Source organism: Euleptes europaea, chromosome 5 (assembly GCF_029931775.1).
Source record: "Euleptes europaea isolate rEulEur1 chromosome 5, rEulEur1.hap1, whole genome shotgun sequence".
In the NCBI taxonomy this organism is placed as follows: Eukaryota; Metazoa; Chordata; class Lepidosauria; order Squamata; family Sphaerodactylidae; genus Euleptes; species Euleptes europaea.
This window is the reverse complement of record NC_079316.1, coordinates 22,812,906-23,101,263: the sequence shown is the minus strand read 5'-3', so window position 1 is coordinate 23,101,263 and position 288,358 is coordinate 22,812,906. Positions and strand designations below refer to the sequence as shown.

The 288,358-nt window shown below is 43.4% G+C and overlaps 1 protein-coding gene across 1 annotated transcript; it reads right to left on the bottom strand.

The window, feature by feature from the left end:
• Positions 1–99,991: 99,991 nt before the first annotated feature.
• SI (sucrase-isomaltase) lies at positions 99,992–239,092 on the bottom strand. Its single transcript, XM_056850378.1, has 70 exons — positions 238,969–239,092; positions 237,949–238,025; positions 231,375–231,495; positions 229,837–229,946; positions 226,201–226,352; positions 222,968–223,139; positions 218,382–218,481; positions 217,425–217,537; positions 215,078–215,203; positions 210,260–210,391; positions 209,842–209,961; positions 206,697–206,810; positions 204,310–204,394; positions 202,994–203,111; positions 201,198–201,369; positions 199,834–199,950; positions 199,590–199,744; positions 197,834–197,918; positions 197,348–197,404; positions 195,903–196,027; positions 193,985–194,073; positions 188,611–188,660; positions 186,803–186,964; positions 185,568–185,717; positions 183,144–183,338; positions 181,484–181,638; positions 177,795–177,963; positions 175,452–175,548; positions 174,779–174,891; positions 174,553–174,678; positions 172,190–172,318; positions 171,946–172,056; positions 171,400–171,465; positions 167,302–167,436; positions 165,593–165,677; positions 164,352–164,490; positions 160,534–160,667; positions 158,718–158,752; positions 158,515–158,631; positions 154,411–154,559; positions 152,462–152,546; positions 152,311–152,367; positions 148,181–148,305; positions 147,871–147,959; positions 146,207–146,256; positions 139,304–139,477; positions 138,221–138,382; positions 136,337–136,540; positions 134,742–134,890; positions 131,090–131,258; positions 129,607–129,703; positions 129,384–129,496; positions 128,960–129,085; positions 128,161–128,289; positions 127,198–127,308; positions 126,152–126,214; positions 125,776–125,892; positions 123,048–123,132; positions 120,370–120,508; positions 115,851–115,984; positions 114,613–114,647; positions 114,392–114,508; positions 112,938–113,086; positions 109,301–109,385; positions 109,145–109,201; positions 107,110–107,234; positions 105,057–105,145; positions 104,442–104,491; positions 102,978–103,148; positions 99,992–100,069 (listed from the first exon to the last, which is right to left on the bottom strand). The coding sequence occupies exons 1-70, from the start codon at positions 239,090–239,092 to the stop codon at positions 99,992–99,994; spliced, it is 8,115 nt and encodes a 2,704-aa protein (XP_056706356.1).
• Between the last annotated feature and the right edge of the window lie 49,266 nt (positions 239,093–288,358).

The window sequence follows — 288,358 nt, the reverse complement described above, 5'->3', positions numbered from 1 at the left end:
CCAAGTTTGGTAAAGATTGGGTCAAAGGGTCCAATTTTATTGGCCTCCATATGGAGGATACAAGGCCCTCCTAGAGCCCCAGAAATATTCCCCAAAAACTAAAATGGAGGGGTGGGATTTAAACACCAGTGAAGGCTTCTTTTTTTTCCCTTTTAGTGGCTGTAGCTGGCTTTATCAGAATTGCTGGCCACAGGTTAAAATCACATATATATTTTTTGTTTCAGCTTTGTGGATGCACACCTCTACAGTCAACACAGGCTGCCTTTGAAAACCAAATTACCAGTTTGGATGGCTAAACAGAACCCTGAAGCTTGAATAGAAAAACCAACTCATGAAGACTTAGGTTCAAGTTTATGATTTTGCACACAACTAATTCTTAAGACGAGGATTGTGCTCCAGCTAAATGCCAACAAGAATGGCAATTCATCAAGACCCAGAAGAATGTAATCATATGCTTGATATAATCATATTTTTTCTGAGAGCCTTCAGATGAGGCACCCAGTGGCTATCGCTACAGAATTGTATCATAAAGGGAAGATAGAGATGAAAATACCAAGCTACTTTATCTTCCATTGTTTCTTGATGACAAAATGTAAGCATCATTAATCTTATACCATGAGCAAAAGTCAAGTGTTGTTTTTCAGGAAAGATCTAATTATATTTTTTAGGTCAGTTTCTGGTTTGACATTAAAAAATCTTATTAGCCTCTTTTGGAAAAGGCTGTAATGAATAGAAAACTTAGTTTGGCCATTTTCCCACGCTCATAAAAACCTGAACTGTGCATTAAAGGAGACATTACTAAGATCGAACACATGCCCTCAAGGGTCATTTGGCAAAATCCTGTCCACTCTTCAAACGGTAACAAGGTGAGGCAAGATGGACCAACTTGAAAAAACTGAATCCAGTTCCTGGATGCTACTCACTATAAGGGCAATGGGTGAGATAGGAAAGTTTCGAAAAAGATCAGTGACTAATGACTTCCAGCTGGCCTTAGGTTTAGCTTGAGTCTGATTTTGTCATTACTCTGTCCAACTGATTTTGTTCAACTGGATGAGACCTAGTGAAGAAGGTATGCATCAGAAAGCTGAGCTAGAACTGGCCTACTAGAACAATATATCTGTCATGGTGAGTCTGCATGCTATCTTCCTAGATCCTCCCAGAACTCCCCTCCCATTAAGAGTCAAAGCTCTCCGATCACCCACTACTTGGACCCTTCTTCCTCAGAGGCAGCCCCAGCTGTGTCATTAGGGTGACCAACTTTGGCTTGGAATATTCCTGGAGATTTGGGGGGGGGGCAGCACCTGGTGAGGGAGGGTTGGGAGGGAGATCAGCAGGGATGTGATATCATGGAGTCTCCTGAAGGTATCATTTCCTCCAGGGGAATTTATCTCTGTAGTCTGGCAATCAGCTGTAGTTCTGGGAGAACCCCAGCCCTGACCTGGAGGTTGATAAACTTACACATCATGTTCTTGCTGAAGATATGAAGATAACTCCTATTATAGCCTTTTTATGTAAGGCTGTTCTGTTCAGAGAGGCTTTGGGCAGGATTTTGTCATGAACACAGTTTATGGCATTAGTCAAACCACTATGTCCTGACTGCTGGAAGACCAGAGGGCCAGAGTTATAGTTAGATAGTGGTCCAAGGGTCAATTTCTCATGGGTCAGTATAAGAAGTCAAGTCCAAATGCCAATTCAGAGTCCATTCCAAGGTCAAGTCCATGAGAATCTCAGTATCAAGGCCACAAGAGTCTCAGGAGTGATCAAAGTCCAAAGAGAGTACAAAGTGGTGGTGATATATTGTTCTCACTCTGGCCTGGATACAAGCACCTGATTAGATAGATCTAGGATGAACCAGCTGTTGTTTGTTCCTCTGTCTCAGCATCCCCTGCCTGGTGGAGCTCATTAGCCTCATCAGTGTCAGCAGGGAGTGTTCTTCACTGAGCTTTCAGTCTAGCACTCCTCCTATGATCATGTACTATTGCTCTTTGGCATCTCTGCTCCAGCAGCTTGCGGGGGGGGGGGGGGCTCTCTGGTGACACTGCCTGCAGCTGGCCCTCTGACACAGATACGTCCCCTGCGCTGGGTGGTTGTAGGCATGGGGAAGTCTCATCTGTCTGTGGCTGCTCAGCCTGCTGGTGTTCCTCATGTCTACGCCCTGCTGCTTCAAGGTCCTCCTCATCTGAGGAAATCTCAGCAGGCTGCCCCATGACACACTAGCTCTTAGTTAGCTTCACCCCCCCCCCCCGCCCCCAATAGGTTGGACCCAATCAATTTTTGTACAGGTGGAAGAGGAGCCACCAAAAAGGCTATGCTGTGTGCACAGATCAGTGTGGGATGGGGGCTATAGTAGGGATAAAAACTGGCTGGATCTAATCCGCTGGCAAACCTCATAGAGGTCTTGTAACAGATTACCATTGTAATGTATGTGAACGGTTTTGGAATGCTAAACCATATAATAATTACAAGGGCCAGACTCCACATAATGCACAGCTGTTTTGCCAGAGATATTTTTTTTAACCAGACGGCAGAGGTTCTTTGGGTCTCGGAAGCAATGAACAGAATAGGGCTTATTAGGGAAAAGGATGTACTAACAATACACCAACAGATAAGTTCTAACAAAAGAAAAACAGTGCTTAGAGCAGCAAATAAGTATGAACTCAGGAAAAAGCAAAACTTAACAAGAAAACCAAATGCTAACTAACAAAGCTTCCCTTCTCTGGCCAAGTTTACCTTCTCTCCACCTGCTTGGCTCCTCTCACCTGGCTTCTCTCAGATTTATATGCAACAGGAGGTCTTGCACCAGTGTTCCTAATCAGCCATTACACCACAGGCCCTCCCAGTGTTAGCGGATTAGCTTCGGAAATGGTCGCTGCTCCTTCTGCCTATTAAAGACATATACCTCCAAATGCAAACATGGGGAAACATAGTTACTACCAACAGATCGTGGGGAAATTTAATTAGGAACAAGGAATTGTGCCATGCCACCTAACTCCTTGAAACAAGCTTCTGCCTTTCTACTGCAACAGTATGTGTTTGTTTGTTTAATATAAAATGTCACAAAAGTTCCAGCGTGCAAAGGATAGCCCATACCGTGGGAGAGGCTGAACTTTGCTCCTCTCCTTTTTTCTGCTGAAATTTCATTTTCATATTGGGGTTTGGAGTCAATGAGTGCCTGAGCAGGTCCATCATCAACTGAACCTAAGGCCACATGCTACTATAGGTGATCTGGGCAACAGTTTCCACAGTCACAGAAACCAAGCTGCTATGGGTGTGTAACTTTGCTGTAAATTCACAGCTGACCTATGGCGGCCCCATAGTGTTTTCAAGGCTAGAGACATTCAGAGGTGATTTGCCATTGTCTGCTTCCGCGTGGGCTGAGATAGTTCTGAGAGATGGCCCAAGGTCATCCAGCGGGCGTCAAGAGTGGGGAATTGCACCTGGTTTTCCAGATTAGTCCATTGCTCTTAACCACTACACCATGCTGGCTTATGGAAAATCAGTTTTAGAATGCTGCAGCTTGTGCTCTTGCATGGGTTACATGGAGGCACTTTTGACTATGACCATTATCCCTTGGGTTCAAGCCAACCAGCTTTTTAGCTGTTGAAAAAGGAAAGGGAGATTCCCTTTGATCACCATAGAAAGGCTATACTGGGAATCATGGGACAAAAGCCATGTCGGATGTGGGCTGCATTCAGGAGAGAAATTGGCCAACAACGTTTTAAAAATCTGACTGGACCCATCGCCATTTTTTTTTTTTTTTTTACAGATTTCACATTCTACTCAGTGCAGTCTTTACTGAAAGGCTGTTAGTTATTATTTGTAAAGACTGCATGCATACCACCATTCTTTTCCAGGTTGGATTTCTTCTCCTTATGTTTTTTTTTTTTTTGAGAGTATACTATTTTTAATGAACAAATCCTCAGCAAATAATTAAATTTAAAATGCTGAAAATCTCCTGTGTTGTGTCTAATTAATTTCTTAGAGATATATAAATCTGCTTTGAGCACTTAGGAAAAGACTATATAAATATGTATAATTTATTATGATGATTATCATTTTAAATTGATATTTATTTAGTTAAGCCACTTACCAGCTGCTTCTTCAACAATTGAGAAGTGATGTCCAACTGAATAAGGAATTGAATATATTAAAATACATTAAAACAAATAAATGGTAAATATAGTCTTAATTTAATAAATCAGAGCTGTACATAAAAAATCTAATGAAAATCATAATCTACCATCATGTTATCAACACGGGATCAAATGTCCCTCCTTTTTGATGGGGGGCAGGAAGTAAAGTGATTTGAGCCTTTGATGTGTATGCCAATTCATCCGATCAATACATAAAACATATTTTTCATTCTCTTACTCAAGATGACTTTTGCAGCTTGATATCTTCCTATATTACTAAAGTCAGTTCTCCATCTGCAGACATCCCAGTGACGTAAACAGAAGGGAAGAGAGTGAATGGTAGGAGAGAGTAGCCTATACTTGAAAAACTAAAAAAAGGACTACCCATTCTTTCCCCTCATCAAAAAAATAGTTTACACCAGAAAGTTATACGTGCATTCATACGGCATCGATCAAGTCTCCAAATGCCTGGATTGAGTCTACTGGGAGCCAGGCACTAAGAACATAAGAAAATCCATACTGGATCAGACCAAGGCCCATCAAGTCCAGCAGTCTGTTCACACAGTAGCCAACCAGGTGCCTCTAGGAAGCCCACAAACAAGATGACTGCAGCAGCATTCTGCGTATGTTTCATATAATAATATAATATAATAGGCATGCTCCTCTGATACTGTAGTTGAATAGGTATGCATCATGACTAGTATCCTTTTTGACTAGTAGCCATGGATAGCCCTCTCCTCCATGAACACGTCAATCCCTCTTATAGCTTTCTAAGTTGGCGGCCATCAACATTTCCAGGGGCAGGGATTTCCACTAACAGCCCGATCCTAATGGGAGGGAAAGGGATAAGAGCCAGTGTGAGCCTAGTGCTTGTGCCACTTGCTCCGGCTAAACTGGCACTAACGACGGCACTGGGTCATTTCATGCCGGCTTTGGGGAGCCTCACAGCAGTACGAGCCATGGGTGCAGTGCAGTCTTGCCAGCAGCATTTTCCCGGCACAAGGGCTCGCACCAGTGTCAAAGGGGACATTCTTGGGGTGTTCCCTGGTGCTTTTTCAGCCTGCAAAATGGCAAGTGTAGCCCTCAATGGAAAGTTTCACAGGGTTTTCTTGAGAAAGGCATTTTCGGCTTGCTGCACTTGGCAGCAAGACACTCAGGAGGTGGCGTAGCTGCACCATCCCTGGGCACTTCTCAACTCCCCCCCCCCTTAGGATTGCGCAGTTACAGAACCATCTGTAAGTGCCCAGCCTGTTTCAAGAGCTGGGCTGTTCCAAATGGGTTCTAGAGATTCTCTAGATGTGCTCTAGATGTGCTCTCACACATGCTGTATAATGTACTTTCAGCCCACTTTCAATGCACTTTAACGATTATTTGCAAGTGATTTTGCCATTCCACACAGTAAAAATCCAGCTGCAAAGTGCAGTGAAAGTAGATTGGAAGTGCATTATTTGGCATGTGTGAAAGCGCCACCATGTCTAAGTTCCAGAACTCAGACTGGTCTTCAGAAATTGCAGGGCTTGATTTTATTGGAAAACACCACAAAAGACAAATTTTAAGATAAGGGGACTGCTCCTTAATTTGAAACCTGAAATAGATTTCTTAAATTGTGTCAATATTGTAACTACGATGCCCATCATGTACTACTATTATGCTCTGACTTCTGCGAGGATGTATTGGGAACAGCCAACATTGCCTGGCAAATCAGAATGGTTCTTAAAGATGTAGGAAAATCATTATCAACAGTCAAACTAACAGTTGTTAAAAATTCTAAGAATATTTTTAGATGACAAAAAAGGGCAACAAGTGGCTTTTTATTTTTTTTAAAAACCCTTAAGCCAATAGAAATGAATGGATAAGAAGGGAAAACCTGTAACTGTGTAGATTCTCTACCTTTGTTGGTTTTTCATTTGTGAACTAGATTTGTTGTTTGGTCTGTATGATGTTTCTGATTATGTATTGCTGCATTTTAATAATTTAAAAACAAAACAAAACAGAAATCCCTTGGAATTGAGCTGATCCCATGACCAGCTGGAGAGAATGGCGACTCTTTCCAAGTGTGAAACTGAACTGCATCATATTTTTCAATCACCTCTAGCTGTTGACTGGTAAATCATGTAGGGAGGCTTGAACATTCACTATTTTATTTCTTTTTATACCCGTCGATACTTGATATTCTGATCAACCATTCTGGTTCTCTGCTTTCCCTGTTGGATTAGAAGATGCATTGTATTGTGTAGTATGCATATGGTACAGATGTTTTGTGATTCATATGTGTACAGCATGCAACGTTTATGCCTGCAAGGTTGGATCAGGGCTACCTCAAGCTAGTGAACTACTCTAAGCACCCTCCTCCCATGCTACCTATCCTCAAGAACCAAGTCAGGCTTCAGAAGAGGGTGCCCTTACCTCCAGTGTGCCAGCGTGGCGTAGTGGATAAGAGCAGTGGACTCTAATCTGGAGAACTGGGTTTGATTCCCCACTCCTATATATGAAGCCAGCTGGGTGACCATGGGCTAGTCACAGTTCTCTCCAAACTCTCTCAGCCCCACCTTCCTCACAAGGTGCCGGTTGTGGGAAGAGGAAGGGATTGTAAGTCAGTTTGATTCACCTTAAAAGGTAGAGAAAGTCAGCATATAAAAACCAACTCTTCTTCTTCTCCTTCTCCCCCTCCCCCCCCTCCTCCTCCTGTTGGATCTCCTCTGTAAGCAGGCTGAAAGTGAGTTGTGTGTAGGCTGCAATGGATTCTGCCAGGGTAGCAACAAAATTAGAGGAGGCAGACAATGCTCCTTCAGACCAGTCCCAGCTGGGCAGCACGGGAGGCACATTTTTCTTCAGCCTAGGATTGCCAACCTCCAAGTGGAGGCTGGAGTTCTGTGACAGTCTGGACGTCGCGTTCAAATCTTCCCACCATTTCCCAGGTTCCCCCCAACTATATGGTTCGGCTTAATGTCTCCAGTTTTGTAATCGTGAATTATAATTCATAACTTCTATTCCTGTTGCCCTTCCCCGATGCCATTTTGTCAGTTCTATAGTTTTCTCCTGATAAGCTGCCCAGCTCTCAAGTATTCCTTTAACCTTTGTTGTAATCTTTTATTTCCTGGAAAGAACCCATTTTGTGCTATGGGCCAAAAACAATGTAACTGTCCTGGCTTTAGAGCCAGTAATTGGAGTCTGGATGGCCCAGGCTAGCCTGATCTCGTCAGATCTCAGAAGCTAAGCAGGGTCAGCCCTGGTTAGTATTTGGATGGGAGACCACCAAGGAATACCAGGGTTGCTGTGCAGAGGAAGGCACTGGCAAACCACCTCTGTTAGTCTCTTGCCATGAAAACCCCAAAAGGGGTCGCCATATGTCAGCTTTACACACACACACAATTGGAGTCTGAATCTGGATACCAACTGAACTGCAAAAGAGACTCCCAGCACACACTGGATCCTTCCTTCTTCCATCTGATTTCTTCACAGAATAGGACAGTTACTCTTTGTTTTCTCTCTTGATCTATCTTTGTTTTCTCTCTTGATCTATCCCCCCCACTGCCCCTATTTTCCAAACCACACTTGCACCAGACATAGAGATGGTACTTTGTTCCTTTCTGCTCTGGACACCTCTGTTCCATCTGTTTTCACTTTTCCTCTCTCCTATTCCCTGTTTAATCCCATGAACACCTTTAGCTCAATGGGTAACTCCTGCTTCAAATTGGAGTAGCTCTGCTGAATGTTTGGTTATTGTTGCTCTGTTTGATTAGGATAAGGAATATGTGTATGCTTTGATTTAGTACCGCAAGTATTTGCTTCGGAAAGGTCCCCCTACCCCACGACTGTACCAAATCCTTCAATAAACTCGATGTTCATTTTAAATCAGGTTTCTGACATCCTTTTCCTACTGAAAACTTGCTACTCACAGACACCTTTTTAGGTAAACGATTTCCAGATTTTGGTGCCTTACACCAATGTGCAAGCTAATTCCCCATGTTAATCTGAATGTACATTCACGTGTTTGTGGGGGTATGTAAACATATCAAGGTCAGTACTGGCTACTCAGACTGGCAGCAGCTCTCGAGGATATCAGGCAGAGGTCTTTCACATCACCTACTGCCTGTCCTTTTAACTGGAGCCGGGGATTGAACCTGGGACCTTCTGCATGCAAAGCAGGCACTCTTCCGCTGAGCCACAGCCCTTGATGTGTATCAAAATAGCAGCATGATATATATATTAGGGGGTTAGATGCAACAACATTTTCCTGGAAAAAATGATGCAAGGAAACAGAAAAAGGCATGAAAATAAATAATCACAGGTTCAGTTTGCACAAGGGAGAGGTAAAATGCAGATTTTAATTTGGAAACAGCAGGGATGAAAAAATTGAACTCATCCCTGAAACAGCCTTATAAGCCATCATTGACAGCAGGACCACAGAGTATGAAATGTTTCCACTAATAATTTGTGGTCGGGAACATATGGGTAGATCCATGGGGGTTGGAGAAAAACCTACCAGTACTGTGTGTTATTTTTAAACTAATATTTCTTGCAGATGTTTCTTAGTCTCATATTGTTTGCAAAGGATGAAAAAAAATGTTTGAAGAGTTTTAGTTTGTGAATGGTGCAGGGAAACATTGCGGTACATGATTTAAGCCATGATAATTCTACATCTTGTGAGATCCTGCAAAGACTTTGCTGTCAAAACAACTTTGCTCCAAAGAGGATTCCCATAAAGCTAGACAAATACGTGTGTTTTCACAGTTGAGTCACGAAGTTTCTATTTTTAAAAGCCTATCTCCAGGTGCTACATTTGGAAAAGACCGCTGCATAAGCAATTTCCTTGCATACTCTATGGAATACCGAGCAACAATTTATGCCCCAAAATAAAATGGTCACCTATTTTTAAGTCTATCAGAGCAGAAACAAAGATATATGCTTTGAAAAGGCGAGCACGTTGGAGAGTTTTGCTGGGGTCTCCAGGGTTTTAATTAGAGATTTTGATAGCTTTTGTATAACACCTCTAAGGCCTCTTTTACTTCAAAATAAATTCCAGCTTTTGTTCTTCCTTGATCAGTTGTAAAGCCAAAAATAAACGTGGGTATAGAGACCATCTTTCCAAGTTAATTAATACCCTCTTCAAATCAATTACTATTGCCATATCAAGAAGAAAACAGGATGTTTCTCCCCCCCCCCTTTTTTTTTGTTTCATCCCCTTTCATGCTTTTGGAAGTTTAATGGACAATCTTAGCATTTTCTTCATTATATTCAGTGGCTCATGAAGTGATGCAATATTGTCATGATACAAACATAAAAATCTGCCCTGGGTCCTGAGATGTTCAAGAGAAAGGTGGGTGCATAAATATTCTAAATAAAATAACATATTCCAGATAAACACACACCACAAATACCAAGAGCCCTGAAGGGTTATGGGATATATCTCAGGGTTTTATTAAAATGTGTAAGCCACTGACGTGAATGGCCCAGGCTAGCCAGATCTTGTCAGATCTCAGAAGCTAAGCAGGGGCAGCCCTGGTTAGTACTTGGATGGGAGACCACCAAGGAAGTCCAGGGTTGCCACGTGGAGGCAGGAAATAACAAAGCACCTGTCCGTCTCTTGCCTTGAAAACCCTACAGAGCTGTCATAAGTCAACTGCAACTTGATAGCACTTTCTACCACCATAGGATACTTTTCAAAAAATTCCAAAGTGGCATAAAGGTATAGGTCCCCTGTGCAAGCACCTGACCCATGGGATGACGTCACATCCCAACATTTATTAGGCAGACTTTGTTTATGGGTGGTTTGCCAGTGCCTTCCCCAGCCATCTTCCCTTTACCCCCAGCAAGCTGGGTACTCATTTTACCGACCTCAGAAGGATGGAAGGCTGAGCCGGCTACCTGAAACTGACTCCCATCGGGATTGAACTCAGGTCATGAGCAGAGCTTGTACTGCAGTACGGCAACTTACCACTCTGTGCAATGGGGCTCTTGTAAAGTGGCATACAAGTAATAAAAAACCCATCCTAAATAAACCACAACTTTAAAATACTAACATCTGTAGCACAGGTTATGGTAGAAGACCAGAGTCCTATCTCAGCAAGGAGGGGAAGTGCAGGCTGTAGCTAGCAAGCCCTATTTGAACTGACTTCTAAGTAAATATGAATTAGGGATGTAAATTTTATTTAATAAAAATGTATTCTTTAAACATTAATAAACTCAAAATCTATCTAGCCCATACACATATTTTTACATATTATCAGGTCTGAAGATGATGGCAGGAAGCTATCAAAAGTTAGGGATCATGAAAACTAGAACCCTTCATATTTCGACCCAGGGACATTCATCTGGTGACAAAGAGCTAATGCTGCAGGTTCTGCCATCACAAATATGTAGCCTCTTTTTAGTGCTGTTGTTCAGTTGGCTTTTCTGCAAAGTATAAAGCACGCCTTAGAAAAGCCTTGGCATTTAAGTTATTAAAGGATAAATGAAGACACAGCTAAGGCCCAAAATGATTGTAACAGCCTGTTGAGTCTCATCAGTCAAGCACTAGCTCATGCCAGGAGTGAAAAATGAAAATGCTGGAAGGAAACATATAAATACGCAAATATTGTCATATATGTGACTGCAGTGACATTCCCTCACCTCTCATACACCTGACCTCAACCCATTGACCGAAATTGCTTATTTGAAAATATTCCCAGGGCCCTGTTCCTCTATCCTCCTACCCTTTGGTTTATCTTATTGCATACTTATTTTCTCCCTCACCCTCCCTCCCCTCTTTCCAAGCCTAGGGGGAAAAATACTTAGGTTTCAAGGTACTAACCCTTTAGATGGAGCCAGAATCTGTTCACCAAGTTCACTTTTGATCTGCTGCAAACCACCTATGTTTGTGCAATGGCTTAGATCTTCTAAGAAAAAGGGAAGTTGGTATAGGCTGAAATGTCAGTTGATGGGAATGATCATATGGAAGAAAGAATTCCTTCATCTGATCTCATACAGGGTAGATGTCTTTGAACTAAGTACCGTATATACCCATGTATAAGCCGACCCGCGTATAAGCCGAGGTGCCTAATTTCTGCCCAAAAATGGGGAAAAATTAGGCACCCGCGTATAAGCCGAGGGTCGGCTTATAACCCCTCCCCCCCCCGCAGGCTTACCTGACAGGGCTCCCGGCGAAGGCGGTGGTGGCGGCGGCGGGCCCCCCGCAGGAGGCTTCCAGGGCGGGGGGAGCCAGGCGCGCTCGGCAGCCGGCTTCCCCTGGCCCTTCCAGGGCGGGGGGAGCCAGGCGTGTCCGGCGGCGGCAGCCGCGCAGCCTTGCAGCGGCTGCAGGAGGCCCTCACAGGGCGCTCCTGGCCAGGAGAAGCTGCATGGGCCAGGCAACGGTGGCGGCGGCGATGGCGGCGGAGGTAAGTTGACCCCTCCCTCCTCCCTCCTCTCCTCCCTCCTCCCTCCTCTCCCCTCCCCTCCCCTACCTTATTGACCCGCGTATAAGCCGAGGCCGGCTTTTTCAGCCCTTTTTTTGGGCTGAAAAACTCGGCTTATACGCGAGTATATACGGTAACTGAGTAATTTTATGTATTGTATCAAGATTGAGTGTGTTAAGTGCCGTCAAGTCGCTTCCGATTCATGGCGATCCTATGAATGAAAGTCCTCCAAAATGTCCTATCTTTGACAGCCTTGTTCAGATCTTGCAAATTGAAGGCTGTGGCTTCCTTTATTGAGTCAATCCATCTCTTGTTGGGTCTTCCTCTTTTCCTGCTGCCCTCAGCTTTTCCTAGCATGACTGTCTTTTCCAGTATCAAGATACTTCTGGTGTATTTCATGGGTGCATGCAATGGTACATGTCCATTGACAAACAATAGCAATCATATATACAATCAAGTCAAAGTTTTGGGAGATGTTTTTTTGTATGCACACATTCCCATCAGTAATGTTGAAAAGGGGTAAAAACATAAATGCTTTGAAGGAACTTTTGTATAGTGTACAAAAAAGAAGTGGAGATAAAGAATTGAAACAATAGTAGCAGAAAGAGCAGCCCAATAGGTGCTCCAACACAGGTCCTCATTTCTTGCTCCTAAATTATAATTTCATACAATAATTTGGGTACCTTCATGTACTTTATAGAATTGTTTGTTAGTTTGTTTCATTGATCTCTGTAGTTGTGCAACTTTTAATATGTCTAGTCTCTGTTTGTTGATATCCCTTAGCTATTTCTTTTAATTACTCTTCTTGTTTCCCCCTCTGTACCACTGATGTATTTCTGCTGAAATCGGACGAATCGCTGGAGAATATACAAGCAGCACAGGAAGAGAATTATGGAACATAATGGAACTGGCTATTAAGTGTTCCTTTTCAAATAAGAAAGTTTGCTTTGGAAAATTGCACTTACTAATCATTGCTCAGGGAGGCACATGGTTTTATTAAAATGAAAACACATTACTTGAGGGCAATACACAAACAGAAAACAGGATACAAGACTGTTCTCAGTAACTGTCCTGCCGTATGATTATACTCATAGACAGGTGATACTTTTCTGGAATAGCAACATCAGTTTCATGGGTCATTCAGCACTTGATTGGTAGCTGAATGTGTGACAAGCATTGAAAAGCATTATGTCTAAGATGACATTGGTAGACAGAAAAGTTCTGTTCTATCTATACTATTAAACCGGTGATAGCTCATTCATTCAAATCATTGCTTGATGTTGCATCATGGAAATGTGTGAACCAGTTCTGTTTTAAAAGATGGAATCCAAGCAGTCTTCTTCCAATACAGCCTGAATCATCCAACTGAACCGTCATCCTGACAACGTCATGAGACTTTCATTTCTGTGAATGAAAGAAGAAAGATTTATAGATCTCTTTGTTTTGGAGAAAGTCTTGGTGGTACAGGTGTTGGTCTGTACATAATATATCAATAGCCCCATGATATGTATCTTTGTTTTAACAACTCCCTGAAAATTCAAGAGTACACAGCAGCTTTTAGTAGGTTCTGATGATACACCTGCTAGTTGACATAAGGGATAAACCTGCCCATGCAAAAGTTCTGCCTCTGAAAGCAGTTATTACACTGGAACTGTGAAGTCATTCCTATTCTGGTTCCGTGGTCATGCGTGAGTTGTGACTTCCATAGTACATTTCTGGCAATGGTTGAACCACTTCTGTGAACTGAGCCTGCCATAGCATTTAACCGACTCCTTGCTACAATGATTTACATTTGGTTTTAAATGAAGTGTTTGAGTTCTGTAGGTCCCTAATTTATAATAGAGACTCAAGGGCTTCATGTGAAGTTCAGTACTACACAGTTCTTAAAAAAAAATCTTAGGTCCTTCTTCCTTTCTTGCATAGGAAGCTATAACATTGTTATTGATTTATCAAGCTTCATACTAAGATTTGCCTAGAAGAGGGTAAAAAAAAACAAAAAACCATGGATTGAATCATAGGCCAGCTTCTTGCAAAAGATCCCATTGATTCCTACCAATTCAGCTATCCAACTGGTTCTCACCTTCTTGTCACACTTAATCCTGCACAATTATGGTGATGGACAGGAGTTGTGGCTAAGTTGTAGGGCACATGCTTTGCATGTAGAAGCTTCCAGCTTCAATATCCAGCATCTCCAGGTTTTTTAAAAAAGATGTTGGATAGGAGGTGCTGGAAAAGGCCTTGCCCTTCCAAAGACCCTGGAAAGCTGTTGTCAGAGCGGACAATAAGGAATTAGATGAACCAATGGTCTGACTTGGTATAAGGCAGATTCATAAGTTCATTTGATGTAAAATATGGTGCAATTATAAATAATTCATCCTGCAAAATAAATGGGGTCACTATTTCCAGTGTCTTTTCCTTTGTCCCTCTTCTTTGGTGGCAGGTTTTTGGAGTGGAGGTGGGGGGGAGGGTTGCGCGCTCCGGGAAATGCTGCATTGCAAGAGGCTGTTTTCCACTCAAATGGCCCCTTTTGATGAATTTTACACCCAGAAGGGCCGCATCGCAACAGGCCTTTACCAAGCTGGTCTTTGACCGTAATAAACAAATGATGATGAACAGGCCTTTACCACTCAAACTGGGAGTTTGAGTGGAAACCGGCCCTTTGCAATGCAACACTTTTGGATGTGAACCTGCCTGCACAGATTGCCCGCCGACCCTCAGCTGGACAGCGGGAGGCCATGTGGATTCCTTTGATGAGGAATTGTCAGGCCTAGTCCTGACACTATCAACTCAAAATGGTGGCCACATGTATTGGGAGGATCAGAGTTAGTGCATGTTATGTGTTCTTGCTTTGCCAAAATGAATGTTTGAAAAGGGTCTCCATCCATTAAGTGGTGATTCCAGAGATTGAACCTGGGACCTTCTGCATGTCAAGCAGATGCTCTGTGACTGAGATGTGGCCCCTCTCCTCTATTTACTTAATTGTGGGGATTAAATCCTGATGTACGCGAGCCTTTTTTGACACAAAATCTTTGGTCTTAGATAGAAACCATAAAAATAATCTGTCATACCTGTGACTTCCATCATAAACTAAGTAATTGCCTGGGCAGAGTATGCTATGATAAGTTTTGGGGTGATATTTGTTAAATGCACGTTGTAAAATCATGTGACTGTCATCATTATTATTCAATATGGTATGAATCAACTCTCATATTTTGCAAGTAATTTACAATGGGAGTTGAACAGGTGTTCAAAAATGCTAAAATTTGATTTGGGGGAAATTCTGCATGCTGTTCCAACTTTTGCTTGCTTTTCATTGGCCAAGCTGCAAAACAGATGGTTTACTCTCCCATTATAACAAAATTGCACCTGACTATCACACAAAGAAGCAATTAATCTAAAGTGAAATTAAAGAATTTGGGGAACCCAACAGGTTTCACTTTGCTCAGAAAATAGATTGCCAGACAGGTATTTTCCATTTCAATTAATACAAAACACAACCCATACAAGTCACTGGGGTTGGATGGTCTATGTGGAAGGTATGGCAGGCAGTGGCCCGGTGGAGCCTGGAGATCTCCTGGAATTACAACTGATCTCCAGACTACAAAGATCAGTTCCCTGGGAGAAAATGGAAAGAAGCCTCCCCTTACCCCCTGTATGGACCTCTGGGCTCTCTGTGATTAATCAGTGTACCTTTAGCCATATAAAAACCTGTCGGATTACAATTTGTCAAAGTTTTCCCCACCTTGAACTGTCAATTCAATTTATACTGTAATCCTAAACAGATTGGCTTCAGTGGACTCAGAAGAGTGTAATTCTGTCAGATTGCACTGCTAGGCTGTTAGTTTACTGCCCACCAAAGCCCTACTGTATTGTTTTGAATGAGGCTACCTCTAAATGAACTCTCTCTTGCCTTGGGTTGCCAACCTTCAGGTGGTGGCAGTAGATCTCCTGCTATTGCAACTGCTCTCCAAGTGACAGAGATCAGTTCCCCTGGAGAAAATGGTCACTTTGGAAGGTGGACTCTATTGCATTTACCCCGTTGAAGTCCGTCCCCTCACAATCCCCACCCTCCTCATGCTCCATCCCCAAAATCTCCAGGTATTTCCCAACCCAGAGCTGGCAACCCTACTCTTGCCTAGATAGCTCTTCTTTACCTTCGCTTGATATTTCAAGTTACACTAATCACTGATTGGGTTGCCTCACCGATTTACAAACATTTCACATGCACAGTTGGATAACTACAGTGATTTCTGCCTTCTCATTATACTTCTTTGGTCACTTGCCTTCCTTCTTGCGTAGTGTCTGGATTCTTGGATGGAACAGCTAGCTCTTTGGCAGACTTTCTAGTACTGGAATGTTTAGTATAGTGTTGAGTGCATGAGTTTGTGATCAGATATTTGAACTGCCATTTCTGTTTTCACTCAATCCAGATTTCAGCATTGCTTGTAAGTAGAAGTGCCTTGCCAATTTGTCAAAGTGGGCCACTGCCTAGATTGTGTGTGTGTGTAAAGTGCTGTCAAGTCGCAGCCAATTTATGGTGATCCGTTTTGGGGTTTTTATGGCAACAGACTAACAGAGGTGGTTTGACTAGATTAGAGGGCATCTTTTAACCTGGATTTAGAGCCTAATCTGGCAGTTTCTTTGGGTGAGAGAGGTTTGTCTGTTGTATGGAGAGGGGAGGTTTAACTCCTTTGACTAAAATGCTGAGTCTGTCTAGGGATCCCTGGATAGGGTTCTCAGCTGCCTGCTAATAGCAGGCAATCACCCACTGATTCCTGCTGCTGCCCGCTGACACTCAGCTGGTCGGAGGGTGGAAGCAGGCCAGTGGAAGGTGGGGGAGTGATCTGCGTCCCATGCATGATGATGTCACTTCTGGATTAATATGGAAGTGCCAGTATCACACTGGAGGGATGTTCTAGCACTCCCCCAAAAAAGCCTCTATGGAAACCATAGAGTTTGGGGCATGTACTAGAGCATCTCCCGGGTGCGATGTCAGTGCTTCTACATCAAACTTGAAGTGACATCATTGCATAGGGGATGTAGATTCCTGCCCCTGAACCCACCTCCCTGAAGAAGAGTTGGATTTTATATGCCAACTTTCTCTACCACTTACAGGAGAATCAAACTGGCTTACAATCTCTTTCCCTTCCTCTCTCCACAACAGACCTGTGAGGTAGGTGGGGCTGAGTAAGAGAACTGTGACTAGCCCAAGAACACCCAACAGGCTTCATGTGTAGGAGTGGGGAAACCAACCCGGTTCAACAGATTACAGTCCACTGCTCCAAACCACTGCTTTTAACCACTACACCATGCTGGCTCTACTGGTTTCCAGGTGGGACCTCGCAGCCCTATCCCTGGAGGAAGTTATTCTAGCAATTTAGGTTTTGGCCTCTTAAACGTGCTAATAAGTACTAATTCAACAGCAAAGCTCTTATCTACAACATGACCTTTCTATAGCTTCCAGAGTTTTTCTTCTGGATATTGCTTGCAAATCGTGAAGTGAATATCTTGCTTGGAAGATCTAAGGTACTAGATACATGCTAAGAACTATTAGTATCAGTCAAAGCCAGTTCTATTTAACTTTCAGAAACTGGAAGATTTCAAATGTATTTCAGGTCTTTTCAGGCCTTACGTGTATAAGCTTTTTTGAAGAAGAAAAAAGCTGAGAACAGCCAGATCTGCAGAAACATTTTACTGCAAATGAACCAGTGCCTATTAATGTCCAGGAGAGCTAAAGCTTAAATACTTTCCAGCATAATAAAACATTTTTGTGGTTGAGTGGAGAAGATCCTTTATTTTAGAAAGGTTGTGAGTGATTATTTAAGAACATGAGAAGTTCCCTGCTAGATCAATCAAAGGCCCATTTAATCCAGCATCCTCTTTTCAATAGTAGCAAGAAAGCTGCCTCTTCTGTGTCAAAAAGGAGTGCTAGAGGTCAACCCACCCCCCATTTCTAGTAATTTGCAGTCGGAAGTATAATACCTCTGACCATGGAGATTTCAGTCAGCTCAAGCGATAATAGCTCTTTGGAGTGACACTCTAGGATTCACCAGAACTCTGTGGTTAAACCATGGAGTTTGTGTGAATCCTAGAGAGTTTTGTGATGCAAGATGTCATTTCTGGTTTCAACTGGAAGTGACATTGCATGTTGGCACAAGGTTGAATTTCCCCTCCCCATTTTTCCCCCTGTAACCCTAAGAAGAACACCCTTATCTACTAAATTTTAAAAATAGCATTACTGAAGGACTAATGACAGCTCTTATTTCAGTGAACAAGACAGTGGAGTGGTCGGAAAGATCATCTGTAAGAAATTATAAAAGGTTGGAATATTAGGTCAGTCCTGTCTGCATATGTGTGTGTGTGTAAAGGGCTAAGTCACAGCTGACTTATGGCGACCCCTTATCGGGTTTTCATGGCAAGAGACTAACAGAGGTGGTTTGCCAATGCCTTCCTCTGCACAGCAACCCTGGTATTCCTTGGTAGCCTCCCATCCAAATATTAAACAGGGCTGACCCTGCGTACCTTCCAAAGTCTGACAAGATCAGACTAGCCTGAGCCAATTTTATCTGTTTAGCAGGGACTAAAATGTATGGTTTTTTTTTCCATTATTACACCTACTGAAACAAACTGTAAATTTGTTTCTAAACTGGGGTAAACTGTAGCAGTGCAAGAGGCTTATATCATTACAAAGTGGAAGCATAAGCCTATTTCTTAGCATCAAACTTTGGCTCAGTTTCCAGGGACAAATCTGATACAAATGCTTTTGGGTAGGGGTTAGAACTAGAACTGAGCTGAGGACCTCAAGTTTTTAATGTTCATTTTCATGAACAAAAGCTGTTCAGTTTTTCAGCAGTTTTTTTGGCATTCCTTGTGAAATGGCACTTATTCATTTACAAAGAGGAGTGAAGAAAGATGGGGCACTGTGGAAAAGAAGATGCTGGACTCTGGGCCAGATTGGCCAGGGATCCTGATGGGGTTTTTCTCCACATCTTCTGGGCATGGAGTAGTGGAGGGTCACTGGAGGTGTGGAGGGGAGGTAGTTGTGAATGCCCTGCATTGTGCAGGGGGTTGTACTAGATGACTCTGGTGGACCCTTCCAACTCTGTGATTCTATAGCTATGTGGTCTGATCCCTTAAGTTTCATCTTGTGTCCATTTCCAACTCTTTCAGCTGCCTTCATTTGCACTCAGTTATATTAGCATACATGGAATCATAGAGTTGGAAGGGACCACCAGGGTCATCTAGTCCAACCCCAGCACAATGCAGGACTTTCACAACTACCTCCCCCCGACACCCGTACTCCATTCCCAGAAGATGGCCAAGATTCCTTCCCGCTCATGATCTGCCTGAGGTCATAGGATCAGCATTGCCATCTAGCCTCTGCTTAAAAACCTTCAGGGAAGGAGAATTTACCACCTCCTGAGGAAGCCTGTTCCACTGAGGAACTGCTCTGTTAAAAAATTCTTCCTAATGTCTAGACAGAAACTCTTTTGAGTCTTCTCCATACCCAGCTCCTTCAACCTTTCCTTAGAGGACTTGGTCTCCAGACCCCTCACCATCTTGGTTGCCCTCTTCTGGACCCGTTTCAGCTTGTCTACATCCTTCTTAAATTGTGGTGCCCAAAACTGAACACGATACTCTAGGTGAGGTCTAACCAGAGCAGAATAAAGCGATACCATCACTTTGTGTGATCTGGACACGATACGTCTGTTGATACAGCCCAAGATCTCATTTGCCTTTTTAGCTACCGCAGATTGTTATATCATTCTGTCTACTCCATATTCCCTGATTGGATGGCAACATCTGTGCATAGGGTTGCCAAGTCCCTCTTTGCCACCAGTGGGAGGTTTTGGGGTGGAGCCTTAGGAGGGCAGGGTTTGTGGAGGGGAGGGACTTCAATGCCATAGAGTCCAGTTGCCAAAGCAGCCATTTTCTCCAGGTGAACTGATCCCTATCAGTTGTATTAGCAGGAGATCTCCAGCTAGTACCTGGAGATTGGCAACCCTATCTGTGCAACTAACAATGAAAGACACAATGGCCAGTGAAAAATAGTGCCAAATAGGGCTGGAAAAAAAGTGCAAGCAACTTTTCAAGGAAGATATTCATCCCCAGCCCATTAGTGATTTAACCATGCTTTCACAGCTGAGGACCCAGACTAAGAACTCCAATAATGTATCAGAATCCATGGCTGAAGTAGGTGATTGCCACAAAAAAACTGGCTGATTAGCTGAGCAGCTGGAATGATCAGATTCAAAGGTAGAATGGTAGACTAGCCATTATGTTCATGGAGTATAAAGGACTTTCAGAAAGTTCTCACTTGATTAAGAGAAGGGGAAAACAAGAAGAAACATGAACTATTCCAAAAACTCCTCTAGGTTTCCCTTCAGTTCAGCGAGCACATATTGTTCTTCTCTAACCCCGGTCCCCCAATGCAAGGATCATGCCTAGACAGCTCATACGACTCACACATTCAAAAATGTCTAGACTCTTCTTGATTATTTAAACAAATTAGCAAGCCCTAAAGAAAACAAATTAGAAAGATAGTCCTACAGACACATTTGCAGATCCTGACAGTAGTCATGGAACTGTGAGTCTGATTCATCATTGAATGGGCTGGAACTTTTTGTGATGGGCAAATCCATCACGATTTGTCACTGGAGCAAAGCTCTGTTGAGTCAGGGCCTACATCTTCCCCATTTGAAGAAACAATTGTCTTCTTTGATGTGGTGGACTGAGAGGATTTAATTTGTAAAATTAACTTTCACTTGAGTTTGGAGGGTATAAAATAGCACCTAAGAATCCACTAACTGAAGGATTTATATCACTGGGGAAGGAGAGGAGGGAGGGAATCAAGGGCCATTTACTCAGGGCAGTTTTCCTCGTGGGTACCCCACCGATTGCTCCAGTGCTTCGTTTTGGTTATGCATGACTTTCCCGACCATCAGAGGTTGCCTTGCTGCCTCTGCACATTTTGCCAATGTTTTCCAGATGCTATTTTAGTGGGCAAAATGTGCAGAAACATGCATGGAGAGCTAGGTGACCTCTGAAGGTCGAGAAAGGCACGCATAATCAAAACGAAGCACCTGTGGGGGTGACCGCGGGGAAACAGCCCTGCATAAATGGACAAGGAGAGTTTCCTCTCACCATGGTTGGGTAGTCAGTTGACTTACCAGTTACTAGCTTATCAGTTATTAGCACCACTGCCTGTCTCTGTAGTAGCAGGTAAATTGTAGAGTGGAGGAGAAGAGGGAGTGGTGGTGTCATCATTTATTATCATAACTTTACTATCACATATGTAATGTAAGTGCTGCCAAGTTGTAACTGACTTAAGGTGACCCCAGCAAGAAGCTTTCAAGACAAGTCAGAAGCAGAGGTTGTTTGCCATTGCCTACCTCTTCAGAGTCTTTCTTAACAGTCTCCTATCCAAGTACCGACCCTGCTTAGCTTCCGAGATCTGATGAGTCCTGGCTATACCATGCCACCTTCCCTAACTATTACATACTAAACTATACAATGCATTTATTTTGTCAATATTCCATGTATTACAAATGCTGTGTTATATCTTGATAGCATTTGGGAGGTGGCCAGGAGGAGGGTCTCAAGATGAGGTTTTGCCCTGTGACCTGAGTTACCTCTCTGAGGTAAACATGTTGCTTAATCTATTTTTTTCCCTGTTGAATGGGTAGCCAGTCTGTGGCATTCAGGTGAAAAGTGCTATCAATGGTAGATGTTTATGGCACACCTGGACAAGATCATGAAGACACAAAGGTAGAAAGTTAGCCCTTCAGTCCTTCTCTCTGTTGATGTGCTTCAGAGGACCATGGAGAAGGCAAGGCATTTAATGTCTGGTGTTGTTGTACATAATAGTGTATCCTTCTTGAACTGATACTAATTTGTATTTGGATATGTCCTGACTCCTGAGGCAAATGTAGAGGCCTATCTTTCTCTTTCACCTTCACTGCAGAGTCTCTGGCCATCGATTGTAAATGAGGGGAGCTGGCCGAGCAAGACATCTCACTGCCTCTATTTTTCTTTCTGCAAAACTTCACAGTGCCTTGTAGGAGCTTGGTATGAACATATAATTTCAGTTTGTAATTGGTTCAGAGTCCCACATGGTTTAAATTAATTCTGAAAAGTATCAGTCACATCAATGATGCTGCCACTGCTCCAAGGTCTAGATGTTTCCAAGAATGGCTGGTCTTCTTTTAGACTTGGCATAGACCACAGTTGCAATGTATTTGGAAACAATTTTAACCACACATCTGCATTCAGACTTTTGTCTTAATGCAATTCTTTCAGTGAGCATGAGGTATATGTCTCTCCCAAAACAGACCAGAGGTGTTTCTTCTCTGCCCCATGAGGAACGACATTGGTGAGAATGAGGTAGATGTCTCTCCCAAAACAGACCAGAGGCTTCTTCTGTGCCCCATGAGGAACAACATTCTATAGAGATAGGACTGGGTCAAAGGTCATATGTGACCCAGCCAATCATGGAGGTTGGGAGAGGCTTTTTATAGCCTTGGTTGGTGCCAGTTACAGTAGGCAATACTGATCTTGATAGACCTGATTTGGGAAAAATCATGAACATGTGTGTGTGTGTACATCTTTAAGAAATGCTAAGCTGTGAGAAAATTCTATTTGATTTTGCTGAAGTTCTTCAAGGTACCTTGTGAGCTATTGCCTCTTGCATCTTAAAAAACGCATTGCTAATTAGTCTGTAATATTGTCTCATTATTGATTAACAAACCCAACTGAGCCTGGCTGTCTTGGCATTATTATGAATACACTGCGTGAGCACCAAAATGCAGTTCAGTTTTGTAGCCCAGCTTCAGAGAGACAGCTCATTTAGAAAATGGTGAGCCCAAATGGGCTATTTGAGAGATGAAATGTTCTGCAATGGACAATAGGGACATACCTCCTTCAAAGTTCTCTTTACTAATGGTAATGTTGAAAAACTGTCAAGACACTTGAGTGTCAGCGGAGGGTGTGTGGGTTGGAGTGTATTGATCATCTAAATTGTGTTCTTCTTTAGAAAGAAATATTTATCTAATGCTTCCGTGAAAATTTAAGATTGGAGTGCCAGACCTGCTCATGGGGAAAAAAAATATGATCATTAAAACCTATATGACAATGGGTTAGACGATGTATTGCTTCCCTTTCAAATGTGTACTAAAGCTGAACCTGGGAATTGTAAACCATGAGTATTTCTTCAGGGTCTGGTAAATTAGAAGAAATCTAACCAAAGTGCTATAGAAAAAATGAACACACTGTCGGGGATAAACCGGTTGAGAGTCTCAAAGGAATACTGTGCCTCTTTTCAATTATAATTCCTTCAGGGAGGCCACAATATAATGGTTATAAAAGGAGAACAATATAATTTCACTACAGTTTTAGAAAGCAGAAAACTCAGAAGCTCTTGAGAAAACTAAACACAGCAGTCATAGTGTGATAAATAATGTTCTTGAAATGGGATGGCTTTCAGAATTTCTTTTAAAAAAGTTTTAAATGTCAGCTTAATTGCCTTTAGTGTATAATAGCAGTAGAAAGGGACAGACACAACTGTAGGATTCAGTGGTCTTCCACAGGAAAAAAGAAAGCCTTACTATTACCTGGTCACTATAGGGGGCCAAACAAGAATTTGCTTGGGTTTCCATTAGACGAGTTTGAAGAAAATACTTTTTTTTTTACCATCGGTTCCATCCTGTTTAGTAGGGTTTGGTGGAGGTTGAAAGTGCTGTCATCACAGCTGACTTATGGCCACCCTGTAGGGCTTTCAAGGCAAGAGACAAACAGAGATGGTTTGCCATTGCCTCCTTCTGCATAGCAACCCTGGACACTTCCTTGGTGGTGTCCCATCCAATCCTGCTTAGCTTTTGAGATCTGATGAGATTCATTGGACTGGACCATCCAGGTGAGGGGAGGGTTTGGTAAGGGTTGTGCAATTAAGCCTGCTCCAAAAGGGCTTGTAAGGTTTGCAAGACGGGCTGCTATTACATAGGCAGGGCTCGTTGGTGACAACCCTGAGGTAGCTAACACCAAAGGGAGATTTCCCAGCCTCACCCCTCAGAAGCTTCTGTGGCCCTTGGGGGAGGTGTTGAGGAGGGATTTACCTCGGTGTTGAGCAGTATCAGCTAATCCCTTAGTTGTTTCAGCAGCACATTAGAGGAGAGGATGAGGCTTAACTCTTCTCCACTCAGCATTTTTGTGTGGAGTTCTTATTAAAGAAGCCTGGTGGCAGTATTGATTGAGTTTGGTACCAAATACCTGTAGCTATTATACCTGGTAGTAACCCTCATATATGTACATGGAGACATTTTAATGATACAGATCAGCAATAAATAAAAGCTAGTATAGCCTATAATCTAGAACCCCTGTCTTGATTCCAAGGTGTGGAACAATCAACTGTGTTTTGTCATTCTTTTCCAAGTATAGATAGCTAAACATCAGAAGTGAAGTGGAGTCAGGCCTCCTCATATCTCCGTGCCCAACATTTAGGCAATTCTTCTTTGGTTCAGAATATATGAGCTGTCCCACACACTGCTCATGCTCCTTCTGGCCAAGTATGTTAAGATGCCTGATGTTCAAGGTGGACCTTTCCTCTGCATGAAGCATTTCTACTGCTTCACTCCCTTACTAAGTGGTCTTCTTTCTGAGGGTTGCCCATATTGCCACTGCCACCCTCTTCCCTTCTGTATGCAAACCATGTGCCTTATGACATAGTGCTTAAGAGCTTAAAGGTGCAAATCTGCAGCACAGTGTTCTTCAAGAAGGAAGATCTCCACTGCAACCTCCATCTGCACCTGTTTTACAATGGCATACATGTCCTCATCAGCATTCCTAGACCACTAGTGGATTATATCTGGCTCATGACTACGGAATGGAATGTTATATATCATAATTCAAACTGCTTCATATTTTAAGGTGGGGGGAATTAGACATGGACACACCTCTAACATATATGTTTAAATTTAGGATGAGGCCATATTGATGTCATTTTCTACCCCATTTTTAAAATTGTCATGCTATGTAATTATGCACATTCCTTTTCTGTAGTAATTATTTGTGAGGTGTTTTTACCCTGTGTCCAGACTGAGATGAGTCCAAGTCTCATAATAAAACAGTTTTTGAGGGAGTCGTGTAATCCTGGGGCTGATATTTTTAAGGAAGAGAGAAAGAAACAGCCAGGGGAAGCAGATAAATGGATTATGAGAAACTGGTGACATTTGAAATATTTTTATTTGGAGTTACGCGGACCTTGTCGAAGGATCATTGCAGGAGTATTGGATTCTATAAGAGTTATGGCTTGAGCTGAACTTAAAGGAGTGATGACTTTTATGAGCAACTTCTCAGTATTAAAAGGCACTCCTCATCCCAAGGTTTGTTTTATGAAGTAACATACAGGAAGCCCTGTTGTCAACCCCAAATATACCCCCACAAAAGATACCTGCCATTTATACCTCATTAAACCCCATGAGAGATAAAATGGGCTTTCGGAGTCCCTTCACCTTCTCAGAGAGCAAATTACACAAAGTGGGAGCCACAATGGAAAAGGTGCAGGCTCCAGATGAAGCCAGGCTATTTGAAGCAGGGAACAGCAAGCAGATGGTAACCTGAGGATTGCAACTGGAGCTTAGCTATATATGATTAAATACTAGGTTGCCAACCTCCAGGTGGTGTCTGGCATTCTGGATCTCCAGACGATAGAGATCAGTTCCACTGGAGGGGGAAAAAGATGCTTTGGAGGATAGACTTTATGGTGTTATACCCTCCAGTATCCAAGCTGCCCTTCCTGGGTGCCACCCCCAAATCTCCAAGAATTTCCCAACTGGGAGTGGGCAACCATAGAAAAGGCAGTCCCTAAGAGATGCAGGTCCTAGGCCATAAAATGGCTTTAAGGGAAAGAACCACCATTTTGAATTGGGCTCAAAAACCAAATGACAGCCAATATAGCTGTTTTAAGATGAGTAGTGAAGTATGCTCCCATCAGCTGTTCCCTTACAATAAGCAGGCTGTCCCTTTCTGAACTAGCTGCAGTTTATGGGTTGTCCCAAAAGGGCAGCCCAATGTAAAGACATTTATGGTAATCTGACCACAAGGTTACAAAAGCATGTAGTGTGGCCAGATTGGTTGAGAAGAAAAAGAAGAAAATCATGAGAGGGAGGACATCTTGGCCATCTTCTGGGAATGGAGTATGGGTCACTGGGGGTGTGGGGGGAGGTAGTTGTGAATCTCCTGCATTGTGCAGGGGGGTTTGACTACATGACCCTGGTGGTCCCTTCCAACTCTATGATTCTATACTTCTATTCTAAGAAGAAGAAGAAGAGTTGGTTTTTATATGCTGACTTTCACTACCATTTAAGGAAGAATCAAACCACCAGCTTACCATCACCTTCTCTTGCCTTCACCACAACGGATACCCTGTGAGGTATGGTCTTATGCATAGGAGTGGAGAAACCAGCCCGGTTCACCAGGTTACTGGCCGCCACTCATGTGGAGGAGTGGGGAATCAAACCCAGTTCTCCAGCTCAGAGTCCACCACTCCAAACCACCGCTCTTAACCACTACACCATGCTGTCTCCTAGGAAAGGAGAGAGTTTGCAAACCAAATGTAGTTGATACAACACTGTTGGCCAAGACATACAGTAGGGTTCCCCCCAAGGCTGTCTATGAGCAACTCCAATCAACCTGCTCTTCAAATGCTAACTCCACTCCATCCACTGCCGGGGGGATCCAATAACGTTGTTCGCTGGATGAGCCCTGGTTAGCTGGAATCACTCTACAATGTAGGAAGAAGCATTAAAAAGGGTGAGAGATGGTGCCAAAGCAACAACTAATGGGATGGCAGGAAAACAGCTGTAAAGAAATATGAAAAGAGTTGGGAGTGTTCGTGAAAACCTATTGCGGCCCATGAAAGGCCGACTTGAGCCTCCCAAACATGTAAACATTCAGTGCAGCACTACTTACTCCTTATTAAAGATTTTGCATTTTGAACTGTGTTATTAACAATATAGCTCCATCCCCTGCTGGGTTTGGTCTAGATCTATGTGCAGTGTTTCCTATAAAACACCAGGCATTCCAATGGAGCTAAAGTACAAAACTAGTCAAGAAAAAATGGTAATAATCTTGTTTCCATATTACTCATGATGTTAAAAATAGCTACATAGTCTCAGGCCAATATCCAACCGCAATGTATTTTGCATAGAAGACGTGTTCAGTGGAGGTGGGCTGATTGACTTTGGAGCTGAGCAGAGTTACGAAAAAAGGCCCTTTGCGCTATCCAAAATGATGATGCATATGACTGAATGGCCTGATTTTGAATAGGGTTGAGTCCCGTCCCCCCACCAGCCTCCAGCAGGGGATGGGGGTAAGATTGCCAGATCCAGGTTGGGAACCTCTTGGAGATTTGGGTACGGAGCCTGGGGAAGATAGGGACCTCAGTGGGCTACAATGCCATCGAGTCCACCCTCCAAAGCATCCATTTTCTTCAGGGGAACTGATCTCTGTAGTCTGGCGATGAGCTGTAATTCCAGGGGATCCCCAGGTCCCACCTGGAAGCCGGCATCCTTACTTCTTGAGCACATTTAAAGTATGTCACATTTGAGTGTATCCCAAAACAGAAACCTGATTGGTCCATCTCGCACCCAGATCAACATTCCACAGCCAATCAAGTGTACAGAAAAGCCACTTTTCTTGGTTACCTAGCAGAACATTTAGGAAGGATGGGAGATGATGCTCTTTCCATGCTTCAGACCACATGTTTGTGTAGTGCTTAGAGTGACAGACTAGGATCTAGGACAGTCAGGTGTGAATCCCCTCTCTGCTGAGGAAGCTTGGTGGGCGACCTTGGGCTAGTCACACACCCTCAGCCTAACCTATGGACTTCAATGCCATAGCGTCCAATGGCCAAAGCGACCATTTTCTCCAGGTGAACTGATCTCTGTTGGCTGGAGATGAGTTGTGATAGCAGGAGATCTCCAGTCAGTACCTGGAGGTTGGCAACCCTAGCAGGCATAGTTCCATAGAACTCTATGGAGAGTTCCATGGGGTTTATTTGGGAAGAGGTATTTTGGGCTTGCTGCGCTTGGCAGGAAGCCACTCAGGAGGTAGCGCGGCTGCACTGTGCCTGGTCCCAGGATAAGTACCCCCCCCCATTAGGATTGTGCTCTAAATGGCAGAAGGATTGCTTTATACAGCATTTTCTCAAGATACTTCTGGATGTCAGTGAGAGGAAGAGGAAGGGAAGATGTAAACAAGCAGTAAGAAATGAAAACTGCAACCACTGAACATGCTCCAGTTCTGGATTCCATTTTAGAAATGTTCCTTGATAAACTGCAATTCTGTAATAAACTGTAATGAACTGTAAGAGGAACAACAGATGGCAGAGAGAACCCACAAATACAAAAAATTGAATCAAATGGAGAAAATGTATACATCTCTGTTAATCTGCATCTGTATCTCTAGCCAGCTCTCTAGTTATACTTACTGAGTGACTACTAGGCTTGCCAACCTCCAGGTACTAGCTGGAGATTTCTTGCTATTACAACTGATCTCCAGCCAACAGATCAATTCACCTGGAGGAAATAGCTACTTTGCAAATTGGACTCTATGGCATTGATGTCCCTCCCCTCCCCAAACCCTGGCCTCCTCAGGCTCTGCCCCTAAAGCCTCCCACCAGTGGCGAAGTGGGACCTGGCAACACTAGTGACTACTGTGGACGTTAACCACAATATAAGCCGTTACGTCGCAGAGTGCCTTGCGCACAACACAGTACATTGTTCAGGGAAGGTTCCGGATTCAGTGTTACAGGTTCTCAAAAATTGCTCTGGGAAGAGCCTAAACCTGATGCTTTGGAGAACTGCTAACAACCAGGTATTAGGGCTGCTAGCTCCAGGTTGGGAAATTCTCAGAGATTTTGTGGGTGGAGCCTGGAGAGGGAGGTTGGGGAGGGGGGACCTCAGCAGGATATACTGCATTACAGTCCATCCTCCAAAGCGGCCATTTCCCCCAGGGGAAATGATCCCTATAGTCTGGAGATCAGCTGTAATTCTGGGAGATCTCCAGGCCCCATCTGAGTTTAGCAACCTAAATCAGACAGACAGACTTTCCAGGGAACCTGCAGTTTACAGGACTGCAATTTGAAGGCCATCAAAGGTTGCATTTAATCCAGGCTGTAATTTCATATTATCTTTTTTTTCCCAGTGCCATCCAACTTCCTCTCATAATTTATTATATCTCTAGAATTTCACAGGAAAAAAATTAACAAACAATGTATTATGTAAATGGTCATGTACAGATACTAGGGAAGTTACTGGATTTTGTGACAATACTGATTCAGTTCTTTTTGTGATTTTCTTTTGTCCTCGAGACAAAAGTCATCCTTTCCCCTAAGCATGTGGATGAAATTTGATAGCCATGCTGCTGCTAAAATTGGTGCCCGTTTTTGCATCGGTGACATAGAAATGGAGTATAAATGACATAACGGCAGTGTATAAATACCACAAGAACAGCATAAAGTGGTGTAACATGGTATGTAATGCAAAGCAACAAAAATGGCATAAAATAAACAAAAAATGGAAAAGTGTCACTAAAGAAAAAGCGGGACTAAGTGGGACTCCATTGGTTTTCTTACCAAGCTAAGCCAAGCTGTTTAGGGCCTAATCATCCCCAAAGTAAGATCGCTTTTGATTCTCTATGGCAACTAACTAAGGAGATGAAGGCAGCTTTTCTTGTCACCAGGGAAGAAGAGAACAAAATCAAACAAAACTTCATTCCACTTATAGCAGCATCAGGTGACCACTGCCACATATGCTGAATGTTGGCATGGTCACCATGGCAGCTCACTTACTCTGCTCCAAAAGCAGGGGGTAGCGGAGCCAGGACCTGACCTGCACAGCTCCAGGATTGCCTGATCTCATCAGAAGCTAAGCGGGGTCAGCCCTGGTTAGGATTTGGATGGGCGACCTGCAAGAAATACCAAGGTTGTGAAGCGGAGGCAGGCAATGGCATACCACCTCTGAACATCTCTTGCTTTGAAAACACTGTGGGGTCTCCATAAGTCGACTTTGACTTAAGGTAATGGGGGAAAATTACTCATGGTATCAGATACATCTGCCTTTTAGATGATTTCCAAATCCTTCTGGAAAGAAACCATAACAAACGATCACTGGCAGTCTTTAAGCAGAGGCTGGACAAACACTTGTCAGGGATGCTCCAGGCTGTTCCTGTATGAAGAAGAAAAACAAGAAGAGATGGTTTTTATATACTGACTTTCTCTACCACTTAAGGAAGAATCAAACCTGCTTGCAATCACCTTCCTTTCCCCTCTTCACAACAGACACCCTGTGAGGTAGGTGGGTCTGAGAGAGCTGTGACTAGCCCAAGGTCACCCAGCTGACTTTGTGTGTAGGAGTGGGGAAACAAATCCAGTTTGCCAGATTAGTCTCCGCTGCTCATGTGGAGGAGTGGGGAATCAAACCCGGTTCTCCAGATCAGAGTCCACCGCTGCAAACCACCGCTCTTGACCACTACACCATGTTGGCAGGGGGTTGGACTAGATGGCCTGTATGGTCCCTTCCAACTCTATGATTCAATTATTCTATGAACTACGCAAAAGCCAAAACATAAAGCCCAGCTCCCAATTTTCTCTCTCACCTCAATTCAAAGTGCACTCTAGATAATAATGTCAAGGCAGGAAATGACCCTATTTTTTGCTGAGCTCAACCTCCAGCCCTCTGGCGCACAGGCAACAGAACTGTGCAATAAACAACAATGGATTCTAACAAAGAGCTTCCAGTGGCCTGAGGCATACAAGACCCAGTGTATAGCCGCCTAAGGCATATCTATGGCTTGGGCCAAATATTATGACTTCAGCAGCTCGGCAGTCCTCCTTTGTACAAAAACACTAACAAAAAGGTCATGCTGAGAAGCGAAGAATCCAGAAAGTTTTGCCAAGAGTTTTCAAAAGCCCCCCCCCTTTCAACAGAGAAAGGGCTGCCAACTTTCCAAGTGTAAAGCTCGTACCCTGTCAGAAATTTTGTTAGTCTTTAAGGTGCTACTGGACTCTTGCTCTTTTCTACTGACTTTGAAAAAGGTTAGACTATGGAGGAGGAGGAGGAGGAGGAGGAGGAGGAGGAGGAGAAGAAGGAGAAGGAGGAGGAGAAGAAGAAGAAGAGTTGGTTTTTATATGCCGACTTTCTCTACCACTTGGCTCAAACCGGCTTACAATCCCCTTCCATTCCCCTCCCCACAACAGACACCCTGTGAGGTAGGTGGGGCTGAGAGAGCGTGACTAGCCCAACGTCACCCAGCTGGCTTCGTGTGTAGGAGTGGGGCAGCAAATCCAGTTCACCAGCTTAGCCTCCGCCGCTCATGTGGAGGAGCGGGGAATCGAACCCGGTTCTCCAGATCAGAATCTAAACCACCGCTCTTAACTACTACACCATGCTGGCTAAGAGGTTTCTCCACCACTAAGAGGTTTCTCCAGTTTTGTTGAAACTCATTTTTGCTTCAGAATTCCTCAGAATGGTTTCACCGGGGCATGGCCGCCACATTTCCCTCAATTTGCTCTCTGTGATGGGTTACACTTCTCAGTGCCTCTTTATATAGGAAAATGTCTAAAAATGTATTCCAGAATCAGGGAATGCTCCTTTTGGTCTTGTTGTAGTTTTTTAATATAGATATTTCCCCTTCCACATTACTGAAGGATGGATTCCTATTAATAAAATGCTGTAAAAAAAGACCCACCCCCAACTTTGATGCAATTATACATGCAACTGTATCAGGATTATTGTGTGCATTTTTAACCCGAGCAATAAATGCATCAGTGGTCAGTATACATAGGCACTTTAGTGAGGGGCAAATATGGAAAAGAACTAAAGAAATGGATAGCTGTAACAAATGACGTGGGAGCAGGGCTCTGGACAAAATTTAGAAGCAAAACCTGAAACAATTGAGAATTCCTAGTATTATGTTAGCATGTTGTAAACAAGCAGAAGTAATTCAGAACTCCAAAATCCAGGGGGAAAGCATATGCATACAATTTTGGAAGATTCTCTCTAATTTTGCAAAGGTGGGCAATGCTGATTATTGCCTCAAAATGTTTTTAAATTTTATTTTCATGTCAAAAGGTTATTAGAATTGTGTATTTGCAAAGCCATCTTGAACTCCTTGAAGGCTGAGTAGAATGCAAGTGTAAAACAATAATAACACTATGAATAACAATTATTATCATATTGAAAGGCAGTGTGGTGTAAGGTTACTGTAAGAATTAGGGGGAACTGGATTCAAATCTCTGCTCAGTCATGAAGCATGGCCCAACATGACACTCGGACCTCATTGGGGAAAGGACAGAATGAACATGTGGGAAATCAAAATTGTTTACAGAAACCGTGTCAATATAATCAAAATAATAAAAAACTATATTAATAAAGTATTTTATAATGGTAGGGGAAGGAAATAGTCCTCTGGCCATTTAACATTAAGGGGGAACAAAGATGGACGTTTGGTGACGAGGAGTTCCTTAGTGAGGATCTTCTCAGAGAATCTTAATGGCCACTGGCTACCCATCACATGTCCAGCTTCTGAGGCCGCTAGACATAGGGTTTTTTTAAATTAAAAACTAGCAACGCATGGCATACTTAAAAAATAAATTGTAAAAGTTCTCAAATGCCTCCAAATTAATGGTTGTATAAATCTGAGACCCTGTTCATGTCAAATACCATCTCCTCACCCCGACTCACTTCTAAAGCTGAAAAAATATACTCAAGGGCCTCCAATGCAGACTGTAAGTATCAACAGTTTGACTTTTGACAAGGCTAGCAAAATTACTGAAAATCACAACTCTACTACAGGCAGACATAAAATCATTCAAAATTGTTTCTTCTGAACCAATGGTGATATTTTTTTCACCTGTTGTTTTGAATGATTATTGCTCTGTTTTGAGGCACATACCCTAAAGGCCGTTTTCTTCCAGAAGTATTTTATATTTGCCCTTTACCCATATATTGGTACTGTTTACTCAGCCTTACATAAAGAGAGAACACACTGCTTACTGGAGTATGTCAGCGATGTAGGAACTTGATTTGGGAAACAAATGAACAAAAACAAAACAAAATGGGAATATTTCTCCCCAACGGAGAAGTTATTTGAGTCCTAGTTCATTGTCCTGCATGATCTGGCATCATTTTAAAAGCTGCTTAGGTTTTTGGAAATGGTTCTTGCAAGATGTAGTCTGCTGTGGAATCTCCCGTAAAATGACTGAAGGCAGAAATAGCTCAGCAGCATTTAGGAATTATTTTCTTCATTAAATTTCTCTACTAAATTGCCCTGTAATTTCAGTTTCAAAACTCTAAAGGAAAAAAAAAAAAGCTCAGGGTTGCTATCAGCTCTGAAATTATGCAATCTTTAGTTTAAATTCATTAAATAGTTATGTGGAAAGGGGAACAAGCCATCTGTAATAAGCCAAAATTGCTGACACAGTCCTCATAATAGGTTCTTTCCCAGAGGTTTTTACTGCCATTATATAAGAAACCGTTGACTTATGAAGTTCAAAGAAACTTTCAAAATAGATCTATATTTTGTTTTATTGTTTTGAATGATGAAGCAGAAGACTAGAAAAATGTTGCTTTTAAAACCAAAGTCCTGAGATATATCTGATAAGCACAATCACGGGAATTAATTTAAGCATCTGTTCTTTCTATTAAAGAAGCTACAGTAAGTTCATTCTTTGGGCGAAAACGCATGGTTGCTTTATCCTCCTTTAATCCCTGTTTTAGCCAGGATCAAACGCACATTAAGTGAAACACATGTGTTCGATCCTGGCTGAATCCTGGCTGAAACAGGGATTAAAGGAGGATAAAGCGACCATGCGTTTTCGCCCTTTGTTAGTTTTGTAGTCTTGATGTCTCAGTCCCTGGAACATAAATGGGACAACCAACCAGGGCTGCTGAGAGCCACTATAGTCTCCAGAAAAAGGTGCCTTATTGGGGCTCACCACACTACCCAGAAACGACCCAAAGATCATGCGAAAGCAAATCATAGTACTGGCCCAGGATGAGGATATTTTGTCCCTAGGTGTCCCACTCAGAGGCCCTACAGCCAGCCACTGAGCCAAGAAGCCCACTGTATGGATCACAAATGTATATGGTGAATAGAAACTCACGCTGCTGGCCAAGGTACCAAATTACTAACCTTTCAAAAGAACCTGGATCCTATTATTTAATTCTGAGAGCGATTCTCTCTGGAAGTCCTTACTGCCTAAAGCTCTTAATAAGTTGGGCAATAGTGAGAGAACCCCCCCTCCCACAGGGAACATTGGGTTTCCCACAGACAAAACAAAATTCTTCCTAGCCTTTGGGTGGAGTTGAACCTCACTCGCCTGCCTGGCGGTGAGTCGCACAAGTAGTGAGAGAGGGCAACCAGAGAGATTCCAAAGTGGGAATGTTTAAACTTCTGCTCTTTGTGTGTGTTGTGTGTGTGTTAAGTGTCGTCAAGTCGCTTCCGACTCATGGCGACCCTATGAATGAAAGTCCTCCAAAATGTCCTATTTTTGACAGCCTTGCTCAGATCTTGCAAATTGAAGGCTGTGGCTTCCTTTATTGAGTCAATCCATCTCTTGTTGGGTCTTCCTCTTTTCCTGCTGCCCTCAACTTTTCCTATAATGACGGTCTTTTCCAGTGACTCTTGTCGTCTCATGACGTGACCAAAATACGACAGCCTCAGTTTAGTCATTTTAGCTCCTAGGATCAGTTCAGGCTTGATTTGATCTATAACCCACTGATTTGTTTTTTTGGCAGTCCACGGAATCCGTAACCCTCTCCTCCAACACCACATTTCAAAGGAATCTATTTTCTTCCTATCAGCTTTCTTCACTGTCCAGCTTTCACACCCATACATAGTAATAGGGAATATGATGGCATGAATTAATCTAGTCTTGGTGGCCAGAGTCACATCCTTACACTTCAAAATCTTTTCTAGCTCCTTCATGGCTGCCCTTCCCAGTCTCAATCTCCTCCTAATTTCTTGGCTGCAGTCTCCCTTTTGGTTGATGGTGGAGCCAAGGAATTGAAAGTCTTGAACAATTTCAATTTCCTCATTGTCAACCTTAAAGTTGTGTAATTCTCCTGTAGTCATTACTTTTGTTCTGCTCTTTACCAGTTGAAAAAGATAAGATGACCCAATCAAGGATCTACCATGTCTCTTCTAGTTTGGTCTGAGTCTTTCCTTACAGCTGAACCTCTTGTTTTCTTTGTTAAAAATAAACTTATTTGGGTCTTTCATTTTTACAAAGCTATCTTTGCAAATATTTTACCCTTTAGTTCGCATTATTGATTGGCTCAAAGCATTTCTAACCTCAAATCTTAGTCAATCAAAACCTTTAGCATCGTAATCATACATCAATTTCTATTGGTCTTGGGCCAATGTTATAATTATGTTGCTTGAATTAATGTATTGCAAAATGGATTCTCCCTGCAGTCTATAGAGTAGACTGCAGTTAACACTATGACCACTGTATTTGCAAATCAGTTAATTCTGGCAGAAAACGATAGATTCATTTTAAACGTGTTGATCTTTCAAGAAAATACTGAACAGCTGGTCATTAATGCCTGTTTAAACAATCACAACCCATACACAGCAAAAGCATTTCTAGAAAAATTATTAATTTTGAAACATAAAAGACAGACTGTAAGTCTACATAATAGTTACTATACATCAATTAACATGTCAGCAACGTCAGTTGCATAACAACCCTCTCAATGAAGTCATAAATCTAAGGTGAAATATCTGAAGGATTTCAAGGAAGTCTAAAAAAAAAGGAGGGGAGTTTTTATTAGATTGTTGCTGTTTCCAAGGGTAAGTGATTCTGCTCATTTCTCAGTTGTCATCAGGTTTCATCTGAAGTGAAGTTCCAAGTGGTATTGGAAGTTACAAGGAATGTTGAGGGAGATTAAATCTTTTGATAGGATTATTAAAAATCCATATTTTTATGCACCTTCCCAATAATCAATGGAATGGATCCGACTAGGGTCGTGAAAAAAAATTCAATAAATTTTGGGTTTGTGTTTATTGGGCCTGATTTGTTTGGGTAAACCCAGAACAAGCCAAATACCCATACCGGTAAGGGGTATTGCAGCTTATTTGTGGGTTTACCCAAAAAAAAAATTCGGGTACATTGTAGTCTATGGAGATTTTTTTCAAAGCTCCTGAGGGAGCATTTTTGGAGGTAGATTCACCAAATTTGCAGTGTGGCTGCAAGGGACTCTTCTTAGATGGACACTGAAGTCCAATTTTATGGGACCACAAAGGGGTCACCCCCATCTTCCAAGCATTTGTGAGCCAAGCTGTCCATCTGTTTTCAGGTTCAGAAGTTCAGCGTTGCTGATGACAGGCGAAAAGAGCCGATTGGCAGGCTGGCACCTCAAAGTCTGGGGGCTGCCTTCGTATCTGTGGTGCATAGCATGATGTCCATGCAAATTGGCTTCCAAACTGAGGGAAAAGGCTTAAATGCAAGAAAAATAAGGCACGGAAAATATTTCTTTTGGTGGCAAATGGCATCCTGTGAACAGTCCTTTTTTATAGTCCTTTATTATTCCCCACTCCTACACATGAGTGGTGGACTCTAATCCACCAGTTGGGTGACCTTGGGCTAGTCACAGCTCTCTTAGAGCTCTCTCAGCCCCACCTACCTCACAGGGTGTGTGTTGTGGGGAGGGGAAGGGAAGTTGATTGTAAGCCTGTATGATTCTTAAGTGGTAGAGAAAGTCGGCATATAAAAACCAACTCTTCTTCTTCTCCTCCTTCTCCTCCTTCTCCTCCTTCTCCTCCTCCTTCTCCTTCTCCTTCTCCTTCTCCTTCTCCTTCTCCTTCTCCTCCTCCTCCTCCTCCTCCTCCTCCTCTGTAAACCACAGGATTTCTGGGCAAGTGCTAGAGGGTTGTCCTGGTGCAATGTTAGCACTTCCAGGTTGCACCAGAAGTGATGTCATTGTGTGGTGACAAAAATTGCCACACACACACACACCAGCAGTAAATGTAAATACCCACCCGCCATCTCTTGCCAGTTGCCGGTTGATTTGATATTGACTGACCCTTTAAACAGCTCTCCCAAGGGGCAAAGGATTATTATAAAATCAAACTCTTTTTCTTCTTCTAACAGAGGACCCTGTTATCCTGATTTTCTCATCATTGAACTCTGGGACCAACACAAGGGTAAATTGAAGGTTGGAAACAATAACAGTTGCTCAGGTCCCCAAAGCTGGGTTAAAAAGAGTGTACTATATACAAGTGGGCCTGTTCCCAGCTTTTCCTTTGCTTGGTTTTTATCTTCAAGCACCTGAACATCTAGCTGCACTTTATTCTTCCCACTTGAATAATTTCTCCTATGCAATAAGAGTGATCCCCTCTTTTTCTTCAGTCTCTGTGGTCTGTTGTATAATCTGTAGAAATATTCTCCACAGGGCCTGCTGAGCACCTGTCAGCACTCTACCGCTCCCATCTCCTTCTGTTGATTTCACTGCCAAGAGTTTTTCTTCCAAACTCATGCAACGTCTTAGCATTTATTTTGCAATTGCAGACCAGAATTTGTTTTAGCCCAGCTGTTGTGGTTTCACTCAATTATGCAGTGGCTGGAGTATATGAAAACTAATATTTCATTGGTAGCTGAAGGAACGCACCTGGACTTATTTCATTGCATTTAGCAGTGTTAAAAAGCAAATGTTTTCTAGGTCTGCATTCACTCACTGTTGGATATTGCCCTATTGGAATAATAATTCAGCTCCTAGATATCTGTCTTATATTGAATCAGTGTGTCTACCATTGTCTACTATGAACCATCTGAGGCTTGGGCACCTACCTTCTGGCAATGACTCTCACCTGCCTAATATGGCTTGGCTCTGTTAGGGGGGCTGGAAGGGGCCAGCAGTGGGGTTCTGGGGCTTCATCCTACAGCAGTGATTCTGGGGCTTCATACTACATTTTTGCCCAGGGGCTCATCATTATTAAGACTAGCCTTGCTTGTGAGAAAAGTCAGGCTGGTAGTTATTTGTCCATGATAAGCTTTATGGCCAAACTCATTAATTTTGATTACCTTCAATTCTGACTATGTTTGAAGTTACCACTTCAAATGGTAAATGGGAATTCAGATGACTCAATGTTCAACATTATCTCCCTCCCAACTACCAATCCCTTCAAATAGAAACATTACCATATAAAGGAAAAATGTACACTAAAACTCTTTCCCCACGCTTCTAATCTTTCTACTAGGGCTGTTGAATTAAAAAAAATTCGGTATAGTTCGGATTCGGCTGAATTCGGCCCGTTTAGATTCGGGATATGCCGAAGTCTGAACTCCCCCGCTTCGGGTCCGTGCAATTCGGCGGAAATTCAAAGTTCGGGAAAAAAATTCGGCCGAATAAAGCCATTAAAAACACAACCGTGCCTTTCCGCGGCTCTGGGGGGGGCATTTTTGGGGGTAGAGGTCCCAAACTTTCAGAGGAGCTTCAAAGGACCCTTCTTGCCAGACCCCCCAAGTTTTGTAAAGATTGGGTCGGGGGGGGGCTGAGATATGGGCCCCGAAAGGGTCCCCCCCACCCTTAATGTGCATCTCTGGGCAGAGCTTGCCGCCCACACACAAAGCTCCCAGCCCCGACAAACAGCTGATGAGAGCAAGGGCAGGCAGGTGCTAAGAACTTTGCAAAGCAATACAACTGCAAAGCAACACCTTTGCAAACATGCAAAGGGCGGGGCAGGTGTGAAGAATTTTGCAAAACAATACAACTGCAAAGCAACACAAGCACACAATGCAACAGTGCAAAGCAACACTATACAACTGCAAAGCAACACAAGCACGCAATGCAACAGTGCAAAGCAACACAAGCACCTTTGCAACAGTGCAAAGCAACACCTGACACCTGGGAGTTTGCAAACCATGGAAAGGGACAGAGGCAGCTAGCTATGCATAATGAGCAGGAGGGGGTGGAATTTCTCCTTTTGCATTGGACTTGGGACCAGGCAGATGCATTCTTTAAGTCACCATTTGAAAACCAGTTTTGAACAAGCATCAAAATAACCTAACTGATCTTATGAATGAGGGAAAACCTGAAGACATAAAAATGAAGCCCCCCCTCAAACCAGGGAGAGAGAGACTGGAGGGGGAACACACACCCCAGGCAGAACTGGCAAAAGCCCCCTTTGGCTTCCCCCCTCACCCACAGAAACTGCTCCCTCCCCACACACACACAGACTCTGCTTTCCCCACACACACACACAGAGAGAGAAAAGAAAAATTACAGATTAAAGCCCCCAAAGGGCTGTCTGATTACAGATTAAAGCCCCCTACTGTGGCTGTCTTCTGTTCCATCAGGAGCGGCTGGGAGGCTGGGTAATCCAATATGATTCCATTTGTATCCAATATGAGATCCATATGTATGCATCTCTCGAGGGTGATCCATTCATCCCAATAGGGAAAAGGGGAAAGCCCATATCTCGGGGGGCCCTGACCCAATGTGTACAAAGCTTGGGTGGTCTCTTATGAAGCCTTGTCTGAAGCTCCGCTGAAAGTTTGGGATCGGCACAACCAAAAATGCGCCCCCTGCAGCCATGGAAAGAGAAAAGGGGGGGGGAGCCGATATTTCTGCCCTCACTGAACCCATCTTTACAAAACATGGGTGGTCTCTTAAGAAGGACTGTCTGAAGCTATTATAAAAGTTTGGGGGCTGCACCCCCAAAAAAGCGCCCCCTGCAGCCACGGAAATGGAAAAGGGGGAGAAGAAAAAGGGGTGGAGCCCATATCTCGGGACCCCCTGACCCAATGTTTACAAAACTTGGGGGGTCTCTTAAGAAGCCCTGTCTGATGCTCCACTGAAAGTTTGGGGTCGGCACACCCAAAAATGCGCCCCCTGCAGCCATGGAAAGAAAAAGGGGGGAGCCCATATCTCAGGACCCCCTGACCCAATGTTTACAAAACTTGGGTGGTCTCTTAAGAAGGCTTGTCTGAATATCCCCTGAAGGTTTGGGGTTTGTACCCCAAAAAATGCGCCCCCTGCAGCCATGGAAAGGAGTGAATGTGCACAAGCAGCCCCGCACACACACACGAAGATTTCCCTCTCTTTCTCTCTCTCACCGGCCGGGCCGCACATCAGCTGATTCCTCCAGTACTCAATCCTGACTGATTGGCTAGAAGAAGACCCAGCTTGGCCACCGATTGGCCGGGGGAGGAGAATGCTGCTTACTGAAGGTTATGCTGCTTACTGACGGCCGAATTTGCCAGATTTATTCGTGAACTCCCGAACTCGCTGAATTCGGCCCCCCCAGTTGCCCGCCATTTATTTGTTCGGTTCGTCCCGAACTAAAAACCACCGAATCAAGGGAAATTCGGCTGATTTTCAGTTCGGGACAAACCGAATCATCAGCCCTACTTTCTACATGTACATATTTTTATTTATTTATTTGTGTGTCTGTGTGTGTTTGTGTGTGTGTGGAATGGCATCGGCATTCAGCCACATGAGGCTCCATCACATGCCTGGAATGGTAACAAATTTACCTTAGACAGGGGCAAACCAGATGGAACATGAGAGATCCATGTAGTATCTTCAGTGTGTGTGTATGTGCGTTTTAAACAGATTAGAAAATGTGGACGGCTGGTTTGAAAATTGGGGGGAGGGTTTATAGGGGTTTGGGTATGTAACTAGGGTTGCTGGCCAACAGCCGGCAACCACCGGGAGTCCAGGAGGGGGTACATAGAGGGCAACCTCTGGTGATGGCATTACATAACTTCAGGGGGAAACCCAACAGTGATGTCACATCACTCTAGGAATCACCAGCAACTCTATGGTTTTACCAAAGTGTTTTTTGGCAATTCCTAGAGTGACATGATATCACTTCCATGTTTTCCACAGATGTGAAGTAACACCATTTCCAAATGTAATTTTAATGGGGTTTTTTTTCATCCTGTGGTCTGCCAGAGGGCCAGTAGGCAATGGGAGCTGGAGGCAAGAGGCACATGGTATAGACCTTTCCTCCCATGCCTCCTCCAAGATTTAAAACACCCACTATAGCAGCAATTAGCTCTGTGTAGTGAAAATGATAGGTACATATGTCTCCTTTTCTCTCCCCCCCCCCATGTAGGGTTGCCAGCTCGGGGTTGTGAAATACCTGGAGATTTTGGGGGTGGAGCCTAAGGAGGGCAGGGTGTGGAGACAGGAGGGACTTCAATGCCATAGAGTCCAATTGCCAAAGCAGCCATTTTCTCTAGGGGAAGTGATCTCTGTCGCCTGGAGATCAGTTGTAATAGCGGGAGATCTCCAGCCACCATCTAACTCCATGCCAAGCTAATTCCAGCTTTGGAAGGTCATTTTTAATTGCGGGAGAGAAATAGGAAAGAAGGGTTAAAAAAGACACACACCCTCTCTCTTACCCACTGTAGAAAATCTTAATCACATATCTTTTCAACCTCATCCGATTAGGCCCCAACAATTAGGCCTAACTTTCACTGTCTTTGACTTTGAGTTTATGACTGGGGGAGGGAAATATACTTCCCTTAACTGTTGTTATGCAGATATTGTAAGATGTCTCTTAATGTAGAAAGGTACCAGTCTCCATATAAAGAAGCCGTTGCCTAGAGAATGAAGAAGCTATTTCTATGTCTTTGACTTCACAAACATAATTAGAGCGTGAGGCTGATAAACATGTTGCAAAGAATTTCTTAATGTTTGTTTACCATAATTATAATACGAGTTACTTGAACTCTCAGTACACCTGTTGAAACTGTTTCATTTATTCAGGGGGAATAAATTAATGTGGTCCATTACTCTTTAATAATATACTCCGTAAATATAGCTATTTGCTATTGATGGCAAGAAAATTATTTCCTTTGACCTAATTGGCGTTCAAACATTTTAAAATATGTAGTATATCCTTGGGGGTTGGGTTATTTTTCTGCCGCTCTCCACAATGAAGTACTTGCATGGGTCAAGATTTCAAACCTTTCTCCATTTAACGGCTTTTTGCAGAGTAAAAATGTGATAATTACTAAGTAACAGCTTGCATTCACGCCTGGGTCGCCTCCACAGACGTCAACATGGAAGTCCTTGCTGGAGAATGCATGTTGTATTCATATGGGAGATCCATGCCTCGAATGGAAATCAGGTCCCATCCCCTGAGTGGCTGCCTCATACTTGATGCATCTCTTTCCTCCAAAGTAAGCCTCACTCAGTACAATTAAATTTCCAACCTGATCCCAACCTTGTTGATCTGAAAGTGAATCCCACTGATTTCACTTGGCCTTGCTTCTATGCAACACAGTGAGGGTACAAACCAAGAATTATTTCAGTCAGCTTCAAATTTGACCTGAATTTGAGTTGGAATTTGAACTCTGGTGAACCAACTATTATCTTGTTTTAAAAGTCTGCATGTTAATGTAATCCTGCAAGGAGATCTCATTTAGGCAAAGAAGAATAGATGCCTTCCACACTTAGTAACTTTAACATGGTTTTATTTTAATAAATGCACAGTCAAGACCATGCACCTGGTTAACGTATTTAAAAATTTCACGACCATAGCTTTGCAAATACATTTTACCAGCATTTCAACTGAAGCCATTATGTAATATGTGGGGCTAGGGCAGTGATGCTTAACTGAGGCCATCTAACCACCAGGGGGCAATCTACAAACTCCCTAGCCCACTGGTTCTTGTAGGTTATCCGGGCTGTGTGACCGTGGTCTTGGTATTTTCTTTCCTGACGTTTTGCCAGCAGCTGTGGCAGGCATCTTCAGAGGAGTAACACTGAAGGACAGTGTCTCTAGCCCACATCATCTTAGCATGTTCACAAAATAAAACTGCACAAAATAAATGTATTACTCCCTGGATAAAATAGCTAATGACACTTTCTGAGAAACGGATACTGCATAGATCAGTGAATTACATTCTGGAAATAGCATTAACAAGTTGGGGACCTACAAGGACTCCTTTCCTTTTCTTTCCTTTCTACCTTAGAAGCTCCTTGATTCATAAATCTTGAGCAGCAGCATTCTAAATCTATTGTTAGAAGTCCCTCCCCTCCCCAAACCCCACCCTCCTCAGGCTCTGCCCCAAAAATGTCTGGCTGGTTGCAAAGGGGGACCTGGCAACCTTACTTCTACGAGGCCATCTAATTTTCCCTCTCTCATTATATCCCTCTTCGCCACTGGCGGGAGGTTTTTGGGGCGGAGCCTGAGGAAGGCAGGGTTTGGGGAGGGGAGGGACTTCAATGCCATAGAGTCCAGTGGCCAACTCGACCATTTTCTCCAGGTGAACTGATCTCTATTGGCTGGAGATCAATTGTAATAGCAGGAGATCTCCAGCTAGTACCTAGGAGTTGGCAACCCTAGCCCAGGCCCAGTTGCGGAGTGTGGAACTAGGACTGCCAGGTTCCCCCTCTCCTCTGGCAGGAGGCTATGGGGGGAGGTTGGGATTGTGTGTGTGCATGCGTGTGCACGCAGACACATGTGCGTATTACTTCCAGTTTACAACTTTCTTATACCTCTTAGTAAGAGTGGTAAAGAGGTAAATTGGTAAAGTTTAAAATGTTATCCAAACTGATCCAGTGACTCCCATGGAACTAGGAGCAAATGAATAAGCTAGCCCAAGACTTCTAGTGAATAGTCTCAGTAAAGCACTAAATACACTTCCTTTGTTCACTTATTATTTGACAAAAAAAGATTTTTTGAATGGAGTTATAAAAATGGCTTATATTACTCTATCATTGCATGTTCTTTTTCCTATTTTACTACCTTTTGAAACAGAAATGTATTTAATAATTCCAGGAAAATCTGTATATGTTCCTGAAGAAGATATTAACATCTCTTCAGACCTCCTCCCACCCAGAAATGAATTAGATCAAGATCTATAATAATATAGATGCATATTAAGAACCCATGTGATAGTGTATTGGGGTTTATTGGGAGGTAATGTGTTTATTGGGATAGGGCAGAGGCTCAGTGGTAAAGCATTTGCTTGGTGTACAGAAGGTCCCGAGTTCAACCCCAGGCATGTCCACTTAAAAGGATCAGGTAGTAGCCAAGGTTGCCAGCCTCCAGGTGGAGTCTAGACATCTCCCAGAATTACAACTGTCCTCCAGATGGCATAGTTCTCCTGGAGAAAATGGCTGCTTTGGAGGGTGTACTCTAGGGCATTATACCATGATGAGGTTCCTCCCCAACTCCACCCCAAAATCTCCAGGATTTTCTCAATCTGGAGCTGGCAAGCCTAATAGGTAATGTGAAAGACCCCTACCATAGATCTTGGCGATCTGCTACCAACCAAAGTAGACAATGCTGACCTTGATGGAGCAATCATCTGATTTAGTATCAATATAAGGCAGCTTTGTGTGTTCTGTATGGTAAAAAAGAAAAAAACAGCTCGTAGACAAAGGACTCCTCCACAGTCCACTTTCTCAATAAATGTGTTATTATTCCCTGTTTTTTTATGTGGAAGCTAGACAAGTCATCACTCGGCACTGTTTTTCTGTTGTGTGTCACTTTTCCCCAGCTTTTTGTGATTTGGGTACTTAGAACAGAAAGGCAAAAGGATGCCATTCTCCACCTTCTCCTTTGTAAACCTAAGTATTTAACTTAAGTCTTAGGGCCTGTTAAGAGAAATTATTGAACTGGAGATATTATGACTTGAAGCAAGTACCAGCTGCATACACAGCTTGTACTCTACCACTGAAGTAGTGCCCTTCCCCTGAAGCTATTTCCACCTGGTTCCTATCTGACACAAAGTTTTCCCATATTAGGCTACTGTGATAAAACACAGGAAAAAATGTATAGCCGTATAATGAAAACTGCAGGGATTTCAAAATAGAAAGAAACAGAGTCGCCCTTTGGAATATACTGGCAGAAGGGACTGTTTTGCATTGTTGTATAGTAAGTCTGTTGTGTCTCAAACATCCTTAATGAGACAAATGCCCAAGATTTCATTTGTGAACAGTTTGTACCCATTATTGTCCAGTTTCTGTTCTTAAAAATACTCTGAGACGGACACCACCCACTTAATCGGTAGCAATTTCCTTTTTATGATGATCACAACTTTTCCTGTTGCCCAGAAAATGGCACTCTTCGGGATAGAATGGACCACAGTCTGAAGTTTTTGCTGTTGGCCTGCTTCCTTATGCTGAACATGTACATTAGTCCAATTGACCATTTTCATTAAGTTTCCTAATGAGATTTAAAATGTTTATAGACCCTTGGCCCCTGTTAGCACTCTTCCTGTACTAAAACCCTGTAGAGTAGACTTTATTTGGTTAGGGAGTTCTGAAGAGGAAAATCTCATTTGCATAAGCCATCTTTTCCAGGAGGGGAAAAAAAGAAACCCTTTGCCAATTTTGTTTGTCCCAAGCATTTCCCCACGTTAGCACCATAGGACTTAAAAATGAGAATTATACGTCTCGCCTTTGTCTCAGTCAATTGTCTGATTATGAAGAAATGCTAGTGCAATAACAAATATTTGAAAAATTCATTTAAAACATTACTCATTTATAGGGTTGCATTAATTTCTGATTAATGCGGCGGAGTGGATAGATGACTCAAAGTCTATTGTACTCATTTGGAGGCTCATTAAATGACTCCATCTCTCATCGAATCCACCCACAAGCCAAGGAGACAAGATCATTACCATGCAGATAAAAGGATGAGCCTCACTATACCAATACAACAACAGTTTTAATTAGGGTAGCATTTTTTTTTAATATTCCCAGGAGGTTTGAAAATGCACTCCAAGTTATTTGAGCATCACTGGGTGAAATACAAAATAAGGTCTTCTCTGAACAACAGCAGTTGTAGAATCAAACAAACTGCTCTTTATCATATGTGTTATTTTGGTTCAGACATCCAACATTCTTAACGTTCTCTCTCTCTCTCTACACACACACACGCACACCCCCCCACCCCCGTGGGTGATTAGATCCTATTTAAAGAATCATAGAGTTGGAAGGGGCCATACAGGCCATCTAGTCCAACCCCATGCGTAATGCAGGAAAACCTAGAGCATCCCTGACAAGTGCTTGTCCAGCCTCTGCTTAAAGACTGCCAGTGAGGGGGACCTCACCAACTCATTAAGTAGCTGATTCCACTGTCAAACAACTCTTACTGTACAATATATGTATATCCTAATTACACCTAGAATTTAAACCCATCATTGTGAGTCCTATCCTTGAGTCCTACACTTGATGCAGTCCTCTAACCATTATGAAACACTTATCAAATGTTCAGAAATTTGGGGTTTTCTCTAAATTTGGAGGTTCCAAATTACACAGTCCTGCTCATGGACAGAAACCAAATGCATTAGGAATCTACCATTCATCCACTCTAATTTCTAGATCTTGCAGAGATCTCAGTAAATAGAGAGATTGCTATAGCTTTAATCTTCTGAGGTTCATTCCAACATTTTCCTCCACAACCTTGCTAATGCTGCAATCCTAAATAGAGTAACACCATTCTAAGCCCATTGACTTCAATGGACTTAGAAAAGTTTTACTGTGTTCAGGGTTGCATTGGAGTGAGCACAAGACCTTGTGTGCACTGGTAAAGCACAATGCAAAAAAAGAGAGATTAATTGATGCGTTCATGTCCTCATGTGCCCGTCTGCTGATGTCATCAACGGACCCTTTAATTGTGTGCTTGAACATGTCGTGCTTCATCAACACCCAGTAGGTGGAGTAAAAAAGCAACATCAAGAACTAATGAAAGAAAATGAAAAAGACAGAAATTCTTGATGCTAAACTGAAATATAAACCAAGATGAAAAGCCCACAGAACAAAAACGGAATGGCACCAAAGAAATCTGTTCCTTCCTACTAGCCTTGTGTTTTGACTTGCCATAAGTGTTTCACAGACTTCACTTAGTTTTTGCAATTGAGATACTTTTACTGTGAAGAAAGTAAAAATCGTAGACTCTTTGGCCAGTCAGAATCTTTGGTAGAATTCCTTCCTGGACCTGCTCACCAGTGGCAACACTGAGGACATAGGAAAAGCAATTAGAGAGACCAGAATTAGACTATTGAAATATATGGAAGGGAGAGAAGAATTGCTAGCAAAGAGGGCTAAATATCTGGCCCAGCTCCACCCATCCTTCCTTTAATGTCTGGCATGGACTGGAAAGAAGAAGTCACCTCTCCAGCCTGCCCCCAGCCTGCCCTGATGCATTATAGCCAATAAAAAGAAGAAGAGTCATGGGCAACTGAGTCAGACCAATGAATGACCCAAGAGATGACACAAGGAGCAACCAACCCAGGTCCTAATGTTTCCCCCATGTGGAGCATAGTAAGTGCTCCTGTTTATGGCAGGGAGCTGGATTTATCTTCTTTCACCAGAATTAACATCAGCTGCTCTCAATTCTACACTTCCAGGTTCCTACAGGGCATACCTGGAATAGGCAAGAACTACAGCACTGTTCATGTTATGCTGCAAAAACTTCCAGAGCAATCCTAAGGGGGGTAGTTGGGGATGGCCCGGGGATGGTGCAGCCGCGCGACATCCTGAGCGGCTTGCTGCCTCAGCTCAGCAAGCTGAAAATGTAATTTTAGGAAAACCCCATGATACTCCTCCATTAGGGTTGCCAACCTTCAGGTACCAGCTGGAGATCTCCTGCTATTACAACTGATCTCCAGCCGATAGAGATCAGTTTACCTGGAGAAAATGGCCACTTTGGCAAGCGGTCTCTATGGCATTGAAGTCCCTCTCCTCCCCAAACCCCACCCTCCTCAGGCTCCCCCCAAAAATCATCCTGCTGGTGGCGAAGAGGGACCTGGCAACCCTATCCTCCATTGAGTTTTATGGGGTACGCCTTCCTTCTGCAGGCGCAAGTTCATGCTGGCAAAAGGAGGCATTCCCAGGTCGAATGGGCTCAGGAAGCTGTCTAAAGTCAGCCCCGGCCCCAGAAATGCCCCCTTTGGCACCAGAGCAAGCCCTTGCGCTAGGGAAATGCTACTGGCGAGGCTGTGCCAGCGCCCATAGCTCGCGCAGCTCCCCGGAGTCAGTGTAAGTGGCCCTGCGTAGGCGTTAGTGCCAGTTTACCTGGTTCAAGTGGCATGAATGCTGGCGCAGGGGTCATGCCGGCTCCTATCCCCTTTTGCCCCCACTTCAGGATTGCTCTGCTCATTTTGTTACTGCCTTCCTATGTAGCAGTTTGGTCTGCAGGACCTTGGACTCCCCAAACTGGTTAAAGGGCTTCCTGTTAAGGCAGAGTAAGGTGCAAAAAAAAAATTCCCTTTGCATGCATAATTTTTTAGAAGCCCTTAAAGTGGCTTTTTGGATCACAGCCGGTGTTTTTTTTATTGACTATATATATATTACTTTGAGTTTTCCCATTGAGCAAGAGCTAAACAAATTGGGTTACATCCAACACTTCCATTCTGCTAATAGCAGGGCCGTCCTCCAGTGCAAGGAGAGTTCCACCAGTGGACAGGATGGGTTAAGCCTGCACCAGACGTATCTTGCCCTGGTGGAAAGTCCCTTGAATCAGAGCAAGTTCCCACCATTAGTGGAAACAGAAACAAGTCATGCTTTTTTCTGACAAATTCATTATACATACATTTTGCATGGGTTGAGTGTGTGCCCAGTTAAACTCCGTGTCAGATTTAAGAATAAGGCTTGGCTCGTATGGTGGAGCAGACAGAAGAACCTTTATTGTCCGTGAGAGTGTATTTACTTGTACTCTGTTTTCTCCCCAGTGGGGACTCAAAGCAGTTTACAACATTGCTGTCCTCTCTTCCATTTCGTCTTCTCAACCACCATTTTGCGAGGCAGGCTGCGGTGAGAAAGCATGAATGCCTGAAAGACATCTGGTGAGCTTCCGTGACAGAGGGGGGATTCAAACCCAGATCTCCCACATACTAATCTGACACTAGTCTCTAGGGGAGGGGCAGTGGCTCAGTGGCAGAGCATCTGCTTGGCATACAGAAGGTCCCAGGTTCAATCGCCGGCATCTGCAATTAAAGGGACTAGGCAAGTAGGTGATGAGAAGGACCTCTACCTGAGACCCTGAAGAGCCACTGCTGGTCTAAGTAGACAATACTGCCTTTGATGGACCAAGGGTCTGATTCAGTATAAGGCAACTTCATGTGTGTGTTCTAACCACTGCACCATGCTGGTCCATTTGCAGTGGAGGCCATGGGTCCCACCTTCTATAAAACAAAGAACTGAACTTTCCTTTATAGTTTGTATCCTCTGGGGAAGCATGAGCAAACCAACACCACTTCCAGCTCTGTGGTTTGGCTGGGTATAATTAAGTCATCACATCAGTTCCATTAATATAAAAAAGTCATGCTCCTTCTGACAAATCCATCCTTTTATATCCAAGAATCAAGTCAAGTTCCCGTGCAATGGTAGTTGAGACTTTTGGCCTGCTATGCTGAAACTACATACATTAAAACAAAAATAAAAACTGATTCTTTGGCCAATGAGTCCCCCCCCCCTTCCAGTGATAATAGGTTCTGCTATCCAAGCCTGTGAAAAGCTATCAAGGAGTACATAATAGCTTCTTTGTTCACCTACACAAGTCCCTTTATTACTAATACTTCAGAAGCCCAGTAATGTTATATAAAGCCTAATTATTTTCTGTCCTCTTCTTGTGCCTACCTGTTTTATTCCATCGTGTAATTTAAAAACCCAAATCAATGTGAAATATAGAACAGGGGGATATGGGGGGGGCTCAAATTGTTCTTTTAGTTAAAAATGCTTTAACTGTGTTCCTCTCCTGACTTCTTTGGGGTTATGGTAGCTTTACAAAAAGCAGAATGTGAGCCTTAAAGATGTGAACTCTTGGCTGTTAACATTGCTGTTTGGATCTAAGGCAGAAATTGGTGAAATGGTCGACACAACCACACATATCATAATATCTGTCAGCAAGCATGGACAGGATTCAAAATGTGTCTGAACATGACCCCAGGAGAAATAGTAGTTAAAGATTTCTCCCGAGGATGTGAACCACTTAGGAAATGTTCAGTTCAGCCTCCACATCTGTGCTGGAGAGATGAAAACACAGACTGGACCACAAGTATTAGAGGAACCATCGAGTAAGGCAAGGGATGGGGCAGACATTCTTCTCCATGTTTCAAATAGCATCCTGCCCAAGCTGGCAAGAGCAACTGTAGACTCCTGAATGAAGAGTGCTTCTGCCCTACCCATAGGGTTGCCGACCTCCAGGTGGTGGCTGGAGATCTCCCGCTATTACAGGTGACAGAGATCAGCTGACCTGGAGAAAATGGCCACTTTGGAAGGTGGACTCTATGGCATTCTGCCCCATTGGAGTCCCTCCCCTCCCCAAATCGCTCCCTCTTCAGGTTCCAATCCCAATATCTGCAGATATTTCCCAACTTGGAGCTGGCCACCCTACCTTCCCACCATTCACAAATCACAAAATAAGAAGGGGGGGGGGAGAGAGAGAGAGAGAGAGGTGGAAAATCCACAGTGGTATTTACTTCTCTTTCATCACCTACAAAAACAGGGATGGAGGAAAGGACACAGAAAAACAAGGGCTTACTTGTCCTTAAACAGGAAAAGCCACTCAAGGAATTCAGATTCTCGGACAGAAAGTGTTCTCTTGTAGTGGGAAAGCACCTTGCTATGAGCTCAAGCTAAACAAACTGTTAAAGTAAGTAATTATGGGTTCCTAGAGATAATTCTAACAGGTGCTGAAGTCCCAGATTGGCCCTTACTGTGGTCTATGTGCCTGTGATCTCTCAGGAGGTGAATTATCTGGTTTCCCATGCCCAGAGGTTAAGCCAGAACTGGGTAATTTTGTATCCAAGACCTTAAGGTTAAGGAGAGCCAGCATGGTGTAGTCTGGGGTTAAGAGCAGTGGACTCTAATCTGGAGAACCGGGTTTGATTCCCCGCTCCTCCACATGAGCTGTGGACACTAATCTGGTGAACTGGGTTGGTTTCCCCACTCTTACACGTGAAGCCCACTGGGTGACCTTGGGGCAGTCACAGCTCTCTTAGAGCTCTCTCGGCCCCCACTTCCTCACAGGGTGTCTTTTGTGGGGAGGGGGAAAGGGAGGTGATTGTAAGCCAATTCGATTCTTCCTTAAGTGGTAAAGAAAGTTGGCGTATAAAAACCAATTCTTCTCCAAGTGGGGTCAGGAGTTCTGGAATCACAACTAATTTCCAGACTACAGGAAACGGCCCTGGAGGAAACAGGAGCTTTGGAGAGCAGACTGTATGGCATTACAACCCCAATGAGCTCCCCGCCCCGCTCAAATGCCATTCTCTCCAGACACCACCCTGAAATCTCCAGGAATTTTCCAAGCTGGAGCTGGCAGCCTTACTAGTCTCCCTCTTTCAGGGCCAACTTAAAAGTGACAATGAACTCCTGGCTGCCACGAAGATGCTGGTGCCATTTTAAGGTGATTTTTAAATGCCGCAATGGCCCAATCCTGGTCAGGCCCTGGCAGCATTTTAAAATCACCTTATGGGGACCACAAATTCACCGTCACATTTAGTTTGGCTCTCAGTGGCACTGTGTGTGGTTTCTGTTATAAGGATTTACATACAGCTACAACAGTATGGCACAGAGTGGTAAGCTGCAGTACTGCAGTCCAAGCTCTGCTCATGACTTGAGTTCGATCCCGATGGGAGTCAGTTTCAGGTAGCCGGCTCAAGGTTGACTCAGCCTCCCATCCTTCCGAGGTCAGTAAAATGAGTACCCAGCTTGCTGGGGGTAAAGGGAAGATGACTGGGGAAGGCACTGGCAAACCACCCTGTAAACAAAAGTCTTCCTAGGAAATGTCAGGATGTGACGTCACCCCATGGGTCAGGAATGACCCGGTGCTTGCACAGGGGACCTTTACCTTTTTTTACAACAGTAAACTCAAATCATGCATACATCTTTTTGAAGGGCTTCACAGAGCAACAGATGAAGCTGTAAAGCTTCCTGGACTGAACAGCTTCAGCGCTCAGCTGGGGGAATTCAATGACTGAATGTTCTTAAACAGAAAACCCAACCCTGCACACAGAAACCTAGATGTCAGGGAGATAAGTTTGATTCTTGTTTTCTTTGGGATGTGGCAGTTTTGTAAGTAAGTGCAGATTTCCCCCCTAGGAATACAGTCATCTACCCACCCATTAGGGTTGCCAAGTGCCAGGTGGTGGTGGGCAAACCCCCGCCAATACACCTGGCTGCCCGCCGACCAGCTGAGGATCAGTGGACAGCATACACACGTGCCTGCCCGCCATGCTACTTCCAGTTTACACCCAGAAGCGCCGCATCACAAGGGGCCATTTACCACTGTGATGCATTTACACCTGGAAGTGCCGCATCGCAACAGGCCTTTTATCACTTAAACTCACAGTTTTGAGGCCCCGTGTGATGTGTAAACCAAGTGTAGCCTAACGGGTTGCCAATCTCCTGGACTGGTCATGGCAACCCCGGCAGATGTGTGCCACAGCCTCTCCATAGCAAGCAGGAAGCCTGTGCAGCCATGGAAAGGACTCCTCTTCATCCCACGAAACCGGCAGTCAATGAGCAGCAGCCAAAGTAGTCCCTCCAGTAAACCAGAGGGCATCCATGTTCCTGTGTATCCTGCTCCAGTGAAAGCCATATTGCAAGGAATACGTCCAGGCATGTAGCCTGCACCAACACCCCCCCCACTCTTGCAACATCGGACTAGTTCAGCAAAGCCATTCAGCAGACATTGAGATAACAATGACTCGCTCTTCAGCAACGATCTCCAGACATTAGCAGCGATCGCACCTTTTGTTTCAAGCCATTAAGCCAATCAGCGAGACTCCTGACTTCTCCTGAGGTTGCACAAGCCATTGGAATCAGAATAGATTTCCAAATTCTCCTCACCCCACCCAGGTAGCAGACTATTAAGGTCTTTTGTCACCCTTTTGTCACCTGGGAACCTAGCAGGGTTAATCCAATCATCCTGCCCCCAGAGAAACAGTATAACTGGGGTAGCCCACACCCATAACCTTACCTTAGGGCTTCCCATTTCATACTGCCTGCCACTCTGCCGGAGTGAGCAGCCATGCTAGAGTACGCAGGGGGCTACCCCTGCCCTCTATTTATTCCCCATCCCCCCCATATATTCATCTTGATCCTATGGAACTCTGGACTACAGGAAGATATCGTATATCCTGTGAAAATATTCCTGCCACTGGCAACCGTCTCTCTCTCTCTTACCTTTGAATTCTTAGACTCTGTATGTTTGTGTGTTGCAGCACTGAATGCTTGAATACATAAATACTATTAATTTGGTATCCATTTGCCTCTGTCTTCATTCCAAGGTCACAGAATATGGGCTCTGGTATAGTTGGCTGCGATCTCGCTATATAAATACATAGTTACCAATTGCTCAAGCTAATTTCCCCATTCAAAGAGCAATTCGGGTAACACAGAAGTGACGTGATCGTGTCGGTGCAGACGTGCAAGCGATCTTTGCTTCACCTCTGCCCCAAAAACCTCCCGCCAGAGGAGAGGGGGTACCTGGCAACCCTACCACCCTACCATGGGGAGGGGCTGTGGCTCAGTTTGTAAAGCATTCACTTGGCATGCAGAAGATCCCAGGCTCAATCCCCGGAATCTCCAGTTAAAGGGACCAGGCAAACAGATGATGTGAAAGACCTCCGCCTGAGACCCTGGAGAGCCGCTACCGGTCTCAGTAGACAATACTGCCTTTGATGGACCAAGGGTCTGATTCAATATAAGGCAGCTTCATGTGTTCATGTGTGCACCCATATATCTCTCCTCCCCACAGTACATACAGGGCCAAACTGTGTGTTACATCTTTTTACCAGTTGGGTCCTGGTTTCCCAAACTCAACTCACTTTACCTGCAGTCAGATAGCAGCTGTGAGTAAAGACATTTTTTAAGTCCCCAGGTGCCGCATTGGGCTTATAATGACAGAATGGGGGAGAGAGGCTTCTGTCTACCAGCTCACACTGTTGCCCTGAGCCAAAACAGCCAGGGGAGAGTGAGTTGCCCATCTTTGGAGCCGGAATCTGAACCCAACTAATCAAAAAAACATAATGTGTAGCGTGGCCTGCAGCCTGAAGGCTTATGATCCACCCACAGTTTGATAATCTTGTTGATGTTTGTGTGAGTTACATCTTGCAATGCCCTCCTGAGCATTTTTATTTAATATAATTCCCCATATAAAATTGAAAAAAAGGATATTTTTAAGTATGAATTATCCCAGATACAATCATAATAGAACACTAATGGAAATGATAACAGTCTCGAAGCATAAACTGCACAACTTCAGAGAAGCTAAGGATTAATTTTCTCAGGCAGCGTTCAGCCGAGGCTGGTTTCCTCAAAGTGACAATCTAAGCTCAAAGTATTTATAGAAAATTTCACTGCTGGAAATCACCGAGGTCAGCTTTACCAAATGTCCAATTGGTATATTTCTTTTTCCAACAAAAAATATCCACAAAGATTAGGAGGAAGCAAATCTCAAATCAGTTAAAAAGAAAACTGTGTTTGTATAAAACCATTCATTAAAATAAAAGGTTTTGGGAAATAGCTTCAAAGATGAGTTGGACGAGGTACATTTCAGTTAGCAGAAAATTGAGTGTGCTTTGTTGAACGGTTTCGGATGTGTCACTAGAATAGTTATTCAGGGTTTAGCGCCTTTCCTAGGATCTCAAAGTTAGGTGGATGCAGCTAACCTCTAATGTACACATTGGTAAATACTTGTGTATGAACACTAATATATTGTTCAGTGGATTCTAGATCAAATCAAGCCTCTACTGTCCCTAGAAGCTAAAATGGCTAAACTGAGGCTATCAGACTTTGGTCACATTATGAGAAGACAAGAGTCACTGGAAAACCATGCTAGGAAAAGTGGAAGGCAGCTAGGAAAAGTGCTAGGAACCATGCTAGGAAAAGTGGAAGGCGGCAAGAAAAGAGGAAGACCCAACATGAGATGGATAGACCCTATAAAGGAAGCCACATCCTTCAGTTTGCAAAACCTGAGCAAGACTGTCAAGGATAGGACGTATTGGAGGATATTGATTCATTGAGTCAGAAGTGATTTGATGGCACTTAACACACACACATCCTATAGTTTTTAAATTGGAAGAAGCAAAATGATTGCAGAATACAGGGACAGAACATAGAGTGTGGTGTAGGGGTTAGAGCAATGTTTCCTTATCGGGACCATAAAACTCCCCAGAGAGCATTCCCCATATCCCTCTTCGCAACTGGTGGAAATTTTTTGCCTGAGGAGGGCAGGGTTTGGGGAGGGGGTGGGACTTCAATACCATAGAGTCCAATTGCCAAAGCGACCATTTTCTCCAGGTGAACTGATCTCTATGGACTGGAGACTAGTTGTAATAGCAGGAGATCTCCAGCTAGTACCTGGAGGCTGGCAACCCTAGCCACCCTAAGTGCTGAGATCGCCAACCAATGGCTGGTCGATCACTGTAATTGGCACTAAGGGAATTAAAAGGAGACAGTCCTTTTAAATATGTGTGTTCTAGGTTTTGAAGGGTTTTAAATATTATAACCAGCAGCTTGAACTGAACTCGGAAACAGTCTGGCAGCCAATGAAGCTGTTTCAAAATGGATGGCATTTGTTCCTGGTGGCTAGTCACTGACAGCAGTCAGGACCAGTTGTCGTTTCCAGGTTGTCTTCAGGGGCAACCTCATTTGGAAACCCTACGTGCTTGGAAGAAAGGTGCTTGGACGCTGCTCCCACCTTTTGTCATCACTTTTTTTAAAACTTGCAAATTGGAGGGCATTTGATGATAATGTTGTATACTTGCTGGGTGGTCGAGGATTAAAGCATAAGAACCTCTGAATTAGGGTGATAGACCAGACTCTGGAAGTCCAAGGTTCAAATCTCCATTGTGCTGGGAAGCTTGCTGGGTAAGCAGGGCCAGTTACTCTCTTTCAGCCTAACCCGCCCCACAGAATTATTACGAGAATAAGACAGAGGAAGGGAGCACCCTGGTTTCCTTTCAGGAATGGTGGGATCAAAATGTATGACAGACGATATAGGAAGTGGAGTTACAGTCTTCTGCACTATTTACTGAGGCAGGTAGGATTCCGGGGTTGTCCTTGCCATGAGAATTCCTGATACCCTGAGATTATAGCCATTCATCTGGGTGAAAGCATTAGAGCAAAATAAGGTGGGTGGACTGCCTGGTCACTTCATCCCTCAAACCATCCTGGGGCCGGGAGTTTTGTACCTGCAGTTCCTCCGCTCTTACAGTGCATTCCTGAAGGGGGGAGCGAATGCTCTTAGGAGCCAGTGTATCCCCTATGCTGGTGTCTGTGCCACTTGCGCCTTGCAAACTGGCACGGACGCTAGCATTGGGGCACTTACACCAACCTCCCTGGACCATGGCGGCAGCACAGGGCTCATGTACCACCAGGACCTTCTGCCAGTGTAACTCCCCGAGCCAGTGTCCCAGGAGGTGTTCTCGGCACACTCTGGAGGGCAGAGCTGCCATTAGGCAGTTTCCAAACCCCTTTTGCTCCAGATGGCCTCCCAGGATGGCAGCGGTCCTGCACCACCTTTCCCCCCTACAAGGAGATAAAAGCCTTTTTTGCTGGCTTTATTTTGGAAAAAAAAGGCTCCCCCCCCTCCGTGGCGGCTGGGAAGCCTCTGAGGGGGCTTTTCAGCTGTGCCGTCCTGGTCACCATGGTTGCCCCCCACTTCAGGAATGCACTGTTAGTGGCCTTGGAGATTTCTGCCAATTCTCCCTTCTTTGCTGTACTTCTCCACACTGCATCCTACTTTGTTCTGATTACACCTGAGCCATGGACAGCAGAGAGGCTTCAGGGGAAGTTCCATGAACTCCTTCCATTCACAGTTCTTAGGATCCACCACCATGGTATTCTTCATGTCATGAAAAGGCCTTGACTTTTGTAGATCAAGTTGCTGGAACACATATCAGCTCTAGAACAATCTGCCAATTTTTCTCTGGTGAGCTGGCAACTCCTACAAAGGAGGCCGAAAGGTTTATTTGGGCAGTGTGCACAATTTTTATAGCGAAATGTTTCAACGATCTAATGGGAAAAAAAAGGTAATATCCCTTACTTACCCGTTCCTCTTTAAACTTTCCAATAATCCACTTGACAATAGTGCAGGTGGAACCACTGATAATAAAAGCAGTCTGTTAATCATTCCACTTACCCCCTAAGACTGCTCTAATATGAAATAATTATTTTTGGGGCTTTCTTGTGCATACACTTTGTGCCAGCTACCGCCTAAATGGAGTCTATTATTGCTTTTCCAAAAATAATAAATGATCTTCAACAATGAAGCAGTGCATAAATATTTAAATGCGGCAGAGGACCACTATTATCATGCTGTGTGGGTTGCAAGCCACATTGGCTCAGCTAAAGACACACGCAGCGGAGGTAAAAAGGGTCCCTAAAGTAGATCTGGTTATAGAGAAGATACATTTTACAGTGGCACATTTGCATCGAAATAGCTGCTTCCCCATTGGCCTGAGTGTTGGAAGGTAATAAGGAACAAAGCAGACCACAGATATTAACACACTCGCGCATATACACACACTGATTGTGTACCGTTCTTGACAGGTGGTTTATGCCACAAGTCCCCAACTATTTTCCTTGAAATAGTGATATAGGGTTCAACAGCCATACTGCAGATTCAACAGCTAATCATCTAAATTGCTGCTTCATTATTTTTCCCAGCACGGTTAGAATTGGTTGAGAAATCTCTGTCTTGGTGCAATGCTGCAGCTATTTCTTTCCGATGACAAAACATAAGGACACGAAAGCTAAATTGATGTTTGCTTCTAATTGCTTGATCTTATAGATTAGTTTTAACTCATGATGATGTTCATCATCATATATTAACTGTGGGGGGGAAACACTCGCAAATTATGAGATACTGCACAAACAATACACATTTCTTGCTCTGGGTTTATGATCTAAAATTGACCAACAGCATAACATTCAATTCACACATTATGGGGTACACAGGTTGGGTTAGGGTTAGACCCCACCCCAGTAACAATCAGATGTCAGTTGTGGGATTTCTTTAGTTCTCACATGTGTGGTGCCTGATTCAGATCAGCCCTGCAGTGCATATGCTTCCGATCTAAGCTACATGTTACTTTTTGTGGCGAATTGGGTGATCCCAACACAAGCCACTGCAGGGAAAGACATTTTTAAAGTCCACAGGAGCCCAACTCTGCTTGGAACTGTGGCATGAAGCAAGGAGAGGCTCCTGCCTTCCCATCCACCACTGTGTTTTCTGGAGCCTAAACAGCCCCAGCAGGGAGTAATATGCAAACCTTTGGAAATGTATGTGGAGTATTATGAGAATGTGCAGCTCCAAAGTTATGCAAATAACTTACTGCTGGGGCCATTTTGACTTGGAAAAATGTGATTGGGGAGAAGGCAGTCTCTCCTTCACTCAAGCCACAATTCCAACCAGAACTGGGTTCCTATGGATTTTGAAAACCTTTCCCTGCAGCTGCTGTGTGACTTTTGGTAAAGCATGCTGGGTCTTAAGAACCCCTACCAACTTGCAAAAAATGTACCGTGTAGTTAGCTCTCAGTCTTTCCCCCTGTGCTGTTTACCTGACCTGAAGTGGACCTGAGGAATACTATTGGCCTGTGGGGCCTGGGATACCTGTGGGTTTTCCCCACAAGCTATATCAGACTCTCAGGGCCATTCAGGTCATGAAAATGGCTTGGGGGGAAGGGTGGTCCCAATCCAAGCTGGGCACTGTGTGTGCAGGAATTGAAAAGAAATTGCAATTCACATCTGAATGTCACACAGGGTGGGGCCACCAGACTCAACAGAAAGAGAATGAAGAAAGAGGGAGGAAGGAAGGGAGGGAACAGGGAAGGAACCAAGAAGAAGCCTGGAACAATGGATCTGTTCCATAAACAGCAGTTCCATTTATTTAAACCCCATTCCTCACAAATAAAGCAGACTTTATATAAAAATATAAACATACATATCCCGACTTGTTTTTTATTTACATATTTGTTCAGAGCGCATTTCGGTAGTCATAGGGGCTGATGAAAACAACAGACTGTTTCTGTACTGCTAGCGGAACTAGAATTGGGTACCAGGTCAGTCTGGTAACTTCTTGCATATGGATCTTAAAAATATGGAGAGATGGTCATCTGTAGGCTCTAGCCATATGATGCTGCAAGGGTTAACCTATGTCAGCAGCCACAAGAGGCTGACTTGGATGATGTAGCTAGCCTTGAGGCCCTCCTGGTGCCTACTTTACTGTTTTTTAGGTGCCAAGCCAAAACATGCCTTTTTACCCAGGTTTTTAATTAGGGTTTTTAATCTTTCCATCTTTTGCACCAATTATGGTTTCCCTCCCACACACACTGATAACTGTCCAGAAATCTATATTGCTATATTCAGAACATGTATCTGCTTTTACAGCTGTTCTGTTTCCATTCCACATGAAAATCATAGATATTCACTGCAATCCTAGAACAGAATAACCCTATTCTCATATGACTAGCACGTACAGGCATACAACTGTTTGTAAGTGAGAGCCAATTCATGCTCAATTTATAATGAACCATCTTGAACCAAGAGGAAAGGTGGAATATGAAAGAAAGAAAGAAAGAAAGAAAGAAAGAAAGAAAGAAAGAAAGAAAGAAAGAAAGAAAGAAAGAAAGAAAGAAAGAAAGAAAGAAAGAAACTGGGGACCAATACCTGGATAATTGTGGGGTTTCAATCACGTGTTTCATCTGTACATGAATTGACTCTACTATGAGAATTATTCAATACACATATAAAGAATGTATGTGGATTGTGCATGTGTTCTTTCCAACTTGTGAACGGGGATAGTGTGAGATCTGACATTTCGGAACAGGGATTTAAATCTCCATGAATGTTACTACTGCCTCCACTCATATTGTTCACCCTGTCCGTCAAGATAATCTTCTGACACCCTGCTCTCTGTGCCCCACCAGCAGAGGTGAGGTGGGAGTGACCAGAGAGGGCTTTTTGGGGATGGAGCCTCACCTTTGGAATGGCCTCCCTTGTTAGGCTTGTCTGGTAACTACCTTACTTTCCTTTAGGCACCAGGCTAAAACATCCCTTTCCTTACCTAGACATCCAATGAAAAGGTTTAATTATTTTGGCTTTTTTATGTTGTGTTTTTAGCACGAACAGTGCTTTATCTGTATTCTTTTAGGCAGCTTTATGTTTGTGTTATAGTGTTTTTAATGTCCTGGCTTGATTGTAATGGGTGTGTTTTGTTTTACTGCTTTCACTGTAAACTGCCTCAGACAAGACTCAAAAGAAGTACCACACTCAATTTCTAAACAAACAGTAGTTTGGACACGTGAATCTCCTCCACTCTAACCTACATCACTGAGGGACTGTGAAGACCAATTGATACAACCCCATTCACTCCACCCTAAGTTCCTCGAATGAAGGATGAAGTACAAACACCCATGCTTGAAAGCCTTCTGTGAGCATATGGTTGGCCAGTGTGAAAAACTGGATGTTGGGTTAGATGGACCATTGATCTGATCCAACAGGGCTTTTTGTAGAAACTACAGCAGGAATTCAACAACAACAAATAGCTACTATGCAGGGATGAAAGTCAACCACCAAATGTTGGGAGGTTCCAAGTATCCCCCTATAATAGAGGCGGCTCTTTCTGAATGGGTACTCTAAGCAGATGCAAAAGTCATCCCTCCTGGGCTCTCCTGAAACCTTCTTCTGCTCCAATGAAATGGAGGTAAGGCAAGTCTGGCTCTTCACTTTAAAGGAGAAAGAAGTGGGCACCAGGTACCCTAAGCACCACATTGGGGATCACTGCATTGAAGTAAACAAGTAAAGGGTATCAGAGTTAAGGAAGTTCTCTGAGTGGGTTTGGTGAGTTTGTGTCCAGTCATGGGATTTACAGAGAACTTTACAAATATTGTTCGTCAAATAATGAAGGGAAACAATCGATGGGAATTGAGGGTGCTGGGAATATTGGACCGGTCTCCAAGGATGTTTATGTTTTGGAAAGTGTAAGAGTGAAGCCTTGTAAAATGTAACCATCATCATAAAAACTGTTTTGTAGTTTTATCTATACCTGGCACCATTAAACTGTCGGCACAGCTACAGCTGACACCTTGTGAGATATCGCCTTTGTTTCCCTCTTTGTTCTACTTCAGTGTTTTTGAGCAATTTGTAGTTTAACTGGATGCAACCCTGGCTTCTTGTTCCTTTGTTGGGATAATTTCACTCAATTGCCCATTGTTTTTAGAGGTTCATGTTTTTACATTTTTCTTCAAAATTTTACAAGATTACATTTTGACAAGTCTGCCTTGGAAATTACTTCCCTCACTAATCCATTTCCTCTGGAACCAGTAATCTGTGATGCGTCTTGTCACCTGTAGCCATTGCCAGGACCAGCTCCTATTTAAATGAACGAGAAAAGTCATCATAAGAGATTTATTTCAGCTGCCCCATTTTTTTTCTTATTTATTCCTAACATTGAGCCCATTTACCACAAGCTTCCTCGCATTTCAGCAAACAGCAAGTCTTCCTAGAGAACAAATTGTGCTATTTACTTCTGTCCTCCAAAGAAACTAATGGTTTTGTGGGTGAAATGTCCAGAGCAATGAGAGGAACTTCGTAACAGAAGAAATATATCTTTGGTAAACTATTCCTGGTGTAAAGCATGACATTTCAAGGAGCTTGGTGTAAGATTTCTGGTCTTTCTACCTTCAGGAGATTCAAAACTAACTGGTATCAGGCTGTCTTGATAGAGGTAGAAACCATTTAGACAACCAAATTACCTTGGGGTAAGCCTCCTTAAGCAGGGGTAGCTCGGTTGTTTGTATCACCCTGCCATGAAATCAGGAGGATTTTACTATATGTCATGCTGATTTTTGATAAAATATTTGGTAAACTGGAGATCTGTATTTAGCCATAGTCAGCTAGTAACAAATACAAGATAGTGACTGGGAAATTAGCTACTGAATGACAGATGGCTACAGAACCACCATCTGCTCCCAGAGAAGTACCTTCAACAGTTGACTCAAGATTAGCACGTTGTAGTTACTTTTTTATACCTCATCATAATCAGGTATATAAGTACTCTTAAGGAATAATAATGGTGTGTAGCCCCAGGGAGAAGGGGATCAATCATCTTGTCCTTCCTGAGAGTAGAACCAAATTGATATACAAAATAAACAAGCTACAGTTTAGGGCCTCAAATTATGAGGGGCCTCTAAATACAAAATGACCCCACCAAATTATGAAATAACAATTTTTTACGAAAATAATGCTTTGGGGGCACTGTTAGTCCAGCACTTTGGGGTCTGAATTGACCCTGTTAAAGCCTCCATCTCTGAACACAATGGTTCAGCTGACTTGAGGATGTCTTGCTGTGTCTTGAAACCACCAAAGACCTAGTCCCACCTTGCCTTCCCTTTCTTCAGTTTCTTAGGAATCTGAGGGTTGAGAAGCCCACTAGCCTGCAAAGGTCTTCTCTCCTTGGTGATGCCAGGTTGCCCTCCACAATGGGCAACCTCCCACCCCTGCACTCCCAGATCCACCATCATTCAATGGAGTAGCAGGAGCAAAGATCAGGGTTAAACCAGCAATGCCATGATGTCACTTCCAGTTGCATACCTGGAAGTAACATCAAAGCATCATGTGACACTCTAGGATTGATATTTGGGAACTTGCTAGTGTGTTGCTGACTCGGTGCTGTCACTTCTGGGTACACAACCAGAAGACATGTGATTAGGGTTGCCAAGTCCCTCTTCACCACCGGCAGGAGGTATTTGGGGTGGGACCTGAGGAAGGTGGGGTTTGGGGAGGGGAGGGACTTCAATGCCACAGAGTCCAATTGACAAAGTGGCCATTTTATCCAGGTGAACTGACCTCTATCAGCTGGAGATCAGTTGTAATAGCAAGAGATCTCCAGCTAGTACCTGGAGATTGGAAACTCTATATTTCATGGGATCCTCAGATCTTACTCTAACATGAGATAATCCCAAACCAAATTGGATTAACCGACACCCTACTTTCTTATTCTCACAAAACCAGGGAATGACATTATTCAGATCATGAATGAGACTCAAACACGATGCATCATAATTAGAATGTATCAAGTCAGATCATTTGCCCATCTAGTATTATCTCTATTGCCTAGCAATAATACCTGTCACATGAGATTATTTTAACTGGAGATGCCAGGTGATGAACCAGAGACTTTCTGCATGCAGAGCATTCTGTGCTACCACTGCCCAGCAATGGCCTTCACCATAATGGTGCCTCGGGTTATCATTCGGCCTACGGAAACAAGTGATCAGTTTAGCACAATGAGTAGCAGCTTTCAAAGGTGAACCCTTAAACTGATTTTTAATCTATCTATTAATTTGGAAATATTCCTGCCTCAGTGGCAAGGAGGAATGGTGCAAAGATCAAGGATTTTAAAGTTTAAAAAGTAAAAGTGCTAGGTGCATGGGGCGGGGGGAGAGATCTTCAACTATATGGACTCACCATGCCATTTCATACCTGATATCTATTCTCCTCTTATTCAGCAGTAAAGGGGGAAAAACCACACCGTGATTCTGAGGAAAGCTTTAAGGCCAAATACCATGTTGGAGTACGTATTTCATGGCTATTATAAATCTCAGGAAATATAGGCTGTTATCGGAAACGATGACATCTCACCATGGCTGCATTCTTCATCAATGATTAAGAAAGATTAAATGGATTTGACAGTTTTGCCCAAGGAGACAGAAAGGATTTTTGAACCTACTCTGCAAAAAAAACCAACTGATGTTTGAAAGTACAGTCTCTGCTACCTAGTACAGATGTAACTTCTGTGATCAAAGTTAGAAGATCAGCACCATTCCTAGGGTTACCAGGTCCCTCTTTGCCACCGGCAGGAGATTTTTGGGGCAGAGCCTGAGGAGGGCAGGGTTTGGGGAGGAGCGGGACTTCAATACCATAGAGTCCAGTGGCCAAAGTAGCCATTTTCTCCAGGTAAACTGATCACTGTTGGCTGGAGACCAGTTGCAATAGCAGGAGATCTCCAGCTAATATCTGGAGGTTGGCAACCCTAACCATTCATTCCTCCTCCTCTATTGCACACTCTCCACAACACTTTTCATAAACATGTGAAACTGCTCTATATTGACACAGACTATTGGGTTATCAAAGCCACTATTGTCTACTCTGGCTGGCTGACCAAGGCCAGGCTGAGAATTTTCATGCCAGTGATTAAAATGGGGAATTTGCTGCCAGAGGATGTAGTGATGGCCACAGGCATAGACAGCTTTGAAAGGGGATCAGACCAATTCATGGAGGATAAGTCTATCAGTGTCTTTTAACCATGGTGACCAGAGGGATCCTCCACTTTCAGAGGCTATAAACCTCTGAATCCCAGTGCCAGGAGGCAACATCTGGGAAAGGCCTCAGCCTCTATGCCCTGTTGTTGGACCTCCAAAGGAACTGGTTGGCCAACATGTGAGACCGGTTGCTGCACTAGATAGACCACTGGTCTGATCCAACAGGGCTCTTCTCATATTCTTAGGCCTAAAGAACAACACCACTATTTCCCTTGGAAGGAATGGACCCCAAAGAAACACCCAGATATTTCTAATGATTAGGATATTCAGCTGACAGACACAATTACATACGCAAGTGCTGTAAGCTGCAACTGACTTACGTTGCAACTGACTTAGTTGCAACTGAAAGCCCCAACAAGGGGCTTTCAAGGCAAATGAGAAGCAGAGGTGGTTTGCCATAGCCTTCCTCTGCAGAGTCTTCCACGGTGGTTTCCCATTCGAGCATCAACCCAGCTTAGCTTCTGAGATCTGACGAGAGCGGGCTACACCCTGCCGTCTTCCCTCTGTGCCGACATAATTGCATTACCCTATTGTAGTTACTATAAAAACCAAATAAAATCAAAGCGAACAAGATATTTGAAAGGCTAGGTGGGAACAATACTATCACAACGGAGAAGTGTGAATGATTTTGAATGCAATCTGCATCACTGAAACAATACAATCACAATTATGTGGTCTGAGATGGAATGGCAACATAAGAAGAGATCCTGTGGGTACAGAATACTGCTACACAGGGAAATCAGATAATTAGAAAATATAATTATATCTCGACAGGATTTCCTAAGGGGGGAGGAACAAACACATAATTTCCATTTTAGCAACTTTTTGTTGCTAACTGCATTCACTCTTAAGGTGGATAGATTTTTTTTAAGATACTGTGAAAAGGATGTAGTTTCTGCCCCATTACGAAGCTGAGTCAGGATTTGGATAATTTTCAGAATGATATCCCCCACAGCTGTTGTGTGACTGAGGTGAAAGTGAGTCAGGTCCAGCTTTCCCAGACCTTTGGCTTTGAGAGCCAGTGTGGTGTAGTGGTTAAGAGTGGTGGACTCTAAGCTGGAGAACCATGTCTGATTCCCTACTCCTCCACATGAAGCCTGCTGAGTGACCTTGGGCCAGTCACAGTTCTCTCAGAGCTCTCTCAGCTCCGCCTACCTCACAAGGTGTCTGTTGTGGGGAGGGGAAGGTGATTGTAAGCCACTTTGAGACTCCTTAAAGGTAGAGAAAAAGTGGGGTATAAAAACCAATGTTTCTGATTCTTCTTTAAAAATATGTCATTTGGCAACAGAAGATGATCACTTTCCATTCCTCACTGGTACAGATTGTGACAATTTATTCTGCAACATACCTGACCTCTTTACACCTTGGACAATTTTTAACAGCATTTTAAATGACAAAGGAAAGTTTCTAGTCCTCCTCATTTTGGAGGAGCAATTGAAAATGTGAAGCAGCTTCTGCTACAGCTGTACAGTCAGAACTTATTGGGGAGATGCAAACGCACCTGCATAGACTCAAGTGGCATAATGAAAACTGGTTGTGTGGCTTAGCAATCATGGGACAAGTGACTCATGTTTATGACCTGCTGTGTGGGGAAAAAACTGCACAACTCAATATGCACAGGATTTGTGCTGACAGTGGCCAGTTTATCGCACACCACAAGGGGGGAAAAAACCCCTGAACAAATGAAAAATTAACAACTGAGCATGACAATTGGATGTGTGAACAGAACATCAAATAAGCATCTCACAGAGAAAGGAAGGCATGGCATTTACAAGCTCTCAGCATAATGTTGCACACTCATTTCCAGCTTATCCGCAATACAATTCCTTCTGAAAACATATACCTTAAACAACACACACACACACACACACATACACACACACACACACCAGAAAGCCCTATTGCCTTACACAGTTAAAGACTTTGAGACTTTGTGGTCAGTTTGATTTATAATCCTTTTCAAGCTGTTACCCTCTGCTCTGTCTGGGTCACTAAAACGGTTGTTGATAACACACAGCTAAGCGCAGAGAACAGCACTTTTACGGGATGTGTTCTCCTTTTGAGATTGTGTGACCTATTTGCTACGAAACGTCTTGCTTGCTATTGCTGGTTAAGAAGGACGTGATGTGAAAAAAAAAGGATAGATTGCCCAGCTGTTCAGGCAATCGTAGGATGCTCACAGAATAGGTATGTACACCTTTTTTAAAAAAGAAATCTACATAGTGTGATAATTTCAGGTGGGTAGCCATGTGGGTGTGCAGTAGAAGAGCAAGAGTCAAGTAACAAGTCCAGTAGCACCTTAAAGTCCAACAAAATTTCCAGGGTGTAAGCTTTCTAGTCAAAACTCCCTTGGTACCCGTATAATGGGGGGAATCATGTACACCAACCAGAGTTCTTTGGAGAAAAGGTAGGATAAAAATGTAGATTGGAGTCTTTTATGCATGGGAGCTTTACCTGGGGTTCGAGGCTCTCTTGACTCACATTTTTCTGTTCCAGTTCCTAAAAATGCTATGCATGTTGATGCTTGCCCTGGAGAATGTCCTGGGGTTTCTGGAGTACTGCAGAATCACCAGCAGAAATCCAGAAATGTCTGAGTCCCTGCCCCTTGAAAACGTTACTTTGTAATTGGCTGTAGTGCTAACTGTGAGAAAAACGTCACCCCCCCACCCGCTCCCCTCTTCCACGCTTTTGCTTATGCATGGAAATGGGGACAATTTGATCCAGGCTGATCTCAGGGGAGTTTGAAGAATCACATTACAACAAGATCAGGAAGACCCAAACATTGTGCAGGCTGGGCGCAAGGTCATCTCTAAGGGATGGAAAACTCATGCATAACCCCAACAACAACAACAACAACAAAAACGAGTTGAACCAGCAGATAAATTAAGTCAAAGAGCCCATACATAAAAGACCAGAGAGGAGGTCCATCTAATCCTGCATGCTACTATAAACAGTGCCCAATCAGATGCCTGTAGGAAGCTCTTGGACAGGCTGTCAAGACAACTGGATTCCCATGAAGTTATGTCCCTCGCATCAAGTATCCAGAGCTATACTGCTTTTGAACATAAAGGTTCCATTTAGCCATCACAGTTACTAGTCATTGATTAGTTGATTAGGCATGAATTTGTCTAATCCATTTTCAGATCCTTCTAAACTTCTGCCTATAACCTCACGTTGTGAAAGTGAATCCCATAAATAGGGTTGCCATGTCTCTTTTTGCCACCAGTGGGAGGTTTTTGGGGCAGAGCCTGAACAGGGCAGGGTTTGAGGAGGTTAGGGACTTTAATGTCATACAGACCAATTGCCAAAACAGCCATTTTCTCCAGGTGAACTGATCTCTATCAGCTGGAGATCAGTTGTAATAGCAGGAGATCTCCAGCTAGTACCTGGTTTCAACCCTACCCATAAACGAATCAGACATTCTCTCTGTAGTCGGGCTGCGCCTCTGAAATTAGAGCTTTGGTGGAACTCTCCCGAACTTTGTCTGGTGTTTTGGGATGCCTTAAAAAGCAATGTTAAGTTGCATGACCAATCCAGTGGCTTGGAAAAGGTATACCAGAGGCCTACATTTGAACAATGCCTGACACAAATAGAGAGTTAACGCTGAATGTGGCAGAGAGAGGGAAAGAGAACAGAGGAGCCATATAATAAATGGAAAACCGAGACTCACAGGATTCCTCTGCCACAAACAGAACAAATTCCACCCCAGGGTCTTAATATTTAGTATAGGTTTCAGGCAGAAGCAAAATGAGCTATGGTTGATAGCAAGGAACGCATCCTGAACTGCCTGGAAGTATTTCATCCCGAAGGAAATCAAAACCCTGAGCAAGTGTAAGGCTATATTTCCTGTGTTCCCAGAGTTGTTCTGAATCTGTTTTAAGCCCTGTATCTGTAGCTGGATCCCTGCAACAGTCAAACTCTGTTGCCATCCAGACCTGAGCCAGTTTCCAATGCCATATCCCTTTGCCTGCCACAATGCATGTTATCAGCATACATGGTGAGAGATTGTGAAATGAGAGTCAGTCTGCCACAGTAGTTTTTCTGCTTTGAGGGAGCCAAAGTGACATCATTTTTCCTTGTTACTTTTCTGTTGATGAAGCCCAGTTAAAGAGAGTTTGGGGGAACTTTGTAAAATGCACCAACCAGGTCACTTGGATCTTGTTGTAGTTGCAGATTGCCTGTCTAGTCTTGTGATATTCATCATGCAGCTTCTTTGTCCTACATGGCCTCGAACCTGTCTAATCTCTCCTCACCTTCACTGTCAGGGATGTGGAGTGTAAAATGTTTTCTTCCCTGTCTTCTATGGCTGTTCACAGACTGATGATCCAATATATCACAGGTGAATATTGCTCAGTTGTCTAGGCAATGGGAGGACATTTGCCTCCTTCTTGAGCAGACCACAATCTAAGGTGGAAGCACAATTCAGGAAGAAAGACCACATTGGCCAGTTGGCTGCAAGTCTGCAGCGTAGTGTGAGAAGAGACAGAGCAACTGGGGGAGGGCTTTGCTAGAAGAAGAAGAAGAAGAAGAAGAAGAAGAAGAAGAAGAAGAAGAAGAAGAAGAAGAAGAAGAAGAAGAAGAAGAAGAAGAAGAAGAAGAAGAAGAAGAAGAAAAGATCATGAGAGGGAGGACATCTTGGACATCTTCTGGGCATGGAGTATGGTTCACTGGGGGTGTGGTGGGAGGTAGCTGTGAATCTCCTGCATTGTGCAGGGGGTTCGACTAGATGACCCTGGTGGTCCCTTCCAACTCTATGATTCTATGATTCTATTCTAAGAAGAAGAAGAGTGGATTTTTATATGACAACTTTCTCTACCACTTAAGGAAGAATCAAACTGGATTACAATTGCCTTCCCTTCCCCTCCCCACTACAGACACCCTGTGTGATAGGTGGGGCTGAGACAGCTCTAAGAGAGCTCTGACTAGCCCAAGGTCACCCAGCTGTCTTCATGTGTAGGCATGGGGAAACCAACCTGGTTCACCGGAAGGACTGTCTCTCCTGTAATGAGCCTGAGAAGCAACCGGGTCAGCTCTTCAGACTCTCCTGACTGTTCCTGCACACAGTCAGGTGAGACCTTCTTTTGGTTAGTCATGGGCCTTCATAAATCTGTGAGAAAGGTGCCTACGTTCCTTGCTTACAAGAATGTCTAGAAGATAGCTCTGTTCAGAATGGCCTTCAAGGGTAGCTGGGATAGGTGTATATGCTGGTTTTATCTCTGGATTTTATTCAGGTCTCCTGTTCTTATTTATCGTTGTTACTGTTGGTGTGGTTGGGTTTTTAAAAAATAAAAATAAATACATATAAAACAAAAAAAGTCCAGTGGCACTGTAAAGTAGGGATGCCAGCCTCCAGGTGGGACCTAGGGATCTCCTGGAATTAAAGCTCATCTCCAGACTACAGAGATCAGTTCCCCTGGAGAAAATGGATGCTTCAAGGGGTGGACTGTATGGTACTGTACCCCACCAATGTCTTTGTCCTCCTCGGGTTCCATCCCCAAATCTCCAAGAGTTTCCCAACCTGGATCTGGCAACCCTACCCCCCACAATCCCCCACTGGCAGCCAGGGAGGACCTGGCAACCCCACTGTATAGTCAGACAACATTTATTTCAATATTAACTTTCATGAGTCACAGTTCACTTCTTCAGATATATGGTGATCAAACTGGAGGATCATTCTTGTGGGGAAGATTACTACGGCTGGGAGGAGGTGTTAAGGCAGAGAGGTTATTGAGAATTCCATTATGAATTTTTCAAGTGTAAATTCTTTGTAGGAGTAACAGGTGGTAGGAAGGTTAGGTGTGCATTGCATCAAACACTTTCAAAATATGAATTTTCTTTATGCCTGAAGGAGAATTAGCAGTTTTAAATAATGGATGATAAGAGAAGTCAGAACAGATAAGCAAGGTGTGATAAGTTTAAGTAAAAATTAACTGACACTGATACAAGAGAATTGCTTGATATACCTACCATCTGTAGTGATTTGCTGTTTTAATTCTTTGCAAGTGGCTTTGGGTTAAAATCCTCACTCTGCCATGGCAGCTCATTGGCTGACCTTGAGCCAGTTATTTTCACTCACCCTAATTCACTGAGCTGCTATTATGAGGTTAAGATGGAGGATGGGAGGATGCTATTGTAAGTCGCTTTGGGTCCTAGGATTGCCCGTTGGTGGCTGGCACCAGGCAGGAGATGGGGGGCGAGGACTTGAGGGGAGCACTGTCAAGTTGATGGCATGGCATCATTTCTGGGGTGAACCTGGAAGTGACATCATGTCACTGTAGCATTCAGTGGAAATTCTATGCCTTTACTATAGAGTGTCAGCTGAATCCTAGAGTGGCGCAATGTCACACTCCTCCTAAGATTCAGCAAAAGGCAAAATCCAGCTTTGCAGGCTGTAAACAAGGTTGTGAGGTAAACGGGGTAGACTTTGGCTCTATCCTACATTTTGCTGTTACACCTTTGAATACAGACACAAAATAAGTCCTTCTTTTAAGGAAATGTGCAGTTGGTAAGATATTTTGACATCAAATGGAACACAGGCACACAACATACAATATTGGATCTGATATAGAAAATGTACACACATAGGATTCTACATTGATATTCTGTTTGCAGATGTCATCATAAATGCACCATTTTTAAGTTTGAGAGAAAAGAAAAACTGGGAATTAGCCAAGTATGATCCTTCAGACTCAAAGTACAATGGCATTGTCTCATTTCAGGGCCCTTTACCCTCCCTATCGAAGTAGATTTCTTGTTCACCGTCGAATCTTCTTCTTTTTGCTTGCTGTAATATCTTTTGTTTGCGAGGGAAAAAAATGTGTGGATTGTGGCAGTGCTGGAGTTCATTTCCTTGTAAAAGCAACACCTCATCAAAAAAGCAGACATATTGCCATGGAGCAGACATCCCATAAATCAGCACACAGATACCTCATTCACTTTAAAACCTCTTTAAAGTTACTTTGTATTGTTAATTAGAGCACTGGAAGCTTTCAATATTTTCAAAATACCTCTGCTGCAGGGTTGCGTTGGCATAGTCTGCCAGCATACACCAGCTTCTATTATCTTTGTGTGCAATTTTAAGAAAAGAAAAGAAAAGAAAAGAAAAAGGATCTGGAATCCGGTGGCTTTTAAATGTATGCTGCTCTTCTTTATAAAGCCCAAGGTAAGCCTAATGGCGGTCACTCATCCAGGCACTACTGAATCGCACAACTTCTTACCTTTGCCAGTGCTGCAGTGTGTGGTGTTCGCTGGTTATTGACTGGGAATTCTGATTTCTGCCACTCAGTCAATAAACAAATTATCCTCCTCTCTAGCAGGCAGAGGATCTATACGTCCTTAACAGTAAGCAGCGGCTGGATAGACATCTGTTGGCAATGCTGTTGATTCTCCTGGACCTCTCAGCAGCTTTCACATGAACATATGAAGCTGCCTTATACTGAATCAGACCCTTGGTCCATCAAAGTCAGTATTGTCTACTCAGACTGGCAGTGGCTCTCCAGGGTCTCAGGCAGAGTTCTTTCATATCACCTACTTGCCTAGTCCCTTTAACTGGAGATGCCGGGGATTGAACCTGGGACCTTCTGCATGCCAAGCAGATGTTCTACCACTGAGCCACGGCCCCTCCCCAATACCATCTATCTTTTGATACCATCTATCATGGTACCCTTCTGGACTGGGATTGGGAGTCCTTGTTCTGCAGTGGTTATGGTCCTACCTGGAGGGTAGGTTTTAGAAGGTGATGCTGGGGAAGTGTTGTTCAGTGCCTTGACCTTTGTCCTATGGGGTCTCCAAGATTCCATCCTGTCCCTATGCTCTTTAACATCTACATGCAGTGTTTGGGGGGATTTGAGTGCAATACAGCGATGCGGCACTTCTGGGAGTAGGGTAGCCAACCTCCAGGTACTATTGGTTTACTTACATAGCTTATTGTTTCAGCATAAGGTTTGGTTTGTTATTTTCATTAACCTCCAGGTACTAGCTGGAGACCTCCTGCTATTACAACTGATCTCCAGCTGATGGAGATCAGTTCACCTGGAGAAAATGGCCACTTTGGAAATTGGACTCTATGGCATTGAAGTTCCTCCATCCCCAAACCCCTCCCTCCTCAGGCTCTGCCCCAAAAATCTCCATGTATTTCCCAACCCGGAGCTGGCAACCCTATCCAGGAGTATACCCGGAAGTGGCGTAAGCGCATCATGTGCAGCCATGCACGCATGCAATCACCTAAGCCTTTCCCCTCAAATCCTACTGCCGGTGGAGAGGGGGGACCTGGCAACCCTAACCAACGTTGATTCTGTTTCATATGAGTCTCTTCAGTACAGAGTTTGCTCATTGCTGCTTATCTCCCCCTCCCCCCCTGCAATGCTCACTCTCCACAAAAGGCATTTTCTGCTTTCCACATCTGAACCACCCACTGACACGGCCATTATTTTCAAAGGCTTCCAACGTGAGCCTGCGTTGGCCTCCCATGGTGTGGATTCCCAGGGAGGCCTGCCACACTTTTGAAAAGAGATGGCCTCCAGTTAGACTCTGCAACCTCGTTCTGCGGGAAACAGCCCATGCTTTGTCCCGTCTTGATGGGGCTTCACGCTGTTCAGTAACTGCCGGCTAATTTTCACGAGCTTTTCTCACATCTTTTAATGTGAATTATCTTCTTAAACTTGAAGTCGAAGGCAGTAATTGCACAATCAGTAGCCTGGTGAGGGAATGTTGTCATTGTTGTTTTTTAAAAAGCTCTCTGAGATGGAATAGATGCTTCCAAAAGGGCAGCTAGTGCTGAAGTGTTCAATCAATCAATCAATCAATCAATCAATCAATCAATCAATCTTTATTAAAAAACAGTCATAGACCAGCACAGTTCTTCACAGTTTACCATGGCAACCCTTAGTTTTACACTCTACCCACAGGTTTATACAAATAGTAAAACGTTATTTGCACAATTTACAAACTGTATATACTACCCATTACAATTATTGGCATACCAATGTTCTCAGCAGCATCTGATGTATTCAACAGGCTGCTGCACAAAACTTTGTTGTTCCTACTGTGACCTGTGGATTTTCATCTATAAACAACATTTTAGTATACTGCGGACCTGAATGGTTGGGATGCCAACTAAGCCTGGGGGAGACAAACTTAGTACGAACCTCTTGGTATAGTGGACAGCGCAGTAGAACGTGCTCCGTTGTTTCAATTTCCTTAAAGCACAGGGAAGTACCCTGTCCTCCAAGGAAACCTTTCTATATCTCCCATCCAAAACCACCGAGGGAAGAGCTTGGCATCTAGCAAGGGTGAATGCTTTCCTGTATCTGAAGATCTCTAATTGGCAGAGGTAGGCGGCAGGAGAGGCTACATATCTGGACTGTTCTGCTGATAGAAAAGTCGGTGCCTTTTCTAGCTTTTTGGTGCTCCGTATCCAGTGAGCTGAAGTGTTGGCCTTGCATATTTTCTTTAGGGATGAAATACACTATGCCACCAATGAGGTGCTCGATTGTATATCATTCTGATTGCATGGAGTACCTTCAGCAGAAATGAGCAGGCTGAGTTATTTTCATCAGTCAGTTTCTTTTTCTCAATGGAGCAGTGCCTCTCTCTCTCTCTCTCTCTCTTTTTTTTGGTCTTTTTTTCTGTGGCTTCACTGAGTATTTTCATGTATTCCATGCAGCAAAGCATCATCAAACATTTGCACTTTTTTATGCTGTTTGGTGCCTTTAAACTGTTGATTCAGTTCGGCCCGAACTGAAAATCAGCCGAATTTCCCCTGATTCGGTGGTTTTTAGTTCGGGAGGAACCGAACTTAAAACTGGCGGGCAACCGGGGGGGCCGAATTCAGCGAGTTCGGGAGTTCACGAATAAATCCGGCAAATTCGGGGCTGTCAGTAAACAGCATAACCGTCAGTAAGCAGCATTCTCCTCCCCCGGCCAATCAGTGGCCAAGCTGGGTCTTCTTCTGGCCAATCAGTCAGGATTGAGTACTGGAGGAATCAGCTGATGTGCAGCCCGGCCAGGGAGAGAGAGAGAGAGAGGGAAATCCTCATGTGTGTGTGGGGGTGCTTGTGCACATTCGCTCCTTTCTGTGGCTGCAGGGGGCGTGTTTTTTGAGGTACAGACACAAAACTTTCAGCAGAGATTTAGACAAGTCTTCTTAAGAGACCACCCAAGTTTTGTAAACATTGGGTCAGGGGGTCCCGAGATATGGGCTCCCCCCTTTTTTCTTTTCATGGCTGCAGGGGGCGCATTTTTGGGGGTACAAACCCCAAACTTTCACTGGAGCTTCAGATGAAGCTTCTTAAGATACCCCCAAGTTTTGTAAACATTGGGTCAGGGGGTCTCGAGATATGGGCTCCCCCCTTTTCCCGCCCCCCCTTTTCCCATTTACGTGGCTGTAGGGGGCGCTTTTTTGGGTATACAGCCCCCAAACTTTCAGCTTAGCTTCAGACAATCATTCTTAAGATACCACCCAAATTTTGTAAAGATGGGTTCAGTGGGGGCAGAAATATCGGCTCCCCCTTTTCTCTTTCCGTGGCTGCAGGGGGCGCATTTTTGGGGGTGCAGATCCCAAACTTTGAGCGGAGCTTCAGACAAGCCTTTTTAAGAGACCACCCAAGTTTTGTAAACATTGGGTCAGGGGGTCCCGAGATATGGGCTTTCCCCTTTCCCCTTTTCCCTATTGGGATGAATGGATCACTGGTATGCATCTCCAGAGCAAAATGCCCGTGCCTAAATGGAATCATCTTGGATTACCCAGTCCTCCTCCCACCCCTCCTGATGGAACAGAAGACAGCCACAGTAAGACCCCTTTGGGGGCTTTAATCTATAATTTTTCTCCTGTGTGTCTGTATGTGGGGGGGAAGTATAGTCTGTGTGTGTGTGGGGAGGGAGCAGTTTCTGTGGGTGGGGGGGGGAAGCCAAAGGGGGCTTTTGCCGGTTCTGCCTGGGGTGTATGTTCCCCCTCGAGTCTCTCTCTGCCTGGTTTGAGGGGGGGTTTCAGTTGTGTGTCTGTTTTCCCTCATTCATAAGAGCGGTTAGGTCTATTTGGATGCTTGCTCAAAACTGGTTTTCAAATGGTGACTTAAAGAATGCATTTGCCTGGTCCCCGGTCCGATGCAAAAGGGGAAATTCCACCCCTCCTGCTCATTATGCATAGCTAGCTGCCTCTGTTGCTTTCCATGGTTTGCAAACTCCCAGGTGTCAGGTGTTGCTTTGCACAGTTGCAAAGGTGTTGCTTACAAGGTTGTGTTGCTGTGCAGTCGTGTTGTTTTGCATTACTGTTGCAATGCTTTGCAAACTTAGCTGTTTGTCGGGGCTGGGAGCTTTGTGTGTGGGCGGCAAGCTCTGCTCAGACATGCTCATTAAGGGTGGGGGGACCCCTTTCGGGGCCCATATCTCAGCCCCCCCTGACCCAATCTTTACGAAACTTGGGGGATCTTTCAAGAAACGTCCTTTGAAGCTCTGCTGAAAGTTTGGGACCTCTAACCCCAAAAATGCCCCCCCAGAGCCGCGGAAAGGCGCGATTGTGTTTTTAATGGCTTTATTCGGCCAAATTTTTTTCCCGAACTTTGAATTCCCGCCGAATTGAACGGACCCAAAGTGGGGGAGTTCGGACTTTGGCATATCCCGAATCTAAACGGGCCGAATTCGGCCGAATCCGAACTATACCGAATTTTTTAAAATTCAACAGCCCTAGTGCCTTTTAATTTTTATTTTGTTACATAGGGCCAGTGTGGTGTAGTGGTTAAGAGTGTTGGACTAGGATCTGGAAGACCAAAGTCTGAATCCCCATTTGGGCCATGGAAGCTTGCTGGGTGACCTCTCAGCCTAACCTACTTCACAAGGTTGTTGTGAGGTTAAAATGGGGGAGAGATAGGGTTGCCAGGTCCCTCTTCGCCACCGGTGGGAGGTTTATGGGGTGGGGCCTGAGGAGGGCGTGGTTTGGGGAGGGGAGAAACTTTAATGCCATAGTGTTCAATTGCAAAAGCTGTCATTTTCTCCAGGTGAACTGATTTCTATCAGCTGGAGATCAGTTGTAATAGCAGGAGATGTCCAGCTTCTACCTAGAGGTTATTACAAGCTGCTATTACAAGCTGAAGGGGGGCAATCCTCATGTGGGGGCCACATTAACATCACTTCTGGGTTTACCCTGGAAGTGACCGACACACTCTGGCATGTTTCTCCAAAAATTCTATGGAAACCAAAGATTTTTTTGAGAAATGTGCTAGAGCATCCCTGTCGCTTCCAAGGTAAACCCGGAAATGATGTTATGGCAGCATGCACACTGCACATGCACACATCACCACCCCAGCTCCACCTGTGCTGAGGGAGGACCTGGCAAGCCTAGTCAAGTAGGATCACAAAAGGCCACCCTGCAAAATCCTCTACGTGGCACAAACACTTCAGAATGTTTGAAACAAAGGAAGTAAGAACTCCCATGGCAATAGATCATTTAAAGAGTCAACATGAGATCAATGCACTACCAAGCAATGAAGAATATCGGAAAGCAATTGGAATACTGCTGTATATTGCTCAATGACCAGGCTGGACATTGCAGCAGCTATAGGAATCCTATGTAGAAAAGCTAAGTAACCATCCCATCACAACTAGACAGGGGCGAAGAGGGTCACATAGTACTTAAAGGACACTGTTGACGTGAACATAAAATTACCATCCAGCTCAGACACTAAACTCTCCAGTTATGTCGAAGCAGACTAAGCAAGTGACACAATAGATCATAAGTCTACTGCTGGGTATCTTTTTCTCTGTGGTGGGGGAGGGGCAAGCAGCTGGGCCAGTAGGAAACAAACTACATTCACACTCTCATCTTCAGAGCCAGAATATGTGGCCACAGCACATGCATGCCAAGAAACAATTTGGATACATCAACTGTTTGCTGACATGGAACTAAATGTGAACGAGCCGACTAGGGTTGCCAACCTCCAGAGACTAGCTGGAGATCTTCTGCTATTACAACTGATCTCCAGCTGATAGAGATTAGTTCTCCTGGAGAAAATGGCCGCTTTGGCAATTGGACTCAATGGCATTGAAGTCCCTCCCCTCCCCAAACCCTGCCCTCCTCAGGCTCTGCCCCCAAAATCTCCAGGTATTTCCCATCCAGAAGCTGGCAACCCTAGAGCCGACACCTCTTATGAAGGACAATCAGGGGTGCATAAAGTTAGCTCAAACAGAGAGAATAAAAATCTACGCACCAAACATATTGATGTGAAATATCATCTGTTGAGAGAATCGTGTGAAAAGGGGAGTCATTGGACTTCAGTATGGTCCATCAGAGGAGATGGTTGTGGGTGTGCTACCTGCAGAACTAAACCACCATTTCATAAAGGCCATGGGACGCATAGAGTGATCCATATGCTAACAAAACGGGGTGTTAGGATAGCAATAGCTATGGATCATACACTGCAGAAATGGAGAGGTAATTAGAGGGTTAATTTACTTGCTAAGTTATTCAACAGTTAGAGGGGGTGAAGTGACAACATATGTAATGTGTAGCTAGTCAGCAGTTTGGACATAGATTAGACTGATCTAAAGTGACAGCTAGTGTCATGTGACTAAGCCAGCCAGAACCGGTTTAGGTGTCGTGAGCAGCCTGAGAAGGGAATTTCCAGAATGACTCACCATGACACAGCAATTGTATATGATTGGTCAATTGTATGGATGTAAATGTATATAAGTCCATGATATATGTACAGAAGTGTGGTGGAGATAAAATAGATGTTTGGCGGAGCAGTTTATTGGAGAGAACTGTATCCTGACTGTGTAAATATTGTAAATAAATTGTATAAAGCTGTCCTGGTGTGGACTGAATTGCTGCCAGGTATACTCCTGCATTCCAGCTCATGAAGTTGCCCAGTAACTATTGGGGCCTAGAAGCTTCTTCTAGATTCTGTTTTGTTTATGCCTTCCTTGTGGTGCTTGCTGGATCTGCTGCAGGCCAGCAGAGAGGTTGGCACTGTACCTGTTTGGTCACCTGTTCTGTGTGTCTGAAAGTTAAGTCATGGTTTTACTTCTTGAAAGAATCTTCAGCCCGGTCTCAAGATCATTTGAAAAACTGCAACGTCTCTCACTTCCCTCCTTCCAAATGCCTGCCCCGCTGTTCCAGAATTTTCCCTTATTATCTGTGCTCCACTGCTGCTCTGCAAACCTTATCCCCCTTCCAAGCAAATTGACCTCAAGGTCCTCCTGCTGATGTCTGACCGCCCAGATGCCTTACCCTCCTAGAGTCACCAAATGCCCTGGCCTTGTCAGTCTGCCTCTTCCTCATGTTCGTGTTCTTCAAGCTTAGTGGCCTGTTCTTCAAGCTAAGTGGCTTAGTGGCCTTAGTGTCTTGCTGTCTGTGTCCCCGTAATGTTAATAATGGGTGTCTTTCATTGCTTCAGAAACTTTATTGTGTCACTCTGAATTTTGGCATTGTGGGTATCCGGGGAGGACTACAGTCCCTCTGAGTTTTGTACAATTTGGATCAGAAAACATGACGGTACAGACCCCACAAGGTAGGGTTGCCAGGTCCCTCTTCGCCACCGGCAGGAGGTTTTTGGGGTGGAGCCTGAGGAGGGCGGGGTTTGGGGAGGGGAGGGACGTCAATGCCATAGAGCCCAATTGCCAAAGCGGCCATTTTCTCCAGGTGAACCGATCTCTATTGGCTGGAGATCAGTTGTAATAGCAGGAGATCTCCTGCCACCACCTGGAGGTTGGTAACCCTATGACAAGGGGAAGGGCTCGTCCATTGAAATCAGTGGGAAATAATAAAGAAACAGAATTATGAAAATGAAATAACAATAATGAAAGGGGGAAAAGGCATATGAAGCAACCCAATAATGAATTAGTCCTTTTTTGGAATTAAATGAAACAAAATGTAAGAAATGAAACAAACTCCCATGCACAAGTCTATTGTAGACCTTATGTTGGTGGAAGTGACTTATTCCCACACAAGGGCAACTTGGAATGAAGCCATTATTATTGTTGGTGATGTTGTTATACAGTGCTGGTAGCAGAGATCCCCTATTTCAAAACAACAATGTCCACTGCAATGTTTTGCTTGGTAAGTACCTCACTATTAATTTGCGTAAGCATGCATGACAGACAGAAGAAAAGGTCCCCCCACTTCTTTTTAAAGATATGTCATATGGTTCAGTGGCATTCCAAATGCAAATGGAAATCCAAATGAAGGTGCTCACCAGTCCATAAATGAGACAGATGTTTCTAGGTTTCACTCCTCTATTATTTCTGTTTCAGAACAGTGTAAAGAATATAAACCACTGCTTAGGAATTGGTGTTGTCATAAAAAGCAAAAAGAAAAAGTTTTGAATAGTTTACAGTTCACTGCTTATTTCCATCTTCTCAAGAATAAAAACAAACAAGCTGACATGCACAAGCTCCAGTCTTCTTGTGAGCTTTAGGTATGGAGTAGTTCTACAGAAGGAAATGAAGCTGGTGTGAATTTGGTGTGCATGTCAATTAAAACATGTGGGTCCCTGGCCCTAAGAACTGGCAGCCTGGTGGAACACCCTCTCGAGTAACATCAGAGCCCTGTGGGACCTTAAAGAGTTCCACAGGGATTGCAAAACAGCGTTGTTCCACCAGGCCTACAACTGAGGACAGCCACAATGTCATCTATGCTGGTCTTCCTACCTTTCCACCCCACCCCCATATTATCTTGGTTTATGTATGACTTACAGGGTTATCTGGCTGCTGTAGTTTAGTGACAACCATCTTCGGCGTCATCTGTTGGTTTATTGATTAGCTAAGACTGTTTTAATGATTGCCTTAGAGTTTTAATGAGGTGACAATGTGGTAGGGCTACCAGGTCCCCCCTCGGTGGGGGAGGGGAAGGGGTGGATCTCACCAGGCTTAAAATGAGGCCTAGACCTTGAGTTTCCTGCATGATGACATCACTTTTGGATGTGACATCATCACGTCGACAACGATGAGGGAGACGCTCTGGTATTTGGGCAAAAACTCTATAGTAGAAGCTGTTTTTTACCGTAGAGTGTTGCCCAAATACCAGAGTGCCTCCCCTGCTGTTGCCTGTGTGATGATGTCACTTCCGGGAGTGATGTCCTCACACCAGCGATGTCGAGGCCTAGGCCTCATTTTAAGCCTGGTAAGACTCCCGCTGGCCAGCTGGACAGCTCTGGGGAAGGGGCCCAAAGTGGGAGATCCCCAGTTCCCGGCAGGGATCTGGCAACCATACAATGTGGTGGCATATTGCAGAAAGGGTAGAATGGACTGTGCCCCCTCAAACTGCAAGTGAGGGATTGCACTTTTCAAAATTCCCCAACATTTATTAACCTCTATAAGTGGAAAGCCAGCACAGCATGCACAATAGGCAGTGTGGCCAGGTTCCTCTTCGCCACCGGCAGAAGGTTTTTGGGGAAGAGCCTGAGGAGGGCGGGCTTTGTGGAGGGAAGGGATTTCAATGCCATAGAGTCCAATTGCCAAAGCGGCCATTTTCTCCAGGGGAACTGATCTTGATCGGCTGGAGGTCGGTTGTAATAGCAGGAGATCTCCAGCTAGTACCTGGAGGTTGGCAACCCTAACGATAGGATAGAGCCTCACCCCTCCCATGTGCTATTCTTTTTATTTGCAGAAGCCACTTAGATCAGGGAGCAATGACCACCCCAGCCCACCACCGCAGTCTCAAGTGGCGCATCCCATTCTGCAGTCTCAGAAGGCTACCAAGGCTCCGAGAGCCTTGGAGATCATTTAATTGAAAACAAAGAATACATAGCTTGTACGGATTTGCTCAGTTAAAACCGCTCAGTTTTCCCACTTCTGTTTTATTTCAAAGTAGTTTCTTAAAGAAAACAACAACAACAACAAATAATGCAGGAAAATCACATTTAACTTTTCAGTGAGAAAGACAGAAATGGGTACATGCATGCGTGTGTGTGTATATATATATATATATATATATATATATATATATATATATATATATATATATTTCTGTGTGTTTTGAAGATCACAGATCCCTTCAGAACTTGTTCCCGCTCAAACAGGTGCCATTCTGAAGCCTAAGATCAAAAAAGAAGAAGAAGCTTATTTATAACCAGTACAGAGGCTACATTTCTTGACAAGATGCTATCTGCAGCGTAACATAACCTCTTTGTGTTGTTTTCCCAAGTTGTCATTAGCCGAGGAGAGTGTCATATTTTTTTTCCCTCCGCATCTTTATTTCCATGACCAGATCTTTTGTCTTGCATCTCTTGTCAAAATGTCAGCCGCGGAGGGCGCAAAACTTTTCCCTCATGTCGGGAAATATTCTGAAAATACGTTGTTAACTTCAGTGTCTTTTGTTGCTTTAAAGTGGGAGCTTTGAAGCAACGTTGTCGTGCTCTAGAGTTGACTCTGGGGTAGATGATATCCTTTCTTGTTATCACTGAACTCTCCTTTTTTTTTTTTAAGGCAGGGAAAGAAATAATATGGCTCGAGCATAATAAAACATCTGTGTCATTCCGGTCCCGTTCAGCTTTCCGATGAGCTTATTAGTCTTTTTGATAGCTCAACTCAGACCAAATCAGGCCTCAAAGAATATGTGTACATCTCTGCCGGCCTTGGAGAACTTAAATTGGACTGGAGAGTCAAAAACACTCGCACTTCTGTGCTCTCGGGGAAAGCTCCAGTTTTGGGTTTTGCGCTGCCAATTTTGAAACTGCAAAAGGTTGATCCGCTATCAAAACAGACCGATACAAATCAGAGTGAAACAAAATCAGCAAGGGGTTGAGACTGCCGGCCTGGGGGCTAAGCAGCATGTTTTCAAAATAGATTTTTGTCCCCATCATCGTGCAACACATTATCTTTTATTCCTCCAGAGGGGTTCCTGCAAATTGCACCAGAGCCATCTCCTCTACAGTAGGTCACAACGCTTTAATTTTGTAAGCCGTTCTCAATTCTGAACAGCAGCAAGTATTGTATAGTGAATATGGATTCAACCCCCATCCCACCCCCACAAACCACCAATGAGTGACTGTCACTGATCGAAGTCAGCCATCTGACTGGCACCACGTACACCATATCAATCCAGTGAAAGGACCGATGAAACCATTCTTCTGTTCTGAACGGACCCAACTATAGAAGTCTTGCAGTATCAAATTGGGTACACAGGATCTGATCCAAAAAGAGGCCAGCCTTGTTGGAAAGCAGTAGCTGTCTCCACCAGAGTTAAGCGCATATTTCGGGGTAAGGTTGCCTGCTCCATGTTGGGAAATACCTGGAGATTTTTGAGGGTGGAGCCTGAGGAGGGTGGGGTTTGGGGAGGGACTTCAATGCCATAGAGTCCCATTGCCAAAGTGGCCATTTTCTCCAGGTGAACTGATTTATATCGGCTGGAGATCAATTGCTATATCAGGAGATCTCCAGCTAGTACCTGAAGGTTGGCAATCCTATTTCTGGGTAGGGTTGCCAACCTCCAGGTAGCTTCTGGAGATCTCCTGCTATTACAACTGATATCCAGCTGATATGGATCAGTTCACCTAGAGAAAATGGCCACTTTTGCAATTGGACTCTTTGGCATTGAACTCCCTCCCCTCCCCAAACCCCGCCCTCCTCAGACCCCACCCCAAAAACCTCCCCCATTGATATGGTTGCCAGGTCCCTCTTCACCACCAGCTGGAGGTTTTTGGAGCAGAGCCTGAGGAGGGCGGGGTTTGGGGAGGGGAGGGACTTCAATCCCATAGAGTCCAATCGGCAAAGTGGCCATTTTCTCCAAGTGAATTGATCTCTATCGGTTGGAGATCAGTTGTAATAGCAGGAGATCTCCAGCTAGTACCTGGAAGTTGACAGCCCTACCCATTGAAGTCCTTCCTCTCCCCAAACCCCACCCTCCTCAGGCCCCACCCCAAAATCTCCAGGTATTTCCCAACCCAGAGCTGGTAACCCAGAGCCAGTGTGGTGTAGTGGCTAAGAATGGCAGACTCTAATCTGGAGAACCGTGTTTGATTCCCCACTACTCCGCATAAGCAGTAGACTCTAATCTGGTGAACTGGGTTGTTTTCCCCACTCCTACCCATAAAGCCTGCTGGGTGACCTTTGGCTAGTCACAGTTCTCTCAGAACTCTCTCAGCCCCACCTACCTCACAAGTTGCCTGTTGTGGGGAGAGGAAGGGATTGTGATTGTAAGGGAAAAGCAGGGTATAAAAACCAACTCTTCCTCTTCTTCTGCATGCTCTCCCTTTCTGTGTATTCAGTCAGTGCACAGAGGGGTTGTTTGCATATCTTGTGAAGATAAAAATGGGAACGGGGACCTAGGACATTTTCCCAAATTCCTTGGAGGAAGAGCAGAATAAAAATGTAATTAATCCATTTTCAAACTTGTTGAAAGTCACCCTGTAAGCACTGCACATAAATACATTAGTAGTGTGTGTGTGTGTGTGTGTGTGTGTGTGTGTGTGTGTGTGTGTGTGTGTATATTCCAAATCAAATATAGTACTGGAGTACAATGATAGTGATGTATTGGTTTATCCACTTCAAAACTTCCCATGATTCGTAAGTGACATATTTCTACCAGGGAAGAAAAAATGGACAAAAAACAGGTCTAATGTGCTTAATCTGTGGTCAAAGGATACATGAGAGAACATACAAATCCTTGTTATTTTCGTTTACTTCTTGTCCTGCAAAGAATTACTGCCTCTCAGAAGTATTCCAACAAAATAAGAGTGAAAGAAGGTTGAAGAGAAATTGCATCATACTGAAAAGGGAAAGTATATCCAGTCTCTCTGGAGATTACTCCAGATAATTTTGATGAATGGTCCTCTCATCAAATTGCTTTCAAACGGTTTAGAAGTGATTTCTTTCTGAAATGTGATTGTGCCGCTAGAGGTAAAATGAGCGCATTTTTGTCTGGCTTCATGGCTGTTCAATTTGAGAATGCTGCCAAGGCACAGAAATGCCAACAGTAAAAGTTACACTTGGCTAGCATGCCTTTTTGCCAGGGGGAAATATTTGTATATATTAAACACACACAAACAAACAACAGTGACTTCCATTATAGACAGTAAGTCTGTATTGTAAGTGGCCAGATGCAATGGAAAACCCGGTTTGTCCATATACCTTTAATAATTGTGTAGAAGGAGGAGTTGGAAATGGTGCAGAAAATGGCAACCAAAATGATCATCACCTTCCCTGGAAAGACTACGGTAATGGGGGTGGGTAGAGCAAAGGCAAGATGGGGCCTGAGAGAAGTTTATAAAATTATGCATGGCATACAGCTAGGGTTGCCAGGTCCCTCTTTGCAACTGGCGGGAGGTTTTTGGGGCGGAGCCTGAGGAGGGCGGGGTTTGTGGAGGGGAGGGACTTCAATGCCATAGAGTCCAATTGTCAAAGCGGCCATTTTCTCCAGGTGAACTGATCTCTATCGGCTGGAGATCAGTTGTAATAGCAGGAGATCTCCAGCTAGTACCTGGAGGTTGGCAACCCTCCCGTCAGCATTCCAAAGATGACTGCATGCATTCCACAATTCCAAAGGTGGCATTCCAAACTTCTGAAGTTGCCTGCATGCTCAAAAAGTTTAGGGACCCTGGATATAGAGAAAGTTGACAAGGAGAGGAAGTGAAGAAGTGGATAAGGAGAACTATGTATTACCCTCCCATAATAATAGAACTCAGGTATGCCAAGTTTCAGGTGGATAGCCGTGTTGATCTGTAGAACAGCTACATTCAAGACCACTAGCAACTAAGAGACCGACAAGATTTTTTTGGGTAGAACAAGATTTTGGGGGTATAAACTTTTGAAAGTTGCCTTCATCAGATGCCCAGTGACATTGATGGACAGTAGATTCACGACACACAAAAGAATGTACTCACACAGTTTGCCACCCAGCTGGCCACCAGCAGGAGTTGGGGACGGACGGACAGGAACCCAGGTACTAGCTGGAAATCTCCCGCTATTACGACTGATCTCCAGTAAATAGAGATCAGTTCCCCTGGAGAAAACGGCAGCTTTGGCAATTGAACTCTATGGCATTGAAGTCCCTCCCCTCCCCAAACCCCGCCCTTCTCAGGCTCCACCCCCCAAAATCTCCAGGTATTTCCCAACCTGGAGCTGGCAACCCTAGTGTGTATAGGAGAAGCTGACAGGAAAGATGGATGGTCTGAGAACCCCCACCAACAAGCAAACCTTCAAAGGCTCTGGGATTGCCTTGGTACAGGTTGAAAGACAGCTCTCCCTGCTTGAGAGTTTCCGCAGTCCCCTTGTGAAAGTCACTGTGTTCTGTCAGAACCATCTGCAAAACTGTATTAAGAGTTCATCCATGCAGGCAACGTCCACCGTGTTACAATTACCGGCCGAGTTGTCTGTGGCCAGCTAAAGCTGCAGCCCAGCACTTGCCAGGTTTCGGTGTCATGTGATTCAAACACAAGCCGCCATATGGGACGATGCTGCCGATTTGCTTATCAACATGGTCATCCTGTCGTGTTTGAAAGCAAAAAGGGGGGGGGAGAAAAGCATCAAAAATCCTCTTTTCCTTTGGAATTTTTTTAATTTATTTTTTAATTTTTCCCCAGCGAGCAAGGCTCAGGGTGGATAACAATAATTAAAACATAAATTTATCCAGTGTATAAATCAAGTACATCCTTAAGACCATAATCATTAAAACCATTAAAACCCTAATCAGATGGTCATAACTATACCTAGGTGCCACAGCAATAAATGTCAGCAGATCAGCCCCCCAGATTTTAAGAGAGGGGGCGGGATGGGGAGGCCAGTAAAGATGGATCTTCTTGCAGCTGCCCTCAGTTATAGGCCTGGCGGAATAGCTCCATTTTACAGGCCCTGCAGAACTCCTTAAAATCCCACGGGGCCCTGATGTTACCATGGGGGCAAAATGTCAACCATGTAGGGTAGTCCTTTCGGGGTATGTGTGTTTGGCTCACAGTGGCTTGAGAGTGAGGCTTCCAAACCAGTCGTGCTGAAATTAATGGCCTTTGTTAGGGCTGATGCTAAGCGAAAGATCAAACCTGGGATGTATTTTTCCTTCCCAATTCTCAACTCCAGAAAATAAGAGCAGAAAGTGGTGGAGTGGCTGGCTTTACACTGGAAAGGCACTTAGCCTGTGTACATGGCCCTATGTACCTACCATGTACCCTACAGGAGGCAGGGGATGTGAATGGGGGAAGGGGTGGCAGTGGGCCCTGTCAGCAGCTTCGGGCCCTGGCGGCTGCCACACTTCCGGGTGTGCTGATGCTGGCCCTGATCACTGAGCTAGTTTTATCGATTCTCATTTTATCGTGGGGCTGGTAAATTCAAGAATGATGACAAGCCCACTTGTTTTGGATTTTTAAGATGTCTTCCGGTGTACTCAAGGCTGATCAAACCATCATCAAATTGACTAGGGCACAAATTATGATTGTGGCCTGTCTCTTTAACTTGCGCTTTCTTTTATGCCCAGCAATCTGTTTTTGCCCATGCTTTAATCTCTCTTAGTGCTGCAGTCATCTTTATCTGAGATATTACTAACAGTCTTGGAGAGATCTCTTGATTAATCTCTTTCAATACAGTCATCCGGCTAACCTTCTCGCTTGGCCATATTTTTGTAAGCTACATTGTCTTTTGGAAGAAGGGGAAAAAATCTTCTCAGCTCTGAAATCTGCCAGTGCAATTGTTTGGACATTAATAATAAGCTCTTTGAGAAATGCCTTTAATGATATCATAATATCCCCATAATAGCCCATTGCTCTTTGATATTTATATCTCTAGCAAAAATCTTACAGAGGTATCTCCCTTGCAGCCTTTTCCATCTGAATTAATCGCTCTCTGTTGAGAATCCTTGTGGAGTCTGAATTTTTTTTCTACTTCTCAGGACCTGCATAATTTTGGAGAAACATACCATATCTAGTGATATACTTGCTGGAATGCTGGGGGTGGAGGGAACCACAGGCAAAGCAATATGTTACCTTATGGCCACTCAGCAACAATAATCTCACTCTCTTCCTGAACATAAACATAGGGCTGTCGATTCGGTTCGGCCCGAACTGAAAAACAGCCGAATTTCCCCTGATTCGGCGGTTTTTAGTTCGGGACGAACCAAACTCAAAACTGGCGGGAAACCGGGGGAGCCAAATTCAGCAAGTTCAGGAGTTCACGAATAAATTCGGCAAATTCGGGGCGTCAGTAAGCAGCATAACCGTCAGTAAGCAGCATTCTCCTCCCCCAGCCAATCGGTGGCCAAGCTGGGTGGTCTTCTGGCCAATCAGTCAGGATTGAGTACTGGAGGAATCAGCTGCTGCGCGGCCGGGCCGGGGAGAGAGAGAGAGTGAGAGAAATCCTCTTGGGGGGGTGCTTGTGCACATTCGCTCCTTTCCGTGGCTGCAGGGGGCACATTTTTTTGGGTAGAGACCCCAAACTTTCAGAGGAGCTTCAGACAAGCCTTCTTAAGAGACCCCCCAAGTTTTGTAAACATTGGGTCAGGGCCCCCCGAGATATGGGCTCCAACCCATTTCCCTCCCCCCTTTTCCATTTCCGTGGCTGCAGGGGATGCTTTTTTGGGGGTGCAGCCCCCAAACTTTCAGCATAGCTTCAGACGAGCCTTCTTAAGAGACCCCCCAAGTTTTGCAAAGATGGGTTCAGTGGGGGCAGAAGTATGGGCTCCCCCTTTTCTCTTTCCGTGGCTGCAGGGGGTGCATTTTTTGGGGTGCAGCCCCCAAACATTCAGCATATCTTCAGACAAGGCTTCTTAAGAGACCCTCCAAGTTTTGTAAACATTGGGTCAGGGGGTCCCGAGATATGGGCTTTCCCCTTTTCCTTATTGGGATGAATGGATCACCCGATCTTGTATGCATCTCCAGAGTGGCAAATCCAAGGCAAACCTCCCGTGCTTAAATAGAATCATATTGGATTACCCAGTCCTCCCAGCCCCTTTGGATGGAACAGAAGACAGCCACAGTAAGACCCCTTTGGGGGCTTTAATCTATAATTTTTCTCCTGTGTGTGTGTGTGGAGGGAGCAGTTTCTGTGGGTGGGGGGGAAGCCAAAGGGGGCTTTTGCCATTCTGCCTGGGGTGTGTGTGTGTCAGCCCTTGGCCCACAGAACCAGAAATCACCACAAAGTCATATAGAGTCCAAACAGATGGCTTTTACTGATCAAATAGGCATACAGTGCAAACGAATAAAATGACAGCTATGAAAGGCTCACGAACTGGGAGATATTATAAGATAGGAAAGGCGGGAGATTACACGCATGAATACAGTTTCCCAGGAGCTGAATTCCCAGGCCGAGGTATGCGACCTTGGGGGGCAGACAATACAGCACAGAGACAGAGGCAATAACGAAACCGAGATAGCAGCCTGACATTCTGCTCCCTTCAAGGCCCCCTCCCAGTTCGCAAGGGGGCTGGTCTGTCCGGGTAAGCAATGTGAAAGGCGTCGACGAGGTCGGGGGCGGAGACATCCCGTGCGCGCACCCATTCGTCATAGGCAGGGGGGAAATGTTTCCAACGAACTAGACATTGCAGATTGCCATGGTGAATACGGGAGTCGAGGATCTTGGAGACTTCGCAGTGTTCTTCCCCCCCCACCATGATGGGTTGCGTAGGCGGTGGGTCCGGATGCCACCGTGGAGAAGCAACATGGGGTTTGAGGAGGCTTATGTGGAAAACAGGATGCACACGCCTCAAGGATTTGGGGAGAGCCAGTTCCACTGTGACAGGGTTTATGACCCGAGTAATGGGGAAAGGGCCAATGAATTTGGCGCTGAGCTTATGGGACGGTTGGGTGGAATGGAGGTTTTTGGTGGAAAGGTAAACCAAAGCACCCACTTGAAGGTCACCCCCGGGGGAGCGATGTTTGTCAGCTTGCGCTTTGTATTTACGTTTGGCCCGGTCGAGGTTGCTAACGAGCCAGGGCCAAGTGGTACGGAGGGCGTGTGCCCAGGAGGCAATGTCGGGGTTCCCCTCCCCCTCTACATCATCTGTAGGAGCGATGGGACTGAAATCTTGTCCATATACAGCAAAAAACGGGCTAAAACCTGTGGATTGATGCATGGCATTATTGTAGGCATATTCTGCTAAAGGTAACAGTTCCACCCAGTTATCCTGGTGGTAGTTAACATAACAACGCAAATAACATTCAAGTACAGCATTGACACGTTCAGTTTGACCATCAGTTTGAGGATGGTATGCACTAGACAATCCCTGTTCCACCCCCACCAACTTGAGGAAAGCTTTCCAAAACTTAGAAACGAAACCACTTCCGCGGTCACAAATTATTTTACGCGGAAACGAATGTAAACGAAAGATATGCGTCACGAAGAGGCGGGCCAGTTTTTGAGCAGAGGGGATCCCTGCGCATGGAATTAAATGTATTTGCTTAGAAAACAAATCAGTAACAACCCACAACACAGTTTTACCCCCACTGAGAGGGAGATCAGTCATGAAGTCCATAGCAATCACTTCCCAAGGTCTGCTGGGCGTTTCAAGAGGTTGTAGCAGTCCCGGGGGTTTGCCCTGCGATCGTTTCGCAGCGGCACAAACGGGACAGCTGCGGATGAAGGAGTCAATGTCGGAACGCATTCCCCCCCACCAGAACTGTCTGCGCAATAAGTGAAGGGTCTTCAGAAACCCAAAGTGCCCAGCTGTTTTGGCTCCATGAGCTAAATGTAAAACGTCCTTCCGGAGAGCTTTGGGTACATACAATTTTGAGTCTTTGTACCAGGACCCCCCTTGTTCCAAAACACCAGGAGGTAGGGTATGAGCGGAACGTTCTAAAAGGCACTGGTCCCGAAGGACAGTTAAAAAGGATTCGGAGATGGGGATTTTGGAGGGAGCCCCCCCGTCGGTCTGAGAAACAGTTATAGGAATAGTGCTTACGTGCGGCGGCGCGCAGACTGCAGGCGGCTGAGCGGTCGGAGGAGTAGGAGGGGCGGGAACTCTGGTCTGTTGCGGTGGCGGCTGGGCAGCCGGTTGGGCTGGCGGAGCTTGCGAGTTAGGGAAGGTGTGCTGATGCTGGGATCGGGTTTGCACAGCCAGCATAGGTAGGGCCCCACGTTGCATAGGGGTGAACAGAGAGTTGGTGGGTCTTTCGAGTTTTACCGGATATTGTGGTAAACGGGAGAGGGCATCCGCGAGAACGTTCTGCTTCCCAGGGACGTGCTTCAGGGTGAAACGGAACTGAGCAAAAAACTCCGCCCACCGTTGTTGTTTCGCCGATAGCTTATGGGACCCCGTGAGGGCAGCTAGATTTTTGTGATCGGTCCAAACTTCAAAGGGTACTTTAGACCCTTCCAAGAATTGCCGCCATAAAGTTAGTGCATGATGAACCGCAGAGGCCTCTTTCTCCCAGATGGGCCAGTTTAGTTGGGCGTGCGCAAATTTTTTTGAAAAGTAAGCGCAAGGGTGAAGAAGACCGTCCGGTCCTTGCTGGAGGAGAGCCCCTCCCATGGCTACATCGGAAGCATCGACTTGCACAATGAACATTTGATTTGGGTCTGGGTGCCGTAGCACCGGCTCCGAAGTGAAGAGGCGTTTGAGGGCCAGAAAGGCGGCTTGGCATTGCTCAGTCCATAGGATTTTTGCGGAGGGCAAGGCAGCCGAGCTTACTTTTCCCTTAGTTTTCAGCAGGTCTGTAATGGGTAGAGCCACTTGGGCGAAGTTAGGGATGAATCCCCGATAGAAGTTTGCAAATCCCAGAAATTGCTGTACTTGCTTACGGTTGGTGGGGAGAGTCCAATCGAGGACGGCTTGGACTTTGGCGGGATCCATGCGAAGACCTTGATGGGAGATGATGTATCCCAAAAACGTGAGTTTGCTTTGGTGAAATTCACACTTAGCTAGTTTAGCGAACAATTGATGGTTACGCAGGCGTTGAAGAACTTCTCTGACCAGAGTCACATGCTCGTCCATAGTTTTCGAATAAATGAGAATGTCATCTAAGTAGACCACCACCCCACGATATAGAAGGTCATGTAGGATTTCATTGATGAGTTGCATGAAGACCCCCGGGGCCCCCTTTAATCCGAATGGCATTACAAGGAATTCATACATTCCGAAACAGCTAGAGAAGGCAGTGAGGTGTTCATCTCCTTCGCGGATACGGACTCGGTAGTAGGCTTCCACCAAGTCTAATTTAGAGAACACACGGCCTTCCTGTAATTGTCCCAAAATATCCGATATTAATGGGATAGGATAGGCGTTGGTCTGGGTAACCGCATTGAGCTTTCTGAAGTCAATGCACAGGCGAAGGTCGCCCTCTTTTTTCCGGACGAAAAACGCGGGGGCCGAGTTTGGGGCATTCGAAGGGCGAATGAACCCTCTGGCGAGGTTTTTGTCCAAAAAGTCCCGGAGGACAGTGCGCTCGGAAGCGCTCATAGGGTAAATCTTACTTTTGGTTAATGTGCAGTCCTTTACTACTTCAATCGCACAGTCTGAGGCTCGGTGGGGGGGTAAGGCATCACATTCCCTAAGGTCGAAGACATCTTCGAAGTCCCGGTATACAGCGGGTAGAGCCGGTGGTACTGGGGCAGTAGAGGTTAATGCTGGAACGGGCGGAAATGGCAGAGCAAAGTTTTGCCGATGCTGGTCGCAGGTGGGACTAGCGAAAGAGATAGTGTTTGTTTCCCAATCAATACTGGGACTATGTCCTTTAATCCAGTTAATTCCCAAGACCACTTCAAATCGGATAGGAGCTATAGTGAAGTCTATTTGTTCCCAGTGGGAACCAATTCCCATTGCCACCCCTATGGTGCGGTGATCAACTGGACCCCCCTGGAATTGGCTCCCGTCCATTTGAGCAAATTGGACGGGGGTGGGTAAAGCCTCTGAGTCGGCTTTGAGTGCAGCAAACGTGGCTTCGCTTATGAGAGTGCGACAGCAACCGGAGTCAATTAGTGCTTCGACGGGGATTTGTGGACCTCCGTTAAGTTGTTGTAAAACTGCATCCACGTAGACGGTGGAGTCCACTTCTTTGATTTTGGTAGGAGCATTCGGTTTGATAGGAAGATCCTGAGAGGTCTGTGGAGATGCTCCATTCACCACAGACCGGAGCCGTTTTTTGACAAGTCGAGGGGAGATTCCAGGTTTAAGGCTGGAGACATCCAAGGATTTTCCTCATCCGAAGAGGGAAAGCTGTCCCCCAATGGGGCACTTGTAATCCGAGACCCGGCGGGGTCGTTGGAAGCAGGCAGGGAGGCTGGGTCCCCGGCATGGAGTGCAGAGGGTGTGGGCCTTCCCGGAGCTGCGCTGCGGGTGGCCGCGGTGCCTCTGCGTGGTGGACGACCTCGGGCGCGGGTTGTCGTGCTGGGACGAAATAATTCCTGGCGGCGTGGGCAAACGGCTGCAAAGTGGCCCATTTCTCCGCATGTAAGACAGGCACCCCTCTGAAATCGGGCTTCACGTTCCTGGAGCGGACGTGGGGGATTTCGTGGGACGAGCAGTGGTGCCTTGGGTTGAGGCTTTTGGGTGCCCTTCTCCTTGTGTTTTTGACGGACGAGAGAAATAAAGCGGCGGCGGCTTTCCACTTCCTCGGCTAATAGGATCCAGCCTTCGAGGGTATCGGGATCGCCCCGCATGTAAGACCAGTTCAGAATGTCAGGATGCAAGGCTTCCCTGAAATGATGGATTAGGGTGGTCTCGGGCCAACCTACAATTTTACTTGCCAGTCGCTGAAATTCATCGGCAAATTCCCGAACTGTAGCAGAGCCTTGTTTTAATTGTAAGAGTTCCGTTTTGGCTCTTTCCCCCAGGAAGGGGTCCTCAAACCTCCTTCTCAGGGCAGTCATGAAGTTGTTGAGGGAACGAATCGCACGAGAGCGGGTGTCAAACTGGAGGACCATCCAGTCAGCCGCTTTGCCTGTCAGGAGGGAAGCTACGTACCGCACCCGGCTATCTTCCGTGGGGAAAAGTTGACCTTGTTCTCGCATATAACTGTCCACTTGATGCAAGAAACAAGGCAAAGTCTCAAGAGATCCGTCATACGTAGTCCTCAATTTGAGTTGCTTCCAAGGGCCGGGCGCGGGTTGACCCGGTTGCACGGGTGGTCCGGGCGGAGGAGCAACAGGAGCTCCAGGAGGCAAGGGTGGAGCAGGCACATTAGCAGGTGGTTGCACGGGTGGTCCGGGCGGAGGAGCAACAGGGGCTCCAGGAGGTAAGGGTGGAGCAGGCACATTAGCGGGTGGTTGCACGGGTGGTCCGGGCGGAGGAGCAACAGGGGCTCCAGGAGGTAAGGGTGGAGCAGGCACATTAGCGGGTGGTTGTACGGGTACCCCCGGACCCGGTATCGGAACGGGCTGTCTCTGAGCTATCAGGGTTTGTTGTAATTGCTTGTTCTCTTGAAGCATAAGTTCCATTACTTCCTGGAGTTGATCAACACGGTCGGAGAGCTCCCGATTCCGGGCTCGTAAAAGATGAACCTCCTCACTTGGGCCACCAGTAAGATGAGGCTTACTGGTTCGGAAGCTCGTGGCCCATTGAGAGCTATCCCCATATAAATCCTCGTCTTCAGACTCATCTGAGTCTCGACGTCGGTCCGCCAAACGGCGTGCGCGTTGGGTCGCACGCGACGGGACAAACGCCGGGGAAAAAGTCAGACCTGATAGTCCCAGTACATAGTCCTTGGGGCGCGTGTCCACGTTCGCCTGATTCCTAATCCTTGCTGCAGCCGCCCTGGCTGCTTCCGCCGCCTCTCTCTCTCTTGCGACCCTAGCTGCTTCGGCGGCTTGCTGATCCGCAAGAACTTTGGCGTTCTCAAGTCTTAGGGCAGCCTCTGCCGTAATGCGCGGCAAAAGTTCTGTCTCGAGGAGCAAGAGTATGGGGTCAGGTTCCCCGCCCAGCAGAGGTTGTACTCGAACCGCCAGTGCGGATGCCTCGGCTCCAAACGTCGGGGTCAAAACTTGAGCCAAGGTGGCTACCGGGGTGTCCTTTGTACATTCCACAAGGAGAAGAGCGGTGCTAATAGCGACTCGCTTGGCCTCAGCTTGGCAGCTGGCCGCATCCGGGATCAGGGAAAAACCCTCCGGCGGGGCTCCCGCCATGGTAGAAAGAGTTTGTCGAGAAATAAGATTATCCAAAAGTCCAGTTAATATTTGTAAATCCTCAGTCGCCAATCGGGCATCGTCCAGTAATTGATCCAAGTCCTGAAGATCTAAACGAGCATCAGTATCCTCCGATGTTAACATCCAGAGACGTCCTGTAAGAGATTGCCACTGCGCCTGTACCAGTCCCCTCAAGCGGCAAACCTCTCGGGTCGTCCGGAAAAGTTCAGCGATTAAGTCTTGTAACAGAGTAGGGTCCTCTGAGAAGGGCTCCAGGGTAGTAGATCACCTGGAGAGCTGCACAGCTCCCATCCAAGTGGCAGGCGAACCCCCCTGGGCTCCAGCCTGGCTAGGAGAACGGTGAAGATGAGAGATAGCTGTCATAATGTCAGCCCTTGGCCCACAGAACCAGAAATCACCACAAAGTCATATAGAGTCCAAACAGATGGCTTTTACTGATCAAATAGGCATACAGTGCAAACGAATAAAATGACAGCTATGAAAGGCTCACGAACTGGGAGATATTATAAGGTAGGAAAGGCGGGAGATTACACGCATGAATACAGTTTCCCAGGAGCTGAATTCCCAGGCCGAGGTATGCGACCTTGGGGGGCAGACAATACAGCACAGAGACAGAGGCAATAACGAAACCGAGATAGCAGCCTGACAGTGTGCCCCGTCGAGTCTCTCTCTCCCTGGTTTCAGGGGGGGCTTCAGTTGTGTGTCCTCAGGTTTTCCCTCATTCATACGATGGTTAGGTCTATTTTGATGCTTGCTCAAAACTGGTTTTCAAATGGTGACTTAAAGAATGCCATTGCCTGGTCCCGAGTCCCATGCAAAAGGGGAAATTCCACCCCCTCCTGCTCATTATGCATAGCTAGCTGCCTCTGTCCCTTTCCATGATTTGCAAACTCCCAGGTGTCAGGTGTTGCTTTGAATGTTTGCAAAGATATTGCTTTGCAGTTGTGTTGCTTTGCAGTGTTGCTTTGCAGTTGTGTTGCTTTGCAAACTTCTTAGCACCTGCCCCGCCCTTTGCATGTTTGCAAAGTTGTTGCTTTGCAGTTGTGTTGCTTTGCAGTGTTGCTTTGCAGTTGTGTTGCTTTGCAAACTTCTTAGCACCTGCCCCGCCCTTTGCATGTTTGCAAAGATATTGCTTTGCAGTTGTGTTGCTTTGCAGTGTTGCTTTGCAGTTGTGTTGCTTTGCAAACTTCTTAGCACCTGCCCCGCCCTTTGCATGTTTGCAAAGTTGTTGCTTTGCAGTTGTGTTGCTTTGCAGTGTTGCTTTGCAGTTGTGTTGCTTTGCAAACTTCTTAGCACCTGCCCCGCCCTTTGCATGTTTGCAAAGGTGTTGCTTTGCAGTTGTGTTGCTTTGCAGTGTTGCTTTGCAGTTGTGTTGCTTTGCAGTGTTGCTTTGCAGTTGTGTTGCTTTGCAAACTTCTTTCCACCTGCCCCGCCCTTGCTCTCATCAGCTGTTTGTCGGGGCTGGGAGCTTTGTGCTGGGCAGCAAGCTCTGCTCAGAGATGCACATTAAGGTTGGGGGGACCCCTTTCGGGGCCTATATCTCAGCCCCCCCTGACCCAATCTTTACAAAACTTGTGGGGTCTTGCAAGAAGGGTCCTTTGAAGCTCTGCTGAAAGTTTGGGACCTCTACCCCCAAAAATGCTCCCCCTGGAGCTGCGGAAAGGCGTGGTTGTGTTTTTAATGGCTTTAGTCGGCTGAATTTTTTCCCTGAACTTTGAACTCGCACCGAATTGCACGGACCTGAAGCAGGGGAGTTTGGACTTCGGCATATCCCAAATCCAGATGGGCCGAATTCGGCCGAATCCGAACTATACCTAATTTTTTTTTCAACAGCCCTACATAAGCACCTTTAGCATCGGGGTCACCCAAAGTGTTTTTGGAACCTACGATAGGTATGGTGATGATGATGAAGAAGAAGAGTTGGTTTTTATATGCTGACTTTCTCTACCACTTAAGGCAGAATCAAACCGGTTTACAATTGGCTTCCTTTCCACTCCCCACAACAGACACCCTGTGAGGTAGGCGGGGCTGGGAATGTGTGACTACCTAAGATCACCCAGCTAGCTTCACGTGTAGGAGAGGGGAAACACATGCAGTTCACCAAATTAGCCTCCGCTATTCATGTGGAAGAATGAGGAATCAAACCTGGTTCTCCAGATCAGAGTCCACTGCTCCAAACCACCGCTCTTAACCACTATACCACGCTAGCTCTGATGTTGGAGACTCTGCTGTTACCCCACTACAAGGGGGTCCTATAGGTTGCCAGCTCCTGGTTGGGAAATTCCTGGTGGACGAGGGGGTCTTGGGAGGGAATTGAGCTCAGCAGAGGTATAATGCCATGTCTGCCTTTGGAAACTGCTGTTTTCTCCAGGGGATCTGATCTCTGCTGTCTGGTGATCAGTTGTAATTCTGGGAGATCTTCAGGCCCCACCTAGAGGTTGGCAACCATAGTCTATACAGGGATTACATGCATAAATTCTCACATACTCCCTCCACCCCCCCTCCGCTCATGTCAAAGATGGCTAGACAGAGAGAGTTTACCTCAAAGAAGGGTTACTAGAGAAAAATGACATTAACTGGTTGCTAGTGGGAGACTTTCTCTACCAGGAAAAGAGGAAGACCCAACAAGAGATGGATTGACTCAAGAAAGGAAGCCACAGCTTTCAGTTTGCAAGATCTGAGCAAGGCTGTTAAGGATAGGACACTTTGGAGGACATTGATTCATAGGGTCGCCATGAGTCGGAAACGACTTGACGGCACTTAACACACACACACAGTGGGAGACTGCCACCAAGAAATCAGATGGAGATTGAGACTGGGAAGGGCAGTCATGAAGGAGCTAGAAAAAATTCTAAAGTGTAAGGACACGTCTATGGTGACCAAGATCAAGATAATTCATACCATATTATTCCCCATTGCTATGTACAAGTGTGAAAAGAAAGCTGGCAGGAAGAAAGTTGATTCATTTGAAATGTGGTGTTGGAAGAGTTTTACAGATACCATGGACTGTCAAATAAGACAAATACGTGAGTTCTAGAAACTAAAATAACTAAACTGAGGCTATCAGACTTTGGTCACATTATGAGAAGACAAGACTCACTTGAAAAGACAAAGAAAAATTGAAAGCAGCAGGAAAAGAGGAAGACCCAACATTAGATGGATTGACTCAATAAGGGAAGACACAGCCCTCAGTTTGCAATACCTGAGCAAGGCTGCTAACAACAAGACATTTTGAAGGTCATTAATTCAAAGGGTTGCCATAGATCAGAAGCAACTTGACAACACTTACACACACACAGTAAAGTTCTTATTCAACTTATCTTACAAGATTACATACAAAAGCATTTCCTGTATCTTCTTCCTTTACAATAAATTATGTAAACTTGATTACCTGGCTATAGGCGAGTCTTAAGGCTACAATCTACAGAAAAATATTACCTTACCCTGACTTGTTCAGACTCCCTTGTGAGAATGCAGGCTTAACAAAGGAGCAAGCTCCTCCTTTCCTACCTCCACAGTTATTTATTTAAAATGTTTATGTGCTGGCCTTGATCCATCTCAGGACCCAAAGCTGGTAACAACGAAGTAATACAATTTTATAAAATAAACAGCAAATTAAACAGTTATAAAAAAAAACATTAAACCCAGTCTAAAATCATCTTATGCCATCCACCCAACTCACTGGAAAGTCAGAAGGGTAGGAGCCCTCCTGACTTCTTCCAGGAGGCTGGTTCCAGAGTCAAGAGGTGGCCATTGAAAAGGCTCGAGCCTGGACTGTTGCCAAATGTGTTTGTATATTGTATTTGCATACAATGTATTTATATGTAGACAGCTCGCTTAATGTTGACCAAAGGAGCCAAAATACCGGTAAGTTATTTATCTTCTTCCAGAAGTACACACAATCAGTGCTTTAAATGCCCCAAATTAGCACACCTTGATAGCTAATTCTGAACCAGAGTGTGGATCAAAAAATCTGCACGATGAAACCATGTCTGGATGGGGGGGGGACATTCTTTTCTCTACAAACATGGGGGAAATCTGGTGAAGGAGATTTAAAAAGTTAAACAAAAAATGAGATCTCAAATGGGAGCCATTTTGGAATCTTAGTAAACAATGTCACAGCAGTCAGGCAGGTGGAGAAGAGAGAGGTGGTGACAGTAGAGAGAGGAGGAGATGGTGGTAGTGGAAGGGCTGGAGAGGGCAAAAGAGTCAGCAAGAAAAGGAAAAAAAGAGGGGATGAAAGAGGGGAAGGAGAGGGAGCATGTGAGTGTGGGTGGGGTGGGGATTTCCCTACCCTTGTGAGGTATTTGTTGGTCCCTTGCTTGTTTTTGTTAATATTTAATGTACAACTACATGTAATATTTACTTCATCATTGTTGGGGATTATGTTACAACTACATGTTGAGATTCAGCATCATCTTACAGTCTAATTACACTATTTTAAAATATTTAAACAAAATAGAATTCTGATGAGCAATGAGGGAGTGCCGTGGCAGCAGAGACGCACAGAAAATGAGGTAAGGGCTTACGTTGTGGGGGAGTATGGTGAATTTCCCCAATTGCTCCCCCCTTGATAGTTTGGCTGAGTATGCTTTGTAAATCCTGATGTTGCAGCAACGTGCTTTGGGTGTCAAAGCCCCACTCAACTGAAAAGTACTTCCCTGTTCATTTCAGTGGAGAGAGTTCACCTGAATACACATTCATTTGTGGATGGGATACTTCATACAAAATGCATGGAAATCTCTTCATCTCCCACCCCCGTGGCCCAAGGACAATGTGGACCTTTGGAACAGGGATTGGCTTTTATAAAGTAAACCTACAAATACTTTCTTCTTTTTAATGGTTCTTATGCAGGGTTGCCAGGTCCCTCTTTGCCACTGATGGGAGGTTTTTAGGGTGGAGCCTGAGGAGGGCAGGGTTTGGAGAGGGGAGGGACTTCAATGCCATAGAATCCAATTGCTAAAGCAGCCATTTTCTCAAACCCATTGCCAAATGCAGCCAGGATCTAGAGGGCACGTACTTGTTGATATTACCTTGTTGATATTACCTGAAGCCTTTGTGTATAATAGGAGGGTTTCTGCTTCCTATACTTGAATGGACTTCAGTCCTATATTTTGTTTGTTTAGAATTGTTTAATACACTTTTTGTGACTGTTTGCTTAGATAGAATAGATTAGTTTTAGGAATAATATGTGTATATGTTAATGATTTAGGAATAAATAATAAATTTGTTGCATACTTAATATTGAGCCTTCGTGCTGCCTTTTGATATATATACATATATTACCCGGAAGTTCTCAACCCTGTTCGTATGATCCATTCCATTGAATAGCAATTGGATGGATTTGTTGCACTAGTTCAGAAAAAAACCAAAACCAGTCTATGCACAGAAGCAGAGACCTTTTGTCAGGATCCCTTGCTGAATTAGAAACAAGCAACAACAATAACCATAGCAACACCAGGCTCAGCGTTGCACATGGTTTGGCCAAAGTGATCTCCGTGCACATTCTCATTGTAAATCGGGATTTGTATTTCCATGTGTTATATCATCCTGATCAAGTTGCACAATCCCATGTGCTGTCCCAAGCATGAAACAGACACACACTAATACACATAAGTAATTGTTTATTGTGCATGGATTTTTATTGTCACATCTGCATAAATTACAAAAATGAAAGCTCTGTTGTATTCTATGACACATTTTTGTACACAGAAATGTATAGACATCACCATAAAGGACAATTATTTAGTCCATCATACAAGGCACTTCATTCTTATACAGACATTTTAGTTCCTCTGGAATAAAAAAAAAAGGCCCCCCAAAAAAGCTGATTCTTGTCATAATGATTACCCTGTTAGAATTAATCATAAAAAAATCTGCTATTTTACAAAATTATTCTACTTCCCTGAGTTCAGGTAAACTATACATCCCAGTATATTTATGTCTTGAATTAATGGCTAAACAAGTATTTCAGAATTGTCAGATAAAGCAACGTAAGTAGGGCTTATTTTTTAAAAAAAGAAATGAAAAATGAACTTTGTGACAATATTACCTGTGGTTGTCATTTCAGTACCTTCATTAGTCTATTAGTAACACGTCTGAACAAAATGCAATTGATAAATGAATATACTCATTGCTGATGGAGAGGTTGTCCTTAAACCTTGTGTTCCACAGGCAGTTAAGTGCTTATTGTCCATTTGAGTTGCTGTACTTTATGAAGGAGGAAATCTTTGCTAGTGAAATCAGCTTTCAGAATCTGAAATAAAAAGGAATTGAAGAAGGGACAGAAAAAAGGGAGAAGGTTATTAATTCCCATTTGAGGAACATTTTAGAAGTATAAATACATGATCTATGAAGGTCTCTCTCATGGATTGATTATGTTGGAATGCCATTACCAAAGAGTACTACCTGTATAGGAGTAGACCCTGTTGAAAAATAGACGAGTGAAGAATGTATTCGGCAGGGGGAGGCCACCATTTCTACAGCTGAATGTGTTAAAAGGAGAGATGCCATATTCCACATAATTCCAGAAACCACATGCCTTGTCTGGAATTTTTGCTCCTATTCTTCAGATATTTTACCGAAACAAAGAGACTCCAAATTCACCTAAAAATTTTGCCTCGGGAAAATGTTGGTGACCATCCTAGCTCAGTGATATCTATATGAGAGCCAGTTTAAATAAGCCTAGATTGAGGATGTGGAATGGTATAGTATAGCCTGATCTTGTTAGATCTCAGAAGCTGAGCAGGGTTGGTATTTTGAGAGTTAACCACCAAGGAAGATTTGCAGAGGAAGCCAATGGCAAGCCACCTCTACTTAATCACTTGCCTTGAAAACTCTAGGGAAGGGGTGTCAAACTTAATTGTTATGAGGGCTGGATATGACATAAATGCCACTTAAAGAAGAGTTGGTTTTTATATGCCGACTTTCTCTACCTTTTAAGGAGAATCAAACCAGCTTAGAATCTTCCTCTCCCCACAACAGATGGCTTGTGAGATAGGTGGGGCTGAGAGAGTTCAGAGAACTGTGGTTAGCCCAAGGTCATCCAGCTGGCTTGATGTGGAGGAGTGGGGAATCAAACCAGGTTCTCCAGATTAGAGTCCGCCGCTCTTAAACTCTACACCACTTGGTCGGACTAGGCCATGCCTCACCAGCCTGGATCGAGAGCAGAGGGGGTGGTTGTATCTGCTGGCCAACGGACTGGATATGAGCTCTCAAGGGGCTGGATCCAGCCCCCGGGCCTTATGTTTGACACCCCTGCCTGAGGGGAATCACCAAAAGTAGGCTGCGACTTGATGCCACTTCACAGAAAAATAAATAGCTAAATTGACAGGGAAACCCATAGTTGGTCTTGAAAGCTGTGTGGTTTTTGTCTCCCTGAAGGCGATTTGCATGAAAACTAACGGATTTGTTAGCATATAATTACAGTATGATGACTTGACAGAAGAGCAAGGCATTGCAGAAGGAAAGATGGGGCAAAGTAAATGAACCCACCCTATTTGATGTGGGAAGGATTTTATTGTGATTTAGGAAGGCAAAGTTATTGTAAGGGTGACGGTAGAATTGGGACGAGGATATCAAGGAAACGGGTAGTCATTGTAATGTTTAAAGGTAGGATGATCAAAGGTTAAACACAAGAAAAGAAATGGTTCTATTCAAGTTGAAAATAGGACATTGTAACCCAAATAAATGTTTAGCTTTAATTAAAACTCTTGGAAAGAAACTTAAATGTGCCAGGAAAAGTTTCCAAAGTTAGATTTTTTTTTTTGCTTTCTTCCTGCAAATGTGAGATGTGGAAAGAAAGAGTCACTATCATATGGGATCTCTCAATTTCATTGGAAAATGTGTCTTGTTATAAAAGGAAGAGGGCAAGGGGAGATAAAATACCTTTCAAATTAAGGCATGGAGATGTGGCATGAAAATATATTCACTTTCTGAAGTTCCGTTCTACGGAGGGAGACAACAGAAGCCTGAAGAGCATTTACTCTACACTGACAGCAACCAAAGGTCAGTAGAAGACACAAAGAGGCTGGCAATGAACATGAGAAAAAAGGAGAAGCTGGGAGAGATTAACTCAACGCTGTTTATTAGAGAAAGAAATCAAAAGCTTTTCCTGCTACATAGTAGCAAGAGATCAACAACTGTGTTTTTAGCAAAGGTCTACTGCACTGAGGAGCAATTAGTTCATACAAGTTGCTGCAAAACATAAAAGCAAAAGCAAACCCTTCAAAATTAACACAGGGCAAAATACCTATGCAATATTTCCATTAATTTCTCTGCAGGAGAAATCATCTTTATTATGGTTATTGACCAGCATTACAAACAATAATAAAAATCAATCCAATCGCACAAAACTTAGCTTATGGGAATAAATTTAAAATGTGGCCTTTTAAATCCCATTTAAGACCATTTAAAATCTGCCACAACTATAGTTTTCCGGATCTTATCAAGACACAAAATTAGGCAACTTGGCATGATGTCTGAGAGTTTGTATCTATTAGCTAATAGTCAACATAAGAAAAGCCATGCTGGATCAGACCAAGGCCCATCAAGTCCGGTAGTCTGTTCACACAGTGGCCAAACAGGTGCTTCTAGGAAGCCTACAAACAAGACAACTGCAGCAGCATTATCCTGTCTGTGTTCCACAGCACCTAATATAATAGGCATGCTCCTCTGATCCTGGAGCATTGTTCCATTGTTCCATCAGTCAGTACTGTCTACTCAGACTGGTGGCAATTCTCCAGGGTCTCAGGCAGAGGCCTTTCACATCACCTGCTCCCTGATCCTTTTTAACTGGACTTGCTGGGGATTGAACTTGGGACCTTCGGCATGCCCTGCGGATCCTCTACCATTCAGCCGCAGCCCCTCTCCAGGCATAATAATGTTTTGCATACATTATCAACCTTACACAGCCCTTCATCATGCAAACAGCCACATATCCCCTAACCACAGGCTGGTTGCTTCGCAATAAACACAACAATGCAGTTTGAGTTTAATATTAGTATCATTATTCTGCACTGTAAGACTTGCATATTATGTATTCTGGAGACTGGGCAGGATACCAGATAAAAGAAAAAATGCTACTGTATTCCTTGAATGCTAGAAATGTAAACAATACAAAAACAATGTTTTTTTAAAATCAATAATTACTCTATATTACCTACCTGGCTTTCTGGATCATACGCAGGGATGACGAAGTCTGGGTGCCCATCATAAGTAATAGTAACATTTGTGGCTGTTGTGGCTGCCAGTCCCCAGATATGAAGATACCCAAACTGCAGAGGGACTGAGTCACTTAAATAATTGTTGTGATCCACGTAGACATTCAGTGCATTCTGGGGGGAGGGGGAGAGACAAAAAGAAAACAGGATTAAATAGATGCTGAGATTGGCTAGTTTACTCCCAACAGCAATTGACCCTTCACCAGGTCATCAATAGTTGTAAGGGGTATGTACACTAGGGATGATTTCAGATGTTCCGTTCCCTCTTTTTTTGTCCCCAAAGCTCACGTTTTGCTTTGACTTTTTCCCTTGTGCCAATCAACCCTGTGATTTTTTTTATTTTTGAGCCGTTTTGTTGTTTGTGCTGAATCTTTTCACATTCAATGGACACATTTTCCAATCTTATTTGTGCATCAAGGAATCAGCACTCTACACTCTGCATGAATGATACTTATAAATGGCACTGATGGTGCATGTGTCTACGGTACAAGCAAATCTGCAAAATTAACAGCAAAAAGTGTAGAACCAAACCGGGTCGCAAAAATTTAATAAATATATAATATCAACAGATGTATATAAAATAAAATGAAGTAAATGTAACGTAAAAAGAGCCCCGTGGCACAGAGTGGTAAGCTGCAGTACTGCAGTCCAAGCTCTGCTCACAACTTGAGTTCGATCCTGACGGAAATTGGATTCAGGTAGCTGGCTCAAGGTTGATTCAGCCTTCCATCCTTCTGAGATGGGTAAAATTAGTACCCAGCTTGCTGGGGGTAAAGTGTAGATGACTGGGGAAGGCAATGGCAAACCACCCCATAAGCAAAGTCTGCCTAGTAAATGTCGGGATGGACATGGGTCAGTATTGACCCAGTGCTTGCACAGGGGACTACCTTTACCTTCAATACAACATAAAGCATGCCCGAGTCGACATGGAGCCTTTCAAAACAGTGGTTAAAGAGCCCTTTGCAAGAGGCAGAGGGGTTGGTACCTCCATGATCCCTTTCATTCAAGCATTGAGATTCTACCAGGCTATGAGCATTTATAGGAATATCTGTATATCACACACACATAGAAGCCTGTGCAAAAGTAAATTCTGGATTGCATGGAGAGGACCACTCAAACATATATAGGTATTTGTGTAGCTTTATGTAGAACGCACATCGGTTCAGGGTGGGGAAGAGGTAGAGCTTGCTGTTGTGAGCCTGTTTCCCTCCCCAACATGCCTCCAGTGTCTGTGTCTCAAAAATCTGAAAGGGGCTTTTATATGTGTCGATTTTGCAAAGAAGAGTATGCCCATCAGCTGCAAAACATTTGCCAAAGAGTTATCCATAGTGATAAAGTAATGGTTATCTTCTGTTATATTTATTTAAAGGGGGGGGGGTGGAGAAAATGACAATGGTAAATACATACCAGAGTGACTTGAAAGGTTGCATAGTAGTACTTGCCCCCTTCATAGGTATCTGGAAAAACAAAGAGAGACAGAGACAGTGTAATTTTATTATAGAACAGTAAACTGAAATTTAGGTCAAATTTCGGTGGCAACATGTCATGGAATGGGAGAAGAAGGGAAGGCCAAGGAGGAGAAAATTCAACTTCCTTTTCCATCCTGCATCCATAATACCTAAATTGCTTGGATATCTAAATTGGATTGCTTGATGACTTTAGGCCAGACTCTCTCTTGACCTACAGCACCATCGTAAGCAGTTATACCCTTTGATACCCATTGACTTCAATTGATTTAGAAGGAAGTAACTCTGCTTAGGATGGTAACTCTCACCTTGTGAGGATAACACCATTAAAAAGTCTTTGGAGGGAGGACCTCATATAGCTATGATAAGTCAAGACTAGGATCAAAGTTTAAATCATATTTATATGGGAAATGTATGGAATGAGGATTCTTGTGTACTGTCTATGCTATATTTCTGAGAATATGCCAATAAAGGTCATTTGATTGATTTGATTGATAAGTGATGATACAGAGGAGGGGAAAGATTTTGCTCTCATTTTGTCTAGCGAGACACTTACCAATACCAACTCCATCATCCCAGAAAAGCTGACCTTGAGCATTCCCCCGGTCATCCAAAGCAATAGTGAGTCCCAGAGGATTCAGCCGACTGGAAGAAAAAGTAAAACTTTAGAAAGAACTTCACTGTTGTTTTCCATTACCAAAAAAGGGAAAAGAACATCAACATGTCAAAGACTTTCCCTGCAAGGCACATGAAATATGATTTTAATCTTGGGGCTGAACCCGACTGGCGTAAATATTTGTTCAACATAGATGGTTGCAAGGATGATTCACACATGGACCGTAAGGACCACGGCCAGGTCTTTAAGACCTACAATCCTACTGCATGGATTTATGGGACAGAAATGGGGATGTTGATTCAAGATGCCAGGTGCTTTATCCACTTCAAAAGTTTTATTCTTGAATACAAAGTAGAAAACAAGAACAATGCTGATGGTATGTTACTACTGCCGCTAAATAAAATAAACATATCGTGGAGGCTGTAATGAAAGGGTCTTTCTCAAAGAAACTCCTTTAACCCTTTAAAACAGCACATTCTTATGTGGAGCTTGCTACATTGTGTCAACCCAATGTTACGGTTGGATCTGGAAATTTGGGAGACATGATAGAAGTCTATAAAATTATGCATGGTATGGAGAGAGTGGATAGGGAGAAGCTTTTCTCCCTCTCTCATAATACTAGAACGCAGGGTCACATCTGCTGAAGCTGGAGGGTGAGAGATTCAAACTGATAAAAGGAGGTATTTTTTCACACAAGTGAAATTGTGGAACTCCCTGCCCCAGGATGTGGTGATGGCTGCCAACTTGGGAGGCTTTAAGAGGGAAGTGGACATGTTCATGGAGGAGAGGACTATTTATGGCTACTAGTCAAAATGGATACTAGTCATGATGCATACCAATTCTCTCCAGGATCAGAGGAACGTGCCTATTATATTAGGTGCTGTGGAACACAGGCAGGACAATGCTGCTGCAGTCATCTTGTTTGTGGGCTTCCTAGAGGCACCTGGTTGGCCACTGTGTGAACAGACTGCTGGACTTGATGGGCTTGGTCTGATCAAGCATGGCTTTTCTTATGTTCTTATCCCATGGGTCTATTCAGTTAATGCTGGAGCTCTCCAGCAACAGAAAGGGAACCAAGTTGTAGGGACATTTTTGTGCACTTTGACCACCCACATTGGCACTATTTTGGGGAAAGGCCTACTCTTAGTGCCATAAGGCTAACATTCCCTATCTTCTTGGGCAGCACTGGCAAGCAATGCAGCGTGGCGTTTTAAGACAGATGCCTCTATTCTGTTATGATGCTCAGTGTGCCCACAGGCAGGCTTCCATATGCCTGACAGCGGATCAAAGCAAATCAGGTCGTTCAGGGTAGTGTTCATTCTATCCCACCTCATTGTTTAATACTTAAGAACCAATGAGTTGATAGCCTGAGAGGTGATGAGTGCTAATTGACTGAATGGGTTCTGGCCAGGAAGTATAAATCCAGACACAGCCTGGTTAAGGGGAGACAACTGAAGAAACTGTGTGATTTCAAAAAAAAAAAACCTCCATATTTCACAGGGTGGCCTTCAAAAACTCAGTCCTCAGTTTTTTACACTGAAAATATTCACCTCTGGAATCTATGAAAGTATCCTGCTCCATGAGAGACATAAATGCTGTTTTTCAAGATGATTCCATACATAATCCATGGTCTTATGATTCTTTGGAGGGGGAAGAGACTCTGGTGTGATTGTGGAACTCCCCTAGCTCTTGAGTAAGATACTTCCCATTTGCTATGGCACAGAGAATGGTCTGTAAGCATTTGACACAGTTTCATTTCTCAAACATATTGGCCAGAAACTTGAAGGGAGATTATTTGGGACCTCCTCATAAGCTCATTTGATCACATTGGAGAAACTGACATTTACAAATGTCACAACTAAATAAAACTATAACGGGAGGATAGGTCCACAAAAGGATGTGCTGATTCTCCTTGGTATGTACAGTTCATGTGCATCATAATGCACAACAGGCTTTAGATGAGGTGAGTTACTCTATGAGAAGTTTTACCTACCTGGTTGTGGTGGTAGTATTAGGCTCCTGCCAAGGGATGATGTGACCACCCCGAATATGGAGATTTATATGTTCCAAAGGTGCTGGCAATAACTTGAACTGTTTTCGCACTCCAATGTACTCCCCCTAGAAAAATATTACCAAAACTTTTATAAGGTAGCCTTGCTTTGCAGGTGTACATGCCAACTCTTCTCATACTTCTGCAAGAGCAGAAGAAAGACCAGAATTCAGCCTCTTACCCTAATCTTACAGACTGAGAAGCCCTGCTCTTGACTTAATTTGGAAACCATAAGGTATGTGTACCATAGCCACGTGTCAATAAATTATACAAGCGAAGTCTTGAGTTTGCAAGACTCCAGAATCTGGATAGATGGCTGTTTATAGCATTGTCAGTGAAAACAATTATATGTACTGCTCATTCGTGCAAAATACAGATCTAGCCCAGCAAATTGAAGCAATTTAAAACCCTATTGATTTCAATAGGAGAGTTAAATACATACTTAACTGCCTTCCTTTGAAAGCAATGGGACTTGCAGGGCAACTCTATACAGAAATACTCCAGTACTAGCCAATTTAAATCACTAGATTTAGGCTGGAGTAACTCAGCACAGGACTGCACTGTTGGACATATTCTACCTTCTAAGCCTCTTGTCAAACCCTGGCTGCCAATTCTCCTTTTCAAAGTGTGACAAGAAAGCTTAATTTCCAGCAGAAAAAGATGGGCTTCTTCTCCATCTCCCCTCATTAATTGCATTGCAATATGGCCATGGATCTGGAATTTATTAATATACTCAACTCATTTACACCCTGCCTTTCTGCCCAATGGGAATCTAGAATGGCTTACATCCTTCTCCTCTCCTCCGTTTGATCCTCACAACAACCCTGGGAGGTAGGTTAGGCTGAGAAAGTGTGACTGGCACAAGGTCACCCATGGTACAAGTGGGCATTCAGACCTGAGTCTTCAAGGTACTAGTCTGACTGTCTTAACTGTCCCACACTTTGATGCTGGAAATCTAGCTCTCTATGCCCCATTTACCCTCTGAAAGTACCACAGGTAGATGTCTTCCCATGTGTGTATGAGGCCTGTGAACTCATCCTCAGAAGTCAGCCTATGTCTGTAAAAGTTAGATTGATGTTTGTTTATACACACGGCCCCGGGCTTACCTGGAGGGGAGGATGGGGACCCGGGCAGGGGAGAAAGTGGCTGTTGCTAGGCAGGGTGGCTGGCTGGAGCGGCAAAAGATCAGCTGCAAGGCAAGAAGCCCAAGGATGGTGCCCAGCCAATCACAATCCAGATCCAGGCTCAGTTCGGGCTATAAAAGGAGCCTGACAGGCGGGGAGGAGCAGACTGTCTTCAACTTTGTCCCACCCACCCTTCCCTATATTAAAGTTTGATTGTTAAAGTTGTCACAACTTGGCGGTGTAGGCATTGGACTGGATTCGTTTGAGGGGCGAGTGGCCTGCGTGCCCCTCTATGCCAATTTGGGGATCCCAATAAGGGGTTTTGGGGGAAGCTCAGGTGCCCAGCTCGGGGGCAACAGGCGGGAGCCTCTACCTGAGTGGCGGGGGAACCACCAAGTGGCGGAAGCCCAGGTGTTTTCCCAGCTCAGCCATCCTTTCCAGCCCTCCCAGCGGGATCGTTGGGATGAATTCATTATCAGCTCGCAAGGTGGCGGCTGATACCTTTTCCAGTTCCCATGCCATGCCAAGGCACAAACAGCTGTTAGCCAAATAAAGTTGTGGCCATTCATCCAAAGAATATCGTGTCCGAGTTTTATTGTTAATTTAAATGGGGGGTTGGCAGGGGGAAAAGCAGCTGAAACCTAACTTAGCCCTGCGTCAGCAACACACACACACTTTTGAGTAAGATATGCACAGTGTAATCGTATACAGAGTTGCTTCAGTCTAAACCCACTGATTCCAATGGGGTGTCTCTGCAACTAGTATCTACACTCTGAAACTTGTATCTAACCTGCAAACAGCAATTTTGATTGGAACGTCTCTTCTGATTTATAGGTACCCTTTAAGTGGCTTACCGTATGATAATCATACCATCTTGCATTGGGAATGTAAGCGTTCACTGACACAGCACCCTAAAATGTACAGAAATGAAGAACAATATGAAAATATTCTGGTTCTGTTGATTCATTAATGTATTACCCCTTAAATGCTGTAATTATAAAAATGCTTACTTCATCCAACACAGGGCTTATCAACAGCGCTGGGCCCCACATAAACTGTTTGTAGATATCCCACGTTTCCTTTTCATATACAAACCTTGGAGAAACATTGGAAAAAAAGGATTATTCCATCATTCAAACTCAGTTTCAATACATGATAAACCAAGTCCTATTCTGAGGTTTCACTGCCCATTTGTTGTTTTTCACAAGATCAGAAATACCGACAATGATTCCATGAGACACCTGGTAGAATATTTATGGGCCCCAGCACCCCAGTGCACAAAATTCTGGAAGTCACATATTATTTAACACATTCACCTTTATAAATCCTGAGAGATGAAAAGAAAATATATTATCTGATTTGCCAAAATGCATCTCAGAGAGATTAACAGCGTAATCCTAAAGAGTAGGGCTGTTGATTCGGTAAAAACTTAAGAAAAATACAGAATAAATACATTCTCCCTCTATGGAAGCACAGGGTGAACTTTCCCACCATTTAAAGCCCGGCTTCTCTGTTGAGATACATTGCAAAGATCACACTAAAGCATCTGAACACAGCCAGTTTGCCAATGCATTTCAATGGAGGAGGATGGGGGTGACCCCTTCCAAACCCCATAACTCCGGGCCCCCTGGCCCAATCTTTACCAAACATGGGGGGTTCTTGCAAGGAGAGTCCCTTCTAGCTACCCAGAAAATTTGGGACCTCTATTGCAAGAATACCCCAGGAGCCTCAAAAAGCTGTGGAATGGATTTAAATGGCCAAATTTTTTGGGAATCCTGAATTTAAAGCCGAATTCCTACCTTTACCGGTATAGGAAATTCGGCATTAGTGTTTTCCTGGGGGGGAAAAGCCAATAAAGCCGAATTTTCCCGATTTTTTCCCAACAGCCCTATTAAAGAGGGAGATAGTTGTGGGGTGTCCGGGGATGGTGCCACTGTCCCACCCCCGGGAATGCCCCCTTTGGCGCTGCCGTGAGCCCTTGTGCCGGGGAAACACTGCCACAATGGCTGTGTTGGCGCCCATGTGTGGTGCTCCCGCATGGTGCGCTAGCATTAGTGGCCCTGCGCCAGTGTTAGTGGCCATTTAGCTGGCACGTGTGGCACTAACGCCACCGCAGGGGTCATGCCAGTTCCAAACCCCTTTCGCCCCCCCTTCAGGATTGCTCTGTAAGATTCCAGTCCTCAATGGGGCCTGCTGGTGCCATTTTACAACAGGTGCAAAGTATTGAGTTCAAATCCCCTTGTGCATGAATATCTGAACCTGGACCAGTTACCCTTTCTCTGTGTAGCTTACCTCAGGGGACATATACACATGAAGCTGCCTTATGCCCTCAAACCACTGGTTTTTCAAGGTTATTGTCTACTCTGAGACATGGTCTTTCTCCTGGGTCTCAGTTAGTGATCCAGCTACTTCCTGATCTTTTTTTTTCCCTTCCTTTTTTTAAAGCTTGAGATGTCAGGGATTGAACCTGGTACGTTCGACATTCAAAGCAGAGGCTCTGCTAATGAGCCACAACCATAGTGGCCCGAAATGAGAAACAAACTGTATCACATTTTGAACTTGGAGGTCAGCTGAAAAGAATAACAGCCAGCCTCCAATTCTCATCGGAATTTTGATTAAGGCCTTGATTCTGTTTACTGCCCTTCCGCTCAAAGTTTCAAAGGAAGATAATGAACCCTTATCCATGAGACAGTTCGCCTCATGACTGAACCCATGTCTAACCCCGAAACATTCTTCCCTTTGGCATAGCCTTCTCTTCTGTCATTTTTCTAGGTGCAAAAGCTCAAGCATTTGGATGTGTGAAGCTGCTCTGCACAGCTCTGTAAACAGCCTAGTTCTGGGAAAATGCAGTGGACCTTTGCTCAGAGTTAAGGGGGGGGAGGAATCAGCTCAGTTTCTTCCTTTGTAAAAACAGTCATTTGCTTCCATCCGCAAGGTGAATGCTAAATCACGGCTCCCTTTTCTCAAAGACATGAAGCACCCCTGCTGGGGTGCCAGATGTTCTTATCAAGCTGTTTGTTGCCTTTTATTAATTGTCTGAGTGAAGTTCTTTTTGTGTTCTCCATAGCTGTGTTGGTGCAAATTGGACCAAGATCTCTACAAGATGTTGGTGGGGGGGAAGCCCTTAGAGAAAGGGGTTTCTAATCAGAAGGCCAGACCTTTGTAGCCCAGAGGTGGAGTTCTCCAAAAGAAATTAGGCCCCACAGATGATATGAGGCCACCATTATCAATCCACCTTAACCCCGATTAGTAACATGTGCCACTAGCACAAAATAAGAACTATAATTATATGTAATTTGGTTTCTCTATTGTCTAATTCTGTAGGTGTATAGATTTTATTTACTTACTTCATTTATATCTCACCTTTTCCCCCAATGGGGATTCAACATGGCTTACATCATTCTCCTATTCGCCTCACTTTATCCTCACAACAGCCCCTCACTTTATCCTCACAACAGTCTTCCAGAACCTATTCTGATACTCTGACACATACACATGTGTGTGCATGTGCTCGCGCACACACACATGCACACGCACAGGGTGGAGTCCAGCTAGCTTTTTATTCAGTAATGCCCAATTTCCTTACTTACTACTGCCCCCATCCCATATGACTCTTCTGTGCAGGCCCTTTGTTCTCCATATAGCATTTCTAGTGGCCCCCTCCTTCCTTTTCCACCAGCTGAAACCCCAGTCCTATCCAACCCCAAAGCTGCCTGCATCCAATCTTTCTATTAAAATGTTTAAAAAATAAGTAAACGGAAGTACAATTTTCTAAACATTTCTATTATTTTATTTTCATCTTAACACCAAAGGTTAAATATTGAGACACAAACACAAGTCAAAGGGGACAGGAGATTCCAAAAGCACCAGTAAGTAGGAAAGCTGGGCCCGGCCTTTAAAGTAACTTGGTAGGGGCCGAACTTGTGTAAAATGTGACACTGAAATCCACCCCTGTCACAGCCTCTATGGTGTGTTCCAGAGTCCTTCCTAAGCATTTTGGAAGCTGTTTACAAGAGTGGAAGAGTTAGCCAGCTCTGTAGCGCAAGGCTGCTTCCTAGAGCCCCAAAGGGCAGAAAGGCGGCAGATATGTTATAAATAAATAAATAAATAAATAAATAATAAAGATGCCTCCCTTGTGCCCCTTTTCCCACATTCTAAATTAGTCCAGATACTCTTCAAATATTTTGAAAGGGAAGTAGGATCTTATGATCACCTGATGAGTGGGGTTGTGCCATTTGTTCTTAAAGTGCTAGCAGCCTGGTGTAGTGGTTAAGAGCAGCGGACTCTAATATGGAGAACCAGGTTTGATTCCCCGCTCCTCCAAATGAAGCCTGCTGGGGGACCTTGGGCTAGTCACAGTTCTCTTAGAGCTCTCTCAGCCCCACCTACCTCACAAGTTGTCTGCTGTGGGGAGGGGAAGGGAAGGCGATTGTGGTATGCTTTTGGTCTGACCCTACATATTTCGAGGGAAGAGGTTGGTGATGATGGGCAGGAGAAGAGGTATTATACAAGTGCCTATTGCCTCACCAGATTTTGGATGGCATGAGAGGCCTCTTGCTACTCTGCATCCTATCAGTGGGAAACCATGGTATTGGTTCTCTTATCTGGTAATGTGTGCCTCAGAGAATATCCCTCTTTAATACTTACTCATGCAGCAAAGGACGGGAAACAGTGCTGCCTGTCGCATGGGCAAGATGCATTAATGTGTAGAGGTAGGGTAGCAGTCTGTATCGTATGCTGAGCACGTCCCTAGACATATTGACAAATTTTTCATCGAAGGATACAGGATCTTGTCTCTGCAAAAGAAAGGAGAGTTGATTTTTATTAGAGAACAACTTGCTCCTCTGTCAAAAGAAAATGGGTGTGGCCGCCCATCAGAAGAAAACATTGCATCATGGAACTTTTCTGAAAAAAATGAATCTGAAGAAGTGAGCTATGGCTCATGAAACATCATACCCTGCCAGAAATTTTGTTAGTCTTTAAGATACTACTGGACTCTTGCTCTTTTCTACTACAATGACTATGGTTATAGATCTCATATAAAGCTGGCTGTAGTCTAAAAAGAAAGCCTAAAAAATCTGGGATGCTGATCTACCTGAAGTCTCTGGAAACCCTTCAGTCAATACAGTCAGTCTTCAGAGAAGAAGTTAAAGCAAATGGACTAGTAAGCAGGACATTCCTTGGCAATAAATTTATATTGGCATTATTTCTATCCTGAACAAGAAAGGATCAGCTACGTTTGTGCAAACTGTGTGTGTGACATGCACAAAGAAGAGCTGCATTAACAGACAGACACTCGATCATGATCTGAAAGTTCAGGACGCAAACGAGGGCAGGCATATTGACTAGTCGCTCTTGCAGGGGGCTGACTAAAAGGAAAACTGAAGTCTGAAAAATAGGGGAGCTGCACCAAAGATGGCCCACACCACAGTTAAGAAGAGTTGGAACTGGGCAGGTGTCCCATTATTGGGCAATCCATTCATCACCCATTCATGGTCCCGCAGTGGACATGAGAAAGGTGGCTATGTAAATATTTTAGCTAAACAGATCAGCCAGTACAATACAGACATTGCTCAATCTAACACCAATGGTAAAGGCAAATGCTTTGTAGAAATTTGCCTGCAGAATAAATACCTCCAGTTGACACAGGCAAATAAGCTACAGGATACATGTACAGGAAAGGTAAAATTAGCAGGTCAGATGAAAGGAATACAGTAAAGGAAGATCTGGTGATAGCACCAAAGTAGCAAATTATGGACATCTGCATTTTATTGGAGGATACGTGAAATAACCTCCCTTCTTTCTCTAAGTGTCACTGGACGGTCACACTCTGGCTAAAATAGTACATCTTTTGCCAGTGTCTCTAACTGTGATGGCTTCTGTATATTAATGGTGACATGGAACCCATATGTGCTTGCAGTACTCTGTGGGGTTGTATGGGGTTATTAACTGTCTGCTTTTTCATGAAATGCAAATTGGAATCAGAAAAAGAAATAAGAGTCTATTAAAGGCATCCCAAGACTTTTTACGAGGTCTGTTATATACTATGGAGAAGTACAGTACTATTTTATGCAATGGATTGCTCCAAATTGTTGACGCACCATAGTTTCCAACACATTATGATTTCTAGAGAAGGTGTAAAATGCTCCGAGCTGCATCCATCGAGTACAGAGTTCATAGGTTGTGTCATTGAAGAAGCCACAGATGTCAGCACCACACTAAAAGAGCATGAAACCAGGAAAGAAGTTAGAATATCACACATCATATTAGATTGCTAGAAAGGGTTTTAAAAACATTGACTTAATCCAAAAACCCAACTTACATAGGAGATTCCAAAAAGACTGTACTCCATGATACCTAGCAAAATGATAAAGTAGCCTTTTTAGAATAATTCATTTTAAAATTTATACATCTACACTTAAGTATACATGCATCAATTTATATATGTAACAAAAATCTATACTTTTCACACTTTTGTGTCAAACAAGATTTGACACTTTTAGGAGTCATGATACGATGGGGTGAAGGATTAAAATCTTATTAACATTTTCACTAATGTTGCATGTGACAGGCACATACTATATTGCTACATTTTTAAGTATATTTTCTATGTATTCAAAACATCAGTGAACATTCCAAAGTAATCAATCAATCAATCTCTCTGTCTGTCTGTCTGTCTGTCTGTGTATTAAATAAGCCGTCTTTGGGTTCTCTGTAAAATGTTAGTGGGTTAGATCCTGCAGATGATTTTCATGGATGGAAGGGGGAGCAATGGCAGACATCCAACTCTTGCTTTTTATGAGGATCCCCTGTCCCACAGAAGGAGCAATTTAGAAAGCATTTCAAGAGGGAGAGGGAGGCAAAGGAGGCTAAAGAAATGACCTGCCATGGGAAAGGTTCTGCAGGATCCATGCCTGCATTTCCCCAATGACATAATACAATAATATTTGATTTTAAATGTGGAGACGAGTATTGACAAATACATCCCAAGTAATTTGAATCTGGAGTCTTTGCCAGGTGTCCTCCAGATGTTTGGTAAAATAGTCCAGCATAGAAACTGGGTCTGGAACACACTGTGTGCCTGCCCCAGTGCCTGCTGCAAGCCTTCCCTGCTTATCTCTTCCACCTAACACTGAGGCAGGTAACGGGGGGTGGGGGGAGGCTGCTGCCAAAGGGTCTCTGTAACACCCTGGATGCTGTGGAAGCATGTGCCAAAAAGGCCGGAAAACAACATTTCACATGATGAACAGAATTTTGGGAGGCTTCTACATATGATCATGTCACCATGCATGGCCTAATAGTAGCTTGTCTGTCACCCTATCCATACACCAGGGCATTAAGGAAAATGAGGATGCTAGGAAGGCCTTGCGTGGTAGGGGAGCTCAAAAACGTCCTATTAAGATAGAGTACATTTGGCCTTGGGGAGGGTGGGAAGGATGCCAGGAATCCAGTGCTGGGATCTCCTCTAGTTGAGATTTTGCCCTATCAGTAAAAGAACAGTGCTATCAATCTGACATTTTGCGACAAAATAATATGAACGATAGTGGAGATTCTTCCTACCAATAATGGATTTGTCCAGCTGATCCCATCGTGCGAAGTTATCACCAAGCCAATGTCCAGCCCATTTTCCACTGGATGGATATGTTGAACGGGTAATAATGATTCCACGTTCTTTGGTGGCATTGCGCATACCACTGATAACAGATACCAAAACCAAGCACATTAGAGGCGTCTTTTTAAAAAAATGTAACTTACATAAAAAATACCTTTGCATGTCAGATTATAATACTTGAAGAGTCTGCTGAAATTAGAGGATAAGGGTGATGTGACGCATGGCATTGTTGCATTGTTAAACTGGCACCCAATGAAGTGGAGCAAAGTAAGGAAGACTACATTGTGATGTCAATATATCCCTGTGTTTTGATTCCTAGTTTGCTCATTATCAAAGAAAGGAGGACCCTCTAGCAATCATACATTGCCATACTGGTCTGAGCAGAATGTAAAATGTTGAAAATAGCAATTTTATGGTGGTAAAGTCCTCTTCAATACCTTGAAAATGACACACAATAAAGGCAAATTGAGGCAGTAAAACTAAGAACTGCAGAGATTCTGATATGGATGTAGACTGCTTTTCAGTCAAAAAAAATCACATTTAAATAAGGAGTAAATAAACAAATTTTGGATTTCAGGCTTAGTACGTAGGACTGACCTGGGTGGCCCAAGCTATCCTGATCTCATCAGTTCTCAGAAGCTAAGCTGGGTTAGCCCTAGTTAGTACTTATATAAATAAAGGAAGCCACAGCCTTCAATTTGCTGGATCTGAGCAAGGCTGTCAAAGATAGGACATTTTGGAGGACTTTCATTCATAGGATCGCCATGAGTCGGAAGCGACTTGACGGCACTTAACACACACACACAGTACTTATATGGGAGATCACCAAGGAAGTCCGGGTTTGCTACTCAGAAGAAGACAATGGCAAACCACCCCGAACATCTCTTATCTTGAAACCCTTGTATGGTTGCTATAAATCAGCTGTGAGATGATGGCAAAAAAAAGTAGGACTATGGCTTCAGAAGATGCTAGGATAGAGAGATGTATAGACAAGTGTGATGAACTACGCTTGCATTGACCTGTTTGGTGTGACTAGCCTCCATTTTTAAAAGGGATGCCGACAACAGGTGCAAGGTTAGGAATTTGCTACAGAAACAGCGCCCTGCTTGGCTCAAGTCGCCCACAACAGGCAATTCAGTACTGTTTCGATTTAGTAATTGCCTTGTCAATCACAAATCACATTTTTAACACAGAGGTCATGTTTTCAAAAAGTCATGCAATGGGAACCAAACATGAGGACAGAATTCCAGTATTTTATGAACTATATAGCTTATGCTTTGTGGAGATACAGAACATTAAATTTAAGAATGATAATATGAGTGCAATATAGGTTGGCATTTATTGGTCATTCTTAACATTTTTATGATGCTGATAAGAAACAGCAGAAAACATTGCGATTTACTAGGAAATTACCATGTTTTAAAAACATCTCTTATTCATTAAAAGTTGACTGCTGATGTCTATTGCCTAGGAAGTTAGTGACTAAATTTATAGGGCAAGATTATTTTTCCCCTGGAGTGAAAATATAACAGTCCTATTCCAAGAAGGGGGAAACTGATTACTAAAGATGGAAGGAAAGATTTGGCATTTGCTAATGGATATCTGGCATAAAATTTAGAATAATAGAATCCTAGAGTTGGAAGGGGACGTACAGGCCATCTAGTCTAACCCCTGCTCAATGCAAAATCAACCTAAAGCATCCCTGATAACTGTTCGTCCAGCCGCTGCTTGAAGACTGCCAGTGAGGGGGAGCTTACCACCTCCCAAGGCAGCCAGTTCCACTGCTGAACTATTCTTTCTGTAAAAAAATTTTTTAAAAAAATCCTGATATCCAGCCAATACCTTTCTGCCCATAATTTAAACATATTATTGGAAAACCTATCTTCTGCTGCCAACAAGAACAGCTCCCTGCCCTCCTCTAAGTGACAGCCTTTCAAATACTTAAAGAGAACAATCAAGCCCCCTCCCACCTCCTCTTTTCCAGACTGAACTTTCTCAAGTTCCTCAGTCTTTCCTTTGGCACCTGGCATAAATTGGAGTGAGCATGTTTCAGATACAGCAGCACTTTGAGACAGGTCATGGCTCAGTGACCAAGCAAATGCTTTGAACCAGCCCTGTCTCAAACGAAGGCTTTCTTAATTAAAATGGTTGATCTGCATCATAAATTTCAGGCTGGATCCTGACAAAAAAAATTCCACAAATGGAAGGGGAAATGTAATTCCTGCCAATTTTCCCTCCCTGCTGCTGTCCCCAATTCTCCTCTGTCCCCCTGGAGCAGCACTGCAGGAGATCAATGGGCCACAGGAGGAAGAATCTCGAAAAGGTCCATTCTGCTGACAGATGTGCCTTCTTTCAGCAGAAAATTTAGTTTGCATCCAACCCTTCCTCTGTAAAGGGTGGGCGGCAACTAGGCAGTCAGTTAGGTAACTATTTGGGGCAATCCCACCATGGCTGCAAGCTTGGCCAGCATCTTCATTAGCTTTGTTCATCCCAGTCTGCTCATTAACAGTGCTGAGAGTTGTCAAGCCTCACCTCCTTCCCCGAATGTGCCACACAGACCACTGATGGTTTGGTTGATGCTGCTCAGAGATCAAGGGTATCCCCTTCCACAACCTACCCCACTGCTCCAGCAAATAATGGCCTGTTTTAGGAAGGATCCTTCTGTTGGAGTAAGCAACTCAGCATGCCTGGACATGGGGGGGGGGGCACTACATCATTCTAAATGTATATGTGTTATCTCCTTGAATGGGAGGTCCCTTTCTTGATCGTTACCTTGGAGCTGCCCTCTGACCCTTCCTCTCTCTTTGTGTCCATTGTTCTTTCCACTCTCCACATGGCTACATGGAGTCACACATATCTATAGGTCTCTCCTGAAGAAACAATGCCTCATACTTCCCTACACATGATGCCAGATCAGATGGCTACTTGTGACAGGGAAAAGTACTCTTTAGATAAGGTTTCTTTTTCTTCCTTTCGACGGCAACCTGAATATGAACAAAATCTACTTGGATGAATGTAAGTCTTTCTTTTTTGCAATATGCTTCTAGAGAGATTTACTGTATTTTCTGGCGTATAAGACTACTTTTTAACCCAGGAAAATCTTCTCAAAAGTCGGGGGTCGTCTTATGCGCCGGATGCTGAATTCCGAGCCGGACTGGAGAATCTGCCTGGGGAGCCGCCTCCGCTCTGTCCATGTCCACCGGAGGAGGGAGGGGAGGCGAGCCCGGCGAGGGTGCTCACTGCCTGGCTCGGAGTCGGAGCCAGGCGCGCCGGGGTGCACGGAGGGAAGTGCTCAGCTGCGCTCCAGCAGCAGCGCAAGGCAGGCAGGCGGCTGGCTGGCTGGCCGGGGCTGGGGTGGCCACTCTCTTCTCCCGGCACAGGGTGTTTTGGCTGCCGCCTAGCACACCCAACATGCCCCCTTTCCTCGCCGGCCTCCGCTTCAGCTTCTGTCTTTATGGGCTTCCCTCCCCTCCAAACCCTCCTTTAGCCCCGTCCTTCGTGGGCCGTCGGCTCAGTCCTCCCTTCGCCTTTAGCCTCGCCCTTCTTGAGGGCCCTTACTCTCGCCCCCGTCCCCCTCTTCTTCCCCGCTCCCTTCTCCCCTCGCCCACACCCCCCGAGAGCCACGTCCCGCCGCTTCGGGCTCCCATCCTCCCGCCAGAGCCCGGGGCTGAGCCTTGGCTACAGCCGGCGTCTCTGGCTGTGGGGCTCCCGCTGCCTGGGGAGGCTCCTTCCCCGCCTTGCCTCCAGGATTTGCTCCGGCCGGGCCGGGTCGGCACACACTCTTCCATGCCGGGAGGTCGGCCCCGGCCTCCTCCTGTTTCTCCCGCCAGCCCCGCCTCCTGGCACGCTGCCAGCTCGTCTGGCCGCCCCCGCCCCCTCTTTCTCCCGCCCTGGTAAGTGGTGTTGTTTCCCCGGGGGATGAGCCGCCCCAGGAGGACCGGGGGTGGCCGCGGGGTTGGGGTGCAGTCCCGAGGGCCGGCCCCAGGCCGCGGACTCGGGTTGGGCCGCTCCAGGAGGTCTGGGGGCGGCCGTGGGGTTGGGGCGCAGTTACGAGGGCCGGCCCTAGGCCGCGGACTCGGGACAATCCCAAACTATATTTTAACTGTAAAAATGGGGGGTCGTCTTATACGCCCAGTTGTCTTGTACGCCGGAAAATACGGTATTTACTGCACTCAATCACACTTCTATGACTGGGCAAACACTGCTATTATTAACCCAAATATCTCAATACCTTCATCTTCAGATGCCTCAGGGGGCTTGCCAATTATCCCTGCCTACATATTAGCAACCCACCCCAATCTTGTCATCCCTAGTTATGATCCAGCCAGTCAAAGGCCAGGCCTAACAACTTATCTCTGGTATCAGCACAGAGCAGGTTAAAAAAGATCCCCCTATGTGCCGAATCAAGGACACCCCAAAAATCCAATTCAAGAAATACAAGACGACCAAGTCATGTAAACGACTTACTAGTAGGTAGATTCTGCTTGTGACCATCCATACAGGTTATGCACATTATAGTGGCTCACGGGTGTGCCATCAGGAAGCTGCTGTTCGGCTCCCATGCATGTTGTCACCATATCCAGTCCTCTCCCTCGTAATGCCAGATCTAAGAAGACGATAATGTAAAACCATGTTATTAGTTAAACATAGGCTTGCCAACCTCCAGGTAGTAGCTGGAAATATGCTATTACAACTGATCTCCAGCCGATAGAGATCAGTTAATGGCTGCTTTGGCAATTGGTCTCTATGGCATTGAAGTCCCTCCCCTCCCCAAACACCACCCTCCTCAGGCTCCACCCCAGAAACCTCCCACTGGTGGCAAAGAGGGACCTGGCAACCCAAGTTAGACATCCATTGCAGAAATCGGGAGGCAGTGGGGGGGGGGAATGGTAGCTTAAATTCTCTTCAGGGCTGCTCAATTTACACAGCTTGTATCATTTTCAAACGGTACGAAGCAGACTGGGTTCCTTCAACTAGGGTCCAGTGTATGGTTGAAAAACAATATAGGGCACACTTTAGAGCAGGGGTCCTGCTGATACCTTTCCTGGCGTCCAAATGTTTTGAGAATATGGGTGGGGCCTTTGCCCATTGGCATGGCTTCTGATGAGCTGTGCAGATTTTTAAAACATTTGCCCCCCAGCATAAGGACATTCAGTGTGTGACTGAAGGCAAGTGGCGTAGATGCAAGACCATACTTTTCAACAATGTGCTCATTTTAAAAGGCATGCTGTGAAGCACAGCTGCTGCCTGAAACGTTGGAAGAGTTAATGTTAGGGTTATGCATAAGCTCACTCCCTGACGTTTTGTTGATCTGTGGCAGCTATTTTGTGGTTGAGCCCCCCAACCTGTGTCAGAATTCCAAAGATGCCCACAGGCTGAAAAAGGTTTTGGGACCCCTGCTGCAGAGGAAAGCTCCCTTAAGCGAATAATTTTCTTCAGTTTATTATTTAATTTGAGAATAATGAGAGTTTGTGTGCCACTTTTATCCCGTATGACCTGCAGTGGGGTATATGGTTTACATTGTTGAACTGTGATCAGCATATTAGTTTGGGTTCAAACTTACACTATCTGGAAGCCCCCTTGACCAGTCAGTATGTTTTATCATACCCCAATTGACAGGATTCTTGTTAGGATAAAATGGAGGGAAAACCACTACTCCAAGCTCACTGGAGGAAGGGTGGGATAAAAACAAATAGATCCCGAAGGCATTTTTAAAAAAGGATTAAAATGTACATGTTTCCCCATAAAGCAGAAAAATGTTTTGTTTTGTTTTGTTTTAAAAAACGTAGGTGGGATTTTCCTTAAAGCATTTAAAGAAAACATTTTGTGTGTGAAAGTAGAAGAATTTTTTAAGTTTTGATTTTTATCACAATTTGTTTTAGTTGGACAAATGAGCTTGCGTCAGTGGAGCATTGTAAGGTAAGTAAAGATTTTTTAAAACTAATTCAACAGTTCAGGGAGGAAAAACGTGAGAGCTGAGAGTACATATTCTTAAATCCATTATAACTGTGAATCACAAACCTACACAAAATCTAGAGTTCTCTATAAAAAGCAACTAATCTGTGTTTCAAGAAAAGGGAAGCTTATCATTAGGTGTGTGCATTTGGGTAATCCTGAGCCAACATTATACCCCAAAATTAGCTGGCTTGGATCAGACTGGGGATACCCAGAATGACCCAAAATGCTCCCAGAATTCTAGGAGTAATAAAAAAAATATTTCCTGGAATTTCAGGTGCGTTTGTGGGGGGTACAGGAGAGCAGAAGGAAAGGGAGGAAGACAGCCCTGGGAACAACTGTGATTGGCATCTTTGTTCTCAAGTTCCAGGCTTCCACAGATGGCCCTTAAATTTTAAAATGGGCTGGATTTTTTTTTTTGAATTTTTGAAAAAATTAGAAAACCCAGATTTTAAAAAAAATAATGGGACCAGAGCAGCCCGAATAATGCTGAATTTTCTGCTCCCTTTATTGATGCCCTTTTCCATACCTTTTTTTTAACTTCAGTAAACCCAATATTATAAAGGAAGCCACAGCCCTCAATTTGCAAGATCTGAGCAAGGCTGTTAAGAACAGGACACTTTGGAGGACATTGATTCATAGGGTCGCCATGAGTCAGAAGCGACTTGACGGCACTTAACACACACACACACACACACACACACACAACCCAATATGCACAGTCCTAGTGTGTATGCCTGCAAGGGTCTGGGTGGTTACAGTGCAATCCTATGCAGAGTTACTCCAAAGCAGCCCTGGGGGGTGTTATTTTTCACATCTGGTTGTCATACATATATTGAATGCTTGCAATTGCAGTATCCTACCACAGGGGGGGAAATGCCCCTACCCGGAGCCATTTTGACTGGGGGAAATGGCATTGGAGGGGAGAAGGATCCACTCTTCCTCCTGCATTGTGGACCCAATTAAAACCAGGCCCCTGTGGCACTTCTAAATGGAGTTGCTACTGGGAACTTGCAGCTCCAGTATGGCTGCAAAGTCTTTGTGCCGAACTTGTGTAAAATGCAATGGGTAGTTTGGCCCTCAATGGGCTTAGACTAGATTGACTGTGCATAAGCTTGCACTGTTATAAAAGAAACTTTAGATAGATCCTGCTCTATGTGTTGTTGTTTTTTAAAAATACACTTTCTTACCTGGCATATAAGGAGGATGGTTTAATGTCCTATTTCTGCAGCCACCAATAGCTCCATCGATGAAATTGGATGGTTCGTTCATGTCCTATGGTAATTTTTTTGAAGAACACAAAAGAGAAGCATTGAACACATCATAACTGTTCTGGATTGTGGATTTCAGGAAATGCTTTTGTACGGAAGTACATTTAATAAAAGATATTCCAGTTTCTTTCTTTTTTCTGGGATATAAATGCACTTCTTATTTATATTTAAATTTATATACCTTTTTTATGCTATAAAAGGCTTCTAAATAGCTTGCACTTAATAACTGAAACACTGTAACCATGTCATAAAACATCACAGACGTATTACAATTAAAACATTGCTTGATCACTGAACATTAATAAAAAACAGCACACCAAGACTTGAAAGCACCCCGAGTATCCAGAAAGACTAATAGTAAAAGACAGGGTCCATCCTGATAGAGCTCCTTTGAGAAAAAGTTCTACAATGCAGGTAAAAGGCAAAGGTGCAAGCACTGAGTCATTACTGACCTATGGGGTGAGGTAATATCATGGCATTTACTAGGCAGACTGTGTTTACAGGGTGGTTTGCTATTGCCTTCCCCCATCGTCTACACTTTACCCTCAGAAAGCCAGGTACTCATTTTACTGCCATCGGAAGGATGGAAGGAAGGTACTTCAACTGAAAACAGCATGGACAACCTTACTACACGTAGTGGTGGGACTTGAAGCAGAATCATTATGTATATAGAAAAACCCTATCTGCAGGTTTATGATTTAAACACACGCACACCATCCAGGAAAGAAGATGTGAAAAGTCATATAAGGAAAGGGTAGGGGGATGGAGAAGTGGAGTAAAAGCCTGAGAGAAGATGTATATTTGAAAACCTTGTTGAAATTGTTACGAGGAGACAGAGGTAAGGTTCAGGATGACGGAGGCATGAGAAAGAAGTCAGCTGCAGCTTAGTAAGAGGAAAATATGAAGAGAACAGAAGTGACAAAAGATAGCAAATGTAGAGAAAACAATTAAGGTGGAGCAGAGTCATAAAAGGAGGGAAGGCAGCATGGTATAGGCCGATCTCATCAGATCTCGGAAGCTAAGCTGTGGTCAGGTGTGGTTTGTATTTGGATGGGAAACCACCAAGGAATACTAGGGTCGCTATGCAAAGAAAGGCACTGGCAAACCACCTCTGATAGTCTCTTGCCTTGAAAACCCCATAAGGGGTCACCATAAGTCAGCTGCGGCTTGACGGCACACACACAGTCATGAAAATATTTGAAAACAACAAATTGCAGCATTTTTGTTGTAAATGTTATTCTGAGGGAGAGGGGTAAGAAATGGCAGAAGGCGCTGCCCTGAGGTATCCTGGACACAGGCGATTTAGGGCTTTGACAATCCTAAAAACAGATTCTGGTAGTAAACCCCATTGAACAGTCTTGTGTAGGATTCTGGGTAGATTTCCTTATGACTGCGCTGCAAAGTAGGGAAATCTTTCAATTTCTCATTGTTGCTGTTGTTAACATGAAAATCTTGTTATGGTCTTACTTTTTTCTTTGTGCAAACTGACTTTGTATTTTCAAACCATTCTCTGTTTTCTTGCACCAAATTTATTTCATTGATTACAGGACAATGATTAGCACATTACTTTTGCAGGACAATACTCAGCTCAAACCCAACCTCTTTCTGACTATATGTTACTCTTCCTACACACTTGACACTGAGAGACACTGTCCTTCAGTGTTACTACTCTGAAGATGTCTGCCACAGTTGCTGGCGAAACGTCAGGAAAGAAAATTCCAAGACCACGGTTACACAGCCCGGATAACCTACAAGAACCAATATTTCATTGATTGTTTGCATTTTTCAGCATTTTGATAAATCAGCATTATACACATGATAAATGATGCATACCATGTGTATACATTGCATGTAAAACCCATATGACCTGCATATACAGTAGAAAAAACCTCCCTCCGCCCCCCAAAAAATACAGCTAAGAGCACTGAACTGAAAACATCAAAAAGATGAAGAAATAGAAAATAAAAAAGGAATATTCTCTCTTCCCTCCTTTAAAGATCAAAACCAAGACCTTGAACTTATCCTAAATTGAGAGGAAAGAAAACAAAATGTGAGGAACAGATTGAAGACATTCCAAATGGTAAATCCCTTGAAGATTTCATAAAAAGCCAGCAAGAGAGTAGTCTCCCAGATAGGGTTGCCAACCTCATGGATAGATCTTGAGATCTCCCAGGATTTCAACTGATCTCCAGACTACAGAGATCAGTTCCCCAGGATAAAATGGCTGCTTTGAAGCACAGATATGATGACACTGTAGATTTGATGGCATTATATCTTGTTGAGGTCTCCCCAAACCCTGCCCTCCCTAGGTTCCACTCCCAAATCTTCAGGAATTTCTCAATCCAGAATTGGAAGCTCTACTCCTAGATTCTGGCCTGTCACATACCAGGGTCTGAGAGACTTGGTATCAAATCCTTACTCTTCCATTAAGCTTACTGGGCAACTTTGGGTTAGTAACTCTCTGCCAGCTTAACTCAAGGGATGCTGTGAGAATTGTGAGGATAAAACTGAGGCAGGGAGAATGATGTAAACTGCCCTGAGCTTCGTTCAGGAGCATAAAACGTACTGAATAATTAATTAGAATAAGAGTTATCAAGCAGTTTATTAAACAGAGAAATACAAAAAAGATGCAATGGCTGGTACTTACAGTCCAAAGGCCATCAAATTTAAGAGTGTTGTTATAATATTTCTCTATTTCTCTTTGCCACCATCGTGCTGTAGAATTGCGGAAGTAATCTGGGAAAGCCACATAAGCCCGGTAATGCTGATAAATGACACACAAAGAAAAAAATAAATAAAGGGAAGTAAAATGAGATAGCTGTACATTGTAATTCTCTACTTGGACAAACTATAGAACCAAACACTTGCCTGGAAAGGTAATATTAAAGCAATCTCTCCATCATTGCCAGACCCATGATATTTAAAATGTAGGGTTTTGTTTAAGTTAAAAACATTCAGACCAGAACCAAACTTTGTTTGGTAAGAAATGAAGAATGATCAGTGAAAGAGGGACGCAAACATACCTCAACTTGGTATTCAAAATCTGCATGTTTATCAATCGTTATATTTGGGTAATCTGGCCACACCTAGTAGAAAAGTTAGACACAGATGATATGTTACTGTAGGGTTTTTGAAGGGAGACAGAATTTTAAAATCTGAAGTGTTCATGTGTTCTGTATTATTTATGCATTCATTTGGGCCTACCTCTGCCAATTTGACAGCAGAAACACACAGAACGGGACCATCAAATGAATAAAAATTTAAATCTCCTGGCCATCATCTATAGAGTTGCCAGTCTCCAGGTGGTAGCTAGAGATTTCCCGCTATTACAACTGATCTCCAGGCGACAGAGATCAGTTCACCTGGAGAAAATGGCTGCTTTGGAAGGTGGAAATGGTTTCATTATACCCTACTGAAGTCCCTCCCCTCCCTAAACCCTGCCTTTCTCAGGCTCCATCCTTAAAATCTCCAGGTATTTCCCAACCCGGAACTGGCAACCCTAATCATCTAGGCGACACTATAGGCATTCCAAAGTGTTTGCATATGGCATAGTCAGACTTTCAACTCCTTATAGGGTGGGAACAGGACAATTAAAACACCTCTGCTTGTACACTGCCAGTATGTTGTAGTGGTCAGAGTGTTGAAGAAGGATCTGGGAGACACAGGTTCAAATCCCCATTCTCTCATGAAGCTTGTTGGGTGATCTCAGCCCAGCTGACCTCTTTTAGCTTCATCTAACTCATAGGGTTGTCATGAGAATCAAACTGGGAAAGATCAAACTGCCAACCTGAGCTCTTTGGAGGAATAGTGCCATATAAAGAAATGAATAAATGTTGAATCTGTTACCATTAGAGAGCAAAAGCTGTTATGGTGGCTGGAGAACCAGGCATCTGATTTGGCCAACACTTGTTTAAACAGATGGTCAAACTAGTACATCTTCAATGTTTTTTTGTGAATACAGTGCAATGGATCTCCTGGTGGATCTCCTACTCAGATCTTCCTACTCGAATCACATGGAGTGGGGTGTGGTAAATAAGATGAACACAGTTTTACATCTGCTTGTTCATACCTTTGCCCATGGTATTTCCTTACTGTCAGGCCATGTCATGAAGACCTCCTCAGCCAGACCTTCTGTGAATGTTGTATATGAAGCACTTTCATTGCCTGATATGGCCGGATCCTGAAAACAAAATGACACCGTTCGTTCGTTCATTCATTCATTCCATTTCCCCCTCTTGCCTATAGTTTGGAAGAAAAGAGCAAAAATCCCAAAGGAAGCTAACAAAACTACAAAATATTAAACTATACAATTCTTCAAAACTAATAAATGTAAACAAATTAAACAATCAGCGAAATAATATTTTTATAAAACAACAATTCATATTACATGGAACCATCAAATTAGCTAATTATTCCAGTTAGATTCTGCCTTCACTCCTAAGTGCAGAATATGGAGGCTCTGACTTTTTCTTTTTAATACTTCCAGGAATCTAGCCTGGCAGATGTCTTGTGGGAGTCAGAGTTCCAGATGGAATGTACTGTAGTGGGGGGGGGGAGTTCTTGGAGACAAGTAGCCTACCCTTCAACGGAGGGAAAAGCAGAACAGGGCCTGACCACATAATCTCAACTCACAAACATGTGGAATTATTTTCTTCATACAATGCTTAATGATAAACTTCCAGAATTGTTTTCCATAAAATAATTGTGATGGTCTTTGGTTCAGATAGTTTTACAATGGTGTAAATCCATATAAGTCAGCTATTAGCCATGATAACTAAATGGAACCCCCAGGTTCAAAGACAGTGTACCTCTGAATAGCAGCTGCCTGCGGGGGTGGGGGTGTTAGGTCAAACACTAGAGGAAGGCTGTTACCCTCATGTCTTGTGTGTGGACCTTCTGCCTGGCCAATGTTAGAAACAGGATTCTGCACTATGTCAAATCCAGCAGGACTCTTTTGTTAATTTCTGAAAGATGATATATACTATCCACCAATGCATGAGGGAAGCAACACAAGAATGATGAAAGGACGAACCAGGATGATGATGAACCTTCCGCCATCGCTATGTATTTCATCAACTAAAGCAGGAAGACCTTGAAAGTCAGGGCTGAGTGTAAAGTCGAGTTGCCGTTCCATGTAGTCAATGTCTGTATATTGTACATCCTGTGTTAAAACAACAGCAATGAAGATAGGCAACGTTAGCTTTTCTTGAAGGTGTAATGGATCGGTAATTTTCACTGCTAAACAAAAAATTGCTGACACAATTTTGCAGACTTAGGCAGCCATCTGTATGTTTGCTGTAAATTCGATCACGTTTGCAACTCCCCCACAGCACAAGCAGGAACAATGAAAATCTGAATTCCCATCAGATTATTAATTACAGATATAATATGCAACAATGAATCTTATAAGGTTAAAAATTAGGCAATTAAGTTTATGGTGCATGTCACATTGACTGAAAAATACTATGCTGTACTGTACTTCAATTTGTTTCTTCATTATTAGTGTCTGCTGTTATCAAAATGACACTTATGAACAAAGGGCTGACGATTTGTCATTCTCTTCAGAATCTTCAGAGTCAATACCATAATAATACACTATATAGATAGATAGATAGATAGATAGATAGATAGATAGATAGATAGATAGATATAGATATAGATAGATATACATTTCCTAATAGCCTAGTTATCCAAATTCTCCCCAATTTCTACCCCTACATGTAGTTCTGTACTAGTACTGGTTGTTTATGTTATGCAGAAGCCTTAAAGACAAGATACATGATATATTCTGGATTTCAAATAGCAACCCACCACAATTGCAAAATACCTACATAGGGTATCTGTGATGCCTTCATAGCATGATAGACCTCAGCGACTTCAGAATCATTTTGGTATCCATAGCGGCACAGCTGGAATCCCAGAGCCCAATAGGGTGGCATGACTGGTCGTCCAATCAGCTACAAATAATACAATAAAATGTTTGTGACATTCAATCAGGAAACAATGTAGGGAAGAAATATAAACAATAATATGGCCCCATTCCAGTTGAAGTTGCATGGGCTAGTCACGTCTAACAACGAGTGACCCCAGAGAGGTGTCCTTGACTTCCATCTGCATCAAGAGATGCATTTAGTCAGTTTATTTGTGTCAGCATGAACATCAAAGATGTCTACCCTGGATGAATATGTTGAAGCCTCATTTACAGATACTGCTTGCTGGGCAAGGGCGCATAACTTAATATTACATTGGTCTTACTTTTGTATATTGCTGAACCACTTGTTCTGGAGTTGGCCCCAAAACCATGTAAAAGTCCAGAATTCCCCCAATCGTACGATAAGTTAAAGCAGGTGTTGGCTGGAAGGTGACATCTGAAAAATGCAGAAAATAAAAGAAGTAACAGATTATTGAAAGTACTGAATGAATCAGCCAACAATAAATAAATTGTGGGGTTTTTTTATTATTAAAAGGTGATTTTTACCCATGGCGTTACTGTTTAGCAAAAGAACACCGTGAGCATTTCCTTCATTTTCAAGACCCATGTAGAAGGGGTGGAAACCATATGAGTTCAATTTGTACTGTAAAAAGAAAAAGAAACAAAAATATCATCTTCCTGCATCTATATGAATTTTTCTTCAGAAACTCTTGGTCTACTTCTAGTAATAATTACTAGCCAATTAACCAAGTAATATCTTTGCTATTGATCATTACATTAATTATTAATTGCACTTATTTATTGTACCCCCACGTATCCTCAATGGGTTACAAAGACATCAGACATCCAATCAAAATGACTCATATACATATGGGTTGGATCCCACAGAAGATTTCTCTAAATGGAACAGAGGGGGATTTTTGCCTACCCTCTCCTCTGGACATAGATCTACGTCTTCCCTCTCACATTCTGAGCTGCAGCAGGAAACAGCAGCTGGGGGATCCCTTGGCCAGCTAGGAGGCAAGCAACCCTAGCTCCAGTGCATCTATCATCCCACAAACTATATAAAACCGAGTTATTCAGCAGGACTTATGTATGAAGGTAATAAAGCTATAGCATAACAGAATGGTTCAGGAAGGCACTTTATAAATTGAAAGGGACTCTGGACTTTGTTTTAAGACATATTATCTGATTTTTGCACACATTAAACAGTTGTCGCTGTACTACTGTTTTCTACTAATGTATTACTTTTTTTTTTTTTTGGCATTCTATCTGTACTCGATATCATGTCTAATATGCTATCCTTATTCAGATTTCTGTAATCCTAGTCCATTGCTTGTTAGATGACTTTTCAGACTGACTGTATTGGCTTGCGCTGTTTCTTGAATCTCAGTGAGAAAGGCAAACTATGAAGACAGTATAATTAACAGCAGAGCATGGGAGGGAGCTGGCTGATAACCATTCAGCCCGACACTATTTCATCAGGGCAAGTGAGCGTTGTTGAGCTGCTTTAAACTCTGGGAGGGAAAAGACGGGTTGCAGCATCTTGTCTAGTCAAGCCCTGAGTTCTGAATAGGTATGGGGGGGGGGGAAGGTTGCCATCAAGTGACTTATGGTGACCCCCATAAGGTTTTCAAGGCAAGATATGTTTTGAGGTGGTTTGCCATTGCTTGCCTTCACGTTATGACCCTAGACTTCTCTGGTGGTCTCTCATCCAAATAATATCCAGGGCCAACCCTGCTTAGCTTCCGGGATCTAATGAGATTGGGTTAGCCTGGGCTACCTGGGTCAGGGCAGCTTCTTAATACCAGACATAACTTTTACGCAGCAAATTTATTCAGCAAAACATTCTATATCTCAGCATTCAATGATTTCTTTCTTTCTTAAAAAAATGCATGTGATACATTAATAAAATCTTAATGAATATTATCTGTTTTGGAAAGAAACTTAATCCAAACTCAATCTCTCCCCCATAAGTGAGATGAATTATTAAAGAAACAGACATGTAAACATCAATAACTTTGCTTACTCCAGGAGGCTGATCATGAGTGAACATTCCCCAGGTTTGCCAGTTCATATCCCTCCGGTATTGAGTGTGTTCTACTTCTCCAAATCCATACACATACTGTGACGGCAGGCGTGTAGAAATCTGAATGAACATGTCAGTGAAGGTGAAGCCAGGCACCTGAGAATCCCAGCTGCAAGAAAAGCATGGTTACTCCATATTGTATGGTATAGGTCAAGAGAAAACTGAAAGGAGGCTGTTTCTTACAAGCAGAACAGAATACAATATTAGCCAGATATAACCAATGATGTCAGAATCAAAAAGTGCAATCTGCTACCATGATTTCCATGTTAAGATTAATTAGCTGGTGTTTTACTGGATACCATTGATCTCAGGAGATGGTAAAATTAGGGCTGTTGATTCGGTTCGGGCCGAACCGAACTCAAAAAAGGCGGGAAACGGAGGAGCCAAATTTGCCGACTTCGGGGGTTCGGCGAATAAATTCAGCAGATTCACCCCCCCGCGCCTTCACGGGGCTTCTATGAAGGGGAGGGGCCCCTTTAAACAGGTCTGTGCCTCCCAGCTGGGAGGCGCAGATCTGTTTAAAGGGCCCCTCACGCAGAGAGCGCAGAGGGGCTTGACAACCCCCCGCCAGCCTTGCCGGGAGTCCCAGCAGGGCTGGGGGGGTGTCTAGAAACCCTCTGTGCTCTCTGCGCAGAGAGCGCAGAGGGCCTTGACAACCCCCCGCCAGCCTTGCCGGGAGTCCCGGCAGGGCTGGGGGGGGAAGTCTGGAAACCCTCTGCGCTCTCTGCGCAGAAAGCGCAGAGGGCCTTGACAACCCCCTGCCAGCCTTGCCGGGAGTCCCGGCAGGGCTGGGGGGGTCTGGAAACCCTCTGTGCTCTCTGCGCAGACAGCGAAGAGGGCCTTGACAACCCCCCGCCAGCCTTGCTGGGAGTCCTGGGAAGGCTGGGGGGGTGTCTTTAAACCCTCTGCGCTGCCTGCGCAGACAGCGCACAGGGGCTTGTTGGGGGACCCTTTAAACAGATCTGCGCCTCCCAGCGGAGGACCGCGGGGGGGCGAATTTTCCCCCGAACTCCGGATCCCCCCTGAATTTCGGGGATCCGAAGTGGGGGAGTTCGGACTTCGGCACGGCCCGAATAAAAACGGGCCGAATTTTGCCGAAGCCGAACTATACCGAATTTTTTTTTCAACAGCCCTAGGTAAAATGTAATATTGCATGTGTGTGTGCCGTCAAGTCACAGCTGACTTATTGTGACCGTGTAGGGTTTTCAAGACAAGAGATGTGCAGAGGTGGTTTTCCATTGCCTGCCTCTGGGTGGGCTGAGAGAGTTCTGAGAGATCTGTGACTGACCCAAGGTCACCCAGCAGGCGTCATGTGGAGGAGTGGGGAATCAAACCCTGTTCTCCAGATCTCTGCTGTTCTTAACCGCTACACCACACTGGCTCACCGCTCATGTAGCTACTTTAAAAATAAGGGATGGGGGAGCTCCAACCAATGACTAAATTATATAGAATTTTTCAGAATGTAATATATAAGGATAGAATTATTTATTAAGGTCATACTTCCTATTTTTCAGTCCTAGTATCTGCACTGTTGTGAGCAACATCTAATCCTTCTGTGTGTGTGTGTTTGCCAATCCAATCTCAATGTTTTGTTTTATAACAAACAAGTTATAAAACCTTTCAAAACAGTAAAATTCAACCTTCATACCTTTCTGTCCACCACAGAAAGCCAGCTGAAATATTTAGAAGCTTTCTACCCCTTCCAAAATATTACAAAAATTGGTCTTAAAGGAGTCATCAGAGAAACTATTCTATAGCTGAAGAGAAAACATTTCCACACATACTCCGGCAGTTCTAGTCTGGTGTGCAGATGAGAAGATATATTCTAATATTTGAGACCTACCAGCTGCTTGTATGACCTTTGTATGCCCTTATCCTTCTTTGATACTAAAATCTTCGGAGGGGGCTGGCTGACAGGGTTCAAGAAGTACTGAATGCTTCCTTAAGAGAGGGGGCTGTCATCCCTGCCTTGAAACAGGTAGTAGCATGTCCACTTCTAAAGAAGCCCACCATTGACCCAGAAGATCTCAATAACCATAGACTAGTTCCATTCTTGAGCAAGGTGACTGAACGGGTGGTAGCTGGACAACTCTAAGCCTTCCTGGATGAGTCAAATTGTTTAGATCCCATCCAATCTGGTTTCAGGCCTGCTTATGGGACTGAGACAGTCTTGGTTACCCTGGTGAATGACTTGGACAGAGGGAGTGTGAATCTTCTGATTCTCCTGGAGCTCTCAGCAGCTGTTGATACTATTGATCGTGGACTGCTTATCTGCATTATGATTGGGAGGCACTGTTCTACCCTGGTTCAGTTCTACCTGGAGGGTAGGATTCAGAACACGGTGCTGGGGGACTGCCCTTGGCCTATGAGGTTTCATAAGGTTCCAACTTGTCCCCTATGCTCTTTAACACCTACATGAAACAATTGAGTGAGGTCATCCAAACATTTGGGCTAGGATGTGACTAATATGCGGATGACACTCAGCTCTATCTCGCACTTCCAGCTGATCACAGGGAGGCTGTAGTGGAGTGGATGCAGGCTAATAAAGTGAAGCTTAATCCTGACAAGATGGAAGTGCTACTTGTGGGCAGAAGGTCTAATCTGGGATTTAAAGTGTCTCCCATTCTGGATGGGCTTGCATTCCCCTTGAATGACCAGGTCCATGGTCTGGGGTCTCTCTTGGACCCAGGCCTACTGCTGGATAAGTAGGTGGTAGCTATGGGAGGGAATGCCTTTTAGCAATTGCAACTGGTTAGCCAGCTGTGGCCTTTCCTGGATAGAACAGATCTCACCACTGTGGTGAATGCCCTGGTTACATCTAGATTAGATTACTGCAATGCATTTTGTTATGTATGTTTTAAATTGTTAGCTGCCTTGGTGGCACTCATAAGGGCAGAAAGGCAAGAGATAGATGTTGTAAATAAATAAATAAATAAGTAAATAAATAATTTTTTGAAATATCATGATAGAACTTAATATCTAAGAACTGTAGATGTCAGTCATGACAATTCCCAGGAATGAAACATTCACTAGAGATCACAGAATTGCTTTAAAACAAATGACGTAGATATCAAGATGGCTAATTTAAGTAAAAGAAGTGTTCCAATATTCCACTTCAACAATCTCCAAGACTTATGGCATGATAATAGTTAAGCACAAGATATACCAAGTGCTACACAAGTACAATATAAAAAAGCTTGACTTAAACCATCCTTGCATGGTTGCATGGTTCTATTTCTATTTTGAAATAGAAGAAAAACTAATAGAAGAAACCAATACAATCCAAATCAAATAAATATAATTTAATAAATATATAAATAATATCCCAAAATAATCATAACATAGGAAACTCTTATTGTCAGTCATATTATTGGTTTGTAAATTGCAGTTCGTTTTTTCTTCTATACATTTTCTTCAACTTTTTTTTTTATTGGCTCCGTTGCAAGTTTATCCCCCCTTCTCCATGCCTGACAGCATTTCATTACTGGCAGGAATGCTAGAATGGATATCATGGTTCCATTTGTCGCCCCTCCGCCCCCCGGATAATACATGTTTAAATTAATTTACTAATAAAAACAACGCTATAACTTACATAACAGTTCCTGTATTTTTCCGTATGATCTGTATGCCAAATGGTTCATTCACAATGTTTACATCATACAGCCGCTTTGTAATTGTTGGTGAGCTTGGGGTGGATAGCGGTACTGGAACTTCATATCTTTTGCTGTTGGGATCTTTGATCTATGAACAAGATGGAATTTTAAAATGTGCAGAAAGGGTAGATTACATCAACATTACCCTTTGGGTTGTTACAATGACCCTCCTGCATATAAGGATCAAAACAGAAGACCAACTACTGTGATCCCAGTGTGGAAACCCGTCTGCATAACAATACTTCACTTGGTGGATATAGTTTTTTAAAACTTTTACTATGTACATCATATAACCTTCACATGGTGTCCACACATCAGTGTTGTGTTCCCCTGTTATAGCAATGTTCCGCAACTGTTTTGTCATTCAATAAGGGTGTCTTAAATTTTAGCCCACTGAGTATAAAAGCAAAATGGCATTAGGGTTTTTAGTGACCTCCATTTGTATGCTGTAACATTCACCTTAATGAACAGATGGAGAATTAAGGAAATAATATGTTTTTATAAAAATGCTGGGGAAAGGGAAAAGTTATATTTCTTAAAACAGGACCACCCTTACTAGATAGACACACACACACACACACACACACACACAAAATTCCAGCAGAAACTAGGAGGCATAGAAAAAAGAACTGCAGCATTTACTAAGAGTACAAAACCCCATGATGATCAGGTATTTGTTATCAACCATACACTGGATAGCACCCAAATATGCCTCTGCCCTTTGTTACTCTTTCCTTCTCAGGACAACTTGTGCTTGACAGGAAATTCCTGTCTCTCTCCCCAAAGGGCTGCCCAGTATGACGGAATCATCTAGCAGTTCCGAAGAGTTCATGGAGCAGTTGGTCAACTTTATCTGCACTCCCAAGGGAATATTGCTCACAACAGAGATAGACTTGTCTTGATCTACTATGGGACCTCAGCAGTGCCTGGCTATGTGACTTTGGCCATCTGCAAGCTGATAATTTACACTATTGTGATATTTATCAACTTTGCTATGGAATTTCATCTCCAGTATCTTTTATCTACCGGGGATGGTCAATTGTTTGGGTTGTGGGCTGGAACTGTCTTTGGCTAGGATGCTTTTACCATTGTTCCACAGCTAAAGAAGCTCATTCCTCCTCAACTCTAAAAACATAATGTTCCTTTTCCCAAATATACACTCCAGCATAGTCTTGTAACTGGAACTGTATGGATTTAGATCTTTCAGTCTCCAAACTAACTGTGCACCAAATAACCCTTACACATTAACATCAGAGTTGTTGACAATGCACCCTAGATACCCTATATTTACCTGCAACTGCACATTACAAGGGAAGAGGGATAATGGTGGTTAGCTGTTTATTTCATCCAGAAAAAATTCCCTGCCATTACAGATCACTGAGATATACAGATCGCTGGGCAAAAATACGTCAATTTCTAAACTATGTTTTGGAGAGCATTGGGCTATCTTTGAATGCACACAATGTACACAGACACACCCCCCTTCTCTTATCCAAAATACTGCTTGGTAAGTTTTGTAGAAAACGACAATTACCTTGAACTGCAACATGTTGTCAGAATGGAACGTCACCTCTAAGCTCAGAGTGTCAACAGCTGGTGAAGTAGGATATGGGATAGGGATGCTGGTGTTTCTGTGGAGGTCAGCTGAGAAACCACTAGAATGTTCCACAATGTTGCTGACTGAATAACCATAGTTCATGGGATAATAGCAGAGTGGAACACCAGGAACTGAGGAAATCTGAAATATAATGCAAACTCTAGGTAGTCAATGTTCTATGAGACACTCCTATGTTGGTTTGCTTTTATTTATTTTTGGTAATCTTTGCCCATGATCCATCTAACCATGGATTGCAACAGGGCTCAACAGAGCCCTCTTCAAAGTTAGGGCAATAAGTACAAATACATATATGGGGTACAGTGTCCATTGCAGCATTGGGAAAGAGCTGTGAGCTCCTGCTGTATCCTCCTTCAGCCTTCCTTATTGGTCATAGAATCATAGAGTTGGAAGGGATCATACATGTCATTTAGTCCAACCTCCTGCTCAATGCAGGATCAGCCTAAAGCATCCCTGACAATTGTTTGTCCAGCCACTGCTTGAAGACTGAGAGGGAGGGGGAGCTCACCACCTCCCTAGGCAGCCGATTCCACTGCTGAATGATGCTTACTATTAAAAAAACCTCTTCTTAATGTCCAGCTGGTACCTTTCTGCCCATAATTTATACCCATTATTGCAAGTCCTATCTTCTGCTGCCAACAAGAACAGCTCCCTGCTCTCCTCTAAGTGACAGCCCTTCAGATACTTAGAGACAGCAATCATGTTCCTTCTCAAGCTCCTTTTTTCCAGACTAAACATTCCCAAGACCCTCAGCCTTTCCTCATAGGGCTTGGTCCCCAGGTCCCTGATCATCCTCATCACTCTCTTCTGCACCTGCTCAATTCTGTTCACATCCTTTTTTTAAATTGAGGCCTCCAGAACTGCACACAGTACTCCAGGTGCAGCCTGACCAATGTGGTGTACCCTGGGACTATGACATCTTGCGATTTTGATGTTATACCCCTGTTGATACCCCCCACAACTGCATTCGCCTTTTCTGTCACTGGTCCAGTAATAGGGGGAAGTGGATGCAAATATGAGCATAATTCTCCTACTGCCTTTACATACAATGCCCATGCCTCTCCCAGTCCTCCTAACAGCCTGGTGCACTACTTGCATACTTATACATAAATTGTGGAGAGAGAAACAGGGCTCTAATGGCAATGCATCTATAGACAGGTGCTGGACTTGTGCTAGGATGGACCATGAGCTCAGATTTTACTTGTTGTTCTAATGTCATTTAAAGGGTTACATTTTGAACTGTATAAACTGCCTAGAGCTTTCTATGGAGGCAGACTACAAACTGTAGACACAATTAATCCTCGGTATCTCTAGTTATAAGAGCAAAAAATGCAAATGTTGGGAAGATAGTTCTCTGTTTGAGATAGCAAAGAGATCACCTTGAGAGCTCCTTTTGCTCTCAATGTACAACTTGACAGCACTTATGTACATATGCAATGCCATATGTACATAATGCCATATGTAATATATCCCTCCAAAGTTCTCCAGAGGAATTGATCTCTGTATTCTGGAGTTTCTGGGAGATCTCCAGGCCCCACCTGGAGGCTAGCAACCCTAAAATTATCACCAGAACCCCTTTCAGTGTTCTTGGAAAGAGAGGCAGGAGCCATAGCATCCTTGCTTTCTGTGCATGCACAGTAACAGCATGGGCTATACGAAAGTAGCAACTGCCACTCTATGGGGGGCTGGGTCCTAGCAGATGGGACCCTGTAAACCCCCAAGGGCTCCAACCCATGGATTAAAGTCCACTGCTCTATAGGAGATGTCTCTTTGTCCTATTTCAAGCACATCACTTCTACATACCTCCCAGATACAGCCACGTTGTTCGCAACTGGCTTGAGATGGTTCTGGATACGGATGGCAGTTGAATCTTTCGTTTTCTGAAAGGCTGTCTTCAGGAGGCTGCCCCCACGTTAATGAATACGCAAGCCCCAGGCCAAGCTGAAGGTCTTTAATGTGCAAGACCTTCAGAAATAAATAAAAAGAAGCAGCAACAAATGAAGGATTCCATTTTGCAATATTTGTGTAATCTGATTTAGGACTAAATAGGATGGCATCTTTATCCATAGCTACCTATAAAACGGTATAGTATAACAAAAGAGGGGGGGGGGAAGAAAGGTGGACCTTTCTGCATTCTTCTGCCAGAAGCAAGTATTGAAGGAACTCCCTCAGGAACAAAAGCTAATTGAGACTAGAGGGTTCCTTGTCTATTCCATATTAGGCAAATTATATAGGTCAAATGACCAAAATTTGGGAGACGGGAGATCATCAGAATGAGGGGCGGAGAAGGGAAAGCCTGACTCTATCTTGGGGAAGGTAAGTTATCCAATATGTAGTGGTAAAGCCCTAGTTTAACAGCAAAATTAGGGAGAACCGTCATACAACTACAAGATCAGGCCTGGAGGTTAATTCTGATTTTTGACATATCACCATAACCAACCAAGAACATGCAAGGAAGTGTAACTTTCCAAGTTAGGCTGGCTGAGACAATTGTCTCCCTGCCTGAATGTTCTTGCTTTTAATCTCATAAGGGCTAGCACTTGATGGTCTCTTTTTCTAACAAGTGCTCACAAAGAGAACATGATTTTCTTCACATCTGATCATCCCCAGGCACAAATTAAAATAGAAATTAGAGAAGAGTGAAACATTTTGGGGAGTGGGGATGGACTGAAGAAAGACAAAGACAATTTATCAGAGTACGTATTTCTGATTTTTTTAAATCTGTCTTGAGTCCAAGTGAGAAAGGGAGACTATATAACATAAATTATATATATATATATATATATATATATATATATATATATATATATATATATATATAGTACCCAATCCAGAGACTAAATAAAAAGGAAAAAAGATAATTCAGTTTCAAAATTATTCTCTTACCTTAGTTGTAAAGTTATAGGTTGATGTATGATTAGATTGGATCACTTGACCATATTGATACACTATAACCCTGGGAGCAAAAGAAGATTCTATGCCGAGGATTTTAATTTCAGCAAATTTTAAGTTGTTGGAGTCAAAATATCCTGAGTGGGCCACGTTGATGTCTAATGCACGCTGAAAAACAGATTTTTCTTATGTTTCATTTATGACTTCACAATTGCTCACCTTCACCAGTCTCTTCCGCCATCTTCTTTTTACCATGTAAGCTAGTCCGGAGACTGTATATATTATTTTATCTATTAAAATGTCTATATCCTTCTTTTCAGTCTGAAGAGTCTTCAAAGTATCTTATAATAAGAAAACTACTTGGGCTTAGGCTGGAGTAACTCTCTTTAGTATCAAATCACAGTACAAAACACTAAGCGGAAATAAAGTGTGTACTGCAAACCCATTTAGCAACAAATGCAACTTGCTTAAGCATTGTGTTATTAACAGGATTCTGAAAAACTAAGAAGGAAGATCCAATATGAACTTAAAGGAGTAGGGATATAACTACTACAAAAACACCCTGGGGTCAATGCAGGATTGCCTGCCTGTAGGGTTGCCAGCTCTGGGATGGGAATTACCTGGAGATTTTGGGGGTGGAACCTGGCAGGGTTTGGGAAGCTAGTCAAGTGCTATCAAGTCACCCAGAGGTTGCTTCCAGGCCTAGGGTTGTCAACCTCTAGATGGGACCTGGAGATTTCCTAGAATTACAACTGAACTCCAGACGACAGAGATCTGTCCCCCTGGAGAAAATGGCTGCTTTGGAAGGGGGACTCTATGGCATTAAATTCATCCGAGGCCTCTCCTCTCTTCAAATCCTGCCCTCCACAGACTTCAGCACAAAATCTCCAAGAATTTCCCAACCTAGACCTGCCAACCCTAGACTCATGCCTGGCCCCAGGTGCCCGCCTTCAAAGGCCAAAATAGATGTGGAAAGGGCTCTGTTCCTCCCCCTTGCTTTTACTGACAGAACCAAGCTTTGGAATGCTGTCATTGCCTAGTGACAGCCACTAAGGGAATGTGTTGCTTAAAGCTATAGACATCCCTTTTATTATTTTCAGTATTTTTAAAATCCCCAATATATTTTTTTGGAAGATTTCGCATTTTTTCTGCAAACCTGGTGCCATTTTCAGGTTTGTACACAGTTTTGCCTTGCCCGTTCACAGCTACAGGCACTGGATTTAAGTGTCCAACAATTTGGCTGACTTCATTATTAGAATATAAGATTGACTCATGCAGAGATACATAACTTTTTTAAACAGTTCTAATGCAAGGGAATCCCACAATCTTGGAACTATCAACAAGTCTCTGTTTCATGTAACTACTTGCCAAATTTCAAAATGTGGGGAACATGAAGAAGGACCACTCAAAATATTCCAAATGGCTGGGCAGGCTCAATTTTTAGGTGCCCTGGTCACAGACCATTTTGAGTTTTTAAGGTAAAACATCGGCACTTATCCAAGGAACCCTGAAGTTAAGCAGCAACTACACAGTTTTCAAGTTATTACAGTCAGAAACACTGAGAGAAGGTTTCTAAAGAGTGGGGAGGGGCTGTGGCTCAGTGGTAGAGCATCTGTTTGACATACAGAAGGTCTCAGGTTCAATCCCCTGGCATCTCCAGTTAAAGGGACTAGGCAAGTAGGTGATGTCAAAGACCTCTACCTGGGACCCTGGAGAGCTGCTGCAAATCTGAGTAGACAGTACTGACTTTGATGGACCAAGGGTTTGATTCATTATAAGGCAGCTTCATTTGTATTCATGTGACACTTTAAAGTGGACATGGTGCTGTGGGGGTCTATATCTCCTTTTACAGCACATTCCTGAGCCTTGAGGGCAAAAGCCCTCAAGCCCTTAGGAGGCCAGAAAGTCGCTATGCTGGCATTCGCCCCCACGCCAGCTATTTACACCGGCATTAGTGGCCCCAGCGCTGGCGTGGAGGTCCGGACGCCGGTTGCTGCCATGGCAGCACCGTCCCGGAATGCCGGCTGGGGCTTCTGTCGGCGTCCCACGAGCGTAAATGCCCACGCTGGCATTCTGGGGGGCATTCTGGCATCCCAGGAGGCATTCCTGGGGCATTCCAGGGGGCAGATCTACCATTAGGCAGCCTCCTGTCCCTGTTCGCCTCAGGCACGCCGGCAGCAAGAAGAGCGAGGCTGCACCTGTTTTTTTAGCAGGTGCAGCTTCACTTTTCTCTATGGGGTGAAAAGCTATTAAAAGGCTTTTTTGAAAGTTTTCGGCACTGGGGAAACGGGTTAGGAGGCACCGCTGTGGCGCCTCCTCCCAGCCATCCCCAAACGCTGAAATCTCAGGAATGCACTGTTATCCTCCATCATCAGTGCATCCAGGCTTGGGTCCTGTGACATCACTCTCCTCAAGATTCTCTCCAGCCACTACGGAGGGTTTTCTCCATTGTGGCGCTTGTGTCCTCTGACCCTAGCACTTCCAGGTGCACAAGATCAATGTTTCTGAACACATGAACATCAGAAGCTGCCTTATACTGAATCATACCATCAGGATATCAAGGTCATTATCGTCTACTCAGACTGCCAACAGTTCTCCTGGGTCTCAGGCAGAAGTCTTTCACACCACCGATTACCTGATCTTTTTAACGGGAGATGCCGGGGATCGAACCTGGGACCTGCTGCATGGCAAGCAGCTGCTCTACTACTGAGCCACAACCATTTCCCCTTAGACACGCAGAAGTACTAGCGGGAGAGGACATGAGTGCCACAACTGAGAAAAACCTCCACATCAGCCAAAGAGAAGCATGACCAGAACAACAGCATAGGATTCAAGCTCTAGTGTGCCTCTGACTGCTTCTAAGTAGCAGCTTTGGCTTCACTGGCTGAAGCACCTATTTCATAGAATTCCACACATATATTTGTTGGTTTGGTGATTTGATGTGGGGTCCTTAGCTTTTATGATTATGGGATCACATTGCCCTATTTTTTTTAATTGAACTTGCATTGAACAACTAATTATTTAAGAGTCTTTCAAAGGAAAAGTTCCTCTTGGCTTCGTTAATCATTGCAACCCCTACACCCCCCCCCCCAATGGTTTATTCATCACATAGGGAAAATAACTATCTTTCCAAAGTGCTAAACCCACTATGCTTAGAATCATAGAATCATAGGATTGGATGGGACCACCAGGGTCATCTAGTCCAACCCCCTGCACAATGCAGAAATTTCACAACTACCTTCTGAATGGTCTGTTCAGAAAACAGAGAATAATAATTATTATTATTTATTTCGATTTGTATCTCGCCCTCTATCCCGACCGAGGCCAGGTTCCAATATACATTACAATCCAGTTGTTTTGCAAGTGAAAATATACAATTTTAATGGTTTTGGGGGAATCATTAGTGTTTGCTTCATCTGTAACAATCATATATATATATATAACCAGGGAATGCCTCATATCCCCTTATAAAATACTATATCCTCAGTGGGAAATATTCCATCTGACATCAGTAACAAAGGCTTCTATTCCTAGCTGGTCTATATTTAAATGCACTACATATGTTTGGAATTACAATGCTCCATTTTATCAAATCAGGAGACTGGGATTTTAATTGAAAAGGCTTCTCCTTACTGGTTATCTGTCAAGAAGAGAGCAGGAAACAAGCATTTACACTGAGCTGTACGCAGCAACACTTGCAATAATTATAGCAAATGATAGCAACATAAATTTCTTCTTCACAATTAACATCTAACGACTTGACGGGGAGACCAAATTAACTAAGAAGCAGTAGTGCCAGGAAACCTATTACAAAGGGTCACTATTTTAGCACTCTTTAAAAAAATGGATAGAATTGTAAACTTTATTATTTTTACCCTGTGAACAGAACTGTTTTTCACTCAATACCATGCATAATAGCAGTGTAATCTTATTCCATAGCTAGAACAAATGTGAAAAAAATGACACCTTGACAATGTCAATACCTATTACATGTATTTCGACTCACTGGCTTGATAGATAGATAGATAGATAGATAGATAGATAGATAGATAGATAGATAGATAGATAGATAGATAGATAGATAGATAGATAGATAGACAGATATGTTACTATCTGTATATAAACATATATGTGTGTGTGTGTTACTATAGAGGGCATTTAACATAGGGAAAGGAAATCCCTAATTTGAACTGGATTAATTTGACTCTGTTTTTTATTCTATTATTTTTACTCCCAATAATCAGAAAAAGACTAGCAGGCTTTCTGAGGGAATTAAAATCCCTTCATCCAAGTAACTAGACCCTAATTCAGGGGTCCCCAACATTTTTAAGCCTTTGGGCACATTTGGAATTCTAATACAAGGTGTTGGCACAACCACAAATAGCTGCTACAAGAGGTGGGGCCAACCATAAAATATCAAGCTGTGAGCGCATGCATAAATCTAATAGTAACTCTTCAACAATTTAGGCATAAACTCTGTTTAACACAATGCTTTTTAAAATGAATATATTGTTTAAAATATTTTCTTGCATACACACAGCTTCACTACATGACTTAAGGTAAGATTGTTGTCCTAGGACTACCAGCTCCCTGTTAGAAAATACCCGGAAATTTTGGGGGTGGAGCCTGAGGAGGGCAGGGTTTGGGGAGAGGAGGGACTTCAATGGGGTATAATGCCATAGTCAGCCTTCCACGGCAGCCATTTTCTCCAGGTGAACTGATCTCTACACCCTGGAGATCAGTTGTAATAGCAGGCGATCTCCAGCCACCACCTGGAAGTTGGCAACCCTACCTGTGGTGAAAGCAGCTGTTGAAGCCACTTTTAAAAAATCTGCACAGTGAATCAAATATCCAATTGCCAATCAGAGGCCCTGCTGGGCAAAAGCCTCACCTGGCCCACTACTGATTAAAAACACTTGGTGGCTACCAGGAAAGGGTTACCCTGTTGGGGATGCCTGCCCAATTTGGTGGTAGGGGTCTAACATAGCTGACAGGCCTGACGTATTCCTGAACTCTTTTTCTCCTCTTAATAGAACTGGCTGCTCAGATAAGCAAAGAAGAGTCTGTCCAAGACTTCATGGGAGCACAGAATAGAACGTTTTCAAGGCAAGGGAGGGGAATCTTGGAAACATCTCTGCCGGGGCTGTGTGAGATTTGGCCCGTGAACGCACCAGCCACTTACCCTGCAAGTTACACGCGTCCAGTGGCCAAGTATCCAAAACGCCTTTAAATTCCTGTCCCCACCGCGCCTCCTTTCTCCGCTGCAGTTGATAATCCCCAGACCGGCACGCTCCCACGCATGCCCAGTCGGCTGCTCCAAGCAAGGACGGCGATTGGTCCAGCGTGAGTAAGGGAGGTGGGGGGAGTGCAGGGGTTGGCTGGCAGCAGGAAGTGGGCTGGCAGCAGGAAGCGGATCGGACACAGTTTGCATGTTCCCACTGTAAAGCACCGGGTGTGGAGGACGTTTTATTTTTTTATTCGCCGTATAAGCGGATGCGCTTAATGCGGTGAAATTGCGCTCTGGAGATGTCCTCGGAATCCTTCGGGTGAGTTGCAGTGGGAACATGCAAGGAAAGACCGCGGAAGCCGGCGCCGCAAATGGTAAGTGCGGACATGGCCCTGGACAGAGTCGTTGTTTTCCTCCCTGCTAACATGTCATTCATTTGTCATCCACACAGTATTCATACTACTGTGCATACCAATTGCAGTATTATGTCAATTACTGCAATCCAGGTCAGCTTTTGTTTTCCTGCTGTACTCCATCAGTGGAAGCAAGTTGATCAAGTATCACTTGATCATTACAATTTCTACTGACCGTGTACATTACCTCTATGTTTACAGAACTATGAACTCAACCCGTCATAGATAATCCAGCTGATTAGACTGCAGCAGCTTCTCTGATATACCTCATGCCTCCTCTCTTCCTCTTCTTGTCTGTTCCAGCAAAGAAGCAGAGCTAATGTTGTTTACTGGACTACATGGGCTAACACAATCTGTGAGTGACCCACCAAGCCAAACTTCTCTCTCCATCCAGGAATACCACATCCACATGAAGGTATTTTATGCTAAAATATGCTAGATAAGGTTTATGTAGCAGTATTCTGTGTTTGGACTATTCTCTAAGATCCCAGAAATGTTCTTCCAGTTCAGCTACTTAGGACAAAGTTAACTGGGAAAGTCAGGGACTGAACTGAGGACCTTCTGAATATAAACTTGCACAGGCTTGACTGCTGTAGCACACTTCATTTGGGTTTGCCCTCAATAATTACTTGGAAATTGGTTCAGAAAAACAGCCTACCGTCTGTCATCAGTGACTAGACATAGGTAGCATTACTCCCATTTTCTAATTTCTGGGATAAAGACAGGCTAAGGCTTACAAATAAACAAACAAATAAATAAGGTGCTCTACAACTGAGCCATAGGTCCTAAGGAAGCTTAGTGGAAACCTCATGAACTTTTTGCTGTTTGCCTTGGACTGGAAAGAAAGAAAGAAAGAAAGAAAGAAAGAAAGAAAGAAAGAAAGAAAGAAAGAAAGAAAGAAAGAAAGAAAGAAAGAAAGAAAGAAAGAAAGAAAGAGAGAAAGAGAGAAAGAGAGAAAGAGAGAAAGAGAGAAAGAGAGAGAGGGGGGAGGTTTTTTTTGTTTTGTTTTTTACCATAGAGTGGCTTTAAATGCAAAATGGGGGAAACCAAGTATTCAAAGCCAAGTTCCTTGGATAGTGGGTGGGATACAATACGTATTGTGAGACAATATTGTTGATGCAAGTTTTGACAATACCTACCAATTGCCTCTCTCAATCACTATTGTATTCAAGCACTGCAAAAATCATTGATGTTTCTAGCAAGGCTGGACATGATCTGGCTCCTAAAACTAGCATACAGCTTTAGAAGTATACATACCTGACTTGCATTAAATGTATGTAAGAGGTAAACACCATTCTCATAAGCATCTGTAATAAAAATGGTAGAATAAAATTATTTTTCTGCCTGTCCATTATATATGTAATAACGAAAGAGGTTTTCTTAATATATGATAGACTTAATACAGGATAAGCTACAGAAGAGGGCAACCAAGATGATTAGGAGTTGGAGCACCTAGCCCATGAAGAAAGGCTAAATAGTTTAGAAAAGAGACATCTAAGGGGGGACATGATGGAGGCTTATAAAATTATGCACAGAGTGCAGAGAACTGACAAAGAAAAAAAAACTCTCCCTTTGACAAAATACTAGAACTTGAAGATATCCAATGAAGCTGATGGGCAGTAGATTCAGGATGGACAAAAAGAAATAGTTCTTTACACTATGAGTGATTAAGATGTTGAATTTCCTGCCAGAGGATGTAGTGATGGTTACAGGCTCAGACAGCTTTAAAAAGGGATTAGACACATTCATAGAGAATAGTTTTGAGTGGCTACTACCCGTGGTGACTAAAGGGAATCTGGTGACTAAAAGGAACCTCCATGTTCACAGGCAGTAACCCTCTGGATACCAGTGCCAGAAGGCAACATCAGGAGAAGGCCTTGGCCTCTATGCCCTGTTGCTGGACCTCCAGAAGGACTGGTTGGCCACTGTATGAGGCAGGATGCTGGACTAGATCTCATCCAGCAGGGCTCTTGTTGCGTTCTTATGTTAAGAGGAGAAATATGCAAGCCATCACTGGTATATGGGTGGGGGGAGGGGAAACAACAACTGACCCTTGCTGACTCTGTTAAAAACGTTGGGGTCATACTGGATCTAGCTACCAGAGAAGCAAGTTAATGCAGCTTCAAAAAAGGCTGTTTTCCAACTCAACCTAGCCCATGCAGGAGTGAGCATTCCCTTAGTGATATTTTTCAATGCTGTGACCCAGCTTTATCACAAAAAGGCTTTCATCGATTGAAATAAGTAGAATAGTTTCAGTTCTGCCTGAGAAGATGTGGGATTGTATCCCATCCTGATTCGACTACTATTAATGCAAGTGCCATTAAGTCACAACCAGCATACGGCAACCCCAGTAACGACCTTTCAAAGCAAGTGAGAAGTGGTTTGCCGTTGCCTTTCTCTGCAGAGTTTTCCTTGGTGGTCTCCCATCCAAGCTACCAACCCTGATTAACTTCTGAGATCTGACAAGATAGGGCTATACCGTACCATACCATACCACATCCTGAATACTGTTTACATACTGTCTTTCCAAGGCTCATGGGAACTTGTATATTTATTTATTTGCTATAAAAAATGTCCTTTTCTATGCCAGAGTTGCTCCAGTTTTGGTATGATTATCCTAGCTTAGGAAGAAGTCATATTATGGTCTCTTCTCATGTTGTCTGGGTCTTAGCACTTAATATAGCATATTAAAGAATTCACATGCACTGCCTTGTATCCTTCCACTCCAAGTAGCACAGTGAAGAGCCTTCCTCCAATTTAAGCAGCTGTTCTGCTACAGGAAGAAGCATTTAAATTGGAGGAAGGCTACTTAGGTTGCAGAAGGCTTCAAACTATGCTGAGTGGAATGGTACGATACATGCCAATATCTTAGCGACTCATACACTATCACTGTAAGGTCGGTCAACACACTGCATACATACCAATTTTTGTTCCATCATCCCAGTAAAGTAGCCCTTGAGCAGCTCCGTTATCATCCAAAGCAACAGTAAGACCCATTGGATTTTTTCGGCTGAAAAGATATTGTAATTTTTTTTTTAGTAATGTAGCTTTCATAGTCCTTACAAATTAAGCTAAACATTATTTCTGCCTGACTCTAATATCTGGAACATCTGATACATTTCACCATGTTGTTGTGGGCATTTCTCAGCACAGCACCTATTGTTTGGTTTAATCTATTTCCACAGGAAGAAAACTGCAAAAAACTGCAAAAAACAACACATTTGACCATACCTGGCTTTGGTGTTTGCAGCTGGCAGTTGCCATGGGATAATGTATCCTCCTCTGATGTGAAGATTGATATGATCCAGAGGTGCTTGTAAGCGTTTTGTCAGATTCCTCTGCTCTATGTCTGTATCCTGCAAAAACCAAGTATGTTTGGTGTGTTATCTCTAAAAACATAAACACGTGTATTCTACATGGTTCAGTACAAACACATATGATTATTAAGTGATACCTTTCTGCAAGCCAATGAATACCATTGAGCTATAAATAACTGCATTATCCTCTCAGAGGTTTAACTTTGACATTTATTGACCACAGTCAAATTACTCTTGGTCCATACAAAGTCAGTCATAATTAAACCATCTGAAATTAATGAGTCTTAAGTTAGTGGTGACCTATTTAAGTGCTACTAACTTCTCCTGGATCCTTTCCAAAATTAGTTTTCCAACGCTATGGCAATTATACATTGATTAAGGTTAGCGGTGAACAGATTTTTCCCACTAAGCTCCCTGATTGTTCTGGAATAGCACTGTCTAATTTTTTTTTCACTCCTTAATTCCAGTTCAGCTAGGAAATGTTCTCTAATTAATTCTACAAGTCAGTTATTGTGACGTTTTCCACAGCTTTTATTTTTGTCAGCTCATTTGCTCCCCCCCCCCATGCTACTGATGTGCTCATGTGCATTGATTAAACAAGGCAAAAAAAGCAATATGGTCATATGTATGTTTTCATCAAGATTCTTTTTGTGTGGTGTTTTAGCAATGAACTGGAACATATGTGCTGGCAAATACAACACCCCCCCCACCTCCCAAAAGCTTGCTGAAATAGGAATGTCTTCACTTGTTTCCAGAAGCTAAGGAAGAAATAAGGCTGCTGAATTTCTCTTTGAAAAGAGGATGCCATTGCATAGCAAACCTTCCTATTCATCCTATCAAATCAGCTACAAACAGAGAAGAATCACATCTAAAGGTGATAAGAAAGTACTTCTTTAACTTGGGACCAGGTTATGTAGGATCTAGAAGAAGAAGAGTTGGTTTTTATACGCTGGCCTTCTCTACCACTTAAGGGAGACTCAAGCCGGCTTACAATCACCTTCCTTTCCTCTCCCCACAACAGACACCCTGTGAGGTAGGTGGGGCTGAGACAGCTCTTAATAGAACTGTAACTTGCCCAAGGTCACCCAGCTGGCTTTTTGTGTAGGAGTGGGGAAACAACTCCAGTTCACCGGATTAGCCTCCGCCACTCATGTGGAGGAGTGGGGAATCAAACCCAGTTCTCCAGATCACAGTCCACTGTTCCAACTGGTTCCTTCCAGGCTTAATTTAAGGTGTTGTGTTTGACATATGCAATGCAATCCTAAGCATAGTTACACTCTTCTAAGCCCATAGATAAACCCATTCTAAGACCATTGCCCTAAACCATCCCGACTTCTCCATCCTTCACCAATTAACTTTCTTAACAGTGCAGACTGCGGGCTCTCATTAGAGGTATGGAAGATTTGAATTGGTCAGGAGGAAAACCTCTTTACTCTTTTCAGATTTTCGGTGTCTGAGTTTCAGTAGGGATGGAGGGAAAGCATTTTTAAACATTTTTAAAAGGTTTTATCATGTTCTATCTAATTTTCAGTAGGTTTTTATGTTTCTGGTTTTAAAGTGTTGTAATTATCTCACTTAGTCTTAATGGTTGGTCCATTTAAAACTTGAATAGCAGGAGATTTACTTGACATTCTGCTACAATCTAAGATTAGCACATTATCCTTCCATTATAATTGCCCAGATGTAAATAAAAGGGGGGACAAGGATCAGACAAATATGACTGCATTCATTAACATTAGTTTAAAAAAAAAAATCCCACGCTTCACTTCTCTTCAGCTATTCCTTTCCATTACAATGTCTCACCATAAAACATTTTGTTTGTGCCAAACCATCTTTTATTCTATCCCAGAATCTTTTAAATGGTTGATGTCAAACTCTGCTTTTATATTTTTCAAATGAACCACACCAGGGAGACCTGGGTTCAAATCCCTGCTTGCTTTGAAACTTACTTAGAACTCTATTTATTTAATTGATAATTATTATTTTAGGCATTTCTGTGCAGCCGTTCCACCCAATTCAGGGTCCCCAAGGTGGCAAACATTAAAATGTATCAAACGTTAACAAGCATTTAAAATACAAATACATATAAAATGCCCTTTCACCCTCTACATTGGACAAACAGTCCAGTCCCTTGGACAAAGATTAAATGGACATAAATCTGACATCAGAAACCACAACATTAAAAAACCAGTGGGGGGGGGGACACATTTTAACCTTCCAGGACATTCAGTTTCTGATTTAAGAGTAGTGGTTTTCTGACAAAGGGATTTCAAAGGAAGATTAGAAATAGAGATTGCTGAATTACAACTAAGAATGAAGCTCAAAACAATGTATTCGCCTGGACTGAACAGAGACCTGGGATTCATATATTATTACCAATGCTGATTTCTCCATGCTACTACCCCTCTGCATATCACACCTAATCCAATCACGCCTGCTAATGTCATTTACCCGCTAGTGACATTTGCATGTGATTGCCAGCTGGTTTCTGAATTCACTCTTCCCTACTTAAGAATAGATGGACTCACATTCTAGCTGTATCTGAAGAAGTGAGCTGTGACTCACAAAATCTCATACCCTGCCAGTAATTCTGTTAGTCTTTAAGGTGCTACTGGACTCTTGTTTTTTTCTGCTGCTACAGACAGACTAACGCAGCTACACATTGTGATATAAAATATCTAAAACAATTAAATAAAAATATCTAAACAAACACATATAAACACACAAACAGGGAGGAGGGCTAATAAAAGTTAGTGAGGGGATGCCAAACCAAACCAAACCAAAGAAAAACTTTACCACTCCAAAAGACAATGATAGAGGGAGACAGATGAATCCCCCTGTAGAGGGTGTTTCAAAATTTTGATGTCACAGTTGAGAAGGCCCTTTCTTGGCCACCCATCTAGCCTCAGATGATGGGGGGCTCCTCAAGCAGGACCTCTGAAGGTGGCTGGAGTATTTGGGTTTACTGTGCTTTTACATCATTTTTATGCAACGGATGCAAAAGAAGCATGTATGTATGTGTGTGTGTATGTATGTATGTATGTCATTAAGTTTCTATCCTGCCCTCCCCAGCCAAAGGTCAGGCTCAGAGCAGCTCACACAACAGTATAATATATAATAAAACAGAATAAAAACATTTAAAAACAACAGCACTACAAAATCAATAAATAAAGGACAATATGCATCGACATGTATCCAATGGTGCCCCAAATTGTCACATATGGCTACAGCCAGGAGGGCAGGTAAATGAGTCCCCATAAAGATAGCAGAAAGGGTGAGCAGTGGAGGTTAGGGAGGCCAGCATCTATAGAAAAAGAATGGTAGTTGGCCTCAACCATAAGCTTGGTGGAATTGCTCTGTCTTGCAGGCCCTGCAGAACTTTTTAAAGTCCCACGGGGCCCTGGTCTCACTGGAGAGGCTATTCCACCAGGCAGGGGGCAGGGCAGAAAAGGCCCTGGCCGAGGCCAGCCGGATATTCTTTGGACTGGGGACCACCAGTAAGTTGGTATTTGACTAAACAAATCCAGTTCACCAAATTAGCCTCCCGTGGAGGAGTGGGGAATCAAACCTGGTTCTCCAGATCAGAGTCCACTGCTCCAAACTACTTCTCTTAACCACTACGCCATGCTGCAAAACAGGTATAGATCTGCCAGTTTTGGTATGAAATCCCTAACACTGCCACCTACCACAGGGCAAACCATACACTGAGTTACAACTGTTTTCTTCCATCTGACGGGTAATTAGGAAGCATCTAAATAAGGTCACTAAAGCTGATGCTCTCTCTTTGCCCCACAATGCTCTACTAGCTCTGGGAATGGTAGCCAACAGCACAATGAAACCCTTTGTGCTGCCCCCTGTTGGAAGTAATTTTATATCTTTTTGTAGGATCTGCTGTGTCCATTAAGACCTTACCTCCCCTATAGATTTATATTTACTCATATGTTGCCATTACATCCTTTTTCTCAGACTCGGCAGATCATTTCACCAGATAATACCACAGAACACACACACACACGTACACTCGCAAACAGAGATTTCACTTACTGTGTAATAATCATACCAGCGGACATCAGGAAAATATGCGTCCAGCTCTCTCTGACCCTGCAATTTGAAGACATGCATATATGTTATAGAAAAAAGAGTGATTCTAGGTTTAAAAAAATGTCCAGACAGATTAATGTATTTATATTCTTACCTCTTCTAGCACAGGACTAACGAGCAAAGCAGGCCCCCAGAGAAACTGTTTATATATATCCCATGTTTTCTGATCATTTGTAAACCTGGGAACAAAATACTGCATTACTACTGTGTGATAATATTACACCGAGAACATCCTCTGAGAATATTATGCCTCATTTAACAACAAATAAAATGGTCATATGCTACAAATGGCAATACTTTTTAAAAAAAAAATCCAGTTTCATCGGTTGAAAGGTTTATTGTACCAGATCCAATTATAAACATGTCCAGTCCTTTACAGATGGCACAGACACCTTATTGTAAAATACAATAAAATGAATTTTATCATGAATTGATGTTGGTATACATTAAAGGTAAAGGTCCCCTGTGCAAGTATCGGGTCATTCCTGACCCATGGGGTGACGTCACATCCCAATGTTTACTAGGCAGACTTTGGGCGAAAATGCATGGTCGCTTTAGCCTCCTTTATTCCCTGTTTCAGCCACGACTGAAGCATGCGTTTCGCCAAACATGTGTTTCATCCTGGCTGAAACAGGGAATAAAGGAGGCTAAAGCGCCCATGCATTTTCGCCCTTTGTTTACGGGGTAGTTTGCCAGTGCCTTCCCCAGTCATCTTCCCTTTACCCCCAGCAAGCTGGATACTCGTTTTACCAACCTCGGAAGGATGGAAGGCTGAGCAAACCTTGAGCCGGCTACCTAAAACTGACTCCCATCGGGATTGAACTCAGGTCGTAAGCAGAACTTGGACTGCAGTACTGCAGTTTACCACTCTGCGCCACAGGGTAAATATGCCTGGTTAAGGGTTATTTTGCAACATAAAGTAATTTGATTCAGTTGCACCATGGCTGACACATTCAGAACCCATTCTTCTCCCAAAGTATTCAAAAGAAATTATGTGAGTCTCTTTTGGGGGGCGGGGGTGAGCACACACATTATGGTCATATTATTGCAGGCAGCAGCAGCAGAAGAGTTGGTTTTTATATCTCACTTTTCTCTACCTTTAAGGAGTCTCAAACCAGCTTACAATCACCTTCCCTTCCTCTCCCCACAACAGACACCTTGTGAGGTAGGTGGGGCTGAGAGAGCTCTGAGAGCACCCAGCAGGCTTCATGTGTAGGAGTGAGGAAACCAACTAGGTTCACCAGATTCCACCGCTCACATGGAGGAGTGGGGAATCAAACCCGGTTCTCCAGATTAGAGTCCACCGCTCTTAACCACTACACCACACTGGCTCTTGATAATCATTTGATAATGCAGTTATGAAAGAGTCAGCATCAATCAACATAGTGAGTCATCACAGCACCACCGATCTTATCACTAGAACTGAGCCAACTGGGCAGGGGGCAGCACTGATGGTGAAGCACTGTGTGCATGGTTGCACTAGTGATAAAGAGCACACATACACACACCCTTTGAATTACTTTAGGGAGAAAGGAGGCGAAAACATTTGCACATTCAAGCTAACAATCTTGGATGATCTGTTCAACTACCAATAGTTTAGCAGGTCTGCATGCTGGCAGCTCTTGTGTGTATATTGTGATTAGGACCTTGGTGTTGATTAAGTGCATGGTAAAGGACACATTTGCATGTATATAATGTTTTTGTCTTGTACTAAAATGAAAGGGAGGGAAGGCAGCATGGTATAGCCTGATCTCACCAGATCCCAGAAGCTAAGCAGGGTCAGTACTTGGAAGGGAGACCACCAAGGAAGACTGCTGAGGAAGGCAATGGCAAACCCCCTCTGCTTCTCACTTGCCTTGAAAGCCCCTTGCTGTGGTCACTATAAGTCAGCTGCCCCTTGATGGCACTTTAAACAAACACACCCACTCACTCAAATGAAACAACACAAACCTTTGAGCAAGGATAAGCAGGGCTGTTTGAGATAACAGAAGTTTGCATTGTGAACTTCCATTTGAAATGAATGACAGGCTATTTAAGACTTACTCGTTCAGTAAAGGGCGGGAAACCGTGCTACCATGAGCATGGGCTTCATACATCAAGGTGTAGAGATAGGGGAGCAAAGTATATCTGATATTGAGCACCTTCCTGGACATGTCTTCGAATGTTCGATTAAAAGATACAGGATCTTGTATCTAAAAAAACAAACAAACAGAAAAGATAAATTGAAATTAACTCCTTACGCATTCATATAGATAAACTGGGGGGAGTCATTTCTGTATGGAAATGCAGATAGTCTTTCTCTAGTTAGCTAAATTCTTTTAGTTCTAAGAACATAAGAAAGGCCATGCTGGATCAGACTAAAGTCCATCAAGTCCAGCAGTCTGTTCACACAGTCGCCAACCAGGTGCCTCTAGGAAGCCCCCAAACAAGACAACTGTGGCAGCACCATCCTGCCTGTGTTCCACAGGACCTAATATAATAGGCATGCTCCTGTGATCCTGGAGAGAATAGGTATGCATCATGACTAGTATCCATTTTTTCTAGTAGCCATGAATAGCTGTCTCCTCCATGAACATGTCCACTCCCCTCTTAAAGCCTTTCAAAACAAAAACAAGTGAAAGGGATTTTTACAATTATCTGTCTTTTCACTTTTTGTCAAAGAACATAAGGACATAAGAAAAGCCCTGCTGGATCAGACCAAGGCCCATCAAGTCCAGGAGTCTGTTCACTCGTGGCCAACCAGGTGTTTCTAGGAAGCCCACAAACAAGACAACTGCAGCAGAGTCCTGCCTGTGTTCCACAGCACCTAATATAATAGGCATGCTCCTCTGATACTGGATAGAATAGGTATGTTAATTTATGTTACCCTGATATGACAGTGCTTATGAAGATGGGGCTGGTTCACTAAGTGCTTGGATGAGGGATGGAACTTGCTCACCGTGACATCATCTGAAGTTGAATATATGAACTGATTTATATTGGAAAGCAGCACACATTTATTTGTTTGTTTGTTTGATACATGAAGGGGTAATCTGTCCTTTTCGACCTGTGGTGGCTCATTCACATACGCAAGTCAATACCTGCTGCTGCAGTGATGAATGACCATCAAGCATGAATAAGCTCACAGACTTTACTGCAATATTCTTTCATATGATGTCTTTCAGTTCCCTCATAACATCTACTCGTTTGCCTGCAAATTATTTGCTCACCTCCATAGGCAATGTCTGGAATGTATGAACTTTCAAAGTGCCTGCGAAAGAGCTTGGTCAAAAGGGGTCATCTTCAGGAAGTAAAGGAAAAATAGGAAATAAGGAGTGCCATTAGGCACCTCCTGTAGGGTTGCCAGGTCCCTCTTCCTCACTGGCAGGAGGTCTTTGGGGCAGAGCCTAAGAAGGGCAGGGTTTGGGTGGGACTTCAATGCCATAGAGTCCAATTGCCAAAACAGCCATTTTCTCCAGGTCTATCTATCAGCTGGAGATCAATTGTAATAGCAGGAGATCTCCAGCTAGTACCTGGAGGTTGGCAACCCTAACCTCCTGGAGCTGTTTTTTACAGCGACAAAAATGCTTGGGAGTTCCACAGACAGAAATCCTATCATCTGGTCGGGTTTGACCGACAGAAAGGAGGAAGGGAGGGGAGTGGGAGAAATCTTTTTTTTTGTGGGGGGGGCATACTGTAGTATCTGTGCCACACACTGTTGCTTTCACCTTCTTTTCCTGCAGGGCAGCACTCGGGAGTTTTAAAAGGAGAAAAGGCACACTAATGAGTGATGTTAGGCAGCCCTTTCAAACTTTATTAAAGGGCCTGAACAATACTGTGGCAAATTGGGTAAGACTGGAAGCAACGTGATAACCCTGAATCTGCATTTTTAAAGGCTTTAAAAGGCCTATTGAAAGGTGTGCGGCTGCTAGATAAAACACCCAGTGCGTGTGTGTGTGTGTTTTAAAAGGAAACCATAATCCTTTAGAAATGTGCCATATAAATACATCTCATTTTGCTGCTCTCTAAGCTTCAGTTAGAATATAGTACTATTTTTCTATTTATTTCCCCACTTACACAATTAACCCATTTTCTACAATACATTCCTAGGCTCGCTCTCTTTTATTCCATGGGGATCTGCTTTTCCTTTAAATATTCAAGAATTTTCCTTTAAATATTCAGCAACTGATAAATGCTGATCCCAAGTAATTTTGCATACTTATTGAGGAATTGCATCATCAGCCTATTTTGTAATTGCGAATAAGTAAGGGTTAACATGCCAAATATAATTCCTTTTAACTACAAATGAATGTTAGTGCTCAAGCCTAGGTATTGGTTCCGGTACTCTGTAACAAAAAAACTTCAGGATACTCTGACAGTGTTAAAGCATAACATAAAGGAGAGTAAAGCCTCCTCTTCACAGTTTAGACAATGACATCAGTAAGCTTGGAATTTCTACCACGAACAAGAAAAGAGAGAGAAAAAGAGAGAGAAGAGATTTCTTCTGAAAGAAGCTTACAATTTGATGTGGATACAGGAGAAAACAGGAGCAAAGGAAAGGTAGGAGTGATGTGACTAATTGGATGTGAGTACATGCCATTACATGAATTTGGATGTCATTGCAGAGAGACGAGGCAGGGTTTAAAAACGTTAAACAAGGGCTGAATAGAAAAGATTGAAGGAAAAGGAAGAGTTTGGTCCATAGGATGACCAAATGTTCCCCTATTGTTACTCATTTTATATTTCTTGTAACCTTTCTTTTTATATCACATTTTTATTTTTGGGAACCATTTTGCATCTCTGCATTTTACTCACTTTTTTGTAGATTTCTTTGTACTATATCTGTAGGTATGCCTTTTGCAAACAATTTACGTGGTATTTACATGTATCATTGAGACATACAATATATATATATAAACCAGCATAGTAGAGTAGTTGTAGGACTAGGGACAGGGAGAACCAGGTTTGAACCCATCTTCTGCCATGAAAGGAACAAATTGGTTTAGCCCTAGGGTTGCCAACTCTAAGTTGGGAAATTTGTCTTGCAAGCGCTGTTCCAAAGTTAGCCCCATACAGTCTACAAGGAATGAGCTTATAGATGCTTTCTGGGTGACCTTGGGCTGCTCACTCTTTCTCAGCTTAACCTACCTCAAAGGTTATCTGCACTAAAATGGAGGAGGGAAAAACAAAGTTGTAAATTGCTTTGGGTTCCCATTGAGGAGAAAATGGATTAACAATTCCAAATAATGACTGGTTGCACCATGCAAGCATTCTGTGAGGGAGTGCCGGGTATCGGAGGCAGTAAGAGAGAATGCCTGGAGCTGTTTAAGACTAATGCTGCAATCCTAAGAAAACATTTTAGGGCATAACCCCAACTGAATAAACTGGGACTTATTTCAAGTAGACATGCTTAATATTGCTCCCCCAAACATCTTAAAGTATGGTAGAATTGGAAGAGCAACATTTCATGAGGGTTGCCAGGTCCCTCTTCACCAACGGTGGGAGGTTTTTGGGGCAGAGCCTGAGGAGGGTGGGGTTTGGGGAGGGACTTCAATGCCATAGAGTCCAATTGCCAAAGAGGCCATTTTCTCCAGGTGAACTGATCTCTATTGGCTGGAGATCAGTTGTAGTAGCAGGAGATCTCCAGCTAGTACCTGGAGGTTGGCAAGCCTACATTTCATGCATCTGAAGAGATATATCAGAAAGATGAGGCAAGAACAATAAGAACTTTTAAGATATAGACAAGAATTTGGACCATTTGTTTCCCTTCCAATTGTGCACTCTGATCTCCATTGTGAAAGTGGTCCTCCGTTACACAGCACATACCTCCAGTGCTAGGTGCTTTCCACTCATGTAAGTCCAGTGTCTTGCAACGACACAAAGTGCCCAGTGCCAGAAAAATGTGCTCTACAACACAGAACCACTTCAGCAAAGAGAACAATGCTGTGCAACTGGGAGGTAAGTATAAGATCAGAGCCAAGGAGTTTGGGATGGATACAAAAGAAACAGAAAGCCAATGTACTAATTTAAGGAGGTAAGAAGGCTGAAATGTGTCAACGGAAGGCCCAACAAAAGATTCCAAGGGTCAAAGAAAGTGATGACCAGACCATAAGAAAGAAGTAGTTTTTAAGTAAAAAGAGGCAATTAGATAATCTGCGGCCAACGTACCATGCTTCCTAAACCATTGTGATTCCTGGAATAAGGATAAAAGGCTCCCAGCTGCATCCAGCGGATACACATTTCATAGTTGGTATGTTCATTGAATCCACAAATATCTGCTCCAACCTGGACATGTTACAAATTACAATGTTTTATTGTCATGTTTTTGAAATATCAAATACTTTTATAAATGTTGGATAACTGAGACTTACGTAGGAAAATCCAAAGAGGCTGAACTCCAGTAGACCTGTAAGAAAACATGCAAAATTTTCATGAAATTTTCTCCCCTTATAACTCCTTGTAGAGTATTTGTTTTGTGCCTTCCTACATCCCCTTCAGAGGAGGAGGTGGAGAAGGAGGAGAAGGAGAAGGAGGAGAAGAAGAAGAATTGGTTGCTATATGCAGACTTTTTCTTATCACTTAAGGAAGAATCAGACCAGCATTCAATCACCTTCACTTCCCCTCCCCACAACAGACACCCTGTGAGGTAGGTGGGGCTGAGAGAGCTCTAAGAGAACTGTGACTAGCCCAAGGTCACCCAGCAGGCTTCATGTGTAGGAGTGGGGAAACCAACCAGATTCACCAGATTAACATCGGCCGCTCATGTGGAGGAGTGGGGGGAATCAAACCTGGTTCTCCAGATTAGAGTTCACTTATCCAAACCACTGCTCTTAACCACTACACCATGCTGGCTCTCAAAATAAGCAGGGGAACAGTTAGGGGTTGGGCATATATGTTGCAGACAGAAAATTAATAATATGAAAAATGACCTCATGTCACTTCACGCACTATTTACATACTCTGATCAATGCAAAGAAGTCAAATACAAAGATTGTGCAGTGCAACTGTGGAGGGGCTGTGGCTCAGTGGTAGAGCCTCTGCTCGGCATGCAGAAAGTCCCTGGTTCAATCCCCAGCATCTCCAGTTAAAGGGACTAGGCAAGCAGGTGACGTGAAAGACCTCTGCCCGAGACCCTGGAGAGCTGCTGCCAGTCTGAGTAGACAATACTAACTTTGATGGACCAAAGGTCTGATTCAGTATAAGGCAGCTTCATGTGTTCATGTGTTCAACATAATAATGTTCAGAAGAAATTATTGTAAGTATGTTTTCCCTCCCAAGATCATTCGCTTGAGTAAACCAGTGCTTACATTAACATGTTTATTAGATTATCAGAAGAGAACTCAAATTTTTAGGAATGCAGATGTATGAAAGCAAAAATATATGGTAACTGATTATGTCATGGAAAATGACCATGAAATGTCCACTATCAGAAAGCATCAGGCATCTTTGTGATCGAGTTTCTTTTTTAACTACTGGATCAAAATATTGGATCAAGTTTTTTAAAAAAATATAATTTTATTGAAATAAAATGTAAATTAGGAAAGCAGATAGTTTAGAGCTTTAGATGCCAAACATTTTCAGCCCATTCCTAAGAGGGGTGTGTGTGTTATGATGGCCACCGAAAATAAATTTAACTTCTGTAAAAAATAAAAAAAAAGGAAAATGCTCCCATAGATTTCAACGGGGCTACACCAAAAAAGATGCCGTAGCAACGCTGCTGCTTGAAGGGGCATTCCCGGGGTGAAAGGGGTTATGAAGCTGCCTAAAGTCAACTCTGCCCCCAGAAACGCCCCCCACTGGAATGCTGCCAGGAGGCAGCACCTGCACCCAAACCGTGGCATGGTGTCCCTGGTTCCGGCGTGGATGTCACCCGTGATGCCATAAGTACCCCCTATCATAGCAATGAAAGTAACTTTATAATTTACTATATCTGCCCCAGTCTTAAGTACACTTGATTAGTGTGCTAGTACACGTTTCTTCTCATATCTAATTGCTTGTATTGTTCATTATGTAGCTAGGTAACTTTTATATGAATATCAGCTTTTATTTATGTGGGCAATTGCAAAATGAGTTAACTAATCTCTTGAAAAAGAGCTTATTCCTTAAAGAAATACAAGCTACAAGAAATCATTACTTTATTTTTTACAAAAAATATTCCAACCACGTATAATTTCAGCTTTGACTTACCAATTACAGAAGTGGCAAGATTGGACCACCTTGAGAAGTTATCCCCTAGCCAATGCCCTGCCCATTTGCCACTAGATGGATATGTTGAACGAGAGATAACAATTCCACGTTCTCCAGTGACACTATGTAGAGCGCTAAAATCAAAAATAAACTAGGTGTAAACAAAGCTGGGAAAAAACATTTTAAATATCTAGGAACATAAAAGACTACTTATGGCATAGTTTCTCTGCTGTAACACAAGGTTTTAGGGTTGAAATCGGAGATTAGTTTGATGAGAATATGAATTTGCTAGTAATGTTCAAATGTATTTTGAATGTCATTACACCAAGAATACTTTTTCTGACTCAGAATGCAGAGCAAATATTTGGAATGGACAGACTGTTTTGTATTTATTCAGCCCAGACCTTGACAAATTTTCTTTGGCTATAGGAATCAGACTCATTTTTCAGCCTTCAGGTTTTATATTTTAATGACCAAATTTTCTAATTTTTGCTATCAAAACATCTGATTCAAAACTGTTCACTGTTTCTTGTAATTTTATTAAAGCAATGACAAAAGTCGGGGTATGCACAAAAAAAGCAGTATTTTCGGATTGAGGTATATTATACCTGCAATTTTTAGGGATTCCTGAATCCCTATATTAGTATGGTTTTTTTTTTGAGCTTTTTTTTTTAATCCTGAAAAAAATTGACTCCATTATACTCTATGGAGAATATTTCTGGGGTTTTGAAGGGGCTCTTTATAAAGGTAGAGGTACCAAATTGGCAGCATAGCTGCTGGTTAATCTCCTTAGAAGCACCCCTGAGTTTTGTAAAGATTGGGTTAGGAGGTCCAATTGTATTGCTTCTCCATATATCCTCCATATGAGGGCCAATAACATTGGACCCCCTGATCCAATCTTTACCAAACTTGAGGGTTCTTTTAAGGAGAGTCTCCAGCAGCTATGCTGCAAATTTGGTGCTTCTACTTTAAAAAAACATCCCCCAAGAGCCCTGGAAAGATTCCCCATAGGTTTCAATGGGGTGATTTAAATTTTTAATGCCTCCATTGAAGCCTATGGAAAATCTTCCCAGGCTTCAGGAGGGGGCAGGTAGAGGCAGCAAATGTACAGTATAGCTGCTGGTGACTTTCCTTAGAAGAACCCCCAGTTTGGTAAAGATTGGGTCAGGGGATCCAATATTATTGGCCCTCATATGGAGGACACATGGAGGGTCAAGAAAATTGGACCCCCGACCCAAGCTTTACCAAACTTAGGGGTTCTAAGGGAAATCACTAGCAGCTATGCTGATTTTTTTCCCATGGTAATATCTAAATGATCAAGGGCTTTAAGGTAATTGAACCACAAAAAAAGAAAAGAAAAGAAGAAATGCTGTTCTTTGCTTGCTCACTAAATAGGAGAGGAATCAAACTAGCAATATTATAATTAGATAAGACAATATCTAAAATAAGAGATAATTCAGTGAGGAATCCACATAATAAAGTTGCCTTGAGACTGAAAGAAGAAAATTGTTAAGGAGAAGTCTTGCCCATTTCCTTTCATAATATCCCTCCTATTGCCCTTTTCAGTATTTACATCTTTGAAGGGAATTGCTAAGGCTATTAATTTAAGAATGAGTACACAAGACACTTAACTTAAAAGAATGATTCTAATATCCTACATGGAATCCATGCCAAACTATGCAAACTTTTAAATTAAAGTAGTCCATTGCAGACCAAGCTAGGAGCAAAGGGTTGTTTTCCTCTTTGATTTCTTGGGCTAGTGTCCTTCCAAAACCACCTTTGAATCAGTGCATTTCCAATAAGCAACTAACAATAAATAAATTAAAATATGCCAGTTGTAATATCAAGATCTCATCCATTCATAGGTGACACAGAACAGTTTTCAGTATTTGGGTAGGCTATTATAGGATCATAGGATCATAGAGTTGGAAGGGGCCATACAGGCCATCTAGTACAACCCCTTCTATTGTCCCTCTATGGTATCATAGAGTTTCCAGTGATTCCTAGAGGTTTTACCTGGAAGTGATATCACACTGTCACTGACAGGGCCCACCTTATGGCAAGACTGGTTCTCTGACCCCAAGGTGTTAGCAGCACTGTGGGGTTCACTTAGCTACCGGTATATCTAGTCAAGCACAACCTTCATCTCTCCACCACATGATTTTTGTTGGCTAGCACACCAGCATCTTTGCAGGTATACACTGCAATTTTCTCGGCACTTGGGCCAAATGCTAATTACAAAGAAAATGAAGAAGAGAACCATTTATTTCCTGACTCGAGAGCTGCCAAAATATTTAGCTTGTTTGTTTACCATTCCCATAAACAGAATCAAATATCACAATACTAATCTCAGTCAGTGGGAAGGAGCTAGTTGAGTGGTAAAGCAGGTTAAATCCTAGGCATGTCCATTTGAAAGATGAAAAAGTCCTCAGAAATCCCATTCTAAGATCCTCAGCTGCTTGGAAATATATGAACTCACAATATAGGTTCTAGGATGGGTCTACAACCTTGGGTTTAATATGCAACAATCACAGCATTTTTGTACAATGAAACAGTCTGAAGGTGTTTGAACTTGTCTCAGCTACTAACCATTCACCAAATGGCTGTACTAACAATTTGGTTGTACAAATTTCATTCATGCTATGTAATCAAACACAGAGGAATAGCATGATATGAACAGACCTGAACATGGAACATCCAAATTCAGTTCCCAGATCAGCTGGGAAGCTAATTAGATGGCCCTGGATAAGCCATTCCATCTCAGAATAACCAATCTCACAGAACAGCTGTAACATGGAAACACTGGGTTGGATTCATACAGCTTTCTAATTCAGTCTCACCAAATTCTCATCCTTAGTATAGCCCCACTTGTCTATGCAAGTACCATGAAGCCAAGCTCAGCCTTTTTTGGGGTTCTTTTTTGGAGATTAGATCATGATGGGTAGCTGTGTCAGTCTGTCTGTAGCAGTAGAAAAGAGCAAGAGTCCAGCAGCACCTTAAAGACTAACAGAAAAAGTTTGGCAGGGTATGAGCTTTCGTGAGTTACAGCTCTGAAGAATCTGAAGAAGTGAGCTGTGACTTACAAAAGCTCATAGCCTGCCCCCCCCCAAAAAATTGTTAGTCTTTAAGGTGCTGTTGGACTCTTTCTCTCACTTTTTTTTTGTGGGGGGGTCAAAGGGGCCCCCTTCTTCCTTTTCCACTAGCAGAAGAGCTAGTTGGATCCGACCCATTGTGCTGGGCTCAGTGGAAGAAAGTGGGATGGAAACATCACCATTAGAAAATCAATCTATTGTCTTTCATTGGTGTATCTGCCAGCAGCTGGAGAGGGCTGGGAAGATCTCAATAATGCAAGGTTGGCATAATGCCATAATTTATGTCTTAAAGTCCGGGCATGAACCATAGGATCATAGAGTTGGAAGTGGCCATGAAGGTCATCTAGTCCAACCCCCCTGCTCAATGCAGGATCAGGCTAGAGCATCCCTGATAAGTGTTGAAAGATGCTGACCTGTGCATTTATTTGCTATTTCTGCAAGACCTAGGTTATGGCTGACAGTTATCCAAGTTATCCTATAATTATTGATGAACTTAGCAACAACCGTATTTTGTTTGTTTCCAAAGCAGTACAGTAGCAAAGTAATTTCAATGTGCTGAGCATCTAGTGTAACTGAAGGCAGAGGAACAGAACAAAATATGAATTGATGAGCGTAAATACCTGTTTTATTAGTTAATTTTAGAAAACAAACGTCTGAATTATTAAGAAGATGAACAAAGCATCAAAGACATGGAAACCATAACAGCAAATAATCAACAAGACTTACTCATACGTTGGCTTTGTTTCTGACCAACCATAGAGATTGTGGACGTCATAGTGTCGAACTGGTTTTCCATTGGGCAGGATCTGTTCACTTCCCATGCACAAGGTTTTGGCATTCAACCCGATGCCTTTGTCCACCAACTCTAATAAAGACAAAATGTGATCTTCTGTTTTTGGATGGAACCCAATAAAATATCCAAGGCAAGATGCCTATCCTGAATAACTTGTCAAATTATGATCTCTCTCTCTCTCTCTCTCTCCTCCTCCCCCACATCCACACCCACGCTGAAAAGTTCCCTGCAGGTGCATTGGAAGGAGGAGATAGCAATGTGCTTCATGATGAAAAGGACATATCCTAAATATCCTTTAGGATATTTGCATGTAATATTAATGCATAAAAAAGCATCTTTTTTAGAGGTCAGATGCTTTCTCTCCCTCCAGTGCTTTGGGCATTTTAAGACAGCAACACTACTGGCACTGTTATTGTCTCTGCAGCTTCGTCATGAGACCAGCATTCATAAATTTTGTTTAAAAATCAGAAAAGAGGGTACAAAGTAGGTGAGCTCTGGTTCCTTCTTTCAGGATTGTCATGTAAGTGGTACTGCCTTCTGTAGTGTAGACAAGACAGTCGAAAAGGGGTCTTGGAGGAAAAAAGATGCCTTAGAGTTTTCTTGAATTCAGTGAAACAGAAATTTCCAGGAAGTATTATCTTCTTTGCTTCACAGGCAAAGGTAACAACTAATATGGATTCCAGGCTAGGAAGCTCTAACTTATCTGATTAAAACTGGAAAAAAATTAAGATACATTTATGGAGGGGAGATCCATCAATGGCTCCTAGCCATGGTGACTAAAGGGAACCTCCATATTAAAGAAACAGTAAGCCTCTGAAGTCGGTTTCAGGTAGCCGGCTCAAGGTCGACTCAGCCTTCCATCCTTCTGAGGTCGGTAAAATGAGTACCCAGCTTGCTGGGGGCAAAGGGAAGATGACTGGGGAAGGTACTGGCAAACCACCCCACAAACAAAGTCTGCCTAAAAAACGTCGGGATGTGACGTCTCCCCATGGGTCAGGAATGACCTGGTGCTTGCACAGGGGACCTTTACCTTACCTTAAGCCTCTGAACACCAGTGATAGGCAGCAACATCAAGGGAAAGCCTTGACCTGTGTGCTGGTTTGTTTCCAGGGCAGTTGGTTGGCGACTGTGTGAGAGAAGATGCTTGAATGGTCTGATCCAGCAAGGCACTCACCTGGCATATATGGGGGGTTATTTAGGTCAGATGTACGACAGCCATCAACTGCTCCATTGACAAAGTTGGCTGGTTCATTCATGTCCTTAAATTACAAAGAAAAAGAAAATTTAAAAACAATTTAATATTTAGTTATATTTATGCAGGCCTATTTCATCAATGAATTATATCTATGCAAACCTAATACTTTAATACAATAGACTCTTTTATTGACCATTTTGTTTGAAAACTTCCTGCAGACCTTGTAAGATATTCTCTGTCTCTATTCCAGGTAGGGGTGTGAAAATAAATAAATAAATAAATAAATAAATATTTGGTCAAATTTGGATTCGGGTCGAATGGACCTGAATTTTTTTTGGTAAACCCGGATATTCCCAAACCTCATTATTGGGAATATCTGGATTCCTGAAAAAAAAAATCGGGTCTATTAGACCCGAATTTGAATTTTACCACCCTCATTCCCCCTCCCCCTTACCTTTATTCCCAGTCTGCAGTTGCAGTGATGGTAGACGCAGAGCTGTCTCTGAGCCCTATGTGGAACCTGGAGTTAGTGAGGGGGGGAGTTCTGCACCAGCAGGCTAGCAGGTAATTAAGGGAAAGGGGAGGGGGAGTCTTTTCTTTTTAATGGCAGTGGGGCTGAAGCAGACTGAATCATGCCAAAAATATTTGGCCTGATTTGGGGATCCACTTTTTGACTCCCTTTTAATTGCTGCCATTTGTTCAGGATGAAACCCCTCCCCCTGACAAACATCGAGAAGGCCAAAAGTTACAAGTGGAGACCCACACGAAACTTGTGGAGATGGGTGGTCAAAGCACCCCCAACCTCCCTCTGTCCCTGCCAGTGGCACGCCAGGCTTCCTTCCCACCCTCTCTCCCTCTCTCAACAACTCAGTGAGCATCTCTCTCTCTCTCTCTCTGAACAGTGTGTCGAGCCTTACATACTCATTTTCACACTCTGTCTCAATGGCGCACCAAGCCCTGCACGCATGCATGCTCTCTCTCTCTGCCCCCCCCTCAATTTTTCTGCAGACCTAGGCTGTCCTCCAGGTCTAAAGAAACATTTGTTTGGGGTGTGCGTGTCCCCTATCTGCAGATTTAAGTATCTGCAGGCAGGGGGCACATGTGGGAATTAGATATATAGATGGGAACACAATTAGATCAATGCGACCTTATGCGTCCCTCTCTGTAAATTTGTAGTTTAAAAAATGTGTGACATGACATCAAGTTAGTGTTGCCCCACTAACTTGAGATGTTTTACCTTGTGTGCTATTTATTGCTATTATGACCTATTTTGATTTTTATCATTAGCTTTTAGGATGGATTGGGTTTGATTTCTGCATTTAGAACTGTTGACTTTTGATGATAGTTTTCTGTTGTTGATGTTTGTTTTGAAGATTCTATTAAGTGTTTAATGTGATGTTTTATTAGCTTATTGGTTTAATTTGCAGTTGTAAGCTGCCTTGAGCCACAAGGTAGAGGTGGAGTATAAATATGTTTATAAATAAATAGTGAACTCCTGTATCAACATGAATCCAATGAAAGTTAAAATATTTTAGATAGTTATATTTACAACCTCTATAAAATAAGAGGGGTATAACAGAATATAAAGCTAAAAAGGAAGGTGTTTGGGATGCAGTTTATAGTTGCTGTTTCTTATATCAATGCTTAGTAAAATACCTTAGATATTATTAGAACAGAGGGAGACTTACAATCCATAGGCCATCAAATTTAATGCTTGTATTTGGCTGACGAGGGTTGGTATGGAACTCCTGGATTTCTGTTTTCCACCACTGAATTGTCTCATTGCGGAAGAAATCTGGGAAAGCAGCATAAGCGGCATATAACTGTAGAAACAAATAATATGAAAGTACATATGAATCCCATTAAACTGTTATATTCACAACAAATCCAATTTCCGAAAGCATGAAGATAAAACACATCTCACCCTCGAAAACCCGTAATATCAAGTGGGTCAGAGAAGCAGCGGATCCCACTTGGGGGATCTGGATTTGCAGACCCGCTGGGGGGATGAGTGGAGGGAACAGGGGGCCAGCCTCCCTCACTGGCGGCCACAGCCGATCCGGACGGCTGCACTGTTCCAGCCGGCGGGGCGGCGGCCCAGGGTATCCCGGCCGGCCCCCACGGAGGGAAGGGGCGGGCCCGGGTCCAACGTGCGGCGGACGGGAGGGACAACGGCGGCTGCCAAGCTCCCGTCCATCCCCGCGGCCGCCCCCGCCCCCTTTACTGCGTTGGCAGGCCCTGTCAGCGGTCACCTGACCCTCCCCGGCCAACGGGGTCCGGGCCGGCTGGCATGCCAGGGAGGGGGGATAAAGGCGGTCCCGCCCCTGGCCGCGGCCATTCTGTCCCCTCCACGCCGCTTGTCCCGCCCACCCTCCCCTTGTTCATAGGGTTTGGTTGGGTTATTTGTCACAACTAAAGGTTGGTGGTTTGGGCATGGGGCCGGATCCAGTTTGGGGGAAAGACGGCCTGCGTGCCCCGCTTCCCATTCGGGGGACCCTAATAAGGGGTTTTGGGGGGAGGCCAGGAATGGTTAAGCCTGTCTCGGGGGCTGCGGTTTGGCCTCCTCCCAAGTGGCAGTGGACCACACAGTTGGCTGCCACCCACGTGGGTCCTGGCATACTGCCATCTCAGGCTGCGCCCAGCAGGTGGGTTGGGCGCAGGGTGTGATCAGCTGACAGTCGGGTCAGCTGATCCCTGGATCCCGCCCCTCATGCTTCCCAATGCCTAACGCTGTAATCAATAAAGTTGTGGTCTGTTTACTCCAGCTATCGCGTACTGTCATCCTTGGTAAGATCACGCCTTCGGTCATTAGGGTATGGGTAGCTCCTGGGGTGGCTGTGACCCCCCTTCCCCCCCCACGTTCTGTCCCCCCCCCATAGGGCTGGGGCCGCAAAGCTCTATGGTGGAGATGAGCTTTCTTCAGCCTTGGAGTTCAGCTTCCTTTAGAAAAAAATCTGCTTGTTCTACATACATGTTTTAAATTTGTGGCACAAGTCTGCAAACTCAGGGGTAATGTTTAGGGGGTTACTAATCTGTGCTAAGTGATCCTGAACACACACTTATTATGGATTTTGTTCAATTTTTATATTAAGACAAACAAGTTATTTATCCAAAGGGGGAACACATCCCACCAAAAAAGCTATGTTTTTTTTTTCCAGAGCCAAACATCCAAACCTTGTCACCTTTCCGATGACATCATCAAAAGCATGGTGGGGGACAAATATCTCACCCCTGTCAAGTACCTGAATCCCTGAGCTTTGCCTCAGCCTCCTTCTCTTTCCCAACTAAAATATTTTACCTGTTTGTGGCAGCTCCAGGGAAGAAAGCCTGAAAACAGGCTTCACTATGAAAACCCTATGTAGGGTTGCCAGCTCTGGGTTAAGAAATACCTGGAGATTTTTTGGGCGGAGCTTGAGGAAGACAGGGTTTGGGGAGGGGAGGGACTTCAATTCCATAGAGTCCAATTGCCAAAGTGGCCATTTTCTCCAGGAGAACTGATCTCTATCAGCTGGAGATCAGTTGTAAGCAGGAGATCTCCAGCAAGTACCTGGAGGTTGGCAACCCTAGCCCTCGGAGAAAGGACTCCAGGGACATGTTGCCTTACACTGCTCAGCTAAGACTGGGGTCATCCTCCAGCACAAGGAGATCACTTCCTCTGAAAGAAGAGCCTCTTCCTCCTAAGGAAGGTTCTGAATTTAGCTGAGTGGATTGGTAGGACAAGTTTAAGATGTGATGTTTTTCATACTGAATCCTTGGCTAAATCAGAAACTGGGGAACACAGAATTAGTTGTAACACTGTAGAAGTTTTGTTGTCCAGCACTCATGGGGACCGGGGGTTGCTGATAAATCAAATGTGTCAAATATTCAAGCTTATTGAGCTTATTGCTCTGCCCTGGCCCACACACAGAGGAATCCATAGTGAGCAAACCTCACCCCATTGGGAACAGCATGGCAACAGTCCCCATGTGTGGTTAGACTTTCCCTCCCAAGCCTTGGCAGGCACACAAGTAAGCCAGTTGCTCAGGCAGAGGGGGAAGAAGGCACCTGACAGTGCCAGCTGTCAAAAGTTTAGCAATGGCTGGATGGGGTCAAGTGAACCAAAGATCGAGAAATATGGTGACTGAAGGGGAAGAGTTTGATTTCTGGGCAATGCAGGTTAACTGAGTTCTAGATTAAGAGTGTGCATTTGGATATGCTGAACCCTCCCCCAAAAAGCCGAAAATGCCTTTTCAGTGTTTTTTGGACAAAAATAAGGCAGCCTTTAACAGGAGCTGGAAAAAGCTGAACCCAAAAGGATGGGGGAAAGGCTTTTTATGGGCCCCCAAATGGAGGAAAAATGGGGGCCCATAAAATTGGACACCCTTACCGAAACCTAACCAAACTCCTGAGTTCTTGTAATGTAATACAATGTAATATCATGTTTTATACATCATAAAAAGTCGCTCTGAGCCTGGCTTTGGCCAGGATAGAGCAGAATATAAATCCAAAAATAAATAAACAAAATCATAAGGAGAGTCACCAGCAGCCAGGCTGCAAATTTGGTGCCCCTATCTTAAAAAAAAAGAGCCCCCTCCCCCACAGCCCCACAAAGATTTTCCATAGGCAACAATAAACCTATATGTCAGACTGGAGAATCTCATAGAGAAAAAGTTACCACCATAGGCAGTAAACAGAGGGGGGATTTAAGGCTCCCCCGAAGCCTATGGGGAATATTTGCAGGACTTTGAAGGGCTCTTTTTTTTTTTTTTTTTTTTTTAAGGTAGAGGCACCAAATTTGCAGTATGGCTGCTGGTGACTCTGCTTGCATGAACCACTGAGTTTGGTTAAATTTGGGCCAGGAGGCCCAATTCGATGGGATCCCATTTTTCCTCATTTGGAAACAATGGACGATGGATGGGGACACCCTCTTTTGGGGGCCCATAAAATTGAACCCTCTACACCAATCTTTACCAAACTTCAGGGTTCTTCTAAGGAGAGTCATCAGCAGCTATGGTGCAAATTTGGAGTGGTTCCTTTAAAAAAAAAACCTGCCCCCCAGAGCCCAGCAAATATTCCCCATAGAGTATAATGGATCCCCCCCCCCAAAAAAAATGTCTATATCCAAAAAAATACATAAACTTTCTCAAGTCTTCAGTCTTTCTGTGCAAAATTCTGTAGGGAAATGCATGAGTCTATAATGTGCCATCCGTTGTATACGAAATGGAATTATACCGGATTTCCATTGTACCACGTCATGTTTCCATTGCCATGTGATTCAATATCTATGAACTCAATTTACAACGTATTTGATATGAACTGAGCCTTTGCGCCGGTATATTCTTATATTTTGTGTTTATTTTGGGATCAATTTTGACCCATTGTCACATATTTGTTGCTCCAGAAGTGTATTTGTATCTTATTTGTTCTCAATACATTCTTCTAATAGCAAGAATTGCATTGTTATTTTCCTATTTTGGAAATATTTGTCTTGTGCCATATTTTGAATTTCAACCTCCAGGTGGTGGCTGGAGATTTCCCACTGTTACAACTGATCTCCAGGCAACAGACAACAGTTCACCTGGAGAAAATGGCCGTTTTGGAAGGTGGACTCTGTGACATTATACCCCATTGAAGTCCCTTTCCTCCCCAGATTGTGCCCTCCCCAGGCCCCACCCCAAAAATCTCCAGGTATTTCCCAACCTCGTTCTGGCAACCCTATTGTATGTACATTATTTCTTTTTCTCCTATGGTTTTCACATTGTCAAAACTTGTATAGGTCTTCTTCACTGAGAGAGTGTTACACTTACTTTCACTTGTTCATCCCAGGATAGTGATGTATTCACAGTAGTGACATTAGGATAATATGGCCACACCTAAAAGAGGAAATGAGGTTGAAAATAATAATTTCCTTAATCAGATTAAGGAAATCAGATTAATGAAATTTCTACCACACCTGAAGCATCACCTTTTATAGACGCCAGGCCAAGCCACATCACTAAAAGGACAATACTGAGTATGCAACATACCAAAAGCAAAGAACCTTTAAGGTTGGAATCCTGTATTTTTATCTACAGCACATATAGATAAAACAATCTATGAGAAAATCTTCACACATGGACTAGACCTTTCTCATTTCCTCCCTCCCACAGAAGTCCACCACTCCCACAAAATGATATCTTTGGGATTGAGGGTACACCCTCCCCCCCCCCAAGAAACAGCTCTGCGTCTCCTCTGGGATCCTGAAGTGGGAGGGGAGAAACAGTAAAAAAAACAGCTCCCCACCCCGGGCCAGCAGAAATGTCCTCATGCTGCTGGAAATAGACCATGGTATGATGTTGTAAATAAAGTATTACCTTTCCCCATACAATATCACCATTGTTAGGCCATCTAATGAAGACATTATTCTGAAGACCTCTTTCGTATGCCGGGTAAGGTTTTGTTTCGTTTCCTGAGATAGCGGGATCCTGAAATAGAGAAGCATTTTTAGACTGTCAGTTATGTTAGCTAGCTATCTACACATGTGCGCACACACGGAGGCAAAGAGACAAATGGACATTAAAAGCAAAGATTGCAGGAAGAAGAAAAATATGTACTAACCAAAATGATGACAAATCTCATTCCATCTTTTTTCATTCTGTCTATCAGCGTTGGAAGGCCCGCAAAGTTGGGACTGAGAGTGAAGTCTAACTGCCGTTCCATGTAATCGATGTCTGCATATTGTATATCCTATGGAAAGGAATCATGCTTGAGTGGGTATGGGTCTATATATTACACAAATGTCAACCTATCATTCTTTATTGGTAGTTTCTATTAAATAATTTAACAGTCAAAGCAAAGGATACAGAATGTCACTCAGATTTTCTTTTACGGTTTTGTTTTGTTGGGTTTTTTTTATTGTAACATCTAACCTTCAGGTCATATCAGTGTTTTTTTTAAACTCCTATCAGTTTCAGATGCAATTTGTCTAGTAGCATGATGACCCAGTTATGGAAAATAAAACTAACAGATTGTACTCTTGGGCTCCCGGAACTCTTTTCACACTTCATTGGATCCTGCCATACCTAAATATAGATATCAATCTTTTGAAATTCTGTACAGTAGCATGCAGTAACTTTTTTAATTATAGAAAGGGTAAGGCCTTGATTTATTTATAGGGCTAACAGTACAATCCTAAGCAGAGCAACACCTTTCTAAGACTATTGAAGTCAATGGGCTTAGAAGGGTTAACTCTGATTAGGAATGCAATGTAAGTTAAGAACATAAGAACATAAGAAAGGCCCTGCTGGATCAGAGCAAGGCCCATCAAGTCCAGCAGTCTGTTCACATAGTGGCCAACCAGGTGCCTCTAGGAAGCCACTAACAAGACGAGTGCAGCAGCACCATCCTGCCTGTGTTCCACCGCACCCAAAATAATAGGCATGCTCCTCTGATACTAGAGAGAATAGGTAAGCAGCATGACTAGTATCCATTCTAACTAATAGCCATGAATACCCCTCTCCTCCATGAATATGTCCACTCCCCTCTTAAAGACCTCCAAGCTGGCAGCCATCACCACATCCTGGGGCAAGGAGTTCCACAATTTAACTATGCGTTGTGTGAAAAAATACTTCCTTTTATCTGTTTTGAATCTCTCACCCTCCAGCTTTAGCAGATGACCCCATGTTCTGGTATTATGGGAGACTCTCCACTCTCTCCAAACCATGCATAATTTTACAGACCTCTATCATGTCTCCCCTCATCTGCCTTCTTTCCAAGCTAAACTGCCCTAAGCGTCTTAACCGCTCCCCATAGGACTGTTGCTCTAGTCCCCTAATCATTTTGGTTGCTCTTTTCTGCACATTCTCAAGCTCTGTAACCTTCTCAAGTTTTCAAAGACACAAGAATTATCTAATATCCTGTTCCCAGTGTGGTCAGAAAGATGCCTGTAGAACAGGGGTCTCAGTCACAATTCTCTCAAGCCTCTCAGCCCCACCTACCTCACAAGGTGCCTGCTGTGGGGAAAGGAAGGGAATTTGATTGTAAACCACTTTGAGACTCTTTAAGATAAAGAAAAGTGGGGTACAAAAACCTTCTCTTCTTCTCATAAATGGCTAGGATCCTGCAGTTCCTGTTGTAACCAATTTGGGTATGAGAGCCTATCTTTAAAAGTGTGTATATGGCTAACCACCGTTCCCATGGCTATTTAATTCAGCAGATGATCCAAATTTACAAGGGCGGGGGGAATTAAATGGCTTAGGTGACTTTTAGTGAGATGAGTCTTTCTGGGGTTGGCAGGACTTCTCTGTCCATCGATGGGATTGGGGGTGGGTATCATTGCTAGATCCAGGTTGGAAAACTCATAGAGATTTGGGGATGGAGCCTGAGGAGGACAGGGACCTAAGTGGGTACAAAACCAATGAGCCCACCCTCCAAAGCATCTATTTTCTCCAGGGGGACTGATCTCTGTAGTCTGGAGATGAGCTTTAATTCCTGGGGATCTCCAGGTCCCACCTGGAGACTGTCATCACTATGTCTTTCTGATCCACTTTAAGATTGGACAAGTCTACCACTGTAGTGATCCAGATTTTGTATCTTTTTGTCACCAAGGAACAACAGCAAAAAAATAAAAAGTTCTACTGTTCAGCTAAATCTGTATTTTAATCCTTCTTACTTCAAAACTTAATACTAAATTTAACTCAGATTTAATCTAAATTTAACTCAGACAATCGCTACAGCACAACACTGAAGCTCTATAGTGTTACCAAAATAATATCATCAGAACTCAACTTTTGAGATGCTATGTCATTGTCTTTAATATACAGGTAGCATTTACCTTTTCCTCATTTGAACTCCCACCTGTTTCTTAACACTTTGTGACTGGGATCATGGTACCACACCACTAAATCTTCATTTTGTTGCTTTTATATTGCATATTCTATTGACTACATGTTTTAAAAAGGTCATATCTGCATGCAACTTACATAGGGGATATTAGCTTCCTTCATTTTGTTATACAGGTTGGAGATTTCTGCATCGCTTTTGTATCCATAACGGCACAGCTGGAATCCCAATCCCCAATATGGAGGCATGACTGGACGTCCTATGAGCTAGCAATAGTAAAAAAAAAAAGTATTTTTATTATATTATTCATACAGAACAAGAGGCAAAATGACAACGGTTTTGGTAAAGGTTTTATTTCTGTCTTACTGCAGTGTATTCTTGAACGACTTGTTCTGGAGTTGGGCCCAAAACCATATAGAAGTCCAAAATTCCTCCAACAGTACGGTAAGTCAAAGCAGGAGTTGGCTGGAGTTTTACCTCTACAAATTTCAAAAAAGGGGGGAATCAGGAATGCATTATTACACACATTAACAATGGCCAGTAATCCCCACCCCATCCTATCTGTCCAGCATTCTTTTTCCTGGAGAAAATCTATTTTATATTCTGAAGGATATGGCAAAAGCCCTTCCCATTGGAAAAAATGAGAAGTTTCCCCAGAGATTTCAGCAAATGAGTAATTTCTCATTTCTTAATGACTGGAATCTCTGCCAGTTTGTGCAACTGCTGCAGATTGCATTTGGCTTTGTCTAGGAATTCTTCCTGAACAAAGGCTCATGGGATAGCAGTGTCATGGGCATATACAAGCAGAAGAAGTGACCCTTCAACTTAGAAAACACAATTACACAGAGGCTTCTGGGATGACCACAAATTTGTCAACAGAAGAGAACACACCAGATAAGAGTTGTTACTTTCTTCTCCCAATCTGACAGCTGATTGAGCTGGGAAAGTTACATGGTAGTTCATGGGTATGGTTCCGTAGTAGCATAGACCATTGTCATTCAGAAATGAAAATCATTCAGAAAAATAACAGATGGCTTACCCATTCCATTGCTATTCAACAAGAGAACTCCATGAGCATTTGCATCTTTTTCCAGGGCCATGTAAAAGGGGTGAACGCCGTAAGTATTTTTTTGGTACTGAAGGAACGAAGGAAAAACACAATACATAGGACACTCTCTTTACTTTGTACATGTATACTAAAGAAGAATGCATGACTGTTTAACTATGGCTGCCCTTCTCTACTCCACTGGTCTCTGCTAACCTTTCTTTTGCTCATCAACAGGGGAGCAGAAGACTCAACCCCCCTGCATTCGCTGGTGCTCCCTTCACTCCCACGTCTTCCCGCATCCCAATTTGTACTCTCCATCTGTCCCCACAACCTCTCACTTAGTAGTTTCTCTCCCCCTCTCCCATCATCAGCTTTCTCCTTTCCTGCCCTTCTGTCCCCAAACCTTCTGTCCCTAGGTTTCACTTGAAGTTGATCCAACAGCCTAAAATGTAACCCAAAGTTTTTATCTCCCCTTCAATGCCATTTGAGCATGTGCAGGTGGTTGTATTACTGTTTGGGTAATCCCAGATTATTACAGAGAACAAGGATTAAATTTATGATAGTGAATGTAAAGAGATAAAACAGTCCTAAGAACAACAAGAAAAGAGCAAACTTATCAAAATAAGTCAAGGTGTAAGCCTTCCAGAGAGTGATGTATAAAAAACTGAAAGCCAGTCATTAGACAAAGTATTTCAAAGTAGTAAGTGTTCAGTATTTAGAGGCACAAAACCCAAACACAAGCAACACAGATCTCACAAAATACCAGTTTAACCACACTTGGCTTGAGAAGGCACATATAGATCTAGAAGGAACCTATAGTATAGTCAGAGGAGAATGTGGAGTGTCTGGCAAGTGTTTATTAATGTAACAGTCCTGGGAATATCTTTGTTTCATTAGATTACTAAAAAAATGTAAAGAAGGAAAACATCCAACAGGGCAGTCTTGCAGAGAGTTAACCCTTTTAAATCCATGAGCTTCAATGGAATTCTGCTTGGTGTAACTCTGGCTAGGATTGCACTGGTAATCTTTAATTTTATGGCAAAACTTGTGTTCTTCTGAAGCGTGATCATTTTTTTTTGGCAAACATTTAAACTTTCGGATTAAGATGTATGTTACTAATGGCTTTTTAAACTGGTTAAATTTTCTTTTTATTTGCTCATTTATAGCTTGCCTTTCTTCCTGAGACTCAAGGAGGATTTCAGAATGACAAAACAATGAAAAAAAGTCAGTGAAATACTTGTAAACAAAACCATGGGGACCAATTAAATAAAAAGTGTATAATGCTTCCCACAGAAAATGCAATATACAAATAGAAATATATAAAAATTTACCTAACATTTTTACAGACACTGAGACTACAACCCTATTCCCTTTATTAAAATGCCCAATTCAAATATACAATAATCAACCAAAGTCCTTGTCATGTACATTGTTAGGATTTAAACCAGGCATCTCATTATCTGAGTTTGGGGTTTCAATGACTTCGCTTCCATAAACTATGTGTGCTTTGACTTCTGAGTGTCTTTCAAGGGTCAAAGGGAATTGCAGTGTACAGTATCATCCCCAATGACTGAAGGAAGCCTCTGGATTGGAACCTTGAACATTTCGCCTGCAGCGTTTTACCTGGTCAGTGGAGAAATACTTTAAACTCTTGCTCTTCAGGTTTCAATGCTCCATTAGAAGCCACTGAAGCCATTAGAGGCCATGACTTGGAGGATGTACCCTCCAGTCAAGATTCAGCTATGGCTGCCTGTGGTCTTGTTCTGGCCACGACACATTACCAGTGCTAGTTGAAATTCACTAAAGCTATACCAGAACTAATCGTAGGGAGAGTTATTTAGATTTATTAAAGGAGATAAATTTGATACTACAAACATATATCTTTGCCCAATAATCCATGTGTAGAAACATCAGTCCCATGTATATCTATTTATGTATTTATTTAAAATATTTATTAGTCCCCTTTCTTCCATACAGAGCTCAAAGTGGTTTACAGTATTAATAAAATACAAAAAAAAGAAGATTATATAAAAAGAGCATAAAATCAAACTTTAAATTCACAACCTGGGACTGCTTTAATCAAATCAAATTTACATGACATGGGGGTATTTGAATACATGTGTGAATATTATTCCAACAAGATGCCGCTTGTAAATTCCTGAGGTGCATCCTGTGCTTTTCATGTTTTGTTTTATGTTTTACATTGTAAGATAGAGTTCCCATTGCTTCTAGCCAACTAGCCATCTAAGGTCAAATCCCTTCTATACTGAGCTTCCTCAGTTTGAATGTATTATTAAATAAAATTTTAAAATGCTTCAAGAGAGCAATACTTACTTCAGGAGACTGATCCCTTGCAAACATTCCCCAAGTTTTCCAGTCCATCTCTTGCCGAAACTGTGAATGCTCTGTTTCGCCAAACCCATACACATATTCTGAAGGCAGGCGTGTTGAAATCTGAATGAACATGTCACTGAAGATGAAGTCAGGTAACTGGGAATCCCACCTTCAATAGGAGTATTGTCGTCAGAAACAAAACAAACACAAGCATAAAAAGAACAGAGGGGAGGGAATGATATTGATGAGAAGTTGAGTTTTCAGGCTCCTTGATGGAGAGGGGGAATGAAGAGCAAGGCATTGTTGTTGCTGGCAATACCATTGCTCAATGCTTAATGTAGCCACAACCATTGTACCTTGGTCTTACAAAAAAGCTCACAGTAGCTTACTCCAATAAAGTTTCATCAGTATGGTAAATCCTGTTATGCCAGCTATCAACTGCAACCCCTTCACAAAAGGTTGCTCTTAAGTATCTTGTGATGGATCTAAAAGCATTGCTCCATTGGGATAACTACAGTTAAGCTAGCAGAAGGGTCTTTCCTCTGGTGGAGGAGAGAGCGAATTTTGCCGATCCTCCCTCTTTCTGCAGATCCCCACTTCACTCCATGCTTTTCATTATTATTATTTTTAATTTAAAAAATCTGTAAAATATTCATAAACCACCTTTCTACTGGGCATTCCATGACTCAAGGTTGCTTATAAGATTCCCCTGATCTTCCGGGAGTAGAATGGGGGGAGGGGAAGCTTAGTGAACTCCAGAGTGAGGGAGGAGATGAAAGTCCCATCCTACGAGGTTTTGCTCTGCTCTCAGAGTTGCGGATCCAAGCCTAGGTACTAAGGTTTAATGGACACAGCTTTCTTTATATTATCACAGTGCCTTTAGAATGACCCTTATCTTGACTCCAGTCTTTCTTCTATCCCAGGTCCCATTGCTACCTGTTTTCCTTAGCTACGTTGTGCTGTAACTGATAAAACGGGAGCTGATGAGAGCACAGCAGCATCCAGATTCTTTTGCTATGTCCATATGACAACTTGTTCTAGATGTCCTTAGAAATGCTATGGACATCATGATGTCTTTGTGTAGCTGGAGTTCCCAGTTCAAAATATTTGTTTTCTGGTATTATTATTTCATAATAAATACCCCTAGTAAGTTTCCCAATGAGAAAGTAAGTCAATGTTTGTTGGGTAGTCTGGGATGGTACAGTGCTGTAACTTTTCACTTGTTTTTAATTATTATTACATCTATTCATAACAGGCTGTCCTAAGAATAATCCTTTCTTCCCTAGAGAGCTATGCATCGCTGAACTGATAGCAATTCTCAAAACAGTGGGGAAGGGGTGGGGAAATCCTATGCCAATATTCTCCCCCCCATTGATGAATTCTCAAGGGGGGGCGATCAGTAAATAGTTCAAAATCTGTGAGGGTATTATTCAAAGTAAGGTTGCCAACCTCCATGTGGTAGCCAGAGACCTCCCACTATTGCAACTAATCTCCAGGCAGCAGAGATCAGTTCACCTGAAGAAAATGGCCACTGAAGAAAATGGCCCCATCCTTTCCACTGGATAAAGTGGGTACTCTATGGCACTATACCTCATTGAAGTCCCTGCCTTCTTCAGGCTCCACCCCCCAACATCTGGCAACCCTAATTCAAAGCAACGATGGTGTTGAAAGGGGATTGATGATCTATGGTATATCTGGGGTGTTCTTCTCTGCTTAATGGAGTGCTTATCTCTGTGCTCTCTGATCGTTTGAGCGGACAGACACATAAAGGAAAAGCTTAGCTTGTTGCCTGCTGATTCTAAAAGAAACATAGTCTATTCACAAAAAACTGCTAGCAGAACAGGAACATTTCTAGAGGTTTTAAACTGTGAAAGTGATATTTCTTGAATTCACCCAGTCCCTAAATTCATATATTAACTATTGTGTGATTATTGCAAACTTTTCTAGCTGTACCCAATCTCCTGCCTCCCTACTCTACCAAACCTGTCGATTTTCTCCCCATCTCCATCCCCACAATCTTAAATTCCAAAAGCTAACATATTGTGTCAAAGAGCTAAAGTTGTCTGCAACAGATATTTCAACATGGCCTGAAAAGTTATAGGGACAAGTCTTCCTCCGACCTAAAGTCCCCTAAGCCATGTAAAACAATGTGACAAATGTGGTCTATGACAAAATTGCTGCCTTAAAATCTAAACGGAGCAGCCAATTTCATGATAAAGCCAATGCTTTATCATCCCCACATCAGTGTTTCAGATTAAGTACCTAGTCACCGAGGTGCGCACTGGGGAGTGGCATTCAACCATGAGATGTGGGCTTTCTGCCCAAGACCTCAGGCCTACTTCTGAGTTATTAAGAGGGTCAGGACTGAGATATTACCAGAGCTGATAAAAGGAGATCAAATCTTGGCATTCTATCATTTTTTTATTTATTTATGCACCTCTGAAGCTTTACTGTGTTTTTGAGCTTTGGGTATTCGGACAAGACCTGATCAAGTGTCACCTTCTAGTCCCCTGCTTATCCATCCAAGGCCACAGTTTGAACAACATCATTATTATGCCTATGACCAATATGAAATGGGAAATGGGAACTTCCCACTTCTAAATTACATCTCCTGGTTAACTCAGAAACTGCCTGGTGCATACATTTAACATGCTCATCATGCACCAAAACACATAAGAGCTGGCCTACAATTCTCTGCCTTCAAAAATATTGAGTACAATTTGCAAATTAAAATAATTTGAAAGACTGTTCATACACTTATTCTGCTGAAATGTAATATTTGGGGAGTTTCTTTTATGGTTTTATTGGATCTAACAGTCTCAAAAGTCCCATCGTTGTTGTACAGGACAGTTGTTGTACACTCCTTGCAGTATCAATGACAGAAGCAACTGAAACAATAGATCTGAAAAGTAAACTCAAGTTCCTGGTGAAGTCTACTGACAGCAGTAAATTGGATATATTGTCAGGACATCTTGGCAATAACAGTGCAGTCCTCGGCTGATGTACAACCTTCACAGCTCAGTGCCTTAAATAACTGAGGGCCAAACCACATGACCCACCTGATAAATGTTGAGTTATGGGTTTGCAGCTGGACTTGCAATCACTTGTGTGTCCATCCTAGGACCCATGGAGCCACACAAAAGGGGCAAAAAGCGCTCCCTCCATCCTTTCCACACAAAAGGGGCAAAAAGTGCTCCCCCCATCCTTTCCACTGGTTAAAGTGGGATGGGCAGGAAGCCGGAAGTTCTTTCTATCCTTCACAGCACCCAGGAGCACTTTTTAAGGTGACTGACTATCTTGCTCCGACGAGGCAGCTAGTGGACAATAGTAAGATTAGCATCTCCTTCACTTTTTAATCGGGTGTGTAAGATATGGAGTGGGGAACATAATGTATGACATGGCTTGGTTTCAAGACACACTCCATTAAAACAATGGGAACTTCTCAACAGATGGAGCAGGTACCCTGAGACACCCAAGAATTAAAAAAAAGTAAAGCTCATGGGAAGTACTGATTTCAGAGAAGATGAAATGGGATCACATGCACAATCATACACGATTCTGAGAATGCATGTAAAGTGAGAATAAGATCAGGTCTGAGAAACCATTCTTCTAACTTCAGAATAATACTATAAGCTATGTGGGGTTTTTTTGCCAATACATATTATCTATTACATAACATGTTCACTTACAGGACTGTCCCGGTGCTTTTGCGCCGAACCTGGATACCAAATGGGTTGTTCTGAATTGACACATCATAGAGACGGTTGACAGGATCACTTGCAGGAGTGTTGGGGAGATTCAGAGGCACTGGAACCTCATATCTTGGGTTACTGTAGTCATAAATCTGCCAAGAAGAAAGAGAAATAGGTATATAACATGATCCCATAATACTAGGTTTGCCAACCTCCAGGTACCAGCTGGCGATCTCCTGCTATTACAACTGATCTCTAGCCGATAGAGATCAGTTCACCTGGAGAAAATGGCCCCTTTGGCACTTGGAATTTATGGCATTGAAGTCCCTCCCCTCCCCAAACCCCACCCTCCCCAGGCCCCTCCCCTATAACCTCCTGCCAGTATTGAAGAGGGACCTGACAACCCTACATAATACAGGGGTCCCCAGCCTCTTTGAGCCTGCAGGCACATTTGGAGTTCTGACACAGCATAGTAGGTGCAGCAACAAAATGGCCACCACAAAATGGCTGCCGCAGGAAGTAAGGCGGACACAAAATTATTGACAGCAGCTGCCAAAGCAACATTAAAAAAAACCTACACAGCCAAGCAAATCTACAATAGTCAATCAAAGGCTGGGCAAAAAGCCCTACCTGGCCCCACCCACTTCCTAAAAACACTTGGCGGGTGCCAGAAAAGGTGTTGGTGAGGACCATGTTGGGGACCGCTGCCATAACATATACCAAAAGGTTGCATTGCATAGTAACATCCCTCATATCGAGTGTTGAAAATCTATCTTAAAATATCAGAATCTTATAACAGCTTTAGATGGTAGTCGAGAAAGCACAAGGCTGTTTCAGCATTAGCTGTAATCATTGGTTCCCCATCCTGAATAATGTGCGAGATCTACTTTCTACTCTGGTAGCGCTGCTCTGATTCAAGGGCGATACAGCATGCCCCACCAAGCTGAACATAGCGACATGCTTCCCAGGCTCTTTACAGCTTCCTATTTTTTGTAGTTCCATGCCAGCAGCAAAAGACTGATGGGCAGCCATGCATGGCTGGTAGAATTCATTCATCTTGGTGGGTCACAAACTGTGCAGGTCTCTTATAAGGATATGTGTGCATGTAGCTTTCCTTGCTGTAATACTGGAACCAAGCAAAAGTACTGGCAGAGGGGGTAAAAAGCTGACACCCATCTGATTGTAGGGATCAATTGGAAGTCAGGTTCTTCTGATCACCCATCCTGAAAAGTTTAATGGAATCATAGAGTTGGAAGGGGTCATAAAGGCTATCGAGTTCAACCCCCTGCTCAATGCAGGAACAGCCAGACTTGAAGACTGCCAGTGAGGGGGAGCTCACTCCCATTCCCCCGGCAGCTGATTCCATGGCTGAACTACTCTTACTTACTATTACTGTGTCCCAGCCTAGTTGAGATGTACAAATTGGGTGTGTGTGGGAGGGGGAGCCCAGCTGATGCCCCTTCTCTTCTTTCCACCCCAAATTGTCCATACTACACCCCAAATTGTCCATCCCACAAGGCTTTTGTCTGTGCAGGTCTCAAAATCCCCAATATTCCCTCTTTTTCGGTGGTCACTGGGACCTCTTGATTTCTTTTCACCAGCTGAAAAGCTGGTGGGATCCAAACCAGTTAGTTTACAGTAGTTTTAATGGATTTACCTTAAATTGAAGCATGTTGTTCTCATGATATTTCACCTCCAAGCGAAGCGTGTTAATTGGTGATATTGTCGCTTTAGATTGAACATGGTTCCCAAGGGTTGCCACTAAACCAGAAGATGAGTATTGAACTTGGTTGACTGTATAACCATAGTTAGGAGGGTAGAAACAGGGTGGAACTCCTGGAGTATTAGATGTCTGGAAAAGAAAACACATGTTGCGACAATGAAAGACAGTGAAAAGAATGTTCAAAACCGATACATTTACAAATTACTTTAAGGAATTTATCAACATCCAATGTTAGTGATGGGTTATGCCATCGACATATACACCGTGATTATTTCATTTTCACTGAGCTTTCTCAGAAATTTCTCAGATGTTTTGAGGGAAGACACGCAAGAAGCTTGGAGAAAAAACACACACAAGGGAATTCACCTAGAATTCTCTCTACTTCTACTCTTCCCAAGGAAATATACCTTTGTATGGGGAATCAGCAGCCAGGAGAGAAGACTAGCAGGACAAAAGGCCATATTTGCTCATCCTTTAGTATATGAAGATTCCTGTACGTGGTCAGGAGCATCCTTCAGTGCCCCGGAGTCCGGATTATTTTGCCAACTGAATCAATGAAAATTTTAGGTGCCATGAATCCAAGTGGCAAAGGACCACATCTTAGCACGTGAGTTCATTAAGGCTTATTCAGATAGAGGCTGTGATTGGCCTAGCCAATATATTGTCTGGTTAGACTGATGGATTAGACCTGGGGACTAGGCATGCCAGTTGCCCTCCTGCAGCAGGCAACCTCCTGCTCCCCCTCACCACCACCTGTGCTCAATCTATTGAGCAGCAGGACAAAGTTAGGGTGGGGGAGGGGGAGATGTCGCAAAGGACACGATTATGTCCCTTTGGTGTTTTTACTAAGAGGTGTCTGCAAAGCGCTAGGAACTTCTGTGGTCTTTACTATAGAAATTGGGGAAATTTCTAGTGTCGCAGACATTGCGACATCACTTCTGGGTTCCCAGAGTGTTCGCAGTGCCCAGGCTCTGCCCCCCCCCCCAAAAAGCTCCCAAGGCTTGCAAGCGAGGGGCTGGCAACCCTACTGGGAACATCCAGGTTCAAATTCTGTTTGCCATCAAACTCGCTAGGTGACGTTGGGCCAGTCATTCTATTTCAGCCTCACCTGCATCACAGGACAGTAGAATAAAATGAGAAGAAAAGTCCATGTATGCTTCCCTGATCATTTTTTAAGGATGGATAGGATAGGATAAAAATAAGAAATAAATCAGCTGGCCTTGTACTATACCCCTGTGTCCACTGGCTACATTGCAAGGGTTTATATATATATATATATATACACACACACACACACACACACACACACACACACACACACATTTGGAAAAGTTCTTAAGAGTCTCCGACATAAACAAGAGTCTTGCAGCATCTTAAAGATTCTCAACATTATATGCCAGTGTAATATGAGGGGATAAAATTGTTAGTCTTGGAATTCCACTCGCTACACTTATAACACAAGGGAGTGTGGAGCAATAAGAAATAGGGCACCGAACCTGCAAACGTCTTTATGAACATCACCAGAATGAGGCCTTTCGTTTCACGTTTCAGCATCACTTGTCCTTGCCCTGAGCAGGAGCAGCATTACCCCATTTTAAAAGTCTAGGTTACACTTTTTTCAGTTCAGTACTACTCATCTCAAAATGACAATTTCATTCACATGCATTCAGTCAAATCTTCTACGCAAAGAATTAGAGTGCTTACTTCTATTTTGCTAGTACCTATTTTTTTTTATCCTGGTCATGCGCCAAGGAGCTTGGGGTGGCATACTTGCCAGCGTGGTGTAGTGGTTAGGAGCAGTGGACTCGAATCTGGAGAATCGGGTTTGATTCCCCGCTCCTCCACATGAAGCCTGCTGGGTGACCTTGGGCTAGTCACAGTTCTCTTAGAGCTCTGTCAGCCTCAGCTACCTCACTAGGTGTCTGTTGTGGGGAGAGGAAGGGAAGGCAATTGTAAGCTGGTTTGATTCTTCTTAAAGGGGTAGAGAAAATCGGCATATAAAAACCATCTTTGCTTCTTCTTCTTCGCTTCTGTTTTATCCTCACACTGAAACTGTGAGATAGGTTAGATAGTCAGAGAGTGATGGTCCCAACAACACTCAGTGAGCTTCACGGCAGAATGGAAATTTGAACCTGGATGTCCCCAGATCCTAGTCCAGCCCTCTAACCACCACACCACACAAATTCCAACCATTTCAAGGGCTGTTGCTGACCATCAAAAAGCTTGCATGGTCATTCTAGTACTCTTTAGGCTGAGGCCTAGGACTATGAGTGAACTGATTAAACCTTCAGCCGTTGGACAGTTAAGAACAGAACAAAAAATCTAGAAAGGAACTGTTTGATGTTTTTTTTTGCTTACCTGCCAGGTGCAGCCAAGACCTTCACAACTGCTTTGGCTTGGATTTGGGTAAGGATGACAATCAAATCTGTCAATTTCTCTGGCATTCTGGTTCCATTTGATGGTGTGTTGATCTCCTACTCTAAGTTGAAGGCCTGTTATGTGGGCAACCTTTTGAAATCAAAATAAAAGCCCTCTTTGGTCAATAGTTGCATAATACCTATTCATCCCTCCTGTCAGAGGATAATTCAAAATTCAAAATACACATACAATTCATTATTCATAAAGGATATCCTCTTGTAAAAACAGCCACATTGAATTGGGGGAGGGTCTTGATCCTTTAATCAGTTTTTGATTCCAAGTATTTTAGAGTTGTTCAAATATGCCTATATCCTTCAAAGTTAAAGGGTGGGTGTGTATTTTATATTTAGACATTCAAATCTTAGGATAAAATGAGAAAATGCCTGATGACTAATGATTCAGGCACTTATGTACCTGTATTAGACACCTGACCATTAGCATCTTAGCCTATTTGACATTAGTTCATGGATAACGTCTTTGCTGTTTCAGGCATTTATTGGAATGTAGCATGAATAGAATCATAGATTTTCACCAGCCCTATAATCATCTATGCCATTGGGCTCTCAGGGTATTCTCACACTGTGCTGGGGTTTAGAAATGGCCTCTACCTGATCCCTACGGAGCTCGTAAGCCTCCCCCCTCCCGCACGCAGGGGTGCGAACGGGGGCTCGCAGGTAAGACGGAGCCCAAGCTTACTGAAGATAATCACACAGTCAAATAGTAGCTTGATGGTTTTACCTCATGCAGGGCTGAATTGGGTTTTAGGTATGATAAATGGATGTCATTCCCATCCCATCCTGCAGTTGTAGAACTCACCCAAGTCCTGGTGGCATAACATTTTGTACCGCTACCTCTCTGGGCCACTTTGAGCAACAGTCAATGTTGTGAAGTAAGGTGAGGAAATACATAATGTCATGAAATCAGAATACTGATAAATTCTGCTAGAAGTTACAAAAGAACAGGAAATGCTAGCATTTTCAGCTGCATCTGTGGATTTTGTTTAGTGTCTACTTCTGGCATCAAGATCCATATTAAATATATCCATGCAAATTAGTGTACACAACTGCATTTCGTTCTCTTTAAAATTTATCTTTAATCTGATTCTATGCCGCTTGGGAAGCATACTGGAAAAGCTTCAGTTCCTGGCATTTATTAAAACAGTTAGCAATATTTACCTTATCTGCTGCATTGTAACTGACACTGTTGGTAGGCACAGCATTTGTGTTCGCAGTCACTCCTGTAGGCTCAAGAGGTAATCCAAGAATTTTGATTTCTTCAAACACTATGTTATTTGGATCTCGGTAGGTATTGTGTATTGGATTCATGACTAAGGTTCCCTAAAAGACAAGGCATTTCTGATTTTGTTTATTGCTATTACACCACTTTAATATTATATATATATATGACATGTGTGTGTTTATATATATATATATATATATATATATATATATATATATATATATATATATATATATATATATATACACACACACATACGCACACACACGTCATATATATATAATATACACACACACACACACACACACACACGTATATATAGCCATGATCTGGATAGCCCAGATGAGCCTGAAAGCTAAGCAGGGTTGGCCCTAGCGAGTATTTGGATGAGAGACCTCCAGGCAATGGCAAACCACCTTCAAATGTCTCTTGATTTGAAAATCCTATGGGGTCACCATGAGTCAACTTCATGGCACTGTCCACCACCATATATACAATCTATCCAGACCTGATACAAAATAACATTTGAAAATTCCATACATTTACTGGGGGAAATTTGGCACAAAAAAGCGATAAACAATAAGATTCATGGGTGTTAGTTGCACAAGGAGAAATGAGAAATCAAAACAGGGACTTTCATGCTGCAATGGTCTGGATGTGAAATTTGGTAGCATCCCTAATTCCCAGATTGCAAACTCAATGTCTAACAAACTTATGAGGTCCCCTGAGGAGGGCAGATTTTGGGGAGGGGAGGGACTTCAATGGGAGTCCACGTTCCAAAGCAGTCATTTTCTCCAGGAGAACGGATCTCTGTCACCTGGAGATCAGTTGTAATCCCAGGAGATCTCCAGCCACCACCTGTACGGTGGCAACCCTACCTATATGACCAGGATTCTCAATAGAGAAATAAATGTAAGATAATGATTCAACCCTCAGCTAATGAGCTTAAGTCAATTTACCATGTTGTTATTCCATTGATAACCCTAGGGCAGTCCTAAAACAAGTGGTCACTAAAGGGTCTTCCTCATGAGTTATTTAACAGCATGTCAACTTTTGATTGTTTCGGCTGGTATCTAGAATGATATTTCCTCATCTGTCAAATATGATGTCACACTAAGCAATATCGATTGACGCTTATGTGTCACGTAGAAAATCATGCAAAATGATTAACAGTTATTGTCAAATATGAAACACAATGGATTGTATCCAGAACTTCCACAAATAAAGCAAATTCAGAGAAGTGCTTTCCCCATATCCCCCCAAAGTGAAAACTAAGATTTATGAGATTCACCAGAAGAAAAGGCCTTGTGGTATCGGACGCTACAGCCAGAAATTGCACCTTTTACTTTTGTATGACTGAATCTCAAGCTTGACACAGTTGTTGTTGTTGTTGTTGTTGTTGTTTTTGGGGGGGGGTAATTTGGGCCAATGGCAGGCACACTGTTCTAGAAGCCCCTAGGGTCTCTAGGGGCAGGAAAAAAAACATTTTGGCAAACTTGGATCCAACCCTATAACAGGTCAGCCATCAAACAATTATATGACAACTGCCTGAATCCTAACTAGCATAGAATATTGAACTCTTTTATCTTAGGATATGAAATACAGATATAAAACATTTGGAAAATATTTCAGTATTCCGTAAATATGTAGGGAATATTTAACATCAACATTCACAAAAAAATCTTAACAAGAACTTTGGAAATTGCATTCATTTAAGCTGTCTTGCTATCGAAAATGTACTTACATCTTTGACGGTAAATTGATAATGAAGATAGTTTCCTGATGAATATGCGTCTAAATATTGGGAATGAAACACACACACTTGTTGATTTAAAAAAGCATGTCACATGGTTAGAATTTATTAAATCATATTCATAGTAATGCCAGGTAAATCACTCTGAGGAAGCAAAAAATGGTGAAGTACTGATTAAATGCAATCTCATCCCAATACTGATGCTTTCATAATTTCAGAGTGCAATTTTTTTAAACAATCACAATAGGGCCATATGCAGTTAGGGAGATGTTTCCACAAATGGGGGGGGTACTAAAAGGTTAGATTAAAAAGAAAAACAAAAATAACAAAGACAGAGAAGCAATTTCTGTCCTTGATTGTTAAGTCATGCTTACATGATGTCATAAGGTCATGGTTGGCATTACGCCAGATGGGAGAGGGGGAAAGAAGCATCAGAAGGTGTGTGTGTGTGTGTGTGTGTGTGAAGTGCTGTCAAGTGCTTCCAACTCATGGCAACCCTATGAATCAAAGTCCTCCAAAATGTCCTATCTTTGCTCAGATCTTGCAAACTGAGGGTTGTGGCTTCCTTTATTGAGTCAATCCATCTCTTGTTGGGTCTTCCTCTTTTCCTTCTGCCCTCAACCTTTCCTAGCATGACTGTCTTTTCCAGTGACTCTTGTCTTCTCATAATGTGACCAAAATACAACAGCCTCGGTTTAGTCATTTTAGCTTCTAGGGTCAGTTTAGGTTTGAGTTGATCTAGAACCCACTGATTTGTTTTTTGGCAGTCCAGGGTATCCGTAACACTCTCCTCCAACACCACATTTCGATGGAATCTACTTTCTTCCTGTCAGCTTTCTTCATTGTCCAGTTTTCACACCCATACATAGTAACCGGAATTACTATGGCATGAATTAACTTGATCTTGGTTGCCAGTGACACATCCTTACACTTCAGAATCTTTTCTAGCTCCTTCATGGCTGCCCTGCCCAGTCACAATCTCCTTCTGATTTCTTGGCTGCAGTCTCCTTTTTGGTTGACAATGGAGCCAAGGAATAGAAAATCTTGAACAATTTCAATCAGAAGGATTGGGGAATGGAAAATGACATCGTTACAGCAGGAAAGAGCAAGGTGGTGGGAGAGGCAGGAGGAGTAGGAGGCAGAACCAGGCATAAGAGAGCAGGACAGGAGGAGAGGAGGTGGTGGTCAAAGGGTGGCATGAGGGATGAAGGAGATAGCAGTGGTGGTATGGACACGAAGCAAGGACCAGTCAGGAAGGATCAGAGGGAAAGTCCATCATACGTGCTTTCAGCTCCAAGTCTCCCCCCCTTTAGATAGCTGGCCCCTCCCCACAAGACATCACTGGCCACCTAATCAGAGAAGGCACAATTTCAGCCCCAGGGGTTTTACTCCATTTCTACTAAGTATTCCAACACTTATTCACCAAAAAAAAGAAAATCTTGAAAAAAAAGTTTGCTAGCAAATCTAAGGTTGCAAAGCAGTTTTGATTGCAAGAAGAATCCCCATCGCTCTTGAGAAAGCCTTGTTTAAGAAAATGATAACATTTTCTATTGTTTTGTTTTTGAAAATTAGTGCAATAAAACCTGGTTACTTTAGGCCTTGGAAAGAATCAAAACATGTTCCCATTGTGGCATGATCAGCAACAGCCCAAGGCACTCGATATTTATTGTGGCAATTATCAGCCAAATCATAGTACTTTTTCTTCTTCTTCTTCTTCTTTTTTAAAGGCAGCCCAAGCTTTTATGAGATTGAAGTGACTGGAGATGGCCTGAAAGGTTATACAAGGCACTACTCTTTTTTTTTTTTTCCCCCAAGGGAAAATAAATGACTTGTATTTTAGAGGCAAGATATGTAACTATTATTGCACAAAGCTTTTTTTTAAAAAAACCTACAAAACAGCTTGCAAAAAATACAGTTGCCAAAGCACCATTTATCCTATTGAGAACAAGTATATCTTCCGTGAAGAATTTTCATAGCCATATGAAATAATGTGTCTTCTTTATAGGAAGTAGCATGACAGTGGCAAATACTGCCAACGTCTCTTCCCTTATGCCACTGACAATGTGTGGATGGAGAAGCGGAGCTTACTTCAGTACTCCATCACCACCATTGCTGGCCATTAAGTGAAGGGACAAATCTCACTAAAGAGGCAGCAGAGGAAGACAGTGGATTGGAACCACACCAAGAGGACAAGCAGCCCAATTCCGGGGGCGGGGGATAGAGTTGCCATCCTCCAGGTACTAGCTGGAGATCTCCTGCTATTACAACTGATCTCCAGCCAATAGAGGTCAGTTCACCTGGAGAAAATGGCCGCTTTGGCAATTGGGCTCTATGGCATTGAAGAAGGATCTGGCAACCCTAGGGGTGAACCATGGCAGTTGGGATAGTGCGGCTGAGAAGCCTCCTCAGAGGCTTCTCAGCCACTGCAGATGGGACAAAAGCCTTCTTTCCAAAATAAAAACAGGGGAAGTGGACCCGCCACCATCCTCGGAGGTACTCACGGGGCAAAAAATATTTGGAATGCCCCGGGAATGCCTCCCAGGATGCCGGCGTGGGGATTTGTCCTGGGAGAATGGCAGAGGAAGGCTCCACCAGAGCCAGAGCCCCACATGGCGGTGTGGCATCCCAGGGCCGGCAAGGATGCCCTCCATGACTACGTAAGTGCCCGTTATCCCAGGATTATCAGGAACTTACACTGCCACAGGGTCACAATGGCTCCTAAGACGACTTGCCACCCCCTTCAGGAATGCACAGTAAGAGCCAGGCAGGCAATTAGTGAAAAATTCCATTTCTTCATGCCAACAGCCACAGAATGTTAATTCTGACTATCTGACCATATACAAACTATAGCAAGCCTTGTAGTAAGAAAGCCCAAACTTTGCCACACATAAGAATACGTGGCAGAAACACATTCCTCCAAGTTAGTAATAATGCTGATGACCAAGAAACCAGATGGGCCTTATCTGTAAAGCCCTAAACAGGCTGGGTTCAAGGCACTGCAAGAGTGCCTCTGGGGAAGTTTTTATGGTACTGCTGCTCTTATGAACTTCATGAGCTGCTGCTTCCTTTACTTTGAGGCTGTCTTGCTTGCTTTTAACTGATATTGATTGTATTTCTGTATTTCCTGTTTTATTCTTATTTTGTTGTTGCTTTTTCTTTTCTTTTTCCTCCCAGTTGCAAGCAGTTTAGATATTGCCCTGTAGTTTACAGTCTGCATCTAACAATGAAAGGGTACTTCCATCAGTGGACTGCAGTGGGCACTAGAGATGGGAATACCTTGCTCCACGAGCTCTGCACCATTCATGGAATTGGTATGCTACAAGGCAAAGTTCATGGACAAGTGGCTAATAAACTTTTTTACTTAAATAAATGATGGTACAAGAGCCTACTATGTCATGGTCTGTCGTTCGTATTCACCCACTGCCAATATGGAACTAGTATGAACATGTGTGGAGCTTTGAATTTGGATCAAAATATTCTAAGTGAATCCCTGGTAAATTTTGTCTTAATGTTCTTCTTTTTGGAACTGAACCAGACGAAGGGCACATTCTGGGGGGGGGGGGGCACGAATCTGCTTAGGAGCCAATGTGACCCCATGCTGGCACAAGTGCCCATTTATCCCATGATAATTGGCACTTACACTGGTACAGGGGCCATTTCCGCCATGCCTGGGCACCAAGGAGATACATTCGTCTCCACCAGTGCACCCTCCTGCTGGTGTCCACTCAGCGCAAGTCCCCCATACTGGCATCCCGGGAGGCCTTTCTGCGGTGTTCTCGGGGGGGGGGGGTGGACAGAGCTGCCTTTAGGCAGCTTCCTAGCCCTTTTCACCCCGGGAATGCCCCCTCCCATGTCAGGGTGGCTATGACACCTTTTTAGGTGGAGTAACCCTGTTTTCCCCTACGGGGGACTTCTTGGTGTTATTTTGTTTTTTACCCGTCCTACAACATTTCTTTCCCTTCACCACAGAAATACCCCCTCCTTAGGAATGTGCTGCCCATGAGTTCTGGCTCACAAATACTTATCCCGCAATAAATGTCCTAGTCTTTAAAGTAGCACAAGATGTGTTATTTTGGCTGTAGGAAATTGACATGGGTACCTGGATGGAATTTATCAGAAGAGGTGGAAGGCATATAAATGATGGCTCACAAGATGAATCACCTTTGGAGTCACTGTTCCCTAAAACAATCCTATCCTCCCCCCATTTTCCGCTATACTTTTCCAGTAATGGTAGATTTTAGTCAGACTCATTTCCAGCTCTCAGGTGATCTCATATGAACATGAGGTCAGACCATCCTGAAGACCAGTTCATCTTAGAATGGATTAGCTTTAAGGTAAAAAGGTAATAAAGAATACCTCTTAAATTTCCCTTTTACAATGATCTAACACTTTATGGACATCCTGTAAAAGTTAGTGCTCACAAAAAACCTAATGGTGGTGGGAAGTTCTCTCTCTCCAATACAACAACTATAACAACAATAATAATAAACTGTTAGTGCATCATAGGTTGTACACAATCTGAGGATTTATTAAAAGTGAATGGAAATGGAGAACAAAATTAAATGCTTATTTTCACTATTTTATTTTTTTCTATAAAGCTGCCATATATGTAAAACAATCTTGCCCCAAAATATTTAGAACATGTTTGGGGGGAGGGGGTTGTGGTAACATGATTTAGATTTCAGATGATAAAAGCATTTAAATAGCTGCCTCAGCTAAATAATTGTGTGTTCTTTCCTTATTATGTATCTACTTTTTCTGAGAAAACTATGCATTTATTTTGGATACTAATTTAGAGGAACTGATAACAGTATAGTCCAGTTACATTGTTGGTATATCCCAATAATCCAGCATTAAGAAGAGTTATAATTGCGGATATCCTTTTTGTTTGTTTCCATTTCAAAACTTAATTTGTTTTAATTACATTCATAACATTCACTGTTATACACATTCTTGCTCTCATTCTCAAGGTTCTGCTCCTTTCCTCTGCAAACCACATTTACTCTGTTATGGTTGATGGGAGTGACTGGTGTTTCTGTTGTTTGAGTGTTTGAGTATCCAGATGAATGATACCAGTGTGGGTTTCTCGGTAGATTTTCATTAGCTTACAAATGAATTCAAATTCTTTGTTCCAATTAGATTAGGAAACTGGGGTAACTACAGTCCACATAAAAGAAAAATGTGGGCATATGCATAAAGCCAGTGTGCCAGCCAATAATGACCACTGAATAATTCATGTAAAAGAAGGTTTCGAAATCTGGCCTGGCCTTAAATTGGGTCATGAATTCTTACTAGTAGGTTTGAACTATGCAAAGGAATGGATCAATGTTTATTCACAGATAGCTTCTAGCATTAGTGTCCTTACCTCTGCTTTCACCATCATCCCAGTATAGTTCTCCATTTGCTTGTTGGTTGTCATCTAAAGCAATGATAAGTCCCATAGGCTTGACCCGACTGTTTAAAAAATGACACTTTTTAAATTAGTGTATGTGGCCTGAAGTTTCACATTTACAAGTGCAGCCAGAAGGTCAATCAGTGACTGGAGATTCAATCCAAGTTCCACTCTGATTGTCACTCTTATAATATTGACATCACAAATTGACCATTGTGAGATTGTTCGTAGGAAAAAGTTCATTCAGTTTCGCAGACATTAATTAAATCCTATGGCAAAGATTAAGTCTATGAATAAAACCACCTCCCGCACAAAAATACAAATAGATCACACCTCGGTTTTCTCCTAAGTCTTACTAAAGTGTCTGGCACTTATTTTTGTGCTTATGTTTACAATACAGAAGCTACTCCTACTGTCACTAAGACAAGGCAGTGTAAGGTAGCATTTATTGTGTGGGGCCTAAGGCCGTTATTAGACAGGTGACCATATTAGTCTGTTGCAGTAAAAAAAAAAAAATAAGGTTTTGTGGCACCTTAAAAGCTATCAGATTTTAAGCTGGCAATCACAACCTTGTTATGCAACAAAAATTGAAAATCTAATGGTTTGTTAATTTATAAAGTCTTGATATATTATTGATAGTTTTGTTTTTTTTCTCTTGTAAATGGGGATGTATAGATACAATACTTGCTTAATTGTTTTACAGAGGTATTAAGTAAACTTAACATGTAGTTTTCATAACAGTACTTTAGGTAGCTTTTGGTATGTCAATTAACAGCACAATTTTGAGTGGGGGGTGGTTATGTTTTGCCTGGGGATGGCGCTGCCATGCTGCCTCCTATGCGGTTTGAATCCCTTGCTAAATCCACAAACTGCCCTTTTCCTAAAAACCCCGTGAAATGGCTCCATTCAGTTTCTCAGGGCTGTGCCACCATTATTCATGGTGTAACTCAAGGCCAGGCAAAAGGGGCATTCCCAGGCTGAAAGGGGCTTTGGGAGTTGACTAAAGTCGGGCCAGCCCTGGGAATGCCCCCATTGACATAGGCGCAAGGGCTTGCGCTGCAAAAATGTGGTGGTGGCAGCTGTGCTGGCGCCTATGCGGGACGCAGCTGTGTAGCTCTTTTGTGGCAGTGTTAAATTCTCCTACGCTGGCACGTTTGCCCATCTGGACAGCGTAAGTGGCACTTACGCCGCCACAGGGGTCACACTGCCTCCTAACCTCTTTCAGCCCTCCCCTTCAGGAATGGGCTGTTAGTATTTGTATTAATGCCTTAATAGGGACTTTACTGTATTTAACATAGTACAGAACTGCACTGTAGAATACTGTCACAATTCATTTTTATATTTATTTGGGTGTACCAGCTTTATTGCTGTTCTATTGATACTATATTTCTCTGTTTCTAGCTTTTTATATTGCAATTTATAAATAAAAAAGTAAACTATCAGATGGGATAGTGAAGCATAAGCTTTCTTGGAGGGGAGGCCCTCTGTCAGATGCAACAGAACTTGGGCAGACATCTGCTGGCAATGTTCTAGCTCTGGATTTCCAGTGTTGGCAAGGAGCTTGGGCTAGATGACTTCAAGACCCGATCCAACTCTTGGACTCCATATGACAATAAATATTTAAAATGCTTTAACTCCTCTCACATCCAGACAGAACAAAATTGGTACATTTTTCTTATTTCTCAAATTGTATTTAGGGTAAAAGGATAGTTGTTAGAAAGCTGGTTACTTCTCTTACACATGCTCTTTAATCCTTTGCCTACTCACAAAGGCACAGGAGACTAACAAAACATTGCTAAATACCTGACATAAGAATAAGAAACTACTAAAAACACACACACACACACACACACACACACAGGAGGCCCCACGCCTGGCTCTCAAAAAGTACCTGTAAACAGTGGTGTTGGCTGGTTGCTGAGTGGGAAAGACGTAACCTCCTCTGAGATGAAGACCTATTTTATCTGCTGGAAGATACATCTCACAGTGCTGTTTTCTCCATGGTGATTGTATGCCCTAGTAATAAAGTGAGTAAGTTAGGAATAGATATGTACAATGCATATCTCAAGCTTCCAGCTCCATGTGACTTCCTCATGATAAATGGTGCATGTTTCATACCTATTTAGATATTGGTACTATGGCCAGACAAAAATATGTCATCTTAATTTTGATGTGGTTGAAATACCATTTGACTACATTCCCAATGTAAGGACTGTCGCACACAACTGAAAAGGTGTCACCCTAATTAATTAATTGATTGATTGATTACTATAAAATATTTTAGAAATTACTCTCAGCTTATCCTACCCCACAGTATTAATTAATACCCCCACCTTTCTTCTCATTGGGGACCCAAAGCAACTTACATCAATCTTATCTCCTCCACTTTTTTCTCACAACAATACTGTGGGGTAGGATAAGCTGAGAGGATGTGACTGGCCCAAGGTCACCCAGCAATGTTCCATGACAGCGTGAGAATTCAACCCTAGTTCTCCTAAATGGTAGTCTGATGCTCAAGCCACTATACCACACTGGCTCTCAATGTTGTGATTTAATTGTTCCTTCCTACCTAAGGATGTTGGAAAAGTAATTCCCTTTATTTTTGTGAAGATTGTATTAAAACAATAAGGACTACATGCATAAAAGCCCTTCTTACACTGCAGCCCTACACAGAGTTCCATCTAAGACTTCAATGAATGTGCAAAGATATAACTCTGCTTATATATTGTCAAAGGCTTTCACAGACAGAGTTTATTGGTTCTTGTAGGTTATCTGAGCTGTGTGACCGTGGTCTTGGTATTATATATTTTATGTGTTAAACTGATAGTTCGTTTTGGTGCAGCTCATCTTCTTTTTCACCTCTCTTACAAACAGTATCATTGGCTGATCACTGGTCTCCTATTTTTCCCCTGCATGTTTCCCTCATGATTTTTTTCTTTCAAACCACCTTTGAGATGGTCTGAAAAAAAAGATGGGGAAAACTAAGAAAAAGTGTGTGTGGGTGGAGGGTAGAGCAGCAACTGGGAAATGATACTGCCTGTGAGGGAGGGGAAAACCTGTTAAGACCCCGAGCTGCTTCAAAAACCTGGTGTAGAAAAGCCCACGGTTTAATTTAAACTGGGACACCTAAACGGGACATATTGGGTTGGATCCAATTTGTTTTTTTCGCTGAGGCAAAAGGATGGTGAGATCCCGTTTGGCTGTAATGGAGATAATGGGATCTGCATAGACAAAAACCAAGTGGGATGGGGACTATAGTCAGGAAGGGAGTCGGATAGAACCGAGTGAAGAAGCTGGCTGGATTAAATAATAACTGAATAATAGTTGTACACTTACAGTCTCATAATCATACCACACAGCATCAGGCATATATGCGGTCACTCTATCCACACCCTGGAATTTAAGCAAACAAACATTCATTGATTCAAATGAAGAGGAAGACATACATGAACTATAGGTGACAGTAATTCTATATCCTAGAAGTTATTTTAATAGTAGCTGCAAAGAAAATACAAGCAAACAAGATGCGGGAGCTTTGAAAGAGCACACTAGTCTTCAAAAACTGTTTAATGTGCCTTGCATTGCAAAGGCCTTCCCAATGGATTTTGGGATATTATATGCTGAGCAAGTGACCTCATGTCCTCTGGACAATTGTTCGGTCAACTGCTGAGCATGGCCATGCAGAGGAACTGGTTGGTACATGAGGTCACTTTTTCAGCATAGTTGCATAACTCATATATAATGAAACTACACATTGGTTTTTAAAAGTCTGGTTTTAAAATATAATATAGATTTGAGGTTAATAAGTTAAAATATACATACTGGATCCAGTACTGGGGTGATAAGAAGTCCAGATCCCCACAAAAACTGCTTATCAATGTCCCAGGTGTTTTGATCTGTGTAGAACCTGAATCAAAAGATAAGGTTAATGTTCCTTTTATTTTTCACCTTTGGTTATGTGCGAATTTACTCTTTGGAATTTGGGTTTAAAATGGCAACATTAAAACTTGGAAATTGATAGAGAAGCAGTGCATTCTTTCATCCCAATATAAAGCCAAGCAGTGGCATATTTCCATTCTTGCTTTATTTTAATTCATACTTGCTGGTCAAATGACTGTAAATAAACTGAACTTTATTTTAACTTTACTTTAAACTTTATTTTAATTCTCTAAGTATTTTAACTGTAAAGAAACAGAGGTCATTAGATCTACCCAAATTATGATAATCCATACATTTTTCACTGGCCAAAATAGACATATACAATGTATGTTATTGATTATTTCAGTGGTATCTTACTATTTCCCCTCACAAAGCTCAGAGGGAGATGGCTCTCCTAGGTAGTCACCTATTCCTGCTGAGATGGGCTGTTTTTACAATGTACCCCTGCCCCAACCATTCTCTGGGCTGACTTGTAAGTTCAAGCTTTTTGTCCCAATCCTTCAATGGATCCATTACTCCCAGTGTGTAAACACAGAGTGAAAAGGATTTGCCATTGATTAACATGAAGTTAGCCTATATGTGCAGCTGCATGTACACACAATGGCTAATTTAATTTAAAACTAAACCAAATACAGGAGTTCCATATACACATCAGCATACATGGAACTTTAAACTTTGGCACTGTGTACAGCTGAAAATATTTAAATGTGCTTGAAATCTCTCTCTCTCTCTCTCTCTCTCTCTCTCTCTCTCTCTCTCTCTCTCTCTCTCTCTCTCTCTCTCTCTCTCAATAATAGATCTTAAAGAATTCTCTATCTTCTGAATTGAAAAGGTAAAAAGGTAAAGGTCCCCTGTGCAAGCACCAGGTCATTCCTGACCCATGGGGTGACGTCACATCCTGACGTTTACTAGGCAGACTTTTGTTTATGGGTGGTTTGCCAGTGCCTTCCCCAGTCATCTTCCTTTTATTCATTTTACCGACCTCGGAAGGATGGAAGGCGGAGTCAACCTTGAGCCAGCTACCTGAAACCGACTTCAGTCGGGATCGAACTCAGGTCGTGAGCAGAGCTTGGACTGCAGTACTGCAGCTTACCGCTCTGTGCCACGGGGCTCCTTCAATTCCTTCTGAATTGAAGCTACTAATAAATGTAATAAATGTACAGAAGACACCTGTATACATTGACTTATCACACAGGGACTGAGAATGGGCACAAGTGTGCTAGCCTTCCCCCTGCCTCTGGACAATTGTCTGCTCAACTGCTGAGTATGATCATGCAGAGAAACTGGTTGGTACATGAAGTCATTTCCTAAGCATAGTTTATCTGCAGATGACCTGGCAACCATGTGGAGGGGGGGGGGATACTAATACACACTTGTGCCTGCTCTTCCTGCCTGCATGGGGAGCCAAAGTGTGGGAGGTCATCTGTTCTGGGCCCTTATGATTAATCTATTTCTGATTTATAAGAAGATTGAGATTCAAATGTAAGGGTTGTGACTGTATGCCAAACACACGCACACACATAGGAAATGCATTATAGGTTATTATGGATCTCAAATATAACATACAGATGAGCATCAAAAGGTGTATTTCTTTTCCCTATACAAGATCTTTTCTTTAAAAAGAAACCAGATAACTTACTCATGTAGGACTGGTCTTGCAACAGTGGATCCCTTTATCTGTGCATTGTAAAAGAGGGTGTAGAGATACGGCAACAAAGTGTAGCGTATATTCAGGTAGTGTTTGGTTGAGTTGACCAGAAGCGAATCCTTTCCAAAATATGCAGGATCTTTAGGCTGGAAGTGAATGTGGCAATTGTTATCCACTGGAAGAAGAAGATTTCTAGAAATCATACCGCTAATTTGATTTGAAAGGTAGGACCTACTTCATTCATTTCATTGTTGTGATTGCGAGAAAATGGGTAAAAGGCTCCAAGTTGCAGCCACCGCCTGCAGAGTTCTTCTGAGACATTGTCAAGGAAACCACAAATGTCTGATCCAATCTGGAAAAAAAATGTATATAAGAAAGATCCCAAATGTATAGGTTATGTTTATCCTGCAGTTTGTGTTTGGTATATACCATGTTTGTTGGCAGTTGCTACATGAGCTTGGTTGTATACTGATCTTATTCCTTTTGTTTATTCCCTGTTCCTGTTTTTGTGCTGGTTGTGGACTGTAATAACGTTCACACACACACACCTCTCTCTATCTATATCTATCTATTCTAAACTTAGCCATCTCTTATCAATAACCCAGTTCTGGAAAGACACTAAAAACTCATTTGCTTGAATTTAGTAAGCTAAAGTAGGCCAGGAAAATGTAACACATGCTTTGGAATTTCAGTGAAGAGGACTGAATATCCTGTCCCCCTCCCCAAATGAACAGTGAGATTGACCTTTATTTGAGAACAGGAAAAGCTTACTCTCAGAGTTGTCTCATCAAAATATCTATTCTCACATTAGCAGTGACATAGTAGAAACACTCTGAAATGCCTTTTCCTTGTCATTTTGCAGTTTGGTGTACTGAAGGTCAAATTACACAAAATGTTTCTTGGTTGGAGCTTTTGACGTGTTTCTGGACTTAAGAAACAACCCTGAGGAGCCCAATACTGATCAGTGGGAAAGTGCTGGGGGAGGGTGTTAATTCTTGCTCCCATGCCATTGTATTTGTCATAAATTGTCTCCTGAGCTGCTTTTAAACCCAGTAGGTGAAAAGGTAGGCACAATACAGGTATCAGGTTTTTTTCCCCATACAGGGGCCCAAAGTAGACCAGGGAATTCGTTTTCTTTAAGAAAATGTGATAATTATAGGCCTAGAGGTGTTGGTTATTTGATTGCTGTAAAGTAGATGCACACTATTTTTGAGCATCTCAGTAAAATGCAGTCTACCGGCTATGTATGGCTTGCCCACAGCTAGGGATTACTAAAAAAAGCACACAACAACCTTACTTTGTTTCCTGTCTGGTACCGCAAACACAGAGAAGTTGTTAAGCACCAGGCAGACTGCAATGCACTGCTGCTGAGCTGTATCGGGATTATTGTGTCCCGAGTCACTCAACCAGAATGTGGTATATTCCTGAACTTTACATAAGAAGATACAATCAGAAGAGAGGATAAATAGGTAATAATCCAAGCCAAGCCATTTTACATGACCATTACCACAACCGAGAATGTAGTGAAGACTGGATTGGAATCTAAGAGTCTCACTCCACCATAAAATAATTGTTTTATTATAATTTAAGGAAACTTACAAAAGGGAATCCGAAAAGACCAAATTCCAAAATTCCTTGTATGGACCATTTCATATTGTCCCAGGTGGCAAAATTATCTCCTGTCCAATGTCCTGTGATTCTTCCAGATCCAGCAAAAGTGGACCGAGAGAGCAGGAAGCTCCTTCTGTTGCCAAAAATACTTCTAAGAGCCCTGAAAAACAAAATGTATTTGTAGAATTAGTGCAAACATGGGGGTGGGGGGTTACGCACTTACTGTTTGAAACGTTTATTGAGATGTTTTATTAATTCATGATCGCACCTTCCCCCCTCCCTTTGGTGGTGGAACCGTTTCGCAGTCGCTTAATCCGCACGGTTTCCAGAAACGCTCATAGGGCGATGTTTTTCCTTTCTCCGTTTCCCAGACGGCTTCCCCTGAGGTGCAGATAGAATTAAGGCGCTGTTGGTTTCTCCGCCCCTCTGTTGTCCACACCCACTGTGTAGCCTATGTCCCCTCCCCTCTTCTATGCTCCCCGCCCCCCTACCTTCCCTTGAGAGCCGCGTTTCTTCTTCTCTCCCCACCCCCCCGCTCTGTTTTCGTCCTGGTGCAATATCCCCAGGGGAAGATCTGAATGATTTCCTGCTTCGAGCAGTCTTTGTTCCTTTGAACAGCTTTAAAAAAAAAAAACTTCTCAGGCAGCCGATTGTGCTTACAGTAAACTAAAAAAAAAAAAGTTGCAGGGAAAATTGGGGAGCTGTTATGCGAGCTCTCAGAGCGGGGATTCCTCTGGGAAAGGGGCTTTGCAGACCTCTTGGCAGCAGCATATGGAGCTTCTTTGGAGAGCCGCTGCCCTTCATGGAAACACACCCAGGATCAGAGGAGCATGCCTGTTATCGTAGGTGCTGTGGAACACAGGCAGGATGGTGCTGCTGCAGTCGTCTTGTTTGGGGGCTTCCTAGAGGCACCTGGTTGGCCACTGTGTGGACAGACTGCTGGACTTGATGGGCCTGGGTCTGATCCAGCAGGGCTTTTCTTATGTCCTTATGCCTTCCCAATTTCCCCTCCCTCTCCTTTGCTAATATTTTACACATATTTTTAAAAAAATCCTGAAGGAACAAAGGAAAGTTGGATCATTGGCTCTTTGCACTACCCCCCCCCCTTTACTTTGTGCAGGGTTTGTTATGATTGCATTAGTTCTGTGAAGATTGGGACTGCAGGTTTCAAAGGAAGATGGTAGCAAGGGGGGAGAGTTCCTTGCTTGGTCTCGCTGTCTCCCTCACTCATACAAATTCTGCCTGGCATCTCACTCTGCTCATCCCAATTTCTATGTGCTTGTGAACATTTTTTAGGGCCAGCGAGGGGTCTTAGCGGAGGAGCAGTCATCAGAATATCGGCTGCCAGTGTGAAGTTAACAAAAATATAAAGGGGGAAGGGGAGGGGGGAGCAGATCGACTTTGACAATAAATTTGGGGTTAGTTAATGGTGTGGTAATGGTCATGGTTAGTGCCGAGAAGCATGTTTTATGGAGTACATCTGGTGCACAGATGTAGAAGAAGAAGAGCTGGATTTTATACCCTGATTTTTGTCTACCTTTAAGGAGTCTCAAACTGCCTTACAATCACCTTACCTTCTTCTCCCCAGAACAGACACCTTGTGAGGTAGGTGGGACTGAGAGAACTAGTTCAGAGAGAACTATGACTAGCCCAAGGTCACCCAGTAGACTTCGTGTGGAGGAGTGGGGAATCAAACCCAGTTCTCCAGCCCATTACAGGCAGTGTAGGCCACACGCATGCTGATGGACTTTAAAGAAGAAAAGGATAATGAAGAAATTCCTTACACATCAGTAGCATTTGCCATGGAGTGTCCATAGAGGCTGTGGACATCATAATGCTTGCCCCAGTGCTGCACAGCATCCATGCAAAGTGTCTTTGAATACATGACTCCATCAAGAATCTCTGTGGGAGAAGAAAGGAAATTCCTTTCAAGTGGACTGAATGCTTCAAGATACTTTCTACTTTCAATGAAAGTTCAGCAAACAAACACACTATCTCTAATTCATTGGAAATTTAAAAAAGAAAGTCATTTTTATATGTAGAGAAAGGTCCTCAAGACAAACATGGGCAGCACACTAACAGGAAGGAAGGTATGATTTACCGGGGGGGGGGGGCACTCCTGCTAATAATGTTATCTCACTTGGCAGAAAAAAAACATTTATGAGATTAAACTAACATCTCTTTGTTAATTCTTTGTTGCCTCCCCACTATCATTGATGAAGTATCGCAAGTGCTTTGTGTAGACTCCCAAAAGTAGAGAACAATGTGGGAGTAGGGGGAGGGGGAAATGTATTTATTTATTTGTTCAATTTGTGGGATGGTAGGTGGTTCAATTTGTGGGATGGTAGGTGGTGTGGAGTCTCACAGTGCATAGCAGTGGGCATGGATTTCTAGAGACAATAAATTTATAAAAAAGAATTGTGAGCGGAGAGCCCTGCCAATTTGCTAATGCTTTATATGGGAAGATCTTTATATGGAAAGCGTAAGCACTTAGGGAAAACCCGGGGAAAACATGAAGAGAGTTCGAACTAAACCCAGGATGGAGCCAGACAGATGGAGAATGTGGAAAAAAAACACCTGACATTACATTGCAATATAACGAGAGAAAATATATCATGCAAAAAAGCTCATAGAATGCTCAAGAAATACCCAGTTTTGGATCTGCCACACTAGATTAAAACCCTGGATTTATTTATTGTTCTCTTTGGGTTTCACTGGAATTGGAAGATTCCCATTACCCTTGCCCCTCCTTTGACTCCACAGCAATCAATCAACAACCACAAAAACGATTCATTTGCTTGTAACACTTGAACAAAATGTTGTTATTATATGACAGTGAATGTTAGCATGCTGAGATACAATCAAATTATTTCCCTTCTGCATGCACCATTCATTAGATTATAAACCATTACCTACAAGAAAATGAGGTTTCAAAGCACTAAAAGTTTTCTCTTAAACTACCACTTTTCCCACACACATAAATCTGTTTAGAATTGCCCTCTTTGAATATCTGCTTTACAAATGTGAAGAAAGCCAACCTTCTAGATACTTATGATCTACTAACCCATGAAGAAATTGGAATTTTCACTTAACAACTTACTTGGTGTAAAAGGTGGGTAATTTAAGTTGTTTGGTGCACAGCCAGTCTTTGAACCTTTAACAAAATTGGATACTTCATTCATATCCTAGGAGAAAAGATGTGCAGAAATGCATGAGTACACAATCTTCGTTAAATTGCTGTGTTTGTTAATCGGAATTTTCTTTTAGGCTCAACTGAACTGTTATCAAAATCCCTTGAATAATGCTTCCTGTTTAGCATATGGACTTCAATGCAAACATAAAGGGCACAAACCAAGGTGATGAAGATCATAGCTCTTCATCCATCTGTAAGAGCCAAACTATGCACTCAGAACCTCATTCGGATTGGGGCTGTGTGAGAAGACAGATTTAACCAGTCAATCCCTTGCTCGGTTGCACTAATTGAGACTGGGCTACCTAGTATTTATATTAGGAAAGAAAGCCCAAGTATTTAAAGGACTTTCCCCTTTAAAGGACTTTCCTCTTTAAAGATTAATAACAGTATAGGGACCCTCGTTTTACTTAGCAAAACTAAAGTGAGGCCTTTTATGCAGGGACCCTGCCCATCAGAGGTCACTTCGCTCTCCTCGTACATTTTGCCCATGTTCTCCACATGCTGTTTTAGCCAGAATCTGGAAAATGTGGGGAAAACATGTGGGGAGTGTGAGGTGACCTCTGGCGGGCAGAAAAGGCGTGCATAATCAAAAGGAAGCTCCGAAGCAGTTGGCAGGGGGTGAGACTCCTCTCCTTTCCCTGTGCAGCTCTGATCTGAATCAGGTCTGCATATATCTCCAATTAGACAGACAGAGATACATGATCTTATCTTCTTTTCCTTTTTTCTCTCTCTCCCCCCCCCCACCACCCGCCTTACTCTAGGTAGGTTAATCTAGAAATCTGTACTGGTCTCTAAGTGAATGAAAATGTAAACTGAAAAGGTGCCGTTGTCATTCCCTTCCCCCCTCCTGTTTGTTCTGCTGGTGTTGCAAATGATCCTGTGGGGTTGCTCCAGGCTTGAAGCAGTGAAAGCCAGATGGTGGATGAATGGAGGGTCTCTCCCTTTTAGCTCAGCACACCTCTCCCATGTCCTAGGCACAGTATCCAAGATGCCACATCTTAGGGCCAAAGTACATATTATACTTTACATGAGTTACCAACAGGCAGCCATATTGCAGCTGTGATTCACCCATGGCAATTCCTGTTACAAAGCACAGCAGGAGTCCAATTCATATTGGGACTTCCCCTGACCATTTTCAGGGGCCAAAAAGCACCAGAAACTCCAGAATGTGCCCCCATGGAAGCACATGCAGCGCAATGGGGAAAAAAGGAGCCCCTCCTCACCTCTGCTGCACTTTTACACAGCAGATGCCAACAGGGACACACAGCTGCAATATGGCTGCAAGTCCACATGGCAAACTCATGTAAAGTGTAACATGTAGTTAGGCTGCTATAGTCTGGCTGCTATAGTCTATCATGGGAAACACAGTCCAAGCACACACTTAACATTAGAAGTCATTAGAACATTAGAAATCCTCACTGACTGTTCCAGCACAAGGATGCTTGAGCCCCTTCACCAATAAGCTGCAAGTTTCTCCATTCTTTAGCAACACAATCTTACTTTTCCAATATGGGGGGAGACAGACAGCAGAGGCTTGTTAGATGCAGAACTGCTGTCCTTCACTGACAACGGAAATCCCATTTCCCTGCTATCATTTCCTGATTTAGCTCACGAGGCAGAGAAATATCAAATTACATGATCACCAACAGGAAATTATGGTATGGAATATGGGATTTATGTTCCAAGTTAAGGAGTATCTAATGAGACATCGCTATAACAAATTTCTCCTCACTGCAGCGGTAATTTTTTTGTTGCTTGGGAAAGGGACAAACCGGAAAGAAGAACTGTCTAGCAGTGGAATGAGAACACATGCAGGCATCAATTTGTGTTGGGTCTAGTTTTAAATGTGGTGAGGTCCAACTCAAACTGAGGTAATTTCTCTAATTGAGCCATTACATTAGAACTCTCCCTCCCCCCCCCCAATTCAAAATTCACTGGCTTTGTGTGTGTGTAAAGTGCCCTCAAGTCGCAGCCGACTTATGGCAACCCTTTTTATGGCGACCCCTTTTCGGGGTTTTCATGGCAAGAGACTAACAGAGGTGGTTTGCCAGTGCCTTCCTCTGCACAGCAACCCTGGTATTCCTTGATGGTCTCCATTCCAAATACTAACCAGGCTGACCCTGCTTAGCTTACCATATGGTTAATTCATGCTAAACCAACAGTGCTCTGCTTTTAATATTTCTGTTTTTAAAGCCAAAGACACAAACCAAAGACACATACTGCCTGCAACATGCACAGAAATTACATTAAAATATATTTTGTTGTGTGGGCTTCAAAAGATCCATACTACGTACCACCCATAGTCCGTCAAACTGAATGGTGTTGTGAAACAGACGGCATTCCTCAACCCACCATTCAACAGCAGCAGGTTTTGTGAAATCTGGGAAGACTGCCTCTCCTGGCCACACCTGCAGTAGAAGAAAGAAAACAAAATCAGTGACACTTCAATTGTGTAGGAAGTGGAAGTGAAAGTTTCTGGAAGAACTAGGAGCCTCCATGGGCAGAATTGCCACTTATATCAGCAGAAGCCTCCTTGCATCAGAGAACAACACTAATATTACTGAAATGAATCCATGGAACCCAGCCCATGATCAAAGATCAGTTTTAACCTGTTTCTCCAGTGTAGCAGGAACTGGGCCCAGTGTAGCAGGAACTGGGCCCCAAGCTAGCCCAGTGTTATCAGATCTTCAAAGTTAAGCAGGTCATCCCTGGTTAGCACCTGGATGAGAAACCACTAAGGAAGTCCAGGTTGCTATGCTGAGGCAGACAATAGCTACCCACTTCTGTCTGTGTCTTGCATTAAAAATAGGGTTGCCAGGTGCCCGGAGGTGGCGGGCAAACCCCCGGTAATTCGCCCCTCTGCCTGCTGACCACATGAGGGTCAGCGGGCAAATGTGCACGCGCACATACACAACGCACATATGTCACTTCCAGTTTACAACCAGAAGTGCTGCCTCGCAAGGGGCCTTATATCACTCAAACTCTTAGTTTGAGTGGTAAAGGGCCACTTTACCACTCAAACTAAGAGGTATAAGGCCCCTCATGAGGCGGCACTACCGGTTGTAAACCGGAAGTGCCTCGCACACACAATCTCAATTTCAGCCCCATAGCCTCCCGCCAGAGGAGAGGGGGGACCTGGCAGCCCTAATTAAAAACCCTACAAAGTCTCCGTAAGTCAACTGTGACTTGGTGGCCTTTTCTACCACCACCAGTGTGAACTGGAGTCATCATCTAAGTGAACAATCTCAACAGTAACATAAATGAAGTTCTTTGTGTTCCTAATAGGAGAACAAGTGACAATAGAGTATAAGACTTCATTTGTATCTCACATTCCTAAATTCAGTAATTACTCAATTAGTGTTTTTGTTTCATGCAATAGCCCTAGGTTAGAAACTCATAATCAAGTCCTACTTTAGAAAATATATTTTTAAATCCATGTTATATAGAGGTTTTAAAAGACCTTAGGATTTGGATAAGAAAAATACCGGAAAATATATGTAATAAAAAGGAGTGATATATTCTGCAACTGTCCAAGAACTAAGCTCTTTAAAGAGAAATTATGAAAATCAGAGTACATGCTAGTTATCAATTAATTAAAAAATTCAGAAATAGTCCTACTAAGCAGTATTCAGGGTCTGTGAGGAACACAGATTATAAACTTGCATGTTTTACTTGAGCAAGAACTTCCAAATCTACCTCCAGAGGTTAATTTAAATAAATTTGGTGGCAATTATAATATTTATTTGTGAGATCTCCATTAATGAAAGGGTGGTGATGGTGGCTGGCTGCAAAGAAACACCAGATTTCATTGTGAAGAGTGTATCACTTTCATCAGAACAGCTAGGGTTGGATCCAGCCAGTTTTTTCTGCTGGTGAACAAGAGAAGGGGATATCCCTTTTGACCATCAAAAAGGTTTTGCAATCATTGGATCTGTGTAGACAAAAGCCTTGTGGGATGGGGACTGTAATAAGGAAGAGAAATAGGCAGGCCTGAATGGAAAGGCTGGCGGGATCCAACCGTTAATGCAGGAACAGTTTATATTTGATGAAGCCTTGTCGCCCAGCCTCAAAACCCAGAGTAGCTATCATAAACCACAACGGATTTCAACAAAATCAGTGAATGTTTCCCTTCTCCTTTTTCCAACATGCAATGTTGGCTGCTTTTGTGATTATTTAGGGAACAGAAGGACCCCATTTTGGCATTTTTCCCATGGGCCAGCAGATTAAAACTGTGGATGAGGCAGCAGATGTTTGCTGTGCTGTGTAGAGGTACTCTGCCCTCTGCTCATGAGGACAAGAGCCATTGCTACACAAAGAATACTGATAAATGCACAAAGTCCATGAATTATGACGGTGTATAGCGTGCATGGGCAAATTAAATGTCAGTACTCAGAGATTTAGAAAGCAGAATCTCAGCTGGCCTGTATCACATCTGGTGCTCAAATGAAACACAGTAATACTTGCGACAACAGAGTTTACACTGGTTAACTTAACACAGGAAATAAGTGATACATTAAAAGGGTAAAGGTCCCCTGTGCAAGCACCAGATCATTCCTGACCCATGGGGGGATGCCACATCCCAATGTTTATTTTGTTTACGGGGTGGTTTGCCAGTTCCTTCCCCAGTCATCTTCCCTTTACCCCCAGCAAGCTGGGTACTCATTTTACCAACCTCAGAAGGATGGAAGGCTGAGTCAACCTTGAGCCGGCTACCTGAAACCAACTTCCATCGGGATCAAACTCCAGTCATGAGCAGAGCTTGGACTGCAGTACTGCAGCTTACCACTCTGTGCCATGGGGCTCTTAAGCGACACATTAGGGTTTCAAACAGATGAACTCATCAGATGAGACCACATTCTGGGGATGGGGGAGACAATTTGGTTGAAAAGAAATATGGAATTGTGCCTAGGGGAGAAAGTATGGTGCAGTATTTAGAGTGCTGGTCTGACTGAGGACATATAGGTTCAAATCTCTAGTAATCCATGAAAATTACTGGGTGATCTTGAGCCACGGACCAACCTAACTTAACTCAAAGAGATGTTCGGCAGAAAGGCTAGAAGGAAGGAATCAAGCAGACCGATTTCTTTGAACAAAGGGTGGAATAAAACAGTCAGTGCCACAGGCCCCCAAAACTTTACCTTTCAGGGAGGTCTCTTAAATGACCATGGAACTGGATGGGGAGAGTTGCCAGTTGTCACATTGATAGTGACTAGCCTTGACACAGATGCCAATTATATAGGCTCCTTCTACTCTGCTCCCACAAACTGCAGGTTGGCCGAAGGTGTGAACTGGGCCCTGCAGTTCATCCCCTTGTAACTCAGTACTGTCCCCTTGTATAATTTGTTCCCAGTCATTTCAGTGGGGCTTTCATGGTGAACCTCTTATCAATATAGATTGTGCCCGAAGTCTGTAAAGAAGTTGGGAGAAACCACCACTTACTTCTCCAATAAGAGGCTCCACTCCCTGGGCATCCTTTACCCACACATCCTTTGCGTTTCCACGTTGGTAGGTCCCATAAGGGGTATTATCACGGAGAGGCTTAGTAGATATGGCAGGGTCCTAATCAAAAAAGGAAAAGGAAGCCTTATTTCTCAAATGCTTGCTAGAATTGTGCAATAGACTGCAAAACAACATAGTCAATTGTCAAACAATAATGCTTGGATCTCGTAGGTTATCCGGGCTGTGTAACCGTGGTCTTGGTATTTACACGTTTTTTTCACGGTATTTCACAGTTACACAGCCCGGATAACCTACAAGAACCAATGAAGCCTTCAACAATAATAATGCTTGGAGTTAAAAATCACATACAATCATTTCAACAATATTTTCTGTAAAATGTTAAAATCATTGAAATTACCAGTATTATGACGTATTTCTGTCCATGGCTGTGAAGGTCAGCAACAAGTTCTGGGAGGCCTGCAAAACCGATTTTATCATAGGTAAAATCTTTGGTGTCTTCCATGTAGTCAATATCAGTGTATTGAACATCCTAAAAGGGAAAAAAAATCACAAGCAAGGCTGATAAATGTTTTTTTCAAAACATTTTAAAAACATTTTCAAAACATTTTTAAAAGTATTTTGCTCTCATAATTCCAGTTTCAAAAGTTGTGTTATGGCAATGAGAATTTCCCCACATTTTGCACCTCTTCAAAAAATCTGGGACTGGTGGAGCGTGAGAGAATTTTAATCCTTGCTTGGCAGGAAAAGTACAGACAACCAATCAACAGTTGTCCTCTAGCAATGGGGAGGGGCAGGACTAGGGTCGTGCAAAAATTTTTTTGATAAATTTTGGGTTCGGGTTTACTGGGCCCATTTTTTTTTTGGTAAACCTGGAATAAACGGAATACCCATACCAGTAAAGGAATATTTCAGCTTTATTTCTGCATTTACTGAAAAAGGTGGGTCCATTATAGTCTATGGGAATTTTTCTAAGCTCCTGTGGGAGCATTTTTGAAGGTAGAGTCACCAAATTTGCAGCACAGCTGCAAAGGGAGTCTCCTTAGATGGACACCCAAGTTTGGTGAACTTTGGGATGGGGTGTCACATAAATGGAACTTTTATGAGCCCACAAAGGGGATGCCCCCATCCTCCAGGCATTTGCGAGCTGAGCTGTCCATCGGTTTTCAGGTTCAGAAGTTGAGGGTAGCTGAGGACTGGTGGAAAAAGCCAATTGGCAGGCTGGGGCCTCATGTTCTGGGGGATCTGTTCGTAACTGGAGCACATAGCATGAGGTCCATGAAAATTAGCTTCCAAACTGAGGAAAATGGCTTAAATGCAAGAAAAATAAGGCATTTCTTTTGGTGGCAAATGACATCCTGTGAACAGTCCTTTATTACGGTCATCAAAAATCTGATTTCAAGAGGGGGTCATGGTGTGGGGAAATGAAGCATTTACTTGGGGCGAACTTCAGTTTGAGAGCAGGTTTTGAAGTCTTGACCACAGAGGCTGTACTGAAGGAGACTGTTCATCCGCGTGGGTGAGGGAGTCTCCTTTGGAAGATTGATGGTGTGAGCAGCTGTTGAAGCCGGTCCTTTTTAGTTGGCGGGTATATCCCTCCAGACAGGAATTGGTGACCCCTATCTTTTGGAAAACGCTTATGCTTTAACCAGATTAACCCACTGAATGTTTGGTCAGACCAAGTTGGCTCTAATTACACTACCCCTACCTCAAAAGGGCCCCCACTATAGGGCCCTAACAAAACCATTCACCATCACTCTGTAGGGATTGGTTCCTTCCCCATAGGACAGATTCAACAGGGGCCCTTTTTCATGCCTCTCTGTAACTGTGAGACGTTGGCACTGTGTCACTATGATCACTAGAGTTGTTGCGGTGATTATGCTACAGATGGAAGGGACATGCTCCATCCATTTTGGGGGGCCAGTGCAAGACTGGGTCCAGTTAGAACTTGAATGGGAGACCTCTTGGGAATCCTACATATACCACTTTGAGTTTGATAAAGAAAGCAAGGTGGGATATATTTACAATAAATGAACTAATCAGGGTTTGCAACTTCAAATTCTCTTCAAAAACTGATCCTGGTTGGTGTGAACCTAGCATGTCTGCAGACATAAAACCATAGCATATTTAACTCTAACAGGGGGAGGGTGGAGAAATCTGCACTACAGAGAGGAAGAAGGAGCACATGAGCCTAATTTCAAAAACATAAGCCAATAGCCCTGCTTACACATTACAGTGAACAGACACGCTATCCTGCATGCACATGCATACATCTGTTTGTAAGAAACAGCCAACACTCATTCATTTTACAAATGAAACCAGGGGCTGGTATATGGATCAATGTGCAGTTTCAAATCACATGTTCAGCTCTACATGTGTTGAATGTCACATTTATTCAAAGCAAACTCAGTTGCACACAGTACCTGGATTATACGAGCATTCACAGTTACTAGTGAACATAAGAGCATAAGAAAAACCCTGCTGGATCAGACCAAGGCCCATCAAGTCCAGCAGTCTGTTCACATAGAGGCCAACTAGGTGCCTCTAGGAAGACCCCAAACAAGATGACTGCAGCAGCACCATCCTGCCTGTGTTCTACAGCACCTAAGATAATAGGCATGCTCCTCTGATCCTGGAGAGAATACGTATGCATCATGACTAGTATTACAGAGCTACTGGCACCATTCCATTACATCCTCAACAGGCTTCAGTTTTTAGCAGTGCAATCCTAAACAGTTACACCATTCTAAGCCCACTGAGTACCAAAGCTACTGTTAGCTAAGCTACTTCCACATAAATCGAAGAAGGAAAAGAATTTCTATACCAACTTTCTATACCTCTTAAGGAGAATCAAACCAGATAACATTCTCCTTCCTTTCCTCTCCCCCACAACAGACACCTTGTGAGGTCAGTGGGGGTAAGAGAGTTCGGAGAGAACTGTGACTAGCCCAAGGTAACCCAAGCTGGCCTCAGGCATAGGAGTGGGGAAACCAACTCGGTTCACCAGATTAGAGTCTGCCACTTATGTGGAGGAGTGGGGAATCAAACCCAGTGCTCCAGATTAGATTCCACTGCTCCTAACCACTACACCACATTGGTTTGTCCATATTTCTTAGTTTACAGTTTCACGCATTCTGTTCCCCTATTTATGCTGGAAAATTCAGAAACAGAAATGCTTTCCAACATGCATTTTCATGCATGCGGAGCCTGAATAAGAAACATTTACTATATGTTATATAATTCATTTTCCCCTTTCTATTACCATGGTAACCTGTCGTGTCGTTACATTTTCTGTAATTTCTCCCTTAATGTATAAAGAAGGTAAGTAGGGAAGTGGATTGATGGAAAGTGAACTTCAAGAAGCAGAAACCATCACAGGCATTCCCCCACTTTAACATAACATATAAAATTGGTTTTCCCCAAATACAACACCTTTAATCAAAGCAAGAAAATACCTTTTCACTTTCTGATGAAACTACTTTTTTTGGCATCGACAGGCCATTCTTTGCAATAACTAAATTCTCCCAGGTGTGAGAAAATTTAGCACCTGTTCTCATTTTGAGTTCTTCAGCCTCCGGAGAAGACTTCCTCCCCACTTGGCTCCCAGTGTTCATAATTCATTCCAAAATGATATCCTAGAATTTGACAACCTAATATTCTTGGGGGTTTGTTTCTTTGACCTGGAAAACCCTATTGAAATACCATTTGAATGCTGTTCATTTGCTAGAAGAAAACTCTGGTAATGTAATTCTAGCTGAAGACATTTTTTCCTCATCATGAATACAGAGGTTGTTCTCTTAGAGGTCTCATCCCTGGCTGACATGGGCCTTTTGTCCAGAGACGGCTCCCCACGGTAACCCCTGCCAACTGCTTCGGGGCTTCTTTTTGATTATGCATGCCTTTTCCACCCATCAGAGGTTGCCTCACTCTCCTCATGCATTTTGCTCGTGTTTTCCAGATGCTGTTTTAGACAGAATCTGGAAAATGCGGGCAAAATGCGCTGAGAGAACGAGGCGACCTCTGATGGGCGGAAAAGGCATACACAATCAAAAGCAGTCGGCAGGGGTGATAGAGGGGGAATCATCCTTGCATAAAAGGCCATGAGCATGGAATTCCGAGAGGTAGACCCACACTAAATTTTTTAATAGCAAAACGGAACTTTCCTACTCCCCCCTTTTCCACTGCAGCCCACTGATCTCCATGAAAAGTCACTCATGGGAAATGAGGGACCCTGAGGAATGGCATGAGAAAATTAGTGGGAATTGCCAGTTTAGTCTCAATCCAATTTCCTGGTATTCCATCCACATGCACTTCCTAACTGTACAGCTATCAATGATCTCTCTGAGTTCCATCAGTCAGGGACAGCTATGAAAGAGAAAGAAACTACTTCTGTCCAAAGCAAGATGCTATGATAGCATTTGAGAGGGCCAATTTTGTGGGTTCTTTCTACCTGATCATTATCCTTCTTCCTGCTGGGGTATGTTCAGGTAGAAGGCAGATTTTTTTCCCATTCATGAGTATACCAAAGAACATTGAATCTTATCACAGGGAAGCAGTGCTTGCAGGGCAAGAGAACCAGTGTGGTGTAGTGGTTAGAGTGTCAGACTAGGATCTGGGAGACCCAGGTTCCAATCCCCACTCTGCCACAGAAGCTTGATGGGCGGCAGAAGCTTGGGCCAGTCACATTCTCTCTGCTTAACCTACCTCGCAGCACAATCATTTTGAGGATAAAATAGAAGAGAAAGATGTTGTAAGCCACTTTAAGTCCACAGGGTATAAATAAAAAAGAAAAGGTATGCATGAAGAAGGCTTTGTCGTGGGATAAAAGTAGGGAGCTTTAAAAGCCTCTGACCTCCAATGACCATTGACATTCTTTTCATTATATCCAATCTCTGATTATTTTGCTAGACATGCAAACAAAACATAGCCTCAAATGTGTTCAGGGTTTATTACCTAGCAGATCAGCTGCCCAGTCAAAACTACTAATCGAACTGTCTCTCTAATACCAGGAACAATCACAAATGCTAAAATCACACCCAGAACTGGGACAAGAATCATTTCCAAGATCCATTTTTTTAAAATTGCTCCTTAATTTCTTGCTGCCCTGCAATCTTGAAAGCTGCTGCAAGCTGCCCCAAAACAGAGAATTGTCTTCCATTTCCAATGTGTTTTAGAAGTCACCAGCCCCTTTCCAATCTGCAAATACCCTTATACTTACATAAGGTATTCCAGCGGCTCGATTCCTTTCTATTACTGCTTTCAAATCATTAATATCTGAGTAGTTCCAGCGGCAAATCTGGAATCCTAGATTCCAATAGGAAGGCATTCGTGGCAATCCTATCAGCTGCAAGTTTAAAACATGAAAATAAGTTAAAAACAACAACAACATTCTGTTACGTTAATGAGTTTTTAGAAAGAAAAAAGAAGGGTGAAGATTATATAACTCTTCCGAATTTGTACTAGGGGGCTTTTGCCTTCCAAGAGGGCTGCTACCTAGTACACACCATTCTTATGTCTAGCTTCCTCCCTATGGCTTATACCCCAACCCCAATTCACTATTTTAGCAACTACAAAAAAAAAAAAACCCTCTCAAAAGCAGAGGTTCTGAGGAGAAAACCAAGTTTATGAAAAAGGAAAGTTTATAAATGGGGTTACCGATGAAGGATCACAGCTATTGGTCTGTTCTGGAAAGTTGAGGAGGCTGGAGGGTTCAACCTGCCTTTAAACTTTATTTATTTATTTGATTTCTAGCCCACCCTCATCCCCAGCCAAGGCCCGGCTCAGGGCAGGTTACAACAATTCACACAATAAAACAATTACAATCTATAATCTCTTAATTAAAATATTAAAACAATAGGAATAATTCCATCTAGGTACCCAGTTGGCACTCAGTCAACAGCAGTTGCTGGAAAATTCAAAACAACATTAAGAACCCACACTAGCATATTAAAGTGTGGGAGAGACAGGGGGAAGTGGGAGGCCAGCATTGATGACAACCCGCAACTGCCTTCAGTCATTAGGGTTGCCAGGTCCCTCTTCCCCACTGGTGGGAGGTTTTTGGGGTGGAGCCTGAGGAGGGCGGGGTTTGGGGAAGGACTTCAATGCCATAGAGTCCCATTGCCAAAGCGGCCATTTTCTTCAGGTGAACTGATCTCTATCGGCTGGAGGTCAGTTGTAATAGCAGGAGATCTCCAGCTAATACCTGGAGGTTGACAACCCTATCAATCATAGGCCTGGTGGAATAGCTCCATCTTACAGGCCCTGTGGAATTCTTTATAGTCTTGCAGGGCCCTGATATTATTAGGAAGGGAGTTCCACCAGGCCAGGGCTGAAAACGTCCTAGCCCTTGTCGAGGACAGCCCCACATTCCTAGGGCTGGGGCAGAAGAAGAAGAAGACAAAGAAGAAGAAGAAGAGTTGGTTTTTATATGCTGACTTTCTCTACCACTTAAGGGAGACTCAAACCAGTTTACAATCACCTTCCCTTCCCCCTCCCACAACAGACACCCTGTGGGGTAGGTGAGGCTGAGAGAGCTCTAACAGAGTGCCCAAGGTCACCCAGATGGCTTCGTGTGTAGGAGTGGGGGAAACCAACCCAGTTCACCAGATTAGCCTCCACTGCTCATGTGGAGGAGAGGGGAATCAAACCCGGTTCTCCAGATCAAACTCCACCTCTCCAAACCACCACCCTTAATCCACTACACCACCGCTCTTAACCACTACAAGTTGGTATTAGCAGAACACAATGTTTTTTTGGGGGGTATACTAGGAGAGTCCTCACTGGGTGATACGTATTTTCAGGATCTTCATTCTTATTTAGCAAATAAGAACAATAGTGACCTCTCTACATAACACAGAAGTGTTGATAAGATGAACAGCAACTCTTTGCAGTACATGAGCTGAATGCAAATTGATAATACCTGAAATGGCAATTTATAATACAAAGTGAGCCAGACATCCCAACTTGGCTCTAAGGGAAGGTATCATGATGGAATACTGAAATGACTGTGTAAAAAATGGATCAAGGATGGGGTTATGTGGGTAACAGCTCAAGGTGTTCTCTTTTGGTTTCAGATATAGTTACGATTGAAGACAGGCATTTTATCTCAAATCAAAAAGAAAGTCAAAGAGAAATCAAGGGAGAAAACAAGGAGAGTATATAACTAGAGGAGTACAAGTAAAGTTACAGTGCAGTCCTATACAGTTACTCCAGGCTAAGCCCATTGAAACGAATGGGCTTAGACTGGCATAAGTCTCCTTAGTATTTCACTGTCAACGAGTAAAGCATTTACAATATCTCAGAGTCCTGGCTTCATTGCTCCTTTTTATTTTCAGGAAAGAGTCAAAGGTTCTTCATTGCACATGGGAGCATTCTTTGCAAAACAAATATAATGATTAACATGTCCCTTGATCCAAAGTAACACTGCTATTACAAGCAACCATTTAAAATAGCATGAGCAGCACCAGCCATTCTTAGTGGACTTCACAACATCGATATATTTCCCAAAATATATCCAAAGTTACATCATTGACTAAGTAGAAATATTGCACATGATGGAAACCTACCGATATATATTCTTGGACAACTTGCTCAGGGGTGTCTCCCAAGAAAATATAGAAATCTAGAATCCCACCAATTGTTCTGTAGGTTATGGCTGGAGCAGGCTGGAAAACAACATCTGCCAAGAGAAAAAAAATTCAGGTTCACTGTAAGTACAATCGAGACACAAGGGAATTTTTTTTCCGCAGTAGACAGATAGAGTGGGTCAATTCATATCACAATTGAGGAAGATGCTCTTAATTAATGGCTATTTGCCCAGCAGCCTGGGAAATCAGCACATGTTGAACTAGGGTTGCCAGCTCTGGGTTGGGAAATAACTGGAGAATACTTACCCAAACTTGGAGTGATTCCACTCCCCCTGCAGTTAGGGTTGGCCACTCTGGGTGGGAAATTTCTGGAGATTTTTTTTGGGGGGGGTGCAGCCTTGAGAGGGTGGGGTTTGGAAGAAGGGAGGGAGCTCAGTGGGGTATAATGCCACAGAGTCCACCTTCCAAAGCACCTTCCTGAAGGTTTCCAACCTCCAGGTACTAGCTGGAGATCTCCTGGTATTACAACTGATCTCCAGCCGATAGAGATCACTTCACCTGGAGAAAATGGCTGCTTTGGCAATGGGACTCTATGGCATTGAAGTCCCTCCCCTCTCCAAACCTCACCCCCCTCAGCGCCTACCCTCAAAATCTCCAGGTATTTCTCATCCTGGAGCTGGCAACCCTACATATGTGATACTTCTGCAACTACACTCTCAATATTTTCTATCACAGCAGTCATGCAAGTTGGAAGAAAAATCCTGTCTTACAGGAAGGAAAAACTACAATTTGCAAGCCAGGACCATATCTCACACCTAGAAGTTGGGGTAACAACAACTGGTCAGCATCTGGGCAAGTGTTTCTTGAAATGGTTTTAGAACGGGCATAAGAAAAGCAGCTGGAAGCCTGACCATACATCACAAGAAATGTTCTTACCCATGGCATTGGTATTCATGAGGAAAACACCGAAAGACTTTCCACTCTCATCCTCCAGGCACAAGAAGAAAGGGTGAGCTCCATACAGGTTACTCATGTCCTTTGAAGGAAAGAAGAGAAAATCAAAATGCATTTTGTTTTGTCCCTTGTTCACCCTTTTTTGCATTCAACCGCCCTTTCCCTTTTCTCTCTCTTTTACAATACACCTTTATAAAGACATTTTTGGCATCACTTAGTGCAGTCTATTTCTTTGCAATAGTCCTCTTAATCTCTACCTCGTGTGCTAGACTGCATGGGTGCTACCAGGTTTATTATAAGTTATTTTGTTATTGCTCTAGTACTGCGCTGGAAGACTACCTTCTCAAGGGGTCAGTCTAGATGTTCTCTGGAAATTCGACTCCCCACTTGTGCCATGCTAACTTGCTGGGTGACCTTGGGCCAGTCACATATTCTAACCTACCTCAAAGGCTTGTTGTGAGAATAAAATGGAGAAGAGGAGAACGATATAAACTGCTTTCAGTCCCCATTGGGGAGAAAGGCTAGATATAAATGAATGAATGAATGAATGAATAAATAAATAAATACATGAATGCATGCATGCATGCATGCATGCCAAGAAACTTCACATTTTCTTCCTAGATATCAAAGTACTAACCTACAATCAATAAATTTTAAGGAAATGCTCCCATTTTCTTCTGTTGTCGCTTTCCTTTTTACTCAGAAAAGAAAAAGAAGCAAAAAGCTTAGATGCAGAAGACAGCCTGTCTATGCTGCAACAGTATTCATATTAATTTAGTAGTTAGCCAGTGAACTTTGGATGGGAGTTTAATACTGGGTTAGGACATTTCCTTACAGTTTATTTTATTTAATAGTTGTTTTGACCGTGCAGCAAAAGAGATGAGCTGTAAGGCATCTCAAGGGTCATCTAGTCCAACCCCCTGAACAACAGAGGAAATTTGCAACTACCTCCCCAACTCCCCCAGTGATCCCCCCAGTGACCCCAATGACCGTTGACATATAAGTCCTATAATTCATGCCATTGTAAGCAAAAGACATGTTTTGTTTTTTAAATCACAGATCTTTTATGCATGCTTGCTTCACTTGCTGTCACTTCTCCGATTACTTGGGGTCTTTGTTTGGATTATTCATGTGGTTTCTGACCACCAAAGGTCACCTCGCTCTCCCTGAGTTTTCCCGTATTTTGCCCGTGTTTTCAGAGACCTGTTTTATCTCAAATTTGAAAACATGAACAAAAACGGGGCAACACATGTTTTTGTGACATGACACCAGACCCTCACTGTAGGTAGGTTGGGTGAGAGAAAGAGACACTGAGGCAACTACATCCAGCAAATTTCCTGAATGAGCAGAAATTTAAATCTGGTTCTCCATGAAACTTGGCTAATACTCTCAGCCCTACACCACTCTCATGGTGGAGAAGAAGAAGGAGAAGAAGAAGAAGAGTTGGTATTTATACACCAATTTTCTCTACCTTTACGGTGTCTCATACCGGCTTACAATCACCTTCCCTTCCCTTCCCCACAACAAGCACCTGGTGAAGTAGGTGGGGCTGAAAGAGTTCTGAGACAATTGTGACTAGTCCTAGGTCACCCAGCAGGCTGCATGTGGAGGAATGGGGGATCAAACCCGGTTCTCCAGATTAGAGTCTGCTGCTCTTAACCACTACACCACACTGGTCCAGTAAAAAGTTGACAATAGTGTATTCAGTCCTGATTCTTACATTTATTTCTGAAGTAGTGAAATCGCACATCTCCCATGTGATTAATCTTCCCTTTCATTTTCATATGCTAAGCAACTACATTGAATATCTCCCACCCCACCCCCCACCCAGGAGTGCCCATGAAATTAATCACATCTTGAAATCCTTCTGGCTTTTACTCTGAGCTGAACCTCAAATTTCTGCCACACAGAAGGAAGAAAAAAACCAATGTTTGAAAAAGCCCGTTTTTCAACACCCAAAATGCTCAGTTATGTCTGCCTCATCCTTACCTTCTCATCTGTATCTCTAGTTTATGAAAGTGTTTACATGCCTTAGCAAACAACTGCTTTTGTTCAAAGAGAAAATATGCATAAATATAGCAAGAAGATATGATTACCAACATCCTCAACACAACAGAAAAGGGTCATGCTGAAAACAGAAGGTTAGCACTAGTGACAAGCATCAAATGAATTTCTGCATTATTTTCAAATCAGCAGCTCGTGTTTGGCATAACTGATTTAACTCCATTGACTCTCTATAGACTCTCCTGGCCTAATTCTTCCAGATGTGGTAAATCTTTGGCCTTTTAGGCATGGACGTTTCCCTGTGTTCACCGCGGCTGACTACTTTTGGGCTTCCTTTTGATTATGCATGCTTTTCCCAACAGTCAGAGGTCAGCTCGCTCTCCCCACACGTTTTGCCCATGTTTTCCGGATACTATTTTAGCCAGCATCTAGAAAATGCAGGCAAAACACAAGGGCAGAGCAAGGCGACCTCTGACAGTCAGAAAAGGCATGTATAATCCAAAGGAAGCCCTGAAGCAGTTGGCGTGGGAAGGGTTGCCAGTTCTGGGCTGGGAAATACCTGTTTTTTGGGGTGGACCCTGAGGAGGGCGGGGGTTGGGAGGGGGAGGGACTTCAATGCCATAGAGTCCAATTGCTAAAGGGCCCTTCTTCTCCAAGTTAACTGATCTCTATCGGCTGGAGATCAGTTGTAATAGGGGGAGATCTCCAAGTGACCACCTTGAAGTTGGGAACCCTACGTGGGGGTGACCAAGGGATAATGTTTGTGTAAAAAAGGCCTTAATGGTATACTGGCCCTTGCCTGATCCTTGAGATTAGATGGACGGCTTCAATTAATTTTTGCTCGGAGACAAAAATTCAGGGATGGGGGAAGGGTAGGGTTACGAAGCTCCATGTAGGTTCTGGAGTTCTTCTTGTATGACAATTGGTCTTCAGAGTACAGAGACCAGTTAGTTTCTGTGAGCATACTCTATGGCATCATACCTCCACTGAGCTCCCTCCCAAGGCATAAAACCCCCATATTCAGGATAGGGGAGGGGAACAGTTTCATAAAATCTATTGCTTACATATTTTGCACACTCTTTATCGCCTTTAAACAGTTCCTCCCCCCCCCACCCTTCAATCGGAAGGGTTCGTGCCTTATTTTTGATCAAACGTGTTTCTTCTCGAGGCGATCAGACACATTGGTTGCGTGATGCTGTCACATCGTTACACAGTCAATCAGTTTTGGCTCGGTGATGGCATCCAGAAGAATGAGGGCAGGAAGGAAGCATCATACTCTGTTGGCTTCCGATTATGCCATGTCACCAAAACAATTTGACAGTGTGATGATTTCAGAAAGCTAGATTGTAACAGGGACAATGCTTTCTGCTTCACTCTAAAAGGGAGAATAGTTTTGACTTGTTTGTAGACTCCCAGAAGAACTGAAAGACAGGGTGCATTTTGCAAACAGCAACATTTTCCCGAACACATGTCTTCCATTCTGGCACATTGCTAGTTCACAGGACATGAATGGCTTCTTTAGGAATAAATAAAACTGAAAGACAAGAATCCTTGCTTTTCAGCTTTTCAGATAGCTACAACAGGCATGCAGAAGATGAACAACAATTATCTCTCAAGACCAGCTTTAATAAGTGGCCATTTACCATAGAGTTTCCAATGAGTCCTGGAGAAGCATGATGACACTTCCAGGTTTTCCTAAAAGTGATGCTGCCTTCCCCATGTCCCTGCCGTACCTGGTTGCCCAATTGTTGCCAGGCTGGGCCTGGGAACCCTACTCCAAATGCTGCTGAAGAAGTGAGGTCTGACTCACGAAAGGAATAAACTCGAGTCTTAAATGTGCCACTTCATGGCTGTTTCATTTACAATTAAAAAAATGAGACCTGTTCATGGAGCTTAGTAAACTACGACTGTTAGTGCTTAAACCTGCCACCCTCCAAGTGGGACCTAGAGATTTCCCAGCATTACAACGAATCTTAAGGCTACAGTTCCCATGGAGAAAATGGCTGCTTTAGAGAGCAGACTCAGGTCCCTCCCTTTCTGAAACCCCACCCTTCCCAGGCTCCACACCCAAATCTCCAAGAATTTCCCAACCTGGAGTTGGTAACCCTATTAGTGCAGGACAACAACAATGGGAAACTTCAGCGTCCTTGACCTACTTGGACTCACAGGTCATGTGGGGATAGGGTTGCCAACCTCCAGGTACTAGCTGGAGAGCTCCTGCTATTACAACTGATCTCCAGCCAATAGAGATCAGTTCACCTGGAGAAAATGGCTGCTTTGGCACTTGGACTCTATGGAATTGAAACCCCTCCCCTCCCCAAACCCTGCCCTCCTCAGGCTCCACCACAAAAACCTCCCACCGGTGGCAAAGAGGGACCTGGCAACCCTATGTGGGGACAATGTGAACAGATCCTAGGATAGAAAGACCATGGGTCTGATCCTGCACAGCTGCCGTTACAATCTTTGGCGCTTAATTCAACTTGGTTTAATTTAGGTGTATAATTTCTCTATCACTGCATAGAAATAGATTCTTAATAAAACACAACAAAATAGTTATCACTTACTCCAGAAGGCAAGGCATCCCGGGTAAAGATAGGCCATGTTTTCCAGTTGAAGTCATGCCGGTACTGTCTATGGATTTGTTCTCCTATCCCATAAACATTCTGGCTGGGCACTCGAGTAGTGATCTGCAGGTACTGGTCAGCATACATCAGTGGTCCTATACTGCTGTCAAACCTGATGAAAGCATGGCAAGATATCATATTGAAGTAGCTTATAGAAGTCTTTTCAACAGTGCAGATATGTATATGAATTAAAAAAATATTTTTGTTTAATACTTTGTTTTGGTGGGTTCATTGTGCATCCTGGGTCATCTTTCTTATTTAGGTAAGCATGGCGTGTTTCTAAGCACCGTTGATGCATGCATCACAAACACAGATTCATAATAAACCAGGAAGTGATACCATCAGGGGGAGGGAAGGCAGCATGGTATAGCCTTACCTCGTCAGACCTCAGAAGCTAAGCAGGGTCAGTACTTGGAAGGGAGACGTCCAAGGAAGACTCTGCAAGGGAAGGCAACGGCAAACCACCTCTGCTTCTCACTTGCCTTGAAAGCCCCTTGCCGGGGTCATTATAAGTCACTGATGACAACAGCACTTTACACATACAGTATCATCAGGAATTTACACCATCAACAAATAACTCCTCTTCTGTGTGCCTTCCTGGAAGTTTATTCCATTATTTCCGGAAGAGGCTATCAAAGGCCTATCTATCACAGATTTCTTCCATCCTTCCTCTGAGTAACACTGTGTGGTGATGCTCCTATCCTACATGTTATGCTCACTGCAACCCTGTAAGAAAGGTTCTGCTGAGTCAGAAAGTGACTGGCCCAAGGTTGCCTAGAGAGTTTCCTGACAAAGAAGGGATTTGAACCTGGGCCTCCCCATTCTAACCCTCCAACTACACCCCATCACTAGGGTTGCCAGGTCCCTCTTTGCCACCAGCAGGAGATTTTGGGGGCAGAGCCCAAGGAGGCTGGGGTTTGTGGAGAGGAGGGACTTCAGTGCCATAGAGTCCAATTGCCAAGGTGGCCATTTTTCTCCAGGTGAACTGACCTCTGTCGGCTGGAGATCAGTTGTAATAGTGGGAGGTCTCTTGCTACTACCTGGAGGTTGGCAATCCTACCCACCACACTGATTCCTGAGGTATTGTAAATCTGTGTGAATTATATGTAGGGTTGCCAGGTTCCTCTTCACAACCGGCAGGAAGTTTTTGGGCTGGAGCCTGAGGAAGTCACGGTTTGGGGAGGGGAGGGGCTTCAATGCCATAGAGTCCAATTGCAAAAGGCAGCCATTTTCTCCAGGTGAAATGATCTCTATCGGCTGGAGATCTCCTGCTACTACCTGGAGGTTAACAAAATATATAACAAACAGCTGTTAATAAGACAGTACTCAAAAATTCACATCTTATGGCAACAGTAATTGTGATTCCTTATAAAATTAACAAATAGTCATATATGAAGGCAAGGATTCATTCACGTTATATTTATATTTATAATATCACTCTTCTATATAAGGTAATTCAATTTGCATATTATTTACAATTGACAACTGTTGGGTGGACCTTTTCTAACGGTCGCATGAAATTACAAACAGCTCAACTTATTTGTTAATTTTATAAGGAATCGAAATTACTGTTGCCATAAGCTGTGAATTTTTGAGTGCTACCTGGAGGCTGGCAACCCTAATTATACGTCAGCTTCTTGTATCTTTTATTTTGTGTTTTAAATAGTAAATCACCTTGAAATGCCACGGCGGGAAGACCCTCCTATTGGACAAAACAAAACAGAAAACCTTACACTAAAAAAAAAGGAGGGTACTGTGTAAGCGGAAAATTCTAAGCAGAGCTTCTCACTAGAAGGAGTCTCTGAAGCGCTGTACCACTGCTGTTTATTCCGCATCTTGATAATAAGATTGTGGTATATTTGCAACCATAGCAGTTGTTCTCATGAATTCTTAATTAGGCTGTGTAGTCGGTTTCACGCTTTTGTTAGCTGCACAAAGCAGGTGTCTGCGCTCAGAGGTACCTCCGAAATACCAAGGCTGTTTCAGCATCATTACTTTAAAACCCGCAGCTCTCTGGGCTTGGGTTGTTTTCTCTGTAAACGGCCAAACCGAAGCCAGCTCGGAAGAGGTGAGTAATTAATCATCTTTTGTTTGTCACTTTAATGGTGACCTGAAAAGGAAACAGAGTGTGTTTCTGCACCTTTTTTCCCCCACTTCTACGTGAGAGGTTTATCAAGAACAGAATCTTTATCCAATTTTCTCCCAGGGTCCTTCTAGACTAGTGTCTTATTGGGCAATGAATGCACAGTTATTACCCAGCTGTTGCAGCAGCTCCAAACACCTCTCCTCGAGCTGGAACATCAGTTGTGCGGAAACTGCTTCCCCCCCAGTATTCAATTAGAAATATCATTATAAATAGGAAAATGCAGTTCCCTTACCCCCAGATGGCAGCGTTTGGCATATTGCGTAGTTCCGTGAATGACAAAGGTTCCTATTGGCCAGTGCCAATCCTATCAATCACCACACAATATCATTTTTGCCTATGTAAAGGGACCTGTTCCACAGTTTTCTCCTGGGAAGAAATCTTTAATTGGTACAAAAAATTGACTTGTGTTTCAAGTCAAGTACTTGAAGGGCTGTCATATAGAGGATGGTGCCAAGTTGTTTTCTGTTGCTCCAGAAGGTCGGACCAGAACCAACGGGTTGAAATTAAATAAACTGTTCCTCAGTTATCCCAGAAACATTTAGCACATGTTCTTGCCACATAATTATACAAGTGATCTTATGGAGTCCATCACAGTAAACACAAGTGTGAACATGGACACCTTAGAACACTTCCTAGAATCCTCTGCAGAAAGAGGTTCCATGACAAGTTGGCATGTGTTCCACACATTTCTGGAAGCAAGACATTTTGAAAAACCCAGGTCATGCATTTCAACGGGAATTAATGTTGCCAACCTCCAGGAACTAGCTGGAGATCTGCTATTACAATTGATCTCCAGCCAACAGAGATCGATTCCCCTGGAGAAAATGGCCGCTTTGGCAATTGGACTCAATGGCACTGAAGTCCCTCCCCACCCCAAACCCAGCCCTCCTCAGGCTCCACCCCAAAAAACCCCTGCTGGTAGTGAAGAGGGACGTGGTAACCCTAATGGGAATGCTTGAACACCAAAGCAGAATTAACGTAATAAACACAGCAGCATTAAAACAATAAAAACAAACAGATTGCTTACAGAACTTTCTGGTTGCTGTTCCTGATTACTTTGATGCCAAAGGGATTTTGAGTCAGTTCAACCTTGTAGTTTAAAGCAGTGTCCACAGACCCTGTAAAGGGGTTCAGAATCTCAGGTGGGACTTCATATCTTGCATTGTTGGGATCAGTAATCTGTAAAAAAAAATCAATTAAAACAAGGTTAACAGGGACCTCCTAAATTAACATCTACTTATCTAGTAGCGCACCTTCCCTCATCGTGATGTGTTTTTAAACAGACAGCATACATGCTATATGTTCAATGGATGTAATTAACTGTGTTAGACTTCAGAATTAAATCCTGGATTCATTAGTCAGCCTCAGCAGATGTAGTTAATGAATCCATGCAGATTTTCTGATTGGCTAAGTGTTGTTCAGACTCTTCCATTAAAAGCATATCAAGGCAGGATGTGCATGTGTGCATTGCAACATGTGAACAGGACTTTAGTGTATATCTTTCTTGGTCTTGAGACCACAAGTCCTGCCCATCAGGCCCTACTTTAGGATCTCAACAAACCCTCCTGTAGGATCTGAAAGCAAAAGGTTCTATACATATGCTAAATAAAGATGATAATATTAATTATAGTACAGAAACTTATAACAATAAATTTACCACAATTTCAAATACTTCAGTTTACATTGTCCCATTTCAACCGTGACATTTCAAATTTTGCAAAAGAATTAAGATCTGATTTTTGGCTGACAGGATTTAATGTGAATACTTGAAATCTATTGGGAAATTGGATACTGGCAGGGAATCAATATACCAACAGTATTTTGATATAAATCTGGCAAATCCTATTGAAGAATGTCTTCATATAAGGTAGATCACAATGCGTAGCTACATTAGCAGTAGCAGTAGGAAAGAGGAAGAGTTCAGTCACACCTTCAAGACTAACATAATTTCTGGCAGGGTATGAGCTTTCATGAATTACAGCTCGCTTTTTGAAGGTGTGATTCACGAAATCTTATATATACCCTACCAGAAATTTTGTTAGTCTTTAAAGTGCTACTGGACTCTTGTTTTGTTGTTGTTGTTGTTGCTGTTGTGTATGTGTGAAGAAGAAGAGTTGGTATTTATATGCTGACTTTCTCTACTACTTAAGGGAGACTCAAACCAGCTTACAATCACCTTCCCTTCCCCTCCCCACAACAGACACCCTGTGAGGTAGGTGAGGCCGAGAGAGCTGCAACAGAGCTGTAACTTGCCCAAGGTCACCCAGCAGGCTTCGTGTGTAGGAGTGGGGAAACAAACTCAGTTCACCAGATTAGCCTCTGCGGTTCATGTGGAGGAGTGGGGAATCAAACCCGGCTTTCCAGATCAGACTGCACTGCTCCAAACCACTGCTCTTAACCACTGCACCACGCTGGCTCTACATGTCGTTGTGTTAACAAGGATTTACAGAGAAGATCATACCTTGGGATTGCTTTTGTTTCTAGACTGGTATTTGGGCTCTCCTTTGGGCTTTGTGTATAATTTTGGAAGATTCCCCAAAACAAAGCTCTTCTACAAGTTCACACTCAGAAAATTGCTATTCAAGCTTCTCTGCTGGTGTCCCTTTTCTGAAAGACCCCAGCCCATCCATGAGGGACTCCACCTTTCATGAGGTCTAAAAGTGCAACCCATAGCACAGCCAATGGCAAAGAGGGACCTGGCAACCCTAAAGATTAACTGTGTTTCTGAAACTTTTGTCCATTGTCAATTTTGGATTAGGTGATCCCTGGAGATTCAGGGGAGGAGCATGGGGAGGGTGGGGTTTAGTGAAGGGAGCAGAGGGACCTTAGCAGGGTGCAATGCCATCAAGCAGAGGAGTCAAATTTAAAGCCCAGGGGCTGGATCCAGCCCCTTGAAAGCTCTTATGTGGCCCACAAGCCAGCTGAGGCAGCCACCCTCCCGACTCTCTATCTGGGCTAGCAAGCTAGCTGCAAGCTCACCAGCTGAGAAAGCCACCTCTCCCACTAGGGTTGCCAGCTTCTAGTTTGGAAATACCTGGAGATATTTGGAGTGGGGCCTGAGGAGGGTGGGGTTTGGAAAAGGGAGGGACTTTTATGCCATAGAGGCCAATTGCCAAAGTGGACTTTTCCTCCAGGGGAACAGATTTTTATCGCCTGGAGATCAGTTGTAATAGCAGGAGATCTCCAACCACCACCTGGAGGTTGGCAACCCTACCTCCCACTCAGGATTTGGGCTGGTGAGGCATAGCCCAGCCCAACCAAATGATGTGTATGTCATATCCAGCCCTTGTAACAAATGAGTTCAACACCCCTGCCATATAGTCCATCTTCCGAAACAGCATGTTTCTCCATGGGAAGTAGGGTTGCCAGGTCCACTCTTCGCCACTGTTGGGAGGTTTTTGGGGCGGAGCCTGAGGAAGGTGAGGTTTGGGGGGAGGAATGACTTCAATGCCATAGAGTCCAATTGACAAAGCTGTCATTTTCTCCAGGTGAACTGACCTCTATCGGCTGGAGATCAGTTGTAATAGCAGGAGATCTCCAGCTAGTACCTGGAGGTTGGCAACCCTAAAGGGAAGTAATCTCTGTAGTCTGGAGATCAGTTGTAACTCCAGGCCCCTCATGGAGGCTGAAAACCCTAGGTAATAATCTTCCTAGTGGGAAAGCCCTGATGAGCTTCAAGGGAACTCTGAAGGTCTCTGGAACACAGTTTGAAAACCACTTTGATAGAGCTTGGTCTCAGCCGTGGCAGCAAAAAATGATGTCTGAAACTTTGAACACAGCTAGTGGCTCAAATGCAACTGATATCCATTTAGCATAAGCACCTAATAGTGTTCAAGACTGCAACCTTTAGCTCCAAACTGGAAATGTTCCTTTGAGCATCCACGAGTCATTTGCAATGAGAAAAAGTGTCCTACCAAATGTAATCAGCTCACAAAATAAATAGATCTCCTGATATTATTGTAATATGAGCCCTGTTCGTGGCAAAGGAGCCTGCTATTTTCCTGTGCCCTCAACTCAAAACCTCTATGTAATTTTTAAAGGATATTCTTATACAGTCCATTGGAATTAACAAATATCATGGCCATGCCCCCTCATCCATGAAGTTTCCTGTACCATGAGAGTATCTCCTTAACCCATGGATTTCTAACTAAGTCATGGCAAATCCCATTTATCAGTCAGAAGGGATTCAAATGTATTACGCTGCCTAGCAGGGCTGCCCTAAGCAGAGTTACACCCCTCTAAATCCATTGAAGTTAATTGGTTTAGAAGGGTGTAAATCTGTTTAGGATTACACTGCAGGAGGTAGAAGTTATGGGTTCCAATCTTTTTTATGTTTTCCCTTTGTCCACCCAATACAAAGCTGACCTCCAGTCCAAAGAGGGGTTGAGCTTAACAAGGGAAAGCCAGCCTATTATTCCAAGAATCTCAGAAGGTTTACTAATAAGTATTTAAAAGAAAAATTACCTGACCTTTTTTCAAGTACTTAAAAATCAATTGTGTTTGCTCGTTAAGTAGATTTATGGTTATCTGTTCTAGAATATGCAGTAATGGGACAAGGGCAAAGTATGAGTCACTCCATTGGGTGAGATGCATTTTCCACATCCTCCTTGGTAATGAAGAAACTTAAGCACATAAGGCTAGTTGCAATAATGAATACTCTAACCTTGAACCGGAACCGGTTTTTCGTCTGATATTCGGCAGTCAGAAGAAGGGTACTGATGTCACCTCCAAACAGGGATGGAGCAGACAGCATCGTTAAGGTAGCCTCGAACCCTTAAAAAGAACAGCGAGAAACGTTGCTTATAACGTCTGAAATAGGAGTCAGCACCCAGCAGCCTTTGGGCTTCTCCAAACAAATGCAGCTCCCTTCTCCCAGCTGACTAGTGAAAGACAGAGTGAAAGGGAGAAGCAATTCTATCAATGGTTAGTCATTTGGGGCCACTCTCAGCAACCTGCTCCAAAGGACCCTTTTGCAAAATGAGCTAGCGTCGACGATTATAGCACATTAGCAGTGCAATCTTAGTTATTCTTAATCAAAAAAATAACTCTCACTTTATTCAATGACACTTGGTCCATAGATTGCAGTATTTAGGTGAATAACAAGGAGCCCCATGGCACAGAGCGGTAAGCTGCAGTACTGCAGTCCAAGCTCTGCTCAAGACCTGAGTTCGATCCCGACGGAAGTCAGTTTCAGGTAGCCGGCTCAAGGTTGACTCAGACTTCCATCCTCCCGAGGTTGGTAAAATGAGTACCCAGCTTGCTGGGGGTAAAGGGAAGATGACTGGGGAAGGCACTGGCAAACCACCCCATAAAACAAAGTCTGCCTAGTAAATGTTTGGATGTGACGTTACTCCATGGGTCAGGAATGACCCAGTTCTTGCACAGGGGACCTTTACCTTTAACAAAGTTTATGATTCTGATTTTATTTTCAGCCCAGCAATCCTGTGAGTTAAGTCAAGAGAAAAAAGACATTGTCCAAAGCCAGCACTTGAGTTTTAGGATGAATGGTCTTGGGATTAAGGTGGCCAGATCCATGCCTGTGAATTCAAGGAGCTTCTGATGGGTGGAGCCAGGGAGGGGGAAGCATCACAGACTCTGTAATGTCACTTCCAGGTGATCACAGCCCCCACCACAACACACTAGGGATTCCCCCTACTTCTGTGGTAAAGGCCATAGAGATTGGGGACATTCCTAGAGTGTTGGGGGGGGGGCTGTGATTTTACAACATTTATAACATCGCCCTCCATTTTTTCTCCTGTTGCTCACTTGATTCAGCATGGGCAATTATGGGCAATTCAGCCACTGTGGGTGGGCACCTTATGAGCCTACCTGGGATTTATGTTTGTATTCTAACATTTGATCTACCTAGCCATAATGACTCACTGTCCTCACTGTTTGTCTGAAGAGGTATTGTTCAAAGCACAAATGCAAACCATAAACCGAGGTGTGTTGGGGAGGGGCTGAGGCTCAGTGGTAGAGCATCTGCTTGGCATGCAGAAGGTCCCAGGTTCATTCCCTGGCATCTCCAGTTGAAGGGACTAGGCAAGAAGGGGACGTGAAAGGCTTCTCCCTGAGACCCTAGAGAGCCACTGCCGGTTTGCATAGACAATATTGTCTTTGATGGACCAAGGGTCTGATTCAGTATAAGGCAGCTTCATGTGTTCATGTGCTCATGTGTGTGTACAATTTTCTTCTTTTTACCTGCTTGCTTGTCTCTCTGTGATCCATCCATTTGGTACCCATGACTGCTGGAGAAGTAGCACCAGGGTATATTTGTTTCATTCTGGGGATTCCAACAGCAGCCCCGGAGTGCACATAGGTCCTGTATTGTTCATAAGAAAATGAGGATTACTTCAGTAGCAGCAACACTCTTTAAATTTATTTCTGGACAATCAGTTGTGTTTCATAAGCTGCTTGGTGCTGATTTGTGAGAGTGATTTGTTCATAGCATTGCGGAGAAAGGAAGCATTTTGTAGACTCGTCCAACCCCTTGCTGGATTCAGGAAATCCAAAGCTACAGCACCCTGACAGATGTTTCACCAACCTCTGCCTAAAGACTTCAAGGGAACAAGAGCCTACCACCACCACCCCTGTCATTCAGTTTTGAACTGGAGACCTCTCAAGCATTAGGCAAACCTGAAAATCTCTAAACTGAAGACTCACAAAACACTAACCATGTCTCTGTGTGTGTGTGTGTGTGTGTTAAGTGCCGTCAAGTCGCTTCTGACTCATGGCGACCCAATGAATGAACCATGTCTGCCTGAATTCAAATCAGGGACATTTTGTATGTTAGGCAAATGTGATAACTACTACACTATGGAAATGCATGTGTTCAAGCCATCCTCTGCTGTCTTCTTTTTGTTTGTTTGTTTGTTTGTTTTTGCACATGCTATTCCGGTCTTATAAATGGTTTAACACATGTCCTGGTGGTAGTTTAACATCTCTTAGTTCAACCAGACACAAACCCTGTGGTGACAGAAGAAGTACAAACCAAAAGAAGAACATAATATGTTACAGTCACTCAGAGTAGGATGCTATCGGAGGTGAAAGACACACCTGTAGCCTCACCTACATTGTTGCTTGGCTGAATCCTACTCATATCCTGTCATTCCACTGAGTACAGTTTGAAGCTTTCTCTCCAGTTTAAGGAGACATCCTCCAACTTAAGTGGTTCTTACTGCTATGCCTTGAAAGCCCCTTGCTGGGGTCGCCATAAGTCAGCTGTGACTTGACGGCACTTCACACACACACACACCAGTTGTGATTTTAAACGTTTGGGTTCTGTGTCTTTTTATTTACTTTGTTTTATGGGCTTTGAACAAGCTCTGTAAAGAAGAAAGGCAGCTGATAAAAGTTTTTAATGAATAAATGGGTGGGCGGGAGGAGAAATCACTGCCCTTCAGTCTGCAAATGTCCTCCGTGGGAACCCACCCTAAGTGAAAATCCACTGAGAAAGTCAGTTTCGTCTGAGTCAGATAAAAAGGAGAAATAGACTAGGGGGAAGGAAGTGAAAAAGCACCTCACACATAAACACAAAAGTGCCCTGTTCTGAACGCAAAGACTTCCAGCTAAAGATGGCTCAACATGGAAAGGTCTGTAAAAGGCGGCCTCTAATTAAAGTCTTTCTCTTGGCCCTCAATTTGCACCCGTGCTTGCTGATTAGCTTGAACAGGATACATTGCTAAGCCACATTCATGTTTTATCACCAGTCCATTAACCACAAGCTCTTGGCCATATAATAATAATTTTTAAAAGCATGAAAGCCAGTAAACACTGCAGACCACATCAGCTGATAACCTTCTCAAATGTCTGCATACTTTTTTTTAATGATTCTGAAGTCGGCCTTCTATCATTGTGTAGCAGGAAATCGATAGTTATGTGCATTTTATTTTATGTGATCTTCTTGGTTATTATTGACATGAGGTTTGGTCATTTGAAGCTTTTATCACAAGATGGTATCATTTTAAAGGGCTTTTTTCCACGAGTTCGGAAGCAGCTTTCACGGAGAAGAAAGCCACTGCATGATGAGATTATCAATTAGCGTGGAGTGAAGCAGTACCAAACTTACTTCAAAGACTGACCAAGATCTGTGGAATGTATTAAATCCCACCTGTCTCCCATTCATTTACATTAACAGTGGAACATTTTTGCAACAAGGAATTGTAGTGGTATAACTCCAACATTTTGGGAGAAGACACTCTGGCCATCTCTTGTTTCCTCCCTACATCTATTCCAGATCAGACTCCAGATCTTCCAGGGTCTAGAGTGGTCCAAAATCTGCCCCTTGATTACCTTGATCTATAGGGTTTCCAGGTCCTTCTTCGTAGCTGGCGGGAGGTATTGGGGCGGAGCCCAAAGATTGGGAAGGGGAGGGACTTCAATGCTATAGAGTTCAATTACCAAGGCAACCATTTTCTCCAGGTGAACTGATCTCTATTGGGTGGAGATCAGTTGTAATAGCAGGCGATCTCCAGCTAGTACCTGGAGGTTGGCAACCCTATTGATATATCCCATCCACCCAGCCCAAATCACACAATTCCCTAGGGGAAGAGGAAAGGGGAAACTACCGGGATGCCATAGCCTGAGGCTCTAGAAGCTGTGATGGCTGCTAATCTCAGTATCCAAAGATTGAAGAAAGTCTCAGACTATCAGGGCAGAATTGGAGGAGACAAAATCCATCACCCTTCAGACATTCATAAACCTGGACTGGGTAGATGTTCTTCTCATTAACTTGAATAGAAATTATGATATAGTTCAAGGATGTTCTGGTGTAATCTCTGTCATGCAGACTCCATAGTTATGTAAAGATCTTTGTTAATCCTCCAACTACACAAACTAAACCTTACATTTCCAAAGTTCATCATTTTCATCCCTCTTGAAGATATATCCCTTCACAAAAGAGCACCTAAGAATGTATTTCATCTCGCGGCCAAATTTATGTAGAAGTAAAATGGCAGCATTTTGCCCTGATCATCTGAAAATAAAATATATCTGTTCTATTATTTCACTGATCCTTCCAACAACTGGTTTTAGCAGATGACTGTGATGATTTCAGACAATTGTCATATCAATTAAGAAGTAACTGCAAACCAACCTTTTGGGCATTATCTATGTGATTCATTTCATTGTATGTTGGGAGCTAATGTGTTGAAGCTCATAATCACTGAAACATATTTTCCTTCACTGCAAGACTGTTTCTAATAAATAAAGAATACAAGCAATTTGCCTGGTAGCAAGTATTTTGGAGAATACTCTGGAAGCATTTGACTTCCTTTTCAATTACCAAGTTGATTTAATAAACTCTGTTTTGCTGAAAATATATTTTGAACATCCATATTAATTCCATCTCCTTGTGAAAACCACATGCAATCCCTTCTATATTCATATGTGTTAAGTGCTGTAAAGTCGCTTCCAACTCATGGTGAACCTATGAATCAACATCCTCCAAAATGTCCTATCTTTGACAGCCTTGCTCTGATCTTGCAAATTGAGGGCTATGGCTTCCTTTATTGAGTCAATCCATCTCTTGTTGAGTCTTGGCTGTTGAAGCAAGCTCTTTTAGTTGGGATGGTATATTCCTCTGGACGGGACTGGGTGAGCCCTGTCTTTTAACATCAAAACCAGTCAAAAAAAGAAAGAAAAAAGGGGAGAAAGCACAGATCCATGGCTCTGAGCAAAAGTGAAGAGCTGAACTCAAAAACCCGAATATCAATTTGGCTTTTTCAGGAATCGCTTTGGCTTTATCCCCAGGTTTTTGCATTTGGTAAACCCTAAACCTGAAATTTACTGAAACGGCTAATTTTGGGTTTATTTTCAGTTTGGGCTTATCAATATGCACAACTTTAGATGCCATCCCATGGGTAAGTAATGACCTGGTGCTTGCACAAGGGACTACTTTTACTTTTAAAGGTTTGCTCAGTGAGGATCTACTCACTGCATCTGAAGATGTGAACTCCATCTGGAATAACATTTTGTTAGTCTTTAAGGTAGCTCAAGAGACCTGTTTGTTTTTGCTGCAACTGACTATCCTGGCTACCCCTTTGGAATTATTACCGGTACCCCTGTACTTTTGCAATCGAAGTAGGCAGCAAGAATTAAACGTTATTGGGCCACCCTGAGTGGCTGATGAGGTGAATACAGCTTAATAGGTTATTTTACACAGGTCTACAGGAACCCCCCGATGGAGGGAAGATGGCATGGTATAACCTGATCTCATCAGATATCAAAAGCTAAATAGGGCTGGTACTTAGATGGGAGACCACCAAGGAAAACACTGCAGAGGAAGGCAATGGCAAACCACCTCTATTTCTCACATGCCTTGAAATCCCCTTGCTGGGGTTGCCGTCAGTTGTAACTTGATAGCACATTCATACATGCATACAGTAACCCACACAATGGTGTATTAAGTCAGGCTTAAGGTGCCACAAAAACTTGGATTCCCAAGATAATATTTTGCATTATTATAAGGCCACTGATTGAATCTGCAGCCAAATGGGAGATGTCGAGGCTCACTGCTCATACTGTTAGTTTCCATGGTACAAAATCCTCCATATGAACAAATCCTTTCTCAGAAAATTCAACTATAATTGCAGGATTAAGACTTTTGTTATGCAGTCTGTTTATTCTTGGAGCTGTAATAAAAACAACATTGCACTCAGGAGATGGGATAAATCTTTGATGTAATTCAGTTTATGCAAGTCAAATGTTTTAATATCAACTTTTCTTTACTATCTGCAGTTTCTTTTTTTTTTAAAAAAACTTCTAACTAATGTTTTACTGGAACTTTACTCTGGGGCTGCTTTTTTCTCTGCTGCTCCAGTTGGTGCCACTGGACAAAACGGACATAACATAATCACGCAGATGATGTTGATCTCTGCTCCCAATCTTGCCTTTCTAAACCTCCTGCTGGTGGCAAGGAGGGACCTGGCAACCCTAACAAGAGACCAGGAGGCAATGGGTTGGAGCATGGCCGCTTTTTAACACAATCGTGCCTAATTCTTCTAATTACTATAGCCCCCATCCCCCATGACTTTTCTCCATGCAGAATCCATGATTCCTAGCACAATCTTTTTTTGGGGGGGAAGGAGTCAAAGGATCTTTTTCACCATCTGAAAAGCTGGTTGGATACAATCCCCTGTTTACACACATCTTGCACAGAATAATCAAGGTGGTGGACTTTTCTCTGAACTTCTCCTTGGCAGCAAAATAATCTTATCAAAAGTGAAAGCAGAGAAGCAAAAGTTACCAACACTCCACATTCAGTATTAATAATAATCAGAGATAATGCATTATGATAATAATTATCTTTGCTTTAAAATAAAGGAAACAGGCTAGAGCTCAACTAAATTGTTTTAAATTGTAAATTGTTGTTGGTTTTAAGGGTGTGAAATTGTTGTGAACCGTTGTCTTACCCGGTCAGGAAAGGGCAGCATAAAAATCCAATAAACAACAGTCAATTTCTCTCATAGCCACATCAATAGTTCATTGAAGGCCTATACCACTGGAGAGACTTTTGCCACTCACAACTGTTATCTGAGCTTAAATTATAACCTCTCAGGAATTCACCTGCAAATATAAATGATAACAAGATCTAATTGCTGTATGGTTTCTCCATCTGAACAGAGGTCAGTGGCCATTAAGTCTAAGGCTAGGCGAGAGGCAGCTTGAGCCACTGAAGTTAATCATCCTGAAGATCATGAAGATCATCTGTCTCTACTTCCATCAAGGTATGGGCAGCTACAATGATGCTGCTATCCTCAGCACTCTATACATACATACAGCTACATAACAATAACACAGACATTAAGGGAGTACAAAAATGTCCTTTCCATGTTGTTTTATGTTGTTGTCGGGAGTCTTTTCATTTAAATTTACTGGTATTCCTCATTTTGTTAGTTTTTTTAATGGCATTTTTACACCATTTTCATATAGTTTATATACGATTTATATGTAAAAGGTAAAAATAGTCCCCTGTGCAAGCACCGGGTCATTCCTGACCCATGGGGTGACATCACATCCTGATGTTTACTAGGTAGACTTGTTTATGGGGTGGTTTACCAGTGGCTTCCCCAGTCATCTTTCCTTTACTCCCAGCAAGCTGGGTACTCATTTTACCAACCTCGGAAGGATGGAAGGCTGAGTCAACCTTGAGCCAGCTACGTGAAACCAACTTCCGTCGGGATCGAACTCAGGTTGTGAGCAGAGCTTGGACTGCACTACTGCAGCTTACCACTCTGCGCCACAGGGCTCTTAGTATTTATATAAAATTCATACAAAAAAAAAAAACCTGAGGGAATAATTCTATTAAATTTTGTTAGTACAGACAGGGATTACTTCAGTTTCATCCAAGCTAGGAAAACCATCTCAGAAACTGGAATTTTTTAACTGAATTGAATTGGAACATCCCTAACAGATGCACACCAATGAATATTGATGTATTTATTGAAGACATTTTTAGCCTGTTGTCCTCCAACAAAGGACAAATACAGTCCTGAGATGATTAAAACGCCCTTAGATAGTATAACAATTGACATTTGGATAGATGGTTGATGTGGCTTGGGTCATATGTGTGTGCACACTAAATGGCTAAGTGCCCTTATCATAAGACAGTGCTCTTCATATGAGAGAATCATCATCTGTATCTATTTATCCAGTGATAACACTTCTTCAGTAAATTTCCGCTTGCCCACACTTAACCTTGCGGCTGTCCTCTTATCCAGGACAATCATATCAGTCAAATGCATTAATTTCTTACTCCGGTGTTACTTTTTCATACCTTTGATGCCACTTGATCTGGAATGCAGTCTATTCTCTCAGTTATAGGTGTGTCTGGACAGGTTGGTGAGAAGTCGACTAAAAATCAATCAGTTTGTAGTATTAGCTAAAGTACATACATAAGAAATCCCAAAGCAGATCTCCAGCAATTATTAAAGTTACTCCACATCACTTCTGAGTTTTCCTTAGAAGTGATGTCATGGCTAGGGCTCCCAACATCCAGGTGGGGCCTGTAGATGTTCCAGAATTACAGCTGATCTCCAGTCTATAGAGATAGTTCACCTGGAGAAAATGGCTGCTTTGAAGGGTGGACTAGGATTGCCAACCTCCAGGTACTAGCCGGAGATTGCCTGCTATTACAACTGATCTCCAGCTGACAAAGATCAGTTCCCCTGGAGAAAATGGCCGCTTTGGCCACTGGACTCTATGGCACTGAAGTCCCTCCCCTCCCCAAACCCTGCCCTCCTCAGGCTCTGCCCCAAAAACCTCCCGCTGGTGGTGAAGAGGGACATAGCAGCCCTACATATCCGCCCCTCATAACAATTGAGTTTGACACCCCTGCTCTAACTTGTTAGTCCTAAGCAGAGTTACACCCATCAAAGTCCATTGACTTCACTGGATTTACAAGAGTGTAAATAGGATTGCCAGGTCCCCCCCTCTCGAATGGTGGGAGGTTTTAAGGGGTGGGGCTGGGGCGATCGCATGTGCATGCTCACCCGCATGCGATTACATCACTTCCGGGTTTATCTCTGAAAGCGCAGCATCACCGCTGCTACTCAAACCAATGCTGAAGAGGCCACTCCGGAGCAGCTGGGTGGATTGGCAGGCAATTGCCCACTGAAACCACCCACCTGGCAACCCTAGGGGTAACTCTATTTAAGATGTACTGCACCTGCAAGATCACATGGGAAATGTGTTGGTGAACCCAACTTTTATACATTCTGAATGAAGACTTTTCTGCCATATTAAAGATTCTTCCAGTTTGGACTTAACTGCAGTTCAAAGAATTAGGTTTTGTTACCTTGGACACCCGAATGCCCAGTTGCTGAAAGCCCAATCAGCACACAGGTTACAATCACCAGCAAAATGAAGAGCGTGATGAGGGAGATTTCTAATCCAGTGAATTTCTTCCTTTGCTTCCCCATCTAGAAAAAGAGTCAGACAAAAAAAAAAAATGTTCTGGGTAGGTGTCAGCTAAATACGTAGCAAATAATGACTTTTAGAAAGCACATATCATTTGATCAAAGTAGTTAAAATACAATCACATCATTTTCAGTTCCACTGAATACACTACTTACACTCCTCTATATCATGAAAAACAGATTGCCAGAGCAATACACAGACATTTTGACACCTCACGTGAATATTGTGAATTGTTAAAAAAAATAAAAATATCTCTCAGAGATCAAGACAGATGTCTCCTGGATGAAAACCTTGCACCCATGTGAAAATGCAAACACCTCTAACAAATGGTTTTCCATTTTTTATAGCCAAAATCAGCATCCCCATCAAAAATATAATGATGATGTTTGTTGGGAAAGGGAAACCAATAGGAGTCTGGATTAAAGTATAATGTAAACACAGTCTCGTAGGTTGTGACATGCAAGGAACAAATAGAGCGGCTGCTTCTATTGCCTGACAGCCCTGAAGGTACAGCATCCTTAGGAAAGTTAGGAGCAGTGGCCACATTTGACAAACGCTCGCTGCTAAAGGGGTGAGCGCTCCGCAGCCAACTGCTCAATCAAGTGTGAAGAACAACATGTTACCACTAATGTTTAACTATGACTAGCCATAAAACACATTAAAATTAATCTCTAGCATTCTGATCGATCAACTGGTGGTGGAGACTGCATTTGTCTCCCGCATAAAAGCATCTCACCTATAGGCAATGAAGTAAGTGGTGTGTTTTTTCCCACCGTTTGTTTCAAAGGTACACCAAGGATCAGTAGTTTCCAGCGACAAAATAATTTACAATGTTTGTAAATTTACACACACACACAAATCTTCAAAATTGTTCAGATACAAGACAGCGGATACTCAAAAATTATTCAAACTGGAGTGATAATTCCCTGAGTTTTCTTTACATTCCCCTTTCACGCATGAACACATGAAGCTGCCTTCTACTGAATCAGATCCTTGGTCCATCAAAGTCAGTATTGTCTACTCAGACCAGCAGTGGCTCTCCGGGGTCTCATTTTAGGGGTCTTCCACACAGGGATTTTGGGGTTTTCCCATTGCCATAGCTTAACTTCAGTAACATAGTGTAGATCCTTGTGCTGTGCAGGCAGCTGCTGCCAAGCAACATTTTTTAAAAATCTACACCGCCAATCAAATCTCCAATTATCAATTAGAAGCCTTGCTGGTAGGGTTGCCAACCTCCAGGTGGTAATCAAAAAACGGCTTGCAAGTGCTTAGTAGGGAGTGTGGAAATCAAGAAAGTAGCACAAGACAATTCTTTCTATAATAAGAAGACCAAACTACAGCAATTAGTGCTATTAAGAATATGTATTGGAAACATACAAAGAACAAAATTCTGGAGTAAAAAAGTATCACATAGGTATTAAGACCCCAACTTTCAATAAGGGCTTTACAATACAAATATGTATTTATGAAATTTCATGTGGACTCTATAAGGACTGAGTATTGTTCCCGTGGTTCACTCATGCACTTTATGAAATTATTTATGTAGACTGAATAAGGATTGAGAATTTGGGCTCATATTTGTATTGTAAAGCCCTTATTGAAAGTTGGGGTCTTAATTACCAATGTGATACTTTTTTGCTCCAGAATTTTGTTCTTTGTATGTTTCCAATACATATTCTTAATAGCACTAATTGCTATAGTTTGGTCTTCTTATTATAGAAAGAATTGTCTTGTGCTACTTTCTTGATTTCCAAACCTCCAGGTGGTGGCTGGAGATCTCCTGCTATTACAACTGATCTCCAGCCGATAGAGATCAGTTCACCTTGGAGAAAATGGCTGCTTTGGCAGTTGGACTCTGTGGCATTGAAGTCCCTCCCCTCTCCAAACCCCACCCTCCTCAGACTCTGCCCCCAAAATCTCCAGGTATTTCCCAACCTGGAGCTGGCAGCCCTACTTGCTGGTGAAAAGCCTCACCCACTTCCTAAAAAACACTTGGTGGGTGCAAGAAAAGGGGTTGGAAGGCGCCTTGGTTGCCACAGCCTCCTCTTTGGGGGACCCCTGGGCAAAAGACTTACATTTTTTTTCCCAATGAAAGCTGAGAATCAGAGAACCTGCTACACCCATTTTTGCAATAGTATACTGATTTAACAATACTCTAGTGCCATTTTTAAGCCCCTGGTGAGGTTGGTGGGGAGCAAATGGCTACTGTGTGGATAGGGTCAAGGGAAATGGCTGCCACATGGGATGGAAAATCCAAATTTCCCCACCCATAGAACAGCCATTCAGACTTTACCGGACTCTTTCCTAAAACTCTGGAGCAAAGCGGATTTGAGAAAATTTGGAGAAAGGCTGCGGACACCCCTAGAGTTGGACAAATTCACCACAATGCTGTGAGAAAGCAGGGGGGAAAACACTTTCCCAAAGTACTAAACACGGGGCAATAACCAATGTGGAAGGCAGCTTAATCTTCTATGCCTGCAGATGTAGAAGAGGATGCTGTTGGCATACAGTAAAAAAGTATGTCATTGCATTTGCATTTAATAATATGAGTCCCACTAGCATGCTTGACTTTTTAATTTGTTACAGTTCAGGTAGAATAATGGCCACTATGTGGGTGGCCCCCTGGACACTAAAATCTACACAAATCAACAGAATGCAAAAAATAAAAAAAATAAAGATTGATTTTAGAATATACATTCAGAACCATAACTAAAAAAGCATGTAAGAACCGTACAATATTACACATGCACTTAATCTTCAACCAGTACGCTGAAAAAAACTTACACGTATTGCATTTGGGGTGCATTTCCATCCCAAACTGAATTCCCCACAAAAGTCTCCTGCAAATCAGTGTTTTCTTAATAAACTCATGGGGTAGAAAAAGATACCACAATGGGGTGTATTTTCTACCCACATGCTTGAAAAACAAAGAGTAAACGGTAAGTGGTCAGTGGCTGTACATTAGGGGCATTATGTACTACTGTACAAAGGACAATGTCCTCAGAGGAAAAGATTATAGAATCACTTTACTCTGCATTTTAAAGGGGGGGGGGTGTACAAATAGGATAGCTATTTTTATCCCAGTGGTTTTTGCAGGGTTAAAATGCAATCTCCTGCCTCCACGGGAGCAATCCTATGCACGCTTACCTGGTAGTAAGTAACATTGAACCAAGTAGGACTTACGTCTGAACAGACATGCACGGGGCTTTGCACTTCTCTCCTGCCTCTGCTTTGTATGCTTTCCTATGACCCTCATCCCATCTTTCAGTCTTCCTTGGCAACTCTCCCATGTGCAGATAATTATTCTTATAGGCGAACTGTGCACAGGTGGACTATGGACTCTGATTTAAAGTGGCCCATTTCTCTCCAACCAACAATTGAAGGCAAATGTTTAGGCTGATTCGTTACCCTTCACTCCAGTTCCAACGTGTAAAAATACAATTCTATACTTTATGAATGCATATAGCCGTTTGCTACAGACTGTTCTTTTCTAAAGGGATATTCTGTTTCCAGCTTGAATCATTTTAATGCCTCTTTTTAAAAAGAGAGCGGGAGAACATAGTGCAGTACATAAATTATAATCCTTTTGCCCTCTTTGGAGAGCCCCTACGTAACTTTACAGACTGTGATTAATGACAACGGGAAAGTCATGTTTGGCATTCAGCAATCAGGAGAAGAAACAGAGCTTATTTTTCTCTCATCTAAGAAAATCAGAGCACACATTTCCCTTCACCGCAATTCTGAGTAATTGTGAAGTAAGGGCTCACACTTCAGCAGCATTACTGATACACACTTGCCGGTCGCAAAGCTGTGCCTTGGGGGAAAATATGGATAAAAAACGTACCTTTAAACCCGTTTGGTTTCCTCCATGCACCACTGTGGAACGGTCTCGCAGCAAAGGTGACTAGTTACCTAGTACAATAGGCCTATATACTGATCTCTTATCAGTTTATTACATTATTTTTTAACTAGGCTATCAGCAGATGATACATACATTCAACCGGCTGATCAGGAGTTCCCTTTGCACCGTCAAAGTAGACATTCCAGGAGGTGCTTAGCTAGTTAATTAATAATAATTTTATTCAGCCTATCAGTTACACAGCGGTTAACAAGTAGAATAGTAACAATGCGGCATTTGGTCACATATCTTTTCTGCTCTCCTCACAGTTTCCTTGGGCTACTGAATCATTATCATTTATTATTTTTGTTGGCCTTTGACTTTTTCTTATCATTGTTTCTCTCCTCCCTCCTTTGTAAACTCAGGATAATCCAATTATTGTTTCATGTGTATGTGTGTGTGTGTGTGTGTGTGTGTGAGAGAGAGAGAGAGAGAGAGAGAGAGTTTGCAACATAGCTAACAAGGTGTTGATCACTAAAATATTTACAGAGTGTAAATGTATGCTGTCGATTAGCAGCATGAATATGAAGTCGTGGATATGTAAAAACTGTAGAAAAGTAGGCAAGAATTCTCGTGTTTTTTTTTTTTTGTAAAGCGAACCAAAAATCCCTTCCTTTTATCCATCTACCTGTCCAGTATTGCTAGCTCTGGGTTGGGAAATACCTGGAGATTTTGGGGGTGGAGCCTGAAAAGGGTGGGGTTTGGGAAAGGAAGGGACCTCAATAGGGTATAATGCCATAAAGTCCACTTTCCAAAGCAGCCATTTTGTCCAAGGTAACTGATCTCTGTCACCTGGAGATCAGTTGTAATAGTGGGAGATTTCCAGTCACCACCTGGAGGTTGGCAACCCTAACTACTGCACAGGCGGGGGGGCTTATGATGTCACCTAGTCATGGAGGCATATGTATTTATTTACTTTGAATTTGATCGTACTTTTGAATCCATTTTTTCTTCAGAAAGGATTCTCAATGGAGTTGCTATAAAACAAGTATCAGATAACAGGACAGCGATATAGCAGTTAAATAATTCTGAGTCGCGTAAACTCTTGTCCTGAGACTCAGGAACCATAGGCCATGCTCCCTTAGTAGGGTTGCCAGCTTTGGGTTGGGAAATACCTGGACATTTTGGTGGTGGGGCCTGAGGAAAGTGGGGTTTGGAGAGGGGAGGGACTTCAATGCCATAGAGTCTAATTGCCAAAGCTGTCATTGTCTCCAGAGGAACTGATTTACTTCACCTGGAGATCAGTTGTAATAGCGGGAGATCTCTGTGAGGGTCTTGTATCTTGTATACTGTCTTTCCATGATTCCCCCCCCCCCTGCCACCTGAACTCGTAAAAGCAGTTCTAACCATTTGGCCTTCGGGCGCCATATCTGTCAGGCTCTGGCTGGTATGTCTCACGAGTGCCTCCCCTGCTGTGTTGCCCGGCTATGCTTTGATTCACTCCCTCTTGCCAATTCTGGCCTTGGAAAGTAGATAACCCTAACTAACTCCCTGGGGACGATTGATGTCTCCATCGCACCAATATATCTTGTAGCTTCCCATAACAATAGGTGTGACCTTTTGCTACCCTGTAGGGGATATAATCATGTAGTGAAGCACACTGGTTTACTTGCAACTTTCTATCCGTGTGTGGACTGTATCTATTGTGACTTCCAATAAAGAAACCTTGTTTCAACATTCTGAATGAACAAGTGATTTTTGGGATTTGCACAGAGAGACCAGGAACCCTCACATTAAGTTGCAAGTCATCACCACGTTGCCCAGCTCCTGTACCGTCTCTGGACAGTTATGGCTGGCAACGGGGACTCCAACGACAAGCCGGAGGAAGGCGACCAGAAGAACGGCGCTGTTCCCACAGAGCCAACCGTACCCCCGCCGGATAGTAAATCGCCGGGGAAGATGCCAAGTGATCCCGGCAACCGACCCGACTTGGGAACTAAGCCAAAGAAGACCCGCTTGGACAGCTGGTTGGAAACCCCCAAGCATTGGTCGCTACCGAAGGGCGACCAGCAGTCAAGGCGGACTGTACTGCACGGGGTGGGATTCGAGGACAATCCCGCTTGGAAGGAAGCCGTACTCTTGCATCAAATGGAGGAAGAACGGCAGCGCTGGCAGTCGGAAAGCCAGGAATTACTGGACAGAATGGACCTGATGCAGACAGCAATGCTGGAGATGGCCGGAGCCATGGATGCGCTGAAAATCCAGCTCCCACCCACGGCTCCACCAGACGGAGGCCGACAACCGCCGCCCAACCCTCCGGTACCCCTCGCTCCACCACTGCGCAGACCTTAAGACCACGTATGACGGGTCGAGTGACCAGTTAACCTTCTTTATGGTACAAGTGGATGTTTTTATGCGTGAACAGGCCCAGACCTTTACTTCCGAAGATTCCCGGGTCCAGTACGTCGCTTCCCTCCTTCAAGGGGAAGCGGCCGCCTGGATGGTCCAGCAGTATGAACTACGCTCCCCGGTTTTGCGGAGCCTTGACGACTTCATGGTTGCCCTTCGACATCGCTTCGAAGATCCGCATTTGGGTGAGCGAGCGAAGGTGGCTTTACAGCAGCTGCGCCAAGGGACTAAAACTGTTGCACAGTATGCAAGCGAATTTCAATCGCTGTCGAGTCGAGTTATGGACCGGAGCGAGAATACCCGAGTGCAGTGTTTCCGCGAAGGTTTGAACCCGGAGTTGCAACACTGGGCCTTCATGCAGGGCAACCCGCCCGACGTGGAGGGCTGGATCCGACACGCAGCCGACATCGAAAACCGTAAGCAACTGCTACTTCTGTCCCGACAACGAACCGGGCGAGAAAACAAACCCCGTGGAGACAGGCCCGGAGGGCCAAAGGACTTTCGCGCTCCCTCCGGGAGCGGACCTTCCATGGCCGAACGCCGTAGACGTTTCGAAAGCGGGGCCTGTCTCGTTTGCGGGGGAAAAGGTCACTTTGCTTCCCAATGCCCTTCTCGAATCGGACGCCCGACACCGACTCGTCCGACCACCATCAAACCGGAGAAACCCTCTCTCGAAGGACAACCCCGCCGCCGGAGCGGCGCGCCTGCTCCGAACCGACGCAGCGCACCCTCAGCCCTGCACGCCCGCACCGGAGTTGTTGGCCCGGATACCGCCGACCCATCGGGGTCACGGAGTACAATTGAGACCTTTGACTCATCGGAGTCGGGGATTACCAGTCTCACCACCACTTCTTCCAGCGAGGAGGAAGACTGGGACCTGCCGGCAAAAAACGCCGCCGGTCTGCTGTAAGAGGGGCTCCTCAGCAGACCGCACCGAACGTTGTGCAAGGAGCTCCGCTGATGGTAAGCACCCAAGAAGAGAATGTTTATGTAAAAGTTAAACTCTCACTACCCAAGGGGGGTCCCACTTTAGAATTCACCGCCCTAGTGGACTCGGGTTGCGCCCGTACTATGATAAGTGAAGAAGCAGCCAAACTGTTGAAAGTTAGGCGGAAACGATTGCCCGAACCCATCCGTTTTTCCCAGATGGATGGCACTGACTTTAAACGGGGACCCGTAACCCACCGCACCGCGGCGGTTATCATGTCTGTAGGGGAGCATTCGGAACGACTTTATTTTACTATTGCACCCATAGTAGCACCTGTAGTTTTGGGAATGAACTGGTTGCTGGGGCACAATCCCTCCATAGACTGGGTGAAGCGAACGCTCACTTTCCCACGCCACCCCTGCGAATTCCACGACCAAGAAAGGGTGCTCAGCAATCCTGCAGCCCCCCTCGTCGGAGCCCCCCTTCCCGAGACTACTTTGCCCCAGCTCCCCAGTGAGTACTCTCAGTTCACCGATGTGTTTGATGTGCGGGAATGCGACGAATTACCCCCCCACCGAGAAACGGACTGTGCTATTGAAATAGTGGGGGATGGCAAACTGCCCAAAGGAAAAGTGTACCCCATGAGTCCAAATGAAAAGGCTGTGTTACGCGAGTATTTGGACACGAATCTGGCACGGGGCTTCATCCGCCCATCCAAGGCTCCTTACTCAGCTCCCGCATTCTTTGTCAAGAAAAAGACGGGGGATTTAAGACTCTGTATTGATTTCCGTAGACTGAATGCGGTCACTCAGTCTAACGCATACCCCCTCCCTCTCATTCCAGACCTTCTCGCGCAATTGAAGGAGGGCCGAATCTTCACCAAATTGGATTTGGTGGAGGCTTACCACCGAGTACGCATACGAGAAGGGGACGAACCAAAGACTGCATTTTCTTGTTGTTTTGTAATGTTTGAATACTTAGTGATGCCGTTCGGACTTTCGGGGGCTCCGAGTGTGTTTATGCAACTAATTAATGAAGTCCTACATGATTTATTGTTTCGAGGGGTGGTGGTATTTCTAGACGACATCCTCATTTATTCTGAGACCATGGAAGAGCATGTCCAACTGGTGCGCGAAGTGCTGCAGCGGCTGCGCGAGCACAAACTGTTTGCTAAAGTTTCCAAATGCGATTTCCACCAACCCTCCATCACCTTCCTGGGCTATGTAATTTCCCATCAAGGTTTGGAGATGGACCCTGAAAAGGTTCGGGCAGTAATGGACTGGGAACCCCCCACCAAGCGTAGACATTTGCAACAATTTTTAGGCTTTGCCAACTTTTACCGGAACTTTATTCCTAATTTTGCCCAGGTAGCACTCCCCCTCACCTCGCTCCTGCGCACTAAGGGAAAAGGAGCAAACGCCGCTCTGCCTTCAGCTAGATTGCAATGGACTTCAAACTGCCAGCAGGCTTTCGATACACTCAAGCTGCTGTTCTCGTCCGAGCCCGTCCTTGCCCACCCCGATTGTAATAAGCCCTTTGTTGTCCAAGTAGATGCCTCTGATGTTGCCATGGGGGGGGGGGTCTCTCTTACAACGGGACGAAAACGACCAATTGAAACCGTGTGCCTATTTCTCTAAAAAGTTTTCCCAGTCTGAAATCAACTGGGCCATTTGGGAGAAAGAGGCTGCTGCGGTCAAACATGCCCTCACCGTTTGGAGACATTTTCTGGAAGGGGCGGAATCCCCCTTTGAGGTTCGTACCGATCACAAGAACCTTGAGGCTCTAAAAGGGGCTAGAAAGCTCAATGCTAAACAGATTCGTTGGGCTCAATTCTTTGCCAAGTTCCGCTTCATTCTAAAGCATGTACCTGGCAAGGACAATGCGTTAGCGGATGCTCTCTCTAGACTTCCCCAGTACCGCAATGACTTTGATCGGCCAGTAGACTCCTTATTCACTCCTGAGCAGAGAGGGGAAGCTACAGGACTCGCAGTGACCACCCGCTCTCAGACCCAGCGCCAGCAAGTTACCCCCCCCCAAAGGGTTACCAGAAGCCTTCCTGCAGAAGATCCGAGACGCTTCTCGGAAGGAAGCAGAGCAGCAGGTTCTCCCCAAACAAGCTCACCCTACCGGATTCCCTAGGGGCACAGGGGGGTAAAATTTATGTTCCTGAGACACTCCAGAGAGAGGTCCTGGGAATTGTTCACAGAGCCAAACTTGCGGGACATTTTGGATATGTTAAAACTTTACATTTATTACGGCGGCAATTTTGGTGGCCCGGTATGAGAACGGATGTGGAGATGTATGTGCGCAGCTGTCCCACTTGCGCCACTGCTAAAAGACGGATGGGGAAAACTCCCGGACTCTTGAAGCCGCTAGAAACCCCAACCATGCCCTGGGAAGTGATTGCTATGGACTTTATTACTGACTTGCCTCCCAGTCGGGGAAAAACTGTATTATGGGTGATAACCGACTTATTTTCCAAGCAGGTCCACTTCGTTCCTTGTGCGGGACTACCTTCAGCCCAAAAGCTGGCCAGACTGTTTATTAATCACGTGGTAAAACACCATTCGATCCCGAGGAAGGTCCTCTCCGACAGGGGGGCTCAATTTGTGGCCAAATTCTGGAGAGCCTTCTTAAAATTAATGGGGGTGGAGGAACAGGGACTCTCTTCAGCTTACCACCCCCAAACGGATGGTCAAACTGAACGTGTCAATGCTGTGGTTGAGTGCTATTTGAGATGTTATGTCAACTACCACCAGGACGATTGGGTGGACCTATTGCCTTTTGCAGAATATGCATACAATAATGCTCCACATTCTTCCACAGGTTTCAGTCCTTTTCATGTTGTCTATGGGAAAGACTTTGGACCCTTAGGTGCTCCTAACATCACCCCTGAAATCGAGGGGGTGCAGGAGGTTCAAGAATGGGTACAGGTAGTGCAAAACACTTGGCCCTGGTTGCAGAAAAATCTTGAAAGGGCTAAGCGCAAATACAAGGAACAAGCCGATAAACATCGGTCTCCGGGGTGGGTACTCAAGGTGGGGGAACAGGTATATCTCTCCACCAAGAACCTACGCTCCCTCCGACCTTGTAAAAAACTGAGTGACAAGTACGTAGGTCCTTTCCCCATCACCCGGGTGATCAATGAGGTCACCGTAGAGTTGGAACTCCCTAAGTCTCTTCGTGGGGTACATCCTGTGTTTCACATCAGCCTTTTGAAACCATACATTTCTGCCCCTCATTTCCATCCCCTCCCCAAGCCTGAGATCCCTACGGTAGTGGGGGGGGAAACGCACTTGGAAGTCTCCAAAGTTTTGGATTCCAAGATGAAAAAGGGAAAACTGTTCTATTTGGTCCGTTGGAAACATCTGGGCTCGGCCCAGGATGAGTGGGTGGAAGCTCCCCATGTAGCCGCCCCTCGGTTGGTCCGAGAATTTCACTCTGCTTATCCTGATCGGCCTCGTCCGCCCGGACTCGGGGGAGGGGGGCCTTAAGGGGGGCAGAATGTGAGGGTCTTGTATCTTGTATACTGTCTTTCCATGATTCCCCCCCCCCTGCCACCTGAACTCGTAAAAGCAGTTCTAACCATTTGGCCTTCGGGCGCCATATCTGTCAGGTTCTGGCTGGTATGTCTCACGAGTGCCTCCCCTGCTGTGTTGCCCGGCTATGCTTTGATTCACTCCCTCTTGCCAATTCCGGCCTTGGAAAGTAGATAACCCTAACTAACTCCCTGGGGACGATTGATGTCTCCATCGCACCAATATATCTTGTAGCTTCCCATAACAGTAGGTGTGACCTTTTGCTACCCTGTAGGGGATATAATCATGTAGTGAAGCACACTGGTTTACTTGCAACTTTCTATCCGTGTGTGGACTGTATCTATTGTGACTTCCAATAAAGAAACCTTGTTTCAACATTCTGAATGAACAAGTGATTTTTGGGATTTGCACAGAGAGACCAGGAACCCTCACAATCTCCAGCCATCACCTGGAGGTTGGCAACCCTATCCCTCAGGCCATAACTCCACTTCACTTCCCCCAAGTGTTGTCCCTGTGACCTCAGACGGCAGGAAGGAAAGGGGTCCGGCGCACTGCCATGCTCCTCCATCTTTCAGTTCCCATCATAAACTGCCTGCACTGGGCATCTGGCTGAGTCCTTGGTCTCCTCCATAGCCCATTTAAAGGAGTGCATCAAGCTCCCACAAGAGATTGGGAGTCTAACAGTGCTAATGGCCACTGCTGGAAGTGCAAAAAGAGCCAGCATGGTGTAGTGGTTAAGAGCGGTGGTTTGGAGCAGTGGACTCTGATCTGGAGAACCGGGTTCGATTCCCCACTCCTCCACATGAGTGGCAGACGCTAATGTGGTGAACTGGGTTGGTTTCCCCACTCCTACATGGGAAGCCAGCTGGGTGATCTTGGGCTAGTCACACTCTCTCAGCCCCACCTACCTCACAGGGTGTCTGTTGTGGGGAGGGGAAGGGAAGGTGATTGTAAGCCTGTTTGACAAGAAAGTCAGCATATAAAAACCAACTCTTCTTCTTCTTCAAAGAGATAGATGGAACTTTTTTTCACGCCTGGTGGTTCTGTAAAAAATTAAAGAATTTCTGGATGGGAGTACATCAGGAAATGCAAAAATTATGAAAGTTATCTTTCCCCTGGACCCTAAACCAATGTTATCAGGAATTTTACCACCTGTAATAGATAAAAGCAGGGAAGAAGAGTCATTCAGATATATGATAACTGCAGCAAGAATCTTGGTTGCCATCAAATGGAAACAGGAAGAAACACCGGGTTTTGAAGAATGGTTAGACAAACTAGCAGAATATGTGGTGATGGCCAAGTTAACAAATCTTGTTAATAACAGACCTATGGATGAGTGGAAGAAAAAATGGAGATTGTGTTATGATTATATGTGTTAAGAATCTTAATCTGTCTTGATAATGCTTATATTTAGATTAAGAAATGTTACTGAATAAATTAGTTAAAAGAAATACAATAGACAGTAGACTGAAAAAGTAATTCTTTACTCATAGTTGATAATTTACACAATAATACACAGAATAATGGTTACATTAATTACAAAGATTATCTAACCAATAATAAGGGTGCATTATTAATCAATTTCTTTGTTTTGCTTTTTTAATAGGATAGAATAGCAATATCCTGAGTGAGACTTGCTATGTGCTACACTAGGATTTTCTTTTCTTGCTATTTACATTGCTATGTAATAGTCTGTGTTGTGTTTGTATGGTGTGTATGTTGTTGTTTAATGTTTGGGGGGGGGAATGAAAATTCATAAAAAAAAAGAGATTGGGAGTCAATTTCTGCCATTGTGGCAGCCATACTGTTTGGTGGACGTGCCACACCCCGTTACCTGCAAATGCTGTTCTTCAGCTTATATGGTAGCACCTTAGCAGCTCTCCTTGGAGCCAGTGTCAACCAGTAGAGTTGCCAATCTCCAGGTGATGGCTGGAGATCTCCCACTATTACAACTGATCTCCAGGCGGCAGAGATCACCTGGAGAAAATGGTTGCTGTGGAAGGTGGACTCTATGGCATTATCCCCCATTGAAGTCCCTCCCCTCCCCCAAACCCCTCTCTCCTCAGCCTACACCCCCAAAATCTCCAGGCATTTCCCAACTTGGACCTGGCAACCCTATCAACCAGAGACGGGGAAACAGCCATACCTCAAACACTTATAAAAACAAAATGCAGTGAAGGCTTCACCCAACCTCAGAATACCTGCACAAGAGAAGGATTTTTAATGCTTTCTCTTTTGGTGTTTTTTCCACATTGAAAATACCTCTGTCCCCAATCATTTTTTGCCATTTGGGCTAAAGTATGGATATATATATATTTTCCCCCATAGTGGGCATGGGGCAGTGTTCTTCAATGCTCATTGGAAAACCTATTGCAGGGGAAAGAAGTGAAACATCCTACCTTTGCTTAGGGCACAGATCAGCTTCCTTGGCCGAATCTATAAGACTGTGACTTAACTATGCAATAGAGTAATTCCTACATAGTGTAGCCTTGAAACCTGCCTGAAATGAAACCAATACATTCCAGAAAATGCATTAGAACAGATTAAGAGCAATACAGTTTCACTGTAAACGGAGACAAACAACTTCTTCAGTAAAAATAAAAGCACCGCTTTGAAAATCGGTAAACAACGATAAGTGAGAGAGACTCAAAGCAGGTATGGCTCCAAGGTAACTGAAGGTGTAAAAAAATATATAGTACTGTACAGAGCTCTAATAACCTCATGTGTTGACATTTAATTTGGCTAAAAAAAGATGAAAGTGTAATGGACAAGAAAGAGTGATGCCAAAAAAAAAAAAAAACCTCAGTTGTTTTGCAACACTGTGATCCAGCAAGATCCAGCATTTAGACTATTACACATACCATTTAGGCTGCATATTAAAGGAGGTGCTAGGCCCAAAAGACAAGTTGGAATAAATTTTTGTCATTTGATTGCATCAGCCTAAATTTCACCCTCTATTTGCCAGTTTAGAGCCAGCGTGATGTAGGGGTTAAGAGCGGCAGACGTTAATCTAGAGAACCAGGTTCCATTCCCCCACTCCTCCACATGAAGCCTACTGGGTGACACTGAGCCGGTCACAGTTCTCTCAGAACTCTCTCAGCCTATGCAGAGACAGGGGATGGCAAACCACCCCTGAATGTCTCTTGCTTTGAAAACCCTACGGGCTTGCCATAAATCAGCTGTGACTTAATGGCACTTCACACACACAGACACATTTCCCAGATTATTTTTGTCCTTTTCCACACAGCAATGCTTCCCAACAGAGCACTACAATGAGGTAGGGTTGCCAACTCGGGGTTGGGAAATTCCTAGAGATTTGGGGGGGGGGAACTTGGGGAAGGACCTCAGTAGGGTATAATGCCTTTAAAGCAGACATTTTCTCCAGGGCAACTGATTTCTATTGCCTGGAAATCATGTGTAATTCCAAATCTGCTGGCCCTACCTGGAGGTTGCCAACATTTTCTTTGTCCCAGCTTCATGCCGACTACCTCCCCACACCCCCATACAAGGAGAGGCTTTTTCTGATTTTTGTTAAAAATGGTAATGGTCATACCAATATACCATTATACCAATATGCCAATTAAAAACAAAACAAAAGCCCCCTGGTAGCTACCAAAGATACCGAGGCAGTGCCAATGGCTACTCTGTGGGCAGTAATGCTGCCAGCCCTCTGCTTCCAGCTGCCAACCCCACACATACACTGCTGATCAGCTGGCTGGCAGAGCGGAAATGGTGTGGAAGCATCCCAGTGTGCTGACATCACTTTCCCAGGTGCCCAGAAGTGATGTCAACGCATCGCCACGGATGCTCTGGTATTTGAGCAAAACTCTTATGTAACAGTAGAATGTCCTCGACGACACACTGTTGCAAGTGACATCACTGCATCACCAGCCTGGGCCTCCCCTGCCACTGGCAAGTTACCCTTCCACCCATTGGTTGTCAGGGGGACCTGACAACCCTAGTGGGCAGGACTTGAAAGTCCGGAGTTGCCCGCCTACAAAACAGCAAAGCAGGCTTGGGAAGGATCATAGAAAAGTTAAGGAAAGCCTGGGTGGTACACAGAAGCACCACAATGCTGTGGGGAAGTAGATAAAAATCCACTTCCCAAAATCCACTGAACTTGGGCCAAAACACCCGTGTGAGAACTTCCTTTTTACAAGAGTCTTTTATGGCTCCCCAGCTGATTAGTCTAGTGGGATGTGCTAATGCATAGACATGAGTACACACGTTTATTTTGATAATGTGTGGTGTATTATATTAAATTAATTTAACCTCATAAGTATCTCTGAGGTAGAACTAGGAAGTTTTTGGGTTGGATTCCATGATCCATTAGCAGAAGGTACTGATGGTCACAGGCCTTCTCCCTTTCCCCCTTCCCCTTGGCAGCCATTACTGACTCCAGGAAAGTTTATTCTTGAGGTTGTGAATCCCATTTGGAGTATTAGCCATGGGGGGAGTGGGGGAAAGATGTAAAGGCCAAAAGTGATCCATCCCACCTCTAGCATGAGTCAAGCTCCACTGATGGCAGCAGAAGAAGGGATCAATTTCACCCTTCCCCGTCCCCATGGCAGCCCAATCTGGGTATCACTCCATATGGATCCCACAATCTGAGAAACTGGAAATTTTCCTAGGATCAGAAATGAATGCTGGGGGGGACGGAAAACCAGGGAATATCAGGGATGCTTGCGTGGACCTCACATAGCCTTTGTACTGGATCCAATGTAATACTGTTGTCAGTACTGCTATAATAGTATTATTATGTTAGCTTGTCACTTTTAAGCATTTTCCCCTGAAAAATCAGCATACAACATTTCTTCTGTCAGTGACTATGACAAATTAAATAATTTGAGTTAATATTCTTAGCATTCACCACAATCAAGTAAGGATAATATGAAAGTCATAAAATAGGTGAAGCCCATGAAAATACCAGTAATGCCAACAGCAACCTCTCAGGACTGCTGCACTTGATGTGACAAAACCTAAGGGCCAAGCTAGATGATATGACAGTCCCAGGGATGATCTGTAGGGTTGCCAACCTCCAGGTGGTGCTGGAGAAAAAAGGCACTTGGTACTAAGGGGAATTGGAAGAAAATAAGTACCTGGAACTGTCTTGAATATTGTTGAGATCTTGAGAATTTTGCATTAAGGTATGTCAGGCAGACTTTAATAGTAATGGTTTTCAATTGTATTATGTATGTCGTTAATTAACAACAGCAACTATGTTTTAAGAGTATTTATAGTATTTATTATATTTATGTAGGAGTTTGGTCTCCCGATAATTGAACGGTGTGCTGATGAAGCCGCCAACGCGGCGGTGAAAACGTTAAGTTAATCCGGACTGCGTTTCAATCCGTTTTTGATCATTCCTACCGTTTTCTCCATGAATGTCTACGTATGAAGTCGCTTTGGACTCTTAATTACGTTTAAGAAGGCGTTATTGAAGACTCCTTGGGAACTACGTATACATTTCTTTCTCCTTGTACATATAGTGATGTCTGTTGTTTTGTTTCACTTTTGCACGTTGTTTCTATTGCACTAAATTGTTATTGCATTCTATGAGTTGTTTTTGGTACTTATTTTCTTCCAACCTCCAGGTGGTGGCTGAGGATCTCCAGGTGACAGAGATCCGTTCTCCTGAAGAAAATGGCTGATTTGGCAATAAGACCCTATGGCGTTGAAGTCCCTCCCCTCTCCAAACCCCACCCTCTTCAGGCTCCACCCCCAAAATCTCCAGGTATTTCCCAGTCCAGAACTGGCAACCCTAATGCTCTGCCATTTTATAGGAGTGAGTTCCCACTGGGGAACACCTTTTAACTGTACTGTGGGGGCTGATTCAGGTCTTGACCACCCCTGTACAGGGGGAGGGGCTCCTCCCTGGCCCTGCGCCATTTTTCTGATCTGAAACAGAACTGCGGGGTGTTATTTGCCCAAGTGCCCCTTGGTTCCAGTTGAGTTGGACAAACGGCATGGGGAGAGGTTCCCAAGGGTCCCTTGACCTTCAGGATAGCATTTGTGGGGGGACATCGAAGGCTTTAAGGGAAAGGAAGAGGGATGTGTTCTGTGCCCTCTTTCCCATCATGGGTCACTGGATCTAACCTATGCATCTTTAAAAGAAGCATTGGTGTAACGAGAAAGTACATGCAGCCATTAGACGTGTGTGACCTGTTGCGAGGTGCCCTACTTTAACTTTGGAGGGGAAATTGACCATGTTGCACCTAATAATAGCTGCTCATATCTCCTGGAGCTACTTGTAACTTGCTTCATTTATGAATATTATCTTACTCCTTACCAGGTATTTTCATGGTTTCTTGTCATGAAAGATATTTGCATGGAAACAGGGCCTTTGTTGCTTAGCAGTTCATCTGTTCCTGTTGCTTAATTCTCACTTTAATCACTTTCCTTGGCTGGAAACATCATAACCATCTCACAGGAACCAACTGTGATGACAAGAAACATGGAATTATGACTCCAAATGAGGACAGACAAAGCTCTTCCCTAAAAATGATTGTAATTCTTTAGAACTATTTCTTTCAGTCTCTCTCTGTCTTTAAAATGTTGAATACAGCTTGTTTCATTATGCAGCAGGGGAGCAACAGTACAAGAGTCTATACCTATTTTTGCAGATACAGATATTATTATGAATTAGGGCTGTCAAAAAAAAAATTCGGTACAGTTCGGATTCGGCCGAATTTGACCCTTGTGGGTTCGGTACGTGCCGAAGTCCGAACTCCCCCGCTTCGGATCCCCGGTAATTCGGGGGGATCCGGAGTTCGGAGGAAAATTCGGCCCCAGCGTGCCTTCAGAGGGATTTCCTGAAGGCGCGCGGGGGCCCTTTAAACTGATCTGAGCCTCCCAGCTGGGAGGCGCAGATCAGTTTAAAGGGCAGCCCGCCCCCCTTCAGCGGGCTCCGCTGGAGAGGCTCGTGCTGCCCTTTAAACTGATCTGAGCCTCCCAGCTGGGAGGCGCAGGTCAGTTTAAAGGGCAGCCCGCGCCTCTCCAGCGGAGCCCGCTGAAGGGGGGCGGGCTGCCCTTTAAACTGACCTGCGCCTCCCAGCTGGGAGGCTCAGATCAGTTTAAAGGGCAGCCCGTGCCTTTCAGCGGGCTCCCCTGAAGGGGGGCCGAATTTATTCGCGAACTCCCGAACTCGCTGAATTCGGCCCCCCCGGTTGCCCGCCAGTTTTGAGTTCGGATCCGTCCGAACAGAAAATCACCGAATCAGGGGAAATTCGGTTGATTTTCAGTTCGGACCGAACCGAATTGACAGCCCTATTATGAATACATTTTGTTGAAAGTCGATAACTCTCAAAGGTTGAATTCACACATGCATATTAATCTAGTCTATGACTGCCATCATCCTGACTTGAAGTTCCTAGGCTAGTCCGATCTCATTAGTTCTTGGAAGCTAAGCAGGGTCGGCCGTGGTTAGTACTGGGATGGGAGACCACCAAGGAAGTCCAGGGTAACTAGGCAGAGGCAGGCAATTGCAGACCACCTCTGCTTGTCTCTTGCCTTGAAAAGCCTATGGGGTCACGTTAAGTTGGCTGTGACTTCATGGCACGTTCCATCACAATAAAGGTTCCTTTTTTCAGCAAAACAAACTCACCTCTGCCTTGAATAGAGGCTATTCCTGTCCGCGGGAGGGGGCGGATTGCCAGTATTAGATCCTTCTGAGCTAGAGATCTGCCAGGACCCACGAACGGCCAGACCAAATGATTTCGCTGGCCTTAAACAGCCCCCGGGCCTGACGTTCCCCACCCCTGGTATAGAACAACTGAGTTATCTTGCCACACTTGCTGCCCCAATGCTGGCAACCCCTTTATAACACCTGTTAGGGAACCCACACAAACAGAATGGCAATAGGATTGCCAGCTCCAGGTTGGGAAATTCCTGGAGATTTGCGGGTGAAGTATGGGGAGGGCAGGGTTTGGGGAGGGAAAAGGAAAGACCTCAGCAGGATAAACTGTCATAAAATCCACCCTCCAAAGCAGCCATTTTGTTCAGGGGAACCTATTTCTGTAGCCTAGAGATAATTGTAATTCCAAGATATCTCCAGGCCCCACCTGGAGGTTAGCAATCTTTAATGGGAATAATTAATTAGTTGTAATATGGCTGTACACATTTTGATAATCCCCAAGTTTATCCCTCCCTTTTCTTTAGTTTTCTATTGAGAAGTGGAAGCAAAGATGAAATCACCCATATCTATAAAGCAGCAGAGTAAAAGGTATGACTATAAAGAATAGAACAAGTAATTAAAAAGAACCAAAATATATATAACATCGTAGCCATTTGAGATGTTCAGCAAACCTGAAAATCTTAGATTTGGACCTTTTAGAATTAAAGTATTGTTGGATCCAGGATGTCTAGAAGGTACAAACTGAAGGTACAAACTGTTTCTTGGCAGCAGAACTGGGTGCTCTATACTCAGACCAATTAATCCAGGTATGAGGGTGGTGTCTCAGGCCATAAGAATTCTTCTGCACACCCCGACACCAAGGTTTGACCCATGGCTGTTTTAATTTTCTCAGTATTCTAGAAAATGTGTGGCAAGATGGGGAAGCTCTGCTTGCAAATTGCTGCCCCAAAATCAATAAAGATTTTTACAGCCATTCATCATTCGTGTCACCCTATTCCCATATGTTTGCAGAATGGGTAATGAATGTAAACTGGCTCAGGGCTGGAATATTGTATCGGGATCTCTTGGGGATGATTTTGACCATGCCAAAAGCCCAGTGAGAAAGAATTTGTATGGAGATCAAACCGCCAAAGTGATACTTATTAAGGATGTTTTCACACATGCCGAATAGTGTACTTTCAATGCACTGTAATAATGCAAGTGGATTTTGCCGTTTCACACAGTAAATCCAGCTGCAAAATGCATTGAAAGTGTATTGAAAGTGCATTATTTGGCTTGTGTGAAAGTGCCCTTCAGATCTCAGCTTTGGGAGGGGGAAAGAGTAACTAAATGAAAATTAATGTCATGAGTAGACTTTTATACGTGGTATGGCATTAGGGTTGCCAGCCTCCAGGTGGTTGCTGGAGGTCTCCCGCTATTACAACTGATCTCCAGGCAACAGAGATCAGTTCACCTGGAGAAAATGGCCACTTTGGAAGGTGGACTCTATGGTGTTATACCTCACTGAAGACCCTCCCTCCCCAAACCCTCCCCTCTTCAGATTCCACCCCCTCAAATCTCCTGGTATTTCCCAAACTCAGAGCTGGCAACCCTATATGGCATATTCAAATTTCTGTTTCTTACTCTGCATTCCTAAGTAGAGTTACACCCTTTGGACAGGGGCTGCAGCTAAGTGGTAGAACATAGGCTTGGCATGCAGAAGGTCCTTAGTACAATCCCCAGCATTTCTAGTTAAAAGGATCAGGAACTAGGTGATGCAAAATACCTTCCACCTGAGAGCCCTGGAGAGCCGCTGTCAGTCCAAGAAGACTATATGGACACTGTACCATTTGAATACACAGAAAGTAAACCACAAAATCGGGTCAGGTTGCTCACAAATAGCTGCACTACTTGACAAAAAAAAAGGTTCCCTGTGTGTGACCAGCAAGCAGAATGTGAGCCGAACTGGTGTGTGTTCAAACATCCCTTCTTGCACATTTGTCTGCAACTTCTGAGAGCGCTTAACTGTCAATTATCCTGGTCCTATGCAAGTTTAGCCAGAAGTAAAGTCCTCTATAATTAGGGTTGCCAGGTCCTTCTTTGCCACTGGGGGGAGGCTTTTGGGGCAGAGCCTGAGGAGGGCAGGGTTTGGGGAGGGTAGGGACTTCAATGCCATACAGTCCAATTGCCAAAGCGGCCATTTTCTCCAGGGGAACTGATCTCTATCAGCTGGAGATCAGCTGTAATAGCAGGAGATCTCCAGCTAGTAACTGGAGGTTTGCAACCCTAATTATAATCAATGTGACTTATGAACTACTAAACTTATCTTGGATTGTGCCATTTGTTTCAAAAGTATAAGCACTGGTTTAGCTTGAAGCCAGTTTGAGTTGATCAGTGGCTGCTGGTGGCCTTCCTAAACATAGACCACTGCAGGAAGTGCAGATCTCTGTGACTCTCATTAGCTCTGATCTTCTGGAGTTGCCCTCACATGAATCACATTTGGCATCAAGCAGACAAAAGGACAATTTAGCGTTGGGCGCAAGCCTAGAAGCCTGTGGCTTAAGCTTTATTTTTGGCCATATCCCTGCAGCCTGAAAATGTAATAATAAGGTTCTAATAAGCTCGCTTCCTTCCACTGAGCAACTGTGGTTGCTAAGAGATTAATCCTGTTTTGATGGAAAGGTCAGCACCGAAGCCTGGCACTATGATATGGCAGACTTTGTGGCCAATGGGTAGTTGAGATAAATGATGCAAAGGACTCGGGGAAATTTGGTCTGGCCTTTTCACATTTGGGCTGAGTATCAATACGGCTGGATGTGTTGCGTTCCCCTTTGCATCTATTCTTCATTCCACTATTATAGCCCCTCGTAGTATCCTCGGGACATTAAAAAGCAGGAGGCTTATTCATGTAAAAACATAGGGATGCCAACTAGGGCTGTCAAAAAAAAAATTCGGTACAGTTCGGATTCGGTCGAATTTGGCCCTTGTGGGTTCCGAAGTCCGAACTCCCCCACTTCGGATCCGTTCAATTCAGCGGGAATTCAAAGTTCGGAAACAAATTCGGCCGAATAAAGCCATTAAAAACACAACCGCGCCTTTCCGCGGCTCTGGGGGGGGCATTTTTGGGCTTAGAGGTCCCAAACTTTTGGCAGAGCTTCAAAGGACGTTTATTGAAAGACTCCCCAAGTTTTGTAAAGATTGGGTCAGGGGGGGCTGAGATATGGGCCCTGAAAGGGGTCCCCCCCACCCTTAATGTTGTGCATCTCTCAGCAGAGCTTGCCGCCCACGCACAAAGCTCCCAGCCCGACAACAGCGGAGAAATTAGCAAAACAACTGCAAACACAACCTTGTTAAACAACACCTTTGCAACACACAACTGAAACCTCCCCCCTCAAACCAGGGAGCGAGAGACTCGAGGGGGAACACACACCCCAGGCAGAACCGACGAAAGCCCCCTTTGGCTTCCCCCCCACCCACAGAAACTGCTCCCTCCCCCTACACACACAGACTCTGCTTTCCCCCCACACACACACACACATACACAGGAGAAAAATTATAGATTAAAGCCCCCAAAGGGGTCTTACTGTGTCTGTCTTCTGTTCCATCAAGAGGGACTGAAGAGGACTTGTAATCCAAGATGATTCCAATTAGGCACGGGACGTTTTGCTCTGGAGAGATGCACACAGGATCGGATCGGTTGCCCCATTCATCCCAATAGGGGAAAGGGGAAAGGGGAAAGCCCATATCTCGGGACCCCCTGACCCAATGTTCACAAAACTTGGGGGGTTCCTTAACAAGCTTAATCTAAAGTTCCAGTGAAAGTTTTGTGTCTGCACCCCCAAAAATGCGCCCACTGCAGCCATGGAAAGAGAAAAGGGGGGAGGCGATATTTCTGCCCCCACTGAACCCATCTTTACAAAACTTGGGTAGTATCTTAAGAATAATTCACTGAAGCTATGCTAAAAGTTTGGGGGCTATATCCCCAAAAAAGCGCCCCCTGCAGCCGCATAAATGGAAAAGGGGGGGAGGGAAAAGGGGGAGAGCCCATATCTCGAGACCCCCTGACCCAATGTTTACAAAACTTGGGGGGTATCTTAAGAACACTGGTCTGAAACTCTGCTCAAAGTTTGGGATTTGTACCCCCAAAAATGCGCCCCCTGCAGCCATGGAAAGAAAAAGGGGGGAGCCCATATCTCGGGACCCCCTGACCCAAAGTTTACAAAACTTGGGGGGTACCTTAAGAAGCTTCATCTGAAGTTCCAGTGAAAGTTTTGTGTGTGCACCCAAAAAAATGCGCCCCCTGCAGCCACAGAAAGGAGCTAATGTGCACAAGCACCCCACACACACACACGAGGATTTCGCTCTCTCTCTCTCTCTCCCTGGCCGGGCCACACATCAGCTGATTCCTCCAGTACTCAATCCTGACTGATTGGCCAGAAGAAGACCCAGCTTGCCCACCGATTGGCCGGGGGAAGAGAATGCTGCTTACTGACCGTTATGCTGCTTACTGACGGCTGAATTGGCCGCATTTATTCGCGAACTCCCGAACTCGCTGAATTCGGCCCCCCCGGTTGCCCGCCAGTTTTGAGTTCGGATCCGTCCGAACAGAAAAGCAACGAATCAGGGGAAATTCGGTTGATTTTCAGTTCGGACCGAACCGAATTGACAGCCCTAATGCCAACCTCCTGGTACTAGCTGGAGATCTCCAGCTATTGCAACTGATCTCCAGCCGATCTTTAATATTCCTTGATAGGTACCATCCTTCCTTCTTTCCTTCCTTCCTTCTGATATCTTTTGGTATCTTCCTTTCTGAACGGTATCTGAAAAAGCTTGCATTGCCAACAGCTCTCCTCAGTTCTTTCAGACTGGAGGTCTTTTGTTTTTTTTTAAACTTTCCACTTTTTCATTAGTTAGCAGGTTTTTATCCAGACGTCAGGAGCAATTTCAAGTGGGTTTGTTTCCTCAGTACCTTGCCTTTCGCTTTGCTCGCCCCCGGCAGCCATTCTGTGAGGAGCTTCCTGTTTGCCGTAGAGTTCACCTGCCTTTCTCCCCTCCTTTCTCTTCTTCTCAACGGCTCCACTTTTATCTTCCCCCTTCACCCACACAGTCTTCTATTTTGGTAAAATAAAAAAGAAGAAGAAGAAAAGAAGAAAACTCTCTGCGCCTGGCGAAGCATTGAAATGATAAGGAACAGTCGGAGTGTTTCCGATCTCATGTTTGTAAGTCCTCTGGTGACACTTTCCCCCTTCTACTGCCCTGAAGCAAGAGGGCACCTAATTACATTTTGATGTCTGCCAATATTATTGCTGAGGGTACCAATGTATATATGTGAGGGTGAAAAGCAACAGTCCTCTCTTATGAAACCAGGAGAAAAGGGTAAATTGTTTTTCCACTGGTTGAGGGTGAGCAGGAAAGGCAACAGCCCTGGGTTTTTATCTTTTCCCTTAAGCAAACATCTGTTTATTTGCTTGATTTATTTATGTCCATGGTTGCCAACCCCTAGGTGGGGGCTGGAGAGCCCCCGCTATTACAACTGGTCTCTGGACGACAGAGATCAGTTCCCCTGGAGAAAATGGCCACTTTGGCAATTGAAACCACAATTCAAATGTGTTTCGGCCCCCTGGCCTTCATCAGTGGTCTAATAACACCATTATACTGCACACCAATACACATTACCACATGCATAACAGTATTATATCAAAATAATAACAACGACCCAGGTACGTATGTAGGGATGTATTCCAATTTGACTCTTTGTCCAATATATTCTATAAAATTTATAAAATTAAAGAGCCCACTGCTGTGGAATACTTACTGCTTGTTCTTTTCTGGGCTGTGTTAGCCTTCCATACAAGGTGTGCATAACAGTATCAACCAGATAAATGGTGTTTTTTGTCAAAATCATATAGATATCCATGAAATCTGAATACAGGCAATAACACAACTGGAACTACCTGAGACCCTGGAGAGCTGCTGCCGGTCTGAGTAGACAGTACTGACTTTGATGGACCAAAGGGTGTGATTCAGTATAAGGCAGCTTCATGGTGTTCATGTGCTCATGTGAAGCAGTCGCAAGATGTCAACAATCCTGTTCAATCCCAAGTAAGCATGTCAATCAATTGCAATAGGGATTCAGAGAATTTACCTGATCATTAATATTTACCTCAACAGTGAGGGAAAAAGCTTTAAAGATGCACGTGGAGAGCTGACCGCTCAAGATGGCAGGAGAGCTCTTTATAAAATCCCACAGAGATCTTTTAAAATAGAAAAGGGGACCGAATATGGAAATCAAGCCAGGAAAAAATGTAGCAAGAAAGACAGGTGATGTTCCGGGCAAAGAAGAGGGAAAAATTCAAAGCCGACCATAAACCTAGCTTTAGACTTCACAGATACTTAACCAGAGCCACCATACATTCCATGGACTATCTAGGCAGTATATCAGTCACCTGATCTAATTGTTCAGTTGAGCCCTATCTTTGCCCTGGCCGTTTATCTATATCACCTTTGTTCTGTATGCTACTTAATTAATAACAGATTCCTTCACCTGAAATAGTTACTGAGCTGTGGGAGCATCAATACAAAATAAAGCATTTCTGTGCTTACCTAGGGGCTATTTACAAAATCAATATGGAAGAACCAGTGGAAAGATTAATTGAGCAAACCATTATAAATGTACCTCTTTTGAGGTCTATCTCCTCCTGTGTCCTTTGAGAGGACAACGGCAATGGTCTGTTACTAAATCACCATGCAGCAACACTGCCATAAAGCATACTGCTGGAAGAGGCTGTGAGACGAAATGAAGTGGAATCTCTGTGTTTGTTTATTTATTTATTTATTTTCAATTTTGTATCCCCCCCTCCCAGAGTCATTACTTAAAAATGCCTGACAACCAACTTGTAAAATAACATATCACTTGAACAAATGCTTATTATCAATATAAACTGGTTCCACCAATGTAAAACAGTGTGCGGCAGTGCTTTGTTCAACGGAGTAGTGTCTTATTTATGCACATCAGCCTCCCATGCAATTACAGTTGATAAGGGACCAGAAAAATACATTCACCTGGCCTGGTCTTTTGCCATACAACAGCTGCAGCTATCTACAGTACAGAAATAAATAAACATTATCAGCAGCCGAAGCCTGCATAGCAAGCCACTATTAAAGCCATGGCTAAAGAGGACAGCTGACAACCCTCCATTGAACACTGCCAATACAATCCCTCCCACTCCACATTTTTTTCTTTCTTTTTGGTTAGTAGAAGTGTGACCAGAATTACCAGAACTGCATGGACAGGCACTTCTAACATGCTGCTGGATTGAACACACTGAACTGGAGAGCCAGCGTGGTGTGGTAGTTAAGAGTGGTGGACTCTAATCTAGAGAGCTGGGTTTGATTCCCCACTCCTCCAAATGAGTGGCGGACTCTGATCTGGAGAATTGGTTTGGTTTCCCCACTCATAGAATCATAGAGTTGGAAGGGACCACCAGGGCCATCAAGTCCAACCCCCTGCAGGAAATTCACAACTACCTCCCCCCTCCACACCCCTAGTGACCAGAAGATGGCCAAGATGCCCTCCCTCTCATCATCTGCCTAAGGTCACAGAATCAGCATTGCTGACAGATGGCCATCTAACCCCTTCTTAAAAACCTCCAGGGAAGGAGAGCTTACCACCTCCCGAGGAAGCCTGTTCCACTGAGGAACCACTCTAGCTGTTAGAAAATTCTTCCTAATGTCTAGACGGAAACCCTTTTGATTTAATTTCAACCCATTGGTTCTGGTCTGACCTTCTTGAGCAACAGAAAACAACTCGGCACCTTCCTCTATATGACAGCCCTTCAAGTACTTGAACATGGTTATCATATCCCCTCTCAGTCTTCTCCACTTCAGGCTAAACATACCCACTTCCTTCAACCTTTCCTCATAGGACTCGGTCTCCAGACCCCTCACCATCTTTGTTGCCCTTCTCTGGACACGTTCCAGCTTGTCTACATCTTTCTTAAATTGTGGTGCCCAAAACTGAACACAGTACTCTAGTTGAGGTCTAACCAGAGCAGAGTAAAGCGATACCATCACTTCGCATGATCTGGACACTATACTTCTGTTGATGCAGCCCAAGACTGTGTTTGCCTTTTTAGTTACAGCATCACACTGCTGACTCATGTTCAGTGTTTGGTCTACTAAGACCCCAAGATCCTTTTCACACACAATACTGCTCAAACAAGTCCCCCCATCCTATAATTATGCATTTGATTTTTCCTACCTAAATGCAGAACTTTACATTTATATTTGTTGAAGTGCATTTTATTAGTTCTAGCCCATTTCTCCAGCCTGTCAGGATCATCCTACATCTTGGCTCTGTCTTCTACCATATTTGCTACCCCTCCCAATTTATTATCATCTGCAAATTTAATAAGCATCCCCTCTATTCCTTCATCCAAATCATTTATAAAGATGTTGAACAACACAGGGCCCAGCACAGATCCCTGAGGAACTCCACTAGTCTCTCCAAGTGGATGAGGAACCATTAACTAGCACTCTTTGGGTACGATCTGTCAACCACTCCTACACATGAACCTGCTCATGACCTTGGGCAAGTCACAGTTATCTCCAAACACTCTCAGCCTCACCTATCTCACAAGATGTCTGTTGTAGGGAGAGGACGGGAAGGTGATTGTAAGCCATCTGAGACTCCTTAAAAGGTAGAGAAAATTGGGGTATAAAAACCAACTTCTTCGAAGCATCCATTTTCTCCAGGAGTAAATGTTTTAAATAAATAAATAATAAATACATAAATAAGTGATGTATGTAGTCTGGAGATCAGTTGTAATTCCAGCCTCCATCTGGAATTTGGTAACGCTAACCTTCTCCCTCAGATGCCATTAAAGATGTTTGCCACTTGGATACAATCTCTAAATGTTCCCTTCTCATTAGTAAGAGTGTAGGTTTTTTAATTACACATACGTCCTTTAAAAACACTTGAGTGGTGTATATTTTGAGCAAGAGGCCAAGGCTAAATCTACACACACACACACACACATGCACGCAAACACAAACACACACCCTACTGATTGGCTATGACTACAGCTACACTCGAAAATGTTTCAGGTCAATTTAAAAAAAAATCATGGTTGTATAACTTTTTTTCATCTTCCAATTGTGGTGAAATAGTGCCAGGCCAGCTGAGGGAGGAATTCATTCAGCAGAAAGTTCTTCCTTTAGGCTTCCTGGGCCTCACCTGTTAAGGCATTAAAGGTCAAAAGCAACCCTTGGAACTGAGCCGGGGTGTGAACGGATAAGCAGTCCAAAGCTCTAACCACAGAGATGATACACTCGTGCTGGCCGCCTGGCTGCTGCGTTCTGGGTTAGATGTGATTTCTCAGCACTTTTCAACAGCTGCCCAAGATAGAGCACCGTCCAGTGTCTGCCACTGGGAGATGAGAAAGAAACTAGGCTCAATTCTGGATACTGGTCTCAATTCCTTTTTTTCCTATTATTATTTATGACAAATGCAGTATGTCCCTCTCAGATACTGGGGGAAAAGTCAATGATTGTTGAATGAAACAAGGGGGGAAAGTCAATGATTGTTGAATGAAACAAGGGAAGCCTTTGGAGGAGAGGAAGAACAACAACAACAACTCTCCTTACCTCTTGGCCCTTTCAAAATAAGTTGCTATGGTTGCCAACCTCCAGATCACGCTTGCCATATAGGGCCTCCCAAACTCTCACAAGAGTATTTCCTCTCATGAGAGGTTGGCCACCATTTTGGTTGCCCTACCAACAGGGAGCCAGTAATGGGGGCCAAACATTTGCAAGAAGGAGGAATCTTTGGAAAGTTTGGGTCAGGTGGCCAACCTCCAGTTGGTAGCCGGAGATCTCCTACTATTACAACTGATCATTTCAGCTGGGGAAAACGGCCACTTTGGAAGGAGGGACTCTATGGCATTAAACCCCATTGAAGTCCCTCCCCTCCATAAACCCCCCCCCCTTTGCAGGCTCTACCCCACCCTTCCAAATCTCCAGGTATTTCCCAACTTGTATCTGGCAACCATTGAGAGCTGGCAAGCATTGCCTGAAAATGCCATCACTTCTGGGTTTGGACCCTTCTAGGTTCTGCGATAATCCATAGGCCTAGCAGCCCTAGCTTGCTTCCCATTGTGGCAGAGCACAGAGGCTGAGGCCCTTGGCTCAGAAGTAAAGTCCATGGTGGAGCAGCATGCACAGCTGGTGAATCATAGAAGGTAATCTAGCAAACTGGCTCAAGCTACTTGGTGACATGGACCCCAGACCCTCTGTTCCTGGTTCTTAAAAAACTCTTTCCCAATTTTTTTTAAATCCCTCTCCTACAGCCAGCATGGTGTAGTCATTAAGAGTGGTGGACTCTAATCTGGTGAACTGGCTTGGTTTCTTCATTCCTACACATGAAGCCAGCTAGTCACAGTTCTCTTTAAACTCTCTTAGCCCCACCTACCTCACAATGTGCCTGTTGTGGGGAGTGGAAGGGAAGGCAATTCTAAACTGGTTTGATTCTTCTTTAAGTGGCGGAGAAAGTCGGCATATACAAACCAACTGTTCTTCTTATACACCAAACCACCATGAAAGGGAGGGGGGCTTGTTAGATCTATCATCACCCAGGTAGGGATCGCCTCATCTTTTCTTTGTATTTTGATAAGTGTGAGCTCAGATATGGTTTATATGTCCATGCGGAGACCAAAAAAGATGAATTTCAGAAAAAATAAATTACTTGACTAAGCAGTCACAAGATACAAAAAAGGAGAAGTTGGAGCACATATTGGCCAACAACATCTGACAAATGTATTTTGATAAGTGTGAGCTCAGATATGGTTTATATGTCCATGCAGAGACCAAATAAGACGAATTTCAGGGGGAAAAATACTTGACTAAGCAGTCACAAGATACAAAAAGCAGAAGTTGGAGCACATATTAGCCAACAACATCTGACAAAAGAAAAAAATAAAATAGACATTAAATGTAATCCTCTTTTCCTTCATCTAAACTTACCCTTAAAATGGCAAAGGGCGAGAAAGAATAATGTTCACATTTCTAGTTTTCTCATTTAACTGTGTTTATGCATCGACCTTCCTTTACAACCTCACTGGTCTTGTCCCTTAAAGACTCACACACTTCTCTTCTCTCTGACCATGTTCTCTCATCTCATCCTATCTGTCTCCCAAATGTCTCCACGGATGTCTGAGCTACTGCCCAAAAAGCAAGGATTCTCCCCCTCCCCCCCACACACAAAATTATGAGCCCACTTGTCTGAGCCTATTAGATAATTATTAGCTAAAGGGGGGAAAAAAACGCTAGAAGATTCTGGCACCCCTCCCCTCATGTACTTGCAGCTACCATCCAGGTCCAAGAAGCAAGGCAATTGATTTCTGGGTTACTTCTATTAACACATGGATTGACATTCAGGTACCCTTGCAGAGTGGGATTTGGAAGGTGTTTAGAGGGGGTGCTGCTGCTTCTACCTCTTGACTACCTGGCAAGTTTATTTTATGGTCGCCTCTGAGCATTCCCAGAGTTCAAATCCAGCATTCACCTTGCAAAGTGGTAAATTATTACCCAGATACCTGTGGTGAAGTGTCATTTCTGATCTGCGAAGAAAACATGTGTTGTTGTTATTTAAAAAAAAAAGGCTTGTGAAAATGCCTAGTCATTGGTCTCCTGTATCATGTCAGAAGTAGGAAAACATATTTAGAAAGTTACCATTTCCAATATTCTTCGGAGAGCCATAAAAGTGGACTTATTCCTTAGATCTGTTCACTATCGTATCCCTTATCATTTAATGTTAAACAGTTGTATCTGTTTTTTTTCCCTCTGACAAATATGATATTAATATTCCACCTCATCTCAACTGCATCTCAGGTAACATTAACACTTCTCATGAACTTGCTATTATCAGAATAAATGGTGCAATAAATAAAAGGATAAAGGTCAGGCAGGAATTGAACACCCTTATTAACATGAAGACTTTTTTTGCAAACACAGAGGAGCTGATGAATAGGACTACAGCCAAGATATAATGAACTAGAAATGCCCCGACTATGTGCCAGAGCATGCTAGTGCATCCCTGAAGAGTATGTCATGGAACATATGACAAAAGAAAGAAGATGCCAATGAGCTTAATTTTTTATTAATTATTCCTGCAGCAGAATTCTGCAGATCTTGGTGCAAAAATTCAGAATTTTTTTAAAATGGCAGAATGTCTGCACACCTGTTCCGATGTTGAAAAGCTTATTATTCAGACCGAACTTCTACTTAGATTCCAGGGCTTGCTGAAGAAACACTTCTGCCTCCTAACTGAAAGGCTGTGTTGCGACCCATATCTCTTTCTTTTGCATTTCTACCTAATGTATGCCAATATAGGGACTAGAGCAACTGCCCTATGAGGAGCGGTTAAAACGCTTAGGGCTGTTTAGCTTGGAAAGAAGGCAGCTGAGGAGAGCCATGACAGAGGTCTATGAAATTATGCATGGTTTGGAGAGAGTGGACATACCGTAATACTAGAACGCAGGGTCATCTGCTGAAGCTGGAGGGTGAGAGATTCAAAACAGATAAAAGGAATTATTTTTTCACACAACGCATAGTTAAATTGTGGAACTCCCTGCCCCAGGTTGTGGTGATGGCTGCCAACTTGGAAGGCTTTAAGGCTTTAAGAGGGGAGTGGACATGTTCATGGAGGAAAGGGGTATTCATGGCTACTAGTTAAAATGGACACTAGTCATGATGCATACCTATTCTCTCCGGGATCAGAGGAGCATGACTATTATCTTAGGTGCTGTGGAGCATAGGCAGGATGGTGCTGCTGCAGTCATCGTTTGGGGGCTTCCTAGAGGCACCTGGTTGGCCACTGTGTGAACAGACTGCTGGACTTGATGGGCCTTGGTCTGATCCAGCAGGGCTTTTCTTACGGTACATTCTTATGTTCATTTTGATTTCTTGTTAATTTCCTAGGTCATACTTTTAGTTTTTGTTGTTGCTGTTGATACTTTAGTTTCTGTTGTACCAATTTATTCCTAAATATACATCATTTCAATGATCCCTTTTATACACAATATGCCACTCTCAAAAGAGAGCCACTACGGTGTCGTGGATTAAATGTCATGGTAGATCCGAATGCCCACTCTGTCATGGAAGATTGCTTGGTAACCTTGGGCCAATTACATACACTCGCCATAACCTACTAACCGACCTCACAGGGTTGCCGTGAGGAAAATTGAGGATAGGAAAATGATGTTAGCCAATTTGGGCCCAAAGGTGGGGTACAGACAAAATAAATAAATGCAACATGCAAAAATTATGTTGAAAAAATTAACAGGAAAAACTGGCACGAGGGAAGAGAAAGTGGAACAAAAATGAAGATCCATTTCTCACAAGGGAGGAAGGAAATCAAAATAGTGATATTCAAACAGCTGTTGAAATTCAGTCTGTTCTTTCCTCTGTCCATATTGTTTTTATACTTTCCATTAGCCCTCTACAGATGACACTGGTGGTGGTGAAAAGTGCTGTCATGTCCCACCTTACCTATGGTGACCCCATAGAGTTTTCAAGGCAAGAGAAGGACACGGGTGGTTTGCCATTGCCTGCTTCTGCATAGCAACTCTGGATTTCCTTGGCAGTCTCCTATCCAAGTACTAAGCCTGCTTAGCAAAATCTGATGAGATACAGCTAGCCTCAACCATCCAGATCAGGGCACAGATGTCACTACATGTTTTCAAATCCGTGTCTATGAGCAGGGAGCACTGAGTGCACTAGACTCACATGTACCTACACATGATTGCTGACTTATGAGCATGGAGTCTACATGCATAGCAAGTATCATCTCCAGCCGTGTTATTGGGAATATTTAAAAAAGCATGGGGACAGCACCTATAATCATAATCTTCCTGTTTGTAGACTCCATGCTCATAAACTGGTGATTGTGAGTTGGTCGGAGGTGGGCCCAGCACACCTGAGCACACTCCCTCTCTATTTACATTGATTTCATTATGTATAACATTGGGCGAAAACACATGGTCGCTTTAGCCTCTTTTATTCCCAATTTCAGCCAGGATTCAGCCAGGATCGAACCCATGCATTTTTGCTGAATGTGCATTCGATCCTGGCTGAATCCTGGCTGAAACAGGGAATAAAGGAGGCTAAAGCGACCATGCGTTTTTGCCCATTGTCCCCATGACACAGAGTGGTAAGCTGCAGTACTGCAGTCAAAACTCTGCTCACAACCTGAGTTTGATCTCAACGGAAGATGGTTTCAGGTAGCCCGCTCAAGGTTGACTCAGTCTGCACCCCTTTTGAGGTTGGTAAAACGAGTGCCCAGCTTGCTGGGGGTAAATTGTAGATGACTGGGGAAGGCAGTCGTAATGGGCCAATAATGACCCAGTGCTTGCACAAGGGACTAACTGTCTTTAATGTTGTCTCTGTTTAAAGTTCTTAAAGATCATTGTACTTTCATGTTGCTTCTGTTATCTTTGACACTCGAGTTCACCACAAAGATGAAACCAGCAAAAGTAAAGTCCCCTGCTCACACGTCTCCAGCCTTCAATTCACTTCTGCTTTATATATTGGTTTATAATGTTATTGGCCTTTGCTGAAACAAAACACAAAATCAAATCACCTGCACTTTGGGGGTTTACCTAATATACTGGTTTAGGAACCTGGCGAAACACAATCAATTATTGTTTTGTGGAGTTTGAAGGTGAGAAGAATAATGAGTCTCCAAAGGGGAAATTGGGAAAAATACCATTAAAGAAACAAAGGAGAGGAACAGTTCCCTAATGTTCATGGGTAAGAGTGTGATACATAAACAATATAAGGTTTGATATTTGTATCAGAAATGGTTCAGTACATAAATTGATGAATAATGTACATGTGTTTTCTTAAATGGTTTATGGATCAAGCATTAAGGTCATTTCACAGTTTCGCAGGAGAGTGTGCCACTTGCTAGCTCAAAGAAACTCCAGATAACATATCCCATCTGTTTTACAGGCCTGCTCCAGTTTCAAGACAATTCCATGCCATGGATTATTGAGATAGGGGTGGAAAATAGAACAGCCAATACTATAATGCCTTACATAGGTTATGGTGCAGCCCCATTTGGAATCCCATGTATAGTTCTGGTCACTGTACCTCAAAAAAGGTATTGCTGAGCTCAAAAGAGAGAAGCTGAGGTAATTAAGGGGTTAAAACACCTTTTCTGTGAGAAAGGCTAAACAATCAGGAGCTTTTCTATTTAGAGAAAAGATGATGAAGGAGATTACAATAGAGGCAGGGCTTTTTATGTGATGGTATTCACCGGTACTGAATACCAGCAGCCTTTTCCCAAATCCTGAGCGGGGGGAAGGATTGGTGGAAATTGGCATAAGCCAGGTGGTGTAGAGGTTAAGAGTGGAGGACCATAATCTGGAGAACCAGATTTGATTCCCCATTCCTCCACATGAAGCCTGCTGGGTGACTTTAGTCACCGTTCTCTTCGAGCTCTCTCAGCCTGTCCTGAATACCAGCAGACCTAAGGGTCAGAGGCAGGTAGCGTAGTCGAATAGCAGTCTGAGGGTCAATACTGGGCTGTTCCAGGTCTGGGTCCAATGTCAGTATCAGAAGTGACGTCCAAATTTTAAGTCAAATCCATTCCAAAGTCAAGGCCACAAGAGTATCCAGTGATATCAGAGTCCAAAGCGCAGAGTGGTAGTAACAAGTTGTTCCCACACTTTCCTGGCTTCAAATGCTAGCTGTTGCTTATTCCTCTGACTCAGCATTCCCTGCTGGGTGCAGCTCATTAGCCTCATCCCTGTCAGCAGGGAGTGCTCGACATTGGGTCTGCAGTCTAGCACTCCTTCTACACTTGTGTAGGAGTGCTCTGAGCCTTTGGCACCTCTGCTCCAGAGGCTTGGTAGGGGCTTTCTGGTGACACTGCCTGCAGCTGGCTTTAGGGTTGCCAGGTCCCTCTTAACCAGAGAGAGGTTTTTGGGGTGGAGCCAGAGGAGAGCAGGATTTGTGGAGGGACTTCAATGTCATAGAGTCCAATTGCCAAAGTGGCCATTTTCTCCAGGTGAACTGATCTCTATAAGCTGGAGATCAGTTGTAATAGCAGGAGATCTCCAGCTACTACCTGGAGGTTGGCAACCCTAACTCTGACACAGGTGAGTCCCCTGCTCTGGGCAGTTGTAGGCATGGGGAAAACCCCTCTGTCTGTGACTGCTCATCTTGCCACTTCAAGGTACTCCTCATCTGAGGAAGCCTCATCAGGCTGCCCCATGACACAACCTCGCCAACTCACAAGGTGTCTATTGTGGGGAGAGGAAGGGAAGGAGAATGTAAACCGGTTTGATTCTCCTTAAAAGGTATAGAAAATCAGCATATAAAAACCAATTCTTCTTCTATATGAATACTGGCACATTGAATGTAGTGACAGCCATTAGTTTAGCTGACTTTAAGCGAGGATTAGACAGATTCATGAAGGATAGGTCTATCAATGGCTGCTAACTATGCTGACGCGACGTCGGAGGAGATCTTGGCCTGTTTGTTGACACCTCCAAGTAGCTGTGTGAGACAAGATGCTGGTCTGATCAAGAAAGGCAATTCTTATGTTCAAGACAGTTTCCGGATATAGCGCAAAGCAATGTTTTAAATGCCAAAAGTCTAGAGTACTTCAAAAAACAGCTTGTCTCGCGTAAGCTTTCTGAGATGCTTTATCTGTCACCAGACTTTATTTAAAACCATGGTCTTCAACTGAGAGCCTGCCTAGGCCTTCTCAGACCACAGAAACTAGGAAAGTGTCCTCAAGGAAGAGAGATTTTTTAAGAGGTAATGAAACCAAGGAGGATCACCAGGTTCCCTCTTTGATGGCTTTCAGTACACTGTTAAAATATTCCTTTTTGATAACGTCTTTGATGAATTATTTAATATTGAACTTACTGGTTTTGGATTCTGGCTTTTGCTTTATAGTTTTTTTTTTCTTTAGGCACGACTTAACAATACTGCGATGGATCATTCTTATGTGTATGGAGAAGACAGAAGGACAACATTGAGAATATGCCTAAACTCCCTGTTCACTAGTGTGCCAGGCCCATGGTGTGGTGTGTGGGTGGGGTGGTATAACATTCAAATTTGGCTTTATAAACTAACAATCCAACATATATAGACATGTTTTGCCTGGCCAATAATTTGTCAGATAATATCTATGTGTCAGTCACTGATACATGTGCAAATTCATATCTGAATATCATTTTTCACTTGGGCACCTGGTAGTGTTGGAGGCAGGAGAATCAGGTGACCTGGGAAGGAAAGCTTGTTCCTACTCTCTACCTGGTGGAGGAAGTAATTCATCAAACTATTGTCAGATCAAGACTTTATAGCTTCTACCTACTCGTGTCACTTTTAAAAGATATTTTATGGTTTTACAAGTTACTTTGTTGAAACTTCCACACTGAATAATTGGATAGAAATCTAAGAACGATCACAGTAACAAGAATTGGACCGAGGTGTATTTGAGAGGTCCTTCCCACAATTTTTACTTGCTGTCGCATCAACACACATAAAGGGGCATGGGTTGTATAAGGATACCATACTGTGAGATTTGCAGGAGACAGGGGAAATAATGAACCAGAACCGAGCTCAGGGAAACAAAGGAATGGGCTTAAATATCCAATGAAAATATCACTTACATTCCAGAGTATGAGATGATTGCTGTGCTTTGTACTTTGGATTGCCAGGTCCCTCTTTGCCACTGGCAGGAGGTTTTTGGGGTGGAGGGGAGGGACTTCAATGCCACAAAGTCTAATTGCCAAAGTGGCCATTTTCTCCAGGTGAACTGATCTCTATTGGCTGGAGATCCATCATAATAGATCTCCAGCTCTGCCTGGAGGTTGATAACCCTATTTGTACTCCTTGAGACCTATCCATAGAATGCTTACTTAAGGGAGCAAGAAGAGAAGATATAAACAGAGAACAAAAAAGAGTTAAGGGGCTAATTGATACTAAAAGATGTTGGCAAGACATTACCTGCCTCTGAGCATATACCAAGTGAAATATTGAAATTTTGCAGAGCCTCTCTTCCTGCTCCTCCTCCCTTCGAATTTCTCTCTGATCAAAGAGGAACTGATTATCAACTAACTCCAAATTCATAAAAAAGAGGAAGAGAAATCGATTGCTGGATTTCAGGGATACATTTGTCTAAAGAGGAATTAAGAGAACTTCTTTTAACAATGATATCAATTTATATTGCTTTAATTGTCACTCCTTCCTCTAGAAATCCTGGGAATTGTAGTTTGGGAAGGCTGTGGTCACTTCCCATGCTTCTCCGAGGAGATGGAATGATTGTTAAACCAGTTGAAGTCTGCGGTAGAATGTCAACAAGGACACAAGCCTTTGACAAATATAATTTGTGACAGAATGAAGAGATAGTTTGGGGACTTAGGATGGGTTTGGGTCAACAAAATTACAAAGCAAACAGTGTTGGTTTCTAGGGTTTTTTAGTTTAAAAAAATATGGCTGTTGTAAAGCATTGAGATATCGATAGTGTCAGCCAGATCTACCATATCATCTGCAGCACAAAGATCCTTGAAAACAAGACCTGTGCCAAGGTGGACTCACAACCACTTTATCCTCTATATTGTTCCCATTATGTAATCCATAGCTGGCAGAGTGAGCGGAGAGATATGAAGACATTCTTGGCACACTGAGATACTGAAAAACACAGCTCAAAGAGAATATGACACATGCAAAATTACTGCTGATTTTTGTGTAGAGCAGTTTCCCCCCCAATTTATATTTAAGAGCTTACTGGGAAATACACAGTTTTTGCAAGATCGGGTGTGTAAAGCAAAGACATGAAAGATTATCCATTGAGATTGATACGGAACATGCAACTATGTCTTTTCTGAAGCTCAGTATTTATTTACTTACATTTTTAAATTGTCTTTTCAAATAATTTCCCTGGGGTGGCACACAAACTGGCCTTATAAACTTAGAATCAATACAAATACAAATTTAATAACGGCAATATCAAACCTTACAAACCACATACAAATGGCAACAGACTGAAAAAGACACACATTACACTATAATTCTTGTGGAAGACAGGATTTGGGGGGAGAAGGGAGCTCAGCAGGATATGATGTCATAAAGTCCACCATCCAAAGCAGCCATTTTCTCCAGGGGAACTAAACTCTGTCATCTAGAGAGTTTTGGGAGATCTCTAGCCCCTACCTGGAGTTTGGCAACCCTACATGAGCAACGTTGGGTGTAGAAAGGTTCTTATTAGAAACCGGTGAAGCTTCCTGCCCTTTGTGTGTGTGGGGGGGAGGGGCACTTCTCACCGCTGTTTTCCTGACCATGCTGCATCTTGGCAGATTAGTCCTAAATGGAATCCCCCTCTATACTTCACCATATGGTAAACAATATGCTCTTGTCTAAGCTCTTGTATGTAGCGCTGGTCCTTCTTCTATGGCCACCAGCTACATTCTGGGGCATAGGGTTGCCAGGTCCCTCTTCACTACCAGTGGGAGGTTTTTGGGGTGGGGCCTGAGGAGGGTGGGGTTTGAGGAGGAGAGGGACTTCAATGCCATAGAGTCCAATGGCCAAAGTGGCCATTTTCTTCAAGTGAACTGATGTCTATCAGCTGGAGATCAGTTGTAATAGCAGATCTCCAGATAGTGCCTGGAGGTTGGTAACCCTACTGGGGCCTGGGAGATGAATAGTCTCTTTGATGCACTAAGAAGGGCCTCTGCTTATAGGGGAGGGCTTGTAAAAATGCAGAAAGATTGCAAAACCCTGGGGATGATGGTTCCCTGGTAAGGAAGCAGAGGTTACTCTGGCTTCTTATGACAGCATTTCCCATACCTGTGATTACACAGGATGCAGGACTGGAGCTGGATCCTTGACAAATATTTTAAATTGAATGCAAAAGGTAAGATGTGAAGAAACCTGATGGACGTCTGTGTGGCAACTTTTGAATAAGAGGTATACCATAGGAAGGGCCAATTCATGGTGGGTCTCTAGCATCTTGGAAGACCCCACACTGTTCTTGTGATGTTAGTTATCTACTCTACCACTACCATTTGCCCTGTGTGGTATGGGGGGGGGGGCATGCTGGCATCTGAGTAAGTTTGCATAAAACTTGGAATACCAATCTGACATTTTTATGCAAACCTGAAATGGACTCAAGTACAGAGACTTAGTGCAGAGTTAGTATTTCTGGAAGCTAATATATTGGGCTTGTATGAACATATGCAATGGTCAGTGTTGTGCCTGGCACTGACTTCAGATTTTCCAGGTAGAGACATTTCATAGCATCTTCTACCTAATCATTTATGCTGGAGATGCTGGGGGAATGGAGGTGGAACCTTCTGCATGCAAAGTACATTCTCTATCTCTGAGCCAGCGTGCTGTACTGGTTAAGAGCAGTGGTTTGGAGTGGTGGAGTCTGATCTGGAGAACAGGGTTTGATTCCCCACTCCTCCACATGAGCGGTGGAGGCTAATCTGGCGAACTGGATTTGTTTCCCCACTCCTACACATGAAGCCAGCTGAGTGACCTTGGGCAAGGCCTGCTCTCTCAGCCTCACCTATTTCACAGGGTGTCTGTTGTGGGGAGGGAAGGTGATTGTAAGCTGGTTTGATTCTGCCTTAAGTGGTAGAGAAAGTCGGCATATAAAAACCAACTCCTCTTCTTTATCATCACCATCACCATCATCATCATCCCTGCTATTACAACTGATCTCCAGCAAATAGAGATCAGTTCACCTGGAGAACATGGCCACTTTGGCAATTGGACTCTATGGCATTGAAGTCCCTCCCCAAACCCTGCCCTCCACAGGCTCTGTCCCAAAAATCTCCCACCAGTGATGAAGAGGGACCTGGCAACCCTAGCCCCTATGCAGTTTGGTAAGTTTGTGTATCACCCTCTTCCAAGTGTGCCCAGCAGCTGTGACACATAGAAAACTCCTGTCCTAAGAGCTAACAGTTTGGATGAGACTCATAGATCCTAATGCTGAGGATTTCTGAACAGAAGATACATTTTGTTTATTGGTTTTTAGTACCTCCATTCTGCCTTGAAAGAACTTTTATTTTCAGAGGTACAAATAGAACATTTATGTGATTGCTTTTCCTTGACATTTCTGCTTTTTCCCAGCACTAATGACAAATATTAATAGTTTCTTTTGGCTAAGTGAGATCTGCCGAGGGTCCATTCTTCTTCGTTTTCTTACCCCCTAGTCATTCCAATTGCTCTTTAGTGGATCTACCTGAACAAGTAAGACAAACCAGATTTGTCTCAGGGAATATATATTCAAGCATGTCTAACACCGCTGTTTTATCTCAAGGAAGTCACATAGTTGATCAAAACCACCTTTTTTTTTTTTGCAACTTCAAAAAAAGCGGAATGAATCCATGTTTGAAATCACACTATTAGTAGGGGGTGTAGGGGGGGTTCAGCTTTTACAGCTCATTGAATGAACTTTCTGCTACAGTAATTCATCTGATTTTTCTCTAAGTGCCACTGCGGTCTTAAACATATCATTCAATACAGACAACTCATTTACTCTTTTTTAGCCGTACACTTTAACAATGTCAAGAAATGCTGTTGCAATTTCTTTTCCCCTCGGCATTATCTCACTCTACAAAACAAACCAAAGTTAAACCTGAACTGAATTTTTTTTAAAAAACAAAACCCTTGAAAATCTGATTATCTTTGACAAAGTCTGTTACAAGTAATGGAAATCTCGTTGGAAAGCAACAGGGTTATTCTTAAGTGCGATGGGAAATGCCTTCCGGTGTACCCATCTGTGTTTTCTTGATGCTCAATGTCCCCGAGGATGAAAAGAGACCAGGAAAAAAAATTGTTGCATGCTTAGTAGTAGACCTTGACAACATTCATTACAGTTAGGAACTAGAGAACTTTACAAGGTGATGGCCCCCACTTGTGTCTGATTGTTCCCACGTTTCACACAGAGAGATGAAAACACAGTCTCCAGCTAACTTCTGAATACTCAGACATGTCCTCCATCATTTCATAAATAAAGATAGGGACATTGTGAACAAAAAAGACAATGCTTGTGAAGCACTTACAACACTCAAAAACATTATGAATTACCAGCTCTTCCCCCTTCCATTCTGCTGTCAAAATACACCGATGACTTTCAACAAATGACTTACTCTTATTTAAGTTACTCCCTTGAATCCAGTGGACACTGTGAAATGTCATAACTTTAACAATTTTATATATGTAAAAGGGTTGCCAGCTCCGGGTTGGGAAATACCTGGAGATTTTTTGGGGGTGGGTCCTGAGGAAGGTGTGGTTTGGTGAGGGGAGGGACTTTAATGCCACAGAGTCCAATTGCCAAAGCAGCCATTTTCTCCAAGTGAAATTATCTCTATCGGCTGGAGATCAGTTGTAATAGCAGGAGATCTCCAGCCACCACCTGGAGGTTGGCAACCGTAATTACAACTGATTTCCAGCCGATAGAGATCTGTTCACCTGGAGAAAATGGCTGCTTTGGCAATTGGACTGTATGGCATTGAAGTCCCTCCCCTACCCAAACCCCGCCCTCCTCAGGCTCCACCCCCAAAATCTCCAGATATTTCCCAACCCAGAGCCGGCAACCCTAAGGGGAACTGATCTCTGTCGCCTGGAGATCAGTTGTAATAGTGGGATATCGCCAGCCACCACCTGGAGGTTGGCAATAATCCATGCTACTTATCCAGAAGTAGTTCAACCCACTGCTCCTATCTCTGCCAAACTAGTACAATAATTCCTGTCGGGATGGGGAGAAGTAGATCTCAGACTCTAGTGGACCCTCCCAATATGTATTTCACTTTTGGCCAGCTCTACAAATCCTGTGGCCTCCTTTAATTGGGCAGAAAGGGATATCCGTGGCCTTTGTATACATGAATACATATATGAAGCTGCCTTATACTGAATCAGACCCTTGGTCCATCAAAGTCAGTATTGCCTACTCAGACTGGCACTGGCTCTCCAAAGTCTCAAGTAGAGACTACTGTCTGGTCCTTTCATGTGAAGATGGTAGAACCTAGGACTTTTTGCATGTGAAGCAGATTCTCTACCATCAACCCATGGACCCTCCCCTCCTCCATTTGTTGTTGCAAATGGTCCCCGTTCACTAAGAAAATCCCAATCTTGATGCAATAACATAGATCATTATTGTGGTTTTAGCATGAGACACCTAGACTGCTGAGTGATCTTGGGCTAATCTCTCTCTCTCTCTCTCTGTGTGTGTGTGTGTGTGTCACTTTCCCTTAGAGCTGTTTGAAAAGATAAAATGGAGAAGAAAGAAGCATGTATCATGTGTCAGCCTGCAGAGGCTTCCTCAGACAAAGAAGACCTTAAAGCAGAAGGTAGTGAAAGAGAGGAGCAGCAGCAGGCTAAGTAGCCACAGGCAGATGGGCCCTCCCTGTTCTAGAGCCTTCTTTTTAGCTAGATTAAATGCTAACCCTTCTATGGTTTTGCAAAGTATATTTTTGAACCTACCATATTTGGAAAGGACTTGTCCATGCTCTTCCAGTTCCATTGATTCACTAGCTCATGTGCTTTTGGAATGTAATTTCTATGAGGATCTTAGATTACGATATATATCTCCTCTTTTAATAGATAAATCTAATGCCCCTGTGTCTGATATAATGCCTTTTTTTATTAAGCGATAGGGATCCAAAGGCTACACTGGCAGTGGCAAAACGTATCTCAGTCCTTTTATCTGCCAAACAATGGATTTAAAACTGTGCTGCTCAAGATTAATGGATCAAAGAGCTTCTAAGGGATAAAGGAGTAAAGGAAAGGAAATGCTAGTAAAGGTTAACTGCAGGATGCAAGCTATTGTCATGGGAAATTAGTGCAGCCATTAGGTTCACTGCGACTAACATTTATTATCAAGTCCTGTTTACATCCAGGAAGGATGTAAATTCTCTTCCTTCTGACTACAGCCCTGATTCTGTTCATCAGAGTGCTTATGGAATCCTTGTACCGGCTATCAAAGGTTTGTTCTGTCCTGTTCAAATGTTGGGAGAGCTGCTTAGACACTATTCTGGCCCCATTTTGCCCTCTTGTTCTCTATCTTAAGGACTATAAACATTATCAGAGTGGCTGATACTTATCATATCTGTGGTAATACATGTGCTTGGTGAATGTGCCAGTTGCAAAACTCCAAATACTAGGTATGTTTCCCTTATATAAAATCTTTCTGAGCTGCTAGAGCAGCTCTATCCTCCTCCCTGCAAAGAAAACACGTGGTATGTGCTAGCCACTAGTAAACAAATGTAATTAGTAAACCACTGGATTCCCATCACAGAATTCTTGACCTTTATTTATTATGTACCTGTTTTGCAAAGCACGCAGGCGAACATGTGCTTTAATGAAAGAGCAATAAAGCACAGCTGTTAAAACAGATCTCCCACCAACTCTGACCAGCCAGAACAATCACTGGTGCTCTGAGCCACAGAAGCGCCTGATGGGAGCCAATTCCAATTGGAGCGCTTCTCACTAGGATGCTGCAAAGGTGACCAGCCTGCTTCTCATTGACATTTCTCATGAGACTGCTAGCCCATTTGTTATAAAGAACATAAGAACGGCCATGCTGGATCAGACCAAGGTCCATCAAGTCCAGCAGTCTGTTCACACAGTGGCCCACCAGGTGCCTCTAGGAAGCCCACAAACAAGACGACTGCAGCAGCATCCTGCCTGTGTTTCACAGCACCTAATATAATAGGCATGCTCCTCTGATCCTGGAGAGAATAGGTATGCATCATGACTACTATCCATTTTTGCTAGTAGCCATGAATACCCCTCTCCTCCATGAACAGTGCTTATGCAAAATTACTAGGAAAACAGCGCCTATCTGTATGATTGTACTGGATCACACCCAATAGGTCAATCTAACCATCCTCCAAGGATCCTTCCTCTAGTCTAAGTGTTGGGTCTTAGATAGCGAGATTCGTTACATGTCAGACAGTCAAAGGGTTAATTAGCCAAATGGTCAGGAAGAGCAGATCGCCATTGCTTCCATGTCATATGGTCACGTAGGCAAAGTAATCTGCATTTTACTGCTTTGGTATATCCTTTGTTTGAAAGAGAAACTGTAGCCCAGTTACTTGTAAGTTACCAACCTGCAAGCATGGAGGAGCACATTCTCCTTGTGAGAATGGCTACTCGTGAGTAAGCGTAGTAACTGCTAAAGGAGTTTAGCAAGTCTAGGAAACTTAGAGATGTAGGATGTTTATTGTTTAATCCATGTACCCTACCCTTAAGATTAGTTAGTAAAGAATTGATTTGATTAAGAAACCGAGTCTGTGGTATTTTTGTGTGTGATTAACCTTTATTATCAATAAGCCAAAACCAAGATTCATCGCCCTGAATGGTAGCAGATTAATTAAGTGAGTTTCAGATCCTAACAAGTGGTAGCAGAGGATGGTTTATTCTTGGCTATTGATATAAAGTCACACAGAACAATTTTTGATTTTTGAATCGTGTCCCATCGGGGAACTGAGGAATACAAAGGACCTTACAGATGCCTGAGGGAATTCCTGTAAAGAAGCCGAGCAGCCGAGTCTGTGGGGACGACAGGAAAACTCAACCCTCACGCCTGTGAACTGGAGGAGGAGAGCGACAAGCTGCAAGAATGGGAGAGGACGCGAACCGGGCAGCCACGCCAGTAACATCGAGCACAAACGCAGGAGCCGTGAGTGTAAATGGGAAAGGGATCCAATCAGTAATAATTCCCCACATAAGTCAGTCATCCTTCCCAATATGGAAAAGATCTGTCGAATTAGCATTTAAGGCACTGGGGATTAAACACGTACTAAATGAAGATCCCCCAGATGAGACTGACAGAGATAAGTTTAATGCCTTTGATAAAGCTGATGCCCAGGGGATGTGCCTTCTGGTGGGAGCAATATCACCAACAGAGTCATCCATCATTTTAAATAGTAATTCAACGAAAGATATGATGAAAGCACTCAATGAAAAGTATGGTGTTTTGTCCAGAGGTCAGAGGATGAGCCTCAAGGCGAATCTACTCTCATATAAGATGCCTGAAAATGTAACTCTCTTACAACATTTAAAGCATATGCAAGATTTGGAATCAGAGGTGAAATTTGCAGGAGGGGAAGTGAGCTCAGAAGATTTTTTAACAATATTCATTGCCAGTCTCCACCCACGCTTTAATGCAGAGAAGCGAAACCTGCTAGCCAGAGAGGATTTAACCCTTAATAAGCTGATCACAGCCTTGAAAGAATTTGAAACAGACAGAGCACGCGAAAATGAACTGTCTAATGGAATACAGGTATTGCATGTGCATGAGAAAAAGTTCCAATGTTTCACCTGTCGAAAATTTGGCCATAAATCGTATCAATGCAAGCAGAGGGAATCAAAAGGGGGAAAACCCCCCTCTCCGGGGGAAAAGCCCGCGAATTTTAGACAAAGACCAGATTCAGCCACAACAGGAAGTCAAGGCTATAGCAAGCCCAAGAGACCAGATCAGATCGCTACGCTTTTGCTAAAAGATCAATCAACTCACATTTTACCAATAAAAGATGACCCAAAGCGTGTACAAAAATTGCTTTTAGATTCAGGGTCAAGTAACCATACATGTGGGATCATGGAAGCCTTTGATTATTTGGAACCATGCGCTGAAACGTTCATAATGGCCAATGGTGAGAGACAAATATGCACCCAGAAAGGACAAATTTCTGTTTCTATCCAGTCTCTCTGTGGAAATGTAATGGGCTTAAGATTACAGAATGTGCTTTATATGCAAAAATCTGAACATTGTTTACTGTCTGTGAAAAGGCTAGCAAATGCTAAGTTCCAAGTGACAATAAATGAGAACGGTTGCTATTTGTTTGATTCTCAAGCAAGGGAATATGAAGTTTTGTCAGAAGGTTCTCATTACTACTTGGAGAACGTTGCAGACCAGATTGTGGATTATACTGAGGACAGTGTTAATTCTGATGAACTGTATCAGTGTGAGAAAGACAATGGACTTTGTGCAAAGGAAAATGCTGTTGTTGATGAGAAGGAATGCTTTGTTGACTGCAATAAGGAGATTAAAGGTTTAAATACTGAGAAATGTAAACATGAGAATTGCGTGTATTTCTGGCATTTGAAATTGAAACACAGAAATACGGAGTCTGTGAGGCAGCAACTACATGAGTTTGGCTTGCCAGTAAAGGACTGTGTGAAGAGTTATAAGCAATGTGAAATTTGTATTGAAGCATCAGAGCATGTGCAGAGTGATTCAACAGAACCTCTAGCGCCATCTACTGATGAAGGAAATGCTAGCATCTCAGGAGACAAAAGGGGAAAGGAAATTTCCATTGTAAACGAGATGAATGCAACTGAGAGAATGAGTGATGCAAAGGTTGGAAGAAGGGAAACCGAGCCGGTTACATCCTCAGCATGGGAGCTTAGGCCGCCTGGTGCAGCAAAGTGTCTACAGGATACAGCATCAGAAGGGGGCAGTCCTGAAGCTGATGGAGATGTAAAGGTTTCAACCACCTTAAACCATTCTGAAGTGAAAAGTAACTTCTCAAGCTGGGAGAACAAAGAGCAAAAGTTTCTCAGTGGGGAGAAGAAATCACTGCAACAACTTACAGCGATAAACATTCTTTTAAACATTGCCACTTCAAAGAAAATGACAGTGATGATGTTTACTGTTACAGATAGCCAAAAGCTTACTTCACAACTACAGAAGCAAGGCTTCAAAAGGGGAAATAAAGAGAAATGTCTACTCAGCAGAAAGGAAAATGGCCTATTGCAATACATTTTAATAATAATGGACAATGTTTTAATTTGCTGTGATACTGAGTCAAATGCAAAGAAAATTGCTGAACAACTGGAGAAATCAGCAGGATCCAAACTCTTTGAAGAAAGACACTGTTTTGATATGGAAACAGAAAGAGACAAAATACTGGAATTTCTCAAGCAAAGAAAAGTGCAAGAACGCAAGTCAAGCAAGACAAGGAAGAAATCTTCAACTCAAGATTAACTCAGTGAAAGACAAGAAACAAAGGGGACTTATTGATATGATATGATGTGTTAATAAATGTGATGAATTATGTTTGCATGTCTGAATGTAACTGAACCTCGAAAAGGGGATTTGTTGGGTCTTAGATAGCGAGATTCGTTACATGTCAGACAGTCAAAGGGTTAATTAGCCAAATGGTCAGGAAGAGCAGATCGCCATTGCTTCCATGTCATATGGTCACGTAGGCAAAGTAATCTGCATTTTACTGCTTTGGTATATCCTTTGTTTGAAAGAGAAACTGTAGCCCAGTTACTTGTAAGTTACCAACCTGCAAGCATGGAGGAGCACATTCTCCTTGTGAGAATGGCTACTCGTGAGTAAGCGTAGTAACTGCTAAAGGAGTTTAGCAAGTCTAGGAAACTTAGAGATGTAGGATGTTTATTGTTTAATCCATGTACCCTACCCTTAAGATTAGTTAGTAAAGAATTGATTTGATTAAGAAACCGAGTCTGTGGTATTTTTGTGTGTGATTAACCTTTATTATCAATAAGCCAAAACCAAGATTCATCGCCCTGAATGGTAGCAGATTAATTAAGTGAGTTTCAGATCCTAACACTAAGAAACCTTCCTCCAACTTGGGTGGCTTTCCTCCAATGGATGAGCCACTTAAGTTGAATGAAGTCTCTTGAGGCTGGAGGAAGGCTTCAAACTTTGCTGAGTAGGGTGGTAGGATAGGGGTAAAATCCACCTCAGTATCTGGGCAGCTGATGAGAGTTGTGATTTAAAGGAAACTCAGGGTGAATGTGACTGAACACGAGGAACAGTGCATTACCTCTCCTATACTGTGATGATGATGAAGTAGCTTCCACTGCTGTTGCATGAACAGGAATCCATCTGGCAGAACTTTTCTAGGTTGTCAGGTTGCTTGAAGTTCAGGCCACTGGAGATGTAGACCCAGAAAATTCACAGACTTGCTATTTTCAGACTTACAGATTTTATGGTCAAAATAGGTCACATCTGTCAGGACTTTATGGTTAATGCAGTCTCAGGGTGCTGTCCGAGGGCAGCCTGGCCCCAATTGTTTGGATAATTTTCATTCAGTGAGTCCTAAAGAAGTGTGTGTGTGCGGGGTGGGGGGGGGACTGGTTCAAAGTGTATGGCTTGCCACATCCAGCTTCAACCATTGCCCTTCTTGGGTGATATATTCTAAACTAATTTCAATCTAGATTCAGGCCTGGGTTTGGGACAGAAATGGTCTTGGGTTTCCTGACTGATAATCTTTGCTTGGAGTGTAACAGGAACATCTGTCCATGTTTATCCTCCTGTACCTCTCAGTGGTTTTCAGTAGCACCAGCAGTTGTACCCTTCTGCAGAGGATGGCTGAGTTGGGAAAGGGGGACATCATGCTTTAGTAGTTGTTTCACTCCGACTTGGTTTACTTGTTTCACAAGGTGGAACTGTAGGATGCCCTGACCTGGAGGATAGCCCCATCTCATCAGATCTCAGAAGCTAAGCAGGGTTGGTCCTTGTTAGTATTTGGATGAGAGTCTACCAAGGAAGTCCAGGGTCGCTATGTAGAGGCAGGCAATGGCAAACCACCTCTGAATGTCTCTTGCCTTGCAGACCCTATGGGTCATCATAAGTCAGCTGCAACTTGACAGCACTTTCCACCACCACCAACTAGGGGATTCCCACTCAGTCAGCCCTGTGGCATTTTGGCTATGGAGTCCTGCAGGGGACAATTCTGTGAGACTGCTGCTTCCAGCTCTTTTTCAATACCAATTTGTGTGAAGCCGCTCTCCAGAATGCTTTTCAATCATATTGGAGAAAATCAGGATAGACTAAACCACAAGCAAGCATGCTTTTCAGTGAATCACTAAGCAACCTGCAATCTAAGAGGCCCCAAAAGCATCCTCCACAACACTGCAAAGTGTCCTAGGGCTCACCTGTCAGTATCTCCACTTGGAGCAGCAAAATCTGCTCTTTCACCAGCTTAGTTGACTAAAACATGAATATCCTCTTTCTTAACCTGCGCCTTCAAGTTGGCTTTCTATTTCTATTTCTTGCAAGAGGACACCCATCCGGTCTTTAAACATATTTCTCACTCAGTGTCTGCCGTCTGATCAATAAATAACAAATACCCCTTGGCACGATTCTCTCAGAGCATCATTTGTGGCTCCAGCTCCTTCATTTTGTACATTCTACAATAATCTTCCTTAGCAGTCACCAGAACTTGAACTTTCCTTCTCAGATTAAAGGCTGAATATTAGTATTCCCTCACTTACTGGTGACATCCTTCTCTCTCACGGGCCATGGGGACCACCGTGCACTGAAGTGATTATGAGGATGGCAAAGGAAGGCATATTTCACATGATAAATGTCTCTCTTCTACACCTGATTACATCAAACCAGGAATTGGAGTGCATGGAATGTACTACTACTCGAGGAAGAATAATCTCAAAGGCTGATAATTGATTACATTCTTCCAGGGCTACCTGTCTTTCTATCCTGGATTAATAAAAAAGCGAAAAGTGATCTGTGCCTATCTCCATTTCTCATACAGGACAGTTCATGTTACAAGGTCCCTGGTGTACGTATGTGCAATTGGATGACAGTGTTTGGTGGTGATCAGTCCGTCAGGGGTTGGACCAGGTGTGCAGGTAATGTCTTCCGATACCTGCACTAGAAGCATCCCTAGAGAAACTTCCTGTCTCATTTGAAGCCCTGCGTGAATATAATATACACTAGAATCTGGTGATTATGAGCTAATGATCATCTTATGAATTATTTATCTAATGATCATTTTATGAATACAAAAATAAAATACAAAAAATATACAAAGCAAAACCTTAAATCTAACAAGCATGTCAAAATCAGTGATTCCATAAGCAGAGCTGGCAACACTAACCACAGACCCCCATCTACATCAGGACTCGCACACCCAAGAATTAGCG

Excerpts from the sequence above, each read along its gene's own strand:
- SI (XM_056850378.1), bottom strand. The coding sequence starts at position 239,092 with ATGGGGAAGCAAAGGAAGAAATTCACTGGATTAGAAATCTCCCTCATC. Across the intron at positions 129,497-129,606 it reads GCTAAACAGTAACGCCATGG|ATGTCACCTTCCAGCCAACA; the intron begins GTAAAAATCACC and ends TGCATTTTTCAG. Across the intron at positions 109,386-112,937 it reads TCCCGTCCTTTGCTGCATGA|GTTTGTATATGAAAAGGAAA; the intron begins GTAAGTATTAAA and ends TGTTTCTCCAAG.